Source organism: Dama dama, chromosome 1, assembly GCF_033118175.1.
Source record: "Dama dama isolate Ldn47 chromosome 1, ASM3311817v1, whole genome shotgun sequence".
NCBI lineage: Eukaryota > Metazoa > Chordata > Mammalia > Artiodactyla > Cervidae > Dama > Dama dama.
The window spans coordinates 51,098,783-51,357,437 of NC_083681.1; the positions used below are offsets into that span (position 1 = coordinate 51,098,783).

The 258,655-nt window shown below is 44.0% G+C and overlaps 1 protein-coding gene and 1 non-coding gene across 2 annotated transcripts; one reads left to right on the forward strand and one right to left on the reverse strand.

The window, feature by feature from the left end:
* Positions 1 to 3,514: 3,514 nt before the first annotated feature.
* Positions 3,515 to 157,574, reverse strand: CLPB (ClpB family mitochondrial disaggregase). Its single transcript, XM_061149504.1, has 16 exons — positions 157,106 to 157,574; positions 153,257 to 153,308; positions 125,021 to 125,107; positions 104,215 to 104,318; positions 82,420 to 82,548; positions 53,004 to 53,101; positions 41,453 to 41,567; positions 31,883 to 31,960; positions 30,618 to 30,673; positions 25,473 to 25,517; positions 24,943 to 25,104; positions 11,752 to 11,908; positions 10,892 to 10,965; positions 10,604 to 10,723; positions 10,406 to 10,510; positions 3,515 to 10,023 (listed from the first exon to the last, which is right to left on the reverse strand). Exons 1-16 carry the CDS (start codon positions 157,506 to 157,508, stop codon positions 9,775 to 9,777), a joined length of 2,034 nt encoding a protein of 677 aa, XP_061005487.1. The 5' UTR covers positions 157,509 to 157,574; the 3' UTR covers positions 3,515 to 9,774.
* LOC133064743 (U6 spliceosomal RNA) lies at positions 79,109 to 79,215 on the forward strand. Its single transcript, XR_009694704.1, has one exon. It is a non-coding gene; the product is annotated as a U6 spliceosomal RNA (small nuclear RNA).
* Positions 157,575 to 258,655: the final 101,081 nt, after the last annotated feature.

Consider the following 258,655-nt stretch of genomic DNA (forward strand, 5'->3'; position numbering starts at 1 on the left):
AGAGTGATGTTGAGCATCTTTTCATGTGTTTGTTAGCCATCTGTATGTCTTCTTTGGAGAAATGTCTGTTTAGATCTTTGGCCCATTTTTTGATTGGGTCATTTATTTTTCTGGAATTGCGCTTCAGGAGTTGCTTGTATATTTTTGAGATTAATCCTTTGTCTGTTTCTTCATTTGCTATTATTTTCTCCCAATCTGAGGGCTGTCTTTTCACCTTACTTATAGTTTCCTTTGTTGTGCAAAAGCTTTTAAGTTTCATTAGGTCCCATTTGTTTATTTTTGCTTTTATTTCCAATATTCTGGGAGGTGGGTCATAGAGGATCTTGCTGTGATTTATGTCGGAGAGTGTTTTGCCTATGTTCTCCTCTAGGAGTTGTATAGTTTCTGGTCTTACATTTAGATCTTTAATCCATTTTGAGTTTATTTTTGTGTATGGTGTTAGAAAGTGTTCTAGTTTCATTCTTTTACAAGTGGTTGACCAGTCTTCCCAGCACCACTTGTTAAAGAGGTTGTCTTTTTTCCATTGTATATCCTTGCCTCCTTTGTCGAAGATAAGGTGTCCACAGGTTCGTGGATTTATCTCTGGGCTTTCTATTCTGTTCCATTGATCTATATTTCTGTCTTTGTGCCAGTACCATACTGTCTTGATGACTGTGGCTTTGTAGTAGAGTCTGAAGTCAGGCAGGTTGATTCCTCCAGTTCCATTCTTCTTTCTCAAGATTACTTTGGCTATTCGAGGTTTTTTGTATTTCCATACAAATTGTGAAATTATTTGTTCTAGTTATGTGAAAAATACCGTTGGTAGCTTGATAGGGATTGCATTGAATCTATAGATTGCTTTGGGTAGAACAGCCATTTTGACAATATTGATTCTTCCAATCCATGAACACGGTATGTTTCTCCATCTGTTTGTGTCCTCTTTGATTTCTTTCATCAGTGTTTTATAGTTTTCTATGTATAGGTCTTTTGTTTCTTTAGGTAGATATACTCCTAAGTATTTTATTCTTTTTGTTGCAGTGGTGAATGGTATTGTTTCCTTAATTTCTCTTTCTGTTTTCTCATTGTTAGTGTATAGGAATGCAAGGGATTTCTCTGTGTTAATTTTATATCCTGCAACTTTATATTCATTGATTAGCTCTAGTAATTTTCTGGTGGAGTCTTTAGGGTGTTCTATGTAGAGGATCATGTCATCTGCAAACAGAGAGAGTTTCACTTCTTCTTTTCCTATCTGGATTCCTTTTACTTCTCCTGCTCTGATTGCTGTGGCCAAAACTTCCAACACTATGTTGAATAGTAGTGGTGAGAGTGGGCACCCTTGTCTTGTTCCTGATTTCAGGGGAAATGCTTTCAATTTTTCACCATTGAGGGTGATGCTTGCTGTGGGTTTGTCATATATAGCTTTTATTATGTTGAGGTATGTTCCTTCTATTCCTGCTTTCTGGAGAGTTTTAATCATAAATGAGTGTTGAATTTTGTCAAAGGCTTTCTCTGCATCTATTGAGATAATCATATGGTTTTTATCTTTCAACTTGTTAATGTGGTGTATTACATTGATTGATTTGCGGATATTAAAGAATCCTTGCATTCCTGGGATAAAGCCCACTTGGTCATGGTGTATGATTTTTTTGATATGTTGTTGGATTCTGTTTGCTAGAATTTTGTTAAGGATTTTTGCATCTATGTTCATCAGTGATATTGGCCTGTAGTTTTCCTTTTTGTGGCATCTTTGTCTGGTTTTGGAATTAGGGTGATGGTGGCCTCATAGAATGAGTTTGGAAGTTTACCTTCTTCTGCAATTTTCTGGAAGAGTTTGAGTAAGATAGGTGTTAGCTCTTCTCTAAATTTTTGGTAGAATTCAGCTGTGAAGCCATCTGGTCCTGGGCTTTTGTTTGCTGGAAGATTTCTGATTACAGTTTCGATTTCCTTGCTTGTGATGGCTCCGTTAAGATCTTCTATTTCTTCCTGGTTCAGTTTTGGAAAGTTTTACTTTTCTAAGAATTTGTCCATTTCTTCCAAGTTGTCCATTTTATTGGCATAGAGCTGCTGGTAGTAGTCTCTTATGATCCTTTGTACTTCAGTGTTGTCTGTTGTGATCTCTCCATTTTCATTTCTAATTTTGTTAATTTGGTTCTTCTCTCTCTGTTTCTTAATGAGTCTTGCTAATGGTTTGTCAATTTTGTTTATTTTTTCAAAAAACCAGCTTTTAGCTTTGTTGATTTTTGCTATGGTCTCTTTAGTTTCTTTTGCATTTATTTCTGCCCTAATTTTTAAGATTTCTTTCCTTCTGCTAACCCTGGGGTTCTTCATTTCTTCCTTCTCTAATTGCTTTAGGTGTAGAGTTAGGTTATTTATTTGGCTTTTTTCTTGTTTCTTGATGTAAGCCTGTAATGCTATGAACCTTCCCCTTAGCACTGCTTTTACAGTGTCCCATAGGTTTTGGGTTGTTGTGTTTTCATTTTCATTCATTTCTATGCATATTTTGATTTCTTTTTTGATTTCTTCTATGATTTGTTGGTTATTCAGAAGCGTGTTATTTAGCCTCCATATGTTTGAATTTTTAACAATTTTTTTCCTGTAATTGAGATCTAATCTTACTGCACTGTGGTCAGAAAAGATGACTGGAATGATTTCAATTTTTTTGAACTTTCCAAGACCAGATTTATGGCCCAGGATGTGATCTATTCTGGAGAAGGTTCCGTGTGCACTTGGGAAAAAGGTGAAGTTGATTGTTTTGGGGTGAAATGTCCTATAGATATCAATTAGTTCTAGCTGGTCCATTGTGTCATTTAAGGTTTGTGTTTCCTTGTTAATTTTCTGTTTAGTTGATCTATCCATAGTTGTGAGTGGGCTATTAATGTCTCCCAGTATTATTGTGTTACTATTAATTTCCTCTTTCATACTCGTTAGCATTTGCCGTACATATTGCGGTGCTCCTATGTTGGGTGCATATATAATTGTTATATCTTCTTCTTGGATTGATCCTTTGATCATATGTAGTGTCCTTCTTTGTCTCTTTTCACATCCTTTATTTGAAAGTCTATTTTATCTGACAGGTGCTCAGCTTTCTTTATAGTCCAACTCTCACATCCATACATGACTACTGGAAAAACCATAGCCTTAACTAGACAGACCTTTGTGGACAAATTAATGTGTCTGCTTTTTAATATGCTGTCTAGGTTGGTCATAACTTTCCTTCCAAGGAGTAAGCATCTTCTTATTTTCATGGCTGCAATCACCATCTGCAGTGATTTTGGAGCCCAAAAATCACTAATAGAGAAAATTTTTGGCGGTGAAAAACACAGAAATAAATCTGAGAAAACCACCTAGAATGAAGGTTCTTTTTTCAAGTTCACCATACCATCCTTTTTTGCCTTATGGTTTCTCATCTTCCCCTTACTTCTCTAAACATTTTTTCCCTTTTATTTTCTCTAAATATTTTAAACATACTTCTTTTAAATTCAGATTCTTCTGTTACAATTCTTGGGAGTGCAGATTCTTCTACTGGTTGCATCTGTTAAGTTTCTTCTCCTTCATGGTGGTTTGCTTTTTTTTTTTTTTTTTTCCTTTCTCTTCTGCTCCTTTGTTTGAGGGTGTTTTCCCTGTATGCTCATTTCAACAGGACTTGTCTTCCCAAAGGTTCCTTTGTGAAAACTTAGTTACAAGAATATCCTTACTCAACAGTTTTGTGTTTGCTTCCAAAGGATCCTACTATAGCCCAGGATCACATTTTTGTTAATTTTTCATCTTGACATTGTAGTAACACTTGGGTACTGTGAATTTGGACCACATTCTCACAAATGGCAAATATATTAGTTTGTTTGTAGATAAGTCTTTCTACTTATAACCCTGAGTGATGTTAGACTTTCTTGTATTTCCCTACTGATCTCCAGGTTAAGGAGCAGTGTTTTTCTGATCTTCATTTCACAAGGAAGTGGTCCTTTGAGACTCCTGTTTCAGTGGTGAAGGCCCAGCATTCAGCCAATAGGTGGGTCCCCAGTCTCGATGAACTCTTTGACCTTGACTCTCACACATCCTCTGACTTTTGGGTTCCCGTTCATTTTCTGGCACCTTGGGACTTCCCATTTTCAGTTTCAAGTTCAGTTGTGTGTCAAAAATTTTTTTGGCTACATAATATTCAATATTTCTATATTTGATGCGGGAAGGAAGTTTGCCTGGGACTACTCTGTTGTCTATTGGTTAGAAGTCATCCCAAAACATTCTGCATACTGCATTGAAAAGGTTCTTTAAAAAATACCAATATGGCTATTTCATTCCCTTAGTATGGCATTCAAGGCACTGCAAAGTCAGGATACTTGCCTCTCTAGCATTTCCCACCACTTTCTCCTTTTCTCCACAGTTACATACAGGCTCTGCAGTCCAGAAACAGATACCAATGCATCTCTTTCCATTCTCTTATAATTCTATTTAGGGTATACAGTGATAGTAGTTATATTTACTTATCCTCTAGTTTGCACACTCTCCAGGTGAAACTGAAGTAACTGACAGGCTACTACTCATATCTCCTAGACCCAGAAAACAGTAGTTCTGAATTGTATATTAATTATATAGGTTCTTTCCAAGAATCTGATATGTCTTTTCATTTGTCAGATCATGTTCTATGCCCTTCAATATGATTTTCCTTTTTTGTTAAATTTATTCTTAGTATTTTATAACTATGAACAGGTAATACATTAATAAGGTTCAAAATTTAATTTAAAATTATAAAAAATACAGTTAATTTACCCTTCCATTGCTGTTTCCTCTCTGTCCAATTATTCTCTCTTCCAGAGTTACTTTATGTGTATATGAGCAAATACATATACCTATTTATTTCAACTGTTAATGGAATACTTTTGTTGTTGTTTCTAGTTGATTACTGCTGGAATAGAAAAAAGCTATTGATTTTTGTACATTTATCTTTTATTCAGACACTTACCAAATTTCCACAATAATGCTAATAGGTTTTACTTAGAGCCTCTTAGATTTCCTAAACACACAGTCACATATCAGCAAAACAATTTATTATTTTCCAATACATATATCAATTATTCACTTTTCTTGCCTAATTATTTTCAACTGAATTTTCACATCAGTTTTCAAATGTTGACTCTTATTTCAGACTTTACTATTGGTTTTCAATGAACAGTTTCTTTTCCTTTTACTTGGAGGTTTATCAAATCATACTTAAAGCTGTAAAATTTTGTCAAATGCTTTTTCAGTACATATTGATAAAATGTTTTTCATTAAAAAAATTTCATTCTGAAATAATTTTAGACTTACAGAAAAGTTGCAGAAACAATACAAAGAATTCCTGTATACCCTTCACTCAGATTTCCTCAATGACAAGACTTGTGTTTAATCATTCTGTAATTTTTTTATGAGTGTAGGTGGCTCTGTGGTAAAGAATCTGGCTGCCCATGCAGGAGACTCGGGTTTGATCCTTGGATCAGGAAGATCCCCCGGTGAAGGGAATGGCAACCCATTCTAGTATTCGTGCCTGGAAAATTCCATGGACAGAGGAGCCTGGCAGGCTATAGTCGTTTCCAAAGAGTTGGAAACGACTGAACGACTTAGCACACACACTTGTATACATACATATGTGCATGTGTATTTGTATAATTTAGTTTCTTGAAACATTTGCCAATTGTCTTTATCTTTAAATATTTCAATGTTATATTTTCTAAAAACAAGGATATCTTCATAAGAAATATTATCAAAATAAAATGTTAATCTACATTTAAATAATATTCATGTTCTTTAGATTAATATATTGGATTGTATTAGTAAATTTCCTGATATAGAAGCCTGTATTGCTGAAATAAGCCTTATGTAATCATGTTGTAAAGTTCAACTTAATTTTATCTGGAATTTTTGCACCTATAGTCATAGATGAGATTGCACTAGCTATGGCATTCTTTTTTGGCAGTTTATCAGGTTCTTTTGGTAATTAATTGGCTTATTCAAACTATATCTTGGGTCAGTATTTTCTAGGAAATGATCTATCTGCTGTTTTTAAAATTGTGGCTACAGACTTATCCTAAATTTATTTAAAACTCTTCCACATATGTGATTATGTCTGATCTCGTCCCCCTCGCTTTTCCCCTTTATCAGGCTGAGAAGATTTTATCTATTTTATTGGTGTTTTCAAAAAGAATCATTTTCTACTTATCCTTTTTTTTTTTTTTTTGCATTCCTACTTAACTTCAGGTTTTATCTTTTCTCCTATGGTTTAATTTTTTTTTTTTTCCTAAATTCCTAAAACAATCACTATGTACCTTTAAATTTTTCCTTTTGAACAATGAAGATATTTCACTTCCAAGTCCAGCCTCATGTATTTCTAGATACTTAGTAAGGTATCTGGGGTCTTACTTTGCCCTATCCACTCAAGTTCTGCTGCCTGGCCACAAGCACATGACAAATGTTCGCTCCATGAACATAGGATACTGTTGTGTCCTGGGCCTCACTGTGAAGATCTGTGCTTGCTCCAGGGCCCACCCATCCATCCAAACACCTGTAGCAGCCATCATGTGATTGCTCTGTGCCAACTTCTATGAACAGGACAGTGAGTAGAACTGGATATCTGCCCTTCTGGATCTTACACTCTAATGACAAAGGCAAACACAGAACAAGTAACACAACTGAGCTGAATACTGTCGAGGATGCTATGAAAGTATAAGGCAGGGGTCCAACATCACCTACAAGGTCTAGCTGAGTCTCTAGAAGTGATCCTCAAGCTTCTCAGAATCGGAGGGTCTACTCTGTCCCTTATTCTCTTCTCAGAAAGGTGGCATTGGGTTTTCCTGTATAAAAGCTATCTGGTTTTCAGTTACATGTCTGCTGGTCCTGGCCACAGCTGACTAAACCAAGAGACTGACAGTCGGGCATAAGAACTTTAACCAACAGGAGTGCTCCATACAGGATGGTCACTGGCTGACTTAATTAGAGCCTCTATGGGAGTCTGAACAAAAAACAGAAGGAGAGAAGAAACAGAGATAGCAGGAGAGGAAGAAGCAGAGAATGAATAGTAAAGTGCTAATAATAACGGCAAGTCACAGGCCCTGTGGTATTGGGTTAGAACTGTAGGCATCAACATGGACTCATGGTTTTTAATAATATACAGATGGACAGATACAGTAATAAGTTCAGTTGTGTGTGATACATGTGTTAACATATACACATATATTTATTTCCTAGCTTTGTGTGCTGAAAAGGCCTAGAAGCAATGACACTCCAGAAGCACTGAATATACCACCTTAGTTTCTAAGTACCATTCTCAAATAAGAGGAATCAGGAATTGCTTAGAGAAATGGCTGAAGTCAGGGCTGGGACAAGAAAAGTGTAAGTAACCTTGGAACACCTTGTGGTGCCAGAAAATAGGGTAATACTAAAAAAATGATGGGGCAACACTGAGACAACACAGGAGCCAACTTAAGAGCTCCCAATGGCCAAATCTAGGCCATATGAGCAACGAAATAAACTCTATTAGTATTATTGATAGGCTACAACCCATAGACTAAAACAAATATTCATTAGTTTTACTTATAGGTAAATTATTGAATAAATAAATGGGAGAAAAGAGACAGCTGTTTTTTTACAGAAGAATACCAATTAATACATATAGATGGAATAAGAAAACAATGTCATCATTAGGCAAATATAGTATTAATGTTTGTTAAAAGCAAGAGCTGGTTGGGAAGATCCCTTGGAGAAGGAAATGGCAACCCACTCCAGTATTCTTGCTTGGAGAATCCCAAGGACATAGGAGCCTGGCGGGCTACAGTCACAAAGAGTTGGACACGACTGAGTGACTAACGTGTTTACATTTACATGATGGATGCTAAAATCAACAGGCAAAATTCTATGGATAAATAAGACATCTGTACAGTTTCTATCTTTCCATGAGATTCTTATTCATTTCAAAGGGAAAATTAGTAATCTTACAGTGGAGAAACTGGTATATACAACCTCAGCATGTATCACCTGCTCTAGGTTATAAGGATGGGCACAGCATCACTTGAGGGCTAGTTTTACCCAAAATGGTGACCCTCAATCTAAGCATGTGAAAACAGCAGACACCCAAATTAAGGGACATTCTACAAATTTAACTGACTTGGAGGTTTCAAAAGTGTCAAGGTCATAAAAGGCAAAGAAGGATGGAGGAACTGTCACAGGTTGAAGGAGATAAAGGAAACACAACAAGATGGAACACGGGATCCTCAACTGGATTCTGGACCAGGAAAAGGACATCAGTGGGGAAAATGGCAAAATCTGAATGCCTAGAGATTAGCTGGTAGTACCATATCATGTTAATTTCCTGGTTTTAATAATTATAATTTAATAATTTTTAACAGATGGTTGGTGAAGTTGGTGAAGGGTGCATGGAACTCTACTATTGTGGTAATTTCCTGTAAGTCTAAAATTATTTCAGAACAAGAAGTAAAAAAAAAAAACTGCTGCTAATAAATAAACAAAGAGTGGCAGTCACTGAGGTACAAAGCGGCAGACAGCTCCTTGAGGGGCTGGATGGTGCCTGCTGCAGCATCTGCTGGAGCCCAAGTTCCAGCTTCCGGCTGCCCCTCACCTGCCGTATCACGACATTCCTCCGTCACCCGAGGGACTGTGATTCCTGTCCCCATTTTCTGCTTCCTGGAAGAGACTTTCTGACTCCAAAGGAGGGTTTCCAAAGCGACCCTTCAGGGGAGGCTGATGGCATGGTCCTCAATGGTGGCTACTGCAGATGGTTCCCAAGGATGTATGTACCAAGCCTTGCTGTGCCCTGCTAATTAAGCTGGGGCTGAACACGCCTGGTGTGTGGAGAGCCTTGGGGGATGGTGTGCAGTCCCTCTGTTGAGTGACTAACGTGCAGACTGCATGAGGCAGCTGTCCATCCCATGTTCACTTAGCTACGACCATGATACTGAGGACATGGGGCTGAGGCAGACTCCACGGCCATCTGCGTACAGCCTGACCCCAGGATCCCTCCCCCTACAGTTCTCCACTGTCTATTTTGTTGGTCTCCTGCAGGAGGCCCCGCAGAGTTAAGCTTGCTTGGTCATTTGGTGCTTCTGTCCAGGCCCTGTGTAGGGTTGGGTAGGACCCAGCCTTCTTCCTAAAGATGCCCTATGCTGGCCTAGTTCTAAGGCTGAAGAGACGTGGTCTGGTCTGACCCCTGAACGTGGGGCAGGGAGGAATAGTAGCCATGACACGGCAGTGGAAGGGGGAAGGGCTCCGAGAGTCCCTTCCCCTTGGAATTCTAGGGCATGGGAAAGAGGAAGCAATGGCTTAAATGCAGAAGCTCTGTGTCTGGGCCTCTGACTTCTCTGCTCCCTGTGGAGACATTCTGGGGACTCAATAGCATGAGAGCCAGCAGAGGGTAGCAGGTCACAGCCTGGCCCCTGTCTTCTTCCAGCCAGATCTGTTCTCAGCTGCCATACTTCTGAGTTTTCAGAAAACATGATAAAGTTCCAGAGGCTCTGGGACATGAGGATCACGCTGAAGGACAGAGATGAGGGACCTCCCTCTTCTCCCTGCCGTAAAGCGGACAGAGGAGCAGCTCCCCTCCCAGAGACCTGAGAGCACACGGTGGGGCCCACAATGAAGGGGCGAGGGTGGGGCTGAGAAGGCATCTTCCAGGGGCTGTGAGGAGGTAACAGGCCTTAGGCTAGATGGAGAGGGGTGAGAAGCAGGAGGGGAAGGTAGGTCGGTCACCATGCCACAGCCAAGGGGGCTTTATTAGGTGTTGAGGGCATGTATGGGCAGGTAGGTAGATAGACGCTAGAGGGTGTGGCACACCTTCTCAGGGTGGAGTGGTGCCTGGATGTCCAATTTGTGGGTCTTGCTGTCCTTATCGATGATCTCCAGCCGCAGCTTGGGGGGACGCCTCTCGGCCTGGGGTGAGGGCAGTTCAGGACTCTTGAGCAGCTGCTTATCCGAGTCCTCCACAGTGATGCGCAGGGTGCAGCCCCCCGGCAGCAGGTCCTGCTCATAGGCAGCCGCCAGCTGGTTCACCACACGGCGCTCCACCTGCAGGCGGTAGGGGAAGCTGTCGTCATTGCCAAAGCCTGGAGGCCCAGCTCTGTCACCTGCCTGGGCAAGTACTTACTCAAAGCTCCAGTTTTTTCATCTGCAAAGGGCTAACAACACGAGCTTGCAGGACAGTACTAACAAGTCAGTACTGTCAGTTCTGAGGTTCCCAGCCCCAGTTCCCTGACGCTGGTAGGGATTCAATCTCATTTACCCTCTTGGACAGGGGTTTTACTTGATTATATTGTTTTTGGTTCTGAAGGGGCGTCTGCTCTGGGTAAGGACAACCCCAGCCTGCCTGGACAGGCTGGGAGCCTAGTGAATGGGTCTAGGGGCACCAGGGAGGGAGGTGTGGAGGTGCCTCACTTCTCTCAGGGCTCACCTCATGCTTGATGGAGCGGGCGCCATAGTGCACGTTGTAGCCTTCGACCAACACGTCCGCCACTTCGCGGTCCCAGAGCAGTGTGATGTTGTGCCTTTGCTTGGCCTGGGACAGGTCAGACAGCAGCATGTCTGCATGTGGCCCAGGGCTTTCCAGATGTTCCCCCCCCCACAACCCATGGGCAGTCCCTGCTCTTACTCTCTTGGCCCAGAAATTCAACTCCTTGTTGACGAGTTGGATGAGCTCCGAGTGGCAGAAGGGGAGGAAGTAGACGATCTCATTGATTCGTCCCAGAAACTCATCTCTCCGGAAGTGAGCCTGCGGGGCCAGGTTAGGGATAAGGTGAGCTTAGTGACCCAGAGTGGGTAAAGGAATTAGTAGACCCTACTGGGTAAGATAGGGGTGGGAGGGCTTCCACATCTTCACGATGGCTAAGGTGATCCCCTCCAACTCGAGGCTCCAGCAAGAAGGACAAGGAACTCTTACTTTTAGGATGGGGCGAATCACGTTTTCCTTGAAGTTCTTTGAGATGGTGATCTTGTCACTGATCTGGACGTCCCCTGTGGAGAGAGAAACATAAACTGCCTGCTCCCTACACCTGGGACCTTTGGGAGCTGTGCTGCACCTTGGTTCCATGAAAAGAGCCTGGTCTTGCCCCTGACAGTCTGTGTGATCCTGGTCAACACCTCAGGCCCTCTGGGCTTCGGCCTTCTCATCACCTGCACAATCAGAGGGCTTTCCAGGCCCTTCCAGTGCTCACGTTCGGTAGGAATTGTATGAAGGAGGGGAGGGGAGAGGAGAAGAGTCAGGACCGAGACTTGAGTCCCAACTTGTAAGAAGGGGGCTTGAGAGGTCAATCCTAGACAGAAGGCTGACAGACACAGTGTCCACCCTGACACACTCCCCTTTCCAGCACTTTCCAGCGCCCACCTGTGCAGGAAGCCTCCCTGGCTGAAAAAGGCCGTGCTCACCTCCAGGTTTCTGACCTGCCATCCCCTTGCTGCACTGAAGTGTCCCTCCCTGTTACGTGCACATCCCTTCAGTCCCCTGAGACCCTGGCCTCTTCCTGGCCCCACACCTTGGGGTGGCTCTGTCCCTCCCTCTGTCTGGAGACCTCCTGTCACCCGAGAGGCCTGGGGCTTTCTTGAGGAAGTAGGGACACTGTCTGTTGGCCTCCCTCCACTACCCAGTTGGGTGCTTGGTGTCTGGTCAGGGCTAGTGAGGGACAGATGCCAGCCAGGACCCTCATCTTGCCCTGGGACCGCAATGCCATCCTTCTCCCCAGAGTGGTGTGGCAGCTGTGTCACTTGACTGTCTGCCCAGAGAGTGTGGGCCACGTGCCATACCAAGGTTCTCGGCGATCCGGTTACGGCTCATCTCCAAAGCTTCCTGCCTCAGCTGCAGTGCATGCTGTGCTATCTCGTCGCTGGCCACGTTCGAGGTCATGATGAAGATGGCGTCCTTGCAGTCGATGGTCTTGCCTTTTCCATCTGTCAGCCGGCCCTGGGAAGGAACAGTGGCTGCATGGTCAGGGAGTGGTAAGGCTGGGCACCTCTTCCAGGAGGTCTCTCCAGAACCCTCTCCCCCTGGCAGTCAGCGCTCCCTCCTCTGGGGTCTCTGAGCACTGTTCTCACACCTCGGTTTCAGTGCTCACCTGCTGGGAGAGCCACCAGGTGAGACTGCATCTACTGCCTGGCATCTCTCAGGGCACCCAGAAGCCAGCCTGACTGTACGAGCAGCCATCCAGCACACTCTCCTGGAGGCCTGCTGCGGGTGGAGCTCTGGGGCACTGGGGACTTGCCGAGACTGACACGCTCCAGTCTAGAGGAGTGAGGCCAGGAAACAAGCAGTCAGAATTCAGTGGGTTAGGCATTATGACAAAGGGAAGGCCAGGCTGCTACAGGAGGTCAGAGCATATTCTACGGGGCCACTGTGAAGACCAGATAAATGAATTGAAACAGGTATAATCTCTGCATCTTTGGAGCCATCCTCTGGCCTAGGATAAAAAATAATGTTCTTCCTTTAATCAACGTGGGAAGTTGCCTTGGAATTTTTCATTTTTTTTCTAGAAATGACTTAGAAGAAAGCATCTTTACTAGAGGCAAATGCACCAAGGAAAAAGAAAAGGGGCAACAATAGAGGGAAGAGACAGAAGAACTAGAAAAGTGTAGTTGTCCGGGGTCATTCAGTTTAAGGGTGAGGAACTCCGCCCACTCAGCAAACCTCAAGGCTCTCATGGTACAACAGCACTTTGCGGTCATTTGTAAAGAAGCATAGGGGCTTTCCTGGTGGCTCAGTGGTAAAGAATCCGCCTGCCAACACAGGAGATGTGAGTTTGATCTGGGTTGGGAAGATCCCTTGGAAAGAAAATGGCAACCCACTCAAGTATTCTTGCCTGGGAAATCCCATGGACAGAGAGCCTGGTGGGCTACAGTACACAGGACTGCAAAAGTGTTGGATATGACTTAGCAACTAAAGAACAACGATGACATATAAAAGCAATAATCAGTGCCCTGCTAAGAGAAACTGGTGGAGTCTGATGTGACGGGCACATCCACGTCCACCCCCAGTGCCCTGCTCACTGCCTTCTGTGAGGGCAGGGTCTGGGTCTTGTTCTCACTGGGTCTTAGAACAGTGCCTGGCATAGAGCAGTCCTCAGCACTTGCCTGCAGACTGTTTGAATCCTCACCACCCCTACAAAGAAACTGAGGCTCCGAGAGCTTAGTTTGTACAAGGTCTCACAGCTGGAACACAGTCCAGCTGAGACTCTACTGAATGGTCTGACCCCAGCACCCCTTTCACTGTACACCAGGCTCCTGGGGTCATACCAACAGTGTGGGATAAAGGAGGCTTCATGAAATTTTCTTTCCTAAATAAAAACTTCTCAGAGTTCTTCTACATTCAGTTTACATCCTTTGATCCTGACTGGAGAGAAGCTAAGCTACTGGGGTCAGGTGTGGGGAGAGGTAGACCTTCTTGGGAATTCACCTGGGTTGCAGATAAAGCATAGCTCCTGCCAATTCTGAGAACATGGCTAGGAAAAGGTCACTGACAGCCTGCAGGGGCCTGCCCGAGCCAGCGATGCTGGGCCCTGCCGCAGCCTCAGGTAACCATTCCTTCTTAAGTATATTCCTTTCCCTGGTGGTGAGGGCCTCACTCAAGGTCACCCCTTGCTTCTAAAGCAGGTGCAAACGCAGACTAGCTCTAGCTCTCACAGCTAAAAAAGAAAGGCATGTGCATTAACTGAGCACCTACTGTGTTCTGGGCATGGTACCAAGTGCTTTTCTGCCTCACTTTATGCTGGCCTGTGGCACAGGCCTCTCAGGAAGTGTTAGCTCCAAGGGCGTCTATTCAAAGGGGGCCTTGAGATCCAGTCCTGGTCACTCCCCCGTCCCAGCCTTGAGTGGGAAGAGGAGAAGGAAGGGTACAAGCAGATGTCCCTGAGCTTGGCCATTAGCTCGCCACTTCACCCCCTGCTTACGGGTTACAACATGACAGATCCACTGAGGACAATTCTAGTCTGGGGACCAGGTCTGCGTGTGTGCGTGATGTGCCCAAGTGCGCGCGGATGACCCCGTTGTGTTCGCAGTGCTCATCCCTGAGGACTGAACGCACACACGGCTGTACTGGCCAGAGCAATAACCAGCGGCCATTTCGTTCTGAGAGATCAAAGTTCTGCTCATAACGGGGCCTGAGGATGGGTCCCGGATGGGCGAGGGGAGCAGGTGCAGTGCATGACTGACCCAAGGGTGACTTTCAATGTTTGCACCTCCTCCTCAGAGTTCTTGGCAATAAAATGCGTCCCAAAGAGGGAGCTGTGGCTGACCTGCCTCCCAACTGGAGTGCACGCACGCGGGTGAGACGTGAATGCTCACTGTGGAGTCACAGGGCCTGCTCCCCTACAGGCCCCCTGTTTCTGTCCTTGAAGGGAGGAGCAGAGGGTGGGCTTCCTGGGACTTCTGCCCTGTGCTATAGGTCTGGGGTCAACTGGGAAGTAACCTACATTAGCTCTGCTTGGTGAGAGCTTTGCTAGGGCTCCCGTTTTTCTGGGCCTAAGCTTGGGAGATCTGGGATGGGTGGATCTGGGGTGGGGGGGCACGCTTCTCTTTGCCCCTTAGTCCTACTGATCCTAGGGCAGCACTCACCACAGTGGCCGAACTGTTTTTTGCTGCCCGTCTCCCCCTCACTCCCGAGCACTGAGGCAGGGGCTGTGTCTGTTCTGCCTGTGTCCCCTCTGCCCTTCCTTCACTGAACCACACTCTCCTTGTTTGCCTCCTACTCTCTGGCAACTCCTTCTCTGGGTCTTTGTGGAGAGGTTGCAAGGCTCTTCTCCGCTTACCAGACTCTCACCGGGGAGAGATCTCGTCCATTCCTGTGGCTTCTGTTACTGTCTCTGTGCTGAAGCACTCCTGAGTCTACTTCCGGCGCAGACCTCTCTTGCACTTACGACAAGCAACTTCCTGGACATCTCCATCTGGCTGTATCCCAGGCATTTCATTTTCAATACTTCCAAAACTTAGCTCCTCACCTTCCTCAATCTGTTGCTCACCCCGCTGTGTTCCCTGCCTCAGCTGATAGCACAAGAACCCATGGGTCACCAGACCAGAGACGCTTCCGCTGGTCACTCTTGTCCCCTCCCTATCTCCTCACTTGGGAGTTCTCTCTATCCAATGGCCCTGCTGTAGAGCAGGTCTCCCCAGCCCTCACTTGGACTCTTTTAACAGTCTCATCGCTGGTCCCTCTTCTTCCTTCTAGTCCATTTGCCCACTGCTGCCTACAGGAGCTTTATAAAAGGAAAACTTGATCATGCTTTTCTCTTGCCTAAAGTCTTTGACTTTAGCCTAAAGGCTTCTTACTCTCCAGCAAATAAATCCACACTCCTTTGCCTGGCATTCTAATCTGCCCCTGTCTATCTCACCCATCTACCTCCACCATTCTGTTCTCACCTTCCCTCTGCAGTTGGGCAGTTACTGAAAGGCTGTAGTCCTCTGGATGGAGCAGGCTGCCTCACACCTCTCTGCGCCTGCACACGAGGTGTCTACTGCCAACCCTAACATACTGAATTAAGTTAGTCGATGGGGCGTTTCCCCTGGTGCTATGGGCTCTGAGAATGCCTGGAGAGACTAGGTGTCTGGGAGTTTTATTTAAGCTGTGGGCTCCGAGGAGCCAAGATGGCGGAGGAATAGGACGGGGACACCACTTTCTCTCCTACAAATTCATCAAAAGAATAATTGAACGCAGAGCAAACTTCACAAAACAACTTCTGATCGCTAGCTGAGGTCATCAGGCGCCCAAAAAAGCAACCCATTGTCTTCGAAAGGAGGTAGGACAAAATATAAAAGATAAAAAGAGAGACAAAAGAGCTAAGGACAGAGATCCGTCCGAGGAAGGGAGTCTTAATAGAGGAAGTTTGCAAACACCAGGAAACCCTCGCACTGGCGGGTCTGGGGGAAGTTTCTGAATCTTGGAGGGCAACATGACTGGGACGGGAAGAATAAATAAAACCCACAGATTACGTGGCTAAAAGCAACTCCCAGCAAAAAAGTACCCCAGACGCCCGCATCCACCACCAGCAAGTGGGGGCGGAACGGAGAGGAGCCGGCGGCATTGCTTAGGGTAAGGACTAGGCCTGAGTGCCCTGAGGACAATCGGAGGGAGCTTTTGTGAGTTACCAATTTAAACTGTGGGATGGCAAGAGAGAGAGAGATAATTAACCGGCCCGAACACACCGCCGGCCATTCGCAGAACAAAGGGACCGAGCAAGTCCAGAGAAGAGCTCGCAGGCCCAGCCCCGCAGGAGGCAGAGGGGAGAGGAAAGGGGCAGCCTCGCCCCAAGGACCGCATCCCCTACCGCACTGCAAACAGGCCTCCAGTTTCTAATCAAAGATCTCCTGAGATTCTGGATGGTCGACATCCTCCGGGAGGGTCGCGGCGAGACACAGGGTGCAGGCACCCGAGTGGTGCAGGCGGGGACTGGGGCTGGGGACGCGGAGGGCAGAAGGCGCAAGCACCTGACTGGCGCGGGCGGAAACTGAGACTGGGACCGCGGAGGGGAGAAGGCGCGCCGCACCCGGGGAGAGTGCGCTCGTCAAGCTCCTGGCTGCTTGAGGACAGGCACAAAAAGCAGGTGCAGCTTTTTGTTCCGCGCTTTTGTGGAACACCCGAGGGCTGGAACCTCGCGCAGCGCAGGGCCCGCTCCATATAGAACAGCCGGGAGCCTGAGCAGCGTAGACGGGGAAAGCAGCGCCAGCCCCTCCCCGCAGCATGACGGAACTAGCAACCTGAATAAAAGACCACCTCCGCCGGCCTGTGTCAGGGCGGAAATTAGGCACTGACGAGACCGGCAAACAGAAGCCAAATAAAGGGAACCGCTTCAGAAGGGACCGGTGCAACAGATTAAAATCCCTGTAGACTACACTGGAAGGGGCCTGCAGATATCGAGAAGTGTAAGCTGGAACGAGGAGCTATCTGAAACTGAACCGAACCCACACTGACCGCAACAGCTGCAGAGAAATTCCTAGATGTATTTTTACTTTTTTTTTTTTTAAGTAAAAAAAAAAAAAAAAATTTTTTTTTTCTCTTTTATTTTCTTTAAAAATTCCCTATTACTCCCCCATTACTCCGTAACTTTCATTTTCATAGATTTTACGATTTTTTTAATTAGGAAAATTTTTTTTTCTTGTTTTTTTTTTTTTTCTCTTCTATTTTCTATTTTTCTTTTTCTCTTATTTCCTTTTAAAGTCCTCTATTACTCCTCTACTACTCCTTAATTTTCATTTTCACTACACTATAACCTTACAAAAAAAAAGAGAAGCCCTATTTTTAAACCGAACTTCATATACATTTCTAAAATTTTTTTTCTGTGTTTTGGTTTTTGTTTTTAATATTGTATTTTTAAGAGTCTAACCTCTACTCTAGATTTTTAATCTTTGTTTTTCAGTATATGATATAAATTTTGGACATTTAAGAATCCAATATTCAGTTCCCATTTCTATTCAGGAGTGTGTTGATTACTCTCTCCCACTTTTGACTCTCTGTTTTCTACCTCAGGACACTTCTATTTCCTCCCTCCCCCTTCTCTTCCCAATCCAATTCTCTGAATCTCTGTGGGTGTCTGGGCTATGGAGAACACTCTGGGAACAGACAACTGCGTGGATCTGTCTCTCACCTCTTGAGTCCCCCTTTTTCTCCTCCTGCTCATCTCTATCTCCCTCCTCCCTCTCCTCTTCTTCATGTAACTCTGTGAACCTCTCTGGGTGTCCCTCACGGGAGAGAATCTTTTCGCCATTAACCTAGAAGTTTTATTATCAGTGCTGTACAGGTGGAGAAGTCTTGAGACTACTGGAAGAATAAAACTGAAATCCAGAGGCAGGAGACTTAAGCCCAAAACCTGAGAACACCAGAAAACTCCTGACTACATGGAACTTTAAGTAATAAGAGACAGTCTAAAAGCCTCCATACCTACACTGAAACCAACCACCACCCAAGAGCCAATAAGTTTTAGAGCAAGACATACCACGCAAATTCTCCAGCAACGCAGGAACATAGCCCTGAACGTCAACATACAGGCTGCCCAACGTCACACCTAACACGTAGACCCATCTCAAAACTCATTACTGGATACTCCACTGCACTCCAGAGAGAAGAAATCTAGTTCCATGCACCAGAACACCGACGCAAGCTTCCCTAACCAGGAAACCTTGACAAGCCAATTGTCCAACCCCACCCACTGGGTAAAACCTCCACAATAAAAAGGAACCACAGACCTCCAGAATACAGAAAGCCTATTCCAGACACAGGAATCTAAACAAGATGAAAAGGCAGAGAAATACCCAACAGGTAAAGGAACATGAAAAATGCCCACCAAGTCAAACAAAAGAGGAGGACATAGGGAATCTACCTGAAAAAGAATTTAGAATAATGATAATAAAAATGATCCAAAATCTTGAAAACAAAATGGAGTTACACATAAATAGCCTGGAGACAAAGATTGAGAAGATGCAAGAAATGTTTAATACAGACCTAGAAGAAATAAAAAAGAGTCAATTAAAAATGAATAATGCAATAAATGAGATAAAAAACACTCTGGAGGGAACCAAGAGTAGAATAACAGAGACAGAAGATAGGATAAGTGAGGTAGAAGATAAAATGGTGGAAATAAATGAAGCAGAGAGGAAAAAAGAAAAAAGAATCAAAAGAAATGAGGACAACCTCAGGGACCTCTGGGACAATGTGAAATGCCCCAGCATTCGAATCATAGGAGTCCCAGAAGAAGACAAAAAGAAAGGCCATGAGAAAATACTCGAGGAGATAATAGCTGAAAACTTCCCTAAAATGGGGAAGGAAATAGCCACCCAAGTCCAAGAAACCCAGAGTCCCAAACAGGATAAACCCAAAGCGAAACACCCCAAGACACATATTAATCAAATTAAAAAGATCAAACACAAAGAACAAATATTAAAAGCAGCAAGAGAGAAACAACAAATAACACACAAAGGGATTCCCATAAGGATAACAGCTGATCTATCAATAGAAACCCTCCAGGCCAGAAGGGAATGACAGGACATAAGTAATGAAAGAGAATAACCTACAACTTAGATTACTGTACCCAGCAAGGATCTCATTCAGATATGAAGGAGAATTCAAAAGCTTTACAGACAAGCAAAAGGTGAGAGAATTCAGCACCACCAAACCAGCTCTTCAACAAATGCTAAAGGATCTTCTCTAGACAGGAAATGCAGAAAGGTTGTATAAACGTGAACCCAAAACAACAAAGTAAATGGCAACGGGACCACACCTATCAATAATTACCTTAAATGTAAATGGGCTGAATGCCCCAACCAAAAGACAAAGATTGGCTGAATGGATACAAAAACAAGACCCCTATATATGCTGTCTACAAGAGACCCACCTCAAAACAAGAGACACATACAGACTAAAAGTGAAGGGCTGGAAAAAAATATTTCACGCAAACGGAGACCAAAAGAAAGCAGGAGTTGCAATACTCATATCAGATAAAATAGACTTTCAAATAAAGGATGTGAAAAGAGACAAAGAAGGACACTACATAATGATCAAAGGATCAATCCAAGAAGAAGATATAACAATTATAAATATATATGCACCCAACATAGGAGCACCGCAATATGTATGGCAAACGCTAACCAGTATGAAAGAGGAAATTAATAGTAACACAATAATAGTGGGAGACTTTAATACCCCACTCACAACTATGGATAGATCAACTAAACAGAACATTAACAAGGAAACACAAACCTTAAATGACACAATGGACCAGCTAGACCTAATTGATATCTATAGGACATTTCACCCCAAAACATTCAACTTCACCTTTTTCTCAAGTGCACACAGAACCTTCTCCAGAATAGATCACATCCTGGGCCATAAATCTGGTCTTGGAAAATTCAAAAAAATTGAAATCATTCCAGTCATCTTTTCTGACCACAGTGCAGTAAGATTAGATCTCAATTACAAGAAAAAAAATTGTTAAAAATTCAAACATATGGAGGCTAAATAACACGCTTCTGAATAACCAACAAATCATAGAAGAAATCAAAAAAGAAATCAAAATATGCATAGAAATGAATGAAAATGAAAACACAACAACCCAAAACCTATGGGACACTGTAAAAGCAGTGCTAAGGGGAAGGTTCATAGCATTACAGGCTTACATCAAGAAACAAGAAAAAAGCCAAATAAATAACCTAACTCTACACCTAAAGCAATTAGAGAAGGAAGAAATGAAGAACCCCAGGGTTAGCAGAAGGAAAGAAATCTTAAAAATTAGGGCAGAAATAAATGCAAAAGAAACTAAAGAGACCACAGCAAAAATCAACAAAGCTAAAAGCTGGTTTTTTGAAAAAATAAACAAAATTGACAAACCATTAGCAAGACTCATTAAGAAACAGAGAGAGAAGAACCAAATTAACAAAATTAGAAATGAAAATGGAGAGATCACAACAGACAACACTGAAGTACAAAGGATCATAAGAGACTACTACCAGCAGCTCTATGCCAATAAAATGGACAACTTGGAAGAAATGGACAAATTCTTAGAAAAGTAAAACTTTCCAAAACTGAACCAGGAAGAAATAGAAGATCTTAACGGAGCCATCACAAGCAAGGAAATCGAAACTGTAATCAGAAATCTTCCAGCAAACAAAAGCCCAGGACCAGATGGCTTCACAGCTGAATTCTACCAAAAATTTAGAGAAGAGCTAACACCTATCTTACTCAAACTCTTCCAGAAAATTGCAGAAGAAGGTAAACTTCCAAACTCATTCTATGAGGCCACCATCACCCTAATTCCAAAACCAGACAAAGATGCCACAAAAAGGAAAACTACAGGCCAATATCACTGATGAACATAGATGCAAAAATCCTTAACAAAATTCTAGCAAACAGAATCCAACAACATATCAAAAAAATCATACACCATGACCAAGTGGGCTTTATCCCAGGAATGCAAGGATTCTTTAATATCCGCAAATCAATCAATGTAATACACCACATTAACAAGTTGAAAGATAAAAACCATATGATTATCTCAATAGATGCAGAGAAAGCCTTTGACAAAATTCAACACTCATTTATGATTAAAACTCTCCAGAAAGCAGGAATAGAAGGAACATACCTCAACATAATAAAAGCTATATATGACAAACCCACAGCAAGCATCACCCTCAATGGTGAAAAATTGAAAGCATTTCCCCTGAAATCAGGAACAAGACAAGGGTGCCCACTCTCACCACTACTATTCAACATAGTGTTGGAAGTTTTGGCCACAGCAATCAGAGCAGGAGAAGTAAAAGGAATCCAGATAGGAAAAGAAGAAGTGAAACTCTCTCTGTTTGCAGATGACATGATCCTCTACATAGAACACCCTAAAGACTCCACCAGAAAATTACTAGAGCTAATCAATGAATATAAAGTTGCAGGATATAAAATTAACACAGAGAAATCCCTTGCATTCCTATACACTAACAATGAGAAAACAGAAAGAGAAATTAAGGAAACAATACCATTCACCACTGCAACAAAAAGAATAAAATACTTAGGAGTATATCTACCTAAAGAAACAAAAGACCTATACATAGAAAACTATAAAACACTGATGAAAGAAATCAAAGAGGACACAAACAGATGGAGAAACATACCGTGTTCATGGATTGGAAGAATCAATATTGTCAAAATGGCTGTTCTACCCAAAGCAATCTATAGATTCAATGCAATCCCTATCAAGCTACCAACGGTATTTTTCACATAACTAGAACAAATAATTTCACAATTTGTATGGAAATACAAAAAACCTCGAATAGCCAAAGTAATCTTGAGAAAGAAGAATGGAACTGGAGGAATCAACCTGCCTGACTTCAGACTCTACTACAAAGCCACAGTCATCAAGACAGTATGGTACTGGCACAAAGACAGAAATATAGATCAATGGAACAGAATAGAAAGCCCAGAGATAAATCCACGAACCTGTGGACACCTTATCTTCGACAAAGGAGGCAAGGATATACAATGGAAAAAAGACAACCTCTTTAACAAGTGGTGCTGGGAAGACTGGTCAACCACTTGTAAAAGAATGAAACTAGAACACTTTCTAACACCATACACAAAAATAAACTCAAAATGGATTAAAGATCTAAATGTAAGACCAGAAACTATACAACTCCTAGAGGAGAACATAGGCAAAACACTCTCCGACATAAATCACAGCAAGATCCTCTATGACCCACCTCCCAGAATATTGGAAATAAAAGCAAAAATAAACAAATGGGACCTAATGAAACTTAAAAGCTTTTGCACAACAAAGGAAACTATAAGTAAGGTGAAAAGACAGCCCTCAGATTGGGAGAAAATAATAGCAAATGAAGAAACAGACAAAGGATTAATCTCAAAAATATACAAGCAACTCCTGAAGCGCAATTCCAGAAAAATAAATGACCCAATCAAAAAATGGGCCAAAGATCTAAACAGACATTTCTCCAAAGAAGACATACAGATGGCTAACAAACACATGAAAAGATGCTCAACATCACTCTATCAGAGAAATGCAAATCAAAACCACAATGAGGTACCATTACACGCCAGTCAGGATGGCTGCTATCCAAAAGTCTACAAGCAATAAATGCTGAAGAGGGTGTGGAGAAAAGGGAACCCTCTTACACTGTTGGTGGGAATGCAAACTAGTACAGCCACTATGGAAAACAGTGTGGAGATTTCTTAAAAAACTGGAAATAGAACTGCCATATGACCCAGCAGTACCACTTCTGGGCATACACACCAAGGAAACCAGATCTGAAAGAGACACGTGCACCCCAATGTTCATCGCAGCACTGTTTATAATAGCCAGGACATGGAAGCAACCTAGATGCCCATCAGCAGACGAATGGATAAGGAAGCTGTGGTACATATACACCATGGAATATTACTCAGCCATTAAAAAGAATTCATTTGAATCAGTTCTAATGAGATGGATGAAACTGGAGCCCATTATACAGAGTGAAGTAAGCCAGAAAGATAAAGAACATTACAGCATACTAACACATATATATGGGATTTAGAAAGATGGTAATGATAACCCTACATGCAAAACAGAAAAAGAGACACAGATGTACAGAATAGACTTTTGGACTCTGTGGGAGAGGGCGAGGGTGGGATGTTTCGAGAGAACAGCATGTATATTATCTATAGTGAAACAGATCACCAGCCCAGGTGGGATGCATGAGACAAGTGCTCGGGCCTGGTGCACTGGGAAGACCCAGAGGAATCGGGTGGAGAGGGAGGTGGGAGGGGGTATCTGGATGGGGAATACATGTAACTCCATGGCTGATTCATGTCAATGTATGACAAAACCCACTGCAATGTTGTGAAGTAATTAGCCTCCAACTAATAAAAATAAAGGAAAAAATAAAAAAATAAAATAAAAAAAAATAAGCTGTGGGCTCTAGAACTAGAGTGCCTTGGTTCAAACCCTCGATTTCCTCTTCCCAACTGTGTGACCATGGATGAATCAGTTATCTCACTTTATCTCAGTTCCTACATTTGTCACACTAAGGCAGTAATAATGACTATCTTCATATGGTTATTGGGAAGATTAAAGGAGTTGATAAAATAGTGCCTTGCACTTAAAGTACAAAAATGTCAACTTTATCGCATCTCCTTTCTACCTGATAGGCAGGGAGCTCCCAGAGGGCAGGTTGGGGTCTGGTCCATAAGCTGTGTACCTGAATCCCATTAACAGTCTAGAATGGAGTGGGGGGAGTCTCAGAGCACAGGTGCGGAAAACAGAATATGTGACCTTTGAAGGACTGGCCTTCATTCCTCAGTAGGAGTTCTCAGGAGAGGGAGCAGATAAGAGCCTAGGAAGAGGGCAATAAAACTGGGGCAGCCAAGGATGCTGGGCTCAGAGAGGAAGGCAGTGAGTGGGCAGCTGTCGGGACATTTGGATCTGTCTCTGGCTGGCTTGGCACCTGGTGTGCTGTTTGGTCCAGGGGTATCCATTCCTGTATCTCATCCGTGCACCTGTGACGTTTTGGGAAGCAAACCCCTTTCCATTTTCCCAGGGCTGGATGGGGCTGAGTGGAAAGGTGTGCTGGCTAATACAGCTTCTGCACGGGAGCAGAAGGGAGGCCTCACCTGGAACAGGTTTATGTCAGTCCCTCCCCTGACAGTAAGCTCTCCCTCCCCTGCTCAAGATAAGGAGACGTACAGAGGGGAGACCTGGGCTCTGGGACCAGATGTATCTTCAGACCACTTCTGGCTCCTCTGTACAGTAGCTCTGTCACCTTGGGCAAGTCATTTACAACCTCTTGTTTCTACATCTGTTAAAAAAGGTTTCTACCTTGCCTGGCTATTGTGATCATTAGCAATAATGTCTGTAAAGTCTTTAGCACAAGCCTACTATATAGACTGTGCTGAATAAAAGGAAGCTGTTCTCATCTAGAGCTCACTTGGTCAGTTGAGAGGGAGACTATTCTTGTTTGTGATGAGCCAGGAGCTGTTCAGGAGAAGCACGCTCCATAAGCCAGGGCACCACCATTCCATCATCACTGCCATGGTCACAGACAGCACATTACTAACATTTTAAAGAACTGGTGAAGATGACGGAAGGAAGGAGCAGGAGCCGTCTGAGTCAGAAAGGTTCTTGGAGCTTACTGGATCCAGCCTCCCTGTTTTTCACATAAGGTTCCTAGAGATGGAGCAGAGCTGGAACTAACTAAAATTCAGGTCTCACTCTCTCCTGGCACTTCTGCCCCATTCTGTCTCTTTAAAAAGGACCCTGGCCAGCCACAACATTTCAACTTTTGGGCCGTGCTTGTTTTTCCTGGAGTGCCCAGTCTGGGCCTGGTCCAGAGAAGGGGTGAAGCCACATCTGCTAACTGACTGAATGTACACATGAGGAAGCAGGAACTTGACGAACTATTGACTCCAGGCCCACAGGTCCTGCTCATAGCCCCCTCATTACTACAGGTGTCCCCCACCCAAACCCAGCCCAAACTGACTCTCACCTCATCAAACAGCTGCAGCATGATGGTGAGCACATCTGGGTGGGCTTTGTCTACCTCATCAAAGAGCACCACGGCATTGGGGCACTGCTTCAGCTTCTTGGTCAGCTGGCCACCCTCCTCGTGGCCAATGTAGCCTGGTGGGGACCCGATGAACTTGGCCACCTGGTGGAAGGAAAGAATTAAGTTAGGAAGGCCTTTCCATCCTTTCAGTTTCCAATATGGGGCATGCACGATAAGCTGGCTTTGTATACTGTTAAGACTGCCTGTTTCAACAAGGTGAGGTTATCTCTTGGGGTGGAAGGAATCCTGCTGTGATGGGAGAGCAGATGGATCTCTTCTGTGTTTATTCTTCAGAGCAAATTCTATGCAAAACAGATCAGGGACCCCACTGCATACATATGTCCCAAAAGGACAAATTCCAAGGCTACTGTAATTATCTCAGGCCTGAATGACAAGTCACATCAAAATACCCAGGCAGAGTCATGTTGACAGGCTCTCCAAACCACACTTCACCAAGGACTCTCACTCACCTCATGCCGCTCCTGGAACTCAGACATGTCTAGCCTGATGAAACCCTGTGTGGAAACAAGCAGGAGTCCATTGAAGGCAGGAAGGCAGAAGGAAGGGCTAAGGAAGAGAGCACCTCAAATATCTTCCAGGCTTTCAAGCCACACACCAAGCCAAGATTTCCTATCCCATTCTCATGACACAGTGTTTTCTGGCTCCCTGTCTCCTTTTCTGCCCACTCATTCCCTAAATGATTCCCTCACTCCCTACCTTAATAAACCCAGGTCACTTTCCTGCCCTTAAAATGGCACGGAAAGTCTCTTTTTTCAGGCTTCTACCAGGCCTGAGCGCCACATCATCCACTTATCACACATTTCCTGAGGGGGTTCTGTATGTGCTGAGCACTGGAGCTACGTCTGTCCTCCAGGAGCACTGGAGCGGGACAGGCTGATGTAGACAAAGTCAGCCACCACCAGCGTGGACCATGATGAGATGGAGGGGAGCAACAAACACCAGACAGCCTTCCACTCTGCACGTCTACATGGGCACAAGTCCCTTTGTTTTAGCTTTCTTTTATTTTTCAGAGTGTAGTTGATTTGCAAAGCTGTTAGTTTCAAGGGTACCACAAAATGATTCAGTTATACCTACACACAAACACACATATATATTCTTTTTCAGATTCTTTTCCATTACAGGTTATTACAAGATATTGAATATAGTTCCCTGTGCTATACAGTAGGTCCTTGTTGTTTATCTTTTTTATACATAGTGTATATCTGTTAACTCCAAACTGTTAATTTATCCACTCACCATTTCCCCTTCAGTAACTACAAGTTTGTTTCCTGTCTGTGAGTCTATTTCTATTGTGTAAATAAGTTCATTTGTATCACTTTTTAGGCTGCCCATATAAATGATATCACCTGATTTTTGTCTTTCTCTGACTTACTTTACATAGTTTGATAATTTCTAGGTCCATCCCTGTTGCTGCAAATGGCATTATTTCATTCTTTTTGATGGCTTCATAATATTCCATTACACCACAACACACCCACACACATACTACATCTTCTTTATTTATTCCTCCGTCGATGGACATTTGCCATGTCCTGGCTATTGTAAACAGTGCTGCTATGAACACTGGGGGTGCATGTATCTCTTTGAATTAGAATTTCCATCATCTCCAGATATATGCCCAGGAGTAGGACTGCTGGATTATATAACTCTAGTTTGTTTGTTTTTTTTTAAGACTCTCCATACTGTTTTCCAGAGTGGTTGCATGAATTTATATTCCCATCACCAACAAAGGAGGGTTCCCTTTTCTCTACACCCTAGTTTATTTTTCTTTTAAACTAATAAATCTGATTTATTTACACATTTTCATGTCATTTAAGAGCTCTCCACAACATTGTTTGCAGCCCTTCTCTCTCCATGGTTGGGCCTAGGGGTGATTTCCAGGGAGGTGGCCTCCTGGGTGAGGCCCTACCACAATTAGCCCCAGGGATAGAACACTGTCTAGAGCGGGATTTGTGAGTTAACACAAGCATAATGCCCACTCCTTTTCATGAAGAACTCAGGGACTTAGGGTGTTATAAGGGCATTCAGAGGTGCCCTGTCTCTCCACCCAGATAAGGGTTCCCCAGAGACTCCTCAGGCTCCTCTCCTACTGGCACCCACTGACTATACCTCTCCTGAGAGCTGAGGAACAGGGGGTGCCAAGACCTGAGAGGGAGGTATTAATGGCTATATCTGAAATGCAGGCCATATTCTAGTTCAGCTGCTGGTCAGAAATTCAGTCTGTGAAGTATTCTAGTTTTCTCTGTCCTGTCAGCCTGTATCTGAGGTACAGGGTGGCAGAAAGCCCTGGACTCGGCTTCCCACCCCAGTTCTCCACCGTCTGTGGCCTTGACCAGGCTGCCTCCCCTTTTAGAGCTGCTGCTGCTTCGCCCTACATCCTCTCCTTGTTTCACCTGAGGAGAGGCCCTAACCCAAGAGGTGGGAAAGACTCCGGAGAGGTTCTTAAGGCCATGTGGGGGTGATCACTGCTATCAAGCATGAAGCATTAGCCAGTAAGCATCGTCACAGTGCCCCAGGCAGCTCAGCCAAGAGAGACACAGGCTTCAGGGAGGGTAGGAAGACAGACATGGGGAAGCTGGGAGTGCTGCCCAAATGGAGCAATGGGCTGGAAGCCACGAGATGAGCATCTGATAACAGCTGACACTCACTGGGTGCTTACTATGTGCCTGGTGATGTTCTAAGCAAGCTATAAAGGGTAAGTCTAAGAGATAAGTACTATTACCATCCCCACTTTATAGATGAGAAGACTGAGTCATGGATTAAAGTAATTTGTCCAGGGTCTCAAACCGACAATCTGGCTCCAAGTCTGTGCTCTTAGCCTCTATACTCTATTGCCTCAAATTTCCCACTCCCTCAATCAGCTAGGCTTTTGGCATCTTCATCTTAAGGGTTCTGAGTTTTGTGCCCAGAACCAGGGTCAGTCACTGTCCTATGATAACAGGGAGTATAGACTTCAGTGCTTACTTACTCTTACGTCAAGTTACTAAGTCCTTCTACTGATTTGCTAAGTAACTCTGAACAAATCTCAGGGCTTGATTTTCTTAGCTGGAATAATTTTGGTTTCACATGATCTTAGCTGAGGGTTATCTAGAAGTGAGGCAACAATAATAACAATACTATCCAACATGTATTGATTGCTTACTAATGAGCCAAGAATAGTGTACAGCATTTTACATCATTATCTCACTTAACCTTCATGATAATCCAGCGAGATAGGTACCATTATTGAACACATTTTACAGATGAGGAAATGGATGTAAACAGAGATCTCAGCCAACTCCACAGAGTAGTTTACAGCTGAACTCAGATCCCTGCTCTTGATCCCTTCATCGTACTGATGCTATTAACTGTGGTCTTTAGGGCTCCACCACTCTACCTCAGGATGAAATCACAGGATGCCATTAAGGCTTTTTTCTCAAGGATTATTAACTCTAATAATGGAAGTTAATAAAGCTGCTCAATTTGGGAAAAACAGTGGAGGTTAAAGAGAGAAAAAAAAAAGCTCATAGGAGGTCTGATAAAGAAATTATAAAAATGCGCAAACAGGGATTTCTCTGGCAGTCCAGTGGTTAAAACTTCGTGTATCCACTGCAGGGGGGCATGGGATCAATTCCTGGTCAGGGAACAAATATCCCATATGCTGTGTGGTGTTGCCAAAATAAGAAAAAAGTGCAAACAAATCTTTGTGAGGTAGCCAAGTCTGGAGGTATCAGTGACTCTCTTCAAATGAGGAAACTAAGGTACAGAAAGCCAGAGCTTGAATTCAAGTCACCGACTCCCAGACCAGTGCTTGTTCATTGAGTGAGCCCTCCTTTACACTGGGCCCTGTATACGACACTCCCCACACATCAGTCCTTGGATCCTGGCAACATCAGGTATCCTGGTTAGACAGTTTACAGTTCAGAACCCTCAGATTACAAAGGCACGTCTCAAACATGCCTGTTACATGGCCAGAGAATGTCTGTGCTAAACACAGATGTTGTAATGAACTGATCCACAGGGCTGGTGAAGGTAGGAGTTTTATAAAAGTACCAACTATGATTTAAAAATAAAATACATGGATGATTATACTGGGCTTCTCATGCTCCTCATCTCCCTATGAGACATGAGGACAAAAAGGACAAATTTATAATGTAGTCTTCTTTTGCAACAGATAACAACGGTATTGAGAGAATAGCTGACAGATTGGATTCTCGTTTTACTTCTTCCCCTAACAGGTGATTTTGGGCCCTTAACATTGCATGGTCTCAGTTTTCTCATCTGAAAAGTGGCTCTAATTTGGCATTTAAGCTATTTTCCTTGTAAGATCAAATAAGACAGTAGAGAGTGCTGTGAAAGGATGGAGTGATGGATAAATACGAGACAAGGGATCAGGTACTTGATGGGTGTTAGAGCCTGAGCTTACTGTGATTCACAGTATCTCACTTGATGCGCACAATAACCTTAGACACAGGACTGATTAACTTCATTTCGAGGCAACAGTTGAAACTTGGAGGGGTAAAGCAACCTGCCTAGGGCCTGTAGAACCTGCGCCAAGGAATGGCTGACTCCAGAGCCTGGATCACCCAGCCCACTATCTCCAAGGGGAGAGGGTGGTACTTCCGTCTCCTAGGTGAGGCATGCACTGAAGGATGCCATCGTCAGCTTTCAGGACATCCTGCACAAGTTGAAATCTGCCTCTCGTTTAGATGCTCCAACTGAAAAAACACTTGCACCATCCATCTTTTATCAAGCCCTCTCTCCTTTCTACATCAGCAAGTCAGCAGATACTTTCCTTCTACTTCCACTGTTTATGAAGACATATTAGACAGCTTGGATAAGGAGATTATAATTTGTAATTAAATATTAACCTTTCTGACAGTATTAAAATTAAACCACTCAGAATTCTTCATCCCTAATCAGGTGGTTCCTGCCCGTAACTACATCTTTCCTAATAGTCTCACTAGTTTATGGCCCTTCCCAGAGTGCTAATTGTTTCAATCGCTGCCAACCTGATGAATTGTCCTAAAAATGGCATTTCGGTTGGCGCGTATTAGCATGCCGTGCACTGCTTCTTGCCTGCCTGCCTGTCGAGTGGGTCTGCCCTGGCTTTGGCTGAGGCAGCTCATAGCTACTGGCAGAGTCAGCAGAAGGGGCCATGGATGCAGCTCAGGAGGACATGGCCTCAGCTACCTTGTTTTCTGTGGCTGCCAGGCCCTCAGAGAGGTGGTGAAGGGGGAGCTGGGCCACAGCAGGACAGGAGTTGGCCAGGACTCTGTTGCTGGCAGAAATCTGGGCAGTTCCTTATTGCCTCGGCTGGGGAGGCTTTCCACAGAAATTAGGCAAGGGCACCCAGGGTCATGGGCAACCTGCGATGCCTCCAGACTGGGAAGCTAGGAGGAAGAGAAATGTCTGGTTTTAAGTTGAAATGTTTCTGCAGTCTCCAAGGACTGCTCTGACATCTTTCTCTGTGTGAAACAATTTCTTGTCAGCCTTAGAAAGTCAAACTGAGCAGGTGCTGGAAAGCCAGAGTCTGAACAAGGGGATGGGCACTTGTGGGATGGAGTGGTGAACTCTCCATGGCCTGCTAACTGCACCTAGGTTCCAGCCCTTACCTTTTTGGCATCTTTGTGCATATATTTGGCTGTCTGCTTGGCCAGTTCTGTTTTTCCTAGTAGAAGGAAAAGAGAAGTATTGGGTTAGGAGATGACTATCTCCTGGAATGAAAGAATATTAGAAATGCATGGATGCTGGAAATAATACATGTTATGGAAGGGAACACTGAGGCTCAGAAAGGGTGACTCTCAAAGCCACCAAGGGAAAACTGATGGTAAATATGGGACCAGAATCAAAGCCTGCATTGTATCTTGATTTTTCTGTGGATGGGGACTGAAGCTTTCTTTCTACAGTAGCATCTAAAAGTGGGAGGTTGACTCATACAATCCAGAGCCATCTTGTCCTTTGAATCCCAGCACAAACCTTGCTTTTCCTAGAAGCACCTTGATTTCCTGGCTCATTGTACTGTCTCTCTCTGGACATCCATGGTCTTGCCATCCAAGCTAGGCCCTGGAGCCAGAGGCCAAACAGAGGTTAGGAGAGGATAGAAACCACCCCTCCCTGGCTTTACAGCTTTTCTTTGTAACATAAAGAAAGGATGACAATACCAAAGTGATGACTCTGAAGGGCCATTTGGTTTGATGGTCAAGTCTTTGGAAGTCACTGCCTGTCTAGTATGGGTCAAGTTCTATGGTATAGTGTGAAGTAATGGTAACCCTTTGGGACCCTACATCAGAGGCAGCATCCATGAAGATGCTGAGTGGGGAAGAGGAAGCAACAGATGCATGTAATTCCCCATAAAGACAATGGGAGGGCAGTGATGGTGGGACTATGAAGATGGAGAGTGAGAGGGTGAGAACACTTCAGATAATCCAGCCCAACTGGCTATAAAAATCCCCAACCCATTTTACTGCAACCAGTTCTGCTATGCACTTAGCACTGTGCTGACCACCAGTGGCTTTCTTTAGCTTTCTAGAGGGTTCTGGCCCAGGCTACACTAGATAAGGCTGGTGCCCTGGGCAGTGGAAATGGTTCAATTATTCCTACAGGGCAGCCTCTGGGGTTGCAGAGTGGCTGGACCAGGACTAACAGGCCCCCAACGGCCTGGCCCTCCTGGTGAATCAGGCCCTACACCACAGCTTCCAGAGGGAGAGGCATAATTCCAGCTGTTCCAATGTGACAGATGATCCTCTGCTGGCTCTGTAATTCGAAGGCAGTTGTTTTGGGAGCTGGAGTTGAACTAGAGGAGGGTCGTGTGACTCTGGCCCATAGCAGCTGGGGCTCCACAGTTCTCCTCCCCATAGGCTGATCTACTCCCTGTTACCTATTCCAGATGATCCCAAGAAGAGGAAGACCAGGGGGTGTTCTTCGTCGTACCAGCCATTCTCCTTCCTCCGGATCGCTATGGCCAAACACACAAGACGGGAGGACAGGGAGGGAGGCAGATAAATCAATGACACAAAAGGCAGGATAATTATCACTAAGTATACAATATGTTTTACTGCTCTGCGCCCACTCAAAGTCCTCACTACCATTAGTGCTGCCTAATCTGATTAGCTGGCAAGGCCCCTAGAGACACCTAATCAGGTTAGCATGGATTTGGAAAGCTGCCCAGAGCAGATTTCGGATAAAGTTTTCCAGGATGAGCACTCAGCGTTGCCAGGGAAACTGAAAGGCTGGTGGATGGTGAATGGAGGTGAACGGGGTGGGGGCTGGTGAAGGAGAAATGGAGAGGAACTTAGCTCTCGGCTGGTAACCCATCTACTCACAACTGGTTGGTGGCTGAGTCTGCCCGTATGCAAATGGGAGAGGCAGAAGCCCATGGCAGGGCCTCAGGGACTGGGGGTGTGAGCTGTGAACTCTTTCCCATTTGGGGGAAGTAAGGTCTGCTGTTAGGAAATACAGCCAAATGCACTTTCTGGAAGCCAGTCAAGGGTATTGTGGAGCTAAGGGCAAGGAAAGGTGAGCCACTCGATAGCACCTCCACAAACCATAGCCTCCACTGGACAGAGGTGCGGGAGGGGAACAGACATGTACCAAGTTCCTTGGGGCTCAGCTCTGCTACAGTAAGCGCTGACCTCGCCTCTCCAGGATGGAATATATAATCCAGGGCTCTGCATGTCATACAGGGTGGGAGAACCAGGCTCAGAAGCGTCACCCAAGTCTAAGAGTAAGGAGCAGAATGAAGCAGAACCATCCAAAGAATCATTTATTAAACATGTCATCTCCTAGGCCCAATGGAAAAATCGCCAACATTTTATTACTCAAGACCCATACAGATAACCCTGAGTGGAAAATATTATTTTCAACTCCATCAGATTGAATAGGAATCTGAAACAAGAGATAAAGATATCTACCCAAGTCACATAACTAGTAGATTACCAGCTGACTGGTGGAGATGGTAGAGTTGCATTGCTAAACCTGTCTTCTATTTTGGTCACATATGGTTACAAAAAGTGGGATTAATTTGGGTTGCATAAATGGAAACATGCAGTCAGAAGCAGGAAGGGGAGAGAGCACTGCACAATGTCAAGGTCGGTCTGCAGATGGAACAGCATATAGGGTCTGCTTCTCAGAGTGCTGAGGGGAGATGAGCAAAGGTATATATGTCGGAGGACAAGGCCTGGAAACCAAGTCAATGGAGTAGGAGTTGACAGTCTTAGGGAAGTGTCTTCAGTTTGAGGTGCAAAGATCCTACACACTATATACTGTGTGGTATGATCTGTGTGGCTGGGTTTCATAGAAGTGGCTGGAGAGGTCGGGGAAGGCTTTCAGAAGAAGTGGAACTGATGACAGATCAGACTGGGCAGGATCTGGAGGGGCAGAGGTGGCAGCATGACAGAGGTGGGGGGGCGGGGACAGGAATGAACATGAGTAGCTGTGGGCGGGATCAGACTACAGAGGTCTCGAATGCCTGTCTCAGGAGTTCAGGTCCACACTGCGGGCTTTCTCACCTCAATCTCTAATGCTTCTTCCTAAGATACTTTCTAGTTCTGGCCTCAGAAAAAACAGAAACTGCAACCTTGTGAACACCGGACAAGCCACCCTGCCTGCCCAGGATTCTCTCCCTGAGATTTCTGAGAGGAGTCTGAGAAACCACTCAGTCTAACCTCTCCCTTGGGTTAGGCTCAGATCATCTCTAAACTGACTGGCTTGGTCCTCTCGAAGACTGGCCATGAGGGGAACCCACAGGCTAGGCATGAAGACAAAGAAGCCCCAGCCTGGCGAGAGGGGAGGCCCCAGTGATCTGACAGAAGCAACACCCTGTGGGTGAGGGTGTTTGGGGAGGTAGATACCTATAAAATGACAAAGGCTAGACTTCTGTGAATATATGTGTAGGATGTGTGCTGAGGTAATGGTGAGAATGGGGGGTTATCTGAAAGGAGTCACACTTTTCCAGAAGTTGGCTAAGTTGAGAATCTAGGTTTGAAAGAAGCTGGGCATAAACTGGATTCAGCTTTCATGGGGGTATCTGGGGAGGCCAAAGTACCCAGGCATCACTCAAATGGGGAGCCCAGGGAAAGAGGTTCCCCAGGTGTCATGAACCTGGGGTTCTGATCTTGACTTCTCTTTTACGAAGCTTCCCAGCCCACCAAGAGCTACATGCCTCTGGGCTAAGCAGTTCAAAAACACCATGGAGAACATGGAATTGGATTACGCCTGGGGCCATCTTTCCCCCCCCTTCTTTTCTAATAACGCACCTGGGAGAGAGCTCTTTATAATGCCAAGCAGACTCCACTGCACAGCTGTCCCTGGTCAATTCTGCCGGACTCAGGGCATGAGTCTGGGGTGGGCTTGATCTGGGCCCCCCGTGAAACAGGCAAAATGCCAACCATTAAACAATTACAACTCTGGATATTTCTAATAATATCTGAAGAGAAAAACGGCCAAGCAGATGGTGTCCGACAATGAAAAATGGAAGTAGCTAGGGAAGACTGAAGAAGGTGGGGCCCCGGGTGTGTGGTTGGCAGGGCGGCTGAGACAGAGACATGGCTGGGTCCATTTGGGATGCGGCCACAGATATTCGTGCTCTCACTGTGGACAAGCAAATGCAGCAACTTCCTCTGCTAGCACTTCAGAGCCTATAAAGAACTTCTGTAGACATAACTTCATTTGAGGCTGGTTACAAACCCACGAGTCAGGCAGGGCACGTAACTTGATTCCCATTTTACAGATGAGATCATACATGTAAAGACGTGAGGTGACCTGCTCAAGATTATGCAGGTAAATAATGAACCTGCGCTTTACCCCTCATGCTGGCCAGCTCTTGAACCTGAACTGGTGATTCAGGAGTTTAGAGGGAGGAGTTGGCTGTTTCCCACACAGCACTTCCTCATTCCCTCACCTCACTTGGGAAGTTGCTCCTCTGCAGTCTTTCAGTCTGGCTGACTCAGTCACTCCATACATGGTCTCAGGAGCCCCTGCCCCTGACCATCTCTTGACCAGTGCTCTTTGGGCTTGAGATGGTCTCAAGGTCCCCTGAGCAGGAAGCTTATCCCATCTGGCCAGTCCCATCTCTGGGGCTCCAACAGGCTTGGCAGCCTCTCCATACGCTGGACCAGTGACAGGGTCCCCTTGCTGGGTTCTTCTGGCCATGTGGACCACGACCATTCATCCTACATCTCACCTGCAACAACTCTTCTGGCTTACTCCGTATCACATCGGCCCCAATAACCCCCATGTTCATTGATGGGGTGGTGCGGTGGGGAGGGCAGGAGCTACAGGATCTAGTTTGGGGTCCCGGCTCTGTCACTTATTAGTTGACTTTGAGCAAAACACTTACTCCTTTAGAAGCTTGGTTTCTTCATCTCTAAAATGGGACTAGCCATACCTGCTCAGGTGGCCCCTTGTGAAGATTAAAATGAGTTAATGGTTATGAAAGTGATTTGTTAAGTTGCAAAAAAAAAAAAAAAGAATAATAATAAAAATAACGGTAGTCATAGCAGCAGTGGGGGCACAAGCCATTAGCATTTTACAGAGATGTGCATGCTATTTTACAGAGAGCCCTTTCATCCTTACAATACTTCAGAGAAGTAAGCATTATCTCTCCATGTTACAGAGGAAGAGGCTAGGTTCAGAGAGGGACAACGGGATGGTTTCATCTGTCTGCACCCTCATAACAGGGGGAGGGTAAGTCCCGATTTGATTGTGTATTTCGTGGGTGCATGTCTTAGGCCTATTTCCTGAGGGACTTTTGTAAAACATTGGTATAATATGTGCTGACTAAATGAATTAATTGTTGGTCTTCCTGGAATCACAAGGGGCAAAGAACAGATACTTCAGCTCCCATTTTACAGGGAAGAGTGATGCCTGGATCCAAGAGTCTCTTACGGCTCCAAGTGGTTACTATTACCCTTGGGTAAAGAAGGCTTCCATTCTCTTCTTAACTTCCCTCCAGGGAGCCTTATCCATTTGTTTAGCAAAAAAGCTCTGTGTTGAGTGTTGGGGCACCTACAAAGAAACCAAAAACAGGTCTGCACCTCTTGGGTGAACGCTGCTATGAAAACTGTGCGTGCCAAGTGGTATGGAGTACTATGAAAAGCGTGGGAAACGCCATTTGTTTCTGACTGTGACTTGGGGCCGAAGCATAAGGGGGAGATGGCTAGGCAGTCAGGATATGATGGCACATTCCAGGAGGAAAGCTCCAGTGTGTGCAAAACTCAAGTGAAACGAAAGAACTGCCTTCTCCTCCCATGCCAGGCCTTTGCCTCCATCTAGCTCAAGGTTTTGGGGGAGTCTGGGTAGGCTGACTCATCTCTCCTGATAAGTTCTACTGATGCAGCAGATTTTTTTTTAATCTAACCTGGAACAGTCTGCCCCATGCTTGTGCCACCTCCTAGGGGAACCTATCCTTCAGAGGAATTCCACAGTTCAGTCACCTAAATGTCTATTAGTATCTTCTGTCTAAGCTTACAGGTTCAAGGGGCATAGCTCAGCAAGTGCTTGCTTCTGGCACCCTGGGTTTGGTGGATGATAAGAGAAAAGCTCTCTTTTTAGTCTGTCAGGAGTATTCTTTCTGAAGGCAAACTATTGCTACCGAGGAGTTAACGTACTAAAATTGCAAATAGCTTTTGTTGAGCCCACCCACTGTGTTCGTGAGTGCCTCGTAGGCTATGGTTAGGTTAAGGTTAGGGACCCTATGGGTTAGGGACCACTGGAGGGAAGACTGACACCCTTCCAGAAAGAGGTTGAAATAAGAATCTGTGCTCAGGAGAGGCAGAATCTCAAGATGTGTTTAGACTTTGTTCATCTGAGTTTACTTGGGTTCAACAACCTTTTACATACCTGCATGCCAACTCTGGGGAAACAGACCTGAAAGAGAGGTAGTTTCTGACTTTTGCAGGAAGAAAGACATACAAACTGACGCTACGTGGTAAGGGCAACAAAAAAAAGTGTCCACAGGAAGCGCACAGAAAGGCCCTGCACCAGGCGGAGAGTTAAGGAAAGCTTCCTGGATAAGGCATGGGTCAGGTCCTGGCAGGCGAGCAGAAGGGCAGAGCAGTCCAGACAATAAGAAGAGCAGGGGCACAGGAGGGACTCCTGAAGTGGGGAGGTGGAACTTAAGAAGTTTTCTAAATTAAAAACAACAACAACAACAACAACAACAAGTTTTCTAAATTAATCACTACCTCTCTACAACTCAGAGATGATCTGGATCTATTTCTCAGATTACAAACAGGACTCCAAAGGAGGGTCCAGAAAGCTAGCTGCAGCACTCAGGAAGATTACATTTCTGGATTAGTCAAAGAGGGAGGTGGAGTATGAGATAGGATGGTGCACCGACTGTGTGTATATACGGGTGATATTAAGGTTCTGAATTCGGGTCAGACCCAGGCTTAGAAGAGCGGTCAAGGTGGTAGAGCTTCCCTGGGGAGTTCACAGGCTTCAGAGTCAATGGGGACCAGATGCAATGGGCTTCGGGCATAGGCCTCTGGTCAGAGGGAGCCACTGGGAAGCCTCCACGGGTGCAGGTTGCCCAGAAGAGGCTTCTTGGAGCAGGTCTGGGGAATGGGATGTCCCCTCAAAGGGTCAAAGGCTGACTAGCATGGGTGTTGTAAACAACGATTTTGCTACACTCACATTCTTAGTGTGCTTGTGAACAACTAGGAAGCAGGCTTAACAGCTTCTCTTCTTTCCTCAGAGCACATCACAGAGATGGACAAGGGGCCATAACCAAAGTAATTAATGTGACAAACTGCACTAAGCATCTACCTTGATTGGAGGGCTGTGCCAGGAACTGGGAAAACAAAAATGATTCAGTCAGGGTCTCTGCCCTCAGGAGTCTATTGCTCCTGAAATATAAAAACTATCCCGAGGGTGAGAGATGGGCAGGGCTAGGGTGGGGAAGGGGCCAGAAGAAAGGACGTTTCAAGCAGAGAGGGCAGCATCCACAAATATAGGTGGGAGATCAACGCAGCATGTGCAGGGCGGCAGAAGTAGCCATTGTGTGCAGTCGGGGGGAGGGGGGCAGCTGGGGAAGTGGGGGAGGGCAGCAGGGGTGGGCCCTAATGCCAGGCCAAGGCAGTCACTCAAGAATTTTACACAGGGTTTTTTGTTTTGTTTTTACACTGTACAAAGCTGACTCCAGCTAGGGGGAAGTGATTATAGGGGAAGAAAAGGAGGCAGAGAGGCCAACAAGGAGACCACCACGAGGTTCGGACAGGAGAGACTGAGGTCCTGAGCTGGAGGCCCTTGGTGGTATTAGGAATGGAGGGGAGAGGCTAGGTGTGAGATCTATTTAAGAGGTAGAATGATAGAACTTGAAGGGCTGTAAGGGGAAGGAAGGGCCAAGGAAACATCTAAGCTTCTACTCAGGAGACCAGGGAATGGTGGGGCCTTTACTGAGACAGGACCACCGGAGGTGAAGGGGTGGAGGAGGGGAGCAGAGTCTAGACCTGAAGAGACAGCTGGCTGACTTTCTGAGGATGGTGGGCACAGAGGCTCTGAGCTCCCACTAGAACAGGCATCCTCCCCTTCCCCATGATCAAGAACAGCTCTGGAAGGAGAACCTCACACTCAATGTCAGTGCTCTGGCTTGTGGTCTGCATGTTGGCCCTGCTTTGGCTCCAGTGACCCGAGAAGACCAGAGAGGCCATGGGGGCCTGGGCTGTGGGGTCAGTGCTTCTTCTCCTCCATTTTTAAGGCCGTAACTGTGCGCCAGCCTTGCTAGAAGCCCTGCAGCTGGGGATCACACTGATAAATTCACTGTATTACTTTGCACAAATCAATATCCCAGCACTTACCAGGGGTTGATGTGACCGAAATTGGTTTCAGCCAATTCGTGAGGGTAATAAATGGCCATTTATCAAATCAATTCATTCTGAGGCACTTCTTTGGCTGCCCACCCTCATGCTACCTCTGGGGTGCCAGGCTCCACCCAGCCAGCACACATCTGACACTAGCTGAGAGGACCCAGGGAGCACCCTGGCCTGCCCTCTAGATCTGCCCCGCTGTCCTGCACCTGCTTCAGTCCTAAGGCCCTGCCACAGATTCCGACCCAGAGAGTGCCTCATGCTCACGGGAGCTGGAAGCTGAACGCACTCTGAATGTTGTGAGTGTGATCCCTGGCTGCAGGGCTTCTAGCAAGGTGGGCCCTTACAAATGGAAGGGAATGTACTAACCCCACAGCCCAGGCCCCCACGCCCTCTGCGTCTTTCCCAGCAGCACTGGAGGCATAGCAGGGTCACCCTACACACCACAGGACAAGGAGCAGAGCATTTCAGATCTGAGGCAGACTGTGGGTGACAGACGGAGCTATGGGTAGGACAAGGCACTTGGCAGACATTCTGACAGCCCCAAGGAGGTGGGGAGTGGAACCCTCTACTGCGCCGGGCTGGCGGCAGGGAGAGACAAGGAGAAGGACCAGGGGAAGAGGCCAGTCTGGGGATGGGACTAGGGATCAGTCTCGGATTGAAGGAAACAACTGTGGGCCTGACCTATGGAGCACAGTGCCCAACGCTGGACAGTAAACATCTAGAGGAGGGGGCCTGGGTTTTATTGAGAACTGTCTGGTACATACTAGAAACAGCATATGCCTTACAGTCCTACAGTCCTGAGTTTGGATCCCTGGTACAAAGGTGAGGAAACTGATGCTCAAAGAAACTGAGTGACCAGCCTGAATTGCATAGCTGATAAGTGGCCCACCTGCCATTTGAGCCCTGGTTGACTGAATTCTTCCCACTTTAATGTCCTCCTCCCTCCCCTAATTTCTTCTGGGAGTCTCACAACTTATGGGCTTGAGAAGCTGGTGAGAAACAGGAGATCAGAGGAGTGGGCAACATGTGAGGAAACGACTGTATAAGAAGTGGAGGGTAAATACTATGATGGCAGCTATACTTCTGGCCCAAGTGGACATGAAACTCTAGTGGACCTGCTTCTCAGGCCTCGGCTCGGTCACTGATGTCTCCAATGGGTTCCTCCTCCTCTCTTCAACCCAAGAGATCCCAAGGTCTCCTCTCCTTTTACCTCAGACACGGCCTTGACAAAGAAGTGGGGGGTTGCCACCTCCAAGCTGAGGGTGGCTGTCTGTATTCAGACCCAAAAGGGCAGCCTGATGAGATCTGGGCCTGAGTAGTGGGGACATGTGTCTTCACAGAAGCTTTCCCTGGCTCCTGGGTGTGCCTGCAGGTAGCCTCTGCCCTCCAGCTGCTGAGGCAGATCTGGTCTATGGGCTCCTTGTAACTGCTGATGGTCAGGTCACGACCTGAACACGAGTCCCACTGGTGTGTGAGGATGATGGAGACAGGCTGGGCCCAGTGTGTCACAGGGATGGCCCAGTGTGACACAGGGTGTCACACTGTTCAATGACTCCTCTGGGACTCCACAATTTCAGCTTCATGTCTCCTTTTACAGGTGAGCAGAACTTGGTGCTGGGCGTGGCAGCTGCTGGGCTGCACCTGGTGGGACGAGAGGCAGCACTGGATGCACCTGACTAAGACATCACAGGGATGAGGCTTTTAAACCTGAGCTGGCAATCAGCTCACCTGAAGGGCCTCTCCGAATATAGACTTCTGGTCCATCGCCAGAGCTCCTGATCCCACAGGTCTGGGATCATATCTACATTCTAACAAGTTCCCAGAGAATGCTGACGCTGCTGGTCCAGCGGCCACTTTGAGAACCACTGCCTCGGTTCTGCCACTCCCTTGTCTAAGCCAGAAATAGGGTTCCCTTGCCCTTGCCTCATCTGTCTTGAGGTTATCCTCAGGGAGTCATGCATGTCAGGAGAACAATGGTGAGGCCACCATCCTGAGCACAACCCCAGTTATCTCTCTCTCCACTGGGGAGTGCATGGGCAGGAAGGTCAGGAGATGAGGGGTGACACCAGCAGGCAGTCTAGATTGCAAGATGGCAGAAGCGCTTCTGAGGTGGAGAAGGCACTCAAGACTTGTACAGGATGTTTTCCATAAAATTGAGCCAGCCTCCAACAAATTACATTGAAGGATGGCACAGTCCCCACTGGGAGACAAGTGACCAAAGTTCTAGTTCTGGCTCAGTTATGACAATACTAGTGATGGGAAAGCTCTTGTTCCTCTCTGGGTCTCAGTTTCTCCACCTGCAAAGTGGGGGGAGGGTGGGGTCAGTAGATCAGATGAAGGTCAGAGTTAAATTCAAAGCACGGAAAGAAGCCTTGAGCAAGTTACTAAAGTGTTCTGCCTCAACTTCCTCATCTGTAACATGGGCATTCAATGGGACCAACCTCAAAGGACTGTTGTAAGGATTAAATGACATGGCATATGCAAAGAGCTTAGAACACTGCCTGGTACACAGGAAGTACTCCACAAATGCTATGCTGTAATAATAATAGCCCCTTCTCCTCAGCTTGGAGATGGCAGGACCACACCTCACTGCAGCAGACCACAAACTTCTAGGCCCTCTTCGCTGACCATATACTCACCTGCACCCACGGTGGCGATGGCGCTCTCCTGGCCAATGATGTGCTCCTTCAGCCGCTGCTCCAGGGGAAAGCGGCGCCGCTCCTCGGCCTCCCGCTTCCGCTGCTTCTCTTGGTACTGTGGAGAGAGACGAGAGATGGAAGGAGGCTCAGGAGCGCCGGATCCAGGAGGACCCTAGTTTCATTCTATCCTCCCAACCCAGGTGGAAAAAGCAGAGGTCTGGGTCTCTGGGGGTTCTGATGGACAGCTCTGGCTCATTCTTTTCCCAGTCCCTTTTCTGAGTCCTCACCTCATTTCCCTACCTTGGTGGCCACTGCTCAGGGGTCCTGGCTTGCCCTGCTAGTAAAATAAGTACCGCTAGTATTGGGTTGGCCAAACGATCCTTATGGTTTTTCCATAAGACCTTATGAACTTTTTTGCCAACTCAATAGATTAACTCTTGAGTCTGGAGTCTGACAGAAGACTTGGTTTGAATTCCAGCTCTCTCACTTATAAGAAGTGATTACCTGGAGCAAGTTACCATGCTCAGTTTTCTCCTCTGTAAATTGGGGATTAAATATGATGCTGGATACAGAATGTGTCTAGTGCTATGGCTGGTAAGCACTAAGTGCTTATAAATATCTAGGTTCCTTTCCTTTTCTGCTTACCCTCTTGAAAACCATTTTTGGTTTTCAAATCAGAGCTATGAACACCCTCCAAGTCAATGATACTGCATTTTTCAGTTAAACACAACTATTCAGCAATTGCTATATTCCTGGCACTGTGCATGCCATAATGGAAAGGTGGGGAAGGGGCAAAGAGGAAGACTGGCCCCTGGCAGGCTTAGATCATGCTGAGTGCCTGGCAGGTGTCTGGCCTCTGGCTTGGTTCATTTCAGAAAAGACAGAAGCAGGAGGCTTGAGCTTTGTCCCACTGAAAGGGAGGGGAGAAGAGTCAGGTCTTGCCTTTAAACAGCTCTAAGTCAGCCAAGGGAGGCGAGGCAGGGTCTGTATGTACATGAATACTTCTCAGGCAGGACCAGCTGTTTCCCTTGTGGTTTTAAAGCATGTGTGCCTACATCTAGCCCTGTACCTATCACTGAAGATAGTTATTTCAAAATGAGTTTGCTGCATATTTGTGATTGTGTCTTACAATCAATTATGAGCCCCATTTTACTCACTGCTATTTCTGGCATGGGTCCTGGCACAGTGGAGGCAGCTGGTGAATGTTTACAAAAATGAAGTTGATGACAAATACAAAGAGGAATTAATAGCTAGACTGGGTGGTGTAGGAGTACACAGAAGGGAAGGATACATAAAGCATAAAACATTTCTGGGAGATGAGAGGCTTGAAGGAGCTGGAGTACTTGGCTAGTTGGGAGCTGTGGGACTATTTGGAGACTGGGTTGGAGGGTGAGTGCATGGGTCTGATGATAAAGCATCGATGGAGGCCAGGTGCTGGGGGCAGGAAGCAGGTCTTAAAGAGAGACAGAAAGACCCGGGTCTTCCGGGGGCTTCTCTTCCCTAGGGCTCCTGTAACACTGACAGCTTTCTAGAAAGCGAGCTTGCCAAGGTAAGGCCTTGTCACAAAAGTGGTGGCTGCAGATTGCTCTTGCGGGCAGAGTGGATGAAAAATACCTGCTACTTGGGCAGTGTTTTCCTGTTATGGTAGTGACCTTGACAGAAGTTAAAAAAAATAAATAGCAAACAATCCAATTTTGGCTGTTGCTATCAGTCTGTAACTGAAAGCTCCCATCAGTCCTGGGGTTTCATATGGAGCAATAATTCGGCGCCGATCCCAGCGGAGCGACGCTTGCTGGTTGGAATCCAGCACGTCACTGTGCAGCTCCCTCAGGCACCACATACATCACCTGGCTCTGCTGACTCCAGCCATATATCTGCCTCCTCCTCCTCCCTGTCCACCCAGCCCCTCTCAGCACTTGGGTCCACTGGGCTGAGAGGCTCCGATGGAGAGATGCATACATGCAGGCTGGTACAGCACCGGCCAGCGGCCTGGCCCGCTTGCAGCCAGGCAGGATGCAGAAGGAACCTGGCCTCTGAGAGTTTGTGAGGTCGGTTTGTTAGGTCACTTCTCCTCAGGGAAGGGGACTCCCACCTCTGGGCCTTTTGTTCACACTGCTCCCTCAGCACATAAGTCTTCTCTATTCCCACCCACCTCTAAGTGATCTCAGCTTAAACACCAAATTGTCTAAAAAGCCTGTTGCCCTGGCACCTCCAGAGCACTTACTTAACTGCCTGTTTCTGTCTCTTTACTCCACGCATGAGGAAGTAGTGACAAAGACCATGCTCTATTCATCCCTGTAACTCCAGCACCTAGCACAGGGCCTGGCTCACAGAAGGATTCAATTTGTGTTGCCAAGTGAATGAGGTGACTGCCGTCTGTGAGATGGCTGCTGTGTGCCAGGCATGGTACTCAGAACTTTCTGTGTAGTGTCTCACTGAATTCTTACAGCAGTCCCTATATGAAGTTTGACACCTTTCTGGCTCATGGTGAGGCACATCGTGTGGCAGAAAAAGCCAGCTTTGCTCCAGAAAGACCTGAATTTAAACCTCACCTAATCTACTTGGGCTTCCCAGGTGGCTCAGTGGTAAAGCATCCACCTGCCAATGCAGGAGACATGGGTTTGATCCCTGGGTCGGGAAGATTGTCTGGAGAAGGGAATGAAAACCCACTCCAGTATTCTTGCCTGGGAAATCCCATGGACAGAGGAGCCTGGAGGGCTACAGTCCACGGAGTCAAAAAAGATTGGACACGACTTAGTGACTAAATAAAAACAACAACAACAAATCTACTTAATAGTAAGCTCACCTTGGGGAAGTTAATTCAACTCCCTGAATTTCAGTTCCTCGTCTCCAGCATGGCAATGGTACTCATACCTACCTCATAGGATCCTTGTGGGATGCTGGTGAGAATTAAGTGAGATGATGCATATGAAGCACTGGGCAGGTCTCTGGCACACAGCGAATGTATATGTGGAAGTAGCTGTGTGAGAGACTCAGTGGCCAACATAGTATCTGGCCTGTGTAGGCCTTTGATAAACTTTGCGAACTTCTTCTTTACTGCATTTTGATAACTAATTTTCTAACCCAGTGCCTTTGTTTTTGTTTTGGTGCTAGAACTAATTTTATCTGCATGGAGCCCGACTGATAAGGGGAAGAAGTGCTCTGGCTTAAGCAGAAGCCAGGAGTCAAGTCCACTGGGATGCCCCCATGGACCAGTGTGGTTCCTGAGGCTTCTCCCCAGGAACCCTGAGTCTGCTGGGCAGTCTCAACACCAACTGAGTTTTCAGGACACCTCCACTGCCTGGGGTGTCTCAGCTGTGCCTGTCAATTTTCCTTACATGGTAGAGAATTCCTCCTCTAGGTGCTTTCCACCCATCGGTTTGTGGGGCCTCACTAAACACACCTCTTTTTCCTTTGCTGCAGGCAAAGCTTAACAGGAGTTTCCCCACTACTCTGTTGGTTTGGGTGCCACCATCATGGCCTCCCTGAGTCTTCTCCAGGGCAACATTTCTACCTTTTGTAACTCTTTTCAGTGTCATGATTTTAGGTAATCTTAGTATTCTTTTTATTTTCTTGAGCAATGGGAAAGGGTTCTGGACTTCTATGGGGTGAGCATCAGGTTTCTCAGGAGCTCTCTAAATAGTACTGGGAAAGAGTCAACCTATGGCCTAAATTTGAGCATACCCTGATTCGAGTACAACCCCCTCTACGCCTGGAGCCCTATATAGCTCTTCAGAGAAACTTCTGAAACTGGACCAGACTTTTTGATAAAAATGTACAGGACAATGGGATTAAACCATGTATGAGGTTACTTCCTCATGCTCTTTCCCAAATGCTTAGCACAGAGCTTACATTAAAAAAATATGTTGAGGACTTCCCTGGTGGTCCAGTGGTTAAGAATCTGCCTGCCAATGCAGGTTTGATCACTGGTCTGGGAAGATGCCACATGTCAAGGGAAGCCTGTGCACCACAACAACTGAAGCCCACGCTCCACAACAAGAAAAGCCACTACAATGAGAAGCCCACACAAGCAATGAAGAGTAGCTCCCACTCACTGCAACTAGAGAAAAGTTCACACGCAGCAATGAAGACGCAGGCAGCCAAAATTATAGTGTGAGCTATAAGTTCAGGCTTATGGACAGCTAACCAGTGGAAGAACCTAGGGAAGGAAATCACTTGGTCTTTATGTATTCTCTTTGGGAGGAGAGAGAAGGCCCTTGGTAAGGGTCCATGAATGTGGGCTACTGTTGCTCCTGGCTTCCTGAGGAAATGGGAAGGAAGGCTACAGGGAATGAGGTCAAGGCTCTGCTCTGACAGGGTTCCAGTAGAGGAGGGGACAGGGTAGGTGACCCAGCCTGCAGAAGCAGAGGACACTGGGTGGAGACGCACTAGGAGGAAGCCACCAGGAGAGCAGGAGTGGAGAGTGATCATCTTCTTAATAAAAGCCACATGCAATTAGCTTCAGAAGCCCTCACCTGGAGCCAGCAGCAACCAGCTCCCTATGCTGCATCTCGGCTGGATAATCGCAGCCACTGGTTTTCATCATTCTTGATTTAATATGGCACCCCTCCTGGCTCTGAGTGCATTTACAGGAAAGGGCTGGGAGGCTGAGGCGAAGCCTAGCTGAGCTCTCGTTAGGAGGTGGGTGGCTGGGCAGAGCAGCTCTGTGGGTGAGAGTTACAGGGAGAAGGGTATGGCAGCACCCCTGCTGCTGGGCATTACTCAGGGAATACATCTGATAATAAACCTGGCGATGTGTTCACTGAGAAGGGAGCTAGGACAGGGGGGGTTGGCAGAATGAGACCCTGAGGAAAAATAGAAGTGTGGCAGAGGGAAGAAAAGAGAGGCCAAGATGCAGATTGCCTTTAGAGGGAGGTCAGGGCACAGAGCCCCCTGGCTTCTCACAGACTCAGATATGCCCCATCCTCCTGACTCCCTGGATCCACCCCAACTCACATCATAGTCAGGGCTTCTACCATGTGCTGAAGCTGGGGGAGGCAGAGAGGCCTGGGTGGGGAGGTCAACAAAGTGGGCAGAAGATGAGACTGGGGGGGCAGGTGTGGGATGATGGAAAGAGTCCTGAGAAGAGGGAATGATGACAAGAGGAGCACAGGGGGTCCAACAAAGGAGGCTGGGAAATGCAGAGCAGACAGGAGGGGAGAATGGGGGATGAGAGGGGCACCTAAGGGACTTGAGAGTCTCTTGAACTAGCTCAGAGCCCACATCTGTACAGAGGAAAGCTGGGTACAGTACCGGCATCAGTCCCATGAAGACTTGGTGACTGCTATGCCAGCATCCCAGGGTCCATTCTCTCCTCCACCTGATCCTCCTCTTGCTGCCAGAACAGTATTTTTAACATGTTAATTGGATCATGTTGCTCCTCTGCAAATAGCTGGGTTGCTCCAGAGACAAGAATGGTGAGAGACGGCTAAGAGGGGCACAGAGGGGCTGAGGTGAGAAAATGGGTTGTATGCTCCTCTGTGCGTCACATCAGGAGGTACCTGTGACTGGGGATGGTAATTTTGATCATCTGATCAAGGTGGGCTGCGCCAAGTTTCTCCACCATCATCTTCCCCTTATGTAATTAACACGCGTCTTGTAGGGTAGGACCCAGAGACTATGTAAATACCCTATTACTCCTCAAACTTCCACTCCTTAGTCTGAGTATGGACTGATGAATCTTGCCTGATTTGGGACCAGCTGTTCTAACCCTCATAGCCCTATAGAGGTCAGAGGATCTCCTCCGTCATCATCCAGAGAGGAAGTTAATTAAAGCAGGGTCCCACTGGTAGCAAGTAATAAAGGCAGAACACTAAGTCCTGCAGTCTGATTCTAGTGCCTGCACCTTCCACCCAGGAGATAAGAAAAGACCCGTTCTTGCTTTTAGGGAGTTCAGAGCCTATTTAGGGAAAGGAGATTTGAAACACAAATTTCATATTCCTACTTTTAGCATGGGGATACCTAATGAATTTATTGAAAATAAACATCAGAGGGTGTTCTTGCCAGAAATGCACAGCCTGAATTGAATCATAAAGAAACATTAGACAAACCCAAAATGAGAACAGTCTACAAAATAACCAGCTTGTACTTGTTAGAATGTCAAGAAAGACTGAGGAACTGTTTCAGATTAAAGGAGACTAAATAGACATGACAACCGAATCCAACTTTGGATCCAGAATTTTCTTTCCTTGTAAAGTGAACTATTGGGACAACTGGTGAAATGTGAATAACATCTGTAGATTAGTTAATATTAATGTTCTGATTCTGATAATTGTATTGAGGTTATATAGAAAATGTTCTTTATTTTTTAGGACATTCATACAAGTATTTGGGGGTAAAGGGGATCATGTATATACAACTCTCAAATAGTTCAGAAAAAGTATATATCTTTATATTATTCATCTCTACATAATAAAGCAAGTATGATAAAATGTTAACAACTGGTAATATGGGTGAAAGTTTATGGGAATTTGCTATACTATATTTGAAGTTTTGTAAAAATAAAAGTGAAATAAATCAGGACAATGCTTACCCTTGAGGGACAGATACTGATTGGAAGGGAGTATGATACAAATGAATGCTTGTAATACTCTACTTCTTGATCAGGTATATTCAGTTTGTGAAATTAACAGTGAGCTGTAGAGTTATTAGTACCTTATACAATATATTTCAACAAACGATTTTTTAAAAGTTAAAAGGGAAAGACAGAACGCAAAGGTCTATCCCCATAAAGCATGGAGTGCTCTGTCTGGCCCATGGAAAACCTATAATCAACTTATAGGCTGGTGGTGGTGGGTCAAGCACAGAGCCAGGCATGGTGTTGTCTGGGTCAAGCACAGAGCCAGGCGTGTGGCACACCAGCACTTGAAATGAGATGCTGAGCAGGGAGCAGGCTCGGTGAGGCAGGGAAGGGGGTCTCTCTTCATCCTAAGCCAGGCGGAACATAACCCTCCACCTTCCTGTGTACCCCACCCCTTCTCTCCTGATGCCTTCCTCCAGATCTGATGGGAGCACCCAGGCGTGCAGCCCAGAATGCGGGGCCCAAGGGAGCCCTGCATCCCCAGCTACCCCTACAGCAAATGAAAAAATACACAGACAGGAAATGTGCTTGTGATTCTGTCACTGGGATATGCAAATAAAATATATATGATAGACCTATCTGCCTAATATTCCTGCCAATTCATTCTCTGGGTGTGATTAAAATGAGCAATAAATTCCTCGTGAGTCTCGGTGGAGTGAGGATCTGGGAGTAGAGACGCGGGCTGCCACCAGCACGTCCCCTTTAGCTGAATATTCATCATGGAATAGCTCCCCATATTTTTGTTTTATCTGCCATCATGTGCACAGAGATATATTTCCACCTCTCTGTTGTCTCTTAGTTAAGATGTGAAAATGGTCTAAGCTCTAAGTATTAAACCCTTCAGCTTGTGAAATCTTTCAAAGTGAGATCACAGGTTACCTTCTCTATGAAGCCTGCCCTGCTCATTCTGCCTGGAGGTGATCCATGCTTTCTTGGAACCCCCACAAGCTCTGTGTGGGCCCCTCCGAAGGCACAAGTCAGCTTGTGGGTATCAGAGCTAAGAGTGCCTGTCTCTCCCCATCTTCCTCTCCTAATACCCAGCTCAGGAGACAGGAGTTGGGCTTCATCTACCTCTTGATCTTCTCAGGGAGCCTAGAAGGCTTCCATACACAGAGACTGCTGAGAGAACTAAGCAAATAAGCCATGAGAAACAAATCATTTAGGCCACTTAAAGTGACAGAGATTCTTAGAAAAGTGACATAAAAGGCAGAATAAAATAAAAAACTAGGCTTATGGATAATTCTAAAATGGGAAAACCATCAAGAAATAATAAGTGAAAAAATACAGATTCCAAACATGGAATTAGGGTCATAACTCAAATACTTTCAGGACCAAGAAGGAAATATAAATGCCTGACAGTTAAGCATATAACATGGTAGGAAACAGATACCTGTGGCTGGAGAGACCATACTACAACCTCTAAGGCATTACACTCACATTAAAAAAAAAACTCTGAATTGGCAAAATAAAATGTGGCTGCCAGTTTGAGACCCGTGGTTTGTACAGAAGGCTATCAACCAGGTTAAGAAAAAAAAAAAACAAAAAACACTTATATATAGATATGGTCCAGAAAAGGTAAATGTAGTATCCTAAGAGGAATGCTCTGATTCATATCTCAATAGCTGCTTATAATAGCCTGATTTTCAAAAGTCACGTTTTATTTTACCTTCAGTTTTCTCACCTGTAAAAGGGGGGGAAATAAGAGTTACCTCATAGCTTTGTTACAGCATTAGAAAAATTATGTATTAGAGCACCTGGCAGAGTACCTAGATGCACTTGATAAATGGTACCTACTATTACCATAAATAATTAAAAACATTAATAATAGTTATATATAGGTAGTAGGGCTAAAATGCTTTTAACTGAGGTTCAGTTCAGTTGACATCTCTTTCAGGAAGCCTTCCTTGATCTCTTAGGCAGGATTAGAAGCCACCGTGGGTTGCCACAGTCCCTGGGCTTCCCTGGGACTGATGACTCAGTGGTGTCACACTTTACTTGTCTGTTTCCTCACCAGACTGTGAGCTCCTTGAGGGGTTCACCCAGATATCTTTTTCCCACCTAGCCCTGAACCTGGCATACAGATGTCATTTATAAATATGCACTGACTTTAATTATCTTCATTTCATATTGTCCAGATTTTCTGAAATGGGAAAGATGACTTTTATAATCACAAATTTTCTATAAAGAGTGCATATTTGACTATAGAGAGGTAGGTGTAGGTGGAAGAGGCTGAGCTGGATGGCAGGGAGATGCCGGATGGACAGAAGGGGAGAAAGATAAGATCGGAGTGGTGGTAATCCGTGTCTAGACAAAGAGCAAGGACATGAGGTCTCAGGCTGGAGCCTCAGTACCCTCCAGGCCTGAATCATTATGTCACTGACATAGGGCCTGAACTCAAGAGCTGAGCAGCTGCTGCTTACTTCCTGGCAGAGGGTGACATAACCCAATCTAAAGCAGTATTTCCGCCCTGAAACTCTTCCTCACAGTTTTGAAGAGGTAGTTTTTTTGCAGCCTGGAGAAAAAAAGCAGAGCAGAAAGAATGGGTGACCATGGAGATGCTGAGCAACTGAGAGAAAGACAATGCTGCTGATGTCCAGGGAGAGCTGAGGGTGGTTCACGTGGGTAGAATCTGAGGGGACCCCAGAGCAATCAGGTGGAGGTGCTCAGTAGACAGCTGAACATTACAGAAGAGGAAATCCAGCCTGCGTAAAGGGATCAAGTGCAGAGAGGTGATGACAGGGAAACAGTCTTCATGTTGAGAGGTGACAAAACCCCTGGCTGACTCTGAGTGGTCTTCTAGCCTCAAAAGGCAGCCCCTGCCCTGGGTCACAGCTCTGTGAGGTGTCTCCTTCTGGCAGCAGTCACCCATTAAGCCTGGCTCTGTCCTAGCCCTGGCACTGAATCCATTTCCTCTCCTCCCCTCCTCCTCACAGCCGTCTCTGTGCCCATGCGCAGTCTCTCCTTTCCTGGCCAGATGCCCCACTGCCTTCAGCCTTTTCTCACAGCACAGTTTTGCTTGCCTCCTTGCTGCTCACCTCTGCACAGATTCTGAGAGCTCAGTCTACTCAGAAGGTAGCCTTCTGTGGTCTAGAAGAATCTGACTGGCACAGAGGCAGCAATTGCCACTTACTCACTTGGGACACTGACTTTGTATTGATGTGGCTGACATCAAGACATTTCCTGGGCAGCCAAGTTTCGTTAGGGTCCCTCAGGAGGCCTAACCTTTCCATCCCTGCTGATACAAAGAGGTCTGTTCTGCTTTACATGACCAGACCAGTGCTGGCCCTATGTCACACTGCCTTACGAAACAGGAGTTAATTTTGGCCAAGGACAGCGCTGGCTCTCAGGGGACAGTGGCTGGGCCTGAAAGGGGAGAGAGTCAGGGATGCAGTCCCTGAGGTGATGTCAAACAGTGCTCAGAGATTTCCTCAGAGAATGGGGGAAGCTGATCCAACTCTAGGGCAGGAACATGGGATTAGCTGTGTCCAATAAGTTGTGAGTGAAGTAAAGGATCCTACTTCCAGGCTGAGCATGTAGCTGCAGGTGGGAGGCCCTCTAGAGTGCTCTCTTCCAGAGGGCAGCTGTTCTGCCAGTCAGGTCCCTCAGCATCGCGGACGAGCAGAGCTCGCCCCTGCTGACCCATGATGGATGATAGACATGTAGCATGAGGTAAAAATGAATCTTTGTTGTTTTAAGCCACTGAAATTTTGGGTTGTTACAACAGCATGACTTAAGTTTATCCTGATTGCTACACAGACCAGTGGTAGATTGAATGGAACCATAGAAACCATTTAGTTACAGTGTTTTCCTTTCACAGAGGTAAACGGAGCTTCAAGAGCGGAAGCCCTTGCCCGAGGTGACACAGTCAGTGAGGCGGTGGGATCACAACCCCAGCTGAGTGCTCAGTCAGGGGACCTAACCTAAGTGCTCTTACTCAAGACATAGACTATCTGCCACTAGGTGGGACCTGCCACTCTTAATCATCTCAAAGTACTACAGCCAATTTGCCAGAGAGAGGTTCCATGAAGCTGGAAAAAACCCAAGACTGAGAGTCAGAAACCAAGCCTTCCAGTTCCTGTCCTGCCAGTGAACACACCACATGATCTTGTGTCCAAGTCTCAGTAACAGTTTTGATGCTAACTCACTCTGGGACCAAAGGCAGTCACAATACACCCCTGGGCTCCAGTTTCCCCAGGAAGAAAAGAAATAATTTGATTGAGGTTTCAGAGATTTAAAATGTGTGTCCCACAGCATAGCCTCCATGGAGGCTACCCAGGGGGAAAGGATAGGCTCTCCTTCAAACAGAACAGCTCTATTTTCCTCTGACTTCTTTATTTTACTTTGATAAGATTTCCCATCACTGGACTTGATGGGTTCTCAGGTCCCTGCCAGCTCTGACATTTGTGATTCTAGTTCTTAGATTCTGCCAAGTACTTTCTAAGTTATAACTGGGTGGCTGAGAGGAGCAGAAGGCAGCCTGTTTTTAGAAGGTTCAAAAGTCTGGATGAGAAGATCAAATTAAGATGAAGACTGTTTTGCCCCATACTCTACATAAGGATCTCTGGAGTGTAAATGGAGGGAAGGGGCCAGGGAAAAGTTCTAGAAGGAGAGATGATGGAAAAGAGTTACTTGATGATGCTGCAGAGTGCATGAGACCTGAGGAAATAGCACTGAGGCGAAGATTTTGTCCTGCTATCCCCTCTCCTTCATGGAAGGAGCTGGAAGGCTCACTGCCTGAGAAACTGGATTTAAAAGTTAGTCCTCAGAACCCAGAAGTGGCTCAGGCTTCTTCTTGGTCAGGAAGGGGGATGCCTCCTATTCTTGATAAGTGGAGGCTGGATTTGTATTTAAATAGACAATAGTCCTCTAAGGAGAAGTGGCCTTTGGTGTAGAGTCTGACATAATTTAATGAGTGAAAGATGAAATGAAGCATGGAGTGCCCTCAGGCCGTCTCCTTTCTTTGAGACTTACCTTGGTCTCAGAAGTCCTTAAAAGCTTCATCACCTCCCCTTCTCGAGCATAATCCAAGGGTGTGTGTCCCATTTCATTCCTCTGCAAGGGGTTGGCTCCTGACAGGAGGAGAAGAAGAAAAAGAGCCTCTATGAGTGATCAGTGGACCCTCAGCCTTCCCTGGGAGGTGGCATAGGCCTTTACTTCAGTGTAAGGAATGCTCACAGAAACACGGAGCAACAAAACCTAAGAGATTGAAACACATGCCAAGCTACTCTGAGAGAGGAGCTCTCGGTCCTCTCTGACACAGAAGTAAGGGTATTGAGGCTCCTACATGTGCATGCACGCGTGCCACATAGGCAGGTGCCACACACACAGATGTGCTATACCCACATAGAGAGGTGCCACACACACAGATGTGCTATACACACACATAGGTGTGCTGTGCCTACAAAAATATACACAGCGGAACATGCTAACAAATATACCAATACACATACAGATTAATACACCCCAACTCCAATGCATTCTTCATTAAAATGTCTGCATTATCAAATTTGTTTCTACACAGATGAACATTCATTCATAAAAATCATATAGAAATCTAAAGCACAGAGTATCCCAGGTAATGACAAGGCCCCTTCTTTCTGCTCTCTGCCTCTCCCTCTGCTTAATGCTCTCTCTTCCCTGCTCACTTCCTGCCTGCTAAAGTCAGCTGAGTTCTGGCCATCATCAGCAACCCAGCTGTGCCAACCCTCACCTGTGCTACTTGTTGTGTGTGCACCCAGGCAGGCATCTCCTCCAATCATTGGCTCCCATGATTCGAAGACAAAGAACTTTAAGTATAACAAAAAGAAGAGGCTTGCTTGGGGCCACGCATCTACCTTCTCTCACTTATAAGTGCCGGCAGCTGATGAGCCTGTGTAAAGTGTCTGCTTGGTGTAGAGCCTTGACAGTCATGGAAGATAGGTTACTTTAACCCCCACACTGTCAGAATCTCCTCCCCAAAGCCCAGATCTGGGCGCCTCACTCTCCTCTTTGAAAATTGACCATTCCATTCAATCTGTCCAACCTTGAATGAGCTGGGACTCAGGACATGGAAGAATCAGATCTGGTCCTGCCCCAAAGCACTCCTCTCAAGAACTATGTGTTAAACGGAACATTAAAGTAACAGACAAACCAATACTCTTTGACCTTTATTGCTAAGGAAGTGCGTTGTCTATACTTAAAGAAGGGTTAAGACACAGTCCCTGCCATGAGGAGGTAGTAAGTTGGCCAGGGACACTAAACACACAGGAAAGGCTGCGTCACCGTGAGGCCCAGCTCAGAGGGGATATTCAGTCACTGTTTGCTGATGGAGAGCAAAAATCAGTGTTTCTCACCCAGGCTGAGGCAACATTCATATCATGATATAAAACCATTCCTATTGAAACTCTCTGCTTCTTAAGGACTATAAACCTATCAACAATGATAATCATTTATTAAGTATTTACACATGGCTGTCTGCCGCGGCTGCAGAGGAAGAAGTGTGGGAGGAGGAGGGGAAAGGAGCAGAGAGCATAAAGCACGATCCAGACCAAGGAAGCTTATTATCAATAAGAAAAATTAATACCTTTTTACACGATTCTATTTTCTAATAGGAAGCTAGTACAAAATAAAATATTTAGATAATTTTTAATCACAATTCACATACCTTTCAAGGTACACAATTCAGTAGTTTTAAATACACTTCCATCATCATATAAGCCTCACCAGTATCTAATTCCAGATCATTTCAATCATCTTGAAAAGAAACCCCATCACCATTATCAGAGACATTCACCACTTCCCCCAATCCCAGAAACCATTAGTCTGCTTTCTGTCCCTATATTTGCCTACACTTGACATTTCACATAAATGGTATCATACAGTGTGTGGTCTTTTGCATCTGGCTTAATTTACCATGTTTTCAAGGTTCATCCATGATGTAGCACATGTCATTCATGCTACAACATGAATGTAGGAATATAGCATGTACTTCATTCTTTTATGGCTGAATAACACTGCATTCTATGGACATACCCTATTTTGTTATTCATCAAGCTCATGAACATTTGAATTGCTTTCCCCTTTCGTCTATTATGAATATGTTGCTATGAATATTTGTGTACAAGTCTGTTTGAGTGGATGTATTTTTCTATGTCTCTCTGGTATATATCTAGAAGTGGTGATGATGATAATAACAGCCACTAGTGTTTACTATTTACTCTGTATTTTATATATACTATCAACCATACTGAGGAGTAGAAATTAAAATTCCTATGCTATAGACGTGGAAACTGGGCTCACGTGGAAACTAGCCCAAGGTCACAAAGTTGGTGATTTGCTTGGACCAGGAGTCAAACCTACTCCAGGTTTTCTTAACCACAATTCTTCACACTCCCACCAGGGCAGCCACAATATAACCCTGGTGAAAAATCATTCCATGGTTTTCACTGCTTATAGGATAAAATGCAACCTCCCTAATGAGGAGAGTGTCTGGGTTCTTCCTAGCTAGTTAGGCAAGTCCTCAAAGCTCAGCTGGAGCCTGATTCTTTCTTTCAATTCTGTTGGTGCTTGCTTACTGGGCACTGTATATCAGGGCCCTGTACGTAGGGAGATGGGAGACTGCCAAAGCCAATGAATAGGTTTTTTTTTTTTTTTTTTTTAACATTTCTTGATCACTCTGCAGCAACTGATACCTTGGCCACTCTCTTCTTTGAGTTATAAAAACCACTTTTCAGGTTTTCCTCACACCCCTGAGACCATTCCTTCTGTCTCCTCTGCAGGCTCCTGGTCCCATCTTTTAGATTAGGTGCTATCTAGAGTCTAGGCACAATTCCAGCTCTCCAGAAGCTAAAAGGGACGAGAGACGACCATGCAACAACAACTCAGGTCAAGTGTGATTAGTGTGCTGAAGGAGGGACAGCAGGCCTACAGAGAGAGGTCCAAGAAGACCACAGTGCTAAGGGGCTTGTTCACCTGACCCAGTCTTCCCAGCCAGCCCTGTTCTGTCTGGCGCTCAGCACTGAAGGTTTGAGAGGCAGAGGCAGACAGCATCGTCCCTTTCCTCAAAGCTCCTGGACCACAGCTAGGGCTGAAAGAGAGCTACAATCACTCAGTGGAAAGGCCTCTCCTCCCTGAGGCAGTCTCAAGGGGAGCTCTGTCACTGAATATGGGCTAGAGTGGCAGAGGGGTGTGGGAGAGACCTCTGGAAGGGAAAGAAAAGAAGAGCAAAGAGAAAAAGAGAACTGGGTAAGAGAGAAAAAATAGGAGACAGAAGGGGAGGGGGAGAGGAAGAGAGGAAGACAGTGGAAGAAAGAACAGAGGGTGAGATTAGTTGCTTCAAACAAGTGCTGTCAGTGATCTATATTTGCTTACAGAATGAAAAATGTGTGCCATAAACATTGGCCACTGAGTAATTTCTAGTAGGAGTTGTGTCACTTCTCATAAACGATGGGATGGGACAGGTAGGACATTTCTGCACCTGGGCCAGCTAGCACAGGGACGCCGTTTAAAGCAGTGCTGGGTCTGTCTCCAGTCCAAGAGCTCTCACCCAGGTTCACCCCAGCTAGCTAGCCTCCCCAAGGTTCTGGAGCCTCGGTTCAGCACATCTGCTCCCAGTTTAGGAAAGCTGAGGCTGGGGCGCCATGGGTAATGTCCATCTAATATTAGTCCCTCAGCCCCCGAACCCTTGCTCTGATGCTCTGACTTGACTAATTGCTGTAATAATTGATAGAACCTGACTTCTACAACTGATCGATTTCACCTCCACGACCAACGGCCACAAACCATTATACTCCAATAAATAACCACGTTGGGCCTCACCCGCCTGCCCTCTCCAGGGGCATCAAGATGGCCCATGCCCTGGTCTGACCTCACCATGCCTCCCACCCAGGGCCCCTCCGGGCCAAGCAGCTGGTCTAGAGGGTCAGGCTTCTGGGAGTAAGTCAGAGGGCTGGGCGGAGGTGGGAAGAGCTAATCGCAGGCCATCCGTCACCTCCCACTGGCTGTCTGGGGCTGGGGCCAACACCTGGAGCACCCCAGGCAGTATAGTGCAGGACTCCTCCCCTGCTCCAGATCAGTGTGTCCCAGCTTATAATATTTGATAAATAGCAGACTGGCTTCCTGGCAGCACTGCTGCGGCTGCGCCTGCCTGCTACAGCTGTGGAAGGTCACTCATTGGGGAAATATGTTTCTGTCAGTGGTATTGAAAAAAGTTTAGTGGAGTGACAGGCCTCAATTTTTCAAATTTTATTAACTCCATCCTCTTAACCATTTGTCTTGAATTCCTTCAGATTCTGGGGGATCTGTCAATAGGGCTCGGGCCAGGAAAGTAGGATGGGGGTGGATGGTCATGGACAGGTCCTGGCTGGTGCCAGTGACAGGCTGGGGTCTCAACAGCCAGGGCAGGGTGAGGCAGTGGCGCTGGCGTTGACGGGAGAGAGGGCCTGGCCCAAGGGGACCCAGGGAGCCTGCTACTCTTCTCTGATACAGCACCTGCCTTAGGTTTGACAGCCTTATAGGCTTTCTGAGGCGAAAGAGACCTTAATGGGGAGTTCTTCCAATTCCCTAAGAAGAGACCCGCCTCGACTACATTCGGAACAGGTGGGTCACCCTGGCTTCCTCAAGCATGTCCAGAGCCCCGTCCCAAGGTCATGGCCTGCCAAGGGGTTTCCCGCACTAAACTGAGGGCAGATTCTTTTTGCATGAGCCCCAACCTCTCTCTCTAACCTGACTCTCACCTTGGACTTCCTATAAACACCCATTCATCTTTTAAGACTCAGTTCAGGCTTCTTCTCCAGGAAACCTTCCTTATTATTTCCCTCTCACCCCAGATTTGGTGCGATCCTTTGTGCTCCATGAGCCTTTCTGCTTCTTTCTTATTACACTGATCACTATGTTATAATAGTCTGTCTCCATATAGGACTGAGAACTCTCAGAAATCAGGGTCCATGGTTGATCCACTGTTATATCCTGACTACCTAGCACAGGGGCCAGCACAGAACACATGTTCAGTAAGATTTACCAAATGAATGGACTTCTTTCCAGGTGTTATCTTCCAGAGCCACACACAACATGGCCATTCTTCCTGCTCCCAGAAAGGCCCTTCTCATAGCAAGTGAAGTGTGTGACCATGTTCCTTGTCCCCGTGGACCAAAGTCCTCAGTCTCTTCACTAGTTCTAAACCTCTTTGTCTTGGTGGCAGGTCAGGTCAAGCCCCCATACCCTCTATCTAGCTCTGTGAGTGGGAAGTGGGGAGGAAGTGGTTGCAGAGAGAGGTCCACTTGCCCTTCCTGGGGAGAGTGTGGAACCAGAGTGAGAGATGGGATTCAGGTCTCCTGACAGCAAGTCTGGGGTGGCAGAGGGGAAGAGGCGTGTTACTGCTTCCTCCCTTGACACCACTCTGCTCTGGCTTTCTGCTACTTCTGTGAATATCAAAGACAAGACAATGATGCAAAAGGCAAAGAAGAGAGCTTCAACAACAACAACAACAAAAACCAAACCCAGTAACTGCCCTATACAAATGTGTGAGGCTATATTATCGATAATATTGACAGGCTCCCCCACTCCCTCCCACCCCTGCAGTCCTATTGGCCATCCTGGCCTTTGAGGGATCTGGATCTACCACACCTGGTTTTCATGACTCACCCCTTTCTCCACCTGCAGCTGCCTCCCCGTCCCCTAAGAGTACACGGCCTGGAAACCAGCACAGATGAGGGTTACTGCTCCCTCGTTGTGTGACTAGGGTCTTGGGTCTTGCTTCACTTCTCTGATGGTCATGATCACAGCCCTGCCTACCTCAAGGGGTTCTATTTGGACTGAATAAGATAAAAAAACTGGGGGGGGGGGGGGGAGGGAGATTGTACAAGCTGTACAATGTTTTTTTGTAATAACTTATACATTCATTCTTCCAAACATTTCCATGTTTTTTTTGGACCACACCGCTCAGTTTGTGGATCCCCAACCAGGCAAGCACAGTCTCAACCACTGGACCACCAGGGAAGTCCCCTTTTTACTGTTGACTCCTTTAGCACCTTCATCCTAATTTTTACTATTTCAACAGTCTGTTTACTATCTCCAATTAGAAGTTATTATTGAATATAAGGGAAATTTTCCCCACGATCAGAGGTATCAATGTGGAGTGATTCACTCTTTTTGGCTGCAAGCTCCCCATCAAGGAAGCATTCTGAGACAGGGTGACCATATGAGAGAAGCCATGTGCCTGCCCTGTCTCCATACTCACCTCCACACTACCATCTGGGCGACTCCTCAGGCCTAGAACCCTGTCCCTCATCTCCCTGACTACCCAGGCCCTACCTCTTCTACAGGGCCCCTTCTCTGGGAAGCCTCTCCACCCCTCCAACTCTCAGTGCTCATCATCCATGGGCTCCTATTATCCTCCCACTCCTTCCTTTTCTGGGAGTCCACCTGTCTAGTCTTCCCAGTTAGTCTGTGTGTAGCTCCTCAGGTCAGAGATGTACTGATTCTCCATGTGTTCCCAGAGGCTGAGGGTTAGAGAGAAGCCCTGTCCAGGATGCTGCAGGGAGCACAGAAGTACTGGGAATAATGCTGTGGTTCCTGAACTTTTCCCCTAGACCACACTGAGCATTTCCAACAGAATCTGTATACATATGTACATGCGCACCTGAAGATATGCCTCCCAGGTAACCAAGAACCTTTACTGAGCATTGACTACGTGCCATACACAGTGCAGACTACTTCTTCCTATTTAATTCTTAATAAGAATTTGATATGGCTTCCCTGGTGGCTCAGATAGTAAAGAATCTGCCTGCAATATAGGAAACCCAGGTTTGATCCCTGGATCAGGAAGATCCCCTGGAGACGGAAATGGCAACCCACTCCAGTGTTCTTGCTTGAAAAATCCCATGGAGATAGAAGCCTAGCAGGGCTACAGTCCATGGGGTTGCAAAGAATCAGACACAACTGAGCGTCTAACACACAAGAATTTAATGAAGAAAGCAGGAGACGTATTATTTTTTCCATTTTACAAATAATTTAACTGAGTCTGGTAGAAGAGCAAGGTGAAAGACAAGCTAACATGTGTTGGGTGTTAAGGCCTTTATATGCAGTTTTTCACCATACAAAGACTCCTAAGAAAACAGAGGCTTAGAGAGCTAAAATAATTTGCCCACGGTCATTCAGCAGATAAATAGTAAATCTGGGACTTATTATATACTATTCTCTTTTTGAGAGAAATATATGTTTGAAATTTTACATAATAAAAAGTTGATTCCTTTTTTTAAAAGAAGCCAAGTCTGGTTTTTCCACCACATAGTGCTACTTTCCAAAGGTCTGATGACTCAAAAAGAGGGACAAATCATCTTTCCTCTTCCCCTCCAACATGCTCAGATGCTCCAAAGCCAGGTTTGGGGGTGTTTCCAGAGGCAGGTTTGGGGTAGACAGTTTTGTTGAAAGGGTACAAAATGGAACTCCTTTTCTTCCCAGTCAGGATGCCCCTTCTCCAGGGTGAATGATGACCCACATAACCTGGTCCCCAGGTCATTTGGAAGTCTGAACCCTCTGACACAGTCTGGTGGATCCCTTGTCTTCAGGGAGGTGGATTTCTTTTTTCTTTTTTTTTAGTTCTACCACTTTATTGCTACCAACCCATTTCCCTCCACCCTCGTGCACACATGCTCAGTCATGTAATCCCATGGACTTCAGCCCGCCAGACTCCTCTGTCCATGGACTTTTCCAGGCAAGAATACTGGAGTGGGTTGCCATTTCCTTCTCCAGGGAGATGGATTTCTAAAGTTCATAGAACAGAGAGCTATTACCTCCTGGCTGGACCCAGCCCTCATTAACCACTGATTACTGACTTTGGGGTAGGACTGGCCACACACAGCGGAAACTGACTGGTTCTTGTCCAGAGGGAGAACCCAGAATGGTAGGAGACAGATGGGGACAGAAACAATGACAATATAGTGTCAGGGGGACAAGGAGAAAAGGATGATGAATCCGCTCCCCCCATTACAAGGGAGACATATCCTGGGGTGTCTCAGGGAAATCCTGAATACACAATGGAGAAATGTGGGCCAAGTGCCATTCAGTGAGGAGGGTTCGTAAGTGACAGTGGACTAACCAGACCCAAGACGCAGGGTGGGGTGACTGACAGATCAGAGGTCACAGAAGAAAGTTTCCAACAGCAGCAAAGAGGCTTGGTCCTGGTTCAGTATGTTCACTCCTGATACGGGGATGGCCTATTCACCAAATCTATACAGACTTCAGATTTGAGTGGGAAGAGGTCCAAATACATGTAGAAGATGGACATTAAGAGCTAAAACAAATGAGATGAAAATGAATGGCAATAAATGGGAAGTCATGGATTTGGGATGACAAAGTGGAGATTGTTCTGGAAGAGTGACTGAGATAGGAAATGGTTTAGAAGCCACGTGGAAAAACGTGGTTTAAGGAACTGGAAGTTTAGACTAGAGGAAAGATAGCTCAAGAGAACATGTCTGCATTTTCAGGTATTTGAAGGGCCAACATGTGGAACAGGGACTAGACTTATTCTACATGAACCCAACAGTAAAATTTTAAGACCCTTGCAAGCAAATTTTGGCTCAATATTAGAAACTGCTAACCATCAGAAAATTCAAAGATAGAATGTGAGCAACCTCAGGAACAAATGCGATTCCCCCAGCACTGGAAGTGTTCAAGCACTGAATGGGGAGTGTGTGGCAGGGTCTACTATTTACACATCCGTTTACAGAGGTTTTATCAAGACTATGAATTTGTGTTTCTTCATTCATTCAGAGATACTTCTGGAGAGCACTCTGTGTCTGGCCCCAAGCCAGGTGCTGGGGACACAAAAGTGAATAAGAAGACCCTGTCCTTGCCCTCAGGGAGTTCCAGATCCTGTTGAGAACAGATGGACAAGTTTATTTTAACAGTAACTTGTGCTGTGATTACAGGCCTCAGCATAGGGGAGGCTGGCTTCGGCTTAGGTTAAATCAAAGAGTTTCTGTGGAAATTCAAAAGCGTTTGGTTACTGAAGGCCATGGTTCGCTGCTAAGTCACTTCAGTCGTGTCCGACTGTGCAACCCAATAGACGGCAGCCCACCAGGCTCCCCCATCCCTGGGATTTTCCAGGCGAGAACACTGGAGTGGGTTGCCATTTCCTTCTCCAATGCAGGAAAGTGAAAAGTGAGAGTGAAATCGCTCTGTCGTGTCTGACTCTTCGCAACCCCATGGACGGCAGCCTACCAGGCTCCTCCATCCATGGGATTTTCCAGCAAGAGTAATGGAGTGGGGTGCCATTGCCTTCTCCAAAGGCCATGGTTTAATCAAGGTCAAATCACTTCTGTAAACCTACTATTGGCTGTAGAAACAGAAGTGTACACTGAAGCACAGTCTGTGAATTTTTGTGCTTGATGTCTAGCTCTCAAGAGTCCAAAATAAGTCGCTTCAGTCATGCCTGACTCTGTGTGACCCCATGGACTGTAGCCTGCCAGGCCCCTCTGTCCATGGGATTCTCCAGGCAAGAATACAGGAGTGGGTTGGCATGCCCTCCTCCAGGGGATCTTTCCAACACAGGGATCGAAGCCATGTCTCTTATGTCTCCTGCATTGGCAGGCGGGTTCTTCAGCACTAGCGCCACCTGGGAAGCCCCAAATTTGGTTTTTGGCCGGGACTGTTTATGTGTCTACAGATTGTCTTACAAGTGGCTGTGGTGTCAGGGCAAAGTGATTTAGTCAGGAGGCCTACCCAACTCTCCATTTCTTACCCACCCTATGGGGACTGCTTCAGCACAGACATAAACATGCTCCTGCCGTTACCTTATTGCACTCGTCACATGGGAAGGCTAGAAGGCTTGATTCAGGGATATGATTGGATTTTAAATCCCAGTCTCCCAGGATTTTAATTACTGGTCTGGGGCAGCAGGGCTAGGCGCTGGCTGCCTTTGGATGGAGGAGGTCGATACACCACTCCACAACATATTGAGCCACAATGCCTGCAGACTCTATTGCTCTATTTAATCATCTTTTGCAAAATTTACAGTGGAACAGGAGGGATCAATACGGAATTTATCACATTCTCTTGTAAATATGAGCCGGGAAAGAGTTCCAGGCAGTTTGTTACTGAGTGGGAGGGAACATGTCTGTGTACAGCTGGGTATTAGGAGATGAGACAAAATCCATACTTCTTGGCATAAGCTACAGATGCTCAGCCAGTCTCTGAAGCCTGAAGACAAGCTCAATGGGAAGAACACCGATTCATTCACTCATGTGATCAACCAACCAACATTCCAGAGCACCTGTTTCATGATGAACCCTGTGTAAGTTCAAGGAACACAACTGGAGTTCTTCTGCTCTTGAGATCAAAATCACAGATTCCACAGTGGCTCTGCCACTTACTAGTGGTGGAATATGGGCAAGTTACTTAACAGCCTAATGCCTCTATGCATGCATATGGGAAACATAGGTAATAAGAGTGTTAAACTTCCAAAGATATTTTAAGTATTGAAAGAGATAAAGCCTTAGTTCAGAGCTTGGTACAAAGTAAGAACTCAATAAAAGACAGCTATTGTTATTTTTACTACAATTATCATTATTAAGCACCCCTTTCTATAAAGTGTCTCACTAATGGTATATGTGCAGAGATGGAGGTATTGAGCAAGGAGCCAGCCCCCCTTTCTCTTTAGTAGACAGAAGGGAGACTGAGTGGCCTTCCACAGGTTAGAGACCTAGTCAGGGCTCTACTGGCAGCAGAATCAGAGGAACAGAGGGAAGAGAGAATAAGAGGACACATGCTAAGCTCTGTTTTTTTGAAACTTCAGCTGTAATCTTTAAAACAATAAAATAGCTTCCGAGGGAATTTCCTGGTGGTCCAGTGGTTGGGGTTCCACACTTCCACTGCAGGGGGCATGGGTTCCATCATTGGTGGGAGAACTAAGATCTCACATGCTGCACAGTGTGGCCAGAAAAAAGAAAAAAAAGCTTCCTAAAACTGCTGTGGGGTAACAGAGTGGGAAGTGATTCACTTCATGTGAGCAAACCAGGAAAAGTGACAAGAGGAGACATAAATGAGTTGGTTCTTGAAGGCTAAGTGGGGGTTTGATAGGTGGAGAAGTGGGGAAAGGGCATCCCAGTGACAGAAAAGTAAGCAAGCAAAGGTCTGGAGGCAGGAAAGACTTCCTTCAAGGAAGGAGGAGCTGAGTGGGCCTATGGCAGAGACAGCTCCTGTGTCCCCAGGCCCACCTGGCTGCAGACAGGCCCCTGGTTAGCCTATCAAGCGCTGGTCCCAATCCTGAAGCAGACAATCATCCCCAGCTGCTCTTGGGAGATAGGGTGGAAGAAGATTCCCAGTGGACTGCAGAGAGATGTACATGCTGAATTAGACATCTGAGCATTATCTCACAAGCATAAGAAATTACTGCAGGTTTCCAAACAGTGGAGTAGTGGGGTTTTGCAGGGTAAAGATTGGTTTGGAAAGGAGCCTGGAGGTAGGGAGACCAATAAGAAGTCTTTTCCAACAGTCTAGGTGAGAGGGACAAAGTCTGAACGAGGGTACGGAGACAGAGGGGAGAAGATGCGCTTCAGAGAAAACTCTAAGAAAGATGAGTGTGGTAAAAAGTGAGGGCGAAGTCATCAGACACTTTTAAATCTTTTCTTGTTTGGGTAACGGGTATTGATGATGCCATTCACCAACGAGGAAATATGGAAGAAAGTCCAGGGGGCAGGGCTGGGTTTGGTTCATTGAGTATGAGATATCTACAAAATATGAAGCATCACAAACTAGCAGAGACACAAAAATGCCTGATTTGTTTTATGGCAAATGTGTAGGCTGGTCTGGTTAGAAAAGAGGTGGTACAAAAGCATGGAGGTGAACATTCAAATGTATTTCACATATGGAGTTAGGTGAGCAAAAGGGCAAAAAGCAAAAACTCCTGCCACGAATTTCCGCTCAAGGCAACCCTAAGGCAAGTGCTTTCTAGATGAGGGATAAAGAAGGCTGAGCGCTGAAGAATTGATGCTTTCACTGTGGTGTTGGAGAAGACTCTTGAGAGGACCTTGGACTGCAAGGAGATCAAACCAGTCAATCTTAAAGGAAATCAATCCTGAACAGTCACTGGAAGGACTGATGCTGAAGCTCCAAACTCTGGCCACCTGATGTGAAGAGCCAACTCATTAGAAAAGACCCGGATGCTGGGAAAGATTGAAGACAGGAGGGGAAGGGAACGACAGAGGACGAGATGGTTGGAAGGTATCACCAACTCAATGGACATGAGTTTCAGCAAGCTCCGGGAGACAGTGAAGGACAAGGAAGCGTGGCGTGCTGCAGTCCATGGGGTCACAAAAAGCTGGACATGACTGAGCAATTGGAACAAAAAGATGAATAGCACATGATGTAAGTGTTGGAAGTAGGGGGATCTTTAGCTCATTTTCATTTGGGGCGAATCTCCTGGAAGCTGTGGGTTTTCAGGAGGCTGGCCTCATTCCCCACTCTCCCCATAATCCAGCACAGACTATCCTCAGAGGTGGCAGCAGGGAGAAAGCAGCTGGGAGCAATTGTTAGTAGGGAGGGAAAGACTTTGGATAAAGCAGAGTTCAAAGTGGACTATAATAAGAGCTCGGGTACCCAGGCTTCAGCACCCCTCCTCCCCCTCCTGCAAATGACAGCTGAGACCAAGGCAGCCGAGCCTGGGGTCTGGACTGAATTTAGCAGTCATAATTATACTGCTGACGTCTGGGGCACAGCCACAGTCTCTGCAGAAGGCAGCAGCTTTTGTTCATGCGCTAAAAACACACCATCCTCAAACATGCTAATCGCATGTCTGCTTCCATCTAACAACATTGAAGGGAGGCTGAGGAAAGGGCACACAATGCTCACACATCTGGCTAATTCAGTTATGAGGCCAATCAATCTTGATGGGTTGTCTATAAAACACCGACCACCCCAAAGGACTGAACTGACCAGATGTTTAAGCTTCTGTTGACCAATCCCAGCCTAATGTCCATAACAGGGAAGAGGGGTTATCAAGAGATGGCTTATGCTTCCACTCACAGGTCTATTGCCAAAGCTAAGTAAAGCCTCTGCTTGAATGAGAAGCATCAGAGCGGTGGTTGAGCCAGGCTCACTGGGATGAAATACACTCAATACATACATACATACACTCAAACATACAGACCTTTACTCTAACCTTAAGGAAGACAGGAGACCTTATTTATAGTTGGCTTTGAGAACAACCACAGAAACAAAAACTGATGAAACAGTCTGCTAACTGCACTTCCCAGCAGGAAGAGAATCAGGAGTACAGAGGCAAGTATCTTTAACTATGACATTAAATGCCACAGGTTGCAGTTCTGGGCACAGGAACTGTTCATCACTGATGTCTGCTTTTCACCACCACCTCCCCCACCCCGGCATGAAGGTTGATAGGACTTACTTATCTCCCTCATAAAATTGTTGCTTAAAAAAAAAAAAAAAATCAGAAGCCACTGCCAAAAGGAGTCTTCCAGTTAATATTATGCCCAACCACAGCCATCAGGCAATAATCACCAAAAATAAAAGTGGAAGGGTAGTGGGGAGATTAGGAAAAGGAGAAGATAGGGAATAGACTTGAAATCTATCCCAAGAAAACCATTTCAACCCAGAGCTTCTTGCTGGTGCTAATGATTCCATTTTTTCTCAAAGGGGCTTTTTTTTACCTAATCAATTCTAAGGACTTTACCAAATCTGTCTCAGAGTTGAGGCTTTATGGCAAACCAGATGGATGAACATGGGTAAAGGAAACTTTCAACTTTTTATAAAGTGATGAGAGAAGCACAAATTAAAAATTAGGATTTGTTATGATAGCCCATGATCAGAACAGCACTTGGCACTCAGTAGGAGTTGAATAAATATTTTTCTGACTGAATAACTACAACAGTTATGATAAGCCTTTGTCTCCTTTGCAGGTTCCTATTCACTCTTCTGTCCCAAGTCATGGGTGACACTCAAGGTTGAGTACTCAGCCCTTGTCCCTTTCTCTCTGCATCCATTCTCTATTAGAAAAAAAATAGCTCCAATCTTTACAAACTATCCCAGTGGTTCTCAATCCTGGCTGTACATTTAGGATTATATGGGAAGCATTAAAACTGTATCAATACAAAATTGAAGAAAATATTTGCAACATATATCACAGAAAAATAGCTAATATCCTTAACATGCAAAGAACTTTTAAAAATCAAGAGAAAAACAAAAACCGAAAGTCCTAGAAAAAAATAGGCAAAAGACATGAATAGACAATTGACAAAAGGAGAAAAATGACTCTTAAACATTTGAAATGATGCCCATTTCACTCACAGTAAGAGAATCAAACTAAAACTATACCAAAGTACTCTATTTCACCTATTAGACTGGTAAAAATTCACAAGGTTTGCAATATACAATGTTGGCAAGGCTGTGAGAACACAGCCACTTTCACACAATATAAGTAGAAATGCAAAAGGCACAACTTTTATGGAGGAAAAATTTGCAATACCTAACCAAGGGCATACATTTACCCTTTGACCTAGCAATAGCACTTGTAGAACTTTACTGCAGAGATGCACCTCCCATTATTCCAAAATGTACATGTAAGATGCTATTCACATAGCATCATTTGCAACTACCAAGCACAGGATATATAGCTCATACACACAATGGATTACTATGTAACTACAAAAAATAAGGAAGATCTCTGTGAAATGATTACCGAGTGACTTCTAGAAAATATGGTTAAGTTCAGTTCAGTTGCTCAGTCGTGTCTGACTCTTTACGACCCCGTGAACCACAGCACGCCAGGCCTCCCTGTCCATCACCATCTCCTGGAGTCCACCCAAACCCATGTTCATTGTGTCGGTGATGCCATCCAACCATCTCATCTTCTGTCGTCCCCTTCTCCTCCTGCCCTCAATCTTTCCCAGCATCAGGGTCTTTTCAAATGAGTCAGCTCTCCGCATCAGGTGGCCAAAGTATTGGAGTTTCAGCTTCAACATCAGTCCCTCTAATGAACACCCAGGACTAATCTCCTTTAGGATGGACTGGTTGGATCTCCTTGCAGTCCAACAGACTCTCTCAAGAGTATTTTCCAACACCAAAGTTCAAAAGCATCAATTCTTCTGTGCTCCGCTTTCTTTATAGTCCAACTCTCACATCCATACATGACTACTGGAAAAAATATGGTTAAGTGAAAACAGTCAACTGCAAAGAGCATGTATAATACATTATCTTTTATGTAGGAAAAAGGAGAAATAAGAAAACATATATATATTGGCTTAGACAACAAAACACGGGAAGGATAAACCAGAAAACAATCAAAATTGGTTATCTATTATACAAGGGGTCAGGGCTCACTGAGGAGAGCAGGAAAAGGTTGAAAGCAACACACAGGAGAGAGTTTTACTTCTCTGACTATACCTTTTTGTACTATTTTTAGAAAAAGGTTAATGGTCTATATATTCAAACAACAAAACTAAAACAAGGAAAGGTAGAGATGAAAAACCCTAAAACTGAAAGTGAGTTGAAAAAATTAACCCAACTGCATTTCAAATTAACAACATAAACACCCTGAAAGGAAAAACACCCACCTAAGTAACCAAGGAACTAGTATTTGACTATACACCCTTAGCCCTGGATGGAGTAGCTGGGCCAGCTATAAACATATTCTGACCCGAACTCTTTTAGTAGTTTGTTTTCTATAGTGGTTTGGCTGAAGAAGGTCTGAAGACTTTTTGGATGTATTATAGGATTAAACAAATGAGTTGTATATCAGTGCTGTGTGGGGTCAGAATTCTCACCACAGAGGAAGGGACACAGAAATATGAAATATGTAAGGACAAGAAAGAACCCCATAATGATGGACTGGAATGGGAGGTATTGGTGTTCTCAGAACTTCTAAAATAGGTACGAGCATATGCATATAATATGCATATACATAATAGTGTGTACATGCATATGCGTGTGTGTAATAAGCACACCTAGTACTCATGTTTTGGTCTACAATACAACTGTCCACTAAAAAAGTCTTAGGACTCTCAGAGAAATGGCTGATTCCAGGGCAATGGCAAGGTGGATATAAGGTAAGATGAAACATCTAGTTATGCAAGAAAATATGGAAATTAAAAAAGAAAAACAATGCAGGTATGGCACTCTGGCCAAATCTGAGATAATTTTAGCACCAATATAACCACTAAGGAGAGTAATAAATTATACAACCTTAAAGCAGTAGTATCTATAAGCACATATAACAGTAAATAAATAAATGAGAGAGAAGGGATTCCTGTTGATCACAGAATGCCAGGTGCTGGTCAATTGTGGAGTAAGCACTGGAGTCGCTCACCCTTTTGAATTTCGTACTGTGTGCAAATTAACTATTCAAAAACAGGAGGAAAAAACATTTATAAAATATCTCTGACAGTGCAGCAGGCAGAATAATGACCTCCAATGATGTCCACGTTCGAATCCCTGGAACCTGAGAATATATAAGTTACTCAGCAAAAGGGAATTAAGGTTTCTCATCAGCTGGCTTTGAGATGGAAAGATTACCCTGTATTATCTAGGTGGGCTCAACGTAATCATAAGAGTCCTTACAAGTAAAAGAAAACCGCAGAAGAGTCAGTGTCAGAGTGGTGGAACGTGGGAAAGACTTGAGGGACTGTGCTGGCTTGGGGATGGAAGGGGCCAAGATAAAGAATGTCTGAGACAAGGCAGCCTCAAGAAGCTGCAAATGGCAACAAAACAGATTCTCCCTGAGTCTCCAAAAAGGAACACAACTCTGATGACACTTTGATTTTCGTCCAATGAGACCATTTTAGACTTATCCCCAGAACCCTAAGTTACTAAATTTGGGTTGCTTTAAGCTGCTAAGTTTGTGATCATCTGTTTGCAGCAGCAATAGGGAGGCTGCCTAAGGAAAGCTACAGTGGCTGCTTCTGAGGGGGACTAGGGGTGTGGAAAGGAGACTTCCTTTTCACTACACATCCCCTGGTACTGCTTGAAATGTTGATTTTTTTCCCCCGACATTTTTTAAAGTAAAAATCACTGCAGCACTAAACAAGCTAATGACAGACAATCATTTCAGGGACTCTCTACTGGCTTCAGAGTTGAGCACAACTCCTCAGGCTCACCCCAAGGCCCTCCATGCTCCGGCCTTCCCCTACCCACCATCTGACAGGTGGCCAGTTTCCTAAAGGTCTCAAACATGCAAGGCCCATTTCTGCTCCTCCCACACCTGAAAAGCTTCCCTCCTCCTTTTGCTGATCTATTCTGCCTATCCTTCAGGATCTGTCTCCAGGCCCTCTCCTCCATGAAGCCTTCTACAATGCCAACACTGATCTTCCGCCTCCTCACCTAATTTATTATATTCACTGGGTTTTTTTTGTTTCCTGGCCTTTGTTTAATTTAGAGTTCTATTACTTACTGTCATGGTGTTTTCAGTGTGCTGTGTGTTTGGGCCTTTTCACTGAACCAGCGCTCTACAGGGTACAGTCTGAAGGAAGGGCCTCTATCTTTCTTTCTACTCCTGCAATGCCTGGTGCCCATTTATAAATAAACTCAGTCAGCAAACATTCACTGAGCATCTATCATGTGCTAAGGATAGTGCAAGGTGCTGGGGATATAAGTCCTGCAGATCCAGACCCTAACCTGTGTAATGAAGGCAAGATCTATTAATCAGATAACTGAATAGCTATTTGCTGTGGTCAGTGTGATAAAGAAATTATACAGGCTGCTTTAAGAGCAGAGTAACCTTTCTAGGAACCTCTTCTAAGGGATGCTGGTGGTCAGCTGCAGGAAATTAATTAATAGCTGCTGAATAAATGTGAATACTTAGATTCGCAATTAAATCAGGGCAATTATTCATTCAGAATTGCAAAATATGAAAATTAAAAGGAGATTTGAAACTAAAATCCAACTAACTTTATAGGTGGCGAAAACGAAGCCCAGTGAAGAGGAAGGGACTTCCTCAAGGTTCCACTGCAAGGCCAAGTTAGTGTAGGTCACATTAGTGCTGCATAGGGTTCATTACTAAGGGAGTTTCTGAAGGATTCCTGAAGTGGCAAGCTCCTTTCTTTTGCCGCACTTAAAAGAATTCTTCATTTCCAAAATGATGTTCAGGCAGAAGACTGTGGGATCAGTCTACAGAGAGCATTTCTGCTGTGTTCTCTGTGGGACGCTGCTAGGCCTCTGTGTAAAGCAGCAGAGTATGTGAAAGCTAGCTGTGAACTCTTTTTGGGAAGGGAACCTTGGTTCTGACCCATCTGACCCTGGGATGGACCTCCGCTGCTATTTTGCAGGTGCTGACCTCTAGGGACTAAGGTTCTCCTTCTTAAAACCCTGTGCCGCCCTTTCTGCATTCGACCCAAGAGCACCCTCACTGGATGGGCACAGGTGGGCTGGCAAAGGGCAGCCAACCCTGCCATGGGAAACTGGAATCCTACTCCGATGTTTCCAGGCCCAGTGCAGGTAGAGGAGAACACAGAACAGACCTGGCCCAACAAATGCTGACCTCTCCCTCACCCAAGGGAGCCTTGGCCTCCAGCTGCCACTGTTGGTGATGAGCTCATGCCGGATACCAGCCAGGCTCATCTGAGGACTGCTTGGAGCCGATTAAAGCCTTGATGAAATGCGGGTGCCTGGTGGCAGGTGGCTCTGGAGAGCTGGGGCTCTGGCGCCCAGGCACTCTCATCTCTAACTCAACTAAAGCAGTGACTCCTGTATGTCCACAGATCTGGGATACAGAAACACCCTTCCCTAGAGACAGCTCATCATTCTCCACCGCCCAGGACAAAGGCAGAGGACAGGCCTTGGGGTCACTAAGGACCCTCTTTATCCCTGACCTACTATGTGAACTGCAATGACATCACTACAGAATCCCTCCGTTCCCCACTGTGCCCCAGACTGGATGGCTGTGTCTCTCTGGGTGACTAATGGCTGTCACTCTCCACAGGCTTTCCTCAAGTTAAGTAACCGGTTGACATCTACACTTCAGGTTTCCATGTATATGCCATTTGCTCAGGGAAGACCTCCTTCATCTGCTTCAGACTAGATTAGGCCTCCATTACACTCCTACTACAGTACTTTTCCTTAATACTACTTCTCTCAGTGGTAATTAGCTAATAATTTTGTGATGATTTGCCTAAATGTCTATACTCTGCCAGACTAAGCGTCATTAAGAATGAGTAGTTTGGGAATTCCCTGGTGGTCCAGTGGCTAGCTAGGATTCCATGCTTTTTCACTGCCAAGGGTGTGGGTTCAATCCCTGGTTGGGGAACTGAGATCCCGCAAGCCGTGTGCCTCAGCCAAAAAAAAAAAAAAGAATGGGGTGTGCTATACTTGTTAAATTAATAACTGGAAATCAATAAAAGTATCAGGATGGGTAAGAGAAAGTTTTTCAGGTAAGTTTTTAATAGTATTCTTTAAAAAGAAACTTTTATATCAGAGGGGCCCCTCCTATACACCACATCAGCTATGGGACCAACTAGTCCCAGGCTACAACCAGGCACCATCCAAGCCAATCTTTTCTGGTTTTGAGTGGCATGGAGGATTTTATTACTTTTTTTTTTTTTCAAATAGCTTTACATACCATAAAGTTCACCCATTTAAAGTATACAGTTTAATGGTTTTTTTTTTTAAAGTATATTTACAGAGTTGGATAACCATAATCTAATTTTAGAATACTTTTATCATCCCCCAAAGAAACCTGGCACCCATTAGAAGTCACTCTCCATCCCTCCACAGAAAACTGCTGGCATGGAGGGTTTTTAGCTCTGTATCCAAAACAACCAGAAGAAAACTTTAGCATCCAGTAATCTGATATGATTTCTTCATCATACAGATGAAAAAACTGATTACACAGAGAGGCTGTGATCTGCTGGAGGTCCTCCTGGGATGAGACGGTAGCAGAGCTGGGGCAGACCATGGTCCCCAGTTCCTGCATCCTAACGGCAGTACTCTGATCTCTCTACCATGTAATGTGTCTGTGTATTCCAAACTGCTTACCTCACTGGACTTTAAGCAACTTGAGGGCAGAGGCTATATTCAGCTCATCTGCCTTCCCCTCTTGCCCAGGAGTACCATTAGAGGAATGATGCTTGAAGTGCAGCCCACACACTGGTGCTGGTCTGTAAACTTTGTTACCAGTCATCGATGAGATAAGCACAGTAAGTATAAATAAGTGTCCAGAAACTTTTATGCCTACTTGGGAGTAATTTTGTCTGTTGAACCTGATGAAAAATTTGGGCCTGTATTTTGTAGGCCCTTTAAAATATAATTTTTCAAAAATTTTTTCAAAAAATAAAACCTGCAGAAGACAGGTTTTTCAGATAGTTTGAGCATCATTGCAACCCCTCTCCAGCTCTCTTCTGCTTCTCCTTTCTCCCGTTTCCTTGAATCTCTTGCCCTGGCTCCTATTCTTATGTGCTCACACCTGAAATGTAGGCTCTCTCAGTTGTGTTCTTGGGCCTCTTTAGCTCTACAACTCTTCATGGACAAGTCAGCTTCCACCACCCTCAAGAGACTGACAACTCAAATCTTCATATTCAACCTACAGTCCTTTCTCTCCTGAGCTTCAGACTCATTTGTCCAACTGCCCACTACACATCTCTTCAAGAGTGTCCCACAGGTCCCCCAGCTGGTCAACAGATATTTATTACTCACCTACCATATGCCAGCTATGAGGTTTTTTCCCTAAGAACCGTGAATATGGCAGTAAAATAAAGAGACAAGGTCTCTGTGATTATAAGGCTTTCATCCTAGTATGGGGGAGAGGCCGATGATAAACATACAAACAAACATGATCAATTCAGGGGCTGATAAGTATCACAAAGAATATAAAATAAGGTAATATGATGCAAAGTGACTGGAGGAGTTATTTTACTAGGGTGGCCAAGAAGGTCTCTGAGGAAGGGAATTTGAGTTGAGACCTGAATTCCCAAGGGGAGAGTGTTCCCATCACTGGGAGAGATTAGTACAGAGACCCCGAGATGGGAAGGAGCTCAGTGTGGCTGAGGGATGAAAGAAGGCCTCTGTCACTGGAGAAGAGTGAACACCGTGGGTGAGGAAGTGACTAGAGATGAGGTCACAGAAGGCAGGAAGGGTCTAGACTACATAGAGCCTTGCAGGCTCTGGTAAGAAATCTGAATTTTATTCTGGTTTCACTGGTATGCCAACAAAAGATTTTAAATAGCAGAAAGAAAGGGTTTACGTTTTAAAAAGATTCTCCTGGCAGTTACGTGGAAGATGGATTCAGGGAGACAAAAGTAGAAATTGTGAGACTAGTTAGGAAACTGTGGTGATTATCCAGGAGAACTAGATCGTCCTGCACTGGGACTAGAGTTACAGCAATGGGAATGGCAGAAAGGGGATGGTTCCAGATGTACTTTAGAGGCACAGGTGACAAGACTGACTGAAGAACTTGACAGGTAGTGTAAATGAGAAAGAGAATTCAAGCATGACTCTAAAATTTGTGGCCTGAAAACTAGATAGATAATCGTATCATTTACTGAGATGGGGAAGACTTGGGAAATACCAATTTGGGGGGATAAATAGAAGCATATTTTGGCCATGGTGACACTGAGACTGAGGAAGGAACTGGAGCCAGGCAAGTGAATTCAGTGGTTAGCAATAATTTTTTTTGGAGGACTTTTAACCATGAAGGGATGCAGAGAAATGAGGCAGCAGATGGAGGTAGATATGGGGGTCAAGGAAGTTTTTAGTTTATTTTGTTGTTTAAGATGGGTGATATTAAGGCATGTTTTCATGCGATGGGAACGAGCCAGCAGAAAGGAGAAAACAGACAGTGGAGGAAAGATGGGATCACTGGAGGAGCAAAAGTAATTGAGAAAGCAAGTGGAAATGGGAGCCTGGGCCGAAAGCAGAGCTGAAATTAGGAATGTCTCCTATTGCAGAGGAAGGACGGCAGCGTACGGGAGTATAGAGGCAGGCAGGCTGGTGAAGTGACGGTGGAATGATAAGGTGGTCCTCTTACGACTGCAATTCATTTTCTCTATGAAGTGTGAGGTGAGATCATTAGTTTGGGAGTCAGGGAAGGAGACTGCTGGAGGTCTGAGGAGGAAGAAGGTATATAAAAGTTGTCTCGGTCCAGAACAAGACTGTGATTTTACACAAGAAGTACAGTGGGGTGGTTGGCAGTATTGAGTGTCTGAAATTCATGAACATAAATGTAGAGTGAGTCCAGTTAGCATGGTTGTATGATTTTTTTTTTTTTCCTGAAGCAATATTCAGCTCTTCAGATACAAAATGAAGTAAAAAGAAATTGGGTTTAAGTAGAGTTTAGTGTTTCATCAAGTTGAGTACAAAGAAGGAAGGAAGGAAGTGAATAGTTAGAACACTGGACCGTGGAACCTGAAAGTGGGAGGGAGGGAGGAGGAAAATGTTCAAAGCAGAACTAGTCATTCCTCTGTACCTCAATTCCACCCATATCTCCTTCCAGTATTTCTTACCTCAGCACAGGCACATACCATCTACTGGCCATCTGGTCCAGAATCTGGACCAATCTTGACCGCTCCTCTTCTCTCACCATCTGATCCAACTGATGCTACTCCTAAATCTTTTTGGGATCAGTCCTCCTCTCCCACTGCAACTGCCTTGCTTTAGGTCCCACCTAGACAATTAAAATAGCTTAAAAAAAAAAAAACTCTATTTATTTGATTGTGCCAGGTACCGGCATGGGTGATCTTTAGCTATGGCATGTGAACACTTAGTTGCAACATGTGGGCTCCAGTTCCCCGGCCAGAGATGGAACCTGGGCCCCCTGCATTGGCAGCATGGAGTCTTACACACTGGATCACGGAGGAAGTCCCTAATATAGCCTTCAAATGAAATAATTGTCCTTTCTTCAACCCTGCTCCTCCTAATCAAATTCTTCCCCTATTTTTCTCTAAACTTTCTTTCAGGTCTAATGTATACAGTATACGTATACATGTAATGTATACGTCTTTGTATACAGATGTACAAAAAGTGCATAAGGATACAGGTCAAAGAATTTCCCCAAGGAGGATATATAACCAGTATCTAGATAAACAGGCAGAACATTAAGCACTTCTGAAGTCCCTGTGTGTCCTTCCCCAGTCACTATCTGCCCTCTTGAGGGTAACTGCCATCTTGACTTCTTATACTGGGTGGTTTGTCTATTTTGAATCTTCCCATTGGAGGAAAAGTTCTATTTCCTTAGCAGATCTTATGTTACAGGCCTTCATTACTGGCTCTTGCTTTCCATTCTTCAATCCACACCCTATAAATTCAGCTCTTCTGAATTCAGCTCTACCTGCAGTGTACTGAATAAAGTATGCTGCTTCCTACTTCATACCTCTGAACACGCTGGTCCCTCTGCCTTTCTCCCTCATCCACCTGGTAAACTCACACTTATCCTTTAAGACTTCATGTAAATGCCATCTCCTATACCATGCTCTCCCTGCTCTTTTCAGAGAGCAGGTCTTTTCTTTGTGCTCCACTAGCACCTTCTATACATCTCCATTAATACACCAGATAGCAATTTTTGGCTAAAATGTCTGATTTCCTCACTGACCTATGAGCTCCTTAAGGGCAAAGACCATGTCCGGACCATCTTTACTTCCCAGATGCTGAGGGTGAGGCCTATGACAGGAGAATTACTCAGTTAAGTGTTTGAAAAATGAATGAGAAGACTCATCCAGGGAGCTGGAAGGGGTCCTTGGAATCAGCTACCCTAATCTCTCTATTTTACTATGGAGGAGAAAGGACTTGCCTAAAGGAGAGAGGGTTTGCTAGTGGCAGAGCCAGAACATCTGATCTTCAGCCCAGGGCTCATTCCCCTTCCCTGTATTGCTGGCAAGAATCAGAGGATGACATTTCCAGAGAGCACAGCCTGAGGCAAAACCAATCCCTTCCACATCTGGCAGCACAGCCAGATGGGCAGACACTGAAGTGGAACAAGAAACAGAGCTTTAAGTTTTTAGCCCCGACAACAAACTAACAGGCTGTTAAAGGGAAGATACCAGTACTGGAAAGGTTCCTTGCCTCAGTCAGTGATGGTGGGGAATTTAAGGACGGCTGGTTAACACTAACAACTGAGTCCTATACTTGGACAGAAGGACAAGGAAGAGCCAAGAAAGTAAGTAGGAAAGAGGCTAAGGGAAGCACTGGCGAAGGTATTATTAGGTGTCAGAAAGCCCAGCATTTCTGAGATGATGCACACTAGTGGCTGAAAAGGCAGGGGAGGGGCACTGTGACTAAGACAGCTTCACATGTGAAGCTCTAAAAAGTCAGATATATTATGACACTAAAGCAAGTGGGCCAGGAATCAAAGACACTACATCTCCAGTGGTATCCAATCTACAGTGGCTTTGGAAGTTCCAGCGCATCCAAATAGGTATTGAACTACAGGTGGGGCACTATGGCTAAGAAGGCAGAGAAAGTAACACACAGTCTTTGTCCTCAATCAACCTTAGTGCAATAGAGGGGGGCTGGACCCAAATCCCAGGGAACAGGGAAGACCTTAGAAGGGAGGTGGCATGAGAGCTGGGGACTGGCTGGTAGAAAGCATTCTGCTAAGCTGGGAAACAAGGTCTTGAAGGGAAATGAGAGGCAGAAAGATCTGCACGGGTAAAGGCACTAAGGTGGGAACATGGACAGACATTATTACAGTGTAACTGGAGCCGTTAGGGCAGCAGTGAGGAAAAAAAGCTAAGTGAGGGTCAGACTAGAACAACTGTAAAACCAGGTTAACAAATTAGGATGGGTAGGATTCCCTTTAAAAAAAAATATGTAAGTGCTGGGTGTTCTGAAGTTAGTAACACATTATATGTAGAGTGCCTACTCTGTGGAACCTACACATGCCCAATCCTGACAAAACCTTAGAGGGTAGGTGGCACACTCGCATTCTAGATGAGGAAAGAGAACTTCAGAGCGGTCACAGCTTCATGTGTCACAGAGCGGTCACATGGCTATTAAGTGGCAGGGTTGTATTCAGATTCTGACTCCACAGTTTATGCTCCTTCCTTACAGCCTTCCTCATCTGGGTTTTCTCCTCTGAACCACAACTGGGAAATTATTTGAGTAATGATTTTTTCAATTCTCTCAGGAATAGCACATAACTTGTACCACTTCAGATGGGAGAGAAATTAATAACCCTGTGTGTAACAGATGCCTGAGAGCATTAGAGTTTAATTTTCCAGAGGAACCCTGGATGAGAAAGGCTGCATGGTAAGAGATACATTTTAGGAAAATGGATCTATGAAAGTGGGATCACATTCCTGGGAGGAAAAAGCTGTAAAAGCACCTTAACGGCCTTGGAACCACAGGGATGAGTCAGCTCCAGCAGCTTGAGGAAGGAGGCTCCCCACCTTCTCAAATTACTCGTCTTTTCAGCAGTCCTGCCTTTCCTTCCTTTTTCCTGTATGCAGCAGTCAAGTGCTGAAGCAAGCCTTTCTGCTCCTAAGACAGCGACCCAGGAAGAAGCAGCATTTTTCGAGAGGAAAACCACAGAAGTCAGTGGATCCACTTTTCTGTGGAGGCTGGGAGTAGAAAGCTGGCACTGGACTCAGAACTTTTGCACACAAATCTGTCTGGCAAACTCTCACTGCCCTCCCTGACAAGGCTGAAGCAAGCCATCCTCTGGAAAGCCTTCTGTAATTGACCCTACCTCCCTGCTTACCAGGCAGAAGCAGGTATTTCCTCCTTGGTCTCCCCAGAGCCCTTTGTCCAGAACCCTGCTGGGGCACTCGCCTGCTGTCACTTCCTGTTTCCATATCTGTCTCCTCCACCAGTCTGCGCCTCTCTCAGGACAGTTTGCCAGATCCACCTTAGGATGCCCTGAGGTCAAAGATGACAACTGGCTTACCCAGAGTCACAGTACAGAGCTGAGATTTAAACCCAAGTCTGTCTGATCCCCAATTTTGTGTTCTTCTCACTATGTTATGGGGCCTCCTGAAGATGAAGTGGCCTTTCTGTGCTAAACACCCATCCCAACAGTGAAGTGTTCAGAGGCGGCACTGTCAGAGCAGACCAGACCACCTGGAGAGGCTTCCTTAGAGGATCTAGCTGAGAAGAGAGGGAACATGATGGTGTTTTGGGCAGGGTGGAGAAGCTGTAGGCAGAAACAGAATTAAGAAGTCATTAGAGTGCTCGCTTCGGCAGCACATATACTAAAATTGGAATGATACAGAGAAGATTAGCATGGCCCCTGCGCAAGGATGACACGCAAATTCGTGCGTTCCATAAAAAAAAAAAAAAAAGAAGTCATTAGATAGGAGTGAAGATTTCATGGGGAAGGAATGGGATTATAGCTGCCAGGGTGAACATTTGATTTCTTTACACAATCATGGAGAACCTATCTGTACTTGGGACCTTTACAGACGTCATCATTAATCCTCATGCCCACTAATCCCTGTGATACTTCCCAGATGTTATTTATTTATTTGGCTGCGGTGGGTCTTCATTGCTGCATGCAGGCTTTCTCTAATTGTGGTGGGCGGGGGCTACTCTTTGTTGCAGCGTGGCGGCTTCTCACTGCAATGGCTTCTCTCATAGAGCATGGGCTCCAGGCATGTGGGCTTCAGTAGTTGCAGTTCAGGGGCTCTAGAGTGCTGGTTAAGCAGTTGTGGTGCATGGGCTTAGTTGCTCCACAGTACATGGGATCTTCCTGATCCAGGGATCAAACCCATGTCCCCTGCATTGCAAGGCAAATTCTTAACCACTGGACTACCAGGGAAGCCTCTCCCAGCTGTTATTTTACAGACAAGAAAACTGAGGCTTAGAGAGATAAGGTAATATGTCCAAGCCAACAGAGCTAGTAGGTGGGGGAGCTGGGATTCAAACCCAGGCTGGCCTGACTCTAAAGCCCTTTTTATTACTCCATGCTGCCTCTTAAGGGGTCAGAGAACCTCCCACATTACCAGGCTGCTGCTGCAGCCTGGACCTCCCCCAGCTCTCATGTGGAAACACTGATCAGAGGGCAAGTGCAGCTGCCCCCTCTAGCTCCAACCCTCTAAGACCTGGGGGTCCTAAATCCTTGTGGACTAAGCAGTTTTAAGGACAAGAGTTGTGTGTGGCTCCCATGAACACAGGCTGGCCCCCTGTCTAGGCCTGCTTTGGGTCTCACAGAGAAAGTCTCTGAGGTGCTGCAGCAAAGCCATTGGCAAATATAGGCTGAAAAAGCTGGACGGGCAGGAAGTCAGGGCCTGCCCTCCCTGAAACCTTCTGGAGGTCAGCTGAGGTCAGAAACTTTGGAAATGTTACTGGCAAGAGCCCCTAGGACAAGGGAACAGGATCCTGCCTCTCGGTTGGCTGGTCACACACACAAGCAGACCAAGAGAGGTCAAGGGGGGAGGGGGGTCAGAAGTTAGCAAGCCTGCAGGCCCTGAGGGACAGCCACTTGTTCAGGTCGGAAAGGGAGAAATCAGTGGGTTAATAGTTTTGGCCCTTGAGGCTGGGAGGCTAGGGCAGGGGGTGTAAATGGATTCTGGGTAAAAAAGCAGGTGGGTGAAGTGTAAAGGTGGGGGCTAAGGGCATCTGTTCCAAGTCAACAAGCAGGAACCATGCCCCTGGAACGGCTCAAATGGCCAGCCTTGGCCTGGGGGGTAAGGGTGGGGTGTTTCATAAAAGGCCCATGCGTCTTCATTTTAAAGGTGTTCGATCTGCAAGGCTGGGGAGAGGGACTCTTTGTAGAATGAGTTCCTTGTCCATTTAGGGGCTGATGGGAAGTGGGGAATGTAAACCACTGGACAATAGCTGGGGGTATTGATTGATTTAAGGCACAGCAGAGAGAAGCCCCATAGTGAATGCTCTAATTCTTAGCTACAAATGTTTCTCGTTGGAGAGCTTTCCAAAGGACAAAGTGAGTAGTATGTTGCTTGGGGATGTTAGCATGTTGCTTGGGGATGTTTTCTAAGTCTCTCCTCCTGTAAACAGTGAGTTCTTGCTCCAAAAGCACCAGTCATCCTAGATGCTGTCACCATATCCGTGAGCAGTGCTGCCCCTTGCAGTGTTCATTCCCAGACCAAGGCGCACACTGGCTGCGCTGGGGCAGGTCCCTTGTAGGCTGGGGCTGTGGGCCAGGCCTGGGCCTTAAGTCAGTGTGACTGTGGCGGATGGAAGGTGGTAGGACTTGAGGGTTAGTGGGAAATCCTTCCAGTCCAATCACAAACACTAGAAGATGATATGGGGACACTGGGCTAGGGAGGCAAAGATTCTGGGGCTGAAAGTACTTTCTTTGAAGACAGGGTTTTGAAACAGTGATTGACTACAGAGGACAGCTGGCAGAAGATACAGAGAAGAAAATCACACCTACTTAAAAGAATCTACTTAAACCAGTCACAGCAGAATTAAAATGGAATGGGCTCCCAGGGAAGAAGGAGGGTTCCCTCAATCTCTGAGAGAATCCAAAGAAAGACCAGCCAGCTGACTGCTGGAGAGGTTTCTGCCAGGGGGAGAGAGGGCGGGCAATCAGGTAAACTGGAGGACTTCTGAGGATCCTTCCAGCTCCCAGGTTCTATGAAGAATGACCACTGACAAGGAATGCCTTGGTGTCCAGGCCCAAGAGAGGGTCCCTAAACCTTCAAGAAGTGCAGTGAGGGCATAAACAGGAAGTCAGTGCCATAGTGCCATACCAACTCAGGGGCCTGGGCACCATGCATCCTGGCAGGATGCTTTCCTAGCTCTCCCAGGGAGAGGCTGGAGTGAGATGAGGGCAAGTGACTGCCTGGGAGGCCTCTGGCAGGTACCAGATCTGGACAGGACCAGACCAGCCTGAGTATGGGGATGGTATGTATTATAACTCCAATACATCAGTGCTCTCCAAAAGAAGGGTAGTCAAACATTTGACAAAGATTTATTGAGTGTTTACTGTGTGTCAGGTACTATGTCAGGTGCTAGAATGAATCAGCCATAGTTCTTGCCCTCAGGGAGCTCAGAGTCAAGTTAGGGAGAAGGTTACTGAACACACACAAAAAATTCAAGATTGCAACAAGTGCAACCATGGAAAAAGAATAGGGTGCAATGAACCACAGTAATGGAAGAGGCCTGATTTAGATTAGGGTGGGGGTGGGATCAAGGTGGATGTCTTTTGAGTCTGGGGTTAGTAGAGATTTGAAGGCTCTCCCCGCTTAGTCCACCAGTCCTGCTCTGGAGGACACAGGGTAGAAGAGAGGATACTTTTGGGGGACGAAACAAACAAAACTCAGAGCATGAACTGAGTTCAGGCAGGATGGCATGGTACACCACACAACCACAGGCAAAGAACACACTCCAGACACATGAGGGCAAATCCCGCATGCACATGGCCACTATCACGGAGTATAGGCACCTTTGAGGCTTTCCAGCTCTGGGAGGGCAACAAGGCTTTGGGGAAGCTCGGCATTTCTGGAGGAGAGAGGCAGCTAAGTCCACACTTCCTGCCGACCAAGTCCTCCGCCCCACTCACCCATGCTCTCACCTCCATCAAGCAGCTCCTTGACAGTCCGGTAGTCATCAGCGAGGACAGCATAGTGCAGGGCTGTGCAACCCTTGAAGCTGGCGCGGTTGTTCAGCCGGTTGTTGAAGTCATCCTCTCGGGTGACCAGGACTAGGAGGACAGCAACACAAACCCTTTAATCAGCAATAAATGTCAAGAGCCACCAATCTCACTTTCTTCCTCTTGGCATTTTTATTCCCTCATTCACTCATCTACTTCCTTACTAAACAAATAATGGCACCTACTATGTGCCTGGCCATCTGTGCTGGGAAAGAGGAAGTAAAACAGAGCCCGGTTAATTCCACAAAGGTTTACTGACATCTATTATGTGCTAGGATTCGTTGGGGGACATAGAAATGAATCAGATATGGTCCCTGACCTAACCTGACAAAGGAGGTAGACAATAAACTGATGTTTACAGTATTGCCTGAGATAAACGCTATTATATAACAGGATGATACAAAAAGCCAGAAGGGAGCTTAGCTCAATTTGGGCATGAAGAAAGGATCTCAAAAGATGAGAGTCTTGAAGGGTGAAGAAAAGCAGGCAATGGCAAGACAGAGGACAAGTCAGGAGGCAGACAGAGGCTGTTCTTAGCATAACAGTAACATACCTCCTCTGTGCTCTGAAGATGTTTACAATCTAATATTTAATATTTTGTAAAGGATTTTTAAATTTATAAAAGCCATTAAGAATTTGAAACTACAGGAAAGTACAAAGGAGAAAAAGCATGATTACCTCAGCAACTTGAGAAATGGCATTTAATATTCTGGTATATGTCCTCTGACATCTATACTGATATCGATGTGGACATTGGTAGGTAGAAGATACCTGCATATATATCCTACATGTATATCTTACAAATTTGGAATTTACTATATTGCAATTTTGTAATCTGCTTTTTTTCCCTTAATAAATGTACTGTGAGCATTTTTTGAAGGCAGAAGGAACAAGCATTGCATGTGTCAAAGAACCAAAACCCCTAGGCTCACTCAAGCGCTATTATTAGTGACTCTCTCTCTCTAAATTGATACAAAAGAACCTAAAATCAGTTGCATCACTTTACAGGACCCTCTGGGTTAGTGATCACACATGTCCCTGTTCATCGGGGTGGTCATGACTTATGCTTGTTGTCCTCAACAGTCCCAGTATGGACAATACTTGGGAGGCTATCTAAACTCTGGGGCCTTTCCTTGGGAACTAAGACCCTACAGAACAATACCTATCTGCGAAGGTGATGGGGTTTCTTTCTGCCTCCTGTAGAAATTATCAGAGTACTTGCCTTATGTTCCCTCCTGAGCTTAGTTCACTGGAGGTGGAATTTGGGTCCTACCTACTTGTACCTGCTCCTCCCTGAATCCACGGCACAGGGCCTGCAGAGGGCAGGCTCCTCCTACCTCCTACTGGATAAAGGCATATAATTCAGTCAAGAGAGAACCTTGCCTGTGTAGTCAAAAGCACCAGACAATTTTTAAGCCATTCTTTTCCAAGATGTCTTGGAATGGAGTTTATGCATTTCCTCTTCCTACAAAACTGAACTTCCTATTGAAAAGTCACTCAAAGCCAGAAGACTGTCATGCTTCTTCCTAAACCTAACAGAGATTTCACCTAGGTCACTTCATGGCAAATAGATGGGAAAAAATGGAAACACTGACAGACTATTTTCTTGGGTTCCAAAATCACTGCAGATGGTAACCACAGCCATGAAATTAAAAGATGCTTGCTCCTTGGAAGAAAATCGATGACAAACCTAAACAGTGTATTAAAAAGCAGAGACATTACTTCACCAACAAAGGTCCATCTAGTTAAAGCTATGATTTTTCCAGTAGTCATGTGTGGATATGAGAGTTGGACCATAAAGAAGGCTGAATGCCGAAGAACTGATGCTTTTGAACCGTGGTGTTAGAGAAGACTCCTCAGAATCTTTTGGACTGCAAAGAGATCAAACCAGTCAATCCTAAAGGAAATCAATCCTGAATATTCATTGGAAGGACTGATGCTGAAGCTCCAATACTTTGGCCACCTGATGCAAAGAGCCGACTCATTAGAAAAGACGCTGATGCTGGGGAAAATTGAAGGCAGGAGGAGATGGGGATGACAGAGGATGAGATGGTTGGATGGCACCACCAATTCAATGGACAGGAGTTTGAGCAAGCTCCAGGAGATGGTGAAGGACAGAGAAACCTGGCATGCTGCAGTCCATGGGGTCGCAAAGAGTTGGGACACAAATGAACAACTGAACAACAACTGGCCTTCTCTGCTCTTTGGCTGACATACTTCACACAATCTATTTAATTCCCCTAACTACTTTATATAGTGCTTGTTGTTTAGCTGCTCAGTCATGTCTGACTCCTTATGACCCCATGGACTGTAGCCCGCCAGGCTCCTCTGTCTGTGGGATTCTCCAGAGAAGAATACTGGAGTGGGTTGCCATTTTCTTCTCCAGGGGATCTTCCCAACCCGGGGATCGAACCTGGGCATCCCGCATTGCAGGTAGATTCTTTACTGACTGAGCCACCAGAGAAGCAGGCATTATAATTCTTGTTTTATAGATGAGAAAGCTAAAGCACAAAGGTCATACAGCTAATAAGTGGTTGTATGAGGATTAGAGCCCAGGTCTAATCTGAGTCCTTACGCTATTTCCCCATCACATTATGCTTTCACCCTCATTTTGCAAATGAAGGAATCAGAGTCCAGATGTTCTGGTCCTAGCCTTGGCTTCCACTCTCTCTTTTTTCCCTGCTCAAGTGAAGGTGCCAGCATACTCTCTATGGAACCTGCCCTAACAGAGATCGGCCTGAGGTTTGTAAATAACACCCAGATAAGATGGCTTAGGTGGTAGTATTTCAAATGTTTGGTCAAAGTGAAGTTGCTGGAGTGTGTAACTGGAGAACAGATCACACTTCCTTATGGTCTGGTGAATCAGTGGTCCATCAGCTCTTCTGCACCAGTCAAAGGCTATCCCAACTGATGACCCCCACCCCTGGAGTGTTACCTGACCTTTCTTGGAGCAAGGTAAACAGGAAGAAGGCCTCTGATTAGCTAATATGTATGTCCAATGTGCAATGGTATCTGCATGTTTCTCATGCAGGACCTAACTCAGAGATTAACTCAAACTTTTAGTTGAGAACAGTCTTATCAAATCATGGTAAGGGATTTTGTTTCCAGCCTACTGCAGATTAGAAGAAGCAAACTAGAAGGCTGGGAAGAATGTTTCAGAATCAAGTATGCAGATTATAGTCCAGAGCTCACCAGGCAGGGAGGTAAAATAACAGTACAACAAAAACCTGAAAGAGGAAGCCACAGAATACAGTGCCTCAAGAGCCAGTAGGGCACCTGGTGTCCTGAATTGCCACACAGGACATTAACTGCTAGATACAATGGACAAACATCAGCATAGCGGCAGTGTCACAGCCCAGCTAATAGGGAATGTCCATGAAGAGAGCCCCTGCTCCCCTCTGAGGTCTCATCTCTCACCATCCCCTTCCTAATGCTCTTTTGAGCCTCTGAGCTCTTGAAAATACTATTCCACTGCCTGGAACATTTCCCTCTCTCTCATGCCTTCAGCTGACTAACTTCAATTCACTTCTAGGCCTCTGATTAAAAGTCACTTCCTGCAACCTAGATGCCCATCAGCAGATGAATGGATAAGGAAGCTGTGGTACATATACACCATGGAATATTACTCAGCCGTTAAAAAGAATTCATTTGAATCAGTCCTAATGAGATGGATGAAACTGGAGCCCCTTATACAGAGTGAAGTAAGCCAGAAAGATAAAGAACATTACAGCATACTAACACATATATATGGAATTTAGAAAGATGGTAACGATAACCCTATATGCAAAACAGAAAAAGAGACACAGAAATACAGAACAGACTTTTGAATTCTGTGGGAGAATGTGAGGGTGGGATATTTCAAAAGAACAGCATGTATACTATCTATGGTGAAACAGATCACCAGCCCAGGTGGGATGCATGAGACAAGTGCTCGGGCCTGGTGCACTGGGAAGACCCAGAGGAATCGGGTGGAGAGGGAGGTGGGAGGGGGGATCGGGATGAGGAATACGTGTAAATCTATGGCTGATTCATATCAATGTATGACAAAACCCACTGAAATGTTGTGAAGTAATTAGCCTGCAACTAATAAAAAAAAAAAAAAAAGTCACTTCTTCCAGTGATTCTTGCTAAGTTTGAGGTAGTTATTCCTCCCAAGAGCTTCCCTAGCACTTCAGGCATCTCCCAATTACAGTTTATATTACCCATTCCATTGCAATCATCTGATTACCTGACTATGTTACCCACCAGGCCAAAAGCACAAACAGGAAAGGAAGTGTGACTGTCTTCCCCACAGTTGTACCCCCAGTGTCTGGCCATAAATATATGCTTGACAAATACTTGTTGAATCAGCAAATGCATACATAATACATAATTAAGGCCCTACTATTACCTTGTTTTGGAATAATAACACTGCCAACAGTATTTAATGGAGGAAGGAGAGTGTAGCTGTTAAATAAGTAAGCTCTGGAATCGGGAGGAGAGGGAGGTGGGAGGGGGGATCGGGATGGGGAATACATGTAACTCCATGGCTGATTCATGTCAATGTATGACAAAACCCACTGCAATGTTGTGAAGTAATTAGCCTCCAACTAATAAAAATAAATGGAAAAAAAAAAGTAAAAAAAATAAAAATTAAAAAAAAATAAAAGCAAATATTCCATCCATGTTATACATGAACCTTATAAACTAAAGTTACCTCAATAAAAAATAAATTAAAAATAAATAAATAAATAAGTAAGTAAGCTCTGGAGCCAGATCACTTGTGTTTGGGTTCCAGTTCTCACTTTACTGACTGTGCAATCTTGGGTAACTTACTTAACCTCTCTGTGCCAAGTTTCTTTCCCTGTAAGCAAAGATGATTAACATGCTCTCTCATGGGATATCATAAGGATTAAATGAGACACTGTGAGTAAAGGGGCTTGGAGCAGTATCTCTTAGCCACTGTCAGTTACCATCCTTACTGTCTAGTCTTGTGCTTCCAAAAGTGTACTATCTCTACAAAAAAAGGTCTGGGGATTTCTGCATATACTTTTCCCCTCCAAAAGGCACAGCTCTGAGTAAGAACCATCTATTTAATTTGGCACTGTTGTTTAGTTGCTATGTCTTTTGTGACCCCATGGATTGTAGCCCACCAGGCTCCTCTGTTCATGGGATTTCCCAGGCAAGAACATTAGAGTGGGATACCATCTCCTTCTCTAGGGGGTCTTCCTGACCCAGGGATCAAACACATCTACTGCATTGGCAGGTAGATTCTTGACCACTGAGCCACCAGAGAAGCCCTAATCTGGTTATTACTCAGCAGTTTTATGTTTGGCAGCCTCTCCATCCAACCCCTGTTAAAATCCTGCAGCACTGGTGTTCCATGGAACACTCTGGAACTGAACAGTGCATAACAACATGTAAAGCATTCCCTTTACTTATTTACTTCAGAACAACCCTGTGAAGTAGAAGTTCACACTCCCCGTTTTACAGATGGAGAAGCTGAAATACAGCAAGTGCCACAGCCAATCAGTGGTGGAACTAGGACCTTGTCCAGGTCGGCTAGACTCATTTTGTGTTCTTGGCAGTAAGCTCTTTTCCCCTTGTCACTCAGTTTTAGAAGCCCTGTCCCAGGAGATCTTACTGAAACCCCCAGATCATTAGATGTCTATCAGAAGAAAAAAAAGTGTCTAAAGGTGGGAAAAAGGAGGTATGTGCAGCATACACCCTCACATTCTTACTTGCTCTCGTGGAGAAAGCGGAAGCAAACCCACAGAAGCTAAAGTGACTCATCCAGGGCCAGCTCACCAGCTGGCCACCATGGTGGTCTTTTGAGGCCCAGTGTGTACAGCTGATCCTCAGCCAGTGAACCATCCCCTTCCCAACAAAGACATCCACCAGCCCGTCTCCAGCACAGGGGGAGATGGGCTCAAGCTCCTGCTTCCCCTCCAGGCCAGCCATCCCTGTCCCCTCACCCCTGTGGCCACAGAGAGAATGACACAGCATTACTTTGTCATCCTCCTGTTCCCACCTCTGCCTCTTGAGGCTGCAAAGTCTACGCTGGGGTGCTGCAGCCAGGGTCAGCCTGGGAGCCACGGCAGGTGGTGTGCAGCTGATGTTCACACAGCAGGATTTCCTGCACTCAGCAGTGTCAAGGAGTCAGAAGAGGCAAAAGGGGTCCCCGAAGCCCTCCCTATAGCCTGACCACTACCCAGCACTGCTGAAACTGCAAAACAAAACAAGACAACGACCCCCTGCCCCCAAATCACTGCCTCCCATGACAAGAAACAGTAATCGAAGGTAAAGGACTCACACAGTCCTGAATCTTAGCTCTGCTACTTACTAAGGTCTTCTACCTGTAAAATGGGCACAACAAGCAATAATTTGAATATTAAATGAGAATCAAATCTGATAACAGATTTTTTAAAATATTACACAAACATTTAGTAATGCTGCTTCCTCCCCCAGGGTCAGCACTGGGGATACACAAGTGAATCACACACGGTTCTTGTCCTCACATTGCTAAGTCTATTGGAGGAGACTTTGAAAAAAGGTAAGTGAAGCAAAATGAGTGGTCTTCTAGTAACAAAAGCTTTATTATCATTGCCTTGTGCGGAGGAAAGGCAACCCTAGCTAACAATCTCTTCTCAAGCTCAGGCTCCACCTGCCACACCCAGGAACTCGTGTCATCTACTGCCATGGAGTGCCTTTAAAAATGAGAGCATGTCTCCATGCGGGAGAACCTTTATGACTAACCTGATGAACATGAGGAGAACCCTTACATTTGTGCAGCACTTAAGGGTTTAAAGAGTGCTTCAATGCAATTGTCCCTTCAGCCCAGGTCAGCCTAAGACAGACAAAGTACTATTCTATTGAACAGAGGAGGAGACAGAGGTTGGGTGGCCTGCCCAACTCAGATGGCTAATCGGTCCTGGCCTGGCTCCATCTTCCATATTGCACACCTTCTGCCAGTGCCCACAGGCTCAAGCCTCACATACCCCAGCATCAGCCCACCTGGCATGAAGCTCAGGGTATGAAGCTAAGGTCTCATGGAGAGTCTCCAGGAGGAAGCCTCTGGGATCTCAGCTTCCTTCCCATGAGGTGTGTATCTACTACCTTGCTAAATCCTCACTCCTACTGCCAGCATCACCAAGCTGCCTCCTCAGCTTCTGCGGGTGCTGTTGGCTCTGCCTCTGATGCTTGTCTTTAGCCAAGGGATGGGTCAAGAGGGGCACTCCTTGTGCTGGATCTGTCCTTGGGGCAGGCAAGGCCTTTTATTCCCTTGCCCAGCCTGGATGGCCCTCCTTCCTCTCTAAGCCCTCCCTGTTCTTCAAAGTCCAATTCAAGGCCTCCTCTTCCAGGAGGTCCTGTCCCCCAGCTCTGCTCTGGAGGCTTGTCATGTTGATCGTGTGTATCTATTTACCACTTGTTTGTTTATTGTCTACAACACTTTGTGTAATACCTTTTTGTGTTATAATTTCCCTTCTGACTCCCCCGTTTCCTCATGGATGACAGAAACTAGTTCATAATATTTTCTATATGTATCCCACCCAGCATCACTTCAGTATTTCATGCAGCTTCAGCCATGAGCACAGAGGAGCCCTCATTCACCCCCTGCCCCTGAGCACCTCAGCACGGTGAGTGTTATGAGAGGCACGTGTGCACACGGTCTGATGGCAGCAAAGATGGGCACATGTCAGGCGGCTTGGGGAGGAATCTCCCCAGACAGAAACTGTCTGGAGGACGAGGTAGAGAAGAGTATTCCGGGAAAGGAAATGGTGTTTGCAAATGACAGTGGGTGAAATTGCATTACCTGTCTGTACAAGAAACTGGTCCTCCAATGAACCTGGAATGCTGAATGAAGGCGGGTGGAGCAATGGGTGCAGGTGAGGTTGCCCAGGCAGAAAGAGGCCTGATCCTGAAAGGGGTTTGGACTCTGTCCTGAAAGCTACAGGCAGGCAATGGTTTTTGTTGATGAATTAAGCAGCATGGGGAACAGCACGAACAACAGAACAGGAGAAAAGTGAATTGGATTAAAAAATGGTTTTCACTAAACTTGCTATGTATTTCAATCCTTCCATGTCCCGGATTCCTTATTTTTATTTTTTCCGGATTCCTTATTTTTAAAGTGAGGAGTTTTTCTCATATCTGTGGTTTGTAGACTTTAGCGGCATGAGAATCATGTGGGTAACTTGTAAGAAGCACTGGACTAGTCTCTGAGGGCCCTTCCCATTCTAATTCTCTTGTGATGAACACAAGAAAGATGCAAGGCTAGCCAAACCCATCCCATTTCCAAATACCTGATCCCACTCTAGGGAAGCCAAGGATGTCTGGGCACCAGAATGTTCTTCCCAAATCCCATGTGTAGAAAGTTAAAGCAAAGCTCCCTAAGACACCAAGTCTTGGGATACTGGAGACCTCTAATGTCTCACTCAAACTTCCTCTCCCTGCCAAAATCCAACTTAAATTAGGTCTTCCTATACCATATACTCTTGGAGAAGGAAATGGCAACCCACTCCAGTATTCTTGCCTGGAAAATCCCATGGACTGAGGATCCTGGTAGGCTACAGTCCATGGGGTCGCAAAAAGTCAGACATGACTGAGCGACTTCACTTCACTTCACTTCATACCATATACTCTAGTCTGTTTCCTTGTTTATCCAGCAAAGTATTGCATACTTTCCATGGACTGAGCCATGGCAATAAAGAGGCCCTGCCCTGAAGAGCTTATAAATGCTGCAAACAATACTGAAAGAATCTTTTACGAAGTATCGCTGAAAGGGAAGAGTTCAAAATACTGAGTTGGAAAGACCTGGATTCTAAATCTGGTGATGCTTGAAAATTATTCCAGACCTCTGAGCTTCAAATTCCTCCCTGATAAAATGGGAGCACTGATATCTACAAACTGTATTGCTGTGAACACTGAAATGATGTGACATAGTGAGGGGCACAGGAAATGACTATACCTAGGAAACAGTACAAACTAACATGTAATTTTCAAGCTAACATATCCTCCCCTGTTCTGTAACCTGTAACATATCCACATTCCCCTGTTGACTTTCAGAGGCTCTCCCACCTGGTCCTAACATCTCTAAATAAACTGTTAACTCCTCCCTTCCTGCTGGTGAGAACTCCCCACTGCCATGAAAGGATCCTACCATGAATCCTCAGTGGGCAGCACTGTGTATCAGAAAGAGCATAAAGGTCAGAGTCAATCAGACTGCTAAGCAAAACTCACTGCATGACTCTGATCAAATTAACATCTCTGAGAATCTGTTTTCTCATCTGCAAGACAGATACCATCACCCCATCTCAGAAGACTGAATGGCAAACCCAACTTTAAAATGGAAAAAGAATCTGAGAAGATTTCTCCAAAGAAGATACACAAATGGCCCAAAAGCACATGAAAAGATGCTCAACATCATCAGCCATCAGGGAAATGCAAATCAAAACCACAAGATACCACATCACATCCACTAGAATGGTTAAAGTAAAAAAGACAGGCGATAACAAGTGCTGCTGAAGATGTGGAGAACCTGGACCCCTCATACATGACTGGTGGGAATGTAAAATGGGGCTGTCACTCTGGAAAACAGTCTGGTAGTTCCTCAAAAGTTTAAGTATTGAGTTACTATATGAGCCAGCAATCCTAGATATACACCCAAGAAAATAAAAACCACTATGTTCACACAAACACTTGTACAAAAACATTCACAGCAGCATTATTCATGATAGTCAAAAGTCAAAACAACCAAAATGTCTCTCAATTGATAAATGGATGAACTAAATGTGGTATAGCCATCAATGGAATATTATTCAGCTATGAAAAGGAATGAAGTATTGGTACATGCTACAACATGGTCGAACCCTGAAAACAAGTCAAAAAGAATTCAGCCACAAAAGATCACTTATTGTTTGAGTCCATTTATATCAAGTGTAAACCTATGGAAACAGAAAGCAGATTAGTGGCTGTCTAGAACTAGAGAGAGTTAAGAGAAGTGGAGACTGACTGATAACGGGTATGAGGTTTCTTTATGGGGCGATGAAAATGTTCTAAAATTGTGGTAAGAGCAGCACAATTCTTGTGAATATACTATAAACCACTGAATTACACACTTTAAATGAGTAAACTATGTGGTATGTAAATTAAATCTCAATAAAGCTGTTATATTAAAAAAAATGTAAGGAATTGAGCACATGCCTGGCATACACTAAGGTGCAATAAATGGTAAATTTATTATTGTGCCCTTTCCTCTTCTTTTTTTTAAAACTTATGTATTTATTTACTGTATTTTTTTTGGTTACACTAGGTCTTTGCTGCTGTTTGTGGGCTCTCTCTAGTTGCGGCGAGCAGTGGCTATTCTTCCATGCAGTGCTCGGGCTTCTCACTGTGGTGGCTTCTCTTGTTGCAGGGCACAGGCTCTAGGGTGTACAGGCTTCAGGAGTTGTAGCACATGAGCTCAGTAGTTGCAGCTCACAGGCTCTAGAGCACAGGCTAAGTAGTTGTGGCACACAGGCTTAGCTGTTCCATGGCATGTAGGATCTTCTCAGAACAGGGATCGAACCCATGTCTCTTGCACTGGCAGCTGGATTCTTAACTACTGTACCACCAGTGAAGGCCCCCTTTCCTCTTTTTGATGCCACTCTAACCATGGCCAGAACCACCTCTTATGGTAACACTGTAGGATAGGTCAGGCTCATTGCAGAGAGCCCATTTTATACTTAGTGGAGGGTCACAGGTAAGTTCTAAAGACTAATATCCCAGGACTAAGAGTCGTGTGTGTGTGTGTATACATATATACACACACACACATATACATATATAAACTTGGGGAACTTTTCTGACCGTCCAAGTGGTTAAGACTCTGTGCATCCACTGCAGATGGCACAGGTCTAATCCCTGGTTGGAAAACTAAGATCCCACATGCTGTGTGGTACAGCCAGAAGTTAAAATAAATAAAGAATAAAATTTTAAAACTCAGAGTAATAAGAAAATAATGGCCTCCATTTATTGAGCACCTACTATGTGCCAGGTACTGTGTGGAGAACTTTACAACTATTTTCCTTGAAAGAATCACACTGGGCTGTTATTATTCTTATTTAGTAAAAGAAGTTGGCACTTAGAGAGGTTATGTAGTTTGTATGTGGTCATGATGGCAGTCAATAACCAAGCTAGTTTATTTACCTCCAAGGCTTTTACTCTCTTCTCTATGTGATACCACAGCTTCACTATTTCTTCCTTTTATTTATCTATGCTTTACCCATTCTTTACAACTCAAGAAGTCTGATTTTCACTGATCTCCCTCTCCTCTCTGCCTTCTAGTATTGTGCAGTCCACATCAAATTAGTTAACATTTTCTCTTACATAATCTTTTGTATTTTCAGACTGTTTCAGGCATACACTCTTGAGCATAGCAGGTGTTCCATAAATACTTCTCTCCAAGCAGAAAAGAGGATCTTGAAAGACCCTGTGTCTTACAGATCTCTTTGACCTTCATCTAGAGAATGGTCACCTAGCTGGCCTATGGCTGGAGGGCTAGACCCCACTTAAAAATGGTTCTCACAAAAACCATGCTTCCTGCCCATAGACTAGAAGATTTTTCCTTAAGAACAGGACCCTGTTTACCTCATTATACCTTATCATAGCGTAACACGAGACCTGACACATAGAGAAGCTCAGAAAGGTTTGATGAATTAAAGACTGGGCTAGCACTTACTCTATTGGAGACACATCAAGGGCAGCCTTCCCATATAGGGACCCCAAGCCCATCTTCTCTCACCCCAAGGAAGAGAAGGGGGAGAGCAGGAAGGGTGGCCTGGAACCTTAAGATGAAAGGTTGCTGACCCTGCCTGTGACCCCAGACAGTCAGTGTGGCATCCTCTCTGGCCTAGGACACTCATCTGACCACAGACTCAGGTATAGCTTCCCAGAGCCCATGTCTCACCTGCCCATAACCAAATCAAAATGTGGGCAAACTCTTAGGTATCTGTTACCTGTTCTGTTATCTGTTATACTGTCAGCTAGAGACCCACCAACACTTCCACCACTTCCCATCTCTCCTAATCCTCCCTGGTATCTAGAGCCCTGTGATTTGTCCTATAATTACCCTGGGCTCACCATCTCCTACTCCTCTGCCCCTACTCTGATCCTGACCAAAGCAGTATTCTTCCAGGTCTGGAGATCCTCTGGGCAGGGCCAGCAACAAGAGGAAGGAGCCTGTCCCCTTCGCCAGCTAAGCTACTCGGTTAGCCAAACTTGGTCCCTCTGTGCTCCCCATCTCTATACCTGCTTGCCTCTCCTCTGCCTTTTCTTCAAGATGCTAAAAACTTGCAATAAAAAACAAATACAAAATGCTGTAATTAATAGCCAATTCCAAGCCAACCCAGCATCTCTACTAATAAACCTCAACACTTGCAAAAGGAACAATAAATTCTGCACCTCTCTGGTTCTGGGGTGGTCTCTTATATACACTTGGTGTGTGTGTATGTATGTGGGTAAGTGTGTCTACATATATATTTATTTCCCTTTATTTCCCATCCAGGGAGGGGCAGAATAATGAACTGCGTGCGTCAGGGAAGATGAATCTGAGATACTAGGGAGCAGTGCAGTAAAAAGATTAAAGTGTTATTATTGTTGGTTTTTTTTCCCCCATGGTCCATTGTGACAGCTCGACCGTCATCTGTAAAAAATGTCTCGGCGAGAGATAATCATCGGAAACTCAATAAAGCGTCAGGGGGAGCCTCAGCCCCCATCAATCACTGGGTGCCTGGAAAATTTCAGCTCTCTGTCTCCCTTCCTGCTATCCATATAAATGTCTCTAATATATTTTGTGTGGTGTGTGGGACCCACCCCTGATTTGGAACTTTTGATGAAAAAATATTTATATACAAAATATGTAAATCAGTTAAAAATCACAAGACTATAGTTATTTGCCACCCCATCCCATTTTTGCCTTATTTTTATAAATGCATTGAATTTATTCTTTTTAATAAAACATGTCAACTAGTCTATCTCCTCCTAGTCAAACATATATATAGATTTGGAGGGCTAAAAGGATGGAAACAATTAACCTAACTGGCTGCTATACTTAATCCTGAAGTTGGCCAAAAGGCCTAATGGATAGACACTTGAGTCCATTCAAGTGACTCTATAGGGGCTGAATCTGCTGAGAAACGACATGTAGAACCCCTGGTGCTGAAGGTGTGACAAGGCTCTGACAATGATGAGGAAGAGGCAGGGACATTATTAAAAATAGTAACTTGCCCAAATAGCTTTTGGCCTGGCAGATCCCCAAATTTTCCAAGACTTTGGACAAGTCAGAGATTTTGAGCCAAGTGTGGGGCACATATTAGCTGACATGGGTGCTGGTTCTCTAAAGAGCATGGGACGGTTCTGCTGGCATTTGACATCATCTCTCTGCCTCAGTTTCCCTTAGTGCCTACATCACAGGGTTGCTGTGAGCATGCAATAAATTAAGTACCAATAAATGTAATCTGCTGCTGTAGCTATTATCATCATCATCTTATTATCATCACTTTCCCCCTGCTTCTCTACCGTGGAAGGAGTCAGCTCCTGTAGTATCCTCTCCTCTAGGACCTGCAAGGCTCCTCTCTGCCTAAGAGATAAAATCCAAGCATCTGGATCTGGCCCCAGCCTACTCACTTTAAAGCAGCACCTTTACTGCTCATTACTCTCTAAAATGAATCTTCTGCTGTATGGATGCTTCACCCTAACAAGTTTACTTGCTGCCCTGAAATATATTTTTTCCGTTTCCCACCTCTGAAAATTGTGGACATAACATAGGCCCTTCTCTGAAAAGTGAAAGTGAAAGTTGCTCAGTCATGTCCGACTCTGCAACCCCATGGACTATACAGTCCACGGAATTCTCCAGGCCAGAATATTGGAGTGGATGGCTGTTCCCTTCTCCAGGGGATCTTCCCAACCCAGCGATTGAACCCAGGTTTCCTGCACTGCAGGTGGATTCTTTACCAGCTGAGCCACCAGGGAAGCTCATGCCCTTCTCTGATTACACACAATTCGCACTCAGTTGCTCTATAAAACCTTCTTATACTTCAAGGCTCAAACACCATTTTATTTCCTGAAACTTCAGACAGAGTCTTTTCTTTGAGCTCTGATAGTCCTTGTTATCAGCATCTCTGACTGGACCCTTGTCAAACATAGTCTTGGTCATGTTATCAATCTTTATTATTATTATTATTGCCAGCACCTTATATGTGTATGATACCTTGTATTTTCTCAAGTATTTAATAAGTATTTTAATTTGACCTTCATAATAAACCTATGGTATAGAATATATTATTCTCTACAGAAGAGAAAATCAAGGCTCAGAGAGATAAAGAGAATTGCCCAAGGTCACACAGGTGATGGCCAAGCCATTCCTTGAACTCGAAGATAATGTTTGGCTCTTCACAGATAACAGTTTGCTACCACTGAAGGCTGTGGTTGAGACTCTGAAGCATTTGGAAGGCTGTGTCAGAGACACTGAATGAAGTTTTATGAGAGTATGATGACGATAATGATAATATAAAAACAGAAATTTACATTAATGGAATTCCTTCTATGTTCTAGGTTTTAGGCTAAGGATAAACATACTACTTCTAACTCTCCCACTAATGTTTATTTTACAAATAAGGAGACAGAGCCTCTAAGAGGTACAGAAAATTGTCCTAGGTGTCACAGATATTAAGTGTTCTGTACACCCATAATACCGCGCTTAAGCACACAGACTCTCTAGGAATAAAAGTGGAAAAAAGAGTCTCTTGCAGGGAGAAGGTCCAGATGAATTTTTTTTTTAAGCAGTTCAAGCACAAGTAGCCTAGATCATCTACTCAAAGAGTGGGAGCCTGTCAAGAATGCCAAAATCTCAGGTCCAACCCCAGACACACTGAATTAAAATCTCAGGGTCTGGGAGTGGGGCAGGAATCTGTGTTTTGACAAGCTACATCTATGGTGTAAAAAATCTTATTCTCTATAGATGAGAAAATCAGGGCTCAGAGAGATAGAGAATTGCCAAGGTCACACAGTTGATGGCCAAGCCACTCTTTGGACTCTGAGATAGGTGATTCTTATGTCCTTGGGACCATTATTACTCCCATTTGAATTTTGTCTCCAAGGGCACAGATTCTCTCTACTGTGCCTGGGTAGGGCTGGGCATGCAGTGAGTGCTGGGTGTTAACTTATATTGAATAGATAAGCTAAGGTAAGACTACTTCTTAGCAATGTCCTGGGGAGAGGGAGAAATATTATAGAGAGCAGTTCCATTACCGCCAGTGGGGACTCCTAGCCATCTCCTGAACTCCAGGGCACTTGTCCACTGGTTTGTGATGTACCAGCTTGCATCATCCTGTCCCCCATCTGAAGACACAGAGATGGGGAGGTCAGCTGGAGCAGGCCAGGACCTGCAAGCCCTGGAGCTGTGGGAAGAGGGCCACCGGGGCTGGGGGTGGGGTTAGGGTTGGCCTTGGCAGGTCTGGCTGGGCAAACCAGGCCCCTATCCCCAGAAGGGCCCTGTGCCAACCCAGCTTCTGCACAACTCATCTTTATTCAGCCGCCACTTGGAGCTGAGAAGAGAAGCTGATTTATAGCCTGCTCTGGCTACGTTTCTGCCATGTTTTATTGTTTTAATTGTGTATATGAGAGGCGCTCAGAGTGCTCGCGTGCATTTCTGACAGCCTCAGACACCCAAGGTTTATAACAGTTACTTACAAGCAGCCAGGGGCATCCCTGACTGGGTGACTTGTTTACTGTTACCACTAATTTACTGCCTCCTCCACCTGAGGATTGAGGCCCACACCCAGCAACCAGCTACAAGTGGGACTCTCCTAGAATGGGCATGGGTGGGGCTCAAGGCACTGCATGGAATGTGGTCAGGATCAGGGGATGAAGTGGTAGGGAAGCAGCTGTGATCTCCAAGCTCCCCTCCATGTGGCCCCTCTGTGTCTTTGCTCAAGCATGATCCCTGCTTAGAATATCTTTTCTTTTTTTCTCCTCTCTCCACTACCCAAAGCCCGGCTCAGATCCTACTTCTAAGTACATTACTTGCTCTGAAGATAAGCCTAAGTTTCTAGAACCTTGGAAATCACATGGCTGACAGGAACCTTGGAAGCAGTATAATCTAATGACCCTTTACAGAATCCCTGATGGGCAGCCAGCCAGCCTCTGTCAGTACCCCTTGAGTGGTGAGTTGCTCAGTACCTCTATGGCAAATTTCCTGCCTTTTATTGAGCCAAGACCCAACTCCACAGAGCAATTCTTCATCATATGCTACTGTGCTTTACGTGTGATTATTTCTAGTCATTCAAACAACTCTTTAGGATGGGTATTGTTATCCCTATGTTATAAATGAGAAAACCGAAATTCAAGTGGCTTAAGGTCACATGACTGGTGACAGAGCTTAAGTGAACCACAACTTCCTGGCTCTGAAGCCTAACCTTTCTCCAGGATATCACTGTGCCTCTGAAGATGCCATTCCGAGAGCTGAAGAGAACAGAATAGTGAACCAATAAGGCCAAGCATCCCTGTATCACTTGCACCAACAGCCCTGCTCTCTACCCTGAAACACCAACCCTGACAAGAGTGGAAGACACTGTAATATGCCAGCCGAGCAGGCTTCTTGCTAGAACAATACCAAATATCAAACAGGAGAAGCAGTTCACCAGGGAAGGTGAATGAAGGCAGCTGTTAGCAAAGCCTCAGCAGCAGAGAGGCTTCTTTTCTCTCTAGGCTGTGCCTGTTCTGAGCAGGCAGGACAGACTCAGAGCACCTCTCTGAGAGAAGAAAACCAGGCAACTTCTCCAATACCTCTTGGTCTCCTTGCCTGGATCCTCGTTCCTCCCCACATCTTAAATGCTGGGATCCTGAGTGAGGGACTTGTCCTCCTATCCCTTCGTTTTAACTCCTTTCCTCAGGCAGTTTCAGTCACATTCATTATTTTAACTATCAAGCAAATGCTGCCAGATGTCTTTGAACTCCAGACCCACTCATCCAACGGCTTGCCCAAAGCAGAAACCAAGGTGACAGGTGCTTCCTTTTCCATCAATTCCCATATTCCACCGAATACTCAATATCCTCCTAATATTTTTTGAATGTCTATTTCTCTCCGCTCCCAAATATTTCTTTTAGAAATCCCCAGAAGTGAGAAGTGCATTTTGAGGGAGAGGAGCACGGTTTCTCATCCAATTCTCAAAGGGATCAAAACATTAAGAACCATTGCTAACCTCTCCTCTCCAATTCATCCCCATCCCATGAGTCCATCTAAACTGCTAATGTAAATTGAGCATTCCCCTACTTGAAATCCTTCAATGGCCTTTAGAAAACACTATGAGCTCCCTAGAATTGCCTTACAGGGTCCTTCCCACGTAGAACCCTGCCTCCCGCTATGGTCTTACTTCTAGCTGTTCTTAGTACTGTGGCAGATGATTCCACCTGCTATCACTTAGCCCTTATCTCTGCATGTGTTGTTCCTTCTGCCTGGAAAGTCCATCCCGCTTAGCCTGCCTGGCAGTCTCTGATTCAACCTTAAGACTCAATTCAAAGTCACTTAACCTGTGACACTTCCCAGACACCAGTCTGCCCTCAGGTAGAGGGCATCACTACCTATACAAGTGCTACCCATATCCTTTGTACACCTATCTACATTTGCATTTATCATTCTGCACTGTGATGCATGTTCATAGGTCTGTCTTATTATTTGAATGACAGCAGATCACATATATTGAGGGACTAGACCATATATATTTCTTTTAATTCATTCCCAGCATCTGGCAGGGTGCCTGGCACTCAGGAAGTACATTCCCAATTATAAATGAACCAAATTAATAAGCAATTGTAACTGTAGAATACTTTATGATTCACACATCACATCTCTTCAACTTCACAATAATACTGAAAAGGTAGACAAGGGATATATTACAGGGGTTTAGGAAGGTCTTGCCAAAGTCAAACTATAACTCAGCACTCCCCTTAAGTAATGACCACAGGCTGAGCCCCACAGAAATATCTATTAGAAATTTAGTGAACTTGATAGCACTGACTCTATGCTCCAATAATGAAGAACTTTCCTGTGAATTTGCCTACACACTCTGGGCAAAGAGCTTGTAACTCTTCTTCTCCTTAACCTCCTCACATATCCCCAAGTAGGTAGTTTCCCATGAAAAAGTCAATCCAACCAAAATAAAAACAAAACAAAAACCAGGATTCTTTTGTTTTTGTCTACTTCCTCAGTGAAAATGACCCTGAGCTGGGTACAGTGACTTGCATACAGTGGGCAATCAATAAATATTGGTTGAATGGATGAATGAATGAGGTATTTCTAAATGGGAAAAGGAAAGAAAAGTATGTTTAACAAGGAGCTAAAGGTTTCGGCTGGTAAGGAGAGGAGAACTCTGAGATGATGATGATAAAGGACCATCACTCTCCAGGTTCAGAGTCAGAAAGCAGAGCACATGAAGTCCAGGGCAGAGTACCTCCACACTGACACACCAGAGAAATTCAGAGGAGCTGCCAGAAAACCATGGCCGGCAAAGGCAGCCTGGAATTCAAAACAGAGAAAAAGCTACGAGTTAGATCTTGCAAGCCACAGAGCAGTGAACTTATGAATGATAGTTGATAGTTACTGCTTAAATATAGAATTTATTTATATTTAATGGTTCTGAAACACTTAGTGATTACTGGGCACCAGTGTGGGTTTGCTAGGGATAATACAAAACCATGCCAGAATAACCTAACATCTTGCTGGGCAAGGATTCCTATGCAACAAATTAAGACAAATGTTAAACATGGTTTTATTTCAGCAATAAATCTGAGAGAATCTCTTACAATTTTGTGGACAAGATGAAGAAATGGAAGCTACAAAAGAAAGAAGTTTGGAGGATCTACAATTCTGACTGTTGAATAATGCTTCTAAATTGTCCTGATCATGAATGAGTTTCAGGGCTCTGTACTTCATATAATAGAGTCCTTATAAACACTGTAATCAAAGACTAGCACATGAAGTGCATGATGGCAGGGACCTTGCTTGTCTAACAGTGCTGAGACCAGTCCCTGCTAGATAGGAACGTAATCAATAAAATTTTTTTAAATTACTTTTGAATAACTAAATGAGTCCATAGAAAGCCTATTCACTAAATTTGCAGATCATATAAATTAAGAGATAGTTAATATTTCTGTCTGCATTTCATGAGAGATATATTAGTCTGTTCCAATATTTCTGTTGCCTACCTACCTAGAATATAGGCTGGCGAGCTCAAGAGTTAAAAAAATTCAAAGGAGACTGATTAAAAAGGCAAAGAAAGAGAAAGGAAGCAAGGAAGGGAGGGAAGGAGGGAGGTAGGATAGGAGAAAGGATGGAAGGGAGGGAGGGAGGAAGGAAAGGACGAAGGAAGGAGAGAAAAAAGAAAATATCTAAAGCAAAGTTGGCAAACTACGGTCTATGGGCCAAATTCAGCCTGCTGCCAACTTTTGTAAATAAAGTTTTATTGGAACACATCCATGTACACTCATTTGTATATTATATTCTATGCTACAATGGCCAAGCTAAATAGCCACAACTGAGACCAACTGGCCCACAAAGCTTTAAAATGGTTACTATCTGGCACCTGCCAGAAAAAATGTGCTGACCACTGATCTAGAATGCTGAATATGAGCATCAACCTGGAAAGCTGAACACACAGGTGGATGCATGCTCAGTCGCTTCAGTCATGTCCGACTCTTGTGACCCTATGGACTGTAGCCTGCCAGGCTCCTCTGTCCATGGCATTCTCCAGGCAAGAATATTGGAGCAGGTTGCCATGCTCTCCTTCAGAGGATCTTCCTGACCCAGGGATCGAACTCATCTCTTGCAACTCCTGCACTGCAGGTGGACTCTTTATCCACTGAGCCACCTGGGAAGCCCCAGAACACAAAGGTTCAAAACGAAATGCAGGGGTGGGAACTGGTGTGAGAGCAGAGGCAGGACTAGATGGCTTCACAGTTCTGAGATTCTGTGAAACCAAAAACGCTTACTGGGCGGTGTTTGGATCCCAAGGGCAGATGAGAAGGCCCTCGAATCCTTCCCTTCTACCTGGCCCTGCCCCTCAGCAAATGCTCCTCCTTGCTTTTTGGTGAGAGCACCAGAACAGAAGATAGAGCTGAGGGTGGCAATGCTGTGTCTGAGTGAATGGAGGACAGCCTTTAAGCTATCCCACAACTTTAAGCTGAGTTCCCAAACATCAGGCTGCAAACATAGGGCAAGTCTGGCACTCATGAAATTCTCCTCTACTACAAACAAAATGAATATAATTCCCCCAGCTCAGTGTGGAATCCAAGCATAGGTCACGGCCTGCACATAGAACTGTCAGCTCACGAAGAAAGAAAAGACATATGAGCAGATGAGAGTTCAAATAACCATATAAAGGGCTCAGATTTAGAGAACATTCAAAAGAGCAGCAGAGGACAGGTTGCAGAAAAGGCTCTGTGGAGGATCTAGCTACAGCAAGGGAGCTTGACAGAGAAGGAGCAGATTCAGAGGTGGAGAGGCAGGGGAGAACAACTTCACACTTCACCTGGGTAACAATGCTCTGATGCTTTTGACATTTTTCTCAAGCTGCTATGAGAAACCTTGCTGGGGCAGCAATGACACCTCCGCCCTAGGCTACCACACACCTAGGCTGTCGGTCTGGCAGCCTTGCTGATGGTTCTGAGAGCTGAGCATACTTCTCCCCTCTGCTGAACCTCCCCTCAGGTCAATGTTCTGACCCTCGAGCAGTCAGCAAGGCTGTCTCTCCTGGCATCACTGCAAACTCTAAAGCAGCCACAGTTTAGCTGCCCTGTTGCTGGAAAGTGAGGGGAATCTCAGGCTCTGTGAGTGAGCCAGGATAATGGGTGGGCAGCAGAGTCAATCTGGACAAGCAAAGCTCAAACGTAAAATATTCATCTCTGTCTGCAGTCATTTCAACCTGCCATCTTCTCAATTCCACTTTCGAAAAACCACTCACCAGAGGCAATTCAGACTAACTCGCCCAGGTACCTTCCAACAGACATGTGACCAAGCCCTGGTAAAGGTGCATATCAGTTCTTTCCTCTGGAGAAGTCCAAGCAATCACCCACACAGTACCCCAGCAGGGCAATGAGGACCACTCCATTTTACAAGCACAGACATCAAGGCACAGAGGAAGTCTACTCTTTGTCCTGGATCATTGAGTAAGTCAAGGGGCCAGTGTTAGAGAGATTATATTCCACATACAGGAGGGGGAGAAAAAACAGTATTCAGGGTATTGTGGAGGGACTTGTGAGGCTAAGGGAACCAATAAAGCTGGTTTCTAGTTCTGGGGCAGGGCTGGGGCAGGCTAAGTCCGCAGGAAGTAGAGGAAGAATAAATCCACATTCCACACAGTTGCCTTAATTATCTTATGGAAACCTGCTTCATTGTGCACTCATTTGAGACTCCACAGGTTGAGGCACTTTTGGTAGAACACCAGTTAAAAGGTTTTCCTACCCCTCTCCTCAGTCATGAAATCAGGCCTCTATTTTATTCCCAAAGACCTGACGTGACATAAATTACAGAGCCAGAGGGGGGCTGTGAAGGGGATCTGCCCCAAGCCTTTGGGTTATCCACGAGTCCCCAGAGGATGAGCAACTTGCAGGCTCTCACCTGAGTTGCTAGTAGAACTGGCACGGAGAACGGCTGCTGGAAGCTGCAGGGAGGAGAGCCTGCAGAACAGCACAGTAGTCCACACTTACCTTCTAAAGAATGGATTCCCTGCTCCTTGGCAGTCTTGTATACACTGCTAAAGTCGTCCCCGAGGTTTGGGTCAGCACCAGCTGCAAGGAGGACCTGCACCACACTGGAAGAAATCAGACAGACCTAAGTGTCAAAAACAGGAAAGGTCCAGGAAGTAAAGACCCCAATTCTGAGGCATGTTTAGGGATTGGCTCTGCCTCTGTTCACCTGAGTGGTACAATGGACAGAACATGAACTTTACAAGTATCGAACACGAGGATAGGAAAGTTGGCTCTGAAACATTACTGGCCGAGAGGCTCTGGACAAGTTATCTAACATCTCCCTAAGGCTCAGGATCCACAACTGTAAAATATGAAGTGTTTATTCAACAACTACTTATCAAATACTTACTATGTTCAAGTCACTGTTCTAGGTACTAGAGTCCATGCCTCAGGGAGCTTACAGTCTCTTCAGGGAAGGACAACAATTTACCATAAAATTCTAGCAAAGTGTGATGAAGGCTATGATGGGAAAAGTACTATGTATGGTGGGAAACCAAGGGAGGGGATCAAAAAAGGCATCCCGAGGTAAGTGATATTAAAGACCTAAAAAGGCTGAATAACCAGATCCAGGTTGGTGAAGTGGGAGGACCCAATGCATTCACAAATCCTGGAGGCAAAAAAGCACGAAGTTTCATCTGAAGAAAGAAGATCTGGAGTAGAAGGTGTAAGGGGAAGAGAAGTGGGAGATGAGGTAAGCCACTGAAGGGCTTAAAGGGGAAGTGACATGGCAACACAAGCTTTTCCTCCCCACTTATATGTGTACACACACACACACACAGAGTACAAATCACACTGAAATATTAAATTGAAAAGTGAAAGTCTTCTCTTATAGCCATCTCCTCAATCTAAATTCCAGGAGTAATTACTATCTATAGTTTGGTGTGTTCTCTTCTAAATCTTTGCTATTAGAAGAATCACTCCTATAGCTATGTGAGAATGGACTGGAGGGACGAGGACAGAGGCAGGAGGCTCCACAGTGAGGTTAGATTAGGTGAAGTTATAAAGCACCAACCACAGTGCTTAACCCAGGAGTGCTCTTTATATGTTAGTTTCCCTTGTCTTATGTGATATTCCTGCTAATACTTCCCCCTACTTTTTTTTTTCTAATAAAAAAGGTTCATGTTCACTATAAGAAATTTAGAAAATATAGCTAATCAAAAATAAAAAATTGTTCTAGAATATATAACATCTTTCCAGTTTTTTCCAATGTATGCACATTTTTATTTACAAAAAAATGGGGTCATATATAAGTTCTCCCTAAACATATACATACCTCTTCCACGTATTATATATTTGTCTATCACATTGTTTTTAATGATTGCACAGTATTCTACCATAAGGCTTGTCTATACTTCATTCAGCCAATCTCCAACTATAAAATAATTATTTTTTAATATTTCTATAACAATCTATTTCCTTTGAATAAATTCCTAAGAAATGAATTTCTAGATCAAACCTATAAACATTTTTAAGGTTTTTGATAAATGTTACTAAACTACCTTTCAGAAAGAATGTGATTTTTATTTCTACTATCAAAAGAAGGATGAGAGTAACTATTGTGCCTTCCTTTCATCAAAATGTAAGTGAGTGACTGAAGGTCACTCAGTCGTGTCCGAATCTTTGCGATAGTCCATGAAATTCTCCAGGCCAGAATGAGGGTAGCTTTTCCCTTCTCCAAGGGATCTTCCCAACCCAGGAATTGATCCCAGGTCTTCCGCATTACAGGTGGATTCTTTACCAACTGAAGCCACAAGGGGAGCCCAAGAATACTGGAGTGGGTAGCCTATCCCTTCTCTAGCAGATCTTCCCGACGCAGGAATCAAACCGGGGTAGCCTGCAATGCAGGCGAATTCTTTACCAACTGAGCTATGAGGGGAGCCCTTTCATCAAATGGGGCATTTTTTTTCTTTTTCATAGTGTGTTAATCTGGACACAGAAAATGTGTTAGACAGAAAATGGAATCACATCACTGTTTCAATTTGCATTTCTTTGATTACTAGTGAAGCTGGACTTTAAAAAAATCTTTAGCAATCAGTTTTATCTCTTTTTAAATGAATTATAATAATCAATTGTTTTTATTCTCATGAATAATGTCCTTTGCCTATTTTTCTTTTAGTATGTTCATCTTTTGCTCACTGGACTTCAAAACTATTAATGCTTTTGAAGGCATAAATTGCAAGCATTAAAAAAAAAATTATTCTAGGGAATTCCCTGGTGATCCAGTGGTTAGGATTTGGTGCTTTCACTACCAGGGTCTGGGTTCAATCCCTGGTCAGAGAACTAAGATCCTACAAGTCATGTGGTGACATGTAGCCAAAAATAAATAAATAAAAATTTAAAAATTACTCTAATTATCATAACTATTAAAAAACCAAACTGTAATTTTAGATTCTCTCCGTTGTTAAGTTTTTCAGTATCTGTAGTCAGTATTGTTGTTGGTTTTCCCTGTATTAACTGGTTTGAATTTCATAACCTTCAACAGGCACAGGACCTGGCCCAATTATCTGCTGAATGGATGAATGAATTTCAGTAACTCCCATGCACACACATACATACACACACAGTCCTCATAGATAAGTAACATGGTCAAGTGAGTCTCCTGACTCTAATACCCCTCACCTAAAAAGATTTTAAGAATTACCTTTTGTAGGTAATTTATCCTGGCTATGAATTATGATCCTAAAGAGAAATGAGAAGGGTCTCTAAGCAGCTAAAATCCACATCTAAAAGTCAAATGTGTAATTCACGGCAGACACTGTCAGGTTTTTAGTTGGAGACTATTTGCTTATCAGTTCAGTTCAGTCACTCAGTTGTGTCCAACTCTTTGTGACCCCATGGACTGCAGCATGCCAGGCTTCCCTGTCCATCACTAACTCCTGGAGCTTACTCAAACTAAACTTCATCGAGTCAGTGATGCTATCCAACCATCTCATCCTCTGTTGTCCCCTTCTCCTCCCACCTTCAACCTTTCCTAGCATCAGGATCTTTTCCAATGAGTCAGTTCTTCGCATCAGGTGGCCAAAGAATTGGAGTTTCAGCTTCAGCATCAGTCCTTCCAATGAATATTCAGAACTGATTTCCTTTAGGATAGACTGGTTGGATCTCCTTGCAGTCCAAGGGACTCTCAAGCGTCTTCTCCAATACCACAGTTCGAAAGTGTCAATTCTTTGGCACTCAGCTTTCTTTATAATCCAACTCTCACATCCATACATGACTACTGGGAAAACCATAGCTTTGACTAGACAGACCTTTGTTGGAAAAGTAATGTCTCTGCTTTTTAATATGCTGTCTAGGTTGGTCATAACTTTCCTTCCAAGGAGTAAGTGTCTTTTAATTTCATGGCTGCAATCACCATCTGCAGTGATTTTGGAGGCCAAGAAAAGAATATCTGTCACTGTTTCCATTGTTTCCCCATCTATTTGCCATGAAGTGATGGGACCAGATGCCATGATCTTAGTTTTCTGAATGTTGAGTTTTAAGCCAACTTTTTCACTCTGCATTTCACTTTCATCAAGAGGCTCTTTAGTTTTTCTTTGCTTTCTGCCGTAAGTGTGGTGTCATCTGCATATCTGAGGTTATTGACATTTCTCCCAGCAATCTTGATTCCAGTTTGTGCTTCATCCAGCTCTGCATTTCACATGATGTACTCTGCATATAAGTTAAATATGCAGGGTGACAATATACAGCCTTGATGTACTCCTTTCCTGACTTGGAACCAGTCTGCTATTCCATGTCCAGTTCTAACTGCTGCTTCTTGACCTGAATACAGATTTCTCAGGAGGCAGGTGCAGTGGTCTGATATTCCCATCTCTTTCAGAATTTTCCACAGTTTGTTGTGATCCACACAATCAAAGGCTTTGGTGTAATCAATAAAGCAGAAGTAGATGTTTTTCTGGAACTCTCTTGCTTTTTTGATGATCCAGTGGATGTTGGCAATTTGATCTCTGGTTCCTCTGCCTTTTCTAAATCCAGCTTGAATATCTGGAAGTTCTCAGTTCCTGTACTGTTGAAGCCTGGCTTGGAGAATTTTGAGCATTACTTTATTAGTGTGTGAGATGAGTGCAATTGTGTGGTACTTTGAACATTCTTTGGCATTGACTTTCTTTGGGATTGGAATGAAAACTGACCTTTTCCAGTCCTGTGGCCACTGCTGAGTTTTCCAAATTTGCTGGCATATTGAGTGCAGCACTTTCACAGCATCATCTTTTAGGATCTGAAGTAGCTCAACTGGAATTCTATCACCTCTACCAGCTTTGTTCAATAGTGATGCTTCCTAAGGTCCATTTGACTTTGCATTCCATGATGTCTGGCTCTAGGTGAGTGATCATACCATTGTGGTTATCTGGGTCATGAAGATCTTTTTTATACAGTTCTTCTGTGTATTCTTGCCACCTGTTCTTAATATCTTCTGCTTCTGTTAGGTCCCTACCATTTCTGTCTTTTATTGTAATTTACTTATACAGTTTACAAATAATTTGGAAAGGACTGTCATTAGTCTTCCTACTTCTCAGAAGATGAAAAGTTAAGAGGGTTCAAAAAGGCTGTTAAGAGATGGGCAAACTAACTGCAGGCAGTGAGAAAAATATATCATGGCAAAGGATGCAGTATGGTACAGTGGTTATAATGTTGGCTTTAAAATCTGAGACCATGGTACAGATGGGCTTCTCTGGGGAAAATGGATAAGAATCTGCTTGCCAATGCAAGGGATATTGGTTCGATCCCTGGTCTCAGAAGATTTCACATGCCTCAGAGCAACTGAAGCCTGTGCACTACAACTACGAGCCCACTTGCTGAAATTACTGAGACCAAATGCTGCAACTACTGAAGACTGCGCATCTAGAGCCTGTGCTCCACAATAAGAGAAACCACTGCAAAGAGAAACCTGTGCACTGTAATGCAATGCAACGAAGAGCAGTCCCTGCTCTCTGCAACTAGAGAAAGCCCACGGAAAGCAACAAAGACCCAGTGCAACCAAAAATAAATCAATAAATAAATTTTAAAAAATCCGAGTCAATATGAGCATCAACATGAATAATGACATTAACGGACTATCACCCATTGTATACTAAGATTCCAAGAGTCCATATAGTCAATGGGTAAGAAGGGAAAGCTCTTTTTTTTTTTTTACTGTAGAACGACAATTAATAAATGTAGAACAAACGATGAAATTAGAAAATCACTCTGTATCATAATTATCAGATATTAAGAGTATCTAGCTCATATGACTCTGTTAGTGCATAAAATGTGCTTTAATAGTGTATGACACATAATAAGTGCTTAAAAGACATTAGTTATTATGACTGTGTACCTGACCCTATGGTTGGGCTGTAGGAAAGTCAAGAGACTTATGAACTGACACACAAATAGGGAAGATGGTGACATTTTATAACAAGTACAGGGAAGCACTATCATTTACTAACTGTGATCTTGGACAAATTATTATACCTCTGAAGCTCTTATTTCCTTACTAGAATAGTAGGGATTATGATGCCCCCCCCTCCCCGTAAGTTATAAGATAAAAACTCTACAGTGCCTGGCACATCAAAGGAGATCCACAAATATGAGCTCTCTTCTCTGTGTCCATATAATCTTAGTGATAATTACATAGGCTGAAGTGGGCTCCAAATCTACACCTAATCAGCCCCAGCACTCGTGCTGCCTGCTGTGTTAAGAAGGCAGCTCTTCTATATTCTACACAAGTTGGCTTGTTTTAAAATTTAAGTGAGGAGGGTTTGTCAATCTAAACTCAAAGGGACATAATTTGGTTAATGCTCAGCTGCTGTGTCCAATCACTACTCAATCACAACCCCTCCCAGGGCAGGCTGTCCCTCTAGGCATTTAGTGTCACTAACTGTGCTACCTGGGCCTCTCCAGGTTCCTGAGTATTGATTCCATCTGTCCAATTTGCAGGCTGCAAGACGTGCCCAAGCAACCAAGTATGCTACCCTTGGCCCCAGGGGGCAGACAGTGGTCTGGCAGGATGGGGAGAGAAAAGTGATGAGGCTAGGCCCTGGGGCTGCTAACCCAATCAAAAGGAATGGGCAATTCACTTCACAAACTTGGAGGACAAGGAGGGTAAGCATCCAAGCAAGTGACTCATTCTGCAACCTTGGAGAAGATTCCTTTCACTTTTCATAAATGCAAAAGGCAGCAGCCCTTCAATGGGATAGAGCTAGGACTAAAAGAACCACGGCTGCTCTGTGGTCCAGAGTGGCACCAAACAGTTTATCAGATAGCTAGTAAGCTTTTTGTCCAAGAGTCAACTCATACTTAAAAAGCATTTGACCCAGAGTTCCATGGGGATTAGGTCTTTTTTGGAGAAATCAGTCCAGATCAGGCTAAAGGACTACATGACTATAGTTAGCTTTGAAGACAAAAAGAACTTTGTGGACCTGTGGGATGCAGCAGGGCAAAAACAGGCTAGGAAGCCAGCCGGGTAAGAGAAACCTAGGGCAAGGCTGGTGAGAACAGGTTTAGCAGCAGGTCAGGCCCAGGGAGTGCCAAGAAGTTCAGAGTCAAAACAGAGCCAAGGGCCAGAGACCAGGCAGCAGAGACGTGAGGCAGAGAGCCAAAAGCCAGGTCATATGCTAAGGACTAGAGACAGAGGGAAACAGCAGACACAAAACAAGTCAACAACCAGAAACCAAGAAACACACTGGTATGAGGCCAAGGGAAGACAAAAGAAGTAGACACCAGGAGCAGCAATGAGAAGACTTTGGAAATGAAGAGATTTCTGTCTCTTTGACATTTTTGTTTTTGCTGAAGCCGAAACAAACCCCCCAATTTGGAAATGTATCTGGGAGAAGGTGACGTATAAGAGATGGTGAGTTGGCCCACCTGGCTGACAAGGGGATTACCGGATCTGATGGTACAAAGGGAGGCAGGCACAGCTATTCAAGGTGATCCACCAAAGGATAACTGCAGCCGACTCTGTTCTGGTGCTGGCATGATGGCTATAACTCGTGAGGTTTGGGTTTAGGTATCACTACCTTAAATGTCAACAGCTGGTGCCAAATGGGCAGTACCTAATACGGGCTAGGTCTTCATGGTTTTAATAGCTGGATTAAAGGGGGCAGGGTACACCATTCCACTCACTCAAGTTTTTCTGTAACACACTCAAAGGAATTATGCTGACTACTCCATAGGTTCTCACTGGGCAAAGGCTTACAAACATCAGCAATTCTCCCAGCCAGTCAGAACTTGGCCTCTGATAGTCTGTGGAAAGACATGCCTACCAATATCAGTATCAACTTCAAAGGCTAGAAGAGAATCTCCAGATACCCTACTTCCAATACTAACCTGGAAAGTCAGAGAATGTCTGCAGCCCGAGAAGATGGCAGTTTAGAGTTAGCCTTTAGTGACTCGGCTCTGGTAGCAGTACGTGCCTTCCTGTATGTCCATCACAATCTATTCTGGTCTTATCTCTGCCCAAGTGAGCTGACTTACCAAAAAGACTGAGCTGTGTGAATGCTGAAGGTGAAGGTTGTGAGGGATGGTATCCAGCTGACAGGCTGGCAGAGGAAGAGCAACAGGACTGAGCTAGCCAGGCTGGGGGGCTGGCGGGTACTGCAGGCTTGGAAATCTGACTAGTCAGAAATGGTCAGGTATTGAAGACTGGCCTCAGGAAGGGAGGAGAACGCAGGTCTAGAACCCAAGACCTGGGTAAGAGTTACACAAGTGATTAGGAGTGGTGAGCTCTGAGTCTAGGCTAAGAGCTGTTTTCCTTCTACTTTCTTTTACTGCCTGCTCGTATAAGTATTCAATTTCTCAAGGGTACAGTGGAGCTAAGTAGGAAGAAGACAGCAGTCTAATATTAAGAGCTAGCATTTGTATATACTTCCTACCCACCAGGCACTATTTTAAATATTAATACTTTATATATACTAACATTTAATCCTCACAACAACCCTATGAGGGAGGTCAAACAGAAACGCAAGGGGTAAGTAACCTGCCCAAGGTCACTCAGTTGTAAGGAGCACAGGTGGGATTCAAACCACAGCAGTCTGGCTACCAAGTCCATGTTCTTATCATTCAGCTATATTGCCTCTCACGTCCCTTTATGGAACCCCAGGTAGCTAACAGTCTGGAGGACTTGCCTCAATTCAAGTTTTAGCAACAAGGCAAGGATCAGGAAGCCCCACAGAAAAATGAGGCAACAACACCCAGAGGAGGGAGGAAACAAACAAGATGATTAAGTATATGAAGAAATTCTCAAGCTCATTTGTGATCAGAGAAATGAAAAGATTTTTAAATGAGATAGCACTTTATTGGGAATTTGGGATTGATATGCATACACTGCTGTATTTAAAACAGATAACCAACAAGGTCTTGCTGTAAAGAAAATTTAAAAATGAGATAGCACTTTAAATTCAACATACTGGCAAAAGTGAGAAAGCTGAAAAGTACCCAGTGTTGGTGAGGCATGAGGATCTTGGATTCTTCAGGCACTGCCTGGGGACAGACTGATGCAGCCATTCCAGAAGTCATCTTGTAGTATTTGTCACATTAAAGTACCTGACCCAATAACCCAGCACTTTGCTCCTGAGTATACATATCTCAGAGAAATTCTAACACAGGTCCAAACATGGGAGATGTCCCCACACCTTTTGTGGTAGTGGGGAGTTGCAGGCACTCAGGTGTCCATCACTGAGGAAACGAGTGAGTTAAATGTGGTCTATAAAACATGATGCAGCAGTTAGAAGCAACAGGCTGGACACAATAATAGATGATCTTTAAAAAAGGGTTAAGGGGTCTCCCTGGTGGCTCAGTGGTAGGTAAAAAGAATCCATCTGCCAGTGCAGAAGACATGGGTTTGATCCCTGATCTGGGAAGATCCCACATGACTTGGAGCAACTAAAGCCCGGGCACCACAACTACTGAGCCTGTGCTCTAGAGCCCCTGAGCCGAAACCATTGAAACCTGGGTGCCGTAGAGCCTGTGCTCCAGGAGAAAAGAAGCCACTGCAATGAGACGCTCGGACACCACAACTAGAGAAAAGCCTGTGCAGCAATGAAGACCCAGCACAGTCAAAAATAAATAAATAAAATTATTTAAAAAATTAAAAAGGGTCGGATTTCCTGCCCTCATTTCTTCTAAAAGTTTATTCCTTCAGGGAGTCTCTCAACTGCAGAACTTCTAATTCCTATGTTGATCTAGTGATCTTGGGAGCTGAAGAATTAAGGGCCCAGTGAAAACAATGAATTCCCTGAAGTACACCAAAGACCATCAAATATATCCCTCCTGCTGGGAGTGCCCCCCCCGCTGCCCCACTTCCCCTTCAACTGGTTAGTGGTCACTCACCTTCAGGGCTCCTCCGTGACATAGTCATTAACTCAACTGAGGCCTCTCTGACTCTCAGCCCGGGTGCACGCCGTTCCTGCTTGCACAGAACCCAATTCTCACTCAAGTGGAAGGTGCCACTCACCATATCATATTGTGGTTGCCTGTCTATTTTTATTTACCTTTCCTGTAGGCCACAGGGCAAGGGCCATGTCTCAACCTTCTTTCCTAGCTTCTTGCCCAATGCCTAGATCACAATAAGTGGTCGACAGATGCTTTCTGAATGACTGTATGAATAAATGAAATAATTCATTTGGTGAGAAACGAGGGAGAAAGGTGGAAGGCAACTGTCTTAGCCCTTCCCAGCCTTCTAACACCTGAGGGTCCAAACTGGGTTGCAGGCAGCTTAGCTGTGGAAAACGTCCCCATCTTCCTCTCCTGAGCACCAAACCCTTCCCGACTTACACCAGGCAGTTCCCAAACAAAGATGAGGAAATGAACCAGAGGGTGGTCTCTAAGTGGCAGCTCCTGAGGCTCACAGAAGTCCCTTTGGAGCAACAGACCCCATGAGGCATGTTTTAATTTGCTGATTAGGCTGTAATTAGATTAGAGGTGGAAGCACCCTTAGGAAGCTGGCTCATATGGACCTTGATGAGCTCCCATTTTCAAGACTGTGGGGCGTCACAAAGCTCGAGAGGGCAGTTGCATCGATTGGCTTTCTGTTCTCAGTGGCTGGAGGGGCTTTGGGTCATCACACTGTTTAGGAAAGAGGGAGGAAACCTGTGGTGTGAGCTGAGGCCTAGGCTGGGCCAGGCACGTGTCAGAGAGGGCTGGTGAGCAGCTGGAGCTGGTGAAGCAAGAAGGGCAGTGATCCCAGCTCCAGGTCGTCCCCACACAATGTGGAGCTTCTGGAGAGGCTCCTCTGACTCCCCCTCCCCTTTACCCCCCACATCCAAGCATAGGGTCACCGTGTCCCAAGCAGAAGACAAAGAGTTGACCTATTCTCAACCCAGCGCACACCTCGGTGAGGGGAGGAAGCAAAGAGGTCACAGTTCAGGAGGTCTGTTGGAAGTCAAATGAGCTGTGGCTCATTCAGTCTACTGGCCAGTCTATGGGAGGTCAGGAAAGCAGGGTGGCCGGCTAAAGGCACGTGTTGAATCTAGAGATCCTGTGGTGAGGGGGCATGAGCTTGGGGCAGGGGCGGGTAGTGGGGAAACAGGATGGCAGTTTTCTTCTTTTTTGGGAGGATGGGGTGCAGTTTTCTTTTTAAAGTCAGCTTCCTTGGGAAACAAACTAAAGATTAGGTAGGAAGCAAGGTACCTGTGTAGAAAATGTGTCCCAGTTTTCTCGAATGAGGATGATATTTTATTTACTTCCCTCAAAAGGCAAAGATCAGTAATCATAATAAAGTAGCCATAGAGGGTTGAGCACTTTACATTTACTTTTACATTTACTATTCCAGATCATTATAACCACTTGCAATGAGGTGCCAGTCAATTTTATAAATGAATAAACTGAGGCTCAGCAAGATAACATGAGCTGTCCAAGTATACATGTTAAATAAACACAGGAACCAAGATTCAAACTCATTACTGTCTGGTGCACATTCCCCTAAACCACACTGGTTCTCACCCACCTGACCATCCATTAATCTGTCCTAACATCCAATAGTTGCTGGGCCCTTACTATGCACCAGGGACAGTGATATTTTCAGATAGTCATAAAGCTAGCTGGGTTAATAAAAGGGAATCTGATTCAGATAGACAAGGGTCAAAAATCAATAGTGTGCCCAGACAAGGTGAGATAATTTGGGCAAAGCTCAAGGAAGGCATAACACATTAAGTGGGCCACCAAACCAAGACTATCCATTACAGGGTTTCCAGGACAATCGAAATTTCACACTCTTCACCTAGTTCTAAACACAGGTCCATGCCTTTCAATCTGTGGTTCATAATACTTGGTCGCCAAACCAATGGGCCAGAGTGGTCAGGCCCTGGTTATTAGGGATTCTTTCCACAGTATGGGCTAGACCAGGCTCTCCATAGGCAAATCATCCATAAGAGCATGCTGGGGCTCCTACACTTACTACGTACTAGGCTGTCTTAAGTGCATTTTAATCTTTGCAACCACATGATGCTGAGGCAGGTGCCATTATTGTTCCTACTCTGCCGATGAAGAAACAGTTGGCAAGAGGTAGAGCGAGGTTTTAAACTCAGGTCCTTTTTCTGGAGCCCTTGTCCCTCACCACTCTGCCACGCACATCTAGACTGTGCTCCCTAAAGTGAGGACTGTGCCTGGCCACCTGTTCCCCTGCACATAGGGCAGAGTACAGGCCAGTAAATATTTGTTATCTATTCACTTCTCAGGCCTTAACACTGCACTGCTGGTGCACACACTGAGGCTGCAGTCAGCTCCTGGGCTCTACTTGCCAGAACTGCTAAATTGGGTTGCCCTGGATATTACTGTTGGTCTTGGTTTTAACTGCAGACTGAAACACTCATCCCCCCTATTAATTTTTATCACCACAGATTTAACCACTGCTCTATCCCATTGAGTTCTTTTTTCACATTTGCAATTCTTTCACCCAACATATCAGCTTCATTTAATTTGCCAGTTTGGTTGTCATTTATCAGTGGTCTCATTAGAATCAGTGATATGACTAGTGAATAGGACAGAACCCTGTGGTTCATAAGTACAGTCTGCTTTCCAGCCTGATATCCATTCATATATAAACAATGAACCAGATCACTCACCATTCATTAGTTTTAACTAAACTATTTGCTACATCATATTTTATTCACACAGATAGCATGAGAGACAGCCAAAACCTTGCTGCATCCCAGGCACACTCACCGTATTTACTGATATTTACTGTATATCCCCGACCCACCGGCCTGGCAGCCCTAATAAGCACAGCTCGTGGGTCTGAGGTCTTTAGAGAGATGCAGGAGCACACCACATCACAGTCCCTAGAAATGGAACACTCCTCCCCAGGCTGCTGAAGGGGATGAGCACTGGGTGCTCTTTTTGTCCCAACCGATCCTCTCGGTGAAGAGAGCCCTGAACACAGAACCCCAGGATGGGATACAGCGGTGGAAAAGTGGGTGGGTACCCTGAGACTGTCAAGTTAGGCAAATGAGCTGGCATCACTTCCCCAATAGTAGTGCCTGGGTGGCCTGAGGTCAAGGCATGTGTCTGCCAAATTAGAAACGGGTGCATGCTGGAATTGGAATATCATTACTATGAAACAGGATTATCTTGGGCAATGATTCTAAATGGGATTAGAAATGACTCTTTGTTACTCAGAGATAATCAGCCACAGCAGCAGCGGTGGGAGAGACGTCAAGCACGGCACACTTTTCTGGGGGCATAGTGCTGGCATTCTGGGCACCTGGCCAGAACCCTCAGCCACCCTTCCTTGCTGGGAAATACTGGCAACTGTTCTTCACCAGGCAGGTGGCCACCTGGGACAATAGCCATCTTCACGTCAAAATGCTCTGGTCTGGGGTCCCGTGTTCTAGGCACAGCTTCCGAGATGAAAAGGAGTAGAAAAAGAATTTCCAAAGCCCTACTGCTTCTGCATCATACAAAAGAGACACTGGTGAGAGGCAAGTAATAGCGCCACCTCCCTCAAAGATAGGCCTACTTGCAGGAAATTCACTAACTTCATGAGGTCACCCACAATCAGCCGCAGCAGGGTTGGTCACAATAATAATTAAGACACTACCACTACTACTACACTACTATTAACTAAAGTAGCAAACTCTTCTCCAGTGCTTATTATGTGCAGGCATCATTCTAAACACTTTTACATACATTTACTCACTTAAAAGCAGCTCACCTTCTTATCTCCGTATCATGGTTGAGGAAACAATCACAGGTAAGTGAAAGAATTTGTCGAGACAATAGGAGCAAGAGCCTGGATGTGAACCCCAGTCTTTCAGCTCTCGAGCTCACAACACCACCACATGCTGGACAGTCTCAGCCTGAAAGGACCGTGGCCTGTGCTGGATAAGGCTTTCCTTTATGTTCGCTGGTCTCCAGACCCTGCCAGTGCCTCCAATGAACTCTGGTACACCCCTACTTTCTTACCATTAGGAGCCTATGCTCACAATGGTCCTTATTCCAAAAATGCTGTCTTTCTACTCTCCACCTCTACTGATCAAACTCCTGTTCATCTTTCAAGGCCCACCTCATGTGAAAGGGCCTCCTTTCATGATCACCCCCTCCCCAGCACTCTAGGTTGGTCTTCTCTGGGGTAATGACCATCCTCTGCCTCATTCTACAGTTAAAGGGGGCTTGTTTTATCTCTTCTCTGAAGACAAGGACAGTAGTTTGTTGGTTTTTAAATTTCTCAAAATCATCCAGCACATAGTGGGTCATCAAGAAACCTTGCCCGAGTTGACTTGACACCTGGTCCTGACATGGCTTTGATCCTGAATCTTCCCTACCTGGGCAGTGCAGTCCAGTGGAGAGAAAAAGGGTTTGGGGTTCAGAGGTACCTGGCTTCAAATCCCAGCTCTCCCTTTCAACAGTGACAAGCTTGAGCACCTCTGAACTTCATTTTCTCTATATGTCAAACAGGGATAATAACCTATCCCTTTTAGGGTTACAGTGAGGATCACAGCCAATACTGGAAGTACTTGACATGGGCCTGGCACGCAGAAGACACCACAACCATCATCATCACTACAGTCAGGAGATCAGACAGCACAAAGTCAGCCTCTCTGGGCCAAAGGAAGCACCGTTGTGCAGCAAGCAGCCAGGCTGAGAACAGGCGGGGTATCTTGGGAAGAGGCTGGAAGCCTCCAAGACAGGCTAGACCTCCACGCTGTCAGGCCTCCTAAAGACCTAAGCTGAAGCATGGGTCCAGGGTGCTCTACTTGTTCTGGCTCTGGCCAGTCAGCAAAGAAGAGCCTCCCAAGGAGGCTGCCCTGGTCCAGCTGCAAGAGCAGAACCAGTTCTCTGCTCAGAGAACACCTGCACAGTTGTCGGCCGCACAGAGAGGCCTGTAAAGCCTCTCCTGAGGGTCGGGAATCTAGCTTGGGCTTCTGGGTTCTTAAAGATAGGGTATAATGTCCCCCTTTCCTTAGTAAGATGGAGGGAAAATAAGCCAATGCTAAAAATAAATGACTGCTATGAGAGGGAATTAAATGGTCTTTGGCCAAGGATGGCGGCATTTTAAAATTAACAAAGCCCAGGTACCACATCCAGGAAGGCCTTGGCAAATGCGTGTTATCCACTCATTAGCTCAGCTCCTCAGGGACCCCAGCCAAGTAGGGAAGGCAGTGCCGGGAAGCAGTCCTTCCGATGCTGATGAAATGTACTCCAGGAGAAAAAGCAGGAGGGAGGGAGACTCTTGTGGGGAATTTCAAACAGTTCTGCTGGAGCTTCCTTCTCTGTCTGGTGGACTCACCTTCTCTGAGGCAGGGGCTTTCAAAGCAACCAGCAAGCCCAAGCGGGCTCAAATCTCAATGTCCCCCCACCACCCCACCCTTTCAGGATCCTTGGTTCCTGAGGCACCCCAATGGCCACACTATTTAGGCGGTCCTCCCTGGACGCCAGTCCAGGAACAAAGAACCCAAGAATGATACGGGATGAGGCAAGTTCCCAGTCCTGAGCCCTGCTCTTTCTCCTTGCTATGAAGAACCCTATGACACTTTGTGAGCCTGCCAATATACCACTCACAAAGTGAATTGATCACTATGCATCAGTTGTGTGACTCCACAAATCTTTACTCTCTATAATCAGAATATATAGTATTCCAATGTAAGATCCCATCAGCAATAAGGATTCAAAACATTCTAGGTGACCACAAACAATATGGGTTCGTTTTTTTCATTTTAACACTACAATCACGAATTCTCAGTACACCAAAGGTCACAATTAACAGTGAAAATATAGAGAAAGATGGTGACATTTGAAAAACTTTTTTAATGTCAGTTTATTGAAGCATCATTTACACAGAGTAAAATGCATCCTTCTAAGATGTACAATTTGATGAGTTGTATGGCCACCACCAGAATTAAGAATTAATACTCTAAAGTACTTCCGTCACCCGAAAAGTTCCTTTGTGTCCTTCCTCCCACTCCTAAATGCTGCTGCTGCTGCTGCTAAGTCGCTTCAGTCGTGTCCGACTCTGTGCAACCCCAGAGACGGCAGCCCACCAGGCTCCCCCATCCCTGGGATTCTCCAGGCAAGAACACTGGAGTGGGTTCTCCTAAATGCTAGCAGCCACTAACTTGAGTTCTGTCCCTATAGTATTGCCTCTACCAGACTGTCATATAAATGGAATTATACAGAAGGTAGCTTTCATTGTCTGGCTTTAACTTAGCATAAGACTTTCAAGATTCGACCATGTTGTTACCTGTACAAGAAATTAGTCCTTTTTTTTTTTTCCCCAGTGCTGAGAGGTCCACTGTATGGATGTACCATAATTTGTCCTTTCATCAGAAGATGGACATTTGGGTGATTTTGAGTTTTGGGGGATTATGAATAAGGTTACTGTAAATATTTGCAAACAGGTCTCTAGGTAGATATGTTTTTATTTTTCACGGACAAATACCTAGGAGTTGGTATTGCTGGGCTGTTTGATAAATGTACATTTTGCCTCTCTAAGAAATTGCTAAAATGTTTTCCAAAGTGGCTATTCCATTACACATTCATATCAGCAGTTATGACAATTGTTCTGCATCACTATCATCACTTGGTACTGTCAGTTTTTAAAATTTTGGTCATTGGAATAGGTATTTGGTCAAATGGAATAGCATTTCACTATGATTTTAACGTGCATTTCCCTAAATGCTGAGTATTTTTAATGTACTTATTTCCCACCAATCTCTTCTGTGGTGAAGTGTCTGCTCAAGTCTTTTGCCTATTTTTTAAAAACTGGGCTATCTTTTTATTACTGATGTGTCCAAGAGTTCTTTATACCTTCTAGATAATTTTGTTATCAGACGTGTTTTGACAGCTTCTTTTTTGAGGAATCAGAAATCGTACCATTTTAATTCCAAACCACTATCCCCTGCACATACATGTTGATCAAGAAAACAGAAAAGACAAACTTTCAATTGACAAGTACCTTAGTGCCACTGGACAAAGGGTCAAGCAGTACTCAGTACCTATTAAAACTCACAAGACCGTTTGTACCTCCACGATGAGCACCTGACCACCACGGGGCTTTAAAGAAAGCTACATTTGGAGAAACGGCTGTCCTATAAACAGCTTTTGGCCCCCCAGGCTCGGCACCTCCCAAAGCCTTGTTCTGGTCCGCCAGGCTCCTGGAATGGTCAACAGTCGTCACACTCCATTGCTGGCCATTGTCCACTGGGAAAGGTAGGAGGCTCCCAACCCACCCCTCAGTGAAAGAGCAAACAGTGGGGCCTGTGGCTGCCTGGACATCAAAGTAGAGCAAACAGGCCTGGCAGGCCCTGCCTCTCCGCCTACACATCCTGCAAATGCCATCTGAAGGAGCATCCCTGAGGGGGTCATGACTTCCAGCTTGTCACCGCGCACATCAAAGTTTGCACCACACACGAACTCAGTGCATGGGTTCGAATCAAGTTGCCCAAGAGCGGATACTCCACCATTGTATCCAGTTTTAATCCCGTGTTTTCCCAAGTAATTAAGCCTTCTTGCTTATGAACTTGTGACTAAGTAAAGCATCACTGAGAAGTTGTAACATCAAAGTGCCTTCCACCGTCTGTCCATGTTTAGTAAAATTGGATTTCTTTCCGTTCTTAAAGAAAAACTAATTGAATTTAGCTGAAGCCTGGGTGTATTTGCACGAGCCAGTAGAGGCTATGCTAAGTTACAGTGGTCGTCCTCGGACCCTGTGGCTTAGCCTTTAGCCGGGCTGGGTCAGAGTGCAACATGGAATGAGGCACCCAGATTTAGGCTAAACAAGTGCCTGTGGCGTGAGGCTTACGGAGGGCTCACTGTGGAGAAGGGGCCCGCCCCTGCCGGCTACTCCTCAAGTCAATACTACACCCAAGCTGTTACTAGGCTTGTGAAAGGACTGTCCGAGCAGAATGTTGGTAAATCTTTGGCAGGACGGCTAGTGAAGACAATGGCCATCACAATGCTCAAGTCCTTGATGTTAGCAGTCCAAGTAAGCTTCTTAAGGCAAAGGCTGGGATGCTTACTTAGTATCTGAAGGCCCTCTAGCCTAACACATCAGTACCTAACACAGTACAGTTTTTTTTAAGTTGCTGGATGCCTAACATGATGATAAAAAGGCGCATCAGAACCACGTTCCTCTCTCCTGAAGAACCAAAATTCTCTGCATCCTTTTTTGCTTGGTCAGGAAACTTCTAACTAAATTCATACTCTATTCCACAAGTTACCTGACTTACAGAGAGTACAGCCTGGTCCCATTTATGTAAAATTAGACACACACAGATATAGATATATAGTGACTGGTTTCTAGATAGAGGAAATTCAGCTGATGGCTCCTTGTTCCTCTATTTTATTTTTAAAAAAACAACAAACCTATTTCTGGAAAAGAAAATCTCAAGTTCAACCCTGATAGAATTATCTTTCCTTTTACCAATATGATTTCTGATCTTGATCCAGTTTTAACTCTCCTGTGTACATCTATGTTTGTATTTGAATTTAAGTCACCTCAAACCCTTTCTGGAAATAAAAGGAGGGGATAAATGATTTTCTTTGTTCTATAGCACTATATTTTCTATTCAAAACTAAATAACACCTTCTCCATTCTAAATTAAATAAAATAATACATACACACACACACATATATATATACACATATATGTATATATAAAAGTTCACAAGAGGTTATCTCCTTAAGGATAGAGACTATTGTGTTCATATCCCCAAGGACTTAACACATTAAGCAGCCAGGCACTATAGGCAGTGGAGGGTGAAACGACTGGGCTTTTCTCAGGATATTTCCCTTGAGCTTGTGGGCTGCCAACACTGGAAAGGAGGTGAAGGTTCTCTGTTTTCTGCCTTGAATCCCAGGTTGCTGCCCCTCTACTCTTGCTTGATACAAACCCAATTCAAAGGTGGTGGCATTTCAGGCCTGGCCAGTATGATTCCAGACAGCAGGTCTGGTGACTGATAAGATGAGGATCAGCACACTTCTAACACAGAAAAACATTGGCAGATTGTGCTGGGATGGACACAATAATCCTTCAAGACCACTCCCACAGCACCTTAGGAATGTGGCCTATCCACCCTGAGCATTATATTCCTGGCATACCAGATTCTACTTTTCCTTTTTTTCCATTAGCACTTCTTGTCTCCTAACATATTATATAGTTTACTTGTGCACTGTATTTACTGTTTATTGCTTGTTTCTGCCTCTTTCTACCCAAGGACCACCACTTGTATAGAAATAAGCTCTTTGAGGACAGGGATATTTGTCTATCAAGAACAGTGCCTGGAAAAAAAAAAACAAAAGAACAGTGCCTGGTAAAGAGAAGGTACGGAACAATTTTTGTGATATGAATAAATAAATCTAACCTGAAAGTATGCTGTTTTCTGTAAAAATCTGGGCTTCCTGGGTGCTGGAAGGAAGAGGAGGGCATAAAATAGAAGCTTAAAACACTAATAATTAGTCCCAGGAACCAAGTAAATACAAGCCAACACTCTCACCTTGCTCAGTGAGCATCACTGATTTGCTAATGGCCCTAGATAAAGAAAGAGCAATCAGTTAAACCAACAACTCATTAGATTGAGAGAGAAGTGTCCTCAAAGCACATCTATGAGCAATCTGCTCAATGATTGGCATTACCCTTAAATATACTGTTATTTCCTATCCTGTATCAACGCTGAAAATATCACACACAGAAGGGCTCACACCCCCTCCCTTTTCTCCACCCCTGGTTATCTCTTGCAGATAGAGATACCTGCAAGCTGGGAAAGACTGGTGGGTGGGGGTGGAGGCAGGGGAATCGGGTTATCAGAGGTAGAACAAACACATGTGATTGTGTGTGGACAGGTCTAGCAGCAGAGAATAACATCTCACCATTCGTAACCTATAGCACATACATTATCTCATCTGACTCTCACAAGAATACAGTGAGAATCTATCTGCTCTTCTGTCAGACTCAGTCCCCTCACACCCTCTGCTTTGATAACATCCTGTCCACACTGCTCTGACATCATTGATTACACTGTACGCTGCTTCTTTACCTGCCTATCTTTTCCACATGAGACCATGAACTCCCAAGGCCTCTGATTCCCCAGCGATTAACACAGAGCCTGGCTCAGAGGAGTTATCTACCAAATGTTTGCAGAAATAGTTGCTTTCAGGTGAAGAAACTAGGTGTCCATAGAATTTTGAAATTCAACCAAGGGTCGGAACCAGAACTGGACACTAGGCTCTGACTTGTAGAGCCTGTTTACATCAATTTTTCTTTTAAAGACTATGTGCTTGGAGCTAAAGAGGCAAATAAGGAGACAGAGTGCTGAGATCAAGTTCATGACAGAGGAGCAGAGAAGACAGAACTAGCTCAGTACAGCTAAGTCTCTCAGCCAGTCTGAGGCAGTGCCACCTCGACATTATAAAGTCCCAGTTTGGTTGATTTCTACCACCTTTATGACTCTCACAAAGGTGGTTGGTACTGGCAGATAAAAGCCTTAAAGATCTGGTTGAAGGGAAAATGAAAATTGGCACCTCCCATGATCAATATCAGTGGCTGCTACTGAAATGCCCAGTCTGCCTTCTTTGAAAGCATCTTTTTCTGCTTTTTCAGTCAGTTCTTTTGCACAATCACAACTAGAGACTCAAAGCATCTAGCCTGAGCCTGGGATCTGGCAGAGGAAGGCAGCAGTGAGTTACAGTAAAACAAACTCTGCAGGCAGCCAGACCAGGTTCTAAATGCTACCCGTGTGACCTCAGACAAATCACTCTGCCTCTCTGGGCTTCAGTTGTCTCAGCGGCAAAATTAATACATATGTGGATGGCTGTTGAGTAGTAGAGCTCACTCTCTGTACAAAGTAGACTATTTCAACCTTAACCCAACAGCTGCATGCTGGGGCACTAGGGGAGCGGGCAGGGAAATAGCAGAGCCTGCAATGAGAGGGCAGAACACCCCACCTTCCCTAATTTCTATCAGAACTTCCAAAGGAACAGCCCAAAGAAGCCCTTGCTGGGGACAGTGACTGCGGACTGCTCAACATGAAAAGATATGATGGCAGAATCATGATGATAACTTGAACATGTATACTTAATCCCTAACAACAGGTTTCTCAAACATTTTGTTGCTTCGGTAAAGCAAACGACTCGCCTAAGGTCACAAAGTCAGTGAATGATGGAGCTGGGATCCAGAGCTAGAGCTTCCCACTCCACATCTCCTGAATGTTCCATTGCACCAGGTGAAGAACAGTCCCTTAGGCTGAGGCCATTTCCCTGCCTCTGGAGAAGACAGCATGGGGACAGGCCAAGGGTAGGAGAAGGTTCAGGATCATGGTCTGCAGAGTTCTGGCAAAGAGAGGGTGGAAGGAGATCTCTCACCTGTTGTTTCGGTTGATGGCTGCCACCATTAGTGCTGTCCAGCCAAGTTTGTGCCTTGCATTGACATCTGCACCTTCCGACAATAGTCTGGAGAGAGACAGAAATATTTTCAGTGTATGGTTTATCATGGACATAAGAGTGGAAGACATGAAAAATCAACAGGGACTAGATGGATTTTGAAATAGTTATAGACCTCTGAGAACCAAATACCCATCCCAGCTCCTCTGGTCACTATCCCCTGACTCCACGCTTCCTCTTCCTCTCTCTCTTCCCTTAAATGAGTCTGCCTCCGCTCTTATCCTTCCAGCCTTCTGAGGAAAGAATGTGCCTTCTCTCTATCCAGAATGCTCTCTCCCTGACTCTCTGCCTATTTTAATCCTACTTTCATAGGATACAATCCTGGCTTGGGGGACTCTCCCTCAACAAGGCTCTCCTGACTCATCCAGTCCACAGATCTCTGTCCTCAGAATTTCTCCATGCTTAGCACCAAATGTCCGACAACACTTCTTATCTATGTAGCTACCATTTTATAGAAGGATCCCACTTCTCAAGTTTATCTGTAAGGTGGCTGTTTGGAATTGGAACTCTTTGAACCCAAGGAAAGATGGAAAGAGTGTTGGAAATGCTAGATGAGGCTTCTAGGAAAGTCCATGTGAACCTACTTGACTGGATATGTAAGTGCCTAGCATGTGGGTAGGAGCTCAGCAGCTGTTGGATAAATGAACAAGCATGAGGTTTGAACCATACCCCAAAAAGTCTGGGTATTTTAGGTCCTGGTAGCAGGGGACCCTATAATGTGGGGGTAGAGAGGCGAGTAAAGAGAACCAACTCTTACTGAGCACCTCCCACAAGCAGGAACTGCCTGGGAACTTTGCATACATTCTCTCCATTCACTCTTCATACATGCTTAAGGAGCTGATGATGTTAATCTCCTCTTTTCATGGATGAGGTAACAGGTTCAGTGAGGTGAAATGACTCGATAAAGGTCACAAAGCTAGGTAAGGGGCAAGCCTGTGACTGGAACCCAAGTCAATAATGGCTCTGAAGCCTGAACTCTTCTCACCTCATCACCCCTCCTCTATACTGAACCTGGTTCCATGTAACATGGAAGACAAAAGACTGAATGGACTCCAACAAATCAGCATGATATGCACTTGATCCTGTGCTGAATTCTGGAATGGGGGTATGGTGAACACAGGGGGTTTGTTCTAGGGAATTTAGTTGTGGAGGGAGGACTCAGGATAACAGGAAACCAAAGCCTATAGTGTGTGGTCTCCCACCAGAAGTGTTGTAGGAGGCCAGGAAAGGAGGAGACCAACAGTCAAGAGCGTTTCACCAACAAGGAAGGAGCTGCTTATTAGGAATGGGTGTTTGGGAGAACTGTGAGGCTGTCTACTCATCAGTGGGTTCCAGACAAAAGGGCCCTGGCAAAGAGTCCAGATGCTTGGGGTTGAGTCCTAGCTCCATTCTTTTGCCATAAACTGTAGTAGCTGCCCCTCTGGACTAAGCCAACTCTAACGTCTGTGCCATTGAAGTAAGCAGGTGATGAAGGCTTGGAAGGATGAAGAGATGCAACATGTACTCATTTGTTCACTCAGCCTGTGAATTCATCTGTTCACTCATTTGTTCCCTGCCTTTGCAGACATTGACATAGGCAGTTAAAGCCTGAGGGGAGATAGACCAGCAAGCACATCACCACACATCTGATGAGTGCTAGGAAAAGGGGCTGCAGGTTGCAAGTGTACAACCAGGGAATCTAACCAAGTCTTAATGATCCATCAGGCCTCTCAGAGGAAGTGATGATAACAGAGTTAGCCAGACAAAAGCAGGCAAGGCAGGGGAGGAGTGTTTCAGGCAGAGGTAAAGCCTCTTGACCAGAGTAGAAGGCAGCATGGGTTATATGAGGCCCTGAGAGAGGTCTTGCACAACTGAGGTACGAAGTGTGAGGGTAAAGTGTCGAGAGAGGAGGTTGGGAAACCCTCCTTCTCTCACCTCTAGTTTGAAAGGTTTCTTCTGGGCAAAATCCTTGGCCTCTTATCTTACTACATACTGTTAAGCATCTTTTATGCAGAAACAAGTGTCCATAGTAAAAAAAATGTTAAAGAGGCTAAGAACCCTGGGGATAATTTTCTGAGACAAAAATCTCTTTTTGGACAAAATCTTCCCTTGTTCAGCAGGCCAAGTGGTGCAGTGGAGAGCACAAGGTTCTGAGAACTGAGAGACTGGAGTTCTGATTTTAACTGTGATTCTGCCTGGCTGGCTTCATGTTTCTGGCCCCCAGTCCACAAGACTAGAAAATCAGGAAGGGCTGAAGCAAATCAGAGGTTTCTGAGGGAAAGACCTGAACTCTGTCTTGAAGAACAGGAACAATTTAGAGGAGGAGGAGGAAATACAAGCCAGTCAAGGCAAAAGGCACAAGATACTGTTTAGAAGCAGGGAAGTGATGAGAAGGCATACTCAAAGAGACCACCAGGCAGATCCATCCATGTGACAGTTAACAGCACAGAAACAGGCAGCTGCCAAGAGATTAAGGGCATAACAGAGGGTCTCAAAAGCCAAGCTAGGAGGACAAGGCAGTGGGCATAAACCTTTTCGAGCCATGGACTCCTCTGAGAATATGATCAAAGCTGATGATCCTTTCCAGAAAAGTGCACAGGTGCACACACACTCAAAAACGACATAAAACTTTCTTTACATACAACATCCAGAGGTTCATAGGTCCTCAGGAAATCAATAGTGGACCCTACATTAAAAACCCAATCTAAAGGGTTGACAAATGCCTGTCATGTGGTCCTGGGCTCCTGCATTTGAGTCAGAAATCACAAATCTCTCTTAGCAGCTCTTTGCATGGAGCCCTTGAAAGAGCCTCCTCAACACTGGCTCCAATTAGCCACCATCAATAACAGGAAACCTATTTGCCATTCCTTAGAGGCTCACCATAGGCAAGTGGGGTTGTCACTGAAGTTTGGGGTAAAAGAAACTAAAGAATTAACCTAATAGCTTAAGCAAGCTGAGTCTGAAAGGAGACAGAGTAGAAAACAGGGACAAGGAGACCACTTTGGAAGCTGCTGTAACATAGACCAAGGGAGATGAGCTAATGCAGGAGTGGAGAGAAGAAACTCAATGAAGCCAGAACCCTTTATGCCTTAATTGGGTCAGTGACCCGCGTTTCCCTGCCTGGGCCCTGAGAATTCTGGAAGCAACACTCTTCTGGAGGCAGTGCTGAAGAAAAAAGATTGAGATGCTTCCTCTTCCGGCCCCTTAAGGGCTGCTGCTGCTGCTGCTAAGTCGCTTCAGTTGTGTCCAACTCTGTGCGACCCCATAGATGGAAGCCCACCAGGCTCCTCCATCCCTGGGATTCTCCAGGAAAGAACACTGGAGTGGGTTGCCATTTCCTTCTCCAATGCATGAAAGTGAAAAGTGAAAGGGAAGTTGCTCAGTCAGGTCCGACTCTTAGCGACCCCATGGACTGCAGCCTACCAGGCTCCTCAATCCATGGGATTTTCCAGGCAAGAGTACTAGAGTGGGGTGCCATTGCCTTCTCCTTAAGGGCTGAGTGTAGTGTAATAAAAAGGTGAATAGAAGGCTCTGGAGTAAGTCAGAACTGGATTCAAATTCTACTCCAGCTAGATAATGCTGAACAAATAAATTCTGAGTCTCAGTTTTCTCACCTATCAGGTAGGGACAATAATCTCTAATTTGCAGGGATCCCATCTCAGTACCTGGCATATAGCAGGTACTCATTACAGAGTGTTTTTTGCCTGCCACCCTAACCTGTTTCCATCTCTGTGATGGAACAAAGCGATCTGGCCTCAAGTTGGTAGTGGCAAATTGGCAAGTACCTGGGAATTCTAAGACAGGGTCATACAGGATGACCTGGGTAGTTTAGCCAGGCCAGCTCCAAGCACTCTTTTGTTCATTTATTCAACAAACATGCACATGCACACACTCTGTGCCTGGCTGATGCTCGCTACTGAGGAGACAAGTCAGAAATTCTTTTTTCCCAAGACCTACGCCAAGCAGGGTTTTCTTTCCTTTTTTTAACATGCATGTGTGTATTTATTACTTTTTCCCACAAATAACTGCATTTTAAAATATGTTCACATTGCTAAGGATATAATAATTCCATTTTAAATTGCAACTTAATTCTCCACACCACATCCATCAGAGATATTCCCTCTCTGTTCTCCCAGGCATACCCACCCAGGTAACATTCATCTCTCGGTCATCAAAAGCAACATTCAAAGAACATCCTGTTGCATATGCCCTTTTGGACCTGTGTGAGTCTTTTCTCAAGGCATGTACTCAGAGTGTGATCCCTGGGTTACGGGGTTTACACCACTTGATTTGACTAAATAGCACCAGGGCCCTCCTCAGGACAGCTGTTCCATCTACCCTCTCACCAGCAGAACAGGGGCGTTCCTGTGTACCGCAGACACTTGGCAGCAGCCAACTTCCTAATCACTGCAAGTGCAATAGGTATAAAGGGATTTCATGCTATCCTTTTAATCTGCATGTCTCTGATTAGCAACAATTTGGAGCTACTTGTTGTATGCATATTAGCATGCTGAGGTTTCCTTTTTCTGTACATTGCAGGGTTTTCTTTTAAGAGGAGAAAATGCTGGGAGAGAAGGCTTCTCCAAACTTCCTATCCTTTCAATGAACAGAGTAGAAAGAGCACAGGGCAGAAGATCTGCATTCAAGTTCTAGTTCTGCCACCTCCTGACACCCCAAGAAAGATATATTATCCTCTGAGCCTCAGTCTCTTTACATGCCCACTCCATGGACAGAGGAGCCTGGTGGGCTACAGTCCACGGGGTTGCAAAGGGTCAGACACAACTGAGTGCACACGCACACACACACACACACACACACACACACACACACATACACACGTACTGAAATCTGAGGGAAAGGGTTCTGCAAACCTGAGGGATCATTCCTAGGAGGTAAATCTTACTGCAACGGTCCTGGAGTCCAAAGGCTAGAGTTTAGATTCTGGTTCTGTCACTTATTAGCTGTGACACTGGGGCTATTAATCCCTACCGTGCAAGGTGGTTGTAAGGATTAAAAGAGATACCACAAGGCAGAACTCCATAAGGAGTGGTGGCACCTGGTGACTCAAGGAAGGACCAGAACAAACAAAAATCACAAGTGACCCCAATTTCAAACAACTTTTCCCCTTTCAGAGCTGAGTGGGACCCTCCCCTACTTCCCTCAGGGTGCAAAGCAACCCCAAAAGTTAGGATTTCACAAACCCAGGTCTCCTCCATTTCATTTTGTTGCTTTGCAAGTGAATGCCCAGCAGGCAAGTCATTTCAAAGTCCTGGGACAGCTGGGCGGGTGGATGCCTGCTGAGAGCAGCTGAAAGGGCCTCTGAGGCCCAAGAAAGCCACCCTTGCTCTCCCCTGTGATTTTCACCAACGGACAAAATGCGGCAAGTGAATTAATCTCTTTTAAAAAGAGCAATGCTTGTGACAGAGTACGGTGTCTCCGAAAAGGTTAGGATTCCATCATCCCTGAGATGATGAGTGGAATGCTTAATGCAGGTTGCCACTCAGGGCAGAGCAGCCTGTGGCCGGGGGCTGAGGAGTGGGGGTGGGCACCGCAGGCCTTTCTGGGCGCACTCCAGATTTGTGGAGGCCCTTCCCTAATGAACTAGGTCTCCTGCTTGGCAGGGCAGTGGTGGGTGACACTAATTGGGGGTGACCCAGGGGAGATGATGGAGAGGAAACCACACTAGCAGTCCAGAGCTGAATTCCAGCCCGTGTACAACTCCCAGGCAGTAGTGCAGGGCATGAAAATAAATGACAGACCCCTCGGTTCACACGCAGGCATTTATTTTCCTGCCCCGCTCTACTGCCTGGGAGTTGTACACGAGCAGGAATTCATGGTGGGCAGCCATGGACAAACGAGTGACTCAACCTCTCTGAATTTTCGTCTGGTGTCATCTGAGTGACAGCTCATGCTCTCTGAGCCTGTTCCACAACTGTTAAAAAAGGGAGAGGAAAAAATAAAAATAAAAAAGGGAGAGGATGCCACCAGCCCTACTCTGTATGTCACGCAGGGGCACCATGAAGAAATGATGAGACAAAAATAAATAAAAGCACTTGGTATGCAATAAAGCACTGTACAAATGGAAGAACCTATTTTATTGTTATCATCATTTTCTAATGAGTATCCACCCCATTTTATGGAAGTAACAGTAAACTAGGATGATATATCCAAGGTGTACACAGAACTTAGAATATAAGTGCTCCAAATTTTCTGTGGATTGGTAGGATGGTCTCAAATTCCCAAGCAAGGGCAATGGTAGAATAAAAGTTTCCTGCTTCTTGGCAGGACAAACCTAGACAGTGTGTTGAAAAGCAGAAACATTCCGCCAATAAAGGTCCGTAGAGTCAAGGCTATGGTCTTCCCAGTAGTCACGTACGACGGTGAGAGCTGGACCATAAAGAAGACTGAACACCAAAGAATTGATGCCTTCAAACTATGGTGCCGGAGAAGACACCTGAGAGTCTTCTGGACAGCAAAGAGATCAAACCAGTCAACCTTAAGGGAAATCAACACTGACTATTCACCTGAAGGACTGACGCTGAAGCTGAAGCTCCAGGCTTTTGGTCATCAGATGTGAACTGCTGACTCATTGGAAAAGTCCCTGATGCTGGAAATGATTGAGAGCAGAAGGAGAAGAGGGCCTCAGAGGATAAGACGGCTGGACAGCATCACCAATGCAATGAACATGAACTTGGGCAAACTCTGGGAGATGGTGAGGGACGGGGAGGCTTGTTGTGCTGCAGTCCGTGGGGTCACAAAGAGTCGGACATGACTGGGCGACTGAACAATAGCAGCCCAAAAGCTGATGATTTCCACAGGAGAGTAATGAATCAGGGGGCGAGAAAAGAGAAGCAACTCTCCCATCTATCTTCAGGAGAGTCCTGAAGGCTCTGGGCCAAACAGGCAGCAGCGGTTATCTCAGGTGGGGAAGGGAGTCAAACTTTCACTTCCTGCTGTGAATGCTTCTCTATTGTCAGAAGTTTTGCTGCTGTTTTTTTTTTTATAACAATGACCATACTATTACTCCTTAAGAAAAAAAAAAAAAAAACTTTCTTAGGAGAAGAAAAACTTTGGACCTAGAGACTGTTATACTGAGTGAAGCAAGTCAGACAGAGAAACATAAATATGTAACATCACTTACATGTGGAATCTAAAAAAAAAAAAAAAAAGATACAAATGAACCTATTTACAAAGAAGAAATCAAGGGCTTCCCTGGTAGCTCAATGGTAAAAAATCTGCCTGCCAATGTAGGAGACAAGGGTTTGATCCCTGGTCCAGGAAGATCCCACCTGCCACGTGACTACTAAGCCTGTGCACTACAACTACCAAGCATGCACTCTAGAGTCGAGAGCTGCAACTATGGAGCCCCCATGCTGCAGTGTGGCAACCACTGAAACCCGCACACCTAGAACCTGTGCTTCGCAGCAGGACTAGCCACTGCAATGAGAAGGCACCCCAACAAAGAGAAGCCCCTGCTCATTGTGGCTAGAGAAACTAGCCTCGCAGCAAGGACCCAGCACAACCAAAAATAAATTTAAAAATATATATATTAAAAAAAAAAACAGAAATCAAGTCACGGATGTAGAAAACAAACATGGTCACCAAGGGGGAAAGGCAGCAGGGGAGGAATAAGCTGGGAGACTGACACTGACACATACACACTATACATCCACTAGATAACTAATAAGAGCCTGTTGCATAGCACAGGGAACACTACTCAATACTCTATAATGGCCTGCAGGGAAAGCAATCTGAAAAAATATGTAGATCTGACTCGCTTCGCTGTACAGCAGAAACTAACACATTGCAAACCAACTATACTCCAATAAAAAAAGCCATTTGAAAAAAGAAATCACTTTAAAAAAGAAAAAGAAAGACTTGCCCCTTCTTCCTCCCAGAAGTCTTCCCTAAGATAGCCTTGGCCTTCAGAATGGGAGAAAATAATAGCAAATGAAGAAACAAAGGATTAATCTCAAAAATATACAAGCAACTCCTGAAGCTCAATTCCAGAAAAATAAATGACCCAATCAAAAAATGGGCCAAAGATCTAAACAGACATTCCTCCAAAGAAGACATACAGATGACTGACAAACACATGAAAAGATGCTCAACATCACTCATTATCAGAGAAATGCAAATCAAAACCTCAATGAGGTACCATTACACGCCAGTCAGGATGGCTGCTATCCAAAAGTCTACAAGCAATTAATGCTGGAGAGGGTGTGGAGAAAAGGGAACCCTCTTACACTGTTGGTGGGAATGCAAACTAGTACAGCCATTATGGAGAACAGTGTGGAGATTCCTTAAAAATCTGGAAATAGAACTGCCATATGACCCAGCAATCCCACTCCTGGGCATAAACACCGAGGAAACCAGATCTGAAAGAGACACGTGCACCCCAATGTTCATCACAGCACTGTTTATAATAGCCAGGACATGGAAGCAACCTAGATGCCCATCAGCAGACGAATGGATAAGGAAGCTGTGGTACATATACACCATGGAATATTACTCAGCCATTAAAAAGAATTCATTTGAATCAGTTCTAATGAGATGGATGAAACTGGAGCCCATTATACAGAGTAAAGTAAGCCAGAAAGATAAAGACCAATACAGTATACTAATGCATATATATGGAATTTAAAAAGATGGTAACAATAACCCTATATGCAAAACAGAAAAAGAGACACAGATGTACAGAACAGACTTTTAGACTCTGTGGGAGAAGGCGAGGGTGGGATGTTCAGAGAGAATAGCACTGAAACAAGTATACTATCAAGGGTGAAACAGATCACCAGCCCAGGTTGGATGCATGAGACGGGTACTCAGGGCTGGTGCACTGGGAAGACCCAGAGGGATGGGATAGAGAGGGAGGTGGGAGGGGGGGGGATTGGGATGGGGAACACATGTAAATCCATGGCTGATTCATGTCAATGTATGGCAAAACAATATTGTAAAGTAATTAGCCTCCAACGAATAAAAATAAATGGGGGGAAAAAAAAAAGATAGCCTTGGCTTATACTAACCCGTATCTACAGCTGTCAGTTTCCCTGCCCCACATTCCCAGTAGTCAGCATCACCCCCTAGAAATGCCTTGTTTCTTGACTCCTGGTGCTGGCACAGTGGCTCAGGGGCTAGATAAATGAATGCCTGTGGCATTCTACAAAATGCCCACACAGATCTCTCCCCTATACTCATATGCCTGTCTTTTCCTAAGAACTCAGGCTCCTGCATATATGCGGAAGGTTGTAGGCGTGGCTTCTCTCTCAGGGCTGAGGATACTTAGACACAGGCCTGGGGCTGGAGACCATGGGTTTCAGTCACGGCTCTCTCAACAACTAGCTGTGGGACCTGGACAATTCTGTCTCTTTGGGCCTCACTTTTCTCTGTGGTAAAATAAGGGAACTGAATTAAATGATTTCTCAAGTCCCTGCCAGAACTAAAGTCTTAGGATTCAAAATATCAACAGCATCAAAGAAGTTGAGAAGTGAACTCCTAGCAGTCACAGGCACCAGCATGACTTCCAAAGAAGAGAGAACTCCTCAGGTTTGCTGTTTATCGGAGGGAAGGAGTCCCAGACAGGGATACAGGGCAGTTTTGAGTTATTCTGGCTTGATCAGCTCTTCTACTCAGGGGAGGGAGGTACCACTTGGTTTTTCTTCCTTCTTCTTTATGGCCAATCAATACAAAACGGCCAGTGAACTTCAATCGTGCATTGTTCCAACTGATTTCCGGACCCTTCACATGAACTGCCCTCAGCTGCAGCTGGGGAGGGGCTTGGAGGGTGGGGAGCCCTGTCCCACCTGCACCAGAGGCCTGGAAGCAGTGAGCCATGCAGACTCAATCATGATTGCTATCTGGGCAACAAGGCCCTGGCTGGAGCCTCACAGAAGGTCCTGTTTACAGTAATAACAGCACCAGGCCCTGCTGTCTGAGCAGAGGCAAGGTGCCTGGGGCTAGAATCCACACGCAGCCTCCATCTGTGCCTTATCTACCGGTTGGCCTGGGCTGGGAGGGGTGGGGCGAGGGAGGAAAGACAGCTCTCAGAACCCAGCACGGGTCAGACAATCCCAGGCAGGTCCCAGTGCTACAACTCCACAGACACGGGGCCTTTCTGGCATCTTTTGCTTTCAGTCCTTGAACTGAACACTCTCTTTCAAGCGTGGCTCAGGGCTTGGCCCCTAGGAATCTCTCCAGGTGCTCTCATTCCCGGTGAGGCGGCCCATCCCAGCACTGCCAAAGCTGGACTACTCCAGAGGGCAGTGAGTGGGCAGTGAGGGGGAGGACTGTCACTTACACAGTACTGACAACAAATGAGGTGCACTGCGTGACATATCTGTATGCTTCATAACCAATTAACTTCCTGTCATATAAAGTTTTTAAGTTTCCGAATGTAAAGAAGGATGTGCTGAGATCAGTCTATCCAATCCTTTCTTTTTATAGAGACACATACAGAGGCTCAGAAAGCACCCGCCTTGGAACAGCCTGATGCGGATATAAGCCCGCACCTGTCTCTTCCAGACTGTGTGACTGTGGGCACGTCATGTTAACCTCTGAACCTCAGGCATCCCACCTTATCAGTCTGGTAACTGAGGTAACCAAAAATGTACGTGTACTTCTAGTGTTAACTATCATCATTACCACTGTTCTATGTGTTCAAAGGCACACAGTGGAGGAGCTGTATCAGAACTTCACTGAATACTGCTGGATTAAAAAAAATAAAAGCCAAAGCTGGGGGGGACCATTCTTTGTCCCATCTTTCTTATAGTTTCTAGCAGGAACTTGGCACACATTAAAGTGCATAGATTATTATTTTTTTTAACTTTTTATTTTGAAATTATTTCAAATTCACACAGCAGTTAAAAAACAGCTTGCAAAAAAAAAAAACAAAAACAGCGTGCACACACACAAAACTCAGGTATATCCTTCACTCAGATTCTCATTACATTTTGCCTCACTCCTTTTCTTTCTGTTTTTTCCTAGATCACATGAGAATTTGTTTCAGACATCATACCCCTTTATTCCCAAATATTTCAGGACGTACCTCCTAGTATGAGGACATTCTCTTACAAAGCACTAACCAATAATGATCAAATTTGGTACATTTTAACACTGACAAAATATTTTTATCTAATACACGACCCATATTCAAATTTCCTTAATTATCCAAACAATATGCTTTATAGCAATCTACCCTCCACCCCAGACTCAGATATAAGCCAGGATCAAAACTGGAATCACATATTGCATGGGCCTTCAGTCTTCTTTCATCTGGAACAGTTCCTCAAACTTTCTTTGATATATATTCATGACACACACACTTTTACAGAATAAGGCTGGTTTGTCTGTAGACTTCTTCAATTGGCATAAGAATTTGTTGAGGAACCACTTGCTCTTATTCAACTATTCACTGCACAAACTTTTCATGAGACTGGTTATTACAGGACTCTAAGCAGGATACTGAGGACTCTCTGATGAATTCTACAGTGTTCTTACCTTCCAGGTATTCCCTGCATAGTTATCTGGCAAACAGCTAAAATATAAGCAAGCACCATGTGAGTGTAGATCAGAACAAGAGCCACAGGCATGACTTCTTGGAGGCAGAGGCATGGGCTGTGCCAGAAAGGATGGGCAGAAGCACAGATTCCCTTAATGCACTCCTGAGATCTTCTATGGGAGACAGCTCTGCTTCCCCAAGCAGTGTGTGCCATGGTGGGGACTCAATAAAACAGAAATCCAACAATACAAGGCCAGAAAGGGGAGGGAGTGGTCCAGGGCACCCCCATCTGGGTACCTCTGTTCGGGGTTCTAAGTTGTGTCCCACTCAGCAGCTGGTCTGTCTAGGCAGCTGAAGTGTGGGAGAGGGCCATGAGCGCCACCTACTGGCACCACAGCAGGCCGGTAGGCTCCACAGAGGGCAGCTGGGCAGCTGGGTGTTGCCAGGAAGCCTGTCATCCTATGGCAATGAGACACAGAAGTAGCCCAAATTTCTTAAATTGGGTTGGCACTTGAGCTACTACTGCTAAGCTCCAGAACCCTATGAGATTTTCAGTAAAGAATGGACTGTGCAAAGCCAACCACAGTGTCTGGCCCTCTAGATGGGAGAAAGTTTGGCTTTCACTAATTCAGGTTCGTCCCAGAACAAAGTAGGCTCTTCTCCAAGGCAGGCTCTGTGCTGAGCACTGAGGGTACAGATCAATCAGACATGGATCATGCCCACAAGAAGCTCCTGGTCTGAACTGGTGGCAGGGAAATGGAACACAAGTGTTTTAAGGATCACAGGTGCTCTGAAAGCTGTTTGTAGAGGGTCAGTGAGCACACAGCATGCTTGGCTCTTTCGGTCTTTCAAAACTCTTAAATGGTGGTATTCAAAAGAGCTTGTGTTTCTAGAGCAGCCTACTACACACCAGGTACTTGACATTTATAATCTCATCTGGTCCTGTGATTAGAGAAGGAGCCCAAGTCATACAGAGAGAGGGTAACTGATTTGCTTAAGATCACATGGTCAGTAAGTGGCAGCCTGAGCTGGAGCCCACCCTCTCTCTATTGAACCACACTGCCTTCCAGGGCATATATCCCAACTTTTTCTCTTTTTCTACACATTTAGCCCGGGATCAGCACAAATATCTGATGGGACTAATCAGCTGACCCTGATGAAAAGACTCCGATGCTGGGAAAGACTGAAGGCAGGAGAAGAAGGGGATGACAGAGGATGAGGTGGCTGGATGGCATCACCGACTCGATGGACCTGAGTTTGAGCAAGCTCCAGGAGATGGTGAAGGACAGGGAAGCCTGGCATGCTGCAGTCCATGGGGTCGCAAAGAGCTGGACATGACTGAGCGACTGAACAATAACAATCAGCTAACAGAAAATGATAATAAAAAAAAAAAAAAAAAGGAAAAGCCTTACATAGAAAGGAAGTTAAATGATGAATGGAGACACTCTGATTAATTCTGCTGTCTAGAACCTTCTCCCTTGGAAGGGACCCCTTCTCTTAGACTGAAGATGAGACAGGCCAGATCCCTTCATGGTAGTCTCCATACTACCACCACCACTTCCACAGCTGCATGGCAACACAACACTGTAAAGTGGTCTTGGCTTTAGGTTAAAACAAGCTTGGCAAACAAATCTAATCAGTAGGTTTCAGAGGTAGAGGAAGTCCTAGTTCTCTGCAGACAAGCTTAACAGACTCTCAGAGTATAATGCATCTGCCGAGAAAGCTAATGCAAACTCAGGCCATGTTAACAGACTCATAAAATCTCTAAAAAGGGGATCACTGCCCTGCTCTACACAATGATGGTCATGCCACACCAGAATTCAAATAGGGCACCAAAAACTTTATGACCATTTCATTACAAAATGACTAGGGTGAGAGAAGACTTGATACCATAGTTTAGAGAACCAAGGTTTATTTGGCTTGGAGCTATAAATATTTAAAAGTCTGGAACAGGGAAAGGGAGCTGTGTAGTCTTAGAGAACAGAACAAGGACCAAAGAGGCAAGCTGTAGAGAGCTAACTACATAACAGCAGCTCACCATGTGTCAAGTGCTATGCCAGGTGCTTTCATAACATTACCTTGAAATTCATCACAACATAAAGTATTTTTCTGATAACAAAGTGCTGTGTGTGCTCAGTCACTCAGTCATGGCCGACATTTTGCAACCCCATACAGCCTGCCAGGCTCCTCTGTCCATGGGAGTTTTCAGGCAAGAACACTGGAGAGGGTTGCCATTTCCTCCTCCATACAGAGTGCTTATGCTTACATTATTCCAACTGTCCAGAATGTCTTTCTACCCAGCTCCTTATATCCCAATACTAACATCTCCAGGTCCAGACTGAATGCCCCTCTTGTCTATAGAGACTTAACCTTTTGTATGTACTAATTACAATTCTCTTACCAGACTGAACTTTTTTTGAAAGGCAAAGGTCATCACGATACATCATGATTCAATGCTGAATGGGGCATACTGCTCATAACGGGCCTTAAGAATAAATAAATGGCAAAGAAAATGTACAAATGACCAAAAAAAAACCTCATGAAAAGATGTTCAATATTATTAGCCATCAAGGAAATACAAACCAAAACCACAAAGAGGTATCACTTCACACAATGGCTCTAATAAAAAAGACAGTAACAGGTGTTGGCAAAGATGTGGAGAAATCAGAACCCTCACATTTTATATTGCTGGTGAGAATGTTAAAATGGTGTAGCTACTTTGGAAAACAGTCTGACCATTTCTCAAAATGTTAAACATAGAGTTACCCATATGACCAAGCAGTTCTACTCCTAGGTATCTGGCCAAGAGACATAAAAACATACATTCACACAAAAATTTGTACATACATGTTCGTAGCAGTGTTATTCATAATGGCTGAAAAATGAAAACACAAATGTTCATCAACTGATGAATATGTAAATAAAATGTAATATATCTATACATGGAATATTGTTCAGTCATAAAAACAAAGTACCTGCTACATGTAAAACAAAGGTACATGTAGCTACCTGCTACATAAAAACAAAGTACATGCTACAACAGAGGTGAACCTTGAAAATATATTAAGTGAAAGAAGCCAGTCATAAGAGGACAAATATTGTATGAGTCCATTTATATGAAATACCCATACAGGGAAATCCAGGGGAAAAGAAAGTGAATTAGTAGTTGTCAGAGTCCGGGAGAGGGGGGGAATGGGGAGTGACTGCTGAAGGGACTGGGTTTTGGGGGGTAGGGGGAAGGCAGTGATGAAAATGTTCTGGAATTAGGACATAGTGATGCTTGTATAATCTTATGACTATATTAAAAAACCACTGCACTGTATACTTTAAAAAGATGAATTTTATGAGGTGTGAATTATATCTCAAAAGGAAAAAGAATAAGTGAATGAGTGAATGCTTACTCAATCAGAGTAAGCTTATTACTCAGGAGATAAGAGTATGCCTCATACCTAGAGGAGCCCAACTGTGGGCGGGATGGTGCCCATCAGAGAACCTAAAGAGGAGGCAAGGACACTGGAGAGGAAGTGAGGCTGAAGACAACAGTGCCTTGGGTCCTGTCTGACCCATCAGGGGCTGTACCTGAGTCCCAGGTGGCCCTGGGAAGGACACTGTTCTGCCCGCTGGACTCTGACCCCTGGGGATTTCATGGGACTCCTCCAATTGTGTGTGCTTTACATTTGGTCCTGCTCACTATCTGCAAAGGCTGGTCAAATACACAGACTTCCTGGGAGGCCTGGACACTATCCCCACAAACAAAAGGGCACTAAGATAGAAGCCTGAGCTCAGCCTCAGAGGGGTATTCTTATGCAGCCTTCCTGGGCCTCCCATCCACATGAATGGAGGATCCTGGAGACCAGTCAGTCTGCTGAGGCACTGGACCCTGCTGGGGAGACTCTGGAGAATAAACAAGGTTTCATTCAACCAGTCAATCAACTGGCCAGACTCCATCTGTACTGCGTGCTTTCTGAGTGCCCAATCAGCCTTGTGTGAGTAGCTATGGTGGAGGCAGGAAGAGGTGCTGGCCACCTGGCTGGGACAGCATGGCCTGGGTGAGGAGACACAGGCATGAAGCAACTGTGGAGAAAGACAAGGAGGTGAAGACTCAACTCAAGTCTGGCTCAGATTTTGAGGCTTTGGGAACTTTGATAAGAAAGATCATCATGGGCTAGAACAAGCAGTTAACTGCGGTGAGAAAAGCATACACTCTGCATTTATGTGGGACTTGGTTTAAATCACAGCTCTAGTCCTTATGAGCTGCAGGGTATTAATTGCTCAGTTGTGTCTGACTCTTTGTGATCCCATGGACTGTAGCCCGTCAAGCTCCTCTCTCCATGGGATTCTTCAGGCAAGGATACTGGAGTGGTTTGCCATTCCCTTCTTCAGGGGATCATTCCGACCTCAGGGATCGAACCTGGGTCTCCTACACTGAAGGCAGATTCTTTACCGTCTGAGCCACTAGGGAAGTCCATGTGGAAGATGGTCACAGCACAATCTGTTTTGCAATACTGCAGCAGAGAATGAAGATAATACATACACAGTATCTTGCACTCTGCCTTGTGTACACACAGAGTGAGTATCTAATAAATAGCAGCTATTACTACTAGGGAAGGTGAGCTTTCTGGAAGAGAAGGGCTTGAAGGGGGCAATGAACTATGAATAGGATCTAAACAAAAGAACACGGGTGGAGTTGGAAGCACTACAAAGGCTAACAGGTAGGAAGAAGTGAGCTGCATGTTTAGGACTAGAGGAGCCAAGTCTGACTGGAATGAGGGTTCCTGGGATGGAGGGGAGTCAGGTTTGGCTGGCAGGAATGTGGGGGGGGGGGGGGGGGCCCTGTCAATAAAGAGCAGAGTTGAGAGCAGGACAGGTTACGGATCTAGATTTGACATTCATTTTCAGGAACCCTGTACTGTCCTAGTAAGGCAGATTGAAATGGTTCTCCCTTGAGCTACAAAACATCTTCCTAAGCCTGGAAAAGTGCTGGGAGGAAATTGTGACTCAGGCAAGCTTCATTCTCCTTCAAGCCTCATAGCATCCTCACCTATAAAATGAAGTGCTAGGACACTTCCAAGGGGGGCAACTTTGGTAAATTACTCAAGCAATCCAAACTTCTGTTTTATCATCTGTGAAACGGAGCTATACTACTTTCATAGTTGTTAAGGATTTAGTAATTTAAGTCTCACATAATGCCTATTTCAAAAAAGGCATTCAATAAACATCAGTCACTATTAGTAATAGTTAATAATGTTATTAAAATATTACTATTTTATGTATTTTAATATATATATATATACAAAGAATATATGTTAAAAATATACAAAATTATATCATTGAAATAATATGCTATAAACATTAAATGAAACTCTGAATAAATGTGGGTTCTTAAAAAAAGTGGTAAAACTAAGGTGATAGGATATCCACAAGACCAGTATGCAAATGAAAAGATGGTCAATTTTAATTGCTCATCAGGGAAATGCAAATTAAAACTATTATGAGCTACCACTACAGATCCACCAGAATGGCTAAAAATAAAACACCTGACATGGCCAAGACGGTAAAAACTGAATATCCAGAAAATTCTATCCATTATCTTATTTTGCCAGTTCACAGGCAAAAACCTGGTATAATTAACAACATTCAAATACAACCCCTACTATGCACTGAGCACCTAGTAAGTGTTAGGCCCAGCACTCACTGGTTTTTCTCATTTAATTTTCTCACTGAATACTCGCAGCAATGGTGTGAGGTAGGTCAATCACCATCCCACTTTGCAGATGAAGAATCTAAGGCCAGAATCTTAGGCTACTTTCCCAAGGTCACAGAGAGTTAACGAATGGCACAGCTGGGATCCAAACCCTGTCTTCTGAGACTCATGACTGGGAATCAAAGCTTGTTTCCTCAGACTCTGAATTCCTTACTGCCAGGATTCCTGCCAATGATATGAAACCCTCTCAGGCAGACCCACTGACAGAGGGACAAGGAGAGAACCACTTTATATGCCTTAGCAGGACTTTGGGCCTGCGACCCTTGTCCAGAAGGAGGAGAGGGAAGGAAGCAGGATGTAGACGAATCTACATTCAAAAGTGAGATTTTCTGAGAGAGCAGAACTGTGAGGCAAACTGCTACAGTGAATACGGTAAACCCATAACATATCAGTTTGACTAATTTTAATATTCTTAACATTTCTCTCTGTTCCTCAGTTTCCGGGAAAACTCCTTGGGAAAAAAATCCAACTGGTTCCAGTCATGCCGGTAGGATCTGTGTTATGGCCATGGCCGAGCTGGGGCTTTGGAGAAGCAGCACCTGGGCCCTAACAATGGTGGTGGGGAGACTGAGCCAGACAGCTGCCACTGCTGGGGAGCCCTGAGGGACTGCAGTTTTGCGGCTTCACTGCCTCCATGGCTAGATCAGTGCCCAAGAAGATGCTGACACACATAGCTGGTAGGTACTCAGATTGGTTCCCAATGTTTCTCAGTAATCAGAATTGATGTGCTTGCTGAGCACATCAATCCCCTCCCAACCACCCCAACTCAGCGGCCGCTGCTGTCAGAGTAAGACAAAGCTCCCTACAATGGACAGCCCCCAATGCCATGCAAGGCCTGCTTTCTCTCCTGGCTCCTGCCAGGAAAGCTTTTCTTTTCCTTCTTCACCGAGGTTAACTCCTTCACTTCGTACTTGAGCTTCCGCTGGGAATTTTTCCCTGGCCAGAAGAAATCTCTCAGAGACACTTGAGATTCTCTATACCATTCCTTTGTAGCATTTGTTACAGCTGTAATTTCATATTTACATGATTAATGTCTGACTAAGCTTTAAGCTTCATGAGACAAGGTCTGTACATTTTTGGCCTATCACCGATCCATCAGGGCTTAGCATAGTGTCAACATACAGTAGGTGTTATTTGTTGAATAAATAAATGATTGAATTAAATCACCATTTTTATTTTCTTTTTCCCTAGGGGGATGTCAATTCTTTTGTTTACAAGTTTATTATGACTGTAAATAACTACTAACATTTGCCTAACTCCTACCATTTACAAAACACTTTAAAAATACTCAATAAATATTTGTTTACTATTTACGTGAACAGTGATAAACAACGCAGCAATGGTCTGCCACCTCCAAAACTCACAGTAGCGTGTGAGTGTGCGCGCGTGCGAGAAAAAGAGAGAGAGAGAAGGAAAGAGATGACCCATCTCAAAAGAGGGTGATAAGTGCTATCACAGAGGAAGTATAAAAGTACTTGGAGGGCTAGGGATGGCTTCCTGGAAGATGTGACACTGATGACCCAAAGGATGAATAATTCTCTAGACCACAGGAGTTCACCCTCCTGGAATTTTCATGAGTTCCTGGGAGGGTGGCCTGGCAAGTATCTTACAGTCGCGGTAACTAAGGAAGTTAAAAGCAGTGGGGCCAGCACTGGAGGCTCTATCACAGGGCTGGGTTTCCCTTTAGGGGCATCCCTCCTTGCCACAAGCCACTGCAGGAGGCCCTGGCTGTTCTCTGCTCCTGGGCTTGGCCAACCACCTGATCCTGCGGGGGTTCTCAGCAGCGGACTGGCTGTTTCCACAACTAACCTACTCATAAAATTCTGAAAAAGCTGCTAACCCAATCTTCCCCAGTAGTTTTCTATCATCAGGGAGCAAGCAAACAGAGATTCCGTAAGTTCACACCTCTGAAAACATGCCAGACCCTGGACCACTCTGCAAAATTGCTAGGCTGGTTAAAGGCCCACTTGAGTAAGCCCTGGAGTTTCAGTGTGTGATCGGGACCCTCCCCCAAAGGGCTCAGATTTCTCTGTAGAGTTTAACACTGAGAACTATATTTCAAAATTCTCAGTGGGAACCCCACTAACAAGATGTGGAAACGAAGATTCAAAAAGGGAAGGTCTGTGATCTATTAAGGGCTTCGCTGGTGGCTCAAATGGTAAAGAACCTGTCTGCAGTGTATGAGAACTGGGTTCAATCCCTGGGATCGGGAAGATCTCCTGGAGAAGGGAATGGCAGCCCACTCCAGTATTCTTGCCTGGAGAACTCCATGGACACAGGAGCCTGGTGGGCTACAGTCCACGGGGTCACAAAGAATCAGACATGACTAAGCGACTAATACTTTAACTTTTTTTTTTTTCATGATCTATTAAGAGTCCCAGAGACAGTAACTGTGACAGAAGTGGAACTTAGGTCTTCTAATTCTAAAATCCTTGTACTTTTTTTGCAGCATTATGCTGCCTTCCAACATCCCAGCATTCAAAAAGAAACCTGTGTAGGTTATACGCTAGCATTCAAGAAACATTCATAAGTTTCAAATTACAGGAGCGATGCCAGTGAGGCCTTGACCTTCGGTCTAGAATAAAGCTTTTGTCTCAACCTATTGCAAGCCACAAGAACATTTACATACTTACTGGTTAAGAGAGTTGGATGTTTTGGTTGCTCTCATGCCATCATTAATATTTTCCCACCCAGCCAAAGTGATACAACAATCGATAAACAGCCTCTCAGAGGCCCCGAGACAGCTGAATGTATTTACCAGCCAGGGTTTTTGTTAATTACATAAAATCCTTGGATCAATGTGCAGAACATTTACCTATATTGGAGCTAAGCACATTCTGGACACCTTAATCGGGGCACAATGACAGCAAGTGCCTCAAGCCCCAAGCTGGGGCATCCGGGGACAAGAATCAAACCAAGCCATCAATGCAAATCTAGAATAAATGTGTTTGGCCTCCAACAAAACCCAACCCTTTCTTCTTTCCTGCATTGCAAATCAAATCAGACTTTTTTTCCAAAGGTACCTAGTAAACAAGTTTTAGCTGGTATGAAGTACTTTAATGTCTAAAACCATCAAACCAGAAATCAAAACAAGATGTCAAAACAATCTCTAGACTGATCTTTGAAGCAGCATAGCATGTACTGCAGGAAGAGTCAGAAAGACCCATTCAAACGTCTACTTAACATCTCCACTTGAATGTCTCACTGAAATGTTAAATTCAACATGTTCAAAACTGAACTCAATCTTTTTCTCCCAACCCAGTCCTCCTCCCCCAGCAGCTTCATCTCAGAGAATGGCAACAGCATCTCCACAGCTGATTCAAGCCAGAAAACAGAAATTCATTCTTAACACCTTCTTCTCCCTAATCAACCATATGCAAATTCATTTATTCAAGATTCATCTACTGAGTACCTCCTACGTACCAGGCACTGATGCTGTTCTACACATCACCAAGTCCTGTCTAGTTTACCTTCTCCATCTCTGCTACTGACACCTTACTCCAAGACACCACCTGCCACCATCCTTTCTGGTCTGGACTACTCCAGTCACTATCAACTGGTTTTCCTGCATCCACCGCAGCTCCCTATCAATCTATTCTCCATGGAGCAGCCAGGGTGATCTTTTAAAATTACAGATCTAGATCATGTCACCACATGTCTCTCTCTCTCTTTCTGTCACATACACACACCTTCAAATTCTTCAATGGCTGCCCACTGCTCTTAGTAAAAACAAAAGACATTAACATGGCCAACAGATCCAGTGTGATATGGTCCTTGCTTAACTCCCCAATCTTATTTCATGCCCTCTCCCACTTACAGTCTGGACTTCTCTCAATTCCTTTGCATCTTTTCTTGACTCAGGGCCTACTGTCCTTTTAAGTCAATATTCTTCTAGCTTTCTCTTTATCCTTCAGAATTCACTTCAACCTCACTCAGATGCTTTAGCTTACAGAAAATATACCCCCCTCCACTCCTCCCATGCTCAAGATTAGACTCCCAAGTGTCTTGTGCTTCACATTTTAACAAAGTTTTACTGAGATATAATTCACACACCATAAAATCCATCTATTAAAAGTGCACAACTTGATTTTAGTAGATTCAGAGTTCTGTGATCTTGACTACCAACCCCAGAACACTTTCATTAGCCACCCCAAAAAAACTCTGGACCTATTAGCAGTCACTCCCTATTCCCTCCCAACCCCCACCTCTCCAGTCACTGGCAATCACCAATCTTACTTTCTGTCTCTATAGCTTTGTCTATTCTGGACATTTTATATAAACTGAATCATATAATATGTGGTCTCTTGTATCTGGCTTCTTTCACTTAGCATAATGATTTCAAGGTTCTTTAATGTAGCATACACGCAGTATCTGTATTGATAAATAATATTCCACTGTATGCCTATATCGTACTTTTATTTACCCACTGATCAGTTAAAGGACGTTGGGGCTACTTCCCTCTTTAGGCTATTATGAATAATGCTGCTATTAACATTCTTGTACCAAGTACAATCATGTACGTTTTCATTTTTCTGGAGTACACACCTAGGAGTAGACTTGCTGGGTCATATGTTTAATGTTTTGAAGAACTGCCAATTGCTTTCCAAAGCAATTACACCATTTCACATCCCCACCAGCAATATTTAAGGGTTCCAACTTTTCCACATCCTTACCAACACTTGCTATTATCTATCTTTCTGATTACAGTCATCCTGATATGTGAGAAGTGGTATCTCATTGTGGCTTTGATTAGTATTAAATATCCCCAGAGAGGGGAATGGTTGGCCACCCCAGTATTCTTGTCTGGAGAATCCCATGGACAGAAGAGCCTGGTGGGCTACAGTACATGGGGTATCAAAGAGTCAGACACGATGGAGTGACTAAGCATAAGCACCCTAATACTAATGATGTTGAGCATCTTTTCATGCGCCTATTGGTCAATTTGAATATCTTCTTTGGAGAAACTATTTGGACCCTTTGTCCACTTTTAAATTGGGCTATCTTTTTTTACTGTTGAGCTTCCGTATTCTGAATACGTATCTCTTACTAATTTGTAAATTTTTTCCCTTTCTGTGGGAGAGACTTTTCACCTTCTTGAAAGTGTCCTTTGAACACAAACATTTTTACTTTTGAAGTCCAATTTATCTCCTTTTCTCTTTGATTTCCTGCGCTTTTGGTGCCATATCTAAGAAGGCTTGCCTAGCCCACAGTCACAAAGATTTACTTCTGTTTTCTTCTTTTATAGAGTTTTATAGTTTTAGCTCTTACATTTAGATCTATGATCCATTTTAGTTTTGTGTACGATGAGGCAGGGCTACAGTTGTATTTTTTTACACGGAGATATCTAGTTGTCCCAGCAACCATTTGTTGAAAGGGCAAACTGTACTTCATTTTAAAGTACGTAACTATAACTGCATAGTCACCTGGCTCCCAGTTAGACTCTAAGTACCAGGAGGGCAGGAACTGTGCCCATCCTGTTCACCACTGTATCTCCAGCACTCAATCCAACACCTAGTTCCTAATGAGCACTCAGATATTTTGGCTGAACTAATGAAATACTTTTATTATTAACAATAAACACGAGCAACTCTGTTTTGAGTTACAGGTATTATCATTTCCACATTACTTAGGCTTACAGAAGTTAGGCAACCTGTGCCTTGCTCTGCTGGTCCTCAATGTTCGACTGAGGTGTTCCCTCCTCACCTGAGAAGCGGGTCAGTGAGCTCCTCAGAGCAAGGACTGTTTCTCCTTCCTCATTTTGTTGTCACCAACACAAATTCAGCTCAGGGCTAGGCACAAGAGACAGGCTGGACAGATGAGTGACGGAGGGACGAATGGACAATGCTCTCCATAACCAGGGCCCTACTCATCTCCACTCTCCCGGCCGCAGACTCTGATCCAGCAACACCACACAATTTAACAGTACACAGCTCGCCCTCCTCACCACACACTCGGGCTCTTTCTTGCCTCAGCACTATCACTTACACTGTTCCTTTTGCCTAGAATGCCTTTGCCTTCTATTCGCTAAACACTCCTAATACTTTAAGACTGATCAGGCGTCATTTCCTCTGGTCTGCCCGGTAGATGAGGCCCACATGCTGGGCTCCTGTCTCAGCACTATGAGTGGAGACAACCTAAGGACCTACATAGTGGCTGGAAAGCACGGTGTCTGTCCATGAATCCTCAGGGCAAGAATGCTGGAGTGGGCAGCCACTCCCTTCTCCAGGGGATCTTCCCGACCAGGAACTGAACCTGAGTCTCCTGCACCGCAGGTGGACTCGTCATCATCAGAGCCACCAGGGAAGCCCTCTTGTCTCAGCACAGACCATGCTGCATTACCACCGTCTTCCCCAGACTCCTTAACTGAGGGCAAGAAGCATGCCTGGTCAGTTGTCCCCGATGCCAAGTAAACCACCCAGCATATGGCAGGTGCTCAGTAAGCTTTCATCAAACGAACAAATGAATCCTGGAGAGAAAGGGCAGGCAGTCTGAAGTTCAAGACTGATACCACCATACTTCCTTCATTTAAAAAGTGCTTGTGCCGATGGAAACAACTCGAGTTAAGCACTCAGCAGAGGCCTAGCTCCCTGCTGGGAGAAGGGCAGTGGGTAGGGGTATAGTCTTTCACCCAAATTTGTTCGAAAAGAAATGTGATCTCTGTGGCGAGAACAGGAGGCCTCACTTCTCTCAGCCCCAGTAGCTCCTCACTCGGCTCTGTCCGATCCGGGACAGATGTGCCTTCAGACTGCCCTGTGCCCTAGGTTTCGGTTGAGTGGTTCCTGAGTCCAGGAGCCACGCTTGGGTGTGGGCTGAGCCCAGGAGCAGGGCCACCTGCTCATGCTGCTGACAGGTGGGATAGGGGCCTCAGAACCAGGATTCCACTCCTGAAGAGCCAGAGCTGCACGTGCCAACAACGTTTAAGTGCCTTGGGGGAAGAAGGAAACAGCTGCCACATAAAGAGAAAGGAGAGGACGACGGGAAGGAAAAGGGATCCAGCCTCCTTCTGACACAGCCAGCTGGAGTTTGAAAATAAGACTCTGGACTGCCTGCTTCCGGTTTGCTGGAAAGTCAGTAAAAAGTAGCTTTCCCCAACTTTCACTGTACTGGAAAAGAGGATAAGACATGTGTGGGACCAGACCTTGTCCCTGCCATGAGGAGGCACACAATCCAGTGGTTTAAGGTGAAGGCCAGCCCAGCCCTCCTTAATGTAAAGAAGAACATGGTGAGTGGCAGAACCTTCCCTGTGCCTTTAGCCAGGCAGGCCCACACCATGAATGGTTAGCCAGCTCCACGTAAAACAGGTAACAGTGCCCACACTTCAGAGCTGTTGGTCTGATCATCTCACACTGCCTGAGGATCCCTCATCTGTTCCTGATTTGGGTAGAGTGTGAACCACGCTGGTTTTCCTGTTCATGGGCTGAGTGCCTCCTCAGTTCTGATGTTCAGCCCAGCTTCTCCCACCTGACCTCCAACTTTTCTAGCAAAGCAGTCTTCTGCACAGCTGGCACGGCTCTTCCTAGATGACCTGACCCCTCCCCCGGCCCCCACCCCAGGCCAGCAGAAGGTGCAGGGCAACGGGTAGATCACATTCAGCTGGGAGGAGTCTGCAGTACTTGAGCGGAGGCTGGGAGGCTTTAAGAAAAGGTGTAAGGAGCACAGTGTACACACAGCAGTCTGTGTGGAGGGCCCACACCTAGAACCCAGAAACTGCAGATTCAAGAGTATCTTTAAAGAAGATGATGAAACTCCCCACCTCCGAACAGAAGAGCTTTGGATTGCTTCCCTTCACTATCAAGAGCTCTCCCAAGGCTCTAGGAAAGTAGGGGGTCATCAAGGCAGAGGCATACACAGCCCAGAACCAGAGAGGGACAGGAGAAGAGGAGGGGAGAGACAGCATTACTCCAGGTCTGAGTTTTATTCCAAATACTGATTTGACCACACAGATCATACACATGATGACCCAACTGTGTATAAACTATGAGTAAATATTTTTTTAAAATTGAGAATGGGATTCTATCCTGGTATTAGCAGCTCTGTTGGGCAGAGCTAAAGGCCAGGACACAGATGGGAAAACTTAACGGTAGTGTTAAGCACCTGTGCAGAGTCTAGGATGTAAAAAGCCTAAATAAACAAGGACCTATGGTAGGAATTCAAGGAAGTTTCCTTCAAGCAAGGGTGGTCAGGCTCCCCCCACTCCTTCCCGTAGGACCAGCTCTCTGAGCAGGAAGAGCTGTGATTAGCAGGTCACATGTTTGTTTCCTTGAGACCACATGATGAAGGTGAGGGGAAACTGTCAGTTCTGAGGGGCTGGGTCTGTGCCTTGCTCATCTCTGCCTCCCTCACAAGGGTTGAAGGGAGATTCTGACTGAGTCGTCATGATCGAGAGAGATAGGACAAGCGGAGGCAGGAGAAAAGCGGGTTACAGACTGGGGACACACAGGGAAATCCTTGTAGACACTAGTCACATAGGCAAGAACAAATATTCTGAACCACACACATACCATAAATTCAATCATTTTCTGTAATTTGAGGGTGGGAGGTTTAATCATTGTTAAGAAAAATGTGTATTTGAAAGAGCTAAATCAATCAGCCCTTGGAGACTAAGTGAAACAGGAAAGGAATACCTCAAGGCTATATATTGTCCCCCTGATTATTTCATTTCTATGCAGAGTACATTATGCAAAATGCCAGACTAGATGAAGCACAAGCTGGAATCAAGATTGCAGGAAGAAATATCAATAACCGCAGATATGCAGAAAGTGAAGAACTAAAGAGCCTCTTGATGAAGGTGAAAGAGAAGAGTGAAAAAGTTGCCTTAAAAGTCAACATTCAAAAATTGAAGATCATGGCATCCAGTCCCATCACTTCAAATAAATGGGGAAATAATGGAAACAGTCACAGACTTCATTTTCTTGGGCTTCAAAATCACCTCGGCTGGTGACCACAGTCACAAAATCAAAAGATGCTTGCTCCTTGGAAGAAAAGCTATGACAAATCTAGACAACATACAGAGACATTACTTTGCTGACAAAGGTGAGTATAGTTAAAGGTGTGGTTCTTGCAGTAGTCATGTACAGATGTGAGAGTTGGACCATAAAGAAGGCTGAGCGCCAAAGAATTGATGCTTTTAAACTGCAGTGCCGAAGAAGACTCTTCACAGTCCCTTGGACTGCAAGGAAATCAAACCACTGAATCCTAAAGGAAATCAACCCTGAATATTCATTGAAGGACTGATGCTGAAGCACCAATACATCGGCTACCTGATGAGAAGAGCTGACTCACTGGAAAAGACGCTGATTCTGAGAAAGACTGAAGGCAGGAAGAGAAGGGGACGGCAGAGGATGAGATGGTTGGATGGCATCACCAACTCAATGGATATGAGTTCGAGCAAACTCCGGGAGATAATGAACGACAGGAAACCTGGTGTGCTGCAGTTCATGGGTTCGCAGAGTCGGACACGACTGAGTGACTGAACAAAACTCAGCCTCCCCGGTAAGGAACAGGTGCTTTCACAGCCCTGCTGCTCTGCACATGCATGGCTTACCCTGGCTTGCCAGAGGAAAGCAGGAGCCTGGCAGCAGTCACCTAGCAGTCATCAACAGGTGACTAAAGGGTCAGCAGAGGCCTTAAACGAGGGCACAGCCAGCTGCCACCCCGTCATGCCATCGTACTGCAGCAGCAGGAGTCGAGGCTCTCCTGCCTCTGAGGGAATGAACGTGCCATGCGCTGCCTGCAGTTATGAATGGCTCTTATAACAGCGAGCCGACAGCTGTGCTTGGTTTTTAAGATGCATCATCGCATGTTTATTAAACTGCTGCTCCATCATATTTATTTGGCTACGAAACAACTCCCAGCCCATACTTCCAAAAGTGGTCTATTAAAAACTAAGCCTTGAACATTAATACTCAAAAGCACCCTTGAGAGTCAATAATAATATGGCAGATAAAATGAAAGGGAATCAAAGCAGTAAGTCTTGATGGGGGTTGTGACTGCCTTTCAACACTTTCTTGCATGTTCAGGCAGCTGGAGTGGGGAAGAGCACCATGGGTGTGTGGCGCTGGGTGCAGTGATAGCCACTCCAGTCACCTAATTTCCTGTCTAAAATGTGGACATGGTGGCAGGGAAGGGAGGGTGTCCCATGGCCACCTAGCTCTACACAAAAGGCAGTAAAAAAAAATAAAATAAAATAAAGGCCAAAGTTCGAGCTAATGCTGGGCACCAAGTTTCACCAAGGATGAAGCCTCTGCCCCTAACGAAGCAAGGATGCCCCATGTCAGAGCATCCATCTAGGACAGACTCTATTCTGCCCCGGCACCCGGCTGAGGCTTGGATCAAGTCCTGTCCCTGCGCAGGAACAAGCCTCCGATCTAACTGACCAGTGGTCGCTAGGGGAACAAATGAGCTAGGGAAGCTGGAGAAATGCAGTCAGCTCCCGGGCAGGCACCCAGCATGGGCACCCAGCCCTGCAGGCAGGTGGCTTTGGCAGAAAGATCTCTTCCAGCTCCCTCCCAAATCTCCAAGTGTCTCCACTGTTGCCCACCTGCACTCCATCCAGTCAATAGCCAATTATCCGTGGCCAATCCCACAGAGAAACAAGAACAAAGTGGAAGATTCACCGAGGAATCCACAAGATGTAGGAGGGATCCGAAACCATGCCCTGAGAAGAACAGAACAACTGAGGGATCAGGGCTGTCTGGGGCCAGAAAAAAAGATACAGGGGCTGACTCTCTACCTTAAGATATCTAAGGGCTGACCTGGGCCAAAGGAGCCCAGTGACTCACTGACTACAAGGAAGTCACAGGGTTCGGTTCCCAGCTCAGTGTGAGGATTTCCTCCCAGGCAGTCACCACCAGAGCAAGGGCCCCACTCCGCTCAGGCCTCTTGCACGAGAGAGCAAGGTCTAGGGTCTGATACTCACCTGCTGACTTCTTGGACATTGTTGGCTCGAGCAGCTTCCATCAGGGCTGCATCTGAAGAGAGAGGGGCACCAATCAGATCCCTGACCAGGACCTAACCCTCAGAGCTTCCTGGAGGGCCCAGAAAGACAGTGGAAGTGAAGGCACTTCAGATACATGGGCTTTAACAAGTGAAAAGATGCCAAGATACACAATGAGACAGCTAGTCCTCCCCTGCCCACATGAAAGCCTCTGTTAACCACTTGTCTTCCACATCTTTCTATTAGAGCCCAGACTCAGAACTCTTACCACACAGGTGATCCAAGGAATGTGTTAGTACCACGTGTGGCCTACAGTGAACACTCAGTGTGTGAACGCCTTCACCCTTCATCAGCTATAAAGCTCTGCAGGTTTATGTAACTATCACACATTATTAATTATCCCCCTACCTTGCCCCACTTTCTCTTCCAACTTCAGTTTCTCAGCTTAGTTTTGAATCTTGATGTTACAGGTCACAAACCTAGCAGGAGGACAGGATAAGGAAGAGCAGGCAGGGGTGTGGACCCCTCCGAGAGTGGAGAGCGCCTCGACCAGGAGCCAGGCTCCACCACACCCTGTCCACTATTCACCACGTGCTGTGGCAGCCTTTCCCCCCTCAACGCCAACTTCCTTGACTATAAAGCAGAGGCACTAATCCTTGCCCCGACAGCCTTACAAGGATGCTAAAGAAATAACGGCTGAAAAACCTGCAAACATCCCAGTGCCAAACCCAACAAAGGAAGAACCAAAGTAGAGGATTCCAATCAATCCCTTAGGAATCACCAGGCCTAGTAGAAAAGCGATGGCAAGCTTGGCCTGGCCTGGGCAGCGTGCGAGCTGTTGGCACCACCTTGTGGCCATGAGGAAAAGCTGTCAACAGCAGAGGCACATTCTCTCTCCCAGGGGCTGCAACACTCTGAGCTCAGCTGGTCCTGAGCTCCAGTGATGGGCACCAGACTGACTCAGACCAGCCCTGTCTCAGGGAGCTCTCAGTCCAGCCAAGAGAGTCACCACGTGAAACAGAGAGGAAGCACTGGGGCAGGGTGGAATAGCAGACCTGGGTCTGGTCCTAACTCTGCCACTTACTTGTTTATTACCTGGCTCACTCACCTAACCTCCTGTGTACAATATCCACCTTATCAGACATATGCAAACCAGTCCTGTGGTTCAGACTGATGCACAGGCCTCCACGCCCCCTCCAGGCCTAGGCTCCAGGGCTAGGTCTTCCTCGGTTCCCCAGCTGTTTCCCCAGCACACACCCCAGCATGCTTGGGCAGCCCCCAGCTGGAAGGGGAACAAGCCTTCCTCAGATACTGCTGTATTCTCTCTCCCCTCACTCTTTTAAAAAAGAAGTAGCTTCTGCAAGGTCCCAGAGGGAATGAGGAATGAGCCGAGATTAGAACAGGGGTCCCCTGGCTCCTAAAGGGCAGTACTGATTATGCTGCACTGAGGGCCTTATCTCACAACTCTCAAGTCAGGAGACAAGGGAACTGGCAAGTCAGAAAGATTGGAACTGGTCATGGTTTGGTAAACATCATGTATTTTGGTAAAAAGACCCCAGTGTCTTTTGCTGGGGTTCACATGCCACAGATTCCAATCTGGAGCCCCCCAAAAACTCTGAGGCAAGACCTTGGACACCTTCTCCCCATCTGTCTAAACCTGCTGGCCTTGGGACATTCCCTGCTCATCAATTTTCCACGGCTTTCCATCACCTATAGAAGAATTTCAAACCTTCCAAACCCTCGCGCCTGATATCCAGACCCTACTCCATCTGCTCTCACCTCATTTAAAAGACCTCCTCTCCTTCAACCAGGCTGGACAAACTGCTAGCCTCTATACATACTATGCTGACCTGCGCTTCGTTCCTGGAAACATTTGCGTAGAATACCAACCATCTTGAGGAACATTTACTAAGTGCCTACGCTAAGTACCAGGGACTATGATGGACAATGCAAAATTATTAGGGAAAGGAACCGGAATCAACCTGAAAATATCAAGACGCACTCCCTGCTCTCAAGGAGCTCACAGTATCAACTCTTCTTTTCATCTCTTGCCTTATCCTTAAGAACTCAAATTCAAATTCCCCATCCTCAAGGAAGGTCTCCAATCATTCAGGAAGGCTTTCCATGCTGGCCTTCTGATCCCCCAAAACACGCTGTCAGATGACTCACCAGATGCACATGCCTAATGGCCTGCACCATCCCCTTAACTGGCATTGTGTTAAGTCAGGAGTTCCACATCAAGCTTTAAAGTAGGTGCACAGAGGGTATTCATACCTCTGTGGGTGTGGAAGTGACAGAATCATAGTGTGCCTAAGCTAGAAGAACCCTTAGGAGCTCTGTTTCAACACCCTCATTTTATAGATGAGGAAACAGGACCATGAGGAACAGCAAAAGTCCAAAGTCACGTGGGAACTAAAGGTAGAACAAAACAAGACCCCAGGTGACCTTACTCCCTGCCGAGGCTCTTCCTAAACAGCTGGCCACATCCTGCTGAATAAACAAATGAATGTCAAGGGCGTCCCTCCTCTTGGTCCAAAGTCTCAGAGCTTGGGATGCATGGAATCTTGAAACACCAGGCCTCACTCTTCTCTTTGAGGAAGAGCTGAGAACCTGAGTAGCTGGATTCACGTAGGCTAGAAGTCTAGCTCTCTGCCTGCTCTCCCAGTCCCTGCTCGGCTCCATGCACCCAGGGGTGATACCAATCTGGGTCAGCCAGCCCCCGTGGTTGCTCTGGTTCTCTAGAGGGCCAGCTCCCTGTATTTCTTGTCCTGCCAAATTCCCTACATAGCAAGATCACCTCATGCCTGAGACCAGGCACAGCAGAACCCTAGGAGTCTCCCTGATGAACACACCCACACTGCTGAACTTCAAAAGGAATCAGAATAACAGCACTGTAAGAGTACTGAGAAATCATCCTCCACCTGTGGGAAAACAATCTAGAGAGGAGCAAGCAGAGCCAAAGTTGGCACTGAAACCAAGTCTCCTCTTCCCTTCTTAGGCCATGGACCCCAAGGACTGTAGCCTGCCAGGCTCTTCTGTCCATGGAATTTTTTTCAGGCAAGAATACAGAAGCTGGCTGCCATTCTCTACTCCAGGGGATTTTCCCAGACCAGGGATCAAACCCACGTCTCTTGCATCTCTTGTGCCTCCTGCATTGGCAGGTGGATTCTTTACCACTGCACCACATGGGAAGCCAAACAGGAGGTTTCCTGGAGACCTCTTAAAAGAGGAACTGAACCAGGTAGAATGGTAGAGAAATAGGCCACATGCTAATTTCAGATGTTTAGTCCAATGCTCCCATTGTACAGATGGATAAGGTGATACCCCAAGAAGGGAGGCTGACCTTTAATAACTGTATTATTATAATACAATAATTATTATTATGGGCTTCCTAGGTGGTGCCAGTGGTAAAGAACCCACATGCCAATGCAGGAGACATAGAAGACGCAGGTTTGATCCCTCAGTAGGGAAGATCCCCTAGAGGAGGGCATGGCAACCCACTCCAGTAGTCTTGCCTGGAGAACCCCATGGACAGAGGAGCCTGGCAGGCTACTGTCCACAGGGTCCCAAAGAGTCGGACACGACTGAAGCGACTAGGCACGCATGCAATTATTATTCTAATACCATAACAGTTGCATAATTTGAGAAATTACACAACTCAGAGGAACTGAACTCCTCAGCCTGCTCTATGACCAAATTATGTCTGGGTCCCACCAGGACTGAAGCTCTAGTGGTCTAAATCTACAAGCAGCTCCCACCCTCCAACCACATGGACTCAGGACCCTCCTCCCGCCTCTCACTTGCACAAAACCAGACTGTCCCGATAATCACCCTTGCTGGACGGGCTCTTGCTGTAACAGTGAACCACCAGCGCCGTGGCCAGGGCCCACACGCCCAATCCAGCTCTGCTGAGGACTCCATTCCAGCTGTCCTGCCCAGGCAGTGTTTCTTCGGGGCTGGGAAGGCGTCCCCACGTGGCAGCTGCAAGGCAGGGGGTCTCGGTACGTCCTCTCTGGCGCCCTCCAGTGGCTGCCCCTCCTCCGGTGAGTAGGGCCGGCGACGTTCCACCGCGCCCCCCGACGGCAGCCCTCAGCCACTGAGGCTCCCCGCGGCCCCCGGTGGTCACACTCTGGCCGGTGGCACTTTCGTGGCTCCGGAGCGATGGGGACCTAAGCAGCTGGAGAAGGAGCCGCGGCGCCGGCGCTGTTCTCTTCGACACCAGGGACCCCAGCATCGTGACAGCTGCTTCGATAACCCCCTGGTGCCGGCCCCTGTGCTGACCACTTCCAACATGGCTGCCGCGGCGCGTTCGAAGACGCCGCGGAGTGAAATTACGCACTACCTCACGGGAGTGGTAGTCCCTAACCCTAGATCTTGACGTAGCGGAGGGAGAAATAAACTACATTTCCCAGAAGGCTGTGGAACTTGCGTCATAATGACTGCAGACTTACAGGATCCTGGGGCGTATTGGGAAATGGAGTTTGGACATGGGGGCGTGGCAAGAAGAGAAACACCTAGCAGGGGCCAGGCCATTAGAGTTAAGGTTGGAATCCCAGAGTGTTCTTCCAAGTTTAGCTAAAACTTGAGATGCAATTTCTGAGTTTTGTAAATTAAACGGGACTCTTCAGCAGAGGCCAGTCATGAAACTTGTGCTTCTTTTAGCCTATATCTCTTTTTAGCCTGGGACTGCTTTTCACAAAGATAGCTAGGGTAACTGGTGCACCTGAAATAGGAATTCCTTTTCTTCTCTCTCTCTCTCTTTTTGTTTTTTGTACACCGACATCCTTTCTGTTAAAAAGTTGATGCCTAATCTTGCTTTCCCACTTGCCCTATATTTAAGGTGCTTTCATATGTTCTATCTTTCTCATCATTGTGGCAGCCGCATAAGGGAAGCTGGGCTAGGACTATTACTCCTGTGTACAGGGAGGGGAATTTAGGCTCAAAAATAAAAGAATTTGTCAATAAATCAATAAATAAAGCTGAAGCCTTCAACTCCAAGCCATCGCCCTCTTGATACTTGCACCCCCATCCTGCCCTCATTTCTCCAGATTGAACCCATGAGCAGGTGAATGATGAAGTGCTTTTTTTTCTAGGTGAGAAGTGGATTTTTTAGAGAGAAGCACACTCCACAGAGCTCCAGCCTTCTCAGAATCAAGAGTAGCCTTGGGAGAAACACACTGAACAGACTAGAGTGTGGACTGTCGCAGAGGGTATGAGTAGTCTTGAAATGCAGTGTGGTTAGTTTTTATAGGCTGGGTTATTTCACAGGCTAATGAGAAAAGCTGTGATAAACCTAGACAGCGTATTAAAAGGCAGAGACATCACTTTGCCAACAAAGATACAAATTGTCAAAGCTATGGTTTTTCCAGTAGTCATGTATGGATGTGAGAGCTGGACAGTAAAGAAGGCTGAGCACTGAAGAACTGATGCTTTTGAACTGTGGTGTTGGAGAAGACTCTTGAGAGTCCCCTGGACTGCAAGGAGATCAAACCAGTCAATCCTAAAAGACACAAATCCTGAATATTCAGGGAAGGACTGATGCTGGAGCTGAAACGCCAATACTTTGGCCACCTGATGTGAAGAGCTGACTCATTGGAAAACAGCCTGATGCTGGGAAAGATTGAAGGCAGGAGGAGAAGGCGGACAGAGGACGAGATGGCTGGATGGCATCACCAACTCAATGGACAGGAGTTTGAGCAACTTCGGGAGATGGTGAAGGAGAAGGAAACCTGGTGTGCTGCAGAGCAACTGAACAACAACGAGGGAGGATTATTCCAACTATTTTGGTGGGGGGTGGTGGGGGTGGAGATTTCCAGGAATTGGGCCACTGCCCACTTTTTGGTCTTTGATTGTTGGCTTTGGAACTGTCATGGCACTTCTGGGTGTGTCATTTACCTTGCTGATGTATTACAATGAGCATATACTGAGGATCAAGGTCTAGTCTAAGTTGACTTGTCTGCCATCTTAGGCCCATTTGATTCTAATCAGTTTATGTTGTGTCCTCGGGCTATGTCATTCTTTCAAAGGTTGTGCCCTGCCCCCTTCCCTCCTGTTTCTTTTGACCCTCAGATTTTACTCCCATATTCTTACAGGAAGCAGAAGAGCAATGGTCCATCTTCTGTAACTGAGAAGGCTCTTCTTTATACCAGTTCTAGATTCTGTTCCTGCACTTACTTCAGAGTATCAGAACCTTCCCAGATGACTCTATTTAAATAAGCTATCTTCCTTTCCACATCTTTCTTATCCTGCCTACTTTGTCTTCATATCATGTAGCACTTGACATGTTGTTGTTGTTTAGTTGCTAAGTCCTGTCTGACTCTTTTGTGACCCCATAGACTGTAGCCCGAAAACTCCTCTGTCCATGGGATTTCCCAGACAAGAATACTGGTGTCGACTAAAAAAGATGCACAACTTGAGAGCTTCGAGTTAAGTTTTATTTGGGGCAAAATGAGGACTGCAGCCTGGGAGGCAGCACCTCAGATAGCTCTGAGAGATAGCTCCAAAGAGGCAGTCAGTTCAGTTCAGTTCAGTTCAGTTCAGTTGCTCAGTCATGTCTGATTCTTTGCGACCCCACGGACTGCAGCATGCCAGGCCTCCCCGTCCATCACCAACTCCTGGAATTTACTCAAACCCATGTCCATTGAGTCGGTGATGCCATCCAACTATCTCATCCTCTGTTGTCCCCTTCTCCTCCCACCTTAAATCTTTCCCAGCATCAGGTTCTTTTCCAGTGAGTCAGCTCTTCATATCAGGTGGCCAAAGTATTGATGTTTCAGCTTCAACATCAGTCCTTCCAATGAACACCCAGGACTGATGTCCTTTAGGATGGATTGGTTGGATCTCCTTGCAGTCCAAGGGACTCTCAAGAGTCTTCTCCAACACCACAGTTCAAATGCATGAATTCTTCGGTGCTCCTCTTTCTTTATAGTCCAACTCTCACATCCATACATGACTACTGGAAAACCATAGCCTTGACTAGATGGACCATTTTTGGCAAAGTAATGTCTCTGCTTTTTAATATGCGGTCTAGGTTGGTCATAACTTTTCTTCCAAGGAGTGAGTGTCTTTTAATTTCATGGCTGCAGTCACCATCTGCAGTGATTTTGGAGCCCCCAAAAATAAAGTCTGCCACTGTTTCCACTGTTTCTCCATCTATTTGCCATGAAGTGATGGGAAGAGGCAGTCAGGGAAGGTCAATATATAAGATTTCAGTGAAGGGGGAGTTCAGTGCAATCAAGCGGTTAATTTACAAGAGGTTTTTCTACTAGTCACAAGGATCTGATGTCATCACGAAGGGATTTAGTGCTTTTCTAGATATGAGGATATGCAAGGATTGGAATCATGAAATCAGTTCCTGAAAATACCCAACTATCTAAAGACCTGTCCCCTCAGATAGATTCCTTGGAGCACAGAGTGCCTCACTCCACCCTGAACTCCCTCAGCGGGTGTTGAAGGTCAACAGCTGCAGCAGCACAGGGTTCAATCTCCACAGAAAGTGAAAGTCACTCAGTCGTGTCCAACTCTTTGAGACCCCATGGACTATACAGTGCATGGAATTCTCCAGGCCAGAATACTAGTGGGTAGCCTTTCCCTTCTCTAGGGGATCTTTCCAACCCAGAGATTGAATCCAGGTCTCCCACATTGCAGGTGGATTCTTTACCAGCTGAGCCACAGGGAAGCCTAAGAATACTGGAGGGGGTAGCCTGTCCCTTCTCTAGGGCATCTTCCCCACCCAGGAATCAAACTGGGGTCTCCTGCATTACAGGCAGATCCTTTACCAACTGAGCTATCAGGGAAGCCTCAGTTTCCACAGAGGCAGATGGCAAATGCCCCTGTTGTTTGGTTGCTGGCAATGCTCTTGGCAAGTGTCAATTTGTAGTTGACACTGGAATGGGTAGCCATTTCCTTCTCCAGGGGATATTCCCAGCCCGGGAATCAAACCCAAGTCTCCTGCATTGGCTGGTGGATTCTTTACCATTGAACCACCAGGGAAGGGCCACCTGATGTACTAAATATTTGTTTTGTTTATTGTCTTTCTCCAGTAGAATTTAGTCCCACAAGACAGGATTTTTAACAGAATTGTTTTATTTTGACTGTGCTGCGTCTTCATTGTAGTGTGCTGGCTTCTCTTGTTGTGCCCCTTCTCTTGTTCTTGTTGTGAAGCATGGGCTCTAGAGTATGGAGCCCTGTATCAAAGTCACAGGATAAAAATTTCTGGAACTGACTGAGCCCCATAGCAACTGTTGCCATGAGTCTGTGGATCTAAACCGCCAGTTCCCTGGCCCTAATTAAGTAAAATACTCACCCTATTACCCACCCAATAGAAGCCTAGCCAATCACCTAATGCTACCATTCCGGTAGGAATTTTCTGTTTTGAGGTTATAAAAATTGGCTACTAGCTCATGAAAGGGTAGGCTCTCTCTTGAGCTGGACCACTGTTAGAATAGCATCTCCTACTCTAATAAATTTTATTCTCCTTTCATTTTGCCTCATGTCTGGAAGTTCTTTTCCAACCTGTGCACAGGCCATGACATAGAACTCAAGGTTTCCATTGCCCTGAAGCATGTGGGATCCTACTTACCCAACCAGGGATTGAACCCAAGTCCCCTGCATTGCAAGGTGGATTCTTAATCACTGGACCACCAGGGAAGAGGGGACTTTTTTTTTCACTTTCACATCACTAGAACAATCTGGAACAAAAAGGTACTCAATATGTATTCATTCACTGAGTAGCTTACTCTCACTGTATTAGCATGGTCATATTAGAATATGACCTTTAGAGTGAAGGCAGACCTGAATTTCAATTATGACTCTTGTATTTACTACATGTGTAACTTTGGACAAATTTCTTTGCCTCTCCGATTATAATTTCCTCATTATTATATAACACCTACCTTCAAGGCAATTGGTTGTATTAAATGAGATAATACGTAGAGCACTAACATTCCTGGCTCACAGTAAATTTCAAGAAATGGCAGCTATTTTATTCCTCGCTCTAGGGGTTTACTGGATTTCCTACTGTAAACTTCTTGTGGGCAGAAATAGAGTTCCTCATTTCCTCATCCCTTAGTGAAGGCACTCAGTAAATAACTGTTGTATGAATGAATATTTTAAAAGTACATAATAGTCAAAGCATTTTGACTTTCCCATTTTAAGAGATTCCCATGTTATCCTGTCTTTTTAGCCACCCTATTCACTATAGCAGCTTCACCTTCCCTGTATTCTTAGAGTACCTTTGCCTCTCAGCTTAGGGTTGGTCACAACAGTAAGAGAGGTCTCTGAGCTCCCATTACCAGGTGGGTCACAGAACGTCTGCGTGTGCAGCGTTCAACTCCTCTGCTGCAGACACATTCCAGGGTCCTTCAGTTTACTTACAATTGCCTAACTCTCCAAGTACATATCCATTTATTCTCTCATACGGTTTTCACAAATAACATCTTTGAAAGGAGCAAGGCAGGGGTGAGCCACTATTAGCATTTAGTAGGGAGTACTGAGAGGTTAAATGATCATTGTCTGGCTGAATGAGAAGTGGTGGGGGATCATGGGGGAATCTCCCATTAAAATCAGCCAGGACTCAGTGAATTCTAGTTCTTCAATAAACAATTCAAAATCCCCTAGGTCACATTCATAACGTTTAAAAAGATCTTCAGTTCAGGGACTTCCCTAGTGGTACAATGGATAGGAATCTGCCTGCCAATGCAGGGGACATGGATTCGATCCCTGGTGCAGGAAGATTCCACATGTCTCAGAGCAACTAAAGCCTGTGCACAACTGCTGAGCCCGCATACTGCAACTACTGAAGCCCATGCGCTTACAGCCCGTGTTCTACAGCAGGAGAAGCCACCACAGTGAGAAGCCTGTGCACCGCGACAAAGAGTAGGCCCAGCTCACAGCAACTAGAGGGAAAGCCCGGACACAGCAACGAAGACCTAGCACAACCTAAAATAAATAAATAATATTTTTTTTTAAAAAGATCTTCAGTTCATGATGACTTCCTTTTGGTCTGCTCAGAATGCAAGAATTTATTGTATCAGGTTGTAGTTACCCTACCTGTGCTTCTAGCTCTTGGGTTGGGGCACAGAGAATGCATTTCATTTAGTTTGTGGTGAGGTGACTAGAGATATTGGGGTTCAAGAGGAGGCCGAAAGTAGAGGATCAGTGCCATTGCTTTGGTCACCTTCCACTAGGGTAAGGTTGGAAGCCATTCTGTAGGCTTCTAAGGAAAACACTTTTCCTGAAAAACAGCACGCTAATTTTTAAACAAAATAGTTAGATATGTAGGAGATAATGAAAGCTGGGTTTTTCAGTGTTAGAGAAAGAAGCTATAAGTAAGAAAGAGAGAGAGCCAAAATGAACCTTGTGGCATTGGATTGGAATTAGGGGTATTCAGGATAAACTCATTGTTTTAAAGTATATACAGATATATTCATACAGAAATATAGATATGTAAGTAGGTTTGGGTTAGTATATTCCATATATGACCTCTCTCTGTCTCCTGAGAGAGTGTAGAAGCAATGACATCTTAAACACTGCAGGGAGCCTGCTTGAATGTACAGGCCCCTTACAGCCCTAAGAGAGAACAAAGGGTCTCTCTTTGTCCTGCCACCCCTTCTTGTTAAAGTATAGACTGGCATTTGTCTCCTTCAGGGAAAAAACACACCGGTGACCTTTTGCCTGTTTTTCTGGTGCTGATAAACTCATCATGCTCGAAACCTGTTTTCCATCTAGATAATGTTCTATTGATGAAGCCTGTTTTCTATCTAATGTTCTATTGATCTTAATCATGTTGGGCGCTAGGGTAATTAATGCTTTACTGATCTTAAGTGTGGGAATTTAAAACACCTGTAGCTCTGCACGTATGCAAAAACCTCGATCTATTCTTAGTAACTCCTGTTAGCGTATATATAGGCGTGGTATTCTTCAATAAAGTTGGTGGAGTCAGACGCAAGCGGACTCCGTCCCTCTCAACCCATCTTTCTGAGTCTTCTTTTCCTAGGTACTCTGGTAATTGCGTTCTCAACCAGTTCGTTTGGCCGGCAAACACTGAATACACACACTACCCAGATCCAAACACTATTCTTCCAAGTAAAGGAACCAGTTCTCCTTGGAGAAATGGTTCTCTTCAGAACTGGGGTAGGAAAAATACAAAATGACTCAGGACTATCTTGTGTGCCAAAAAGGAAGGAAAAACCAGATACATGCTGATCAAAAGAACACAGGAGCCAACGTGAAGGACTTACTGATGACCCAATCCAGAACACTCAGGCAAAAAATAATGATAGTGTGGGTTTTCTTTTTTTTTTTTTTTTTAGTGTGGGTTTTTTTAGCCAGAGAGTAAAACAAATATCCACGAGGCCTTACTGATATATATAATCAAATAAATAAATAGATAGATTGGGGGAGGAATGAGGTAAAGAGACAGCTTTTTCTTACAATAGAAATTGAATTAGATAGAAGGAAGAAGGAAACAGAGATCATCATTATGCAGATATCACAGTTATAAACATTTCAGACAAAATCCTCAAGCCATGCTAAAATTAGTGGGTCAAAGTTTGAGGACAAACAGGATTTGTAATAAGACATAGTAAAACTTCCCTGGTGGTCCAGTGGTTAAGAATCAACCTGCCAACGCAGGGGACACGGGTTCAATCCCTGGCACAGGAACTAAGACCCCACATGCCACAGGCAACTAAGCCCATGTTCTACAACAAGAGAAGCCACCCCAATGATAAACTCATACTCCACTAGAGAGTAACTCCCTCTCACCATAAGAGAAAGCCTGTGCGCAGCAACAATGACCCAGCACAACCAAAAGAAAAGGAAAAAAGATATAGACATCATTAATCCTTTGATACTGGAAACACAATATCATTTTTGTGGCATTCTTGCCAAGCACATATAACCCCACTCCAACCGTGAGGCAACATCAGACAAATCAAAATTGAGAGACACTCTATAAATAACTGATCAATATCTGTATTAGTTTTTATCGCTGTACAACAAATCACCTTACATTTAGCCACTTGAAACAATACCTATTTAATATCACAGTTTCTGTCAGCCAGGAGTGTGGCATATTTTAACTGTGTCCTTTTTTTCAAGGCCTCACAAAAACTGAAGTCAAGGTGTTGGTCAGCAATATCAGCATTTGGAAGTTCAACTAGAGAAAAGCACAACTCCAATCTCCCCCAGGTTGTTGGCAGAAATCATTTTCTAGCAGCTGTGGGACACTAAGGTTCCCATTGTCATGCTAGCTGTTGGCAGATGAGGACCTCTCAGGTCTCTGCCATGTGACCACCACCTGAGACCCACTCTTATTTGCAGTCTCTCTGACCTCAGGAAGGACCCTGTCATTCTTAACGGCTCAAGTGATTAGGTCAGGTCCACCCAAGTAATCTCTCTTTTGATAAATCCATGTTAAATGATAAGAAATATAATCACAGGAGTGATAGTTCATCGAATACCTTGTGTGATCATGGATAAGATTTGGGGACCAAAAAAAGGATGCTAGTGGGGAAACTGGTGAATTTCAAGTATATGCTATAGTTAATAATATTGTACAAATGTTGATTTCCTATTCTTGATCACTGTACCATGGCTATTTAAGATGTTAACACTGAGAAAGTGGGATGGGGAACATAAGGAAACTCTTTGTACTACTTTTGCAATCTTTCTGTAAGTCTAAAATTAATTATTTTCCATTATATTGTTTTCCTCTATTTCTTTATATTGATCACTGAGGAAGGCTTTCTTATCTCTCCTTGCTATTCTCTGGAACTCTGCATTTAAATGGGTATATCTTTCCTTCTCTCCTTTGTCTTTTGTTTCTCTTCTTTTCATAGCTGTTTGTATGAAAAGACAAACATTTTGCCTTTTTTGCATTTCTTTTTCTTGGGGATGGTCTTGATCACTGCCTCCTGTACAATCTCACAAACCTCCATCCATAGTTCATCAGGCACTCTATCAGATCTAATCCCTTGAATCTATTGTCACTTCCACTGTATAGTCATAAGGGATTTGATTTAGGTCATACCTGGATGGTCTAGTGGTTTTCCCTACTTTCTTCAATTTAAGTCTGAATTTGGCATTAAGGAGTTCATGATCTGAGCCACAGTCAGCTCCCAGTCTTGTTTTTGCTGACTATATAAAGCTTCTCCATCTTTGGCTGCAAAGAATATAGTCAATCTGATTTTGTTATTGACCATCTGGTGATGTCCATATGTAGAGTCTTCTTTTGTGTTGTTGGAAGAGGGTGTTAGCTATGACCAGTGCGTTCTCTTGGCAAAACTTGCTCCTTGGAAGAAAAGCTATGACCAACCTAGAGAGCTTATTAAAAAGCAGAGACATTACTTTACCAACAAAGGTCCATCTTTGGAGGCAATTCCAGGCCGCTTGAACCAAACAACTCTTATGTCAACTAGTCAAAGCTATGGTTTTTCCAGTACTCATGTATGGATATGAGAGTTGGACTATAAACAAAGCTGAGCACTGAAGAATTGATGCTTTTGAACTGTGATGTTGGAGAAAACTCTTGAGAGTCCCTTGGACTGCAAGGAGATCCAGTCTATCTTAAAGGAAATCAGTCCTGAATATTCACTGGAAGGACTGATGCTGAAGCTGAAACTCCAGTACTTTGGCCACCTGATGTGAAGAACTGACTCATTGGAAAAGACCCTCGTGCTGGGAAAAATTGAAGGCGGGAAGAGAAGAGGATGACAGAGGATGAGATGGTTGGATGGCATCACCGACTCAATGGACATGAATTAGAGTAAACTCCGGGAGTTGGTGATGGACAGGGAGGCCTGGCGTGCTGCAGTCCATGGAGTCCCAAAGAATTGGACATGACTGAGCAACTGAACTGAACTGAACTAAAAATTAATTCAAAATAAAATGTTTTTTAAAAGGGAAATGTGCTTTAGTCTAAGTTCACATCAGTTGGCAGTTGGGATAGGCAGGGGAAATGAAGAAGAAACTGACATGTATTGAGAGTTTACTATTCATTTATTAGTCATTTAAACAAAATATCTGTTGAGTACCCACTCAACTCCTTGAGGATAGGGGCCATGTCTTATTTATGTATCCCAAGCACATTGCACTGTGGCTGGCACACACAGGCATGAAAGTTCTTATTTAATTCTGACAATAAGTATGAAGTGGGATTCCCCACCCCCACCCCCCGTTTTATAGATGGAGAAACAGATTCAATGACTCATCCGTGTCACAAACTAGTGAGTGATGTCTCTAGGATGAGAGTCCTCTTCAGTGTGATTGCAAAGCCTCCTTCCACCACATCATGCTCCTCTCCATTCTGGGTAGGCATCGTTCAGTTCAAAGAGCATTCTATGGTATGAATTCAAATACACCATTTACATGATTTGGGGAAGGGGAGATAAAATACATGAGCTCTCAAAGAAACTTCAGGCTTGCAAGGATGATGGTGGCTAGAGTCCCAGATCCTCTTATGGTGTTCAGTGGAAACCTTTGAAAGCAATTCTTTTTCTACAAGTTATATGGTCAGTTAACAGTAGCAGAAGATATAATTTTAAAATAAGGTATTCTTTCAAATATCAAGTGTGGCTGACAAATAGTTTATTTTGGTTAGTTTCATGAGTCAAAGATCTTTTAAAGTAGAATTAACGCTGTACCTCAGGCTTGATGAATAGGCTCTGGAAACACAATTAATTTCCTGTGGATCCTGCTGGTTACTGTCATACCCCTAACTAGGTGCGCACTCTCCCACAGTTCTTCTTTGGAATAAGTGGATGAACAGATTTTCTAGTAATAATAGCACCTAAATTTTATTAAGTATTTTCTATATTCCAACCATTGTGCTAAATAACCCACCTGCATCTGTTATTTATATAAATGCTCAGGTAAGTTTCCTCCAGGTTTTGCAAATTATGTTTGTTTTTCTTTCATGCAATCTCTCTAGTCAATGAAGGCACAATACCCCAATGACAACATGTAAACCACATCTGGGAAATTCTGGAGAAACGTATCTAAACATTTTACAAAAGCAGAAGAAGTTAATGGATACTGAATGCTGAGATTTATTCTGAGCCTTGAGCTAATAAACACTTTATATGAGCAAATTCTCTTAATCGCTACTTTAACCCTAGAAGTTGAAACTATTACAATTCCCAGATTTTTCTGACTCAGAGCCCAAACTCTTAGCCATTACACAGCATGCTTTCCTGAGGAATAAAATGTGTGTGCGTGTATTGTGTCTTTGTGTGTAAGGGTATGTGCAAAAAATCTTCTGGATTATTTTTTCCCTCAAATGCATTGCCCACTTTCCTGTATTAACAAATAGAAAGTAGTGAATATAATTTAATCTTTTTCTGATGGTTGAGGTTATTGCTATCACAACAGATTTTTTTTAACGTACCATGTTGTAAATGTAGAGATCGTGAGCGTTAACCACACATGGGAAATATTTTGCAGAATAAATCTCTTATATCACCTCCTTTTCTTCTCATCTGCCTCTTTCTCATGGACTCAAAGTGAAGTATGTAGCCTCTGGGCAGAGTAACATGGTTACTTTTTACACTAAGGATGAGAAATTTGTTTATGAAAACTCTGTAGGTGAATTATTTAGTAAATGGTGTTGGGACAACTAGGGAGCCAATTGGGGAAAAAGATTGGATTTCAATCTTAACTCTTCCACCAAAATTAATGCCTACTGAATCAAACTGTTGAAATGTGAAAAAAGAAACCATAAAAATGCTAGAATACACATTATATGTTTTTAAAAATGACTTTGAAGTTGAGAAGCTTTCTAAGTATGACACAAAATTCAGAACCCACAGTAGAAAAGACTGGTATATTTGACTCTATGAAATATAATTATGATGGAAAAATACCATAAACAGTGAAAAACATAAATGACAATCTGGGAAAAACATATTCGCACCATAGTGATGAAGGGCTAAGTAATAAAAGAATGCCTATAAAATATGAAAAGACCTGCAAGAAAAGAAATAAATGGGCAGAAGCAATGCCTGTGTTAGCTTATACCACACCTTGGGCACAGTGAAGGCAGGGTCTTCCTGGGGATGAACTAAGGAAAGGGGTTCAGTGAGCCCTGTGCTGCCAGATTTCTGCTTCCACTTCTCCTATTAGCTCAGGCTTTTGAGCTGCACATGAACTACATATCCAATCATAGCAGCCTGGAACAAAGGACTTGACTAAAGAGCTCAGAAGAAAAAAATTTATATTTAAATACGAAAATATGCTCAACAACACCTGTGATAAGGAACGTACAAATCAAAACTATAATGATCCATATCCTGTACCATATACAAAAATGATCTCAAAATGAGTCATAGACCCAAAGGTAAAACCTAAATTCTAAAAGCTCTAGAAGAAAACAGAAAATCTTTGTGGCTTTGAGTAAGGCTAAGATTTCTTACATACAGCACCAAAAACATTCATTAAAAAAAAGAGAGAGATAAATTAGACTTCATCAAAATTGAAAACTTTTACTCTGCAAAAGCCACTGTTGAGGTTCATGCATACTCAGTCGTGTCCGACTCTTTGTGATCCCATGGACTGTAGCCTGCCAGGCTCCTCTGTCCATGGAAATTCTCCAAGCAAGAATACTGGAGTGGGTTGCCATTTCTTCCTCCAGGGAATCTTCCCCACCCAGGAATTGAACCTGTGCCTCCTGCATTGGCAGGTGGATTCTTTACCACTGAGCCACCTGGGAAGCCCATCATCAAGGTATCAGGATATAAAGAGAGATGGCTTAAGACAAATTGTACATTAACTGGGAGTTATAGTTGGTGAGAAAGGGAAAAAACCCTAACCACTGACTATCAAAATGTTTAACTTAGGGTTTCCCTGGTGTCTCAGTGGTATAGAATGCATTTGCCAATGCAGGAGACCCAGGTTCCATCCCTTATCTGGGAAAATTCCACGTGCCTCAGAGCAACTAAGCCCAGACACCCTAGAGCCTTCTCTTGTTGCTCAGCAGCAAGAGAAGCCACCACAGCAAGAAACCTGCTTGAAACACCAGCAAGAAACACCACAACCACCCTGCTGGCTGCAACGAGGCAAAAGCCCACCCAGCAATGAAGACCCAGCACAGTAAAAAAAAAAAAGTTCAACTTATAAGGAGGCAGTGCCAATCTATAGTGAATTTACACAACAAGTTCTATAGCTGATTTCTGCAATATCCAACGAGATAAATGAATACTGTAAATACTTTTTGTAAACTTTTTCAATATCTGTACCTCAATATCCCCACCAGTAGAACAGAAGTTTGACTTATCTACTGAGGATTATGTAATAATATAGGCAATTAATCAAAAGCTTTTTAAAAAGCGACAAAAGGGGAAAAATATGAAAATCATATATCCAATAAAAGACTTGTACCAGAACATAAAAAGAACTCTGAAGACTCAATAATAAGAAAACAATGCAATTTTTAAAAAAGAAAATATGTTGAATATTTCACACTTCATCAGAGTGAAATAAGCACATGAAAAGACCCTCAACATTATTACTCATTAGGAAAATGAAAATTAAAACCACAATGAATTCCTGTAACACTTCTGTTAGAATGTCTAAAATTAAAACTGCTGACCCCACATATTGGTGAGAATGAAGAGCAACCAAACACTCATTCACTGCTGACAGGATTGTCAGATGGTACAATCATTTTAGAAAATAGTCTGGCAGTTTCTTTAAAATTTCAACATACACTTATCACGTGATTCAGTCATTCCACTTCCAGATATTTCCTCAAGCAAAATAGAAGCATAAATGACTTCTAAGTCACTGTCTTACTTGTGATGGTTATAAACTGAAAACAATCTAAGTATTTATCAGTATAAGAATAGATAAGCAAATTGTGGTGTATCTACACAATGGATGGATACAACTCAGTGATAAAAAGGAATGACAGAGATGCATTTAAAAATAATTGTGCTGAATGAAAATCAGATTTAAAAAGTCTACATACTATATTATTCTGTTTATATAAGATCCTAGGAAATAAAAACTATAGTAACACAAAGCACTATGGTGAATGCATGGGGAGGGGGGAGAAATGTTGGTGGGAAGAAGGGATTGAAAGGAGCATAAGGAAACCTTTGAGGGTGATGGGATATGTTTATTATCTTGGTTGTGGTGATGGTTTCACATGCTAAATAGGTCAACATTAAATTTATATGCAGTTTACTGTATGTCAGTAAACATACTTGTAGTCGAGTAAAGCATTTTTTAAAACTGTAATGAGATATGGTTCATCTATCAGATTAGCAAATATATATTTTACAGTAAATACATTAGGAACAGCTAAAAATATTATTATTTCCTAATAGGGTAATCTTATCTCTTTTAATATGAATACTCTGAGTCATTTTAAGTGGAAAAAAACCAAGCCACAGAACACTTGTATACAACCACTGACGTTATTTGGAAAAAAAAAACACTTATATGATTATATACTTAGGATATCTCTGCAAGGATAATAAAAATAGTTGCCCTTGAGGTAGACAAAATGGCTGGGAGGGGGCTGCTTAGGAAAGAAAGCAGGGAGGGAGGGAGAGTTTACTTTTCACTATAGACATTTTGAATTTTGTGGCATGGGCATATATTATCTATTCAGTTAAATCAATCAGTCATTATCTCTATATCAATATTCACTTTAAATTAATTTCTAGCATCAGTGACAGTGCTCTTCATCTCAGACTATTGCATTCCTTTTTCTCAGGTAGAAACACTGACATCTTGTGGACTTTAAAGATAATGCGGCTAGGTATAATCAGTGAAAGAAAATCAAAGTGTTAGTCACTCAGTCGTGTCTGACTCTTTGCAACTCCATGGACAATAGCCCACCAGACTCCTTTCCTCTGTCCATGGGATTTCCCAGGCAGGAATACTGGACTGTGTTGCCATTCTAAAGATAATGCGGCTAGATATAATCAGTGAAAGAAAATGAAAGTGTTAGTCACTCAGTCGTGTCTGACTCTTTGCAACTCCATGGACAATAGCCCACCAGACTCCTTTCCTCTGTCCATGGGATTTCCCAGGCAGGAATACTGGACTGTGTTGCCATTCTAAAGATAATGCGGCTAGATATAATCAGTGAAAGAAAATGAAAGTGTTAGTCACTCAGTCGTGTCTGACTCTTTGCAACTCCATGGACAATAGCCCACCAGACTCCTTTCCTCTGTCCATGGGATTTCCCAGGCAGGAATACTGGACTGGGTTGCCATTCGCTTCTCCAGGGGATCTTCCCAGCCCAGGGATCGAATCCAAGTATCCTGCATTGCAGGCAGATTTTTACCCTCTAAGCCACCATTCTATTCAACTTCACTCCCCCACTCCGTTCTTCTCAACAAATATTTGTTGAATGCTTACCCTTTTGGGTAAGCCGACCCAACCAACCAGCCCTTTAAAGCTGACACAGTTTCAATAATATTCAGCCTCACTTACTGACCAGCAGTGAGGCCCCAGGTACTGAAACAGCCATCGGGGTATGGCGCTCTGGAGGGAGCCTGCAGTCAACAGGAAACATCAGAGCAGCATGGTGCATGCCCCAGCAGAGACAGCTCTGGTGTGTCTGGGAGCACACAGCAGGCCGAGTGGTCAGGGAAGTGACACCGGAGCTGAGTTCTGCAGGAAGAGCTGGAACTGGCCGGAAGAAAGGGACTGCAGCAGCTACGGTGGGCTGAGGGCGCTGGGAGAACGGGTTACTTTAGGTAAAGGGGAAGCTACATGCAAATCTGCAGAGACTGTAGTTTTCTTGTGTGCAACGCAAGTTTGAGGCACAGCATGTTCAGTGTGGCTGAGCATGGAGTAGCAGGGGCTAAGAGGTGAGAAATGTGGGTTAACCAGAGAGGTTAAGCAATTTACTAGGTTCTCTCAGCAAGGACATGATACGCCAAGAATTTGAAAGAAAGAAAGTGAAGTCGCTCACTTGTGTCCAACTTTTTGCGACCCCATGGACTGTGGCCTACCAGGCTCCTCCGTTCATGGAATATTCCAGGCAAGAGTACTGGAATGGGTTGCCATTTAACCCAGAATTAAATGACTCCAGTGCTTCCTCTCATTCTCACTATGAAGATTTTGCTCTGTGAGCCTTTCCTGAGCCTTCACCTAATGCTCTGCTCTCCCCAACCAGGCCCAAAGTTGGGCCTCCCTCCGTTCCTTCTTTCCTTCCTTCCTTCCCTCCCTCCCTCTTTTCCTTCCCTCCCTCCCACCTTCTCTCCCTCCCTCCCTCCCTCTCCTTCTTTCCTTCCCTCTCTCTCTCCCTCCATCCCTCTTTCCACATTGCTTGTCTGCTCCTTCTTGGTGCTGGAGAGGATAGAGGGAAGGCTCTTTGGGTGCCAAGTTGCTAACTCTGGTCTCAGAGGAACTGTTGCTCTGGTCATGTTGATGGATAAAGCTAGTCAATGAGAATGACCCCTGCAGCAGAGCCTCTCTCCATCCCTCCAGCTTCCCTGGTGCCCAGGGTGGAGTGGGGCAAGTCTTGAACTTGAAAGCTGTCTCTCAGTGGTAGCCCTGTCTGACCCTGTGCAAGTCATGGGTTTACTGAATGGTATTATGAGCAAGATTCTATTTTTAGTGTTATGTGTCTCTTTTTAGTGTTTAACTCCAAAAGCCACTTTATGAAGATGATCATGATCTTATGTCCATTTTGAAGATAAGAAAACCAAAGTGTGGAAAGATTAAGCTGGTCAGTGCCACCCAGGTTTGTAAATGGCAAAACTGGGGCTCTAATTGTCTGAATCCAAAGCTCAGACTCCTAATCACTACACAATATTGGCTGGCAGGAAAAAACAGATCTATATGAAATAGACACTTCTGCTACACTTCCACTGACTCAGTATTATTGAGTTCAGCATATGGGTGCAGGTCTGAAAAAGAGCACTCTGAGACTTCAGGATGAGAAAATAATTGAGAGTAGGAATCTCTCTCACACATCTTTGTAATTGCCTGAGCCTGGTCTGGCATCTAGCACAGAGAAGGTGCTGGAGCAGCGACATCTGTACCAGTGACTATTGAGCCAGAAGTGCTTAACTACCACACATCTAAGGTCAGGACTCACTCTACTGCCTGGTGAAAGGCTAACCATGAAGATGGGGTGAGGCTGATTTTAGAGAAGGGCTGCAGAAGCTAGAAACCAGAAAGGCTTTTATGGCTCTGGGATGTGGAAGATGGTCAATGATTACTAACTATAGATAAGCATCTATAAACAGGATGCTTATAAAAATTTACTTGGGATACTGAAAAACAAGACATGGTACTAGAGGTACTAGAACATTATGTGGCAGTTAAAATGATGACTCTGTAAAACTTGCAAGTGCATATTCATGAGGAGAAATGAAAAAGGAAGCGCAGATATTAAAATAGTTTCTTTGTAAAGGGATTTTAGATGAAATTTTAAGTTAATTTTCATAATGTTGTAAATTGTAACTTTAAACGGTTGAAAGAAAAGAAGAATCCACTGAACTTTTCCCATTGTACCTAGTCAGTGAGCAGATACCCACATTCAGAACTGCTACCCATTTCAGGTTTCACCACATGCTCTGAATAGGTGAACAGTTCGTGAGTGTTTCTTCTCAATATTTTGCCTCCTTCTTTTATATCCCTTTGAAGATGAAATGAAATGGACATTTGGCATGTCAAGTTTAGACAGAAATCTTGTTCCAGTGTCTTGGTGGAGAATATTTTGCAGGTCTCAGGAAGAGGTGGTGGTGGTTTAGTTGCTAAGTCATGTCCTACTCTTTCGCAACCCGATGAACTGTAGCCAATCAGGCTTCTCTGCCCATGGGATTTCCCAGGCAAGTATATTAGAGTGAGTTGCCATTTCCCTCTCCAGGGGATCTTCCTGATTGAGGGATCAAACCCCTGTGACTTGCATTGCAGCCATATTCTTTTCCACTGAGGCACCAGGGAAGCCTAGAGACATTTTCCTCTGTTTCTTCCCCAACTGATTCTGGACAACCTACTCTCCATTCTTTTGGTCACAAAATACATCAATTAATACAAATAGATACTTGGGGAACTGCTTCCAAGTTTACACACTCATTATATAATCAAGCTCCACTGAACAGCTCTACTACATCTAAGTTCTGGCTGACTCTAGAGGAAAGGAACGATCACAGTAGGCGGGGCTGCCATGATACTGTTGTGCACTACCTAACAATGCCTGGCTGAGTTGGTGAGTGAAGGTTGAAGTCTAGTTCGCAGATCAACCCCTGCCTTCCTGCCAAGCTGTGTACGCTTGTAGGAGTTGCCTCAGAAGTAGCACCATTTTCTTTACAATGATGTTGTCCACTCGTCAAAGCTCTTGCCCTCAGGGGCTGGGGAGGTGGAGGGCACTTTGTCTCACTTCTCCAAGTAGGAGTCTCCTTCACTCATTCAAGGCATATAACCTTAGCAGACACCCTGAGAGTGGGCTCGGGTTACTCAGAGAAAGCTTCTTGGGAGAGAAAGATTTCCAGACAATTCTGAAGAAAGAAAGGATGTTGGGTTTTTGGAGAGAAGCCTGGAGTGCACAGACTAATTTAGAGCAGGGACAAAATATAGCAGACACTCTCAGTGCCCAGGCTGTGTCTCCCTCAGACCCCACCATCTCTGTGCCTGCGGGTTGCTCCAGAACCACGGAAAGCTGTCTTGTTCACCCACACTCAGCAGGCTGGATGTGCTGGGGGGATTAGCACTCCCAGCCCTCAGCCAAAGACTGATGGATGCAATTTGGAGGAAAATACCCCAGGTCCCCTATCTCTCAGTGAGATGATCCTGAGGTACACTTTGTAACCTTTCCCAGAATTCTCCTGTGGAATTAAGCTCTCGTTGGCCTTCGAGGTGCATGGCTTAGTAACACACCCTTTCACTGGCTGCCTTCTTGTGTCACTTCCCTAACTCCCCTGCAGATGGCCCCTTCTTCCTCTAAATAAACTACCTACACTAGAGTCTTGCAGTCAGATTCAGAGGGAATCCACCTCTGAAGACACCGGTTTGGCTGGCTGGAACAGTCTGCTCCAAGAGAAAGACGACACATGGGTGGGACAAGGGGGCAATGTGTTTAAGGACTTAGATACCAGACTGAGAGTTTTTAGACTTTATTTAGGAGAACATTCATGCACTGAGTGGTACATGAATATTTTTCCTACAATTTATTATTTTCACATTTGACGTACTAGGAATTCCTAGATTTCTACATATCTTGCATTTTCCACTGACTTCTGGCTAATAAAATCTTGCCTGAAGTCAGAGATGGTAGTCTTATCTGCTTGTTGCCAGTAAAGAGAAAGTCTGAAGAGAAAATGTTATTAAGGTGTAAGAGATGGAATTCAGAGCAAGGAAGCCATTCTCAGGACCTTGTTAGAGAAAGATGAAGGCTGAAAATAGTCATAAGACTATATCTTTCATGAGAGGATTTTTATTTGTATTCATCCTGTTCAATATTTTACAGCCTTTTTAAAGAGAAACTTTGTAAGGTTATCTGAAAATTCTCCTTAAAACATGGATCTTCAAAAATTTATTATTTCCTCTGGTAGGAAACTTTGAATCTCAAAGTATTGCATAATAATTGGTTGTCATGGGAAACTGCATGACTGTAACTGGTGCCTATAATTCCTGAAGGTATATAAATAGCCTAAATCCCTTTGTTCTGTCTCAAAATTCTACATCTTACTCTTCTTATTTAGGCCCAGGATAAAATTAATAAACTCAGTGACTCTGGCAGATTCTTTGTCCTAAGACAACACCTTTGAGAGATTTAAATTAGAAACTTGACAAATCTATTACATTCTCTCTGCCTTGCAGACTTAGAAATCAGGAGTAATCTTTCATAGAGGTATTTCCCTCTGCTATACAAGTTCAGAAACCTAGAATTATCTTTTATATGTGGATTTTAATTAACCAAACTCACAGAGAATGCCTATTAAAGGAAACGACAGAATACCAATTTGTTAATTCACACTGGAACTCTTTCTGTTCATATTCTATGGTCAAAGCCCTTTTGACTCATAGGCAGGCTATCCAAGGGGCCAAATGATAAACAGAAATTTGTCTAGTGTGTATGAGACCAGAACAAATGGAATCTGATCATTTGAGTGGTTAATGGCTTCAGATTAAGTTAGGATGACTCTCCTATCCTGCTCTCAGGACGAGAACATTTGATGGATTTTTTTAACCAGAGTTCTCTCTCCCATTGATGATACTTGAAAGGACACTGATAGTGTGTATCTTATGAGCTTCCTTTTTCTATACTTATGTCTAACCAAAAAATCTTCTTCTTTTTTTAAAAAAAAATATGTGTTTATTTATTTGGCTATGCTGGGTCTGCGTTGCAACATATGGGATCTAGTCCATGATCAGGGATTGAATCAAGGCCCCCCCGCATTGGGAATCCAGAGTCTTAACCACTGAACTACCAGGGAAGTCCCAAAAAAATCTTCTTATGGACACTTTCTATTATTAGATGTTTTTAATACCTTGAACCAGTCCAGAAAGGTATGGGTTCATGAATAGGATAACAAGGGACTCGAGCACCTGAATATTGAATGCATATTTTGTATCTATATACATTTTCTCTAGAGAGGATTCATAGCTTTTATCAGATTTTCAAAGTGATCTGCTCTCTAATATCGGTTAGGAACCAGTTATATAAGCAAAGTCAAGTCCTACTAGCCTGGGTACTACTCCTTACAATGATTTTTTATGTTTCTGCTTGGATTCATTATGTGTTGTTTCAAAGCACTAACCCTTCTGGAGGATCTTTATTGTCCTTATTTCCATATTTAAGAGGATAAGGCTCTTCAATATAACCATGAAAGTTTTGATTGTGAGAAATGGAAGGATATTCTACAAGGACTGATAGATGTGAGCCAAAAGAGAAGTGTCCTGTCCAACAAGAGTTTAGTTTTTTTCAAAATCCTAATATACTCTATGTTATTTTGAAAGTTCTAAAATTTATTTCTTTTTGTGGCTAGCCTGTATGTAGGTCAGAATGTGTAGAGACTGTTTCATTAAAGCTGGATATCATGGTGGAAGTAGATTCTAAGTACATTAGACTGAAGAGGATGAAATGTAAGTTTGGATAGGCATCAAATTAACAATAGGGGTGTATTTATAGGGAGTCAAGCAACAGAATTTAACTTGAGCACCCACAGTTGGCTTTAACAGCTTGGTTGGCTAGTTTACTGAAGCCTGGACTCAGTGGTGGCCTACAGATAATAAGGTGTTGAAGGGCCAAAATTTCAGGGAGATAAGAATCTTGGAGTGGACCTAAATGTTCAGTTTCCCCAGCCACCCTGTCCATACCCTGGGAAGGGCCAGAGGATGCTACCTTTCCCACAGTGTAAGATACGCATAGTAATGAAAGCACCAGTGAAAAGCATTGCCAAAGTGGTAGTGGGAGAGCCCACTTTAGAACGGGGCTTTCCCATTTCACTGAGACTAACAGGACTCTGGATTGGCGGAGGCCAGGTGGTGGCTCTTTACTTCACAGTCAAGGTAGGTGAATTACCATAATAGGCTCCAGGGGTAGAAAGGCTGTGGACAGGCCCTTGACTGAAGGGAAGGCTGGGTCCCTTTAAGGAAGGACCCTGCAATATGGCCATAAGTGTATGTTATAAACTTCTCCTCTAAGCCTCCCCACAGAAAGACCTGCAGCCAATTATTAAAATAACCATGCCTTGGGAAGGAAAATGCCCCAAACTTTTGGGAGCTATTAGATACCTTAGATACTGATTCTGAGTTGACGCCAACCACTGCAATGCAGCATGCTGCCTTGGCCTACTGGTTAGAATGAAAGCTTATGAAAGTCATGTGACAAATGGAGCCTTGGCCTCAGTCTGTCTGCTCAGTAGGAGAGTAGGAGCACAGAGTACAGAGAGGAAATTTTTATAATAATCTGCAATTTTGATTCTCTATGAGCCAGTCTTCTTTGAAGCTTAGGTAATACCAGCTATTTTCCCTCTTTGTCCTTCAGTTGACCCCTAGAGCAATGGTTCCCGCTGCAGCAGCACTGACTCAGGCATTATAGGGCTCTTGGGACAGAGCATAACCTTATCAAAACTTGACATTTAGATGAGCCCACAGAATTCTCTCAACATCCAAGCATTAAAATCACTGAGAAATGTCAAAGTTTGCTTTGAAAAGACTGTCAGTAAAGCTCAATGTATGGATAAGCCAGAGCTGGCTAACTCTCCATTCCCCTTTATTTTACAAATACTTTAAAAATAAAAAGAGGGAACTTCCCTGGTGGTCCAGTGGTTAACACTCTGCACTTTCAATGCAGGGGACAAGGGTTCAATCCCTAGTCAGGGAACTAAGATCCCACATGCTGTGCAGTGTGGCCAAAAATTAAATAAAATGAAATTTAAAAAAATAAAAAGAAACCAACAGAGTATAGATCTACATTCTAGGCTCTTAAGAAGAAAATACAAGCTATTTACCAAAATACTGCCATTAGCCAGATTCTTCTGGCTGAATCCAATGTATTTAAATGAAAAATTAGACGATTTCTTTTGTTACTGTACTTAAGTCTGCTCTCACAACCAAAGTATACCTAATAAGACTTGGGAAATTCTGTACAAGGGTGAAATTTTAGCATGGGTGGAAGAAGCATTTTCCAAATGAAGACTATTAATATCTTAGTTACTGGGGAACAAAAGAGGAGAAAACAGAGTCTGGTGAGCTTGGAACAGTGACTGTACTTTGCAGATGACAAGTAAGGAGCTGAGCTAATTATTATCCAGGAGGTGTCATTAAAATATTAGCTCATGAGATGTGATTATAGAGTGCAAGCCTACACAAAGCTCCATATTTTTCTACACATTGACTTGAAAAAAAATTAAATATTAACCTTGAAATTTTTAAAAAGTGACAACAATTTTAGCTGTTCCTCCAGTAACTGTGTTCCAGGTGGGAGCAGTGGGGCCATGATGAAACAGAAGGGGTGCTCTGCTATCATAGCCACCAAGGCGGAGAACAATGGGGCCGCCAACCATCTGCAGAAGAAAGAGTGGGCTGGTATCCCAGAATAGAGAGCAGCTGAGACAGTTTCTAGTCCAGCCAAGCTCCCATGCTTTCTGCTGTGCGGACGGTCAGAAAGACATGCTGGGCAGGAGTCATGGACAAAACTGGAATGTGCAGCAAAGGAAAGGGTCAGAGGAGTTGGAAGAGCTGGTCCAGGCAGAGTGGTGTGGCTGTCATAGTAATCTGGGAAAATATCCAGGTGGACGAACTGAGGCAGTAGCTGTGGAGATCTAGGGAGATTGGGGAACTGGTGTTCTTTATTAGGTTATGAAAAATTAAACAGAAACTCAATTAAATAGAGTTGGGAGGCCATAACATGGCTTCCCAGGTGGCTCAGTGGTTAAGAATCCATCTGCCAATGTATGGAGTCACAGGAGACGTGGGTTTGATCCCTGGGTCAGGAAGATCCCCTGGAGAAAATGGCAACCCACTCCATTATTCTTGCTGGAAAATCCCATGGACAGAGTAGCCTGGCAGGCTACAGAACACAGGATCACAAAAAGTTGGACATGGCTGAATGACTGAGAATGAGCACAAGAGGGAGGCCATAAAGGAGTCTTTCACACACTGTGACAATGGTGGAGGCCCACCGGAAGGAGAAAGACCTGTCTTCTTTCCTGGTAAGGACTCAACCAACAAGAAGCCATGGACTATTTGTTTTCTATAGGCATCCCAACTGCCTTTTTTGTCTCTATAAAAGAGTTCTTCCTTGGTCCTGCAGGACTTGCACGTGGCTTGCCATGGTTGCACACACCAAATTGCTCTTCTTTGCTCATCCTAAATAAACCCACCTTTGCTAGAGAATTATCTGGCAGGCTGTTTTAGGTCAACAAGGTATACTAGGAGGAAGAAAATGAAAGATGGACAGACTAAAATGTATGGCCAGAAACCAGTTTAGCGGACCCTGAGACTTCACAAGTGGAGAATTTTAAGTTCTGATTAGACTCTAGGATATTTCTATAGAGGTATACTCTGAAATTTCTCGAAAATAGAACCATTCTAAAAACAGAAAACAGAAGCTCGGGGAGTGAGTCCAGGGGAGCTTTAAGCCTTTGCAAGGAGTTTTTACAAGTTTTAAAATTCACATCAGGTCTTAATGGAGACCTGGTAAATAGCGCAGCAGTGAAAAGATGCTTCCCAGTTGGTTAGATCAAATGATTACCACCAGACACTGGTAAAGAAGCCAGATTTCAACGAGAGTCAGAAAAACAATTAACATGTGAGTATAACAAACATTTCCCAAAGTCCTATAGGGCAGAGAAAGAATTTGTTGCAAATAATAGAATTTCCAGGAGGTCAGAATCAGAGATACCTTTAGGGGTAAAGAGAGACAAGCGCAGGGGGCCCCCATGATATCAGAGGTGCTCCAGGACCCAGGGCTCTCTCACAGGGAGCAGCACCCAGGGTGCCCACGTGGCTTGGAGATGAGGACTTGCAGCCTGAAACACTGAGACCTAGAAGTGGAAGGGACTAAGTTGCCCATCAGACTTAACAGCACAGCCCCGAGACTTTCTTGGGTTTGAATTTCCAATCAAGAGAACAAAAGGACAATGTCCCTGGGATCTTTCCCGGTGTCTCAGAAATTCCTGTTAGGTAAAAGGGGATTCCAGCTGTGAGTCAGAAGTGGACCGAAAAGCCCTTCTGCTTGGGTTATTCACTGACATGTGTGGCTGGAAAAATCTGAGAGGCTGACATTCTGAAGCATTTCTCCCCTTTCTTTCCTGGTCTCCTGGTCCTGCTGCTTCCTGCTGAGCAGAAGTCCTCACCTGCTTCCTGATTTTACCCTTTCTTCAGTGGAGAACAGATATAAAAACAACAGGTAGGGGGCTGACTACTTCCTTTGTTATGGCAAGTATTAGGAAGCATGAAAAGTGGAGTCTTTTCCTTGGTTCCTAGTTACTGCTTTTGTTATCCACATAGAAATTCAAAGGATCTCCTAATTGAACTAGAAGATTATATAATCCTTTGAGAATTTCTAGCTAATCTGATGTATATTCTGTGTTTAAGTCCTTTGATGTGATTAATAACTGTATATATTGTTAGGACCAGTATTAAAGATATATGCTGGGATCACAAATAGTGTAAGTTAAAGAAATAAATGATCTATTATAATGTTTCCCCTTCTGTGATTTTAGAGAATCGTACAGGCTGTGTTAGGTCCTGGGTAGGGTTTTCCTCAGACTTATCTGAGCCTTGAGTTTTACACAGTACTGAGATCTCATGTGGCAGGTTTTTCACAGCTTTTCTTGATGCCCTGGATGCCCTGGTAGGACTCTGAGAATCATTCTAGACTAGCGTATTTCTACTGACACTTAGACTTGGATAATTCTTTATTGTCAGGGGGCTGTCTTGGGCACTGAATTTAGCACCATCCCTGGTCTCTACTCACTAGATGCAGTAACACCCCCTACCAAGTAGTAAACAGCCAAAAATGTCTCCAGACATTGCCAGATATCCTCTGTTGGGGGAAATCACCCTACTTGAGAATCACTGCCTTAGTAGGTGGACATTTCCCTCTCCCACTGGACATCTAATTGATCATAAAGTCTTGTCGGACATACCCTCTGGAATTATCTCCCAAATCTATTTCTTCTGCTCTGTTTCCAGTGTTCCTGGTCTCCCAAGGAAATGCACGGAGGTGTTTTTAAGGTTTGAATGGAACCAGGAAGGATAACCCTGGAGCAGGGGAAGATCCAAGGCTCAGGCTGCAGTAGCTGATGGTGACCAGGGGGTGGTGTCAGAGAAGTGCCAATTCTGGAATGTAGGAGAGCACCTAGGGGGCCAGGACTGATCTAGGAGAAACTGGGCAGAACCTGGCCCAGGCCAAGTCAGTATCACTAGGCAGCATTTATCTAGGAATACTCACTAGATATACACTGCAGAAGGTGCTTTACTCATGGCAGTAATAATCGTTTGTTGTGATTCAGTCACTCAGTCGTGTCCGACTCTTTGTGACCCCATGAACTGCAGCATACCAGGCTTCCCTGTCCATCACCATCTCCGAGAGTCTGCTCACACTTATGTCCATTAAGTCGGTGATGCCATCCAGCCATCTCATCCTCAGTCACCCTCTTCTCCTCCTACCCTCAGTCTTTCCCAGCATCATGGTCTTTTCCAACGAGTCAGCTCTTTGCATCAGCTGACCACAGTATTAGAGCTTCAGCTTCAGCATCAGTCCTTCCAGTGAGTAGTTCAGGGTTGATTTATTTTAGGATTGACTGGTTTGATCTTGCTGTCCAAGGGACTCTCAAGAGTCTTCTCTAGCACCACAGTTCAGCCTTCTTTAATCATCCTAATAATCATAGTTAACCATTATTGAGCATTTGCTCTATGCCAGACACTGGGTTCTGTGCATTGTGTGAATTATCTCCTTGAATTCTCACAATAATTCCAGATAGATGAGATCTCATGTTACAGATTTCATGTTATAGGTTAGAAAACAGAGGTACAGAAAAGTAAAAATTAACTTTTAATTCTTCCCCAAACACTCAATTAACTCATCTATTGAGTACCTACTACGTGTCAGGCACTCTTGTATGTGTGAGCTAATATTATCAACCTAACGTCATAGGAGAGAAAGCAGATCCCAGAATGTGAGAGTCATAGTCCAACTTTGTACAGCTTGCTGAGTCAATATTTTAACTCAGGGCTATCTGTATGATTCTAGCACCTTCGTTGCATCCACATTAGAATCCATAGACAGAGGGGTCTTCGGGCTGTGCCGCCTCCTGACCTGTCCGCTCTGTGGGTCTGCTAGATGACAAGTCTCACACACACATACAGTGGGTCGGGAGTTGTTCTCGGCATCTGACGGTGAACAAGACAGGCTTCCAATAGAGGGGAAGAGGGATGGCAAGGAAGACAGCTGCTTAAAAAACTTATTCCAGAAATCACTAAGTACACCCTGAGTGCTGAAGAGGAGAGGCATAAGACTGGAAGTTTCGAGATCTTTGTAGAGGAAGCCAGCCTTTTGTAGGAAGTCAGGGCAGGCTTCACGGGGAAGGAACATTTAGGCTGACAGTTAAAGACCCAATAGCAATTATTCGAGCAGTGGGTGTGGAGAAACTGTCGATTGGACTGAAAAGGATTGGAGGCTGAAAAGAACTTGGCCCTAATATCAGAAAAATGCATGGTAGTGAGCAAGGGATAAATAAGGCAGTAACTCACAGAGGTAAAATAACGTGCTCTAACCATTTTTGGTTACTAGCTTGGACTCCAGAACCAGAGAACTTGGGTTTGAATTCTAGCTCCACTGTGTATTAACTGTGTGACACTGGACAAGTTCCACCTTCCGTGTGCCTCTGTTTCATCTTCTATAAAGTGGGAGCAAAAATTTGTCTCTATCCTTTAAGGTTGTTATGGGGATTAAATGAGCTAACAAATGTAAAACACTTAGAAGAGCACCTGGTACAAAGCAAGTGCTATTAGTTATTACCATTATTATTATTATTGTTTGGTACATAAACATTTAAATTCTACTCTGTTCACTTTACAAGTAAACATGTCCTCATGTGATTAAAATTTTGTAACTGCACACTGTGTATGAGCACATATGTTTGTGAGACCATGGGAGAAAGATAAATGCCTCCCAGAGTAATGATGTGGTGGTTACCTCAGAGGGGGAGGTGGGAAGACTTTATTCATTCTTCCTTTATACAGCTTTTTATTGCTCCTCTGGGAAAAACAGCAGCAACAAAAACAGAACAAATCAACCAAAAGAATTGAATAGACAGTCCAGAAATAGACTCACACATATATTTATGTGTGGGGTTTATGACAAAGGCTCTACTCAAATTTACCAAAGGTCTTGTAAATAAATGGGTTTATTGACAAACCAAGTTGAAAAAAATAAACTTTGACTTTTTCTTCACAACATTCAAAAATTAATTTAGGAGAAATCACAGACTTAAATGTGGATTTTAAAACAAAGCAATAAGATTTCTAGAGGAAAATATAAATGGAAAAGCTTTCTTTTAAAAAAAAAAGATTGACACATTGGATTTCATTAAAATTAATAACTTTGGTTCATCAAAAGATACCATTAAGAGAGTAAAAAGGCAAGTTATACATTGGGAGCAAATATTTGTGATACTTATATCTGACAAAGGAATCATATAGAATATTTAAAGAATATGTATGTATATAAGCATATGAAACATTAAACAATCAGGAGAACTAATCAACTGCTGATACACGAAAAACAGGGATGAATCTCAAAGACATGATGTTAAGTGAAATAAGCCAGTCATATAAAAAGGTCATATTATATGATCCCATGTATTTAATATTAAAAAACTGGCAAAATGAAAGTATGGTTATGGGGATCAGAAAACTGGTTACTGTAGGTGTAGGCACTGATTGGGAAGAGGTGCAAGAAGTCTTTGGGGATGCTAGAAATATTCTATATCTCAATCTGGGTGATAGTTCCACACATGCACATATAAGTAAGAATTCAATGAGTTTAAGATTTGTGCACTTTACTGATGCAGTTATATTTCAATAGAAAACCTTTTTAAAGTTTAACAAATACAATTCAAAGGAAAACAATTGACTCACAGTGAAAAATAATTAACTACACACAAAAATAAGGTATCATGGACAAGAGCCTGCAGAAATGACAGCAGAAATAGATGCATAAGAAATTCCAAAAGTAGAATTATCAGAGTTTATATAATGTCATATTCTATAAACTTAAGTAAACAGCAGAAAGTCTTTTAAACTATTTATAGGAAATAAGAAACTATAAGGAATTATAAAGCACACATGAATAAGAAAAAATAGACTTTCTAGACATAAAGTCATAAAATAATTGAAATTAAAAATTCAATATATGGGAATTCCACTTCCAGAAATTTGGAGTACGATGTATTTTCCCCTAGTCTTCCTGTTAACTACAACTAAAACCCCAGAAGTTATATATAAAGCAAACATAAGACTTTGAAAGATGGAAGGAAGAAGTCAGACCAGATAGGGACTTTGGGACCTAAGGAATGACATGAAGAGTTCCGTACATTTTCTTTTTGCCTTAAGTATCTCAGACTAGGAGCTGAAGAGTGCAGCAATTTAGAAATGCCAGCAGATACAGACAAAATGACGATCCCAACAAAAGTCTATTCTCTCTAGTCAAAGGACCAGGAAAGGGACAGCATAGAAAGACAGAAAATTTTTCTACAATAACAGTTACACCTAGCCAAACACCAAAGAAGAAACTGTGACCTCCCACCACCACCTATGCCAGCAAAGGCTGTGTGAGGAGTGTAGATTTCTACTCTCACTTGTAGTGAGGCACCCCAACCCTTCCTGCCAGGGTGATATCAAAGAAGTAGGGAGCTGGGATTTTCATCTTGCTGGGAGATAGTAAGGCTGCCTCCCCTACTGTGACATCAGTGAAAACCACATGGGGTCCACTCCCACCCTGTAGTACTGAGGAGCCCCCAACCTCATGTGTCAATAGAGACTGGATGGGGAACTTCCACTTCTACCCCTACCTGGCAGTAATAGGATGGTGAAAGTGAAGTCGCTCAGTCGTGTCCGACTCTTTGCGACCCCGTGAACTGTAGCCCACCAGGCTCCTCCGTCCATGGGATTCTCCAGCCAAGAATACTGGAATGGGTTGCCATTTCCTTCTCCAGGGGATCTCCCCGACCCAGAGGTGGAACCCAGGTCTCCCTCATTGCGGGCAGACGCTTTAACCTCCAGGCCACCAGGGAATAAGATGGTATCACTCCGCTATTCTTGCTAGAACAGTGTCTCACACACAGACACACACACACACACACACACAGACACAGACACACACAGACACAGACACACACAGACACACACACACACACTCTTAACCCAGCTAAACAGAAGATTTAAATGAGATCCAGAATCTCATAACACAATACTCACATTTTCTAGGTTTAAATAGAAAATCACTATTCACATTATATTAGTCTACTTAGGGTTTCATAACAAAACATCATAGACTGGGTGGCTTAAACAACCAAAATTTCTTTCTCGAAGTGCTAGAACCTGGGAAGTTCAAGATCAAGGTGCCAGTCAGTTCAGTTCCTAATGATAGCCCTCTTTCTGGCTTGCACTGTACCTTCTCACTATATCCTCACATAACAATATGGACAAATTGAAAGTAAAAAGACAGGAAAAGATATATCATAAATATATTCATCAAAAGCAAGCAGAAATAACTATAATAATACCAGATAAAGTATTTTCAGAGCAAAGAAAATTGCCAGAGACAGAGGAGGATAGGGACATCCTACAACATAGCTGACCAGTACTCTTCAAAACTATCAAGGCAATTAAAAACAAGGACAGTCTGAGAAAGTGTCATAGCCAGTGGGATTATGAGGATACACAACAACCAAATGTATTGTCACATCCTGGATGGGATCCTGGCTGGAAAGTCATTAGGGAAAAAATTAAAGAAATCTGAATAAATTATGGACCTCAGGTAATAATAATATATTGATATTTATGCATTAATTATAAAAATGTACCATACTAATGTTAATAAGAGAAATTTTGTGCAGAGTATATATGAGAATTCTCTGTATTACCTGCTCAATTTTTCTGTAAATTGAAACTGTTCTAAAAAGTAAAGACTATTAATTTTTAAAAAGTAACAAGTGATCTCTTGCATATTAAGAAAACTGATGGCAAACATAAAAGCAATCAATAGAAAATGTCAAAATATTATCTTTAGTTCATCAAATGGAATGTTCTTGTACCTTAAGACAAAGCAATCATATTTCTCAGTATTTTCCAGGATTCAGGTACAAGAATATGGAGAAAGAAATGACAACCCACTCCAGTACTCTTGCCTGGAAAATCCCATGGACAGAAGAGCCTGGCAGGCTATAGTTCAAAGGGTCACAGGGAATTGGACACAACTGAGTGTCAGCACACATGCATACAGGTTACAAGAATGTTTACAGAGGCAAAATTCTGGAAGTAAACAGATACCCAAAGGAGAATGGATGAATAGGCATGGTATACCAATCAACAAAGACGATTCAAGAGTGGAGAATTATAAACCTGTTCCATTCATGAATACAGATGAAAAAAATTTTTTATATTAGCAAATCTAATGTAAAAGTGTGTGAGAAGCAATCACAACATTACTCAGTTGAATTTAACTCGTGTATGCCAACCTAGTTTAATAGTAGAAAATCCACAAATATAAATAATCGTATTAACTAATTAAAATGAAAAAAACATACCATGTCAATTGATACATAAAAAATCTTTTTATGGTAAACTTCACCTCTCAGTCATGATAAATACTTACAGCAAAATGAGAATAAAGGAGAGAAAATCCTTGGGACTTCCCTGGTGGTCCAGTAGTCATGACTCCACACTCCCAATTCAGGGGGCCTCGGTTCAATTCCTGGTCAGGGAACTAGATCCCACATGCTGCAACTAAAGATCTCGCATGCCGCAACTAAGACCCAGTGCACCCAAATAAATAAATATACTTTTTTTAAAAAGAGAAAATCCTCAATCTAATAAAAACTACATGCTTTATAAAAATACCTAGAGAAATCTCATCCAAAATGGGGAAACTCTGGAAATGTTCCTCTGAAATCAATAAAAAAACATACAAGAAAATCCACTATCACTAATTTTATTCAATATGGTATTGGAGATTCTAGCCAATACAACAAAGAAAAAAGGACGCTGAAGTACAAGGATTGGAACAGAAGACAGAAAAATACCATTGTTTGAAAACAACAAACTCAAATGGATATACGTACAAATTGTTAGAAATTATTATAGCTAGTTATAAATATAAGATTACTAGTCACTTGAATTTCTATATACCAGCAGCAAACAACTATAAAAGATAAATTTTTTAAAATACAGTTTTTACGGGGAAAATAAAGTTTCTAAGAATAAATATACTGAAAGATCTTCAAGACCCCTTTAGAGAATATTATAAAGAAATCAGTTCTTCCCAAATTGATCTGCAAATTCCAATAAATATCTCAACAGAGTTTGCATGGAACATGATAAAATGCTTCTAAAATGTATATGGAAGAGTAAAGGGCCAAGAATGGCCAGACCATCTTTGTAACTGAAAGAAGAGAAGGCTGGTACCTGGGGGAGAGAGAGAGAAGCAGGAGATGCAAGGGTCCAGTGTCCATTCCAAGTCACCTGAGGAACTTCTCCTGTCAGCTGACCAAGCTAGCAGACTTCTGGGTGGAAACAATGATAGTGTTTCTCTTTATGTGGTGGAACCGTTAAATAATAATTTTACTTTATACTAAGAGTGAAGTTGGGGAAAGAAAGGAAGAAGTCAGAAAAAAAATACCATTCTACCCACAGTTCAGAGGATGCAGACAAACCTCAAGCCAGCCCAAACAACCTGCCTGTGCTTTCTGTCCTGCTGTTTTGGAGTTAAGATTTTCTGGCTGTATATCTGTCAAAAGATTTGCACAAGTGTGGGAGAGAGATAAAGGCTAAATCTTCAGTATTTATAACAGAAACAGCTTAGAATGTCATAAAAAAGAAACTAATTTAAATTTCACTCTTAAGCTCAAGTATCCCATCTCAGAAACTATTTTTATTTCTTCATATTTCTTTACGGTCTTTAGATAGGCATACAGTTTTCTGCAGAGTCATCATTTTAAAGACTTCATAATAGTTGTCCGCTAATGATTCCCCCAGCTTTACACATTCATGTTGTTCCTGAATTTTTCACTCTTAAAAATAATGCTCTATAAATATTTTGTGCAGTTATATGCTCTATCATTTCAGAAAAGTTCAGAGAGATGAGAAGTATGCAGCATTTCTAGTAATTATCTTTTCTTTCTTCCAAACATTTAGCAAGAGGCTCTACCAGTTCTCAATCTCTATAGATACGATCTCTTTACTATTTACCTAATATTATCTGCATAATTAAGGACAACTGCAGTCTCTGGAATGAATCCTGGCCATTAAGAGGGATTATTTAAGCATCTCCAGGCCAGTAGTCATTGATGAAACAAGCATTTATTGAGCATCACTTATGTGATGAGTAGAATACTTAAGAGGGCCCTGCCCGGAAGGATCTCTGAGTTACCTAAGGTAGAGAATATTTCCTCAACTTCTGTCTGTGATTATGTGCATTAAACTAATGATAGACTCCTTATCCCTGAAACTAAGTATGGCAGAAATAAGCCAAAGACTTATAAGCCACTCTTCTGATGGAATGGTTTGGAGAGAGCAAGACCAGGATATTCTTCTTCAATGGATAAGAGAAGGGAGAGTGGAGGGTGTTACAAAGGATCCCCCCACATATCTGAGCCCTGGTCACCTGCTGGGCTGATGATACATCTATCCTACTTAAAGTCACTCTTTGATCCAATTCTTCTTCTCTAGTTCTCTTTAAGGGCCTCAAGGGAAGTTGAGGCCCATGCAACTGCGCCAGGATCAAGGATAGCCATTAACATGTGCTGACCATAGTGGAAAGATGACTGCATTTGGCCACATCAAGGTAAAGAGTAAATAAATAAGAACAGGGCATGTACCCAAAGCTCCACGTCAGAGTTTTATGGCTTTACTCTTAAATGTAAACAGATAACAAAGATAACCAGACATTTGAAGTAAGCTTGCAAAATAAAAGAGGATGACCAAGATAAAATGATAAGAGATTGTTTTTATTTGTCTATTTGTTTGTTTGAAGAAACAATCATAAGCCAATAATGAGGTCTTGGAAACTGAAAATATTTGCCAAATCTTTGAGTCAGGTGGGTCATGGTGGAGAGGTCTGACAGAATGTGGTCCACTGGAGAAGGGAATGGCAAACCACTTCAGTATTCTTGCCTTGAGAACCCCATGAACAGTATGAAAAGCAAAATGATAGGATACTGAAAGAGGAACTCCCCAGGTCGCTAGGTGCCCAATATGCTACTGGAGATCAGTGGAGAAATAACTCCAGAAAGAATGAAGGGATGGAGCCAAAGCAAAAAGAATACCCAGCTGTGGATGGGACTAGTAATAGAAGCAAGGTCTGATGCTGTAAAGAGCAATATTGCATAGGAACCTGGAATGTTAGGTCCATGAATCAAGGCAAATTGGAAGTGGTCAAGCAGGAGATGGCAAGAGTGAACATCGACATTCTAGGAATCAGCGAACTAAGATGGACTGGAATGGGTGAATTTAACTCAGGTGACCATTATATCTACTACTGTGGGCAGGAATCCCTTAGAAGAAATGGAGTAGCCATCATGGTCAACAAAAGGGTCCGAAATGCAGTACTTGGATGCAATCTCAAAAATGGCAGAATGATCTCTGCTCGTTTCCAAGGCAAACCATTCAATATCATGGTAATCCAAGCCTATGCCCCAACCAGTAATGCTGAAGAAGGTGAAGTTGAATGGTTCTATGAAGACCTACAAAACCTTTTAGAACTAACACCCAAAAAAGATGTCCTTTTCATTATAGGGGACTGGAATGCAAAAGTAGGAAGAAACACCTGGTCAAGAAACACCTGGAGTAACAGGCAAATTTGGCCTTAGAGTACAGAATGAAGCAGGGCAAAGACTAATAGTGTTCTGCCAAGAGAACGCACTGGTCATAGCAAACACTCTCTTCCGACAACACAAGAGAAAACTCTACACATGGATGTCACCAGATGGTCAACACCGAAATCAGATTGATTATATCTTTTGCAGCCAAAGAAGAAGCTCTGTACAGTCAGCAAAAACAAGACTGGGAGCTGACTGTGGCTCAGATCATGAACTCCTTATTGCCAAATTCAGACTTAAACTGAAGAAAGTAGGGAAAATCACTAGACCATTCAGGTATGACCTAAATCAAATCCCTTATGATTATACAGTGGAAGTAAGAAATAGATTTAAGGGACTAGATCTGATAGACAAGAGTGCCTGATGAACTATGGATGGAGGTTCGTGACATTGTACAGGAGACAAGGATTAAGAACATCGCCATGGAAAAGAAATGCAAAAAAGCAAAATGGCTGTCTGAAGAGGCCTTACAGATAGCTGTGAAAGGAAGAGAAGTGAAAAGCAAAGGCTAAAAGGAAAGATATTCCCATCTGAATACAGAGTTCCAAAGAATAGCAAGGAGAGATTTTAAAAAAGCCTTCCTCAGTGATCAATGCAAAGAAATAGAGGAAAACAACAGAATGGGAAGGACTAGAGATCTCTTCAAAAAAATTAGAGATACCAAGGGAACATTTCATGCAAAGATGAGTTCGATAAAGGACAGAAATGGTATGGACCTAACAGAAGCAGAAGATATTAAGAAGAGGTGGCAAAAATACACAGAACTATACAAAAAAGATCTTCATGACCCAGACAATCACAATGGTGTGATCACTCACCTAGAGCCAGACATCCTGGAATGTGAAGTCAAGTGGGTCTTAGAAAGCATCACTACGAACAAAGCTAGTGGAGGTGATGGAATTCCAGTTGAGCTACTTCAAATCCTGAAAGATGATGCAGTGAAAGTGCTGCGCTCAATATGCCCGCAAATTTGGAAAACTCAGCAGTGGCCACAGGACTGGAAAAGGTCAATTTTCATTCCAATCTCAAATAAAGGCAATGCCAAAGAATGCTCAAGCTACTGCACAATTGTACTCATCTCTCACACTAGTAAAGTAATGCTCAAAATTCTCCAAGCCAGGCTTCAGCAATATGTGAACCATGAACTTCCAGATATTCAAGCTGGTTTTAGAAAAGGTTAAGGAACCAGAGATCAAATTGCCAACATCCACGGGATCATCAAAAAAGCAAGAGAGTTCCAGAAAAACATTTATTTCTGCTTTATTGACTATGCCAAAGCCTTTGACTGTGTGGATCACAATAAACTGTGGAAAATTGTGAAAGAGGTGGGAATACCAGACTATCTGATCTGTCTCTTGAGAAACCTGTATGCAGGTCAGGAAGCAACAGTTAGAACTGGACATGGAACAACAGACTAGTTCCAAATAGGAAAAGAAGTACGTCAAGGCTATATATTGTCACCCTGCTTGTTTAACTTATATGCAGAGTACATCATGAGAAATGCTGGGCTGGAAGGAGCACAAGCTGGAATCAAGATTGCCGGGAGAAATATCAATAACCTCAGATATGCAGATGACACCACCATTATGGCAGAAAGTGAAGAAGAACTAAAGAGCCTCTTGATGAAAGTGAAAGAGGGGAGTGAAAAAGTTGGCTTAAAGCTTAACATTCAGAAAACTAAGATCATGGCATCTGGTCCCATCACTTCATGGGAAATACATGGGGAAACAGTGGAAACAGTGTCAGACTTTATTTTTTTGGGCTCCAAAATCACAGCAGATGGTGACTGCAGCCATGAAATTAAAAGACGCTTACCCCTTGAAAGGAAAGTTATGACCAACCTAGATAGCATATTTAAAAGCAGAGACATTACTTTGCCAACAAAGGTCCGTCTAGTCAAGGCTATGGTTTTTCCAGTAGTCATGTATGGATGTGAGAGTTGGACTGTAAAGAAAGCTGAGCATCAAAGAATTGATGCTTTTGAACTGTGGTGTTGGAAAAGACTCTTGAGAGTCCCTTCGACTGCAAGAAGATCCAACCAGTCCATCCTAAAGGAGATCAGTCCTGGGTGTTCATTGGAAGGACTGATGTTGAAGCTGAAACTCCAACACTTTGGCCACTTGATGCAAAGAACTGACTCATTGGAAAAGACCCTAATGCTGGGAAGGATTGGGGACAGGAGGAGAAGGGAACGACAGAGGATGAGATGGCTGGATGGCATCACTGACTCAATGGACATGGGTTTGGGTAGACTCTGGAAGTTGGTGATGGACAGGGAGGCCTGGTGTGCTGTGATTCATGGGGTCGCAAAGAGTCAGACACGACTGAGCGACTGAACTGAAACTGAACTTGAGTTCAGTGGAGGAGTAGAAGATAAATTCATGTGACTCTCTCAAGGGGTAGAACAAAAATAAGAAATCATAAAATATGGAAGATAATAGAAATGGGATTAATCTAGGAGGTACAACTTCTAATTTTTTTAAAAAAAAAACTCTTAAAAAGAGAAAACCAGAGACTTCCCTGGCATCCCAGTGGTTAAGACTTTTACTGTAAGGTCACAGTTCCATCCCTGGCTGGGGAATTATGATCCTGCATGCCTTCTGGTGTGGCCAAAAACAAAAAAACAAAACAGAGAGAGAGAGAGAGGAAATCAAAGGTAAGAAATCATTGAAGAATAAAAATGTGACATTTTCCTGAATGTTAAAGACTGTCGCTATAAAAGATGCACAACTTGAGAGTTTTAAGTTAAGTTTTATTTAGGGCAAAGTGAGGACTGCAGCCCAGGAGGCAGCATCTCAGATAGCTTTGGGAGACTGCTCCAAAGAAGCAGTGGGGGAAGATCAATATATAAGACTTCAGTGAAGGGGGAGTTCAATACCATTAAGCACTCATTTTACAAAAGGTTTTTTGTTAGTCATGAGGATCTGATGTCACCATGAAGGGATTTAGTGCTTCTCTAGATATGAGGAGATGCAAGGATTGAGATCATAAAATCTGTTCTTAAAAACATCCAGCATTGCACTAGATTCCCTGGAGAACAGAGTGCCTCCCTCACTCTACCCGGAACCCTCAGGGGTTGTTGAAGGTCAACAGCTATAGCAGCACGGGGGTTCAATCTCCATAGAGGCAGATGGCAAATGCCTTTGTTGTTCAGTCGTTGGCAATGCTCTTGGTAAGTGCCAATTTGTAGTTGAAAGACCAAGTTTGTGGATTAAAAAGTCTTACCAAATTTTAGAGGAGAGGGTGAGTAGGGGAAATAGATGCCCTCCAAATGATGTAAATCAGACTGGCTTCAGGTTTAGATTGCTCGTTAATAGTACTGGAAATTAAAAGAAAACTACATAGCAGTTCCCTCAAAGTCCTGAGGGGAAATTACTTTTAATCCATGATTTTACATCCAGCCAAACAAAATCAAGTGTGGGTGCCAGGAGCCAACACATGAGACCCTACCCATGACAAGGCCATGAGGGAGAAAACCTGACAGGCAAGGCGGATCAGGTTTTCAGGGGTTTCGAAAAGGCCAGCTCACAAGATCCCACCCATGACAAGGTCACGAGGAGAAAGCCTGACAGGCAAGGCAGATCGGGTTTTCAGGGATTTCAAAAAGCTGCCCCTGGCGCTCACCTTAAAGATGATATCTGTCTTTCTGATGCCTGCCTCAATAGACTACTCCCTAATTTCTGTGACACAGGCAGAAGGCCTTCCCCAATCTCTTCCCAAATAAGAATCAATTTAGAACTTTAATCAGTAAGTTTCCCAGGTGGTGGTATTTTATGAGATTATTCAGGGTGAAAGGAATGTTTTAATTTAAACTCCTTTGCTGGTAGTTTGTTAGCCAAATGCATTTTTGCCCTTGGTACTAATATGCATGATTGCTTATAATATCCTAATCATAAAATAATATAAAGAACCTGATCATATAAAAGCCCTAATAGACATAGAGCATTTTTGAGGGGTGAAGGAGTCCTATTAGAAAACATAAGAAAAATTATTCTAAAGGTGGTTATTGGGTTGACGTTTGCTTGCTGTGTTTTTGCTTTTAATGTGCTAAGGTTGTGTTATAGAAACCATTGTTAATATAAAGATCTAGAGAAATAAGAACTTAGCCCTAGTGTGGTAACAATGAAATGGTTGTTAATTGTCAGCCAGGAGTGCTAGGCAGGGGCTGCCTCACCAAAGTCGCAGAGTCAGTCTGGGGTAAACTTCTTAGATAAATGCAACTGACAACTTCTGCAGAAGGATTAATTTTTATGTTAACAAGGTTATACTTCTACTCTGTACTGTTGCCCTATGAGACTGCTACCTTTCAGTTAAGGTCACCATAGAAACAGAAAATAGGTTTACATTCACCTGACTTGCATAAAATGTTAATAGGCCCCAAGGCCAGAAGATAATGTACAAGACCCTCATAAACAAAGAAGTATGCAGAAAACACCCTGGTTTCATGAAGAACAAGCTGATGTAATGTTAAACTATCTTCCCGTTAGAAATGTACTAACTTAGGGTATAAAAGCTACGGTAAAAAATAAAGCATTGCCAGACTCTGCCAGATCCTGCAAACACCCCCGTCTGGTCATACTGTCTCTCTCTCTCTCTCTCTCCCTCGCAGACTTGGCCCTATCAAGGCTAGTCTCACGTGTCTTTCGCCGACGCTGTTCATCCTGAGGGTATCCCCTGGATCCTGCCAAGGCTGGACCCCGGCATGTGGGGTAAAATAGAAACATTTTCATACATGCAAGGAATTATGTCTCTCATGCCTCTCCTATTAGAAAATTATTTGAGGATATGCTTAAATGAATTTGAGAATATGCTTAAATGAAACAAATGAATTGTTTAGCCTAGGCTTCCTGAAGGCAAAGCTTGAAGCAAGGGTTTATGGATAAGTTGGGAGTGCAATCCAAGGGGGCAGAAGTGAGTGACAGATAAAATGCAGAAAGGGAAACAGGAAAACCAAGCCAGGGTTGCATTATTTATTTTTTTAATTGAAGTATAGTTGATTTACAATGTTATCTTATTAATGCTTTCTGGTGTACAGCAAAGCTTTTCAGATATATGTGTATATTTATGTGTGTATATATATATATATATATATATATATATATATATATAAAATTCTTTCCCATTATGATTTATTACAGGATATTGAGTATTGTTCCCTGTACTATACAGTAGAACCTTGCTGTTTATCTACTTTATATATAGTAGTTTGTGTCTGCTAATCCCAAATTTCTAATTTATCCTCCCCACCCCTTTGGTAACTGGTTTGTTTTCTATGTCTGTGAGTCTGTTTTATAAATAATTTGTGTCATATTTTAGATTTCACACATAAATGATATCGTGTGATATTTGCCTTTCTCTAACTTACTTCACTTAGCATGACAGTCTTTAGGTCCATCCATGTTGCTACAAATGACAATATTCCATTCTTTTTTATGGCCCAGTAGTATTCTATATTGTGTGTGTGTGTGTGTGTGTGTGTGTGTGTGTGTATCACTGAGGTGGCAACCATAAGTGCCTAGTTAGTATCCCATGTAGAGAAACCTGATGAAATACAAATAAATTGTAGAAAGAAGAGGGAAAGAGAAAGAGGAAAAAAGGAAAGAAAGAAAGAGGCAATTATCTACTGAATCTTCTCTTCCATTGGTCAAAAATTCTTCCATGAAGCATAACCTTCCTTGCTCTTCTGGTTAGCACATTGAGTCAGCATGTGGGTTCACACAGCATGATATCAAGCCACGTATTAGAGAGGAATTCAGATCATGAGCTGGAGGTGAGGTGCTGTCAGTTTTCAACTACACAAAGTCAATCAGAGTCCACAGCAGAGGCTACAGAAAGAGATGAGAACTAGAATATTGGAAAGAGTACATAAAATTTCGTTGAACACTTCCAATATAGCCCTTTGGGTCTTCTCATACTTTCTGTTAAGAGCAGTCCATCACAGGGTCTTTGCAGCTGCCATCTCTGCAAAGACAAGCTACAAGAGGATTAGTGAAAGAGCTACAATTCTTGCTGCTGTAGTTGATCCCTGAGCCATAATTGATAACCATCACTTCCCTTTAATATCCAATAATACAGTGTTGTAGTATTGTTTTATATAATCTGGTGATTCTATCACCAGATATCTTTTAGATGATATCTTTTAATATCTTTTAGATGATATTTTTTGGAGATGTTAAAAAAAGGAATTATAACTATATAGTCTTTTTTATTAAGCTACATGTTTACCATTTCTGATATGGGCATACTTCATTTTATTTGTGCTTTGCTTTATTGCACTCCACAGATTATGAGTTGTTTTTTGTTTTGTTTTTACAAATTGATGCCACAGGTTTGTGGCAACTCTGGGTGGAACAAGTCTATTGGCACAACTTTCCCCACAGCATCTGCTCATTTTGTGTCTCTGTGTCATATTTCATTAATTCTCACCATATTTCCAACCTTTTCATCAGTATTTTATTTGTTATGGTGATCTGTAATCAGTGATCTTTGATGTTACTATTGTAATTGTTTTGGGATGCCACAAACTGTGTGTTCCAATTGCTCCACTGACCAGCCATGCCCGATGTCTCTCCCTCTCCTGGGGCCTCCCTATTCCTTGAGACACAATATTGAACTTAGGCCAGCTAATAACCCTACACTGGCCTCTAAGTGTTCAAGTGAGAGGAACATTTGCAAGTCTCTCACTTTAAATCAAAAGCTAGAAATGATTATGTTTAGTGAGAAAGGTGTGTCAAAAGCTGAGACAGGCTGAAAACTAGGCCTCCTGAGTCAAACATTTAGCCATTCTGAATGCAAAAGAAAAGTTCTTGAAGGAAATTAAAGGTGCTGCTCCAGTGAACTCATGCATGATAAAATTGCCTCATTGCTGATTTGGAGAAGTCTTTAGTGGCCTGGGCAGAAGAACAAACCAGCCACAACATTCTCTTAAGCCAAAGTCTAAATCAGACCCAGGCCCTGTGAAAATGAAATTCAGTCGTGTCCAACTCTTTGCGACCCCATGGACTACACAGTCCATGGAATTCTCCAGGCCAGAATACTGGAGTGGGTAGCCTTTTCCTTCTCCAGGTGATCTTCCCTACCCAGAAATTGAACCAGGGTCTCCTGCATTGCAGGCAGATTCTTTACCAACTGAGCTATAATGGAAGCCCCCTAACTCTCTTCAATTCCACAAAAGCTGAGAAAGGTGAAGAAGCTGCAGAACAGAATTTGAAGTTGACATAGGTTGGTTCATGAGGTTTAAGGAAAGTAGCCATTTCTATAACCCAAAAGTGCAAAGTGAAGCAGCAAATGCTAATGTAGAAGCTGCAGCAATTTATCCAGAAGATCTGGCTAAGATAATAAATGAAGGTGGTCACACTAAACAAAAAATTTTCAATGTAGCTGCCTTATATTGGAAGAAGATGCCCCCTAGAACTTAAATAGATAAAGAGGAGAAGTCAATGTCTGGCTTCAAAACTTCAAAGGATAGGCTGGCTCTTGTGGTGTTAATCCTGCTGGTGACTTGAAGTTGAATCCAAAGAACATTTACCATTTCAGAAATCCTAGGCCCTTTCTGAATGCTAAATCTACTCTGCCTTGCTCTCTAAATGGAGCAACAAAGCCTGGAAGACAGCACATCTGTTTACCACATGGTTTTCTGAATATTTTAAGCCCACAAGTGATATCCATTGCTCAGAAAAAGATTCCTTTCAAAATATTATTGCTCATTGAAAGTGCACCTGTCACCCAAGATCTCCAATGGAGACGTACAATAAGATTAATGTTGTTTTCATGCCTGTTAATACAACATCCATCCTATAACTTGTGGATCAAGGAGTAATTTTGACTTTCAACTTTTATGATTTAAGAGACATTTCGTAAGGTTATATAGCTGCCTTAGATAGTGATTCCTCTAATGGATCTGGGCCAATTCAGTTGAAAACCTTCTGGAAAGGATTCACCATTCTAGATGCCATTAAGGACATTCCTGATTTATGAGGAAAAATCAAAATCCAACATTAACAGGAGTTTGGAAGAAGTTGATTCCAACTCTTGTAGACTTGGATGAATTCAAGGTTTTAGTGGAGGAAGTAACTGCAGATGTGGTAAAAATAGCAAAAGAACTAGAAATAGAAGTGGAGTCTGAAGATGTGACTGAATATCTGTAACCTTATGATAAAACTTTAACAGATTAAGAGTTATTTCTTTTGAATGAGTAAAGAAAATGGCTCCTTGAGGTGGAATCTACTTCTGGTCAAGCTATGAACATTGTTCAAACGACAACAAAGGATTTAGAAGAGTACTTAAACTTAGTTGATAAGGCAGGGTTTGAGAGAGTTGACTCCTCCAATTTCAAAAGAAGTTCTACTGTGAGTAAAAGGCTATCTAACAGCAGAGCAGACTACAGAGAAATAGTTTGTGAAAGAAAGAGTCTAATGCAATGAACTTCATCTTATTTTTTTAAATTGCCATGGCTACCCCAACCTCCAGCAACCTCCACCCTGATCACCCAGTAACCATCAACTCTGAGCAAGGCAAGACCCTCTACCAGCAAAAGATGTAATTCACTGAAGGCTCAGATGATGGTTAGCAATTTTTAGCAATAAGGTATTTTTATTTAAGGTATGTACATTATTTTCTAAGGCAAGATGCTATTTCACAATTAATAGACCAGAGTAAAGTATAAACATAACTTTTATATGGAGATTCCCAGGTGGCACTAATGGTAAAGAATCCACCTGACAATATAGGAGATGCAAAATATGTGGGTTTGATCCCTGAGTCAGGAAGATCCCCTGAAGTAGAGATTGTAACCCACTCCAGTATTCTTGCCATGGACAGAAGAGTCCGGAGGGCTACAGTTCATGGAGCTGGAAAGAGTCAGACATGACTGAGCACACACAACTTTCATACACATTGGAAAACCAAAAAATTCATGTGACTTGCTTTATCACAACATTCACTTTATTGCAGTGTTCCAGAACCAAACCCAAACCCACTTCCTGAATTTTACCAATATTCAGAGTATTTTTAAAAAATAAATTCTTTTCAATTTGTTGTATGCTCTTTGATCAATTTAAACAGTTTTTTGTTTGTTTATTGTTTTGTCCAGTTTTGTCATTGTTTTTCGGGAAGAGAACTTGCACAGCTTCTCACCCAGCCATCCCAGAATATGAAAAAATATTTTCATAAAATAAGTAAGGGAAAAATGGAAAAATAAAGAAAATTTTTAAAAGAATCTAAGTTTTTATAAAACATTTGATAAAATTTTCAGGTAACTGCACATAAGGCAAAAACCAATTCAAAATGAACAATCCTCTGCAAGATGTAAGGTCAGGGGAAAATCAGATAAATCAGCTAACCCCCAAGTAATATCTGCAAAATAAAATTGAGACATTCTCATGTGGGAATTACTAGTGTTGACCACAGAAGCATAATATGGTGTATATTTATTCAAAACCTCTCGCCACAGGTATATAATGTTGTCTAGGCCCCCAATAATGGGATAGGGGAAGGGTCTGAATGATGACTCTAATGCAGTCTGGGGATTGGCCACACTGTAAAGACTATCCAGAGTGAGGTACTGGGAAGGAGCACAGGTGGAACCAAGAAAGAAGACAAAAGAATAAAAATTTGACATTGCGTGGACATGTGTAATTTCAGTTTGTTGGCTTGAGAAATTCTTAGGTATGGGAATGCCTGCCCTTTCTCATGGCACAAAGCTGACAATGCGAATAAACCAATGTAAGTACATTTTTGGTATCTTGCCTATTTTGCATGTCAGCATTATCTCACAGACAGATTCATGACCCAGATGTGGAAAACCTCGTTCTTTCAAAGTGCCTCTAAACTGAATTCAGAATACAGTGTATATGAAAGCATCTCCCTGTCTCTTAGTTCTGCCAAGCAGAGTGAGAGAGGTTTTAAAGATTAGTTATGGTTCAGTGGGAAATTGTGACTACAACTAACCTAATCTTATTATTAAATCCTCCTGAACACAGTAATTTGTTCTCGAGAACACATGTCCAAAGAGAAAACAATCATGTTCTTCTATGAATACATTACTTTCAAATTGTGTTTCTAGTTGAGATGCTAAACTGTGTCAGTATCATCTACTGCTCATGTTCTAAGGTTGCTTGGAAAAAGCTCTTTCACAGTGGGAGAAAATAAAATCAATATGCAAAATTATGTAAAGCCAAGAGATGGCAATAAAGCACTGAGTGATATTTGTGTTTCTGGACCAGGCATTCCTGAAGCCAAATAACCAAAGATCAGAGAGGTACAAATAACAACAACAATATTACTTCATTTTTGCCCAGATTTTCCAAATTTGAAAATATCAGAAACACCCAGTACAGGAAAAATGTGAGGAAACTCACACTATAAGGGTCAGATTGGTAAAACTTTAATGGAAAGCTATTTAGCAGTAGATACAAATTCTAAATACAAAATAACTTGACCTATCACTTACACTCCTATGAATTTATTCCACTGGAAAACATTTCTCATAAATGCAAATATATAAGCATTTTCATTGAGATATTATCTATAAAAAGGAGAATCAGAAGCAACCTGTTTATGAATACGTAGAAACAAAAGATTACATGCCTCATACTACATTCACTTAAGTCTCTTTTGTCCTTTTCCTTTCCTTTACTGTTAAGTTTTAAGGCTCTCAAGTCCCACCCTTTTCTGTGGGTGCTAACCTCCAATAATAATATTTGACTCTTAAAAATGGTGACCTTACTTTTAACTGTTACTAGTAAAAACAAATCTCAGAAAATTAAGGGGGAAATGTCCCTTCTTTCTATAAAAAATTAATAAACAGAAACCTCAATTAAAATAAAGTCAGAAGGTCAGAGAGGGAGAGCTCATGTCCTTCAATGGTAGCAGAACCCAACAGGAAGAACAAAAACTTCCTCTTCTTTCCTGGCAAGAGTTCAGCCAATGAGAGACCACCGCAACTCAGCCAATGAACAGCTATCGACTCTTTTTCAAAAGAGAAAAAAGCCTCCCCAACTTCCTTATTTCCTTTATAAAGAGTTCTTCTCTTCACTTCTGCTGGGTGCTTGCACTTGGCTTACCGTGGTTGCAGACTTCGAATTGCAATTTGTTCTTGGTCCCAAATAAACTCATTATTTTTGCTAGAGAAATAACTGACAGTTATTTGTTAACAAATAACTATTTGATTTAGGTACATGTCTTATAGCTGCTGAAAAGCCGATACTGTTCTACATCATGAAGTCAGTTTTGATAAGGTTGGAATCATTCATCCAGCTATCTGTCTTACTCTCCATTGCTGTGAAGAGACTTGTTTTTCAGTATTTAACTGAAACTATCCCCTTCTGTTTATTGTTTAACAAATGAGTTTTCTTTTAAGATATATGGATTTAAAAGAGTAAGGGTAATTCCTACAAAGCATAAGTTTTAATCTCAAAAGTCTTCAATCCTGGGAGTTCCCTGGTAGTCTAATGGTTAGGACTTGGTGCTATTGTTTCTGGGACCTGGGTTCGATCCCTGGTCAGGGAACCAAGATCCCACAAGCTTTGTGGTACAGCCAAAAAAAAAAAAAAAAAATGTAAGAAAAAATTGGAATCTCATAAGGCACATGTACTGAGCAGTCAGATCAAACTACAGTAAACAGTAATGCCATAGTGGCTCACAGAGGGGAGGACTAGCCTTGCAATTTCTTATTAAATTTATTGCCCTCATACTGAATTGGATACTAATGTATCTCTAGAAATACAAATATTTGTGGAGGATCTTTGTGAAGTCATAGAAGGAAGACAGACTTTCCCTTATCCCCATCTATTCACAAAATTATATGGCTGATACATTTCTTATTCAAACTAGGAATTTCAATAAGTCTATCTCACAAGAATCAAAACATTTTTAAAAGGCTAATTTTTTAGAGTAGTTTTAAATTCACAGCAAAATTATGAAGAAGGTAGAGATTTCCACAGACCCTTTCCTTCCACATATGTACAGCCTCCTCCATTATGAACACCTCCCAACAGAGTGGTACATTTCTTACAATTAGTGAACCTACACTGACATATAATTATCACTTCAAGTCCATACTTTACATTAGAGTTCACTCTTGGTGTTGTACATTCTATGGGTTTGGATAAATGTATAATAATATGTATCCATTATAGTATTATACAGAATATTTTTTCACGGCTTTAAAATCCTCTGTGTTCTGCCTATTCATCTCTCCTCCCACCCATCCCCAATCCCTTACAACTGCTAATCTTTTCAATGTCCCCACAGTTTTGCTTTTTTCCAGAATGTCATATAGTTGGAATCATACAGTATAAATGTTTTTCACATTGACTGCTTTTACTTAATGAGAAATGGAATATTTCCTGCCATATCAGTAAGCAAGGATGTTACAGTCATCAGACATTGTGGCCCTCCAATGTTCACTGCTGAATCCTAAGGGCACTCAGGAAAGAGAAGAATACCTGTGATCTAGTAGCCATCAGACCACAGCTACTCCCTATGGTGAGCCCCAAGGGAGCTCAGGATGTGAAAAACATAGGATACTGGCCCTGGATAGCTGAAGTGCATGTGAAAGGAATGATTTCAGTGAGCCCACACTCCTGCATCTTCCCATACATAGAAAAGCATGAAATTCCTTAACTTGGGAGATCTGGTTTTCTTTAATTAACAGCTCTATATAACCTGGCTCCTCCCTGTACCTCCTCCTCAGAGCAGTTCCCTCAGGGTTACTTGAGGTGCTGTCTCCTGGGCTTAAAGTCCAAAATTTCCCATTAAATAAAACATGTCTCTCAACTTTTAGGTTGTGAATATTTCTAAAGTTGACACTAGTAATATGTATTTAAGGTTCCTCCATGTCTTTTCATGACTTGGCGGCTCATTTCTTTCTAAGGCTAAATAAACTCCATTGTCTGGATGTACCATAGTTTATTTGTCCATTTACCTACTGAAGGACATCTTGGTTGCGTCCAAGTTTTTGCAATTATGAGCAAAACTGCTATAAACATCTGTGTGCAGGTTTTTGTGGGGTTGTAAGTTTTCCATTCCTTTGGGTAAGTACCATGCAGTGTAGTTACTGTTTCTCGGTCTCTTTTTTCCTCTTAGATGGGATACAATGGCTGTAGGGCGGTCTGCGGTTGAATATTTCCCTTCCCCCAGGTAGGTTTAGGCTCTGATTAGTTTCTCATGAGGGCAGGACTTGTCAAGAGGAATAGAGTACTCTAATTCCTTTTTTTCCCTCTAAGCCAGAAGCAGGGGTGGGGATGGTTGTTTATCCAATATTTAGGACAAGAACCTGGTTGAGCTCCTGTAGATAAATCTCACAATATTATGGTCCCCCCAACCCCACCCCACCAATGACTGGGTCCTGCTTGAATTTTTCACTCTCAGACTTGTCCACACTGAGTCTCCAGAAATTCATTAATTAAAATTCAGGTTTTCCTACCCTAGCACTTGTTCCCAAGGAGGTTCTTGCTTGTGAGTCTCTGCTCTGGTAAGCCAAAAATTCCCACATTCTCCTATCTGACTCTAATCCTGAGGGCAGTGGTTGCCCATGTTCTCCCCTCTCTTACAGATCCAGACTGTTGATTTTTCAGTCTGTTCAGCTTTTTACTTTTGTTGGGATGGAGTGGCTCCTTACATGTGGAACCAGAAATAGCAAGTGAATCAAAACATCTTTAACAATTGGTTTTTCATTTTAACTTTCTCCATTTGGATAGGCATAGTTAAAAAGGCAAAAGGAATTCTGCCTTTGGACTTGGACTGCAATTCTTCTCTGAGTCTCAGCCTGTAGGTCTATATTTTGGACTGACCAACCTTCCGTAATCAAGTAAGCCAAATCTCAGTTTACATATATACCCATCTGGGTGGTTCTTTTTCTCTGGAGTGTGTGTATGTTCAGTCATGTCCAACTCTTTGTGACCCTATGGACTCTGGCCCGCCAGTCTCCTCTGTCCATGGAATTTTCCAGGCAAGAATACTGGAGTGGGTTGCCATTTCCTCCTCCAGGACTGATACTTTATGAAAATGCAATAAGAAGAAGTTTCTAGGAAAACAACCATATGCTTAAATATTGTAGAAATGTCAAATTGTTATAAAAGTTTCTAAATGCTTGCTTTCATTTTCCATATTTAGTTTATCTGATTGGTAGCTCCATGTTTAGCTTGTCTGATTGGAAAATGTACAGGACTGAGTTCTCTGTGGAACACACACACACACACACACACACACACACACACACACACACGCGTGCGCGCACACAGACTGAAAAAATTTGCACATTCAGGGCTTCCCCCAGGTGGCGCTAGTGATAAAGAACCCATCGCCAATGCAGGCAACACAACAGAGGTGTGTTCAATCCCTGGGTTGGGAAGATCCCCTGGAGAAAAGAATGGCACACCACTCTAGTATTCTTGCCTGGAAAATTCCATGGACAGAGGAGCCTGTTGGGCTACATGGGGCCACAAAGAGTCAGACATGACTGAACAACTGAGCACATACACAGCACACACAGGCATTATTTCTGTTGACACAAACAAAGGCAAAATTTGATCTAACATTGTTTCTCAAAAGAAGTTCTAGATGGTTCCAGAGATTAGCCCATTAACCTTATTGCTACATAAAACCATTATTACTTAAAGATTAACTCATTAATCTTATTGCTAAGTAAAAAAAAACTTATTGCTAAGTAAAAACTAATTATCACCCTGTTTATTTAACTTATATGCAGAGTACATCATGTGAAATGCCAGGCTGGATGAAGCACAAGCTGGAATCAAGCTTGCTAGGAGAAATATCAATAACCTCAGATATGCAGATGACACTACCCTTATGGCAGAACGCAAAGAACTAAAGAGCCTCTCAATGAAAGTGAAAGAGGAGAGTGAAAAAGTTAGCTTAAAATTCAACATTCAGAAAACTAAGATCCGGTGTCACCACTTCATAGCAATTAGATGGGGAACCAAAGGAAACAGTGACAGACTTTATTTGGGGGCGCTCCAAAATCACTGCAGATGGTGACTGCAGCCATGAAATTAAAAGACACTTGCTCCTTGGAAGAAAAGCTATGACCAACTTAGACAGCATATTAAAAAGCAGAGACATTATTTTGCCAACAAAGGTTCATCTAGTCAAGGCTGTGGTTTTTCCAGTAGTCATGTATGGATATGAGAGTTGGACTATAAAGAAAGCTGAGCACCGAAGAATTCATGCATTTGAACTGTGGTGTTGGATAAGACTCTTGAGAGTCACTTGGACTACAAGGAGATCCAACCAGTCAATCGTAAAGGAAATCAGTTCTGAATATTCATTGGAAGGACTGATGCTGAAGCTGAAACTCCAACACTTTGGCCACCTGATGCAAAGAACTGACTCATTGGAAAAGATCCTGATGCTGGGAAAGATTGAAGCTGGGAGGAGAAGGAGACAACAGAGGATGAGATGGTTGGATGGCATCACCAACTCGATGGACATGAGTTTGAGTAAGCTCCGGGAGTTGGTGATGGACAGGGAAGCCTGGCGTGCTGCAGTCCATGGGGTCGTAAAGAGTCAGACATGACTGAGCAAGTCAACTTAACTGAAGTAAAACCATGCATATGTAGAAGAAAACAAGTGTGAATTGCTCCATAACCAAGGGGTGGAGAAAACTTTTCTGGTTACGACTCAAAATCTAGAAGCAGTAAGCAACAAGGGAAAAAAGCCAAAATCATGATATATAAAGTAAAAGACCTATGACAAAGTGAGTGAAATATTTGCAAGTTACATCATAGGCTTAGAGTTGATTTTCCTAAAACATAGAAGGCATTTAAAAATTGAAAAAGAAAAAAAAACCAACAATCCTATGGAAAAATGGGCAATAGATGTATGGTCAATTCACAGAAGAATTACAAGTAGCCCTTAAACACATTAAAAGTCACTTAACCTTGCTATTATTTTCCCAAACATTGGCATAAATCCATCCCAGACATTGCAGTTCCAGTTCTAGAAGTTCAATTTGGGCCTCTTCAGTAACTTCCACATTACTATTTAATGTGATTGATCCTTCCTCTAGTGTTCTGAACTTAAGAAATATTGTTATAATAACTATTTTCTTGTCTTTGCTGTTCTGTGTCAGTTCAACTGATTGATTTTTCTCAGCATTATGGGACATTTTTTTCTGCTTTTTTTATGCCAATCTTTAGTTTGATTCCAGACACTGTGATTTTTTTTTTTACCTTATTGGATACTAGATATTTTTGTTTTCCTGCAAGTATTCTTGAGCTTTGTTCTGGAACACAGTTAAATTATCTGAAAACAGCTTGGTTTTTCTGGGTTTTGTTTTCAGGATTTGTGAGGTGAGACCAAAGTGGCATTTGACCCAGCACTAATTATTCTCCTCTACTGAGACAAACCTTTCTGACTCTTCTATTGCATCAAGAAGTCAGGGCTAGTGAATTTCATTGAGAATATGCAGGTGATGACCTGCTGATCAGACACAAGCCACCACATGGAGGTGGCAGATTGCTCCTTGGGCTTATGAGCTCTGACTCTGGCAAAGTGAAAATGCTGAGGCCCTTTTGATGGAAGCTGTAGTTTCAAAACACTCCCACAAAGGAAGTTGAGTCACAAGATTTATGACTCTACCCTCAAGTCTTTATCTAAGTGTCCACATTCTGGGTGTGAGCAGAATTATCATACCATAAAATGCCTAGGCAGCAACTGAGAAAAACAAGTTGTTTTCCTCAAAAGTTGCTTTTCTCGTCACAATAGACTCTGTGATGTCTAGGCATTAATCTTTAAGGATAATTATACACACTGTCTGGACAGTAGAGTTATATCAAGCCAACTAGCAGGGTTTTTAGTCACTGAGTACGTGAAATATAGGAGCAACACAAAAATGCCAATCAACAGTATCATCAATAGATAAATGATAGCTTGAAATCCATTTGTTCTGGTCCAGCCAAAAAAGTAATCAAAGTCGTTAGATAAAGCCAACGTTTTTTATTAAAAACTTAGGTGAGATTACAGAATTCTTGTCCCCCTTGGGCCACCTTCTATAAATTTGTCTGAACTTGTCCAGAATTTTTAATATACATGTGAAAGGTGGTGCTCTTTATAGCACTCATACCTCCTTTCTTGGTCAATGAGTAATCTAAAGCTAAACAGTTATCCAAAACCATCTGTGCTAAAGAATCACGTTGGGGGACTTTCCAGGTGGTCCAGTGGCTAAGACTCCATATTCCCAATGCAGGGGGCCTGAGTTCAATCTCTGTTTGGAGAATTAAGATCCTTCATGCCAGGACTGTGTAGCCGAAAGTGGAAAAGAAAAAAATCATCCCCACAGGCCACTAACTTGGGAAATAGCCTTTGTGGAGCCAGGTAACATGCTCAACAATTGCAGCAACCCAGAAAACGAACCCTAATTTCTGCCCTACTGAAGGGCTTAACTGGACGATTGTGGAGCCCTAGGTGGTGACTGTGGGGAGGAGAGGTGGAGGGAGGTGACCCTGTGGCTGTTGTCCTGGTGGGTGGGGGAAGGGCAGTGATGCTGTGGTGTTGGCAGCATCCACAGCTGCAGAGGGGTTCCTCCTAACAGATATTTAAACTCACTAACTCTCAGGAGGACCCATTATGTGGAATCCAATGGGTGTGTTGAAGGCAAACAACTAAGTCAAGTGTTTAGGAGCCCCCGTAGGTTGTGAGACTTGACACACGCACAGCGGGGAGCAGCCTGGCAGTGAGAGTGCTGCCTCACCCTTGAGCGGCAAGCATTGCAGCAAGCAAGGGGACTCTGGGGTAAACACCAAGTTAAACCTGCAAAATGCCACTCAAGCGAGTCGGCAGCAGGGAATTTAGATCAACAATCAAGTACCAGGCAGTACTCACAGTCATCATCGCCATGTCTTTCCTGGTGTCATCTCTGCTACTGTGGAAGGTTCCAGAGGAAGTAGTCAGGGTTGGGCCCATGAGGGAAACACCTTGCCAATGACTGGGTGGGGCTCTCCTCCAAAACACATGGGTGGCTTCCTCCATAACTGGTAAAGGTTGGAAGTCCATGTGTAGCCTTGGTTTAGAAAAAATTTATTTATACACTCGCAATAATTCAATGCTTGGCCCTGTGTTGCCAGAGATGGGTCTGAACTGCATAAGCCTATTAGCCAATTAGAGATGAAATCGGGGCACTGTGATGGCCAGTGGCTGCAGGTCAGGATGTTGAGTGACCATTTGGGCAGGCACTGTGGCCTTTACACATATGTGCCACTTAAGATAGAGGGCTTGAATCCCTCGGCTAGTGTCTGCACCTAGTGGCATTTTGGGAGCAGCCCCCCTATAGCTATCATCCCCCCATTCTAGGGTGCCATGTTGCCCTGGTAGAGCTGGCTCCCCAAGTCTGACCCTTGGCACAGAGGACCCAGCAGCTGACCTTCCCAGCCAGCACGAATCTAGAGGAACTCTGCTTGGCTCCAAGTGAGACAGGCTGGGACCTGAGATCTCTGCCAGAGTGCCTGCACCTGGACAAACGTCTCCTTAAGCAATAGGATACAAAACAGCCACAAGGCATAGGTGATAAAACAACTGCTCGCATGCGCAATTGGGGCAATTTTGACCGCTCTCCTACCTTACTGGAGCAGCAGTAATGAGCTCATCCACCATGTTTGATGTGATGGGTGCAGAGATGAAGGACTGCATATGACTCTTGTACATGGCCCTCCACAAAGGGCAGATCCTTGCACCAGGCACCCTGAGAGGGCTGAAGAGCCCACCCAAACTACACCTCCAACCCATCTCCCCACCCCTACCCTCACCCTATTTAAGGGACCAGCTAGCTCTCTGGAAAAAAAAGATCAAGAGCACCTGCTTCCTTTTGGTGCCTCCTTGTGCTGCAGCTTAAGCCCCAGCAAGTCCTTGCCTGAAATTCATGTGGCCTCGTCAATTTCTATTGATTAAAGAGTCTAAGCATCCAGGTCCATAACATTAGGACCTGAGCCCTTGCCCTGGTTTCTGCCTGGAGGAAAAAGGCAGAGCCCTTCCACCCTGGTTAGCTCACCATGGCAAAACGTGGGGGATTTTCACATATGACCATAACCTTCAGAACTGACACCCAGGAGGGTCTCCTTTAGAGAATAATTGGAAACACACCCATCTCAGACTGGGGCCTTTAGTTGGCTCCTAAGTCTCTGCAGGAGAGTCTGACCTTTTACAGCACTGATGATTTAGGGTAGGGATTTCCAGCAACCAGCAGCAACATTACAGCTAGCACTGGCTTCTTCCCATAGAGACTGAGTAGTATGGGAGAGAAAGTTAGTATGCCATTCACAGCTCCAAGACATGGAATAGGGGTGCAAACTGTGCCCACCATCCTATCCTCCTTGTTGCTAATTGTGTTGAGAAGCACAAACTGGTATATTGAATTAAGAATAGGCAGATTATAACCCTGACCTGCTCAATAAGGAGGCACAAACCATCTGTACATGAGTGGCAGGTGGCTCCCTCAGCAACCCAACTATCACCTTGGGGAAGTTAAACCCATGGGGGTTTGTTTTGATTGAAAGAAAAGTTTCAATACACTCACGCAAAGAGGGTTGTGGTTGTTGTCTCTAATTATGTCTGAGTCTTTGCAACGCGTGGAGTGCAGCATGCCAGGACATGCATGCCATGTCCTTTACTATCTCCCATTTGAGTTTGCTCAAACTCATGTCCACTGAGTCAGTGATGCCATCCAACCATCTTATCCTCTGTCACCCTCTTCTCCTCCTGCATTCAATCTTTCCCAGTATCAGGATCTTTTCCAATGAGTCAGTTCTTCTCATCAGGTGACCAGAGTATTGGAGTTTCAGTTTCAGCATCAGTCCTTCCAATGAATATTCAGGACTGATTTTCTTTACAATGGACTGGTTGGATCTCCTTGCAGTCCAAGGGACTCTCAAGAGTCTTCTCCAACACCACAGTTCAAATGCATCAATTCTTTGGTACTCAGCTTTCTTTATGATCCAACTCTCATATCTACACATGACTACTGGAAAAACCATAGGTTTGACTAGATGGATCTTTGTCAGCAAAATAATGTCTCTGCTTTTTAATATGCTGTCTAGGTTGGTCATGGGTTTCCCTTGTGGCTTAGCTGGTAAAGAATCCACCTGCAATGCGAGAGACCTGGGTTTGATCCCTGGGTTGGGCAGATCCCCTGGAGAAGGGAAAGGCTACTCACTCCACTATTCTGGACTGGGGAATTCCATGGACTGTAGAGTCCACGGGGTCAAAAAGAGTCAGACACGACTGAGAGACTTTCACTTTCAGGTTGGTCATAACTTTCCTTCCAAGGAGTAAGCGTCTTTTAATTTCATGGCTGCAGTCACCATCTGCAGTGATTTTGGAGCCCAAGAAAATAAAGTCTGTCACTGTTTCCACTGTTTCCCCATCTATTTGCCATGAAGTGATGGGACTGGGATGCCATGATCTTAGTTTTATTAGTTGAGTTTTAAGCCAACTTTTTCACTCTCTTCTTCTACTTTCATCAAAAGGCTCTTTAATTCCCACTATGCCAAGTTGGCTTCCTAAGCAACCTTTTTTTTTTTTTTTTTTTTTTTAAATTGAAGTATAGTTGGTTTGAAACTGCTAGGTGGTGTTCTGGGGGCTCTGAGGAGCTCTGGTCCTTTGTTTCAGTTCAGAAAGAATTCAACGAGAGGCAAAGTGATAGACAAGAAATGATTTATTAGAATAGGATGATTTTGAGGCTTACAAGCAGGAGGGTGAGAGAGTACTACACCCCAAGAACTTAATGGGCTACAGTTTACAATCAAAGGAAAAGTGGGGAAGGGGAATAGACCACCTTCTTCCTCGCTCTTGATTGAATGTCATGCTTCCATCATCAGCTTCTCCTCCACATCAGGTGGGGAATTTTCTTGTCCCTATATGGTCAAGACAGGACTGTATTGACACAATGGAAATGAGAAAAAAGTGGTAACATATATGCTTTAGCATATATTTCAAGTTTCAGTATAATGTCACCCTTTCCTTATGTTTTTGTCTTTAAAGTGTCCAGAGGAGCATGTCCTAGGAATCCTTAATTTACTGAGTTTACTGGACAGGATATGGGTCCCATGCCACCATTATTTTATTGTTTGGGGGCACATCTCATACTTCTGTTGTGTGGTTTTGTTACGAAGTAAGCCTGCTTGGCTTTGCAGTTAAACAAACCCACTTTCTCTAGTGATCATTAACTTATAGGGGTCTCCCATACTTTTTCTTTACTTACAGTCCCTTAGTGTGATTAACTATTTAATTAACTACTTTGTCCCTTTACTCTGTTCCTATCAGAAGTCAAAGACAAATATATGATATCACTTATATGTGGAATTTTAAAAGTGATACAAATAAACTTATTTACAAAACAGAAATGGACAAACTCTTATTCAGAGAGGACTTAAAGTTACTTCTGCCTCAGGGAAAAACCACTGAATCACTCTAAATGGACCACTTTAAATGAAATTCTCAGGTTGGAGGGTTTTTTTTTTTTTTTTTTTTTGGTCATTCAAATAGCATGAAGAGGTTGTTTGCAGGGGTCGGGGTTCTTCCCTGGTGTTCCACTGGTTAAGAATCTGCCTTCCAATTCAGGGAACATTTGTTCTGTTCCTGGTTGGGGAACTAGGATCCCACATGGCTCAGGGCAACTAAGTCCAAGCACCACAACTCCTGAGCCCACATGCTTCACTACTGAGCTCACATGCCACAACTAGAGAGAAGCCTGAACATTGCAATAAAAGGTGCCCAACTAAGACTGACACAGTAAAAAACAAATTAATTAAAAAAAAAAAAAAGTAGCTTTGCTTCCAAATTCTTTTTTTCTTTTCTTTTTAAAAAATGCTTCCAAATTCTTGGTGGCAATGTCCTCTCCCTCCCACAACCACAAAGGTTCAATTTTCCCTCACTGAGGGTGCAGCCCAGCTTTCTGCAGAGAGGCTCTCCTGCAGTCTTCACTACAGGAGGCCCTCATCTCTTTTCCCCCCACAAACCATGAAGTGTGGAAACAGAGGCTCCCATTCACCTGGTCCAGCAAAACTTTCAGAGTGAAAGCTAGTTCCAGCACTCCACTTACCTGTCTGGCTGTGTTCCCTAGACTGAGAATTCCTTTTTTTGGCCAGATCCCCAATGCTTGTAATGAAGGTAAGGTTTTTTGTTTGTTTTGTCTTGTTTTTTGGTTTCTTTAAACAAATGTTACACAGGATTGATAGTTGTTGTCAGTGGATGAGTTGATCCAGGTTGTAATCTACTATGTTCCCAGAAACAGAAGTACTCACTACATTTTTCAAGAGTAAATGGTTTAGAAAAACAATGAGATTTGGAATTTTTTCACTGAAGATAAAAAGAATGGTTGGTTGAAACCTTCCTTGTTTGTTTGTTCCAGAACAGGAACTATTCTCATTAATCAAGGTTTACAGTTGCAACTCAAACACATATTTTTTGGAAAATGCTTACCCAAACAGACAATTGTTTTGGAACTCTGAAATCCCTGAACACCATTTGAAATTAGATAACTTTATATTTGTATAAATCACCAAAAGAAAGCTACTGTTGGTCAAATTAAGTTGAACTGAGTTGTTTACAACTATGTACCTTTCCAGGAAGATGGCATGGTATAGGGAATGAATATGTGGGCTGAGGTGCCAGACCACATGGGTTCAAATCCCAAAGCTGCCACTTATCAGCTCTGTGATTGGGGAAGTTACTTAAACTCTGGGTCTCAGTTTCTTCATCTCTAAAATGGAGATAATAACAATGCCCATCCTATAGGATTGTATTGAGGATTGTATGATTTAATGTTTGTAAAGTTTTTTTTTTTTTGGCTGTGCTCTGTGGCATGTGGGTAGGGTCTTAGTTCCCTGACCAGATATCAAACCCATGACCCCTGCAGTGGAAGCTTGGAGTCTTAACCACCGCACCACCAGGGAAATCCCCTGTAGATTTAAAATAGTGTCTGACCCAAGATAAGCTCCACATATGCATAAAAAAAGTATCCCTTATAAGGACTTCCTAATGCAGGGGGACTGGGTTCCATCCCTGGTCAGGGAACTAAATCCTACCTGCTGCAACTAAGACCAGGTGCAGTCAAATATATATATATTAGATCTCCTATATATAAAAACAGACTAAGATTCTTTAGACAAATGATTTCTCTCTCCTTTGGTCTTCTACATTCTAGGCTTTCTGCAAGGGAATAGTATCTTCATTTTGATAAATTTCTAGTTTAAAATGCCTTACTTTTATGAGGCAAGCAAAATTCTTTTGTCTCTGAATATTCTTTACTAAATGCAAAATATGTTTTATTTCTTTTGTACAGCCTATCCTTTATGCCACATTGATATAAGTATCTTGTGTAATTGTACACACACACTAAAGACTGCTTTGAAACTAATTTCCTTAAACAAAAATTATGACAATTATTTTATTATGAAATTTAAAAATTCTTTTCTATTCTGAGCTAACCTGAGCAATGCATGGGTTTCACCAAGGTGTAGACTCCATTGACTATTTTCCTATCTAGATACATGGTTTATATCTAAGAAAGAGAGCAAAAGATAGTGGACTTTCTTCAAGAACAAGTTGTTTGGGTCAAAAGATGATGACACTGATAGATATTCTAAATCTATTATGTTTTAAAGTTTGTTTCCTACATGCTCATGGGTTCTGGTTATGATTTGAGAGCTTCCTATACAGAGACATTCTGATCAAGGAGTTCTCAGCATTCCTAAGTGTGAAACTGAGACATAGAACAAGTTGGTTCAAAGTCATTTCAAGAGCAGTGGAAGAGAAAAAACTCGACGGGCCAGGAGATGCTTGCAGATTGTCAGGGTAGACAGACTGACAGAGTCTTAGAAGCCCATGTTTGAAAGAGGCAGTGGGGAATGAACAATCAAAAGATATCATGGGAATATAAATGTATAATCATTACTGTTCTCCGTAACGAACAGTATGGAGGATCCTTAAAAAAGCAAAATAAAAAGGAATGAATTTGAGTCAGCTGAACTGAGGTGGATGAATCTAGAGCCTGTTAGTACAGAGGGAAGCAAGTTAGAAAGAGAAAAACAAATGTTGTATATTAACTTGTATATATAAAATCTAGAAAAATGGTACTGATGAATCTACTTGCAGGGCAGGAATAAAGATGCAGACATAAAGAATGGGCTTGTGGACATAGTGGGGGATGGAGAGGGTGGAATGAATCAAAAGAGAAGCACTGAAATATATACATTACCATGTGTAAAACAGATAGCTAGTGAGCAGTTACTGTATAACACAAGGAAATCAGCTTGGTGCTCTGTGATGACCTAGAAGCATGGGATGGATTAGAGGGAGGAGGAAGGTTCAAGAAGGAGGCAATATATGTATACTTATGGCTGATTCACATTGTCCTACAGTAGAAACCAACAGAACATTGTAAAGCAATTAAACTCTAATTAAAAATAAATGAAAAAAAAATTGCAAAAAATACTGATAAAAATCCAGAGTTATCAGTAAATCAAACTGACAAGTCTCTTATCAGAGTTATTGGTAAATCAAACTATGTTGTTGGTTCTGTATAATCTTGGAGAGTTTCCCAAAATCTCAGAATTGTGACATTTTAGAAGAAAAGGCAATCCAGTCTGTTTTACAGATGAAGAAATGGTGACCCACAGAAATGGACTGGCAGACTAGCACATAACTCCATAGTTAGCACGGATCTGCTCTGCCATTTCCTATGATTCAGGCCAAATACATAGCCATTTTGTTTAAACATTTATTTATTTATTCAGCTGCCTTGGGTCTTAGTCAAGGCATGCAGATCTTTGTTGCATCATGTTGGATCTTCGCTGAGGCTCACGAACTCTCTGGTTGTGGCTTGTGGGCTTAGCTGCTCCACAGCCTGGGGGATCTTAGTTCCCTGACCAGGGATTGAACCCATGTACCCTGCATTGCAAGACAGATTTAACCACCAGGGAAATCTGGTATATAGTTTTTTTATGTCCAAGTTACTAATATGTGAAATAGGGCTGGAATGGTAAGTACTAATTGGTAGAACACATGTGAAATGTTTAGCAAAATGCCTAACATATATTACATACTATTATCATCAATATTAGAACTAAAATCTGGCTTTATAATGACTTCTAATCTGGAATAGGCTTCCCAGGTGGCGCTAGTGGTAAAGAACTCACCTACCAATGCAGGAGATGTAACAGACGCGGGTTCAATCCCTGGGTCAGGAAGATCCCCTGGCGGAAGGTACAGCAACCCACTCCAGTATTCTTGCCTAGAAAATTCCATGGACAGAGGATCCTGGCAGGCTCTTTGTGATCCATGGGGTCACAAAGAGTAGGACATGACTGAAGTGACTTCATCTGTGCATGCACACACGCATGCACACATACACACACACACACACAATCTGGGATAATGAATAAGAAGACTCTAGATATTACTGAAGTTGAAGAAACTTTATCTCATGCTTATGCTCAACTTTTAAACTTGCATATAGTAGAGACAGCAGTACAGAATATTTTTCCTAATATTTTCCTCAAAGATAAATGTCTTCTGCTACAGGCTAAAAGCCTTCTGTTATAGCAACATTCAGGGAAATTCCCCAGTAGGTAATAATAACTACTTAAAAGACATGAAATTTGTTTCCCTATAAGTTCATAATAAATATTTATTTACCCTGGAAAATCCAGATATATTTGGTGATGTCAATCCCCTGCTTTAAAATAAAATAAACCCAATAAAAATGAATGAAATAAAGAAAAAAAAAAAACCCTAAAAATAAAATCATCATGTGATCTAGCAGTCCTCCTCCTGGGCATATACCCGGACAAAATCATAATCCAGAAAGATCCATGCACCCCACTTTCATAGCAGCACTATTTATGACAGCCAAGACAAGGAAGCAACCTAAAGGTCTATGAACAGATGAATAGATAAAGAAGATGTGGTAATTATATACCATGGACTATTAGCCATAAAAATAGTGAAATAATGCCATTTGCAACAATATGAATGGACCTAGAGATTATCATACTAAATAGAGTCAGACAGAAAAACAAATATCATGTAATATCACTTATATGTGAAATCTAAAAAAAAAAAAATGATACGAATGAAGTTACTTAAGAAACAGAAACAGTGTCACAGATGTAGAAAACAAATTTGGTTACGGGGTGGGGGGCAAAGGGGAAGGGAGGGATAAATTGGGAGATTGGGATTGACATATACATACTACTATATATGAAATAGGTAACTAATAAGAACCCACTATACAGCACAGGGAACTCTACTCAATACTCTGTAATATCCTATATGAGAAAGAATCTAAAAAAGAGGGAATATCTGTGTGTGTGTGTAACATTCACTTTGCTTCACAGCAGAAACTAACACAACTTTGTAAATCAACTATATTCCAATAAAAGTTAAAAAAAAAAAAGGATATTGTAAAAGATTTCAATTTGAGTTCTTTTTTATTGAGGTCCTTAATGCGGTTGTTTGTGTGTGTGTGTTGTTTTTTTTTTTCACCTTTCTTAGGTACTTATGTGGGTGGCAGTCAAGGATTTGGCCTTCCTTTTATAAATGAAGGGAAACAGACTATGCTTTCCCAAAATAATTGCTCTTTGGCATAAGAATTATTTTGAGCTGATTATTTTTAAGAAACGGCAGGCACAGAGTGGAAGTTGTCACATTGTCAGGGATGAAAATTATGACAATTACATTTATAAAGGAAATCTCCAGTCGCCAACTGTCTCCCTCTCTGTACCAGGAAGACAAAAGATGACTCTCAATCATGAAAGGACACACAGTGAGGCCAAACAAGCCAAAACGTTGGAGTTTGGAATAGAGAAGGCTATGGTAGGACCATGCAAGGAGACTTGGCTCAAACTCTAAAAAGCTCCCCCGAAGCAAAGCAGTTTTCGGCGGGGTCAGGTGGGGAAGGGTGGGGGGCACGTGGCAGAGCATGTTGGATCCTAGTTCCCTGGCCAGGTATTGAACCAGCACCCCCTGCACTGGAAGAGTATAGCCTTAACCACTGGGCCACCAGAGAAGTCCCTAGCAAAGCATTTTTAAAAGCCAGGTGGGGGTAGGATGGCAGTGGTGGTGTTGCAATTCATGCACAGTTCTCTGACTGGCTGATGGTGAAGTAACAGGGTGGTGTCACAGGTGTTAACATTACTAGTTCTTAGATTCCAGGAGGCCTGGGGCTAGGTATTCACGGTCATCACATAATTAACATTGGGGGGTGGGGTAGTTCACATCTGTAAAACAACTCAGGAAATGTACATTAGATACTGTTATCTAGGTACCTCAGAGAGGTGCTAACGCAGAAGTTATGGGGAAAAGGCCTGTCCTGGGAAGGCCTTGGAGAAGGAAATGGCAACCCACTCCAGTATTCTTGTCAAGAGAATCCCACGGACAGAGGAACCTGGTGGGCTGCTGTCCATAGGGTCGCACAGAGTCGGACATGACTGAAGCGACTTAGCATGCATGCATTCATGGGAAGATCTCGTAGGGTCCTGCTTAGTTACGCAGCCAGATGGAGAGACACTGGGTGATGTGGTCCAGAGGGTCCCAAGTCCAGTAACTTCTGTCCTGTGGAGCTGGAGTATACCATCTTCCTGTGACACAGATGAGGACACCAACCTGGAAACTCTCTAAGTCTCTTTGTTCAGTTTTATAACCCAAACTCTACCTTCACTTCTACTGCATCATCTCTGGAGGGCAAGGAATGGGGCTGAAAGTTTCATCCCACTAATCAATTAGTCTTTCTCAGCCACATCCTAAGGGACCTCATCCTTAGTTACCTCATAATTGTGATTGAAAGAGACTTGTTATGAATAACAAAGACACTCCTATCACTCAGGAAAATCCAAGGGTTTTAGGAGCTCTTGGGTGGGAGGGTTGGGAAGGGGAAGGGAAGATTAAACAGGTTTCTTATTTTATTCATGAGAAGGAAACCAGGGGGCAAATCCTGATTTTGACACCAGTTTCATATTTTATACCAATTCCATTATCCTAAACAAATTTTAACACCAGGGACCACAGTTGCCTTACATATATTGAGCAGAGTTAAGATGTCAACTGAAAGAAAACATGCACAATGTAAGAGTTAAGTTTTATTCAGGGTCTTACTGAGGACTTTAGCCCAGGAGACAGTTTCTCAGCTGCACTGAGAAACTGCCCCAAAGGAATGGGGGGAGGTTAGCTTGTATATGATGTTTTGCTGGGAAATACATGCAGTCAGGTATACATCTTGATAAAAGACTACTGCTAGTCACAAAGAACAGATATCTCAAGTTAATGATTATAGTGCTTTTCTGTGTGTGCGGAGAGATGCAAGAAGTTGGTTTCATTAAAATTCTTCCTGAGATACATCTAACTATCTAAGAGGCCTGCTTGCCCTAAGCACAGAGCATCCAGTTATCTTCTTCCACTTCCTCTGAAGCACAGAGTGCTTCATCCTATAACGCTGCCTTAATCTCTTCTGTCTGAAGCACAAAGTTGGTCAGTGATGGCAGTAGATTAGTCTCTGGTTAGCAAAACACTACGGTGAGCAAAATGCTATTTGTTCTTCTTTTGTTTGCAGACTCCTCCCAATGTTGTTATGAGTTACATAGGAAAGATAAAATGTGGGGAAACTCAGTTTAAAATCCTTACAAGAAAAGGCAAAATTCTCCAAAATGAAGGTAAAAGAATAGTCCAACAAAGTGGGAAGAACAGAAATTCAGGCAGCAAAAGAGTTGGTGTGTGTGCTTAACCCTTACACTGCACACGCCTCCACGAATCACAGGCTGTGTTCTTCCAGACTCTGACAAGAACAAACCAGATTGTTGTGGAAAATAAAAGATCATAGACAAAAGGTGAGAGTTAGAATCTGTTATTTGCTAAGAGGGACACGCTGGAAGGAATAAAGTCAGCTCACCAAGAAGCAGCTGGGTGGCTCTTGCTCCGAAGATCCTTGGCTCACCTTGCTAGATATGTGGCTTGTGTTCTTAAAAAAGGAAAAATGAATTTTATTTAGGTGCAGTTAATCACAGGCAGTTTGGGTCTGAGCAAGAGATTACAACATTGAAACATTTTCTGTGGTGTTGACATAAAATCAAAGCCATATATTAGAAAATGCTGAGAACTGTTTGTCATGAAGACTAATAACTCACCTTTGCAAGGGGTCATGGTATTTTTCTATGAGGAAAAAACAGAAAGGCTCAGTTTTGGATCCCTACTTGAAACAACAAAGCCTTTGGAATCAAAATCAGCTCCAAAACAGAGTTTCCTGTGGCAGTCCTACCCAACAGAGAGGAGGCAGGACCATTATATTAGCATTCCCTGCTGCCCCTGTCTTTCTTGAGTTCTGGATTGCTCCGTTTTCTGCCAAGGCCAGGTCACATTTCTATGGAAAGAAACAAAACATACTCACAATTAGGATCTTATTATTTACTAAGAGCTGGGTGAGGGAGGAAAATTCTCCTTTCTTCTCTTCTAGGTTCTTTGGCTGGCCCAATAATTAAATCGAGAAGACAGATTAACAAGGGAAAAACAAATTAAATTTTGTATGTATGGGAACCCATAAAAATATGAGACTCAAGTGACCAAAGCAGGCAGTTTTTATACCTTTTAGACAAAGAAACAGTAAATTTGTAAAGAATTGGTAATACAAGGAAGTTTGGGCTTGGGGTAGTAAAATAGTAAAGGACTGATAAGGTTTGTTTATACAGTCTTCTTGGCCATAAATTCCCTAACTCTGGTGATAGGGATATCTCTCTTTCTCCTGGTATAGGAAGCATAACTTTTATTGCTTTCAGGGGGACAAAGGAGGTCAGAGTGTCTTTCTTGCACTAGCTATTTCTTCAGGAAAAATAATTCAAAATAATCAGTATACCTAAGTGGCATATTCTGTTCCCCTTCTGTTGCATGAAGAAAGGACTGATGACTAACTCACCTTAACTACTTGACTAGTCTTATTAAACATGTCTTTTTTTATATAACCAGAAGAGGAGAGTGAAAAATAACACCTTTGCTGGAGATATAATACATAATGAAGCAACCTGGTCATGGTGAAAGCTTCTAACTCTGAGAAATATTTGGGGGCCCTAAATTAATTTGTGCCCTGGACTAGCAAATATCAAGAACTGGTTTTAAAGACAATTGATACCATACTTTTGAAAAGAGTCACGATATTCATCTAAGGGGAGAAGATGAGGTTTTGGAGGGTCGATGAAATCTTATTTTTTCCTCTAACTGGTAGTCTGCACGACAGAAAGTTGTCTGATTGGGAGGGTCACTTTTTTCATCAGGGGCCCTCTCTCAGGCTGCACCAAAGCCAGGTTCACCTAACTGGTGTGGGTAAGATTCAGACAGTGGTTTCTAGGACATCAAGGTTAGTTGTCTAGGATGGAGGGGAAATTTAGGAGTCTGGAATACTACATCACAGATTTGAAATTAGGATTTGCTAGCACTAAAGAGGGGCTTCCCTGGTAGCTCAGATGGTAAAGAATCTGCCTGTAATGCAGGAGACCCAGGTTTGATCCCTGGGTCAGGAAGATCTGCTGGAGAAGGGAAAGGCAACCTACTACGTTGCCAGTATTAGTATGCCATTATTCAACCCACTGTTCTTAGTATTCTTGCCTGGAGAATTCCATGGACAGACCATGGGGACAGAGAGTTGGATACGGCTGAGTGACTAACACAGCAACAACACTAAAGGGATTCAGGGACATATTTACAATAAAACTACATTTTCATACTTTCCTTTCACAGTCTTATGTTTCTGAGGAGTCCCAACTGACCTTGAGGATGGCATCTGTTCTTGGTGCAGTGGTTCACTTTTTGATCCTAACTTGGTGTCTAAAAGTATAGGTAACATTTCCTGCTCATGAGCCCTCATCTCTGCTGACACCTACTCTCTCATAGCATATACAGGTAAGAAGCCTCCAAGGATGGGCTCCATAAATTGGGCTTGTTAGAAATTCTGACTCCCAAGAATTTTAAAGAGAAAATTGAGAAGCTAGATAAAAGCTCAAAGCTTAATTATTTCAGAATGTAATTAGTGTGCGGCCATCATGCACACATGCATGTATCATTCATGATATATGTGACCATGTCACATGACTTGTACATCGTTCTGAGCAAGGAGTACATAAACTGGGTAGCATGGAGTGCCAAGTACACACCAGTTCCTCAGTCAATATGATGAGGGCATAGGGGCAGAAAACTTTTCTCTCTTCCCCTCTAGGTTCTTATTAAACTGATATAAGACAGATTAACAGGGGAAAAACACATTTAATTATGCATATACAGTAGTTGACAAAGTCATGAGACTCAAAGGAAAGTCACACAGTTGAGGCTTATATGCCATCCCAAGCTAAGAAATACAATAGGGGCCTGGGGCTTCAAAGGGGAGGAGAGTAATTCACAGGAAGATAAAAAAGAGCAGATATTTGATAATCAGTTGTTGGCCCTGGGACTTCCTTGGTGGTTCAGTGATGAGGACTTCATCTTCCCATGTTGGGAGTGTGAGTTCAACCCCTGGCTGGGGAGCTAAGATCCTACAATGCCTCATGGCCAAAACAAAAACAAAAAACAGAAGCAATATTGTAACAAATTCAATAGAGACTTTACAAATGGTCCCCATCAAAATGTTTGCCCTGCAATGTAGATGTAGGCTTTAAGATAAAAAAATGTTATCTCTGGTAATGGTTCTTTTTCTGGTATAGGCCCCTTGTCTAAATTCTTTTAGGCAGTGAAGGGGGAGGTAAAATTTTTTCCTGAGTCTGCTGCTTCTTGATTGCCTTCACCTCAAAATAATCCGCGTGCCAAAGTGGCAGGCTTGGGAGTGGCATATTCCGCTCCCCTACAGTTCCCAAGGACACTGCTCCTTCCTTGTGGGTGTCTGACCAGATTGACCTAGACACGGCGGACAAGGCATTTGATGATCAGTATATGGGCTGTACTGAAGAAATGGAGGAAATGGCACCCCAGCTGTTAAAAGAACTGGAGGCAAACAAAGAATTTTCAATTGAATGGAAATGGGCATCAGAAACATGGAACGACATAAAGAACACAATGTTTCAAAGAAACTCAATGATTTTCATGGAACAGCTCTAGTAGCCTCTTCTAATGGGGACATTGTAAATTTTAACAAAGCCATAAGAGAATTTCACAGCAATTCAGACAATTTTCAATTCAAAGCCTTCCATTATTATTTGACAAGAGCTCTTCAACTTCTTAATCAAGGAGATTGTTATACAGTATATAAATGCTCTGTCCTCAGGTTTCATTACAATGAGACTGGAAATGTAAGCTTAGGGGGATTTATCGACTCAACTTTGTCTAAAAGAAGAGGTATAAGTCCTTTTATTTTGCAAAAATGGCAGTGGGAGATGTTTAAAATCACCATTGCTTGGGTGTTCCTACTAAAGGATATTCTTACTGTCCACATGAAGTGAAAACATGTTGTGTTAGTTCATTCCAGGGTATGAAGTATATCAGAAAGTCAATGTCACCAAAAAGGAAAAATATTTTGAAATTACACTTGAGAATCCCCCAAAATGATAGGAGCAATTACAATTGCTTGTATCATAGCTTGAAAAATAATAGGAGTATGGACACAAATTACTCCTATAATTAGAATAGTCCGTGCCACTTCTACGAAGTCTCTTCAGGTGAGTCAGGGTCTGTGCTTGAGATGGGAGTGGTGGGGCCACTGGGAGGGGAGAAGCTACCCAGAGCAGACAACAGGGAGGCTTTCAATCAACTGAGGAGCATTTGGTCCCTGAGCAGAGCACTAATGTTCCAGAATAGAAATCAAACCTCAGGCCTAGAGACCCATGGCAATTTCTAGTCTTGCTAAGTTCTCCATCTCCCTGTGTTATAGCCACGCTTTCTGGGAAACAGACTCACTCAGAAGGACAATGCAGATAGTGGAGTGCAGTTTATTACACCGGCGGGCCCAAGGCAGAGTCTCCTCTTAGCCAAGGACCCCATCCAGCATTTGTGAAAATCTTTTATACCCCATGTATACGTGTCCAAACCCACCACCTACCCCATGTGTACGTGTCCAAACAGTCAATAATCAATAAGCCCGCAGTTACATTCCAAATAGTTAATAACCGATAAGCCTGTGCTTACATTCTGATAGATAGTGTCCGGAGGCAGGGGTGATTAGTGTCTGTTTTCTCTTAGGTGATGAGTAACCTGGATGTGATCTTCAAGATTCCCCTGTCTGGAGGGGGTCTTATCCTTCCATTATCGTTCCCACAGGCACTAAGCAGAGAGTTCAGAGTCCACTGGAGAGGCAGCCGAGCACGACCAGCACGGACAGGCCTGAGATGGAGTCCAGGCCCTATGAATTCCTTCTTCACCTGCTGCATCAAAATATCAGAAATATCTGCTGGGCACCAGGGAACACAACTCATGAAAAGTACCAGAATATGTGGCGGTGAAGTCAGGGGAGTTGGAGACCTAGTTGTAGGCAGAAATCCAGGCAAATATCCAGGTGCCTGAACTGAGGTAGTGGCTATGGCAATCAAAGGAGGCCAGGGAATTGGTGTTTCTAGGAGGTGTTCCAGGAGAAAGAGAGTAAAAGCTGGACAGACGGAGGAGTGTGGTCAAAAACGAGGGTGAGGATGATGAATCTTGAGATTTTCAGTATAGAGAGTTTGCAGTTCCTTAGTAGGTTAGAAGGCATTCCCAGCAAAGTAGCTGGCTAGAATGAAAAGTAGGTGAATAGTGTTGGAGCTGAGATCAAAGATCAGAAAGGTTTTGCAGGAGTAGGGCCATGTAGGAGACCACACACAGGGATGATGCCTGGCCTGATGAAGGTTAGAGACAGAAAGACCAGAGGACACAAACCTCTGGGAAGGCGTATTAGGAATGGCTGGAAAGAGCAAGGGAGGGCATAGAGAAAGACTGCTATGTCTCCACCCCCAAGATGGGTGAGAAGTGTCACCAGGATCAGCCTCCAGCAACCGTCCCCAAGGGGTCCTGGCTCTCAGATTTCTGTGCATTTACACCCATTGTTCCTTCTAGTCTGAAGTCTTTGATTTCATGTCATATTTCATCCAATCTAAAACAGTATCATTTTAGTAACTGTCTTTTAAGACCTATTTCAAGTATCACTTCCAAAGTTGAGCTTTCCTTGATACTTTCAGGCAAAATTTGTGATCTGTGCCACAGGTCTGGTGTCAAACAACCTCAGCGATAATTCAGGCTCAACCACCACTGGCTCTGTGACTTTGGCCAGGTTACCTTAGTAACCTCTTTATCAGCTATTTCATTTACAAAATGAAGACACAAATAATAAATAGCAGATGGTAAAGAATCCACCAGCAATATGGGAAACCTGGGTCCAATCCCTGAGTTGGGAAGATACCCTGGAGAAGGGAACTGCTACCCATACCAGTATTCTTGCCTGGAGAATTCCATGGACAGAGGAGCCTGATAAGCTATAGTTCCTGGGGCAGCAAAGAGTTGCACATGTCTGAGCTACTAAGCACAGCACAGCACAAAGTGTTTTCTAAAACTGTAATGCAATATGGTTCATCAGATTGGCAAATATATGTTTTTAATATATTTACAGTATATATATATATGTATATGTATGCATATATATATATATATATATACACACACCTTAAGTTCTATATTACATCTACCTGCATTGGCAGGCGGGTTCTTTACCACTAGTACCACCTGGGAAGCCCCTCTGAAAGGCAAGAGCAGAGTCTAATTGCTGGCCAAGTATATGGAGCCCCTAGAGCCTACCTTCTTGGTTTTCTGACCATAATGGAAAGCTCAGGAAGTTTGAGAGGTCCACATCTTGAGCAACCCCATATGGAAACCTTCCCTTCTCTTCTGCCCATCTGCAGGAATGAGAGAAAGTCCTAACTCCTTCTGCTGCTGCCTGGCCTCCTGGTCCTGCTGCCTTCCCTGCTGAGCTGGAACCCTCCCCTGCATGGGGCCTGGTTCTGCAGGGGTTTGTGAACAGGGGTGTGGGAGGAAGGCAGAGTGGCAGGGGGCTGACTGGCTTGCCAGCATCGGCAGTGCTGTTGGACCTTTGCATCCACAGATTCCACCAACCACGGGTTGAAAATACTGGGAAAAAACTTTCAGGAAATTCCAAAAATCAAAACTTGAATCTACCACATACTCAGTAGCTATTTGCATAAAATTTACATGGTATTTACAACTATTTACTTAACATTTACATTGTATTGGGTATTATAAGGAATCTAGAGATGATTTAATGTATATGGGAGTATGTGTATAGATTAAATGCAAATACTATGTCATTTTATATAAGGGACTTGAGCAGCCTTGAATTTCAGTACCCGCAGGTGATTCTGGAACAATTTCCCCACAAATATTGACGGACTGTACGGTATTAGGAAAGGTGGGACACGGGATCTTTTTCAGGGCCCACATTAGTTCTCATGTCACCTAAGACATCTGAGGGGTCTGCTGGATCTGAGTGCAAAAGTGTGTGCTCCATCTTCAAATTTATTACCTGAGATGAATCTCTAATTTCTCGATACTTTGCTATGATTAAAAAGCAATGTTTTTATGCACTGTCAGCAGTAATAGTCTTAAAAATGCAATTTCATTGTGATGAATGTTATAATCTAAAGAAATAAACCATTTATAATCACACTTTGCTTTTCTGTAACTGTGTATTTCTGCAGACTGTATTATTTGCTCAAGAAATTCTTCCAAAGAATCAGATAGGATGCTGACATTTTCACCGTTGATGAGGGTCATGTCTTATACTTGTCACAGACAACCCTGCAGCCCTGAGTGCCTGAGCCAGAAATGTAAGAACTGAGAATGGGCTATCCTGTATAACTCAGGCTATAGGCAACTTCGTAGTTAACTTGTAGCAAAAGCAATAGAATAGGAGGATTAAAATAAAAAAAAGATCTAATACAGAGTCAGATTTTTCTTCCCTATTACAGGATGAGTCAATGAATGGTATTGGGGTGACTGGCTCTGCACATGAGAAAGATAAAATAAAAGAAGTGGATGCCTACGTTGCCCCACACCTGAAAGTAATCACGAGGAAATTAAAGGTTTAAATGTGAAAAATAAACCTCTAAAACTATCACCAAAGACATAGGAGTTTGGTTTTTTTGTTTTGTTTTGTTTTAACTCAGAGAAGGAAGATATTTCTTATAAGCAAACAAAGAAAAGATTTCCTTCTTGCTTAATTCAGGCCGTAACAGAGCTCTGCTCACAGAAACACAGGGAAGCAGGATTCTGGCTCTATCACAGAACATACTTCTGTAATAGGGGGACAGCTGGAGGCTGCTTGATGAAATAAGGTTGTGATATTCTTGAGCAAAGATGCTTGTGGGAGTTTGGCCCAGTTCGTGATAAAATCTTGCTGGTTGTTGTGGACTCACCAGTGGTGGCCTAGAGAGCCAGGTGGGAGAGTGAGGATGCTTTAGGTACTTACTGCTACTACTGCTTCCCAGGATTGTGAAGTACAGACACAGCTTCTTATTTATCTAGGGACAAGGTGACATCATATTCACAAGGGTCTTAATGTTAGGATGACCTAGGATATTGGTTATAAATCCTGGTTCATGATGATCCAGCAGCAAGGGTTAAGGGGGAGCCCCAGAACAGTGCGTTTTAATAGGCTTCCTACCCCTCTCTCATCCCAACATTCATAGCCTCACCACCACTTTCTTCCCCAAGGATCATAAGGACCAATCTCATTTTGCCCTTGGCCCCTGTTTATGAAGCCCAAGTCTTTCGGGTCCTCCATATTAGGCTCCACACATTCTCTATCTCACACTTCTTTACCTTCTGAAATGCCTCCACTGTGCCCCTGGAACTCATGGTGAATGGTTAGAAACAGGTCATCAATCTCTCTCTAAATGTGGCCTTCACCCTCTAGCTCTAACTTAGACACGCCCTCACGAGGACATGTCAGCCTCATTCTCCCAAAGCTCAGACTAAGAAACCAGGAGTTAGCCTTGACTCCTCTCTTTCCCTCACACCCCACATCTGGGCCATGAGCAAAATGTACTGTGTCTACCTTTCAATTGTATACTGCATCCAATGCAATCACCTCTCACCACTGCACTGTTACCACTCTGGTCTCAGTCCCTACTATCTCTTACCCAGATTGTTTCAATGACCTCTACTGCAGATAGTAATCAGACTGTCTTTCTTAAACCCTCTCATTGCTCTCCTCACTCTTGGAGAGGTTGGAAAATTAAAAGCCACATTTCCCAGAGCCCATTGCAATTTGTTGTTGTTGTTTTGTTGCCAAGTCGTGTCCAGCTATTTTTCGACCCCATGGACTATAGTCCACCAGGATCCTCTGTCCATGAGATTTCCCAGGCAAGAATTTGGACTGGGTTGCCATTTCCTTCTCCAGTGGACCTTCCCAACCCAGGGATGGAACCTGAATTGGCAGGCAGATTCTTTACTACTGAGCCACCAGGGAAGCCCCCCATTGCAATTAGGGTCTATCAATTAGCTCCTGATAATAATCACACACACAAAATACAGAAGGTGGGAAATGGAATCATCTTTTTGATGATGTGAATGCTGGCAAGCAAAGGGAAACAAACAGGACTATTTTGGTGACTGGATTCTGGATCCCTTTTCCTTCCAAGGTGTCTCCACCAGCTTCATGGGTGTGAGCGCCAGTTTGGAGTGTAGCAATAATTGCAGGAATTACAATCAGCTTTCTCACAATTGGGTTTCATCACAGTGGTGAGACTTTGAAGACCAATGCCAGTGAGGACACCTGATTTCTACTCCTTCAGCCCTTCCAACAATTTGTAAGCTCCAAATTTCCTATATTGAATCCCTTTCTGTTTAAAACACCTGAGCAGTTTCTTTCTTTCACAGGACCCTGACTGATACAACCTCCTAACTGATCATTCATCCAGAATGACTATGAACTTAAGCCTAAACATATTGTTTCTCTGCTCAAATCCTCAAATGGCTAACAGCCAAAGTCCTTACAGTGCCCTGAAAAGGCCATATCCAATCTCTTATCCCATAAACATTGTGATCTCATCTCATCTCATCTCTGGCCTCCCTGTCACAAACACTCCATCTTTCTTTCTCCTATTCCTGCTTTATGCTTCCACTTAGCACTTGTCACAACTTAAATTACTGTACATGTATTTTCAATGCCATTTCATATTGCATCCTGCCCCCTCCATACTCCTGGTTTTTCTTGTCCTTCTTAGTTTTCTTTTTGCAGAACAAAAAGACTATCTACAATCATCCTGTATCATTTGTCCGTGTGTTTGTTTATTGCCTGTCTCTTTCTCATTCCTAAAACTTAAGCTCCAAGAGGACAGGGATCTGTGTATGCTTATTTCACTGATGTATCCCAGGCATTGAGAATAATGCCTGCCATGTATTAGGAGCTTAGGAAAATTTTACTGAATAAATTGCTTTCATTCTATGAATGGGAAAGCTATTAGAGGAAAAACTAATATAATAGGATGCCACCTCAAGTTACCCAGCCAAAAGAGGCAGATCTTGAGTTATCTAGGGCAATGTGATATCAAGGGAATCTTAGTTATTTTTTACATGTTTTATTAGAGTATAGCCTGCATAAGGAGGGGCTTCCCTCGTGGCTCGGTGGTAAAGAATCCAGCTGCCAATGCAGGAGATGTAGGTTTGACCCCTGGGTCAGGAAGATCCTCTGAAGAAGGAAATAGCAACCCACTCCAGTATTCTTGCCTGGAAAATCCCATGGACAGAGGAGCCTGGTGAGCTACAGTGCATGGGGTGGCAAAAAAGTTGGACATGACCTAGTGACTAAACAACAGCATTAAACAATCAATAATTATTGATTATAATAATTTATAAGAGAAATGTGATAACAAAAGTGAAAACTGTAGATTTACATAATTTGCAATATTACATAAAGTGCAATATTACACAAGTACAAGAACCAATTTATAAAATACTGGTCTGTAAAATAATTAAATTTAGTTTAATACTCATTTACAAACTCAAATATTAGTGTGAGTAATAATAATCAGAGAACTTGAAATTTCCACTTACTTTAGATTTGGGGGTATGGGGATTAAGAAATTAAATTCGAAGTCTTGCAGGAACTAAAATACCACATTTGCATTTTCATTTCCCACTGTGAAGATCAAGGAAGACCTATAGTCATCTTTTAACAAAATTTACAGTATAATTTATTTTCTCAAAGGGTTTGCCTTGACAGAAAATATTAAGGGCGCATGTATTAGAGTTTAATTTCCTGGTATTTATTTACTTTTCTGTTTTATGTCTGTTTGTGTGAGAACTTTGCTTGTAAAAACTCATAGTTGATAAAGGCACATTGTTACAAAATACCTGGGGGACCAATAAGGCAGAACTCCATCTGATAAAGGATGAACACTGGCAAGATTAGATGGCTGTTCCTTCCTGCTTTTTTCTTTCTTCCCTGAACTCCAAATTACAAACAGCAGCTGATTTCAAAGCCTAATCTGTTCCATTCAGCCCCATTCTGGCCACGAGGGCTTCTGTTACATTTGCTTAAGATGAATTCCCCAACTGAGAAGGATCATATATAATGCACATTCATACCTGGAACACATTTTTTCTCTTAAAACGCAAGGATTCTCAGGGATCCATGTGGATCACACGTCCAAGATTTCAGATTCTGGCAAGACTCTTGGTCAAACAAAACCAACATTCAGAGAACACTGCCTAACAGTGAGGGTATGAGTCGCTGGAACAGAAACAGTAGCTGATGCACATCTCTACTGGGCATTTTTTCCCCTAAGGAGAAGCCATGCATAAATTCAGAAAAATATATAGCTCTCAGCCTCTTCTATTATCCTCTTGCTACTGTCTTCATCCTAGAGTATCTGTCCACAGGGAACAAACTCCAGTTGCCCAGCTTGGGGTTCACCTATCTCCTGCCTCACCAGGGTGTTCGTTTGAATGAGGAAAAGTGAGAGAGATCCAGCCCTTATCCAGTTACTTAGGAGCTCTTGCAGGTTCTGCCGGCAACAGAACTAGATAACTAACATTTAATACAGTAACCTGCCACTCTGGGTTCAAACCTTAGACAAATGCAGCCACCAGGGGGCGTGGTGTGTCCATTTACTCTGTCCTTTCTCAACACCCAGAGAATCCAACACAAGTTTTTCAAGGTGGATCAGTTGAAACTCTCAGGCAGGCTTGTAGCTTGTTTCCCTTGACTAGGGGGAAAAAAAAGATGAGTCATCAACACAAATAAGGGGAAAACACCCTTGAAGAGACTAAAACTAAGAAGTTAAAGAACATTGTCAGTGATTTATGTACACATAGTCATTTACTGGTAATGTGCTCCAGATAATTGAACAAGGGACAAATTACTTTAGAAATGGGAAACTCTGGAGAGGAAATGAGGGAGCTTGGGGGTTCCCAACAGGAGAATTCAAATGAAGACTATGCTGAAATCTCTTCGTTTTCAGTAAAATATCAGCTGGGTGGTGCTGTCATCTGTGAGAGCAGCAAAAGGAAATCCCATAATTCCCAGCTGTGGGAGGACCTGGGCTGTGGCTGTGGACAGGCCGCTTGGCAGAGGGGATCAAGGACCTCGTTATATTTATTTTACAGAGTAATGGAATTCTCAGAACCTACCTTATTAGAAGTCTTAGTACTGAAGCAGTTCTTAAAACCTTTGTAACTACCCATTTTGGGCCTGGTGTTAATTTGCATATCACTGGTCCTGATCTGCATATTTATTTTGTAACTCAGCAGGAACCACGAAGCCGTTAAACCAAAGTTAGATTTTCCTGGTTCCCACCCAAAACATTTTGAAGAAAAGGCTTAGGTTTGAAAACAGGAATAGTGTTTGAAGTTGTATTAATAACCTAGTTCATTTTCCAAGGTTATTTACACATATTCTGTTTTAATTCTTTAAGAATATAAAATTTACCTTTTACCCAAAGGTCTTAATATTCAGTTGAGTAGATTCATTTTTTTCAATTGGAAGTCAATTGTCTAACTTAAAAACTGTTACAAGACTCATTCTTTTGAAGACTAATTAATTTATTTACATGTATTAACATAAATTACAGAGTGCAGTTTACAGCCTCTTTGTAAACATGGTGTTCTGCAGTTTGGAAGGTTTTCTTTTATTTTTCTTTCAGCCTAGAGGGCTTTTCATAAAGAGCTAGCACGTTTAAATTAATGGAGGTGTGGCTTGAGGCCTTAATCGCACCCCAGACATTTGAATCCCTTTATTTTATTCTTAAATATGCACTCAGGGATCTCTTGAAACCAATACAAATAGTTAATTTGTATTAACTATTATAACCTCAGGGGAGGTTGAGAGATATTACAGAACTATTTTCTACAAATCTACAGAGGGGGCCTAATTCATTCAGAAATACTGTTGATATTAAACTTATTATTGGGTCATCTGTGAAATGACAAGACCAGTCCTCCAGAAACAACCAAACTGAACTATCTATTGGGGTTCCAACCCTTGGATTCCCCACTCCCAATCCTTCATCTCATACCAGTTCAAACACAACGCAGCTGGGCTTTTACAAGTAGAACCAATCTTTCACTGAAACAACAGAAGTTATTAAATTACTGTACAACCTAAAGATTAAGCAATGGCATTTTTTCCTTCTAAGGAGGAGAGTTCAGTTCAGTCGCTCAGTCGTGTACGACTCTTTGGGACCCCGTGGACTACAGCACGCCGGGCCTCCCTGTCCATCACCAACTCCCGGAGCTTATTCAAACTCAAGTCCATTGCATCGGTGATGCCAGCCAACCATCTCATCTTCTGTCATCCCCTTCTCCTCCCACCTTCAATATTTCCCAGCATCAGGGTCTTTTCCAATGAGTCAGTTCTTCGCATCAGGTGGCCAAAGTATTCGAGTTTCAACTTCAGTATCAGTCCTTCCAATGAATATTCAGGACTGATTTCCTTTATGATTGACTGGTTGGATCTCCTTGCAGTCCAAGAGACTCTCAAGAGTCTTCTCCAACACCACAGTTCAAAAGCATCAATTCTTCGGTGCTCAGCTTTCTTTATAGTCCAACCCCTAAGAAACCGTGCACAAATTCAGAAAAACTGCTGTCCTAAACTTCCCTGAACCATCGTATACAAGTTTATCCTCCAGGGGGCGGTAGTTCCTTGTTTCTGGGGGGAAAACAACTTCTACTCCAGAGTTTTACCTCTTGGAGCCTCCAGGGAAAATTCACTTAGCCATGCCTTAATTCGAACAGAAAGAAATCACTCCAGCTTCGAAACAGATAAAATTCTAACCTAGAAACCAGAAACATTCATTCCAAGAGACAGAGGCACCAGAGCCCTTCCGTCTGCTCTGACTGCCGCAGACTGACAGATGAGTCCACCTGTATTCTCTGGATCATACCTATGAACATCTGGTGAAAGCCACAAGACAATAATCCACAACAGCAGGAAACAGAAAATGCACTTTTCCACTTCCCGATGCTCTATAGATGTTCTCAGACAGCTGCAACCTGATGTCCTTGTTTTGAACCAGTTAGAACAGGTCCCAGAGAATCAGGAAGCAGCACCCTACTCCCTGGCAGGACCCAGACCCAGAGGGTTGAGGAGCGCAGCAAGGGGCTCACCCCTCCTCACCTGATCCCCCAACCTCCATGGGTGGAGTGGAAGCAGCAGCCCCAGACCTGAAGGGATGGGTAGACTGGGATGATGTGTGTCTCCATGGCAACAAGTGTAGTCTGGTGACTCACAGCTTTTGTACATGCTGGGGAATCAGGGGAAGGACTAGGGGATGAGGAGCCCTCCCAAAACCTTGGTGCTAGGAGAAGACCTGTTTGGTTAGGGATGGGGGCGCTCTGAGAATTGAGGCATGGGATAGTCACTGCTGAAATTAAGCTGCTTGAAAGAAAATAAAGGGATTTGATACTTATTCCAAAAAAAAAAAGAAAGAAGGAAGGAAAGAGATCTCAGAGACAGACATGTACGCCAAGCAGACCCAAATGGGTTGTCATTGCCTGGGTTCCCTTTGAAAACAAAGCCTGAGACAAGGATTTGCATGGAGAGGATTTATTTGGGAGGTGATCCCAGGATACAGGAGTGAGAAACTAGTAGAGTAACCAACCATGCCTGTTTGCTCAAACCCCCTGTCTAAGGGGTTCCTGGAGACGGGAAAATTTCACTGCTAAAATCAAGAAAGTCCCAAGCACACTGGGACAAGTTGGTCACTATAGGAAATGGAGAACTAGTCCCAGAGGAGGGAAACCAGTACAAAGCTGAGCTGATGAGTTGGTTTGATCCCACTGGATCTTTTAAGACCATCTCAGAACTGGGGAGCATTTATCTGCCACTTCTCACCCCTCACTAGGTAAGCACTACCTCTTGGAGTGTTAATTCCACCCACATTCAGGGATCATATGCATGAGGGCCTGTGAGTTCCCAAAGGCATTTCCCATTGCGGCTTCAAAGAAACCCTGAGCAGAAAGGGAGAGAAATAAAATGCAGCTGAGGCCCAGCAGGCTGGGTGATGCCTACACAGATCTGGTTGCAGCAGGAATTTAGCTGCAGTCAAAATTGGACTGATAGGGTGTGAGGTGGAGCACAAGAGTCCAATATGTGATGATTAATTTTGCTTCCCTTTGGTTGACTCATTTGAGCTCTGCATGGGGTCACCAAGCCCTGCTCTTAGCTTCTCAGAGTTTATTAATTTAAATCAGATAAAACTCTCAGACTCTTTGTTTAATTAAGAAATTCTGCAGAGTGGTTTTATTTTACCTCATGTATAATATTGAGGAAGAGGCCATGCCCATGAACCCCTTCTGGTGAAAAAGAGAGAATTCACAGGTAATTGTTGGAGCCTCCAAAATGGAGATGACAATTTAAATGTCATCACCAGTATAAAACATTAAGTGAAGTCGCTCAGTCATGTCCAACTCTTTGCGACTCCATGGACTGTAGGCTACCATGCTCCTCCGTCCATGGGATTTCCCATCAAAAGTACTGGAGTGGATTGCCATTTCCTTCTCCAATAAAACATTAAGGCAACCAATCAAATCATAGACTTTTCAAATTCCCTGGCGGTCCAGTGGTTAGGACTCCGAGCCTTCACAGCAGTAGGCCCAGGATTCAGTCCCTGGTCAGGGAACTAAGATCCCATGCAAGCCGTGTGGTGAAACCAAAAAAAAAAAAAAAAAAAATCACAGACTTTTGAAAATCATAAATACAAGGATGATTTATATGTATTTTTTTATTTCCATCATTCTTTTAAACTTTTTATTACTTAAAATTTTCAAAACCCCCTTGATATAATCAACAACCATCAAGTTTTGGCTATTTTCCATCTCTCTCTCTTAAGAGTGCATGAAGCATCAGGCAACAGAAAAACCAACTATATGATCTTAAACAAACAGAAGCACTATTTGTCTCAGATAACAGAAAGTCCAGAGACAGGTAGTCCAGGCTGCTGTCAAAAACTGAATAGTGTCCCCCAAAATTCAGCTCCTTCTACTGCTTTGGCCTTCCATCTTTAGAATGTGATTGCAAGATGGCTGCCAAGCCTCCAGAAATCACATCCTTGTTCCAGGAAGTAAAACTGAGGAAGAGCAAGAAGGAGCCTATGAAACACCAACTATCTCAGATTTCCTTTGGAAACCTTTCCCAGAAGCTGTAGTCAGTGTGGTCTCTACTTTCTGCAAGGGAGTATGGGAGTGAGCAATCTTAGCTGGAACATAGCCACCCTGAACTAGAACCAGGTGCTATTAGTCAGGAAGAAGGGGCCTCTGTCCTTTCCCCCATGTTTTTCTCTCTGCTTCTAATGCCTTCCTCTCAGCCCTGGCCTCAACCCCTTGACTACCCAGGTTATTCCTTTATTTAACAAATATTTATTTAATACTCATTCCCTGCCAGTCTTAAGGCCAGGTCCTGGGGCTCTAAAGAGAATAAAAAATAGTGTTTGCTCTTGAACAAGCCCTAATGTAATCTATAGAAGAAAGCCAATACATACTATCTCAACTTGCTAAAAGTAGAGTCACACAAACACACACATTATTTAAAGATACAGAAGGAACCTCTCAAAAGATAGAAAATCAGAAATGATTCAAAGGGGCTGCCTCCAGAGGTCAGGCTAGAACAGGAAGATGAAGAGCTGGAGACTGCTGATACTGTTATAAGCTCTTTTGTATAGTTTGGCTTTTTATTTTGCTTTTAAACCGTGTGCCGACATAACTTTGATAAAATGTAAAAAGCAACTCTGAAAAATAATACCGCAGTAGACATCTTTATGCATAAAAAAATGGTTGCCATTTTTGCTTATGTTTTCATGACATATTCTTAGAATTTCTGTGTTAGAGACTGCAGCTATAAATTTGTTTCCAGAAAGTATGAAAGATCATTGGGTTTAAATGGAGTGACATATGTAAGCTACTGAGCGCAGAGCAGGCCCTCAGTACACATTTGTTAGAAACAAATAAATCACCCAGCATTTTGTCTGGATTCCAGCCCTTCCCAACAGCTGCCACAAAGCACAGCCCTCTTGATGATGCTCCTCTGGGTCCTTTGCAAAAACAAATAGTGTGGCGGTGAGTAATCTAGTGCCAATGTCAATTCAGGTCTTTGCCAGTGTGTATTTGGGATGGATTCCTAGAAATGGGTAAACGCACGTGTCATTCTGCCCGGTGTTGCCATGTCCCCTCCAGAGGGGTCGAAGCATTTTCTGCTGCCCCTAGTAATGTGCGAGTGTGTCTTTTCCTCACAGCCTCATCAAGAGAAATTGTTGTCCAACTGTGGGGTTTATTCTCATCTGCTGGGTGAAAAAATGGTCTCTTGCCGTGGTGTGAATTTGCATTTCTGATACTTACCATTTCTCCCTGGTGCAGCCTGTACTAAATTTCCCTCACTGTCAGGCTGCTTGCCAGGCAGATGACCCAGAACTTTGTCCCTGAGGGATCTGAGCCCTTGGCGGCCTTGCCTTTGTCAGGCCCAGGATGTCTCAGTTGCCCAGGCAGGGTTACTACTGAGCGCTCAAGTAATGTGTCCTAGGGAATCTGAGCTCTGAATGCCTTCCTTTCTGCCCCACTAAGCTCCAGCAGCCCTTTCTCTTCATGAAAATCAGGGTTGATTATACCCTGCTCCCATCACAAACCCATTTTGCCTTCTGCACCACTGGTATAGAGATCCAAAAGTGATCAGGTGGCAGTGAGAGCCTCAGGCTCCATGGAACCCTCCTGTGCCCTTGGTGACGAGCTCACCCTCCCTAGGAACAGGGTCTTCTTTCCAGCAGATCGGAGAGTTGTAGGAATACAATGCAAAATGACTGCAAGTGAGTTGCTGGAAATGATGGTAAGAGGGGCCACTTCTCCTTCTACCCTTGGTTTCTTGATGGAGAGAGCATCACTTAACAGCCATTGGTTCAATCCACATTGTACAACCTCCAGGCCAGCACTCGACCCCACAAGGAGTCACCCCTAGGCTAGTATCCTCACTAAGACTTTCAGACCAGGTACTTTCAGGATGAAACATTCCTTAGGAGACCCAGTGGATCCCATGGGAATGTGCCCCTTGACACACCTTCTCCATCATAAAATGGGGTGAGACATTAGGTGAGGCAGTTAGGGTGAGGCAGTGAGGCAGAATGCTTTGTCAGGAAATCAGGCAGCCCTGTGTTGGTGCTGGCAGAGACTGTAGGCTGGGAAGGCAAACCCATACCCACAACTAGTTTAAGTCTCCATGAGGAAGAATCACTCCCCCTCCAGATTAGAAAGGATCTGATGCAATCAGCTTGCTTAAGCTTCTTGAGGGATGGAGCCGCACTGGGGACTCTGTGGGAGGCAAGTTAGATAATCGGCAGAGGCAGCAGGTCGAACGGCCTCAGTGAGCCGCAGACCCACGCCATTGGGCCAGTGCAGAGCCCCCATCCCTGCCGCAGTGACTGCTCCACTCAGGGGTCCATTGCTCTAGCACTGGGGCAGCTAAAGGCAGAGGCTGCCCACCACCCGCCAGGGAAGTCATCCTGTCCACCGGGCCACCAAGTGCATCCTATAAGGAAGATGCTTCCTAGTGAACACGGATGTGAGACGTAAACATCTTCACATTGGTACCCACCCCATCAGCCCCTCCGTATGCCTCTTCCCTCATCTTCCTGTAGTGCTTCTTTCAGGCCCCTTACCAGCCAGCCAGTGATTCACTGCTGCTCAGAAGCATATATCTCCATCTTTGGCCACTTCTCACTCCATCAAATGCTCACAACTGAAATTCCTGCTCAGAGCTCTGCCCACCAGGAGGACTTTGCTTCTATACCGCATTTTAAGGCCACCACTGCCTAGGGCTTTTAGTGTGGCTGCAGTTCACTTGCAGCTCACACCATCCTACCAGTGAGCTGATCCATACATGAAGCAGGCCAAGAGATGTTCTTTCTCCATCATCCGGTCATAGGGAAGTCCTCACAAGACCATAAGTGTGAGCTACAGCATAGGCATCAGTACAACAGAATCCATGACACAGGCCACCTCTGAGCCACATGCTTGTGTGGCCCATTTGTGCCCGTTGAACTTCCTCAGGCCTGAATGTACCATTTCTACCATGGGTCCACCACGGTTCACTACGGTGCCTGCCTGACCTTATTGTGACTTGATGGACCTAAGGATACCAGGCTCCTGATAGGCCCCACCTGTCTCACAATCACGTGGTGCCTGTCCCCTGGTCAGTGTCTACTGAAGCCCAGGAGTTGCTTTTTGAAGGAATAGTTCCTTGATGCAAAAGGCATGGCCTAGAGGACTGTGCCATGCATCTCCTATCGGGACTTGCCAGAGACCCTGCCCAGCATCCCTGTCTCACAGGACATCTCTAACCCTACAGCCAAGTGGCAGAGCAACTTGTCCTGCAGTCTGGTCCTAAGGCAGAGGCCTCTCTTCCTCTGGGCCTCACTTGAAATTGTTAGACCCCTGACTGCTAAATAAATTGGCACAGTATTCTCAATGTAGCATATATTTCCCAAATCCAAAGGACCCATCAAAGATGTGTACCTTGCTTAGCAATGAGGAGTATAAGGTGAAATAACCTGTTCTTCACCTCAGAAGGAATGTCCCAGCATGCCTCAGACCTAAACGCCCTAAAACCTTTACCTATGTAGCAGGCTCCTAAATCTTAGTATACTTTATCTCCTTATCCTCTGGCATATATGTGACTTTTAAAAAATATATTTCTTTATTTGGCTGCACTGGGTCTTAACTGCAGCATGTGGACCCTAAGTTGCCCCATGTGGGATCTAGTTTCCCAGCCAGGGGTCAAACCCAGGCCCCCTGAACTGGGAGCAAGGAGTCTCAGCCAGAGGACCACCAGGGAAGTCCCATGTATGTGCCTTATTAGGATATTCAGAGTAACACCATATTTCTGTTTACCAGGTCCAAGTAACGTGATGTCATCAACATAGTAGACCAAAGCGATGTTCTGCAGAAGGTCAAGACGATGAGGTCTTTGTAGACTACACTGTGGCAGAGAGCAGGAGAGTTACCATCATCTCAAGGCATGACCATGAATATGACTGCTCCTCCCATAGACACCAGAAATGCTCTTGGTTCTCCTTACTAGTGGGGATTGAAAAGAGCACATGGACAGATCTAACATGATCTAGCATGATCCAAATGGTTTTTGCAGATGCTTAATACAGGCAGATTCAATGGGGGCTATAATGGGAGCCATCACCTCTGTATCCTTTAAGTCTTTCAGGGAGACATTAACTTCTGAGCCCAAGTAAATTGCCAACCTACAGATTTAGGAACTAAATAAGCAGTTCTAGTTTTAAGCTACTAAATTTGGGACACGGTTGTCATGTAGCAAAAGCTGCACTGGATATGCAGGCTGGGAATATAAAGAGCGATCTGAACAGGGCATATAGATTTAGGAGACAGAAGATGGGAACCAAAGTCAAGGCAGTAGGTGAGATTATCCTGAGAAGTCATGTAGAGTAAGAACAGCTTGAGACCCCCGGAGTCAACATTACCAAACTAAGTTCAGTGATTCCTACCTCAGAAAATGACACCATCGTGACTTCTCTGGTGGTCCAGTTGCTAAGACTCCAAGTTCCCAACACAAGGGACTTGGGTTCAATCCCTGCTCGGCGAACTAAGATCCCACAGGCCCTAACTAAGAGATCAAATGTCGCTACTAAAGATCCCATATGTCACAACTAAGACCTGGTGCAGCCAAATAAATAAATAAATAATTTTAAAAAATAAAAGGAAAAAAAAAAAAACAAAAAAACAAAAAAATAAATAAATAAATAAAAGAAAATAGCACCATATACCCAGGCACCAAGCTGGACTTCATGCCTTTCATGACCTGGCCCCACCAACAAAAACTCTCTCCTGCAGGCACCTTATACTCCAGCAAAACAGACTCTTCACATGTGCTATGTATGCTCTCCTCCCAACACCATGTGACTTTGTCCATGCACTTTCTTCTATCAGGAATATTCTCTCTAGTCCCATTATCATATATTTTCCTGCCATTTCACCCTCATAGGTCATGACTTCTGGGCAGCCTTCCCTGACAATCCCTGAGCAGAAGGTAGATTCTCCTCATCCCAAATCATGGAACACACATCATAGAGATGACTGCTTTATCTCTGCCAGCCCTTCACATCCTCCCCACCTGCCTCTGTGACCCTGAAGGGCATGGGCTGTGCCTTTTATGTTTATTTATAATCAAGAACAGAGTGTCTCTCTGGGAACAAACAAATCTAAATAGCATTCTGCTTGGTGTGGGGAGAGTTCAGAATGGCCAGTCTGCGAGAATGACAAGTCTGATGATTTTTTTCTTCTCTTTTTTCTATAGAGTGAATAGCAATCACTGTTTATGGTTAATGTAACACTCATCCTCAAATCACTTTTCCTTTGTCTCGTTAACTATAGAGGCTGGAAAACCTCAATTGTTTTCTCAGGCTCCTTTATATTTAGCATGGCTAATATGGTAAACCAAAAGTCTACTAGAGGCTTCTGGGAAAGTTTTTGCTTTTCTGATCAAAAGAACACATGAGCTGGCTTCACTTCTAACACCCATCTTCTTGCTGAGAATATAGTGGTGAAGCCTGAGACTTGGTCAGCCACCTTGCACCATGAGGCAACCAGCCAGCCCATTATGGGGGATGGAGTGAAAAGCCGCCATGAGTCTGAGCTTTTGATGGCATCTTAGAAGTGCTGGCCCCAGCCTTGGACTGCCTGCCTCCAGACCTCTCCATATGAGAGACAATTAAGCAATCTGATGGCTTAAGACATGGCTTGTTGGGTGTTCTGTGGTAGAGCAGAAAGCAGTCCTAACTGAGACAGAATACACAGAGCAGCAAGAACGAACTGCCATAAGGGAGCTGCGAGTCAAGGTGGTGCTGGAACCAGTGTTAAAGAGAAACCTATCAACTAAGGAACGCAGAGGGTGGTTGTTTTTCAGTTCAGCGCCTGGTGCTGTGGGGGAGTCTTGGAAACAAGAGATGTAGCCTCTGTTCTTAAAGTGTTTACAGTCAAGTGGGAGGCAGTGATGAAATACCACACTGAACAGCATGCAGTCAAGAGCCAGATCTTTATAAAGCTCAGAGGAGAGGAGGCTTAGTGAAGGGGAAGTGGCTCAGAAGGGGAAGGTTTCCTGGAGGCTGAGGGCCTTGAACCTCAGAAGATCAGTGGGATTTGGTGACATCATTAGCCTGTCCGTGACCTGTGCTGCCAGGAGTGAGGATGCTGTAGGGGAAAGCTGATGACAAGGCTCCCTGCTCCCTGCCCCCCACCCCACCCCAGGCCTTCTGGTTCTCCATACAAGGGGTTTAGGAAGATGCTTTTCTCCCTCTCAGATTTATTTATTTAACATGTATTTATTGAGACTTTGGGCTTCCCTGGTAGCTCAGCTGGTAAAGAATTCGCCTGCAAAGCAGAAGACCCTGGTTCAATTCCTGGGTCTGAAAGATACCCAGAGAAGGAACAGGCTACCTACTCCAGTATTCTTGGGCTTCCCTGATAGTCAGTGAAGAATCCACCTGCAATGCAGGAGACCTGGCTTCCATCCCAGGTTGGGAAGATCCCCTGGAGGAGGGCACAGCAACCCACTCCAGTATTCTTGCCTGGAGAATCCCCATGGACAGAGGAGCCTGGCGGGCTACAGATCATGGGGTCACAAAGAGCTGGACACGACTGAGCGACCGGGCACACTGATCCTTTACCATGGATGAGGAACAGTCTCGGGTGCTATGGAATCGCCTATGAGCTGCACCGTACAGTACCTGAGCCCAGAGAGTTTCTGTTTCAATGAGGTAGGCAGGTGACAAATAGAAGGGAAACTCAGGGCTGGAGGGGCAGGCTGAACAAACTCAGTCCCTTTTTTTAGGCCTCTGCCTTCCCAGATTGGTTACACATCTGGTTCCTTGGCCCAAGTGACTCATCTGGCAACCCTGCTTCCTGGAGGAAATACTGGCTAGGGAGGACAGCCCCATGGGAGCTTCTGTGGGGCCTCTGTGCCCAGACCTCCCCCGTGTTGCTGCAGCCTGCAAGCCTCTGCCATTCCTTTCTCTTTTTCTTTTCTTGCCAGAACTATCTTATTTATTATAAAGATACACCATGAAGAACAGACCTGACCATACAATGAAATCTGGAATGGTCCATGCCAAAATGTACAATACCATACATTAAAGTGCAATTCTTTTCTTCCAACCAAGCAAATCACCCTGCACCCTCACCACCACCTCCCTTTCTGGAGTTTTGTTTGTTTGATTTGGGTTTTTGACCCTGTCACATGGCATCTGTTCCCTGCCCCCTGCTTTGGAAGTATGGAGTCCCAACCACTGGACTGCCAGGGAAGTCTCATTTTTTTGTTTTTGCTTTTTAGTTTTTTTGCCCACCTCCCTTTCTACATCACATGCATATCATGTGCCCGAGCTCAGCTTCATACCCCCTCATTCCTCCTGACAGGCTATGTCTGGCCACACCATCTTGCTCCCCAGGGAAAAGCAGTGATTCTTCCCTCAACCTAAGGAGCCCCTCACTTCCTCCTCTCCCTGGGAAGCCCTCCTACTCCTCCAGAGCTGAGCGATCACACAGTTGATCATCCCAAACTGGGACACAGTGAAGCAAGAAAGAGGGCACCATGGACAATCACATCAGACAACAGGCAAACTAAGGCCTGTATGGACCTGTCCAGAGGAGGTCAGATGCTCCAGACAGCATCTTTGGGAAATGGTGAGGTAAAAGATGGTCTGTGGAACATCTGGGAGATATCAATAGAGTTTCACAAAAACAAAAAGAAACTAAAAATTTCACATTGAAATGATTTTGAGAAACTCTGAGTTAACCCAAGATTAGTAGGTAGGAGTATTCTTGCCTGAAGAATCCCATGGACAGAGGAGCCTGGCAGGCTACAGTCCATGGGGTCACAAAGAGTCAGACCCGACTGAATGACTCACACTTTATACTTATGTATTGGTAAGAATGCAGCATGCCTGTCTTCCAACCTGATTTGACCATGGAATTCTTGTGCAAAGAGCATCTCATGGAAGTCACATACTTCAGAAACATTGTCCTAGGCAAACGGAATTGTTCCCAGATTATGTCTTATCCCTGTCCTAGTATTTAGTATTAAGAGGAAATCACCAGGATAGAGATCGGCTCATTCTCAGGTCTGCCTCTTTCCATCTGGGTAGTATTTTGCACCAGGATGATTTTGGCTGCAAGTAACAGATATCAGTGGACATTGTAGTTTATCACTCTCATAGCAACAACTCTTGAGCTAAGCATTTCCAGCCCAGCAGCGTCCTCAAGGACCCAGGTGTTTTCCATGTCTTCTCCCTGCCATCTTCAGCATATTGCTTATCTCCTCTCGTGGTCACAGAATGGCCACAGCAACCCCAAGCATAGCACATAGAAACAAAGACACCCAGCAAAGAAGGGCGTGTCCTCCCACATATGCCTTTAACATTGATTCTTAGCAAACAGAAAGTTTTCCAGATGCCCCACCTCTCTCTCTCCCTCCCTCTGCCTGCACCCCTCCCCCACCCCACCCCCATACCTGGAGACGTTTCCTCCTCAGGTCTCAGTGGCCAAGCAGGGTGACCAACCAACCCAGTCTGCCCAGGACTGATGTGTTTCCTGGGAATCAGCACTAATAGTACTAAAACCAGGAATTCCAGGGCAACTTGAAAGGAGTTCACACCTGGGGCGAAATGGACCCTATGACTGCCTAAATCAATGATTGGATAGGGGAATGGACTCACAGGATTAGTCTGGACTAATCAGATTTACACCCTGAGACAAGAGAGGAAGCCAGCTTTCCTGAGTGTGGAAAGATGAAACCGACTTCCTTATACTGATAATTCCCTCCTCGTGATGCTGTAGGAAGGATTAGACAGAATGACAAGATGACAGTGCCTTACACAGAGAACCAATAATAGCATCTTTTCATTAAGCACTTATTGTATGTCAAGCACTGTGCTAAAAGCATTACATGTGTTGTCACCACATCCATACAACTTTCTAGGAGATAGGGACATAAATCCCATTTTACAGAGGTTTCCGAGTCACCAAAGAGTTTAAGTGATTTGCCCAAGATCATGCAACTGACAAAGCTTACAGCCAGGTCTCGAAGCCAAATCTGTCTAACCTGATGGCCATCTTAATCTCTCGGCCCCACCGCCTGGTAGAGTTGTGCACCAAATGCTAATTTCCTTCCCTTTAATCTCCAGCACCTGGCACAGGGCCCAGCATACAGCAAGAACGTTAAATATTTTTTTAATAAGTAAATGGTAACAGCTGACATCCCTCAACCATAGAGGTTGACAAAGAACTTTTTCCTGAATTTAGGATTTTCTTCTTCAAATCCAGCCCTCTTGCAGAGATCCTTCTCCCAGCAAATGGCACCACAATCTATCCATTTGCACAACCAGAAGGGTAGAAGTGAAGTGAAGTCACTCAGTCGTGTCCGACTCTTTGCGACCCCACGGACTGTAGCCTACCAGGATCCTCAGTCCATGGGATTTTCCAGGCAAGAATACTGGAGTGGGTTGCCATTAGTAGAAGTCACCATCAATCCATCTCTCTCCATCCCACACATCATATCCAACCCATCTCCAAGGCTGTCTCTCAGATCCATGCATTTCTGTCCATCCTCTGTTGGTGTCACGTTCTCACCTGAACTGCTATAAGAGCTCCCTCCCTGTTCTGCACTGAAGCTATCCTCTGGGCGTTTCCCCATGCTGCAGCCAGAGTGGGTGTCTCTATTTCCCACCAAGTCACCTGCCTACTGAAAGCCCTTAATGCTCATTCACTGGGGACAAAGCCCAAACTCCCTGACACAGCATGGCCTCTGCCTGCCTCCCTCACCTGGTCTTACATATGATCCCCTTCCCTCTCATAATCCCCCAGCCACCATCTCCACTGGCCTTGTTAAAGTCTCCCCTTCTTGTGTGTTTCCTCTAGCCATGGGATCTCCACTCACACTGCTCCCTCCCCGCTGTGGCTAGTTAACTGTTACTCACCTGAGGTCTTAGCCCAGCCTCCTTCTTTTTGTTAAGACCCCACTGACCACCATGACTAGGTCAAATCCCACCCCACACCTCCCTTCAGAGCAGCATCTACTTTTCCTTAATGGCCCAGCTGACACTCTTACAGGTCTATATTTGCTTGTGAATTTGCTAACAAATCAGGTCCTTGGACTCTTTAATCAGTAGAATTGATGAGAGGCCAGACAAGGAATTCAAGCAAGGCTTGGTTGGGACCTGTGCTACAGCACAATGGATCAAAAATAAGTAACAGGTGTTCTTGCTCGCTCTCCAAGGAGTGAAGGTCTGTTCCTTAAATGGGGTGAGGGTACGGGCAGGCTCAGGGGTGGGCCAGAGGAGTGACTTTTAGGTGGTCTGCCCACCCCCTTGGTGGTGCTGTGTGCAGGGGTAGTTCCTGCTTTAGCTCCTGGCACCTCCCAGCTGGCAGCTGGTTTGTGGCCTTTTTGTAGCTTGTTGTTCCTAATTGCCCCAACTGCACATGCTCATAGTTACTTTTAGCCCCTTATATTTTCTTTGTATTCTGTTGCTCAAGGAGAACTTTATCCAGGTGCAAGCACTCCAGTAAAGCACTCCAGTAAACGGTCCCAGGCCCCAGCCTATCTCAGTTTGATCGACTAGCCCTCTACAAGCTTGCGGTCTGGTTCTGTTACTCTCTCTGCAGCCTTTCCAATGCCCAGCCAGGGATGGCACATAGTCTGTTGTCAACAAATGTGTGCTTGTTTAATTAATTAGTTGATTAATCAACAAATTAATGTTTCACCCACGTTACTGTGAGATACCTTACAGAAGGGCCTTGTCTTAAATTTTCTGTATCCCCTGACTCCTAGAGGCCAGCACAGGGCTGGGCAAGTGTGTACCGAACACGCTGAGTGATGGTGACCACATGGCTTACAGGGATGGGAGTGCTTATCAGAAACGGCCATAAGGGAGGGAGGCAAGCAGGACAGGAGAGAAGGAAGAACTGAGGACAGATGTGGTCTAAAGGGACCTAAGCCTCAGCCTGGCACAGAAGACAGGGTCTGGAGCATAAATCATGGGCTGTACTGAAGAGCTGGCCCACTTTGAGGAAAGATGGTCAGGCTTTTGTGTGTATGTCCCAGATGGTCTTCAGTGATTTGGGGTCCTGTCAGGTGGCCCCAAGACACAAAAGCTGGGAAATGATGGTCAGCTCTGTCCTCTCCTCCCTCCAGCCCACCTGTCCCTGTGAGCTGAGATACCACGCCCCCTGCTTCACTCATTGGATCTTTTCCTTGGGCCACAACAAAGTACCATAAACGGGGAGGCTTCAAACAACGGAAGTGTATTCTCTCACGATTCTAGAAGCTAGAAGTTGGAAAACACAGTGTTGGCAGGACCTTGCTCTCTCTAGAGGCTCTAGGGGTGGACTTCCCTTGTCTCTCTCCTGGCTTCTGTGGTTGCTGGCAATCCTTGATGTTGCTCAGCTATGGCAGCATCACTACAGTCTCTGCCTCTGTCTTCACATGGCCTTTCTCCTGTGTGTCTCTATGTCCAATTTCTGTCTTCTCATAAGAACCTCATCCTAACTTAATCTCATCTGCAAAGGTCCCCTCTCCAAATAAGATCATATTCACAAGTACTGAGGGTTGGGATTTGAATATATATTTGGGGGGACACAATTCATTATACTAACCCAGAAAGCCACACTTACCTCTTTCAAACTCCTTTTTTTTAAATTGGGCTGCACCAGCACACAGGATCTTAGTTGCAGTATGCAGGATCTAGTTCCCTAACCAAGGAATCTGGGCCCCCTGCATTGGGAGGGTGGAGTCTTAAACACTGGACCACTAATCAACATTAGTGGTCCCACTAATGTGGGGAGGGAAGTCCCACCTCTTTCAAACTTTTTTGAACCTGCCCTTTCTGGATCTGAGGCTGAAGCCTTCTTCCTGGGACCACTCCCCTGACTGCTCAGTTCAGATCACTTCAGTCGCTCAGTCGTGTCCAACGCTTTGCAACCTCATGGACTGCAGCATGTCAGGCTTCCCTGTCCATCACCAACTCCTAAAGCTTACTCAAACTCATGTCCATTGAGTCGGTGATGCCATCCAACCATCTCATCCTCTGTTGTCCCCTTCTTCTCCTGTCTTCAATCTTTCCCAGCATCAGGGTCTTTTCAAATGAGTCAGTTTTTCACATCAGGTGGCCAAAGTATTGGAGTTTCAGCTTCAGCATCAGTCCTTCCAGTGAATATTCAGGACTGATTTCCTTTAGGATTGACTGGTTGAATCTCCTTGCAGTCCAAGGGTCCCTCAAGAGTCTTCTCCAACATCATAGAAGAACTATGGATGGAGGTTTGTGACATTGTACAGGAGGCACTTGGTTTTCTTTATAGTCCAACTCTCATATCCATACATGACTACTGGAAAAACCATAGCTTTGACTAGACCGACCTTTGTTGGCAAAGTAATGTCTCTGCTTTTTAATATGCTATCTAGGTTGGTCATAGCTTTTCTTCCAAGGAGCAAGGGTCTTTTAATTTTATGGCTGCAGTCACCATCTGCAGTGATATTGGAACCCCCCAAAATAAAGTCTGTCACTGTTTCCATTGTTTCCTCATTTATTTGCCATTAAGTGATGAGACTGGATGCCATGATCTTAGTTTTCTGAATGCTGAGTTTTAAGACAACTTTTTCACTCTCCTCTTTCACTTTCATCAAGAGGCTCCTTAGTTCTTTGTTTTCTGCCATAAGGGTGGTATCTTCTGCATATCTGAGGTTATTGATATTTCTCCCAGCAATCTTGATTTCAGCTTGTGCTTCTTCCAGCCCAGCATTTCTCATGATGTACTCTGCATATAAGTACATGTACACTCTGCTTGGCAATATACAGCCTTGACATACTCCTTTCCCTATTTGGAACCAATCTGTTGTTCCATGTCCAGTTCTAACTGTTGCTTCTTGACTTGCATACAGATTTCTCAGGAGGCAGGTCAGGTGGTCTGGTATTCCCATCTCTTGAAGAATTTTCCACAGTTTGTCGTGATCCACACAGTCAAAGACTTTGGCACAGTCAATAAAGTAGATTTTTTCTGGAACTCTTGCTTTTTTGATGATCCAACAGATGTTGGCAATTTGATCTCTGGTTTCTTTGCCTTTTCTAAACCATCTCGAATATCTGGAAGTTCATGGTTCATGTACTATTGAAGCCTGGCTTGGAGAATTTTGAGCATTACTTTGCTAGTGTGTGAGATGAATGCAATTGTACAGTAGTCTGAACATTCTTTGGCATTGCCTTTCTTTGGGATTGGAATGAAAACTGATCTTTTCCAGGCCTGTGGCCACTGCTGAGTTTTCCAGATTTGCTGGAATATTGAATGCAGCACTTTCAGAGCGTCATCTTTTAGGATTTGAAAATAGTTCAATTGGAATTCCATCACCTCCACTAGCTTTGTTTGTACTGATGCTTCCTAAGGCCTATTTGGCTTCACATTCCAGATTATCTGGCTCTAGGTGAGTGATCACACCATCGTGGTTATCTGGGTCATGAAGATCTTTTTTGTATAGTTCTTCTGTGTATTCTTGCCACCTCTTAATATCGTCTGCTTCTGTTAGGTCCATACCATTTCTGTCCTTTATTGTGTCCATCTTTGCATGAAATGTCCCCTTGGTATCTCTAATTTTCTTGAAGAGATCTCTAGTCTTTCCTATTCTATTATTTTCCTCTATTTCTTTGCATTGATCACTGAGGAAGGCTTTCTTATCTCTCCTTGCTATTCTTTGGAACTCTGCATTCAAATGAGTATATCTTTCCTTTTCCCCTTTGCCTTTTGCATCTTTTCTTGTTTCAGCTATTTGTAAGGCCTTGTCAGACAACCTTTTTGCATTTCTTTTTCTTGGGGATGGTCTTGATCAATGCCTCCTGTACAATGTCACAAACCTCCATCCATAGTTCTTCAGGAACTCTATCAGATCTAATTCCTTGAATCTATTTGTCACTTCCACTGTATAATCATAAGGGATTTGATTGACATCATACCTGAATGATCTACTGGTTTTCCCTACTTTTTTCAATTTAAGTCTAAATTTGGCAATAAGGAGTTCCTGATCTGAGCCACAGTCAGCTCCTGGTCTTTTTTTTGCTGACTGTATAGAGTTTCTCCATCTTTGGCTGCAAAGAATATAATCAATCTGATTTTGGTATTGACCATCTGGTGATGTCCATATGTAGAGTCTTCTCTTGTGTTGTTGGAAGAGGGTGTTTGCTATGACCAGTGCATTCTCTTGGCAAAACTCTGTGAGCCTTTGACCTGCTTTGTTTTGTACTCCAAGGCCAAATTTGCCTGTTACTCCAGGTAGCTCTTGATTTCCTACTTTTGCATTCCAGTCCCCTCTAATGAAAAGGACATCTTTTTTGAGTGTTAGTTCTAGAAGGTCTTGTAGGTCTTCACAGAACTGTTCAACTTCAGCTTCTTCAGTATTACTGGTCGGGGCATAGACTTGGATTACTGTGATATTGAATGGTTTACCTTGGAAATGAACAGAGATTTTTGATTTTTCATTTTTGAGATTGCATCCAAGTACTGCATTTTGGACTCTTTTGTTGACTATGATGGCTACTCCATTTCTTCTAAGGGATTCTTGCCCACAGTAGTAGATATAATGGTCATCTGAGTTAAATTCATCCATTCCAGTCCATTTTAGTTTGCTGATTCTTAAAATGTCGATGTTCACTCTTACTATCTCCTGTTTGACCACTTCCAATTTGCCTTGATTCATGGACCTAACATTCCAGACTCCTATGCAATATCGCTCTTTACAACATTGGACTTTTCTTCCATCACCAGTAGAATCCACAGCTGGGTGCTGTTTTTGCTTTGGCTCCATCTCTTCATTCTTTCTGGAGTTATTTCTCTACTGATCTCCAGTAGCATATTGGGCATCTACCAACCTGGGGAGTTCATCTTTCAGTGTCCTATCTTTTTGCCTTTTCACACTGTTCATGGGGTTCTCAAGGCGAAAATACTGAAGTGGTTTGCCAGTCCCTTCTCCAGTACAGCACGTTTTGCCAGAACTCTCCACCATGACCCGTCCATCTTGGGTGGCCCTACACAGCATGGCTTATAGTTTCATTGGGTTAGACAATGCTGTGGTCCATGTGATCAGATTGGTTAGTTTTCTGTGATTGTGGTTTTCATACTGTCTGCCCTCTGATAGAGAAGGATAAGAGGTGTATGACTGCTCAGCTTTTGTCAAAGATGAATTCATGCTCTTCATTCCCAGAAATGCACCCTGATAGAGCCCTGCAGTCTCATAGCTGGCAGCTTTAACAGTGGCCAAAGGCTTTCCTGTCTTTTCTCAGTTAATCCACACAACAGCCTCAGGAAGGTTTACTCCTCTTCCTGTTTTATAAATGAGGTCATTGAGACTCAGGGAAGGTAAGTGCCTCACACAGTCTCACAGGAGGGAACTGACAGGGTAGAGACTTGGTCCAGGTCTGTCTGATGCCAGATACCACGTCCTATACCACCGTGCTCTACCCTTGGTGGTACTTCCCTTGCTCCCCTTGGTAGAACATCTACCAGTCGCTGAGAGGGTCCAGATAAACCCACCCAGCCACTTAGAAGCGTTGTTAAGAGATAGAAAGTACATAAAACTAGGGGCCTGGGTTTGACTGTTAAGAAGACCTAGGGCTAAGAAGTCACAAGTCTCCCAAAGAGATGAAAACAAAGTACAGTTTGTGGTGACATTTCTTTAGGAGGAAATTTTCCATTGGTGATAGTTTTAAATTGATTTGATGATGATATAACATAAATTCAGTTATTTTTCTCTGTCTGACTTCTGTTGCTTATGCTTAGTGAATATTGTTTTGCATCCTGGAGCCTGCTGGTGTTGTAGAAGTCAGTTTGTTTTGATTGATGTTCAGTGCTGGTCACGCAAGCCTGATTCCACTATGAACATGATCTCCTTTTATGGGAAGTCTGACTGTTCGTCATGCCAGCATGGTTTTACTGAGAAGACTATATTCTTCAGTTGAATGTGGTAACTCTTACATGCCCGTGATCACTACTGAGATACCCCTCAAGATATGCAGGTCAGCCCCAGACCGATTACAGGATGCAGTCTCTCAGGTTGGATTTTTAATGCCTAACATTTCCTGGGTGGCTCAGTGGTAAAGAATCCACCTGCTAATTGCAGAATGCCTGGATTCGATCCCTGGGTCAGGAAGATCCCCTGGAGTAGGAAATGGCAACTCACTCCAGTATCCTTGCCTGGAAAATTCCACGGACAGAGAAGCCTGGCAGGCTACAGTCCATGGGGTTGCAAAAGAGTCAGACATGACTTAGTGACTAAACAACATTTCACTTAAGTCGTCAATAAATTTTGCTGAGTGCCTACTCTGTCTTAGGCTGTGTGTTAGGTACTAGTCACTCCCCTCAGAGAGCTCACTTTTTATTGGGGAAGATGGATGATCACAACCAATGGGATCAGTGCTTCAAGAACCATTGGTTGAGGTTCTTAGTTGTCTATACCATAAACCATACAGGATTAAGCAGAAGAAGAGAATCAGGTTCAATGCTACACAGCATTAAAAGTCAGTGCCAACACAGCCAGCCAAAATGCCCATCCGTATCAGGGGAATTTTCTAGTGAAAATATCACCATCTTGCCATCTGTTTCTTGGCACCTACATGAGGTGCTAGCTGTTAAAAACTCCTCCACAGATGTGCCTCAAACACCCAGACACCTGCATCACAGATGCTTTCCAGCTGATCTTATCTACCTGCATGCAGCCATCAATGCCCATAATTTCTTTTCACCTCCACATCTCATTGGGAACACCTTCATATAGGACCCAGGTTACAGGTGAGATCTATGTGGAGTGTGGGGAATGTTACTTTAGTTTTCCAGTCTCTATAACACAGGAAAGCTATCTAGAAGGGATTGGGCAATTGGATGTTTATATTCAGGGAAGATATATGGACCAGTGAGCTGGGTCAGCACATACAGGCTTTGCCCAGGTGCAGATGAGCCAGTAGACACAGACATAAGTGTGAAGGTTGCTCCCTGAAGCTTCCCTACCTCCTCATACAGGTGCACTTGAAGCCTAATGGTCAAAGCAAGGAGCAAGAAACCTGCCAGGGCAGGGGAACGCCGGCTGCCCACTGGTCCTTCTTCGTTCTGTTGGGCTAGAACTCATCTGTTAGGAATATACTTACTATCATGGAGGGACTTGCTTCAGTGGTAAATCCAAACTCCTATTCTGATTTGCCGAAGTCCTAAACAATGAGATACTAAACTGTTCTGAATTAAAACGTCAGTATTGGGACATGTGGTGGTCCAGTGGTTAAGACTCCACAGTTCCAATGTAGGGGGCATGGGTTCCATCCCTGGTCGGGGATCTAGATCCCACATGCTGAGTGGCACTGCCAAAAAAAAAATTTTTTTTTTTAATGTGCTGACTGAGAGACAAAATTTAGAGAGAAAAAGAAGTTCTTCCTTCTCATCTGTCACCAGACAAATGGTGGGAAAGTCTTGATTCCAGGTAGGGATGTTGGTCGGGACATATCCTTGGTTATAGATCAGGAGCTAAGGAGAGAGACCACCACTGGCCACCCTTCTGTCCTGATAAGGAGTGTGAATTTGAAGCCTAAGGACAAGAATCTAGTGGTTAATTAAAAATATTCCCCCCAAAAAAAAATATTTTCCCCACTGCTGCATCATTCTTTCTTTCTTTTTATTCCAGGATTTCAGTAAAATTTTCTAGAACATTCTTAGCATGCATTGAATTATGAGAAACGACTTATCTACACTTGATGAGGATTGAACTGAAGAAAGGAAAAATCATCACGGATTCAAGACACATTATGAATCTCAAGTAGACTAAATATAGAGAAAACCATACCTAAGCACATTGCAGTAAAACTGCTGAAAAACAAAAACAAAGATAAAATCTAAAAAGCAGCCAGAGAAAGAGATGCATTACTTTCAAAGACACATTAAGACTGATAGCTGATTTGTCAGCTGTAACATTGTCAGAAACAACGAAAGTCAGAAAGAGAACAGAACGTTATCTTCAAAGTGCTAAAAGAAAATACTACCTAACCTAGAATTCAATATCTTCAAAAACATCCTTCAAGGGAATTCCCTGGCTATCTAGTGGTTAGAACTCCACATGTTCACTGCTGAGGGTGTGGATTCAATCCCTGGTCAGGGAACTACAATCCCACAAACTGCACCACAAGGCCAAGAAAGAAAGAAAGAAACAAACAAAAAACCTCCAAGAATAAAGGAAAAATGAAGACATTGTTAAACTAATAAAAACCAGGAGAATTCATCTCAGCAGACCTACTCTAAAGGAAATAGAATGTTTTCACATAGATAGGAATGGTCTCAGTTGTGAGCTAGAAGCTATATATTAACAATAGAGGTAGATGAAGATAGTCATACAATGGAATACTCAATATATACCCGTATACAAGAATAGTCATGGGATTCCTTTTTCTTTTTAAATTTAATTATTTATTTTGTCTGCACTGGGTCTTCCTTGCTGTGGGCAGGCTTTCTCTAGTTGCAGTGTGCAGGCTTCTCACTGCGGTGGCTTCCGTCGTCGTGGAGCACAGGCTCTAGGGCTTGCCGGCTCAGGCATTGCGGCTCTCGGGCCCTAGAGCCTGCGCTCAGTAGCTGCAGCACATGGGCTCGGCTGCCCTGCCGCATGTTGAATCTTCCTGGACCAGGGATCGACCTTGTCTCCTCTGCATTGGCAGGCAGATTCTTAACCACTGAGCCACCAGGGAAGTCCAGGGTCAGTGTTTCTAATTGCCAAGACATTCAAATCCAAACGTCTGTCAAGAGACTTCCCTGGTGGTCCAGTGGTTAATACTCAGAGCTTCCAATACAGGGGGCCCGGGTCTGATCCTTGGGCAGGAAACTAAGATTCCACATGCCATGTGGTACTGCCAATAATAACAATGATGTCTGTCAACATTCCTACATTGTGTATGTACTACACTGCAATGAAAGTTATAAAACAGACTTACACTCTCATCAAAGATGGACTAATAAAGACTAGATCTAGCTTCCTGCCTAAAATAACAACAAAACTGGACAAAATGTATGAAAGAAAGGTTTTCAAGGCATTGGTTATCAGGTAATGATTGGGATCCTAAGGGGCAGAAGACACATGTAAACACTACCACTGCCCACACAGCCTGGAGAGGTCACCATGCAGGCAGGATGAACCCTGGAAGTCCCCTTAAGTTAAGGAGATGGAGCTGTGAGTCTGAAGAGGCTGGTTGGCAAGAGTTTACAGGGTGGAGTACCAGAGATGAAAGAGATGCAGAGAGATAATTCTAGAGAATTTCAGAGGGCCTCCCTCATTGTTCAGCTGAGTTTTGATTAATACATGCATTGGAATCCTGACTGCCGCTATCTATCAATCAACACACCTGTTTTGAGCTCCTGTGTGTACTCAGTCCCTCAGTCATGTCCGGTCTTTGTGATCCCATGGACTGTAGACAGCCAGGCTCCTCTGTCCATGGAATTTCCCAGCCAAGGATACCTTAGTGGGTTGCTATTTCCTAATTCAGGGGTCTTCCCAACCCAGGGAGGGAACCCACATCTCTTGAGTCTCCTGCATTGACAGGCAGATTCTTTACCATTGTGCCACCTGGGACGCCTACACTGAGGAGAGATGTTGGAAACTAAAGCTGAGGCAGATCTGTTCCTGCCCTTACCAGGCTTCCTGTCTAACTGAGGAGAGAAACCACATGCACCCAGCAGGCACACGCCGCCTGGGAAGTCTCAGCTGAGAGCCAGAGGAATGGTTCAGGGGGCAGATGTGAAGAGAAAAGAGGGTCAGCGATTCTAACCCACACCATCCCCTCCCCACCCTGTCCCCAGCACAAGGCCGACGCAGGGGCAGTGATGTGGGAGACACACACCAGCTCTCCAGGTCTGGTCTGAAGGGTGAGTTCTGGGTGGGACCTGAAGAAGCAAAGACTGCCATCCCTGGGAAAGGTGGTGGGGAGCCCTGGGCCAGGAAGTGGGAGCCGGTGCCCGTCCCTACGCTACCTCTGGGTCTCTGTGTGGAGTTCGAGGTCCCTGCCATTTCCTGGTCCCAGTTTCCTCATCTGACCCTGGGGAGCTAAGCTGGTTTAACTCTGATGGGGGCTCCTATCAGCTGAGCTTCTGGCCTCAGTTTCTCTTGCCCACAAAGGGGACAATAGTCCTGTCCATCCTTGGGAGAGCCCCCCAATCAAGAGATTGTTCTTTTCCTTCAGCTACTGCCAAGAGAAGATGAAGAAGCCCCAGGAGTTTGAGCAGAAGCGAGGGGACAGGCAATGATTGACTGTCCAAGGCAACAGGCCTGAGGCAAGTGCTTTCTGCCAACCCAACACCTCACTTTTACCTCTCCCCAACTCCCACTGCACCCCAGACTATTTTTGCTAGTTCCCAGAATTCCAAGCTTCCCGCTTCCTGCTCAGTCCTATGGTTTCTCCAGGGTTGATTTAGGAATGGAGGATGGCAGCCATCTTGTCAGGGAGTAGCAACACCTTCTTTCTCGGGTCTACCCCGCCAATCTTCAAACTGAGGGTGTACTTCCCATCTGGTAGGGACCCATCCTAGTACGCCCTCAGAGAACAATCTGGCTGTGCCATCTATAAGCAGATTTCACTCACACAACATACCCTCCTGTACCCTGAAGGCCTCCAGAGAACTCATCACCCCAGTGAGAGCGTGGACAGGAGTGAGGTTAGCCCCCATCACACACCTGCCACGTGCCCTTCTCAGACCTCCGGGGAGGTGAGGCCAGCGGGGGTTCGGCGCCACCTGGTGGCCATAAGCTGCGCTACACGCCATCAGCCTCTACGCCTTTTCTCGTGCCCCACCCGCCCCCGCCAACACAGGCACAGAGCGCTGATCCCAAACCCTTCTCTGGGGCCCCAGTCCACTTGCTCACCACTCCTACCCGCCACAGTCCTGAGGAGGCAGACGGAGACCGTGAGCTCCTGAATCTCCTTCCTCTATCCCAGAGACAGAGCCCTTCAAGAGGAGTCAGGCTCACATCCCAACCTTGGCTGATTACTTAACCTCCCGGACTTCACCTTTCTAGTCTGCAGAATGAGACAATAGTGTCTACGCCCAGAATCATGGAGTTTCCTGTAAAATGAAACCATTAAGTTGGGAGGGCAGGGCAGTTACCAGAAGTCCTGGGGGGCCTAGGCTTGTATTCTCCAACCGGGTGAGGGCTGCCTGCAGGTTCTGCAGAAGCAGGTTCCTCCTCCCGCCCCTCCTCCGGCCCCCATCCCTGGCAGCCCCCAAACAGCTGCCCCGCCCATCTTCCCCGGGGACTCACCTCCTGCCAGAGGCTCAACCCAACACCTGGTGGCCCGGGAGGGTGGCCCCTGAGCAGCTGCCCAGGGCTGTTCAAGAGCAGGTTCCTTTTCCAGGGCACTTGCCAATCCGGCCTCCACCCCCATCCAATCGAGCACAAGTTCTGTGAGTCCAAAGCGTCTTGACCTCCTTCTCCTAAACCCAGCCTAGGCCATTGAGCATCCACTTTAGGATGCTGCTGCTGCTGCTAAGTCGCTTCAGTCGTGTCCGACTCTGTGCGACCCCACGGACGGGAGCCCACCAGGGTGATCCCCTCCCAGCCGCTCTCCTGCAGTCCTTGCTTCACCTTCCTGCAGGACCTTCTAAAATGCACGCCTGAGCCCCCATTCCCTCTTGCCCACAAAGTCAAGCCAAACTCCAGTCTGGCATTCATGGCCCTCCCTGATCTGACCTTAGCTCTCTCCATTCCCATGTGTCAGCCACTCTCCTTCTCCGAGCAGCAGCGTTTGTAGGAGCAGTTCCTTCTCCCAGGAGTGCCTTGCCCCCTTTGCCCGCAGGAAAACCCCTGCTCAAGTTCCAGACCTCGCTGTGGTTTTCTCAGGCCCCCGCTTGGGGCCATAGGTATCATGGCCTGTGTCTCCCCTGCCAGGCTGTTAGACCCTCCAGACCAGGGTCGAGGATGAATTTAGCTCTGGGCCTTAGCATAGGGTCCTGCAGTGCAGGAGAAAATATCTGAGTTGTTTAATTTGGAGGCAAGGAGGGATGTGTCACAGCATGGGCCTTGAACAGAATTAAATGTCGAGGGAGAGCAGCCTCAGGGGGAAGGGGAGGAAGGCTCAGGGGTGGGTACCTAGGTTGTACTTCCACTTTGCCCAAAGGCCTGTGGAAGAGGACACACACACACACTCAGGGTCCAGGATCATAGGCACCTGTGTTAGCCCACACCAACACTGGTGTCAGCTGGGCACAATTAGAGTAATCCTCTTCTGTCCACCTGGAGCCAGCAAATGACTCACCCCCACCTGGGGGCCCACTGACTGGCCTGAGATCTGTGTTGTGAGAGGACAGACTGGGGGAGCCCAAAGCAGGAGCTGAGCAGGGCAGGGGCCTGGAC

Bases quoted from the DNA above. Each gene is read 5' to 3' on its own strand.
- CLPB (XM_061149504.1), bottom strand. From the start codon at position 157,508: ATGCTGGGGTCCCTGGTGTCGAAGAGAACAGCGCCGGCGCCGCGGCTC. The intron at 125,108-153,256 runs GTGAGTATCAGA...GTCTCTCTCCAG, and splicing joins AATGTCCAAGAAGTCAGCAG to ACTATTGTCGGAAGGTGCAG. The intron at 10,024-10,405 runs GTGAGCCCTGAG...TACCGCCTGCAG, and splicing joins CCCGCTCCATCAAGCATGAG to GTGGAGCGCCGTGTGGTGAA.